We start from the raw sequence: 288,358 nt of genomic DNA, 5'->3' as shown, positions 1-288,358 counted from the left end.
TACAATATTTGATACCTTTATTCGGAATCGGAAAATGGATTTAAGTCCCGCTTCCTCAGTTCTATTTCTAAATCGTTCAGGGCACAAAAACGTTTGTGTTTTTCTTCCCTGATCTGTAGCGTCCGCTCTTGGATTTGCAACATCCGCTCTTGAATATCCACGAGTCTGCCAAGCTTGTCATCCATATTGAGCTTTGCCTCATTTGCGGATTTTAAATTTTGCTCCAAAAGTGTTAATTTTGGATCCTCACATACTTTTCTCCTCCTCTTCGAAGTGGACGGGACATTATATTCTTCAATGTCATAATCAGAAACTTTGATCTTCCGTGTCGAAGTTGTTGGGTTGTTTGTGTCAATTTCAACTGAAGGCATCTCCGCCTGCAAAAACTCAATCTCGTCAAAGTCCTTGCTTACTTCGATTGGAGATTCAAAAAGGTGTTGAGAAAAACCCTTCGAGATGTTACCCCAGGTTTGCACTGTTTGCAGACCCTCAACCGTCGCTTCTAACCCGCTTGCTTCAATGATATTTTCCTCCGCTGATGTTATCAATTTCTCCTCGTATGGTCCACCACCAGTCCGAGACTTTGAGCTCCGGTTAAAAGTTAGTTTTCGCTTCGCTTGGTATTTTTGGTCAGCATATACCTACAAATTATAAATATCACAGACTTACAAATTATCATACCAAGCGATGAGTGTTCCGATCGGTTGTTTGATTTACCTTTCTCCACATTTTTGCATCTTTCATAGGTGGGCCTACAGCGTTAAGTTTTTTGGATAGATCCTCCCACAATCGTTGAGATGTCGCCTTTCCTTGGGCACAATTTGGTATGATGTTTTTGGCCAGGTTGGGGTGCTGCTGCATAAATTCTCCCATCATCTCCTTTTGCTTATAATTAAGCTTATTTAGATTCGTCCTTTGGGGAAACAAACATTTTATATTATAAATAATTTTAACTAATTTTATATTTATTTACCTACATTATTAAACTCGAAATTTTCCTTTTTATGTTTGATAAAATTTTCCTTTTTAGTTGTGCTAAGATCACTTTAATTTTTTAAAAACAAATTTAAAACGTAAGAACTATAAATTAATTCGTTTAATTTTCAAACTACAACCAATTTTTAATGCACTCGAACGTCTTTTTGCTATCGTATGAAATTTTTTGACGTTTACGATTTGTTGTGTACGTTCACTGAACACATAATACCGAATTTCGATAGCAGCTATTCGTTCACGTATCACGTAATACCAAATAAGTACTTTTAAGAGACGAGTGTTCAGTTCACGGAATACGTAATTCGGGCCCTGGCTAAAAACCGAAACGGGTTATCACTGGCGATGACACTTTGATATTTGAGTATGACCCTGAAATGCGTCAACAGCGGATGGAAAAGGGTAGGGAGCGGTTAATGAACGCGAGGATGTCAAAGTAACATCTGAAGGCAATGTTGATTGTTTGGGAAATTATAAGTTGGTGTTTTAGAGGGGTTGCGGGCAAGTTTTTTTTGAGTGCGATGCGAACTCGCCAAGGATGGCTGAACCGTGTATCAGGACGATACACGGGCTCATTACCCGTTTCTTGTGCAAGGTTGGAATCGTTGTATAGAGTTAGGTGGAGACTATTGCGAAGGTCGAAAGTAAAATATGTCCTAATAGTTCATTTTCTTGTTTTTATTGACAAACTCGTACATTGGATTGCAAATTTTCTGGTAATTGAGAATACTCTAGCCAAAGAAGCCGCCGCCGAATGTTAAAAATATCTGCACGAAATTTAAATGTTTTTGACCGTTCAAAAAATATTTAAAAAAAACAGGCGCTTTCAATGCCAGCTTAACACGGATTTTGCATCATCCAATTCACCAAGTTAATAAAACAAAACACTAAAATAAAAGTTATAAATTTAAATGCCCACTTTGCAAATGGTCCTCAAGTTGTTAAAAAAGCGAGTTCTATATCTCGATTAGCTAAAAGAATAAGCAAAATCAGTGACGAGAAATCTTTTAGTAGGCTCCAGTGGTTTAAATACTCCATTGAAATGGTCTTTACCTCAACTTAAGATGAAGATATATGTATGTACGTATGAGAAGACCTTTGAAAAATCACTTGGCCTTATATTCACACATCTGTTGTTTATTTGCTAAACTATAAAATAGCTTATGAAATGTTTATTTTGATTTCCACACTTCGCCATTCAGTTCCTAAAGTTGAGGGTCATTCCCCAACTAATCCCTTGGAGTGAATTACATTGATTATATTCTATAAACATAGTTTAAATATCACCTACACATATATTTACCAGGTGCGGCTTTGTCCTACGCAAGTGGCGAAGCAAAAGCTTGCCCAAGACAGTCGAACAAATGACAGGGTGTTCTACAGGGTGCTCCTAACGTAATAAACAGTCGAACTAGTCTGAAAACTGAAGCTAAACGGCCATCCATAATGAGCTCTTATATCATAAGGCCGGAAAACAACAGTTTGGACTAAGCATATAACGTTAACATATTTCAACTTAAAATCTGTCGACTTTTATTCTAAAATACCGATTTGGTTTGACGTGGACTATTGTAATCAATGTTTCGAACACAAACGTCGGTAAATTTTGGTCTAAATTTAAAAAATTTTATCCAGGGTCCTTGTAAAATTTGAGTAATGCGGATGTGTCGAGGACTATTCGATTTTCACCCAGGAGCTTCGCAATAATATCCACTCAGACTGCTTATGGTTTCGAGGGCGGCATACTTGGCCGAAAAGTTACTCCCTAACATTTTAAGGGGTTTCTTTGGTGTAGCTCGGCAGCATAGCGCGACAAAAGTCTTCGGACTGCATGTAGAGCTTTTAGGAAAGTGACATTGACGAAGGTATGTGTTCGAAGTGGCAGTCCTATTGCTTCTTATATCATCTGTGCCAGCATGTGGTGTGAGGGCCAGGAGGCGTAATGGCGACTGGTGGTCAGGGTTGCTACTGTTCGCACATCGGGAAATTTAGCTCTTAAAAACAGCCTAAAAACCTGATTTAAAGAAATCGAGTCGACGACGAGTATTAGGAGTTAACCCAGAACATCTCCTTCGATGAAACTATTACCATTTTATGTATTTCTATTTTTTTCGGCAGACACAGCAGTACCAGTTCCTAAGACTTGGGTTACGTTCAAAGACTCCCTGGAGTAAGTTAACGAAGGACATTCCCTCCGCAAGGAACTACTCCTGAAATATTTTGAACGATCCGAGAGATTATAAGGACAAAACCCCGGATCTTTTCGCAATGGCCAAAACGTTGATTTTCTTAAATACATATAAACAAAACCTTTCCTAAATATTATTTTTTTAAATAGAAAAATCAAGTTTTTTTTAAGTAAGAGGCAGTAAGAGGCAGCGCCGCCGCCGCCAGTATATAATAGAGTTTACGCCGCCACCGCCGATTTTCAGCTTGTTGAGGCAGTTTGAAAGAGCATCAATCAAACAAAATAATAATAAAATATTAACCACACACAACGACGAGTTTACCTCCTATGCTTTATTTTGGTTTAGCCTATTTTAATACAATCGCACCATCAGCACATAGGTTGAAAATTTTATACAAAGGTTTGAAATACCGAGAACGCCTTGCTAATGAGATTGGCTTTGGAGCTACTGCACATAAACACCGTGTTGTTTCTCTAAGAAATTGGATAAGTTGAATTTTCGAACCCATGCGAACTAGTAAAATTAATATACTCTATGAGCTATGCTCAGTTAGTTTGCGGCTTTTTGGGATTTACTATCGGACTATAGCGTTATCAAAGAGGATAGAAAGAGGCGTCAGCTCGATATTTATTTGTAATGTACCTGATTGGCGGGTATTAGAAAACTATATTGTGATTGTTGGAAAGAGGAAGAATTCTTTAATTAATACAATCCTTTAAAACAATTTAAAATTACCCCGCAAATGGGACATTACAAATGAATTTCGCAAAATGTACAAACTCACGTCTCTTACTATTTCTATCCTCTTTGGCGCTATCGATAGTTTGCTGGTGTTGGCCAAGACACATAAAGATATACGCTACAGAGAACCTACAAAAAGCATATATTTAACATATGATAATATACGAAGTATGTACTATGTAAAGAATAAAATATACAAAGAAGGCAATTGGTATAAGTTTACAACAACTAAGACATGACGTGGCGTTTGTAACACTTCAACCATCGTAGGAGTGTGGGTTCAAATCCCACTCCCGGGAGAAAAGGCTTTGAAGAGATTTACAATCGAAACAGCTGTCGCCCTGTATGTCTTGATGTCACGTTGATTAAATTTTCATTTTTCCAAATTAATTAATAAAAAAAAGATAACTGATGGCATTTGGGAGCACCAAGGGAGGTGAAGTCCTCCTCAACCTGCCTCTTTCAGCTCAGTGGAGGTATCCCCCTTCCTCTGCAAAGCTCATACAGCTTATCATTATACCTCCTTCGGTACTCGCCGTCGACATCACGGACAGGGCCATAAATCTTCCGGAGAACTTTCTCTCGAACACTCCAATAGCCATCTCATCTTCTCTTGCCACCGTCCATGATTCAGGACAGGTATGATGAGCTACTTATAGAGCGTGATTTTTGGATGTCGAGAGAGGGCTTTACTTTTCAATTGCGTACTCAGTCAAAGTAGCACTTGTTGACACGAGTTATTCTCTTGTACTCTCAGTACCGGGATAGCTAGAACTTGACACCTGCGAAGTGGCAAAATTAGCGGGAAATGAAATGAGTAGGGTAAGGCGTGATATACCTCCGAAGAGAATTTAGGCCAAGCTTCTCTTCTAATTTGAGTCGTGTTCCTTTTAATTTTTCTTACGAATTGGAAAGACTCTTCCTACATGTTTTACGCCGACTCGGCATGGCATTTGCAAGGCGGATGAATTTTCACTGAGAAACTTTCGATGGCAGAAGTACACTAAAAGACACACCGAAGATCCTTGGTTCAGGCCCCGGGCAAAACAACATCAAAATTTTATAAAAAAATTTTTTCAATTAGAAGAAAATTTTTCTAAGCGGGGTCGCCCCTCTGCAGTGTTTGGAAGGCACTCCGAGTGTATTTCTGCCATGAAAAGCTTCTCAGTGAAAATTCATCTGCTTTGCAGATGCCGTTCGGAGACGGCATAAAAACAAGTAGGTCCCATCCCGCCAATTTGTAGGGAAAATTAAAAAAGGAGCCCCACACAAAAATGGAAAAGAAGCTCGACTTAAAATCTCTTCGAAGATTATGACGTCTTACATTTTTTTAGGCGGAGCACGCTACGCTATACAAGGGAAAACCCAAACTTGGAAACTAAATTTCACACGTGTCCCGTAAAAACAATTTATCTTTAAAAATTTTTTTTTCGAAATGTTATGTTATGCAGTGCTGCTCAAAATTTTTTATATATGAATAAAAGCGTTGGGCGCGTGAAATTTCTGAAAATGTGAGGCGTAGCATAACCTGATTAAGGTTCAGTTGGTCTTACTTATAACTATCAATAGAAATTTGACGCGTCCAACGCTTTTATTTAATTGTCTGATGAACGCCCTAGATCGATGAGGAGTGTGATGACTAGTACCTAGGACCTACCTAATTATTTTCTATCTTTTAGTATTATTACTATTTAACTTGTTTTCAATAAAACGGTTTAACTTAAAATTTTTTTTAAAATAATTTTATTTAATTGTTGCTGATAGCGCAATTCCCACAATTTAATACAGACGTGTGTGATCCGTGCGAATAATCCAAATTTGCATGTAGGCAAATTTGCTGATACTGCATATGCCACAGACGTCAAAAATCAACACAAATATGAAGGTATATATTTGTGTCGATTTGTATGTAGATATGTAGGTATGTAAAGTTTAAAGTAAATATGTATGTAAGAATATCTTTAGAACAATTTAGTATAAATAAACTGACAATATTTGAATAAAATTAATCCATACTTAAACTTCAAACACTGGTTTTAGTTTTGCGAGTAAAGTTATTTAAAAAAAAAATAAAGTAAGGCGCGATAACCTCCGAAGAGATCTAAGGCCGAGCTTCTCTTCCAATTTGCGTCGTGCTCCTCTTGCTTTTCCCTACAAATTGGCCGGACGGGACTTACATGTTTTATGCCGACTCCGAACGGCATCTGCAAGACAGATGAGTTTTCACTGAAGCTTTCCATGGCAGAAATACACCCGGAGCGCTTGCCAAACACTGCCGAGGGGCGACCCCGCTTAGAAAAATTTTCTTCTAATTGAAAAACCTTATTTCTAAAATTTTGATGTTGCTTTACCCGAGGTGTGAACCCAGGGCATACGGTGTGGTAGGCGGAGCACGCTACCATCACACCACGATGGCCGTTATTTACAATCCTTTTTTATGGCGATCCTGCCTACGATTCTGCTGGCTGATTATTCAGCCCAAGTCCTATAGGGAAACGTCACTATAAAATAAACAAGCAAAAAAAAAAGGATTTTCCCGGATCGGCAAATCATCGCTAATGAACCACATCCCATGCAACTGCAAATCAACAGCACGCACAAGAAGTGAAATGATCTGAAATAACAAAAAAAAAAAAGAAAAGGATTTTCCCGGATCCACAAATCATCGCCAATGAACCACCTCACATGCAACTGCAATTCAACAGCGCGCAAGAAGCACTCTACAATAAGTATATAGGGGTTTTGGACAGCCCAACGGTTGCCTATTGACGAGCAAAAATTTTATATTTTTACTGTAAAATACATATATTTTTTCCCTCTAAATTATCTTCCCAGAAGAAGACATAAAAGATCAAGACCAGTTTGACCAAATCTTTGATAGTTTAACTGCATTGACTTTGGAATTGACAATGCCCTACGTCGCTGACAATCCAAGAATATAAAAACAGAAATAAGGTCCAAAAAATTGAGGAACCAAAAATTCCAAAGCCAATAAAGTTGAAAAGGAAAAGAGGAGGAAAACAATTTAACGTTAGGAAATTAATAGCTAAGCTTTACGAAAGAATAAATTTAAGAACAAATAAGGAAGAAAAAATTAAACTAAAGCAAGAAATTAAGGAATTAAGAAATAATAATTATAAAAATAAAAAATATAAGCATTAGGGTGTCAAAAGGAAAAAACCACAAAAAAAAAAGAAAAAAAATTGTTTTTTGATTTTATATAACATGGAGAGTTAGGAAGGCTAGGACGTATGTAAAAGACCCACTTGAGGACCTTAAAAATAAAATAGAAATCGAATATGATGAAAAAATATTAATATGGTTGAAAAAAATGTGGAAGGATATTGATATGCCTAGGGAACCAACAATATGGAATGTAAGGAACCCAATAGCAACAACAGCTGAAGAAATATATAGAGTCAAATATTTAGGAAGAAGTAAATAATATAATGACAACAAATGAATAAATGAAAAATAAAGACAAGACGAAAAAATATTTTTTGCATTCATCTTTTCTTACGATGGGAAGCCAAGAATCAAAAATAGAAAAACCAACGGCAAACGTTGTAAACTGAGTCCAAGTAGTAGACCATACTGAGACACTGGATACCATTAAGGTCATGCTTCTAATCATCTGTGTAGTTAGTTGCATTAATTTGTTTCTGAAGCTCTATTCAACCTATAACAAATTCCTAAAAAAGCGATATGCCAGCCGCGCCGACGCACTGTGGCGCGTTTTGAGTTTTTTCTTTGCAAAAATCATAACTTTTGAACCAATGAAGATATTAAAATGCAAATGAAAGCTAATTATTTGAAGTTTTACTGTGTGAAAGCTCAGAATGTCACAGATACAGGGTGCTTCAAAAAAATGCAAAAACAAAATGTTTTTAGTAAAAAATAAAAAAATAAAATGAGATTTGTCTTATAATGACGTATTTATGCATTAAATAACATAAACTAATGATTTTGATAAGATAGCGTGGCACTGCCCACTTATGATAAAAAGCTGTATCTAAGTAGTCACGTAATCAATAACTACCAAAATCGATAGACGAATTGTTTCTTTGAAATGGCAATACTCTTATAAAACTCAAATGTCCGCTTTTAGTGCCACCATAACAAGGTGCTTCAAAATTCATCGTAAAATTTTACATGTTTTTTTTTAATTTACAAGCCAAATATGCATTTTATTAATAACTAAAAGTTATTGAAAGTGGTTCAATGAAATTTTATTTGAGCTAAAGATTAAACAGCCAACGAATTTTGGAAAAGGGCACTGCCTATTAATGCTAAAAAGTTTGATCTTAGTAACCGCTTTACCAATTTATACCAAACTCGATAGACGTATTGATTTCTATAAAACTTTAATACTCGATTGAAGGCGAAATGCCTAAGCTTTAAAATAAATTTTATACACTTTAGAGAAATGCAATAACGAAAAGTATATATTTATAAATTACTAAATTAATTAATTCTTTTATTTGAAATAAAAAATTAACTTGTACATAGATATCTTATTTTTCAATAAAGTAACAAAATTGATTAGTAAATCTCTTTTTCATTGTTGTGATAAGAAGCGAGAAACTTTTTTATCTTAACATAGTCATCGTCACTGGAACATATATCTAACAAAACAACCATTTCTGAGCTATACGCATCTGTAAGATCTGTTTGTGTTCTTACATACCTCATAGATGATATGACTGGATCAGAAGAGATAGCTAACATGTTGAAAAGGTCTTCGTTTTGTCTAACTCGTGATACTTTGCAGGTGTTGATACATCTATATCTTTTGTAGTCCTTGTTCTTAGTTTCTTGTGCTTCTTCAGATAATTCTCCTAATGGTAAGCACTGGTGCTCTATTAAATCTTTTCCATGTGCTAAAATTTTATGTACCGTTGGTGTAAGTTTCTTCTCAGGATACTTTTGATGCAGCAGCTCTGTAGTTTTAGATACATATTCTCCAAATTTGGGTCCATTAACTGGTTCATGGCAGTTTAAAATATTTAAAATTACTCCCAATATTTTCATAATATCTCTATCAGCTCGTGTTATGCGAGCAGTCACTTCATCGTTTTCAAAAAATCTTCTTGAGGAGTTTCCATCATTTGTATTTCCGTATCCCTACTTTGGACAGTCAGCTCTTAGGCCAATCTCTTTATAGAATGCATCCTGAATTATTTTTTTTCTCCTGTTTTGTTTCTCCTTACATGATGTATTGTAGTCGAAAACTTCTCCTTGTTGTGGTAGTGTATAAGCCAGCTTCAAAACAAATTCCATGCATATTATCCTAGCATGCAAAGGAGATATTCCATACTCATAATTTAGTTCGTCAGTTATTGAATCATCAAGATTTTCAAAGTCCTTTTGGCTCTTCTTTCAAATTGGACATTTCATTGTAGATTTCGTATTTGTTATTAAGCTCAAAACTTTTCCATCGACCATTGTTAGAAGAAAATCATGCTTTATTGCAGGCATGCTTCACCACAAAGTCATTCGTTTCGTTTATTAACGTTAAGAACGTCAAATTAACGTTAAATTGAAATGACTTTGTTTCGTTCATTAACGTTGATTATCGCAACGAAATGATATCGGTTCGTTAGTTAAGCATGCCTGCTTTATTGTGATGACATTCCCCTCTTCAAATTCAATTATTGTTGGTTCTAATTTGGCAATTTGATTTTTTATATCACTCACTGTAGCTTTGTTCCGAAGACTCCTTCTCTTATTTAACTAATATCAGGCGACACAATATAGTTGATGAGGGACGTGGATTTTTCCAATATTCTGAAGCTTCATCTTTTAATCCTAATGGAACCATAGAAGCCATAAACATATTACTATCTGTAATTGTTTCATCGTCTTCATTTATTCTTTGTTTATATGCGCTTTGTCCTGATGATCCATCACAGCCCCACTTAGTTATCAATGCTAGATTCTTTGGCAGTGATTTCAACTTTTCTTCAGTAAAACTTTGAAGGAGTCGTGCAGACGTATGATCCATTAGGTTTGGTAGCTCAATTTCAGCTGATACTTCGGTTATTTTGGGACTTAGAGGAACTGCTTCTTTCTTGGCTTGAGTAATTTTTTTGTATCCAGGTAAAATATCGGCATTACGTTGCAATAATGACTTACGCAATAAAATATATTTTTTCTTCGTTAAACCGAGATATATAAACAGCACCAAAGCTTCTTCGGGAGTGTGTTTCCTTGGTAGCGCTTTTTGTTATGTGGGAATGCTGTTTTTGATCCTCACCAGTCGCACTGGACTTGCTACCGCAACTGCTTCTGTTATATGATACTTCACGTTTTCTTCGTCTTTTTTATATTTAATAGCCAGTGCTTCTGAAAGATGAGTTTTGGCCATAGCTTTTGTAGGTAGAACACTCTTGACGTCCTGGCACGTCCAAAAAAGTTTTGTCAGCTAGCCACTTTTCATGCTTACTTAGAAATTTTGAATTGTTACGATAGACGTCCTTCCATTTTCTTTCTATCATAATGTATTGTAAACCAATTTTTTCTTCTAGGCCTTCCTTTTCTTTAATGCTTGTTTCACTCGCTAATTCTCTCATAATAGCCTCAACGAGGACCCGTCTTGACTTTGTAGATTTAAACACCACAAATAGTTTCGAGTTTTCTAGATACATATTAGAATTGGCTTCGAGTGTATCTGACTAAATATTAAACTGTGAACTATATTTAAAAATACTATTAACTTTATTTAAGTAAACAGAATATCTACTTAGTTCCTTTCATTTCAGGTATACAATTCGTAACTAAAAAAATGTATGTTGTTAACAAGTTCCATTAACAAAAACGACCTTACGGCCGTACTGAATTATATATACCTGCTAAGGCGCGTATTTATGCCCAAGGTTGTTTAACTTTATTTGATGTAAAAAGTGAAGTTGCAGCTGGACGCAGATACACTTTATGAATTTAGGTAACTGAATATTTCACAAATAACTACTGTTAATTTGACGGAGCACATATTTTAACATTATTTTTTTTTCATCAAAGATTTAAAAAGGTCCTAAAAATAGGCATTTCGAAAAAACATGTATATCCGCCAACTTTTAACAAACAAAAAAAAAATTTTGTTTGTTTCAATCCTAAATTAAATTATCTTTAATTGCTATACAAGAAAACGACAACCGGCCGCCTTATTTACTCACAAAACCATTTTAAATACAACGAAAAAAAAGAAAAATTTTAAATTTTTCCCAATGTTGAAAATTGGTCAACTTTGAGCGGCTCTACCTGGTAAACTATTTTCTGTGAAAAAACAGTTATATTTTCTTGATCCCTGGAAAATTATCTATTAGAAACATGTATTAGATTTAGCGAACGCTTTCATGATTTTTTTGATTTTTGCCATGCTTTAACGGCAGAGGCGCTACTGTGCGACGGTTTAGATAAGGTTTAACAAAATTTTTTATCTACCATCCCCTATGGGCAAATGGGAAGTATATCGTTAAACTACTCATGGAAGAAAAAACGATAGGAGAAACATCTTACAAATGTGTTAATAAAAATACAAAAGTAAAGGCAGAAACGGTAGTAAAGCATCTCAAAATAATAGTTGAAGCATTTAATAAAATAGGAAAAACGATACAACAGTTAAATGGTAAACTAGACGGCAATCGCAAAGCCCAAGCATATCAAATTTTTGCTAGCTTTAGAGTCAAATTGGTGTCCTGGCAAGATATGATATAGAATCCATAGTACCAACGAGATTTGAAAAAGAAATAGAAATAGGCTTTAGCACATTCCTGCTGGAATCAGCCTCCGAGTTAGAAGAGGAACCAGAAGAAGAACAAAAAGAAGAGCAGAAAGAGAAGCAAAAAGAAGAACAAAAAGAGGAGCAAATAGAAGAACAAAAAGAGGAACAAAAAGAAAATTTAATTCAGACATCAAATTGCCAAACAAGAAAAGACAAAATGGCACAAACCACTGTAGCATTTATTAAAACAGCCTCGTCAGTTCTGCCAGAATTTGACGGTAAGGCAGAAAACTTACAAAGCTTCTTGGATGCACTGGATATCCTAGAACTAATTAAGGGTAACCATGAGGCAATAGCGGTTACGATGATAAAAGCAAAGCTGAAAGGAACAGCAAGAAACCTGTTAGGAACAGAAAGCTCAATCGAAGCGATAAAACAAAAATTAAAAATAGAAATTAAAGGTGAATCAGTCGAAGTTTTGACAGCAAAACTCCTGAACATCCAACCACGCAGTAAAGCTTCAAATCAGTATACTGCCGAAATTGAAAAACTCACGAAATCGTTGGAAGGAGCATACATATCAGACGGACTAACACCAGGGTTAGCAACCAAGTATGCTACACAATCAGCTGTAAAATCTATGTGTAAAAACTGCTCCAATGACTAAGTGAAAACTATTATGCAAGCTGGAACGTTCACTTCAATGAACGAAGCTATATCAAAATTTACCAATAGTTGCACAGAAATAGCTGGAAATCCACGTACGGTTTTGCATATTCGCCACCAAAATCACTTCCGAGGGAACTTCCGTAGGGGTTACCAAAATAATTACTATAGAAACAATCAGAGGCGCACATTCAACAATTATATCAACAATCACATAATAATCACAGAGCCAATAACCAAAGATCTGTTCGAATTTTCGGGTCGCGAGGATCTAATCGTAATAATACAAGAGGTGTCAGAAATGTCACTCAACAGGAAAACCAGCAAACTCCACTTCAATAAATAAAAAATTATATATTTTCAATTACATCTCAATAGCTACATATCTTCCAGAACAACTCTGAATTATTCTATTTCAACCCTTCTGATCGATACAGGATTGGATATTTCAATTATAAAAAAGGGGCAAGTTGATAGTAACTTTACTACAATTAATTACTCACAAAAAACAGATTTAAGAGGAATTGGTCAAGGTATAACAAGCACTATTAGCACAGTTAAAGCAGATTTAAAAAATGATTACCTATTAATTAGACACAAATTTCACGTAGTAGAAGACAATTTTAAGTTAAACGGTTTTATTGAAAACAATACTTACATTAAGTAGTAATAATACTAAAAGATAGAAAATAATTAGGTAGGTCCTAGGTACTAGTCATCACACTCCTCATCAATCTAGGGCGTTGCTCAGACAATTAAATAAAAGCGTTGGACGCGTCAAATTTCTATTGATAGTCATAAGTAAGACCAACTGAACCTTAATCAGGTTATGCTACGCCTCACATCTTCAGAAATTTCACGCGCCCAACGCTTTTATTTAATTGTCTGAGCAACGCCCTAGATTGATGAGGAGTGTGATGACTAGTACCTAAGACCTACCTAATTATTTTCTATCTTTGAGTATTATTACTACTTAATGTAAGTATTGTTTTCAATAAAACCGTTTAACTTAAAATGTTGTTTTTAATTATTTTATTTTCTATCTTTTAGTATTGCTATTACTTAACTAGCTGACCCGGCATACTTCGTTCTGCCCAAAATAGATTTTTTTATTAATTTCATTTCAAAATTTGTTATTACACCGGTATTATCCTAATATATAAAAAACAAGTGTCACAATATTTTTGGCCGCAATGGACTCCTAAACTACAGAACCGATTTTGAATTGTTTTGCACACCGTGTGTAGTTTGATATGACTTGAAACATCGGATAGGTTATATCTCAGTTTATAGTCGCAATATTATTTTATTGCAATTTTTTTCTTTGTTTATACGTAATAATAAAATGTTACGTATACGCTGTTGTGCACCTCTTTTCAGTTGGTATATGTTGGATATGTTTGTGCACGTGCTTATTTAACCTTACATACATATATGGATATATATATATATATATATATATATATATATATATATATATATACATATACGCACAACTGCGTATACGTAACATTTTATTATTACGTATACACAAAGAATATATATATATATATATATATATATATTAGTGCGGGTCGATTTAAAAATCGCTCATTGCTTTATGAAAATCGGATTCTAGGGGACATAAGAATTCGTTTTAGAGGTATGGTTCCTTCGGCAAAGTTTCTTATTTGGATCCATAGAATATGAATTTCACAGAGCAATGGGCGATTTTTTTGCCTCCCCACAAATCGATAATATCATCAAAATATACCAGGGCCGGCGAGAGGGGGGCCCGGGGTTTCTGAGGGGGCCCGCGATTTGAGGTACTAAGACATTTTTTTTAATTCAGGAGTGTCTTTAGTTGTTCCATGTGCAATTTTAAAGCCGAATTTCAATAGCAACGAATATCTGCATTTCGTTTTAATATTATAATGAAGTGTGAAAACTAAAAATCTATATGGGGTATTTCATCCCATTTCGACCAATTTTGAACCCGACCCATTTAGAATTGGCTGGAAGTTTTTCTTCTTTTTCTAGCTTACGAAAGACGTTTTTCAGAAGTTTTTCAAATTTTTTCATCCAACTCAAAAAAAGTTATGAATTTTTAAAAACACACCGTTTTTGTTCTCAAAATGCTATAACTTTTTCAAAAATTGACCGTTTGGGATCAAATAAATGTGAAGTAAAGAGACTAGTCCAGCTCGTTTTCGATCCTCCGAAATTACGTTTCAAAAAAGGAAAGAAAATTTGTAGCGAAATTAATATAAAAAATCTAATTGTTGAGGCAAAGATTGATTTAGGTCAATTCTTTGCCAGGCTTATAAAAGAAGTCGGCAATTTAGGAATTAGAAAAATACAGTTGTCCTTAGGAGACAAATTGTTTAAAGATAATTATGCCTGGGTGAACACATTTAAAGAAATTGGTACCAAAGTTCTCAAAAATCTAATTATAGCATTAACTCCAGAAGTTATGCACGTGACAAATAATGAAAAAATTAAAGAAATTCCTCACAAATTTCATGACGATCCTGTTTTTGGTGGCCACCCAGGAATAAATCGCATGACAAATAAAATAAAACAAAAATACTATTGGAAAGGAATAAAAAATGATATCAGAAAATATATCAAAAAATGCACTCATTGCAATAAAAATAAAATAATAAAAAACTTGAAAAACCTATGATTATAACCGAAACGCCCACAAAAGCGTTCGACACAGTACAAATAAATACGATAGGCCCTCTTCCCAGGTCGGAAAATGAATATGCAGTTACTATAGTATGTGACTTAACTAAGTATTTAGTTGCAATACCAATACCCAGCAAGCACGCAAAAACAATAGCCAAGCGATATTCGAAAATTTTATCCTAGTTTATGGTTGCATGAAGACAGTTATAACAGAAATGGGAAGCGAATATAAAAATAGCTTATTTGAAGAATTATGCAAACTTCTAAAAATAAACCATAAAACGTCAACACCTTACCACCATCAAACTTTAGGCACAGTTGAACGTAGTCATAGAACATTCAATGAATACGTACGTTCCTACATATTCATTGACAAAAATGATTGGGATGAATATCTTAAATATTTTGCGTATTGTTGCAATACTACTCCATCTACGGTTCATAATTATGGTCCATACGAATTAGTATTTGCCAAAAAACCCCAGACTTACGAATTTTTAAGAGAAAACGCAGTAAGCCCATTATACAATTATGAGGCTTACGACAAAGAAATTAAGTATAGGTTACAAATAGCTCAAGATAGAGCATATAAATTAGTAAAACAGGCTAAATGAAAACAAAAGATTAGTTATGGTAAAAATATTCACAACAAGGAAATAAATATAGGAGATGCAGTGTTAGTAAAAAATGAATCAGGACATAATAGATATAAAGGGCCCTTTAGATTAGAAAAGATCGACAGAAACAATAATTTTACTCTAATTCCATATAAAGCAGAAAATATCGATAGTAAAAATAACGACACTTTAATCCCATCTGGAATAAGAAATGAGGATAAGCAAAAATTTCCCAGTAACATAGAGAATAATAATATCATAAATAATAAGAAAATAACTATTCACAAAAATAGAATTAAATTAATATAATAAGTAAATTTTCAACCTACAAACATAAAATGCAAAATATAGAATTAATTTATACTTGAATGCTCATGCATTCTCCAAATGCATAAGCATTCTAAAAAAAAAGGGGGGATGTAGTGTAAACAGCCAACAATTTAAGGCCAAATATTTAAATCAGCTACCCTGTAACAAAAATAGTCTAAATGTTCATCAACACAAAAAAAAGTATTTTCAATTCTTGCTGACATAGCCATTCACACGATTTAATACAGGTGTGTGTACAACACACAACCAAACAAATGTGCATTCAAGCAAATTTGCGAACGTTGCATTTCCCACAGAAGTCACAACACAACACAGGTGTGTAGCTACATATTTTGTATCAAGTTGTATGTAGGTATGTAAATATGTATTCTTAAGGTAAATATGTATGTAAGTATGTACATATGCTTAAATATAAATATGTATGTAAGAATATGTTAGAATAATTTTGTATAAATAAGCTAACAACATTTGAATAAAAGAGCAATTAAGCATTGAGCTTTGATCACTCACAACGCAGTCTATTTTTTTTTCAAACCTTTTACAATATTCAGGCTCAAAAGTTTAGTACGTATGGGAGGTGCCATGCCCCAATTTTCGATAAATCTTTTTTTTGGGTGAACATGGTATTGATATCGTATATCTGCATAGTGATTTCTATGTACATGCCATGAACCTCCAACCCTTTCAGATATATTCAGCCTCAAAGTTTAGTACGTATGGGAGGTGCCATGCCCTATTTTTCGATAAATGTTTTTTTTTTGGGTGAACATGGTATTGATATCGTATATCTGCATAATGATTTCTATGTACATGCCATGAACGCTTTTAGGGATATTTAGCCTTAAAAATTAAGAACGCATGGGAGGTGCCACGCCCCCTTTTCCCTGTTTTTTTCATAAGCATGCTATTGATATCGTTAATCTCCTGATCAATTTTCAGGTTCCAACCTTAAAGATATTCAGTTTGAAAAATTAACCCCCACTTTTATGCGTGGGAATGGTTTTGATATCATTTAGCTCTATACCAATTTTCAGCTCCCTACCTTGAACTCCTTTAGAGATAATCAGCTTGAAAAATTGAGATTATATGGCAGGTGCCACGCCCCCTTTTCCGATAACCCCCACTCTTATGCGCAAAAATTGTTTTGATATCATATAGCTCTGTACCAATTTCCAGGTCCCTGCCTTAAATCCTTTTAGAGATATTCAGCTTAAAAATTAAGTGTGTATGGGAGGTGCCACGCCCCTTTTTCGATAGCCCCCACTTTTATGCGTGAGAGTGGTTTTAATATCATTTAGCTCTATAGCAATTTTCAGGATCCTGCCATTTATTCTTTCTGATATATTCAGCTTCCAACGCTAAGTATGTATGGGAGGTGCCAAGCCCCCTTTTCGCATAACTCCTATTATTTTGCGTTGATATGGAATTGTTATCGTTTATCTGCACACCAATTTCCAAGTCCCTACCTTAAACAATTTTAGATATATTCAGCATGAAAAATCAAGTTTGTATGGGAGATGCCACGCCCTCTTTTCTGATAACCCCCACTTTTCTGCGTGAGAAGGGTTTTGATATCACCTATCTCTATACCAATTTTCAGCTCCCTACCTTGAACCCTTTTAGAGATAATCAGCTTTGAAAATTAAGATTGTATGGGAGGTGCCACGCCCCCCTAATATTTTTTAATTTTTTCTACGACTAAACCTTCGCGGGGTAACAACAAAAAACCCCCTAAGGAAGTTATTTGATTTGGTTCCGCCGTCTTCAAGTTTTAGCGTTACAATTAAACACCAAATCGTGTTTATCTATATAGATGTAAGTAAGTATTGCTTTCAATAAAACCGCTTAACTTAAAAAAATTTTTTTATTTATTTTATTATACTGAAATTTCACTAGCAAAATTTGAATTTATGTGCTCCAAAGTATTCTGACGTGACTTCTACCGGGAAATGAATTTTTGTAATGAAATTTCACTAATAAAATTTGAACTTATGTGCTCCAAAGTATTTTGACATTTCTTCTAACGGGACTAGAATTTTTATACTGAAATTTCACTACCAAAACTTTAGCTTATGTGCTCCAAAGTATTTTGACGTCACTTCTACCGGGAAGTGAATTTTTTACAGAAATTTCACTAACAAAATTTGAACTTTTGTGCTCCAAAGAATTTTGAAGTCACTTCTACCGGACTGTATATAATATTTGTTCAAACAGCAAAATCGGACAGACAAGTACAAGTATTTTGAATATCTCAATTTTTGCGACACCTAGCGTGCATTTTTTTTTACTAAAGCGGTTTCTATTTCTGTATGTCAAATATGATTTCCAAATATGAGCCAAATCGGACCACAAATACGATTTTTGTGAATATCTCGATCCTTGCGCCACCTAGCGGCGATTTTTTCATAGGTCGCTTTCTATTCATGTATATATTATGTGTTCCAAATATGAGCCAAATCGGACCACAAATACGATTTTTTTGAATATCTCGATCCATGCGCCACCTAGCGGCGTTTTTTTTCTTATTATTGCATTGTCATCGGGTTCTGAACTATACTCCAAGTTTCAAGCTTGTAGCTTATCGGGAAGTTACTTAAATTTTAATTACAAAATTCGCGCTGGCCGGCCGGCCGTGCAGCCTGTGAAGTCAACCTAAATAAAACCGTTTAAAAATGGGGCAACTGGAAAATCGAAAACTTTCTACGTTTTCTGTGGATTCTTGAAGAGAGAATACTCCTATTATGCATATGCATATAAAATGCACAATTTAGACTATTTATCTATAGCTGGTGCTGTGGATGGCGTGGAGGTGGTTTAGTGGTGTTCGCGTAGTTTCCGAGTGACTCCAACTGACAAGACTCCTAATGCTAATTAGGGGTTCTTATTCGCTGGACTATCTTTATATCTGTCTCTTTAAACCTGCAGACAGCTCGTCATAATATTTTCTTCGATACTCGCCATCGGCATATCGGACAAGATGAAAAATTTTCCGGAAAACTTATCTTAAACGGTTTTATTGAAAACAATACTAACATTAAGTATTAATAATACTAAAAGATAGAAAATATAATAATTAAAAGCAAAATTTTAAGTTAAACGGTTTTATTGAAAACAATTGTTACATTAAGTAGTATTAATACTAAAAGATAGAAAATAATTAAGTAGGTCCTACGTACTAGTCATCACACTCCTCATCAATCTAGGGCGTTGATCAGACAATTAAATAAAAGCGTTGGGCGCGTGAAATTTCTGAAAATGTGAGGCGTAGCATAACCTGATTAAGGTTCAGTTGGTCTTACTTATGACTATAAATAGAAATTTTACGCGTCCAACGCTTTTATTTAATTGTCTGATCAACGCCCTAGATTGATGAGGAGTGTGATGACTAGTACCTAGGACCTACCTATTTATTTATTTTCTAGCTTTTAGTATTATTACTACTTAATGTAAGTATTGTTTTCAATAAAACCCTTTAACTTAAAATTTTTTTTTAAATTATTTTATTTATACATACATACGATCAATTACATGATTGGCTCATCTTAACAGCTGCTTTTTTTCATTTCACTGGTATAGGGATTGTCAAAAGGAGATGGCAAACGCAAAATGTAACCAAAACATTGCCGGGGTGGTCAATTTTTTATAAAAATATAGTTTCACATCACTCTAAGTTATTTTTTAATAAATTCATCTTAATACATCTTAATAGCTACATACAGCTACAGCTAATAGCTACATATCCTCCAGAACAACTCTGAATGATTCCATATCAACCCTCCTAATTGATACGGGAGCGGATATTTCAATAATAAAAAAGGGGCAGATTGACAGTAATTTCACGATAAATAATTCTCAAAAAACAGATCTAAGAGGAATTGTTCAAGGAATAACAAGCACTATTAGCACGGTTAAAGCAGATTTAAAAGATGATTACCTACTAATTAGACACAAATTTCACGTAGTAGAAGACAATTTCCCAATCCCATGTGATGGAATATTAGGATTAGATTTCATTAAAAAATATAATTGCATTTTGGATTATCAAACAGAAGCTGACACTCTAATACTGAGACCATATGACTACCCAGAAAACATAATAATTCAGATGACTCACAAACCAACAATCAATAGTATTTCAATTCCCGCACGATCAGAGGTAGTTCGACAAATTCACATAGAAAATAAAAATTCAGATTTATTAATCCCTCAACAAGAATTGTCTGAAGGTATTTTTATTGCAAACACACTAGCAAATTCACAACAAACATTTGTTAGAATTATAAATACGACAAATAAAAATGCAGCACTGCAAGATTTTAATATACGTACAGAAAACTTGAATGATTATACAATAATTGAAAATAAAAAACTCGAAAATGAAGTCAACAATAAGGAAAAATTAGAAAGATTAAATAAAAATTTTCCAAAATTTGCAAATAAATCACTTAATGCATTATGTGCAGAATTCATTGACATTTTTTCATTGGAAACAGAACCAATTACTACTAATAATTTTTACAAACAAAAACTTCATATGAAAGACAACAACCCAGTCTACGTAAAAAATTATATAATACCAGGAGCTCATAAGAGTGAAATTAATAAACAAGTAAACAAATTAGTTAAAGATGACATAATAGAACCTTCAATTTCAGAATTCAATAGTCCAATTTTATTAGTACCGAAAAAATCACTACCGAATAACCAAGGAAAAAGATGGAGAATGGTTGTAGATTACAGACAGGTAAATAAAAAATTTACCGCAGATAAATTCCCTTTACCAAGAATTGATGACATACTAGATCAATTAGGAAGAGCTAAATATTTTTCGTGCTTAAATTTAATGTCTGGATTTCACCAGATTGAACTCAGCGAAGAGTCAAGAGATATCACATCCTTTGCAGTGGATAATGGTACTTATCGTTTTAAACGACTACCGTATGGTCTTAAAGTAGCACCGAACTCATTCCAAAGAATGATGACATTGGCATTTGAAGGCTTAACACCTTCACAAGCATTCCTATACATGGACGATTTAGTCGTATTAAGATGCTCCGAAAATCATATGATTAAAAGTTTACGAGATATTTTCGCAACTTGTAGAAAATATAATTTAAAATTACATCCGGATAAATGCTTATTTTTCAACGAAGAAGTAACCTACCTTGGTCATAAATTCACAAGCAAAGGAATTTTGCCAGACCCCAATAAATTCGAAATTGTTAAAAATTTCACAACACCTAAAAATGCGGATGAGGCGAAAAGATTCGCCGCGTTTTGCAATTATTACAGAAGATTTATCCCAAATTTTGCAGAATATTCTAGAATAATAACAAGACTTTGCAAGAAAAATGTAGTTTTCGACTATTTGAAAGCTGCGTTAATAAGCCCTAATATCCTACAATATCCCGATTTCAATAAACAATTTTGTATAACAACTGACGCAAGTGGATATGCTTGCGGAGCAGTATTAAGCCAAGAGTATGAAGGAAAACAATTACCAATTGCCTATGCATCAAGATCATTTACTAAAGGAGAAATGAATAAAGCAACAATTGAGAAAGAATTAGCAGTATATATCGCAGGTAAAGAAAATTATGGAGCCGACGCATTATCACGCATAGATATTAAAGACCTAAAACAAATATCGGTAGAAGCGTGTAAAATATTAAAAGTTACGACTAGATCGGAAACTAAGAAAAATTATAACAATAAAGATTCCAGTAGTAAAAATGAAGAAATAAAAAGTCACAAAGAGAACCCAATAATATTTGAACCGCTAAATAAATGTGAAGTTAAGAGACTAGTCCAGCTCGTTTTCGATCCTCCGAAATTACGTTTCAAAAAAGGAAAGAAAATTTGTAGCGAAATTAATATAAAAAATCTAATTGTTGAGGCAAAGATTGATTTAGGTCAATTCTTTGCCAGGCTTATAAAAGAAGTCGGCAATTTAGGAATTAGAAAAATACAGTTGTCCTTAGGATACAAATTGTTTAAAGATAATTATGCCCGGGTAGACACATTTAAAGAAATTGGTACCAAAGTTCTCAAAAATCTAATTATAGCATTAACTCCAGAAGTTATGCACGTGACAAATAATGAAAAAATTAAAGAAATTCCTCACAAATTTCATGACGATCCTGTTTTTGGTGGCCACCCAGGAATAAATCGCATGACAAATAAAATAAAACAAAAATACTATTGGAAAGGAATGAAAAACGACATCAGAAAATATATCAAAAAATGCACTCATTGCAATAAAAATAAAATAATAAAAAACTTGAAAAACCTATGATTATAACCGAAAAGCCCACAAAAGCGTTCGACACAGTACAAATAGATACGATAGGCCCTCTTCCCAGGTCGGAAAATGAATATGCAGTTACTATAGTATGTGACTTAACTAAGTATTTAGTTGCAATACCAATACCCAGCAAGCACGCAAAAACAATAGCCAAGCGATATTCGAAAATTTTATCCTAGTTTATGGTTGCATGAAGACAGTTATAACAGAAATGGGAAGCGAATATAAAAATAGCTTATTTGAAGAATTATGCAAACTTCTAAAAATAAACCATAAAACGTCAACACCTTACCACCATCAAACTTTAGGCACAGTTGAACGTAGTCATAGAACATTCAATGAATACGTACGTTCCTACATATTCATTGACAAAAATGATTGGGATGAATATCTTAAATATTTTGCGTATTGTTGCAATACTACTCCATCTACGGTTCATAATTATTGTCCATACGAATTAGTATTTGCCAAAAAACCCCAGACTTACGAATTTTTAAGAGAAAACACAGTAAGCCCATTATACAATTATGAGGCTTACGACAAAGAAATTAAGTATAGGTTACAAATAGCTCAAGATAGAGCATATAAATTAGTAAAACAGGCTAAATGAAAACAAAAGATTAGTTATGGTAAAAATATTCACAACAAGGAAATAAATATAGGAGATGTAGTGTTAGTAAAAAATGAATTAGGACATAAGTTAGATAATAGATATAAAGGGCCTTTAGATTAGAAAAGATCGACAGAAACAATAATTTTAATCTAATTCCATATAAAGTAGAAAATATCTATAGTAAAAATAACGACACTTTAATCCCATCTGGAATAAGAAATGAGGATAAGCAAAAATTTCCCAGTAACATAGAGAATAATAATATCATAAATAATAAGAAAATAACTATTCACAAAAATAGAATTAAATTAATATATTAAGTAAATTTTCAACCTACAAACATAAAATGCAAAATATAGAATTAATTTATACTTGAATGCTCATGCATTCTCCAAATGCATAAGCATTCTAAAAAAAAAAGGGGGGATGTAGTGTAAACAGCCAACAATTTAAGGCCAATTATTTAAATCAGCTACCCTGTAACAAAAATAGTCTAAATGTTCATCAACACATAAAAAAGTATTTTCAATTCTTGCTGACATAGCCATTCACACGATTTAATACAGGTGTGTGTATGTGCATTCAAGCAAATTTGCGAACGTTACATTTCCCACAGAAGTCACAACACAACACAGGTGTGTAGGTACATATTTTGTATCAAGTTGTATGTAGGTATGTAAATATGTATGCTTAAGGTAAATATGTATGTAAGTATGTACATATGCTTAAATGTAAATATGTATGTAAGAATATGTTAGAATAATTTTGTATAAATAAGCTAACAACATTTGAATAAAAGAGCAATTAAGCATTGAGCTTTGATCACTCACAACGCAGTCTATTTTTTTTTCAAACCTTTTACAATATTCAGGCCCAAAAGTTTAGTACGTATGGGAGGTGCCATGCCCCAATTTTCGATAAATCTTTTTTTTGGGTGAACATGGTATTGATATCGTATATCTGCATAGTGATTTCTATGTACATGCCATGAACATCCAACCCTTTCAGATATATTCAGCCTCAAAAGTTTAGTACGTATGGGAGGTGCCATGCCCTATTTTTCGATAAATGTTTTTTTTTTTGGGTGAACATGGTATTGATATCGTATATCTGCATAATGATTTCTATGTACATGCCATGAACGCTTTTAGGGATATTTAGCCTTAAAAATTAAGAACGCATGGGAGGTGCCACGCACCCTTTTCAGTGTTTTTTTCATAAGTATGCTATTGATATCGTTAATCTCCTGATCAATTTTCAGGTTCCAACCTTAAAGATATTCAGTTTGAAAAATTAACCCCCACTTTTATGCGTGGGAATGGTTTTGATATCATTTAGCTCTATACCAATTTTCAGCTCCCTACCTTGAACTCCTTTAGAGATAATCAGCTTGAAAAATTGAGATTATATGGCAGGTGCCACGCCCCCTTTTCCGATAACCACCACTTTTATGCGCAAAAATTGTTTTGATATCATATAGCTCTGTACCAATTTCCAGGTCCCTGCCTTAAATCCTTTTAGAGATATTCAGCTTAAAAATTAAGTGTGTATGGGAGGTGCTACGCCCCTTTTTCGATAGCCCCCACTTTTATGCGTGAGAGTGGTTTTAATATCATTTAGCTCTATAGCAATTTTCAGGATCCTGCCATTTATTCTTTCTGATATATTCAGCTTCCAACGCTAAGTATGTATGGGAGGTGCCAAGCCCCCTTTTCGTATAACTCCTATTATTTTGCGTTGATATGGAATTGTTATCGTTTATCTGCACACCAATTTCCAAGTCCCTACCTTAAACAATTTTAGATATATTCAGCATGAAAAATCAAGTTTGTATGGAGATGCCACGCCCTCTTTTCTGTTAACCCACACTTTTCTGCGTGAGAAGGGTTTTGATATCACCTATCTCTATACCAATTTTCAGCTCCCTACCTTGAACCCTTTTAGAGATAATCAGCTTTGAAAATTAAGATTGTATGGGAGGTGCCACGCCCCCCTAATATTTTTTAATTTTTTCTACGACTAAACCTTCGCGGGGTAACAACAAACAAACCCCCCTAAGGAAGTATTTGATTTGGTTCCGCCGTCTTCAAGTTTTAGCGTTACAATTAAACACCAAATCGTTTTTATCTATATAGATGTAAGTAAGTATTGCTTTCAATAAAACCGCTTAACTTAAAAAAAATTTTTTATTTATTTTATTATACTGAAATTTCACTAGCAAAATTTGAATTTATGTGCTCCAAAGTATTCTGACGTCACTTCTACCGGGAAATGAATTTTTGTAATGAAATTTCACTAATAAAATTTGAACTTATGTGTTCCAAAGTATTTTGACATTTCTTCTAACGGGACTAGAATTTTTATACTGAAATTTCACTACCAAAACTTTAGCTTATGTGCTCCAAAGTATTTTGACGCCACTTCTACCGGGAAGTGAATTTTTTACAGAAATTTCACTAACAAAATTTGAACTTTTGTGCTCCAAAGAATTTTGAAGTCACTTCTACCGGACTGTATATAATATTTGTTCAAACAGCAAAATCGGACACACAAGTACGAGTATTTTGAATATCTCAATTTTGGCGACACCTAGCGTGCATTTTTTTTTTACTAAAGCGGTTTCTATTTCTGTATGTCAAATATGATTTCCAAATATGAGCCAAATCGGACCACAAATACGATTTTTGTGAATATCTCGATCCTTGCGCCACCTAGCGGCGATTTTTTCATAGGTCGCTTTCTATTCATGTATATATTATGTGTTCCAAATATGAGCTAAATCGGACCACAAATACGATTTTTGTGAATATCTCGATCCATGCGCCACCTAGCGGCAATTTTTTCTTATTATTGCATTGTCATCGGGTTCTGAACTATATTCCAAGTTTCAAGCTTGTAGCTTATCGGGAAGTTACTTAAATTTTAATTACAAAATTCGCGCTGGCCGGCCGGCCGTGCAGCCTGTGAAGTCAACCTAAATAAAACCGTTTAAAAATGGGGCAACTGGAAAATCGAAAACTTTCTACGTTTTCTGTGGATTCTTGAAGAGAGAATACTCCTATTATGCATATGCATATAAAATGCACAATTCAGACTATTTATCTATAGCTGTTGCTGTGGATGGCGTGGAGGTGGTTTAGTGGTGTTCGCGTAGTTTCCGAGTGACTCCAACTGACAAAACTCCTAATGCTAATTAGGGGTTCTTATTCGCTGGACTATCTTTATATCTGTCTCTTTAAACCTGCAGACAGCTCGTCATTATATTTCCTTCGATACTCGCCATCGGCATATCGGACAGAATGAAAAATTTTCCGGAAAACTTATCTTAAACGGTTTTATTGAAAACAATACTAACATTAAGTATTAATAATACTAAAAGATAGAAAATATAATAATTAAAAGCAAAATTTTAAGTTAAACGGTTTTATTGAAAACAATAGTTACATTATGTAGTAATAATACTAAAAGATAGAAAATAATTAAGTAGGTCCTAGGGCGTTAATCAGACAATTAAACCTGATTAAGGTTCAGTTGGTCTTACTTATGACTATAAATAGAAATTTGACGCGTCCAACGCTTTTATTTAATTGTCTGATCAACGCCCTAGATTGATGAGGAGTGTGATGACTAGTACCTAGGACCTACCTATTTATTTTTCTAGCTTTTAGTATTATTACTACTTAATGTAAGTATTGTTTTCAATAAAACCCTTTAACTTAAACATTTTTTTTAAATTATTTTATTTATACATACATACCATCAATTATATGATTGGCTCATCTCAACAGCTGCTTTTTTTTCATTTCACTGGTATAGGGATTGTCAAAAGGAGATGGCAAACGCAAAATGTAACCAACACATTGCCGGGGTGGTCAATTTTTTATAAAAATATAGTTTCACATCACTCTAAGTTATTTTTTAGTAAATTCATCTAATTTAGCGCATTATTTTCCCACAACACACAAGAACTGCAAAGTTTTATGTGTTCTCTCCATTCCATTCGCCTAACACCAACACTCAGATTTTGACAATGTGAACAAAAGTATGCTGTTGTTGGAGAGATGAGCCAACCATATAGTTGAACCATGCATACATATGTACATGTAATGTTGGGTCTTTTTTCTACAAAAAAAATATATAAATTTAAATTTATCAAGTTCAAAGAAGCTTTAGCAAGTTGAAAATGTGAAGATAATCGCATTTCGATCATCCCATACTAGTTATTATTATCATTATTAATATTATTGTCATTCTTTTAATTATTATTACTATAAGTAGAAAATCTGTATCTGCTTTTAAAGCATTTTCTCGTCTTTCACTGTGATTTTTAGTTAAAACAAATGCTCACGGTTTTTAAATTTTCATATATACATATTTACATACAAACAAATCGAAAACATTTGCCGTCAATTTATTTGTATTAAGAATAATGAAATACGTTTATTGAGATAAACGAGGTACACCGAGCAAAATATTTCCTACAGAATTTTGATTCTAACTTTTCTACAGATACTAGACTGAGAGAATTTTCCCAATTTATGTACATATTTTATATTTTTAAATATATAAATGAATTTTTTTTTAAATATTTCTAATACATTTTCCTGTCTAATCTTCTCCACTCACGATCAGTGACGTAAACTTTTCTATAAGGTTGCCGGAAAAACGATTCCAGCCCAGATCACAAGAAAACGCTAAAGGAGTGAAGTTCGAATAGGGTGGGATATGCACTCATATCGAATACCATTTCCATTCGGATATACTACGCAGCAACCAATCAATTCCTCCTTGCTGATGTAACTGCTACATAAGTTAAGGCTTTTCATTGTTATCTTATGGCGATGCAAAAGCGTACCAACGCGGCAAAAAGACTTGTATATTACAGGCCTAATGGTTTAATATAAAATTTGTTCAGTGTAGAACACTTAGCCAGAATGAATACTGACTAATGATTGTAAGTATTTTTAAATGTTTGCATGTTTCATCGCTTTTTGAATGTGATGCAAAATGAGTGTACTTTGGCTCGACAGTTAATTCGCGTTATAACAGTTGTTCAGGCCACAAGAAAATGTTTCGTTCGGATAGAAAGATATGTATTTTCTTATTCACGTTGGCATTTATTCTTTCAGTTGTGCCCGCTCAACGAACTTATTTAACAAATAGTAACATAAACTTAGGCAATTTGGTTAAAAATTTATTAACAAATATGGAACAAAGTAAAGTTTGGGATGAAAATTTACATTTCGCTTTAATTTTCTCCGAATTCATAATTAAGCGTAAGTATGATAGTAATTCATATGTATATTAAGCTGTCCGTTACAAAGTTGTTTGATTTGTCGCACGGAAAGACAATATCTTCATTAATGTGAGTTTTTTCACTTAATAAATAAGTATTAGACTAACGATAATCAGTTGTTTCATGTAAATCTTCTGCACCCGTAATGCATATGTTTTTTTTTTTTTTTAATTTCCATATTTCAAGAAAAAAAGTATAGATACATACATACATACATAAGGAGGTAAGAGGGGGGGAGGGGGGGGGGGGGGTTGAGGGACTCGCGTAACCTTATAAATGCCTTATAAAGTGTGTAAACGTATAAGTTTATCTAGTGCGTAAATGAGCTGTCAAATTTTGTATGAAAAATCATTTACATAATTTGTATAAATTTACGCGTACATTTCATTGTGTAAACGCGGTAAACTCAAACGAATGCAACCTTGCAGACATTACAGCAGGCATTTTCATCAGAAATCTCCAAAATCAGCAAGTAAAGACGTTTTAGTTTTGATTTTTCACTTAATCTTGGCATTTGTTAATTTGTATAACAATCAAAAAAATTTTGTTTGGCAATAATACAGCTGATAAACAATCAAGTTTATCAAGAATATTAACTAGGTGCGTTCATATAACAGTGTGTGTAAATGGATATAATTTTACACCTTATAAGTTTATATACTTTCATGAGTCCCCCTATATTAACTGCTTAATATACACACCGGCCGTGTTCCGCCTACCACACCGAAGACAAGGGTCAAGCCCCGGGTAACATAAGTACGTAAGCCACGTCAAATATATTGCACTTAATTTTTTGTCATTTATAGAACTCCACTGTGAATATTTCGTGTTTAAAATTTGGCTATGTTATTGGTTGACAAACTGTTATTATTTTGATAGTGAAATCTACAATTTCATTGCTAAAAAGTATTTGTGTCACTCGTCTCACTTTACTCCGCGTACGTGCTGTCAGGGGAAAATGGCGTACGTCGCGACTGTGACGTATTGTTACTGTGCAAGCAAGTTGTTTTTTCAGCCCAGAGTTAATACAAAACATTTGTCAACAATCCACGAGTTTAATTCCTCATGTCATGTTTTATACTGACTCCGAACAGCATCTGCAAGGAAGATGAGTTTTTACTGAGAAGTTTCACGCTTAGACAAAACTTATTTCTAAATTTCTGATTTTGCTTTGCACGCGGGTTGATCGTAGGAGCCTCGGTGTAGTGGGCGGACCACGCTAACACCACACCACGGCGGCTACGTCTTCTCTTAATCTCGCCCAATCTAATTGGGAAGTCTACGGAGAGGACTTCGAGGGGTGCGCCCTTTTTAGCTAGTTCATCCGCCTTTTCATTCCCATCTATTCCCATATGCCCTCGGACCCAATATAGATGTACGCTTTTCCCCGTCCCGATTCTTTCCAGGGATTGCTCTCTCGCTAAGACACTCTAACACACTTTTAGATATTGTGGTATGCGAGATTATTGCCTTAATTGCTGCATGGCTGTCAAAATAAAAGTTGACGCTGTTTTAGTTTAAGCTATTTTCATATATATAAATATATAAATCATCAATTAAGCTATTTTCTTCCAGTATTTCTACTGTTTTGGTTACGGCTACTACTTCCGCCTGTAAAACGCTACAGTGATCTAGCAGCTAGTAGGATCTGTTTATTTCCGCATCAGCAGACCCTACCCCTTCCACTCCTTTGAAACCATCAGTGTACATGTGTATCGCCTCGCCTGTTCGTCCTTTAATTGATTACGCTATACTGCTATGGCCGTATGGTCTGTACTAAAGTTGCCCTGACACACTGAGCCTTGTTGCAGTTGTTACGCTATGTTCTCTGCCACCATGTCTACAGGTGGAATATACAGAATATCATACAGTGGGCTCCCTTAATGCTTATCATTGATAGTTTGCATTCCCCTCATAATTTTTTGAAATAGGTTCTTTTGTGTAGCTGTCCACCAAACAACGAGCCATAGTATAGGATAGGCTTTAAAATCGCTGTAAATACCCAATGAGGAAGGGTAATAGACTCTATGTACACCCAGCATTCTTTTACATGAATAAATGCCGTCGAGGCCGTCTTCACTCTCTCTTCCACGATAACTTACTGTATAGTATAACTCCTAGATATTTCAGGGTCACCCCTTCTTTTTTTTTTATTTATTTTTATGCAGTGCCGTGTCTACCGACTTGCCTTTGGTGTACGCATGTTTTGTTGTGGATAGCAGTTTTTCATCCACGTTGTACTTTTTGTACACATCTATCAGTCTCAAAGGTTTTGGGCAGAAATGATGTTAAGCTGATGAGCCTGGAGTCTTTGGGGTATATATGGCCGAGCGTCCCAGACTTTGGTAGGAAGGCTACACAGGCATCTCCCAAGAGTGTGGTATGTGATTCATGCGCTCATCGAATATTATTATTTCAAGCCATTCCACGACCGATCTACTCGAAATGTAACGTGGCTGGGAGTACATCATCTGGGCTCGGAGATTTAAGCTTAGGCAAGGTCTTGACCGCCTGTTCGCTCTTGGTACTGGTCGTGTACGTCGTGTCTGTTGGCTCTTCTGGATCATCTTCCGATGGGAAAGGTATGTCAAAAAGCACCTCAAGGGACTCCTCACTATTACGGGACCATTCCCCGTTCTCTTTATTTTTTAGTCCATGGACTATGTTTCCTCTTGCCAGGACTTTCATCAACAGCGCTGTTTCGCTGGAGCACTCGATGTCCTTTTACTTGTATTCTAAGGAGCCGAACGAATTAAAAAAAAATCGCATGCTGGTGTAGTTTCCCCAACGGAAGTCCCTTTTTATCTCGCTAGGCGAGTAGGGTCTCGAGATATAGGCCAAAACGTGGACCCGGATACCAATAAAATGTGTTTAAACACTATGGATATCAAACGAAAGCTGTTGATGACAGCTTTAAAGTAAAGTAATTTTTATTGTGTTATTCGGTATTGTTGCATCAGCCGAAATAAAGACATGAATTGATAATACCTCCATACATATTGTGGCGAATATTAGCAGTTCTATATATCTATGCTGCTACTAAATAAATAAATGTACAATAACAATAAAGCAAGCAGCCTCACTTATGTACATGAACACATCAATCATCATTTACGCCCATACATAGACGAATTGAGCAAGACTGCTATTTGGTTCTGCAGACATAATCCCTTATATGCGGAATTAATACTTAAGGAACGAGGATTCGTATGCGGTAAGATTGATGGCATTTACGTTTACAGTTGCTATATACCACCTAGTACGCCGCTGGACGCGTTCGAAGAAATCGTCGGGAAAATAGCCATGGATGCGACGTTGCGGGAGCGTTTTGTCATCGCGGGAGACTTTAATGCATGGGCTATAGAGTGGGGCGCACAGAGAACATCTCCCAAAGGGAGGGCTCTGCTCGAAGCATTTGCTTGCCTTGATGTAGCGCTCCTTAACGTGGTTGGGCAAAACACCTTCTTAAGAAATGGGTTCGGCTCCGTAATCGACATAACGTTTGTCAGCGCCAATCTCTACAGGTTGGCTGAGTAGAAAATCAGTGATTGCTATACCTAAAGCGATCACTCAGCGATTGTGGTGGACATCAACCTCGAGGGGGGAGGGCGGCCCACTATACAGCCACCCCTAAAAAACAGAGGTTGGAATATCAATACTTTCGACCCCGACATATTCAAGCTAATGTTGACAACAGTCGAACATAGAGGAAGTGCTAACGACATGGCGAATAAATTAATGGCGGATATTAGAGCAGCATGCGATGCGTCAATGACGAGAAAGCCCAAGCGCAAACAACATTGTTCCACATTTTGTTGGAACGAGCGCATACACTCCCTAAGGAGAGAGTGTATTCAGGCTAGGAGGCGCTATCAACGAGCCAGAGGGAGACCGGAATTTCTAGAGTGCAGAGCTACCTACAAAAGAGCGCGACTCGGACTTAAGAGAGCAATAAAAGATAGTAAGCGCGAATGCTTTCTCAAGCTTTGCGATGACGTCGAGAATGACCCTTGGGGCACAGCTTATAAATTGGTTTTTAAGAAATTGAAACACAAAGGAGAGGCGATGCCAACATGCCCCTCTTTTCTCAGAAACGTGGTAGATACTTTATTTCCCACGCAAAGGGAGCTAGTTTCTCCCACATCAGGCGCCGTACTATACTCATTTGACGAGGTTACCGTCGTCGAGGTCCTTCAGCGGTGAATAGACTGCAAGACCGCAAGTCTCCTGGCCCAGACGGGGTACCAAACAGAGCACTCAAACTAGCTCTCACTTATAACACGCCAACATTTGCGGAACTATTTAATGCATGCTTGGCTGAGGGGACATTTCCTAAAATATGGAAACGACAAAAGCTGGTCCTGCTGCCAAAGTTTGGTAAAAATACGGCGGAACCATCTAGCTACAGGCCCATTTGCCTGCTCGACTCCGCCGGTAAGGTTCTTGAGCGAGTCCTCTATAATCGACTCGAAAAAGAAATTGAAGATGTGGGCGGTATTTCCGATAACCAGTTTGGGTTTAGGAAAGGAAGATCTACCATCCAAGCTGCGAACATGGCGAAGGAAGTGGCCCAAGAAGCCATAAGTGGCACCCCATGGCTCGAAGGCTCTAAGGAATATTGCCTTATCGTTACTTTAGATGTAAAAAATTCCTTCAACACTGCCAATTGGGCAAAAATTCTAGACACGCTGGAGCAGATAGGCATATTCCTTTACCTGCGTAGGATCATACGCAGCTACTTTGAAGGTAGAGTGCTGGAATATGAAACGGCTGCTGGAGTAGAAAAGCTTCACGTCACAGGCGGTGTTCCTCAAGGCTCCGTGCTCGGTCCACTGCTTTGGAATATTATGTACGACGGAGTATTTCGACTCGAGGTACCCAATGTGGTGAAAATTATCGGCTTCGCGGACGATATCGCATTGGTAATCACCGCCAAGCACCTAGGCGAAATATGCGCCAAATCTAATACAAGCATAGCGATGGTTCAATCGTGGCTTACAAAAAATGGACTGCAGCTGGCGGAACAAAAAACAGAGGCTGTACTCATATCAAGTAGGAAAAGGGTGGAGCAGGTCACTATAAGAATCGGCCGCCATGACATCGACACGCTGCCTGCAATAAAATACTTGGGGGTTGTGATAGACAGGAGGTTGTCATTCAAATCCCACTTAGAGTATGCCAATGGAAAGGTAGCAAAAACCGTAGCAGCATTATCTAGGATAATGATAAATGCAAGAGGACCAAAGCAACGTCGGCGTCAACTTCTGGCTGGCGTTGTAAAAGGCCAAATACTCTACGGGGCTCCTGTTTGGCATCAGGCCACGGAGTATAAATCATACTTCCGCGGGGTAAAGTCGACTTACCGCCTGTGTGTACTACGCGTCTGTAGCGCCTTTAAAACTGTCTCTGACGACGCAGCACTAATCATCGCAGGAATGTGTCCTATAGACATATTAGCAAAAGAAGCAGCGACGATTTATCGGGATCAAAGCTCACGTAACGGAGCACGAGAGCGAAGCGTGCAGAACTGGCAGCTCAGGTGGAATGCCTCAACAAATGGTCGCTGGACACACCGATGTATCCCAGATATAAATATATGGATATCTAGAAAGCACGGCGAGATAGATTTCTACCTCACATAGTTTCTGAGTGGTCACGGATGCTTTAAGGAATATTTGCACCGATTCAATCACGAGCCTAACAACATATGCGATCACTGCGGCGGCGATACAGTAGAAGATGTTTACCATGTATTTTTCGAGTGTCCTAGGTTCTATAGCTCGAGATGCAAACTGTGCAGAATATTTGGAGAGGATTACACTCCTGAAACAATTGTTGGATGCATGCTACAAAGCAAGGTAAAATGGTCCGCGGCATGCGATGTAATAGCGGAAATAATGAAGTGTCTACGAAGTCTTGAAAGACTACGGCGCAGCAGCGAACATTGAACAGTCGAGTTGTGTGGGTGAATAACAAATTGCTAAGGTGGAGGGGATCGAGCTGAGCACGTATTGGATGCAAGGCCTCCGTACAATTAGCGGCGTGAGAATGATAAAATAAGAAAATACCGTAATATATGTAGGCAATGTAATAGTAAACCAGGCGACGGATTGGAGACAAGGCCTCTTCAACCGTTCGAATACTGCCCCAGGTGAAGGAATAAAGCACGGATTGGAGACACGGCCTCTTCAACCGTGCGACCAAAAGCAGTCAACATACACGCAACGACAAACCTACGGATTGGAGACAAGGCCTCTCCAACTGTAGAAACAAACGAGTATGAGGGTAAACGTCTCACATGTAATCAGAGTTTATACTCGGATTGGAGAGAAGGCCTCTTCAACCGGTGGAAGTACGAGGAAAGCCCCGTTAAGTATTCTGGAAAAAAAAAATAATTAAATGAAAAACGGAAAAACCTATTGAAATAAAAAAAAAAAAATTCTATTTATACATATATAAAAAACAAAACCCTACAATACAAGTAGTCGAACGCACAAGCATGCCACAAGCACTATATGCACAGTGTTTAAGGTAGGCTTGGAAATATTCGTAGAAGTGGTATGCGTCAAGCCCATTCAGGTAGTAAGCAGGGCGTGTCAGTCCCAGTGTTAACCATACCGCGGCACTATCTAATTACAGCAAAGTGACCCCGACAGACGTAGAGCTTAGTGCTCAACCTACCTCCCGACGGAATACTTGACGGTAGTACCGGGGGGTAAATGGTACTCAGACGGTAGGAGGTTTAGTGCGGTTAAAGTCCCACACTGACTATGAGGCTTTCGATGCTTCCTCCTGGTAAAAAAGAAAAAAAAAAAAAAAAAAAAAAACATAGAAGGCGAAGAACAACCAGCAGCTAAAAGCAAAGAAGTTATCTACATACGCATATGTAGTTATCAGCTAAGAGTTTTTACTCACACATACACACGCATATAACTTAATAACCAAGCAGGTGATACAACTGTTCTAGAAGGTGGACGTCTAGACCTTGGGAGAAATATGCGAAAGAACTATCTGTTGCCACTTTCGCATAACTAATCAGTTTGATTTAAACACGCTATTAGTTGTGAAGTATAATTGTGAAGTACTACTCCCAAAGTAGTCTAAATATATACCATTGTGTAATACTGAATATTGGAGGTATTTAATCGACAGTTCAGCTATTCGAACGTTAGTAGAAGGTGCATAATTATCAGGAAATCTTCAAAATTCGTTACAATATGTACATTCAATTTCAGAGTGAGACCGAAAAAAGCTTCTTAAAATTTATGCAGATAGACTAAATTTAGAGCAGAACACCGTCTGCCGGGTCTGCTAGTACATAGTATATATCTTGGATGACTTATTTTTTTCTAAGCTTTTTTTCCATACTTATTGAGATTTCTGTTATTTTTTTAAAAACAATCAAAATAAATTGTTGGTTACTTTTGTAGCCTTCTACGTTTATGTTTTGCTAATTTTATGAGCTTAAAGGTCGTAGGTAAAATATAACACAATGTTTAAAATTTCATTGGTTTTTAATTTGTCAAAATAACGTTCACATACATTCAAACCTTACCTTACAATGCACATGAAAGAAAGCAGCGTTCAGAAATTATTCCGCTAGCAGCATACGTATTTAAGATCACCAAATCATAATGTTGGATGACAACATATTTTTGTTCTATGGTTCGTATCCCTACATATATTTGTTTGTGCATATTTTTGTTTACACTGCGGTACTTTAAATTGTATAAATTTTTGATGTTTATTTTACTTTTGTTTTTGAACATATTGTAACGAATTTAGTGAAATTCCGCTTATTTGCGAACTTCTGTCTACGTTCGTATCGCTAAACTGTTAAATAAAACACTCCAATATTCTGTATTACAAAATGGTCTTTATTATACTACTCTGAAAGTACATCGCAATTAAACTTCACTTCGCAACTGATAGCGTGCTTAAATCAAACTGTTTACGGACTACTCAGCTTCTGCTGCCTTTATACTCTCTGTCCAAATGTCTAGACGTTTCTTCTTCTAGAATTCTCTACGTGATCACCAGCCATAAGCGCGTGAATTTGTAGTGTGTAATATGCGTGTGTATATGTGAGCGAAGTAGTAGCTGATGCTGACATGCGCTTGTATGTATGTGTGTACATGATGATTAATTTGTTTACGTACATACAAGTGCGGCAGCTTGCTTTATTGTTGTTGTGGCTTTATTTACTTAGTATCAGATTAGTGATGTATCACTTAGTGTCACTAATATTCGTCACAATATGCTCAATAGATGAAGCATTATCACATGTGTAAGTTGTGTTTCGTTTATATGTATACCTAGTTGTATAAATAATTTTTAATGACCATATATCCAAAATTAATGTTCCCTTTTATATATTTGTGTTTACCAACAGTCCTGAAGATGGCTTCAGATTGAAGCCGAAATATCGAGAAATTAAAGACCAATGCAACTTTAAACCTTGTGTTTTATTTTACCTACGGCCTTTAAGCTCATAAAATTAACACAATAAAAAAAATTGTATTTGGGTTGTCTGAAATTTTCTCAATATTAACTTTTTTTCTCATTATCAGCAAACCTTTTCGCAATATCAAGTTATACTTCTCAATTTGTTTTTCCTCGATATAAAATTTGTTTGGAATGGAGTTGCGTGCTGCTTCATCCAATGCACTTTCGAGTTCTGTAATCTTTCCCCGAATGCTCATTAACTTGGAAATCACGAAAATGGCTACATATGCAATATGTTTATGCAGGAAATAGTGAAAACCGAAAAATGCTACATAACACCTTCCATACTTGCCTATATTCATAGTATGGAATATAATTAAGCTAATATTTTATATATTTATTTGAATATAGTTTGCATTAACTTTATTACAGAAAAGGTGCGTTTTTATGAGCCGACCCGTCATGAAAACCAATTATATGATCAAGTTTTGAAAAAAATTGTAGCTTTGAGAAATAAAATCATTAGCAAAACAGGCATTGGAAGATTGAGTGACATTTTGCAGAAGAACACGGTCGCTATAAGGCCGTCAGTTGTCGCTAATCAAATTAATACCGAGTTAGAATTCCGATCACTGGAGAAAAATTATGAAATTTTACAAAATTTTGGATTTCCTAATTCAACATTTTCCGGTGGGTAACAAATTCGAATGGATTTGCCTATTACACTAAACCTTTTAAATTGATTCAATTAATCAAATCAATTTCTTTTAAACATTTTTAAGATTATTGCCTGTTTCATATCAGCTCATTGGATGAATGTGATGCTATTGATATGGAATGTCTTCAAGTGATAAGCACAAATTCACCAACTTATGGCTATCAACGAATGCATCAGTATGTCTAATGTGATATAAAAAAGGGAATAATACATAAACTCAAACTACCTCAATCTTTTTAGAATATTGATTCTTTATGTACTGATGCATCACAGCTGTGCCAAACAATTTGCCTCACCTTTGGTTTATGAAATACTTTCAACACAACATTGTTCAAACGTTTTTCGAGAGCATAGAATTTTGGCATTCTCGCAATCTCAAGCACGTCGGGAGTTGTATATTGAACAGAGTAAGTGTGAACAAGTTAATATATCGCAGTGAGATGTACAAAGATTTGTAGGTAATTTACACAAATATATACCAAATACCAAAAATCTTTGAAAATAAACCCCTACGGTTTAACGATTTGCTTTACCAAATTCTATTTTAAATTTGTGTAAAAAGCAATGCTTGTAAACCAAGGTCCAGATAGAAGATTTGTAAAGTACTCAACTCAGCAAGGTAGAGTGTATTTTAGTTTAACTAATCACCGGCGATTAAAAAATATATAAATAGATAAACATCGCTGTATCGCCTATAACTAGTGTGTTTTACAAACACTGTCTGTTTGCGAAATTCTTAAAGCTTATAAACAAACGGATATAAGTTTAAACAAACAAATTTCTTGAATAGTGATGGAGTAATTTGGTGGGTCCTCACAGCAAGATGAAGTTGCTTAAACCAAGCCAACTTGGAATTATACTATTTAACGATCATGCTGTCAATAAAATTTAGTTAAAATACTAAAATGTTTAGGAGAAAAACGGAAAGAACCCTTCTGTAAAACTTGCCTTTTGGCGCTTATACCTACTTAGCTTACATATAACGTGATTATCTTCATTTTCGTACTTAACTCCTATCGTTAATTATATAACTAGATTCCCCGTACAAATTCTTTCCCTTCGATAATCGGTAATTATGACCAAATTTTAGAGATGCAAATTTTTGTTCATGAAAAAAATCCATCCTGCTAGTTCTTCAACTCGTTCCAGAAAGTCGTGGAGAGTCCCGTCGCCGTCATAATGAATATTCCAATGGCGCACCGTGGTTATTACTTCTGCATCGCTCATCTCGCTTGGCTGATTTCGCGCTACTTTGTGTTCTGTTGCCTTTGGTGCGTGGCCTTCTATAAGGATGGCAGGAGCGGTTTCCTCTGAAAATCTAACGGGCACTTTCTCTTTGGCGTCAACTTCCAGTTCTAGGTCTCTCAGCAGGTTCTCGGTTGATGCTCGTGCTCTTTTGGTTCGCACATAGGTACTCAGTGCGGCGCGTAGATCAGCTACGGTCTTTCCTTCCACGAAGATGCGGTGCAGCTTGCAATCTTCGACCAGTTTCTCTTTCTTAAGAAGATAAATCCAGCTGAGCGAGTCGGTGGTTAGCGTGTTTTGTTAGGTGTGTGTGACGATTGGTATGCTCGATGTGCTCGCTTCTACAGTGTTGGTGTCTGTTGATGCTTTTCCACTGTCGCCTGTGGAAGCGAGAATCTGCTCGGGCGCCATTTGTAAGGTGGGTTTCGTCGAAGGCTGGGGTAGCACTCAGCCAATCCAGAGTCGAAAAAGGACACCTATTTCCTTTTGAAATGAACACACGTCGATTTGTTTTTGGTATTTTGGTAAAACACACACACACACCGTTACAGAGAGGTAGACCTGGCCGAGGGATGGAAGGTGGACTGTAACCGAAGGTTGGTGAGTCGGTGGATTCCGACGGATCGGTGAATACGGCAGGTAGATCTTTGGGTCGATTTCCAAGCAACCGAAGGTTGGTGAAAGCGATACAAGTCCCTGGTTGACAAGTTGGTGGATTACGGCGGGTCGGTGAATATGGCTGGTGTATTCCGGTGAGTCGGTGGATACGGTAGGTGGATCGTTGAATCGATTTCCAAGCAACCGAAGGTTGGTGAAACCGATACAAGTCCCTGGTTGACAAGTTGGTGGATTACGGCGGGTCAGTGAATACGGCCGGTGAATCGGCGGACACGACAGGTGGATCGTTGTATCGACTTCCAAGCAACCGAAGGTTGGTGAAATCGGTACAACTCACTGGTTGACAAACTGGTGGATTACGGTGAGCCGGATGGTGGATCGATTTCCAAGCAACCAAAGGTTGGTGAAACCGATACACGTCACCAATTAATACGGTGGTGATTTCCGGCGAACAGGGAGTTAGTTACTGAACCCAATTTATTCGGTGGTACCTTCCCGTAGATGGGGAGATCACTCACCAGTGTCGGAGGGAAGCTGTGGGGTGGAAATTAAATCTCTTCACTCACTACTCCCTGGACACACAAAAAGGAAGCGACGAAGGTCGCCCACTTCGCACAGGATCGAAAGTACCAGACAAGATAATGGTATCCAATCACACGCATGGGGTGCGGATCTTACCTTGCTGAAGGTGGAGCTTTTAGTTCATCATGAAATGCAAATTATTTGTACTTAAGTCGAAGTGGATATGAAAAGGTTGAGAATTAAATGCCGTCTTAGCTAGACGATCGGTGCGCGAATGAAATGCTTGCCCATTATTACTTGCATTTAGCAGTGCCAGTCATTCGCTTGCAGCCAGCTGTTACAGTGGTGGCGTATGTAATAGGGACAGTGTATTGGTTACAGTGGGGTGCATGTAGAAAATACTTGTAATGCGGGTAAAACGGCATTACAAATTTCATTGGCCAGGTTAGTTGGAGATTTGAAGCAAAAATTTAGCGATTTTGGCGACGTTAATATTAAAATAATACCTATAATGCGTGATTATTAAAAGCACCAATTGAATGAGGCAACACAAATATCTACACAAAGAAATATTAAATAAAAAATACTCAAATGTACATTATAAATAACTGTAATCATATCCTTGAACTAATACAACTTTACATACATATGAATTCGTAATTCTAGGTGCATTATGTGGCCTATTTGGTTTTAAGGAGTTCCTTAATTGGGCAGAGATCCGTAAAGTGGTTTCCTGGGATACATTTGGAGTTTGTCATTGTGCCGTTGGAATACCAGTTTATCAAAACTCTAACGAAAACAATATATGCAAGTGTTCGGACCACTCGCACAGTGTGTCATTGTTGCTTTATGTCAATGCTATGCTGTTTTTATCTTAAGGCAATTGTCACGAAAAAATCATTTTACAGGAAATGGATGACAACAACTTGGAAAATAAAATTTATTTGGGTTGAACTATGGTGGGCGAAGTCGATCATATAGCATACAACTTAAATGCAGGATGAAATGAAAATATATAATTTCGTTGTTTATATTAAAGGATTTCTTTTAACCGTTTAAATTTACTAAATGTATGATTTTAAGGATTTATTAGCTTAGTTCAGAGTTGTTAAGGAATGCATTCTATTTGGAATCATTATTCCTTTGATTGCATCCTCAGAGGATTTCAATACTTTTTTCTTAGTCTCTAGTATTGAATATAAAATGTTTGTCATTATTCCTTCTTGCATTCCTCTATTTTTTTTAAATCCATGGATTGCATTCATTGGACAGCAATACTCGGAGGAATGCATTCCACAATCCTTTGCTTTCCTTTGTATGACTTAAACTACACTTATGTTTGTTTTGTTTAGTGATGGAATTGTTTTTATTAGTAAATTAAAAAAAAAAATACTAAATTTCATTTATATATGTTTGTTTGTAATAAAAGATTCATAAAAGCATAGTTTTTTTATGAGGTCGTTATACTTTGATGAGAAGTACTTGCAACTTATACATTTGCTTTTTTTGCCACATCAAATAGACTACAAAATAAACCAATTACAACTTGGCGCATGTTAAAATTCCTTCCAAATAACGCTGAACACAAAGCTCGAACTCCATCGCAATTTTAGTAAATCTGTTGTTGCATTTCTGAGATAACAAAAATTCTACAGTACCAACAACTACAGTCGAATGCGCTTTCGTCAGATTTTGCTTCTTTCAATAATGAAATAACAAAAACTAAAATAAGAGAATTTAACTGTTCATATTGGTTTAAACGGTTAAACTCTCAGAGCAAATCTTTTCTTTTAACAGTAGTTTAAGTTTGCACTGAAAAACTGGGCTTATAATTCAATAGTTTGCTTTTCTGGCTGTAAATGTTGAATTATGTTTACTTTATATAAAAATATATGGTTAAAATACCATTATTTACTTACGGAATGATTATGAATTTTGTTATTCTATAAGAGCAATACTTTAAAATTTTATTATTCCACATGAGGAATGCAGAAAGGAATAATTGGTCCGGACTTACAAAGAGGAATAATGACTAAAAAAATTTACATATTCATTATTCCAAAATAAATAATACAGACTGCAGTCCAAGAATGGAAATGCATGGATTGAATTCTGGCTCAGTGCAGTGGTGCCACTTTCCTAGATGTTCTGGTCTCCGAGACGGCAACCCCCCGACGGGTTTCATCGCGCCATGTTGTCAGGTCGCAAACCCAAATCATCCGGGTAACCCAATGCTTGCCCAAGGACGCCCAGTCCCAGGGCCACAACAGCAATTGCGTCCTGGCCTTCCACAACCCAGGCGTATTCACCCGTCACTTACCCCCAGAGTGGCGGCGTCGCCCCTTATGCACTTCAGAATTCTGCAGTTAATCTGTAATGGACTAACTGGGAAGATTACGGAGATAGTCGATTTCATGAAGCGGCACAACATCCGCATTGCTGCGATTCAAGAGACTAAACTCACAGCAGGATCTGCATTGCAGACCTGCTCTGGGTATAATGTCCACAGGAAAGACCGCAAGAGCGGAAATGGAGGCGGCCTCGCGTTTATCATACACCAGTCTGTGCAATATTATTTATTTGATCCTGGCATCGACCGCAGGGACAATGTCTTAGAACGTCAAGGCCTATATGTCCGGTCAGGCGATGCAAACCTAGAAATCACCAACATCTACATCCCTCCTGACACCTGTTGCCCCAGTGGATACCGGCCTAATATCAGAGACTTACTCACTGGCAACAATCGCATTATCTTAGGCGATTTCAATGCCCATCACGATCTATGGCATTCATACTTGCGGACGGACAGTAGGGGTGAGATGTTGGCGGATCAAACAGAAGAAACGACGTTCTGCACAATAAACGGAGACGCCCCACACGTATGGTAGGAAGCTGTCACAGTTCGCCAGATATCTCAATCGTGAGCGCAGATACGACAATACGTCGATAGACGTATTGTTTCCTTTAAATGGAAATACTCTTATAAAACTCAAATTTCCGTTTTTGGTGCCACAATAACAAGGTGTTTCAAAATTCATCGCAAAATTTTACATGTTTTTTTTTTAATTTACAAGCCAAATATTTATTTTATTAACAACTAAAAGTTATTGAAAGTGGTTCAATGAAATTTGATTTGAGCTCAAGATTAAACAGCCAACGAATTTTGGAAAAGGGGAGTGGCACTGCTCATTTATGCTAAAAAGTTTGATCTTAGTAACCGCTTTACCAATTTGAACCAAACTCGGTAGACGTATTGATTTCTATAAAAATTTAATACTCGTTTGAAGGCGAAATGCCTAAGCTTTAAAATGAATTTGGTAAACTTTAGAGAAATGCAATAACGAAAAGTATATATTTATAAATTACTAAATTAATTAATTCTTTTATTTGAAATAAAAAATTAACTTGTACATAGATATCTTATTTTTCAATAAAGTAACAAAATTGATTAGTAAATCTGTTTTTCATTGTTGTGATAAGAAATGAGAAACTTATTTTATCTGAATATAGTCATCGGCACTGGAACATATATCTAACAAAGCAACGATTTCTGAGCTATACGCATCTGTAAGATCTTTTTGTGTTCTTACATACCTCATAGATGATATGACTGGATCAGAAGAGATGGCTTACATGTTGAAAAGGTCTTCGTTATGTCTAACTCGTGATACTTTGTAGGTGTTCATACATCTATATCTTTTGTAGTCCTTGTTCTTAGATTCTTGAGCTTCTTCAGACAATTCTCCTAATGGTAAGCACTGGTACTCTTTTAAATCTTTTCCACGTACTAAATTTGTATGTACCGTTTTTGTAAGTTTCTCCTCAGGATACTTTTGATGCAGCATCTCTGTATTTTTAGATGCATATTCTCCAAATTTGGGTCCATTAACTGGTTCATGGCAGTTTAAAATATTTAAAATTACTCCAAATCTTTTTACAATATCTCTATCAACTCCTGTTATGCGAGCAATCACTTCATCGTTTTCAAAAAATCTTCTTGAAGAGTTACCATCATTTGTATTTCCGTATCCATACTTTGGACAGTCAACCATTGTTAGAAGAAAATCATGCTTTATTGTAATAACTTTCCCCTCTTCAATTTCAATTATTGTTGGTTCTAATTTGGCAATTTGATTTTTTATATCACTCACTGTAGCTTTTATGAGTTCCGAAGACTCCTTCTCGTATTTAAATAATATCGGGCGGCACAATATAGTTGATGACGGACGTGGATTTTTCCAATATTCTGAAGCTTCATCTTTTTGTCGTAATGGAACAATAGAAGCCATAAACATATTACTCTCTGTAATTGGGTCATCGTCTACATTTATTCTTTGTTTATTTGCGCTTTGTCCTGATGATCCATCACAACCCCACTTAGTTATCAAGGCTAGCTCCTTTGGCAGTGATTTCAACTTTTCTTCAGTAAAACTTTGAAGGAGTCATGTAGACGTATGATCCATTAGGTTTTGTAGCTCATTTCAGCTGATACTTCGGTTATTTTGGGACTTAGAGGAACTGCTTCTTTCTTGGCTTGAGACATTTTTTTGTATCCAGGTAAAATATCGGCATTACGTTGCAGTAATGACTTACGCAATAAAATATATTTTTTCATCTCTAAACCGAGATCTATAAATAGCGCCAAAGCTTCTTCGGGAGTGTATTTCTTACGTAGCGCATTTGGTGGTGTGGGAATGCTGCTTTTGATCCTCATCAGTCGCACTGGACTTGCTACCGCAACTGCTTCTGTTATATGAGACTTCACGTTTTCTTCATCTTTTTTGTATTTAATAGCCAGTGCTTCTGAAAGATGAGTCGTGGCCATATCTTTTGTGGTATCAGGCAGCTTCCTTTTCCTTGCGTAGGTAGAACACTCTTCTATGGGTTTTGTTGGTCTCCATCTAGTTGGATTGGTTGACGTGCTAGGCGTTTCATCGTCCAAAAAAGTTTTGTCAGCTAGCCACTTTTCATGCTTACTTAGAAATTTTGAATTGTTACGATAGACGTCCTTCCATTTTCTTTCTATCATAATGTATTATAAACCAATTTTTTCTTCCAGGCCTTCCTTTTCTTTAATGCTTGTTTCACTCGCTAATTCTCTCATAATAGCCTCAACGAGGACCCGTCTTGACTTTGTAGATTTAAACACCGCAAATAGTTTCGAGTTTTCTAGATACATATTAGAATTGGCTTCGAGTGTATCTGACTAAATACTAAACTGTGAACTATATTTAAAAATACTATTCACTTTATTTAATTAAACAGAATACCTAGTTCCTTAATCTCAAAAAGACGAATGATAATGTGCATTTTATGATGGATAGCTTTATATACCCACTCAAATTATTAAAATGAATTTCAGGTATACAATTCGTAACTAAAAAAACGTATGTTGTTAACAAGTTCCAATAACAAAAACGACTTTACGGCCGTACTGAATTATATATACCTGATCAGGCGCGTATTTATGCCCAAGGTTGTTTAACTTTATTTGATGTAAAAAGTGAAGTTGCAGCTGGACGTAGGTAGACTTTATGAATTTAGGTAACTGAATATTTCGCAAATAACTACTGTTAATTTGACGGAGCACATATTTTAATATTTTTTTATTTTTTCCATCAAAGTTTTAAAAATGGCCTAAAAATAGGCATTTCGAAAAACAGGTATATCCGTCAACTTTTACCAAAAAAAAAACAATTTTCAATCCTAAATTAAATTATCTTTAATAGCTATACAAGAAAACGACAACCGGCCGCCCTCTTTACTCACAAAACCATTTTAAATACAACGAAAAAGAAGAAAAATTTCAAATTTTTGCCAATGTTGAAAATTGGTCTACCTGGTAAACTATAATTTTCTGTGAAAAAAAAAGTTGTATATTCTTGATCCCAGGAAAATTCTCTATTAGAAACATGTATTAGATTTAGCGAACGCTTTCATGATTTTTTTGATTTTTGCCATGCTTTAACGGCAGAGGCGCCACTGTGCGACTCTTCGTGATAACCGAATCCGAAGCGATTGCACGATGTAGCTGAATAAGTCGTCACTAAAAAAGTACTTATGCAGGGCAGTTTTTAATTAGATTTAAGAAGTATTGAATTAAGTGAACAAGTGAGAAACAAAAGTTTTACAAGTAGTTTCCAAATATAGTTAAGCTACCAGAATTACATTCATTGTCAACGTTTCTATCTGGTGTTACACCTGTATCGAAGCATTTCTTGGAAAATATCCGCAAGTACAATTCATGTTTCCAAATGACATCATTCGGTGCAACGAACATCGTGCGCGAAAATTACATGCCAACATTCAAAGTCCAAGGGAAATTTATCATCATTCCGGATCGCTTCTACCATTGCCGGACGCAGATCGCAAATTTCTTCAAATTTATTTTATGGCAAATAGTTATGAACAAATTGAACAACGATGTCATTACAATGCGGGCACTAGGCGAGAAATTGTGGCTGCGTTACAAGGCTTTTTCGATCAACACAATGAATTAATTCGGTTGTTTAAAACCGCCATTCAACGAATGCCAGCCGATGACTACAGAGTTGTGATTCGAGCAGACAAAAGACCCGTTGGCTAACACGAGAGACAATTCAATGCACCAACAATCGATGAAGTGGCGACCGTAATAGTTGGCAAACATTTTAAATCGTGGGACATAATTCTCCATCGCAGAAGTGGTGACATTCAGCGAGTCTCCGAAACTCATCGCTCATACGACGGATTACAGTATCCCATTCTGTTTTGGCGAGGAGATGATGGATATCATTTTAACATAAAAATGAGAAATCCACGAAGAGATGAGGAAACGAATAAGAAAGTCAGTGCCATGAATTATTATTCGTATCGATTGATGATTCATAAAAACGCTGAAAAACACATTCTGAAATGTAGACAATTATTCCATCAATATATCGTCGACATGTACGCGAAGATTGAAACCGAACGGCTCCTATATATTCGATTGAATCAAACTGAGTTGCATTTTGAAGAGTACGTCCATTTACGTGACGTAATGTCAATGCAAACGAATTGGGTAGAATGGTCATATTACCGTCTACATTCACGGGGAGTCCACGGCACATGAATAAATATGCACAAGATGCGATGACATACGTTTGCGCATATGGTTGTCCAGATTTGTCCGTCACCTTTACATGCAATTCAACGTGGAATGAAATTAAAGAACTTCTATTAGTTGGGCAATCATCTTCGGACCGCCATGACATTACCGCATGAGTATTTAAACAAAAATTTAAATGTTTGATGGATTTTATTATCAAGCATAATGTTTTTGGAGAGACACGCTGCTGGATGTATTCCATTGAATGGCAGAAAAGAGGATTGCCACATGCACATATTTTGGTTTGATTGATCAATAAAATTATGCCAGGTCAAATTGATCAAATCATCTCAGCAGAAATACCAGATAAACACATTGATCCAGGCTTATTCGACGTCGTCACCAAAACTATGATCCATGGCCCATGTGGCGCATTTAACAACAATTCACCATGCATGTCTGATGGGAAATGTACAAAACGATACCCAAGAAGATTGGTTTTTGATACCATCACTGACAATGACGGATATCCACTGCATCGTCGACGATCAGTTGAGGAAGGTGGCAGATCTGCCGTTGTGAAAGTACGAAACATTGATACAGAATTAGATAATCGTTGGATTGTGCCATATTCACCATTGCTTTCAAAGACCTTCAAAGCACACATTAATATTGAGTACTGCAATTCAGTGAAGTCGATCGAATACATTTGCAAATATGTCAACAAAGGAAGCGACATTGCATTCTTCGGAGTACGGAAAGTAGCTGCACCGCTCGATGAAATCAACCAATACCAACTTGAACGCTACATAAGCAGCAATGAAGCAGTATGGCGCATCTTATCATTTCCAGTTCAGGAACGATATCCAACAGTAGTACACTTGACCTGCAAACAACCTTTTCGATCGTGATTTGCAACGAGAAACACACTATGATTCTGACGAACTGGGGACATTCGTTAGGACACATTTTCCGAAGTTGATTCCAGATCAACGCATTGCATATGACAGAATTTTGCGTGCATTCACAGATCAAAGCGGTGGACTGTTTTTCATAGATGCGCCCGGTGGTACAGACCAGACCTTTCTACTTTCACTAATTTTGGAAACCATACGATCACAAAATAATATTGCACTGGCTATTGCATCATCTGGGATTGCGGCAACTCTTTTGGATGGTGGCCGAGCAGCGCATTCAGCATTGAAACTGCCGTTGAATTTGCAAAACACTGAGGCACCAACATGCAACATCGGCACAAACTCTGGAATGGGAAAAGTACTCCAAACGTGTCAAATTACCATATGGGATGAACGTACAATGTCTCACAAGAAAGCATTAGAAGCGCTTGATCGATTTTCGACAAACACTGCCCATTATACCATGTTCAACACCCGCTAGTGAACTTAATGCATGTCTTAAATCATCACTTCTATGGCGTCATTTACAGAAATTGACTTTGAAAACTAACATGCGTGTAAAACTACAACGGGATGCATCGGCTGGAAATTTTGCAAAACAATTAATGGATATTGGAAATGGGCGAATGGAAATTGATGCATCTACCTAACTTCCGTAAGATCACAGAAAGCATCGACGAATTGGTGCAAACAGTTTTCCCAAAACTGCACAAAACTACAAAAACCATCAGTGGCTCAGTACGCGTGCTATATTAGCAGCCAAAAACATCGATGTCAATACCATCAACTTCACCATTCAGCATGGAATACCCAGTGAAACGACAACATATAAGTCCATCGATACTGTGGTGAATCAAGACGAGGTTGTCAACTTTTCAACTGAATTCTTGAATTCGCTTGATTTGCCAGGGATGCCACCGCACGTTCTTACATTGAAAATTGGTGTACCCATCATTCTTCTTCTAAACATAAATCCACCACGACTTTGCAACGGCACCAGACTCTGAGTCAAGAAAATTATGAACAATGTTATCGGGGCAACAATTTTGACTGGAAAATTCAAAGATGAAGACGTACTCTTGCCACGTATCCCAATGATCCCGACAGATATGCCACTCGAATTCAAACGTGTACAGTTCCCGGTGCGAATCGCTTTCGCAATGACTATTAACAAAGCACAGGGACAATCCTTACAATTGTGTGGATTAAATTTGGATAATCCATGCTTCTCACATGGACAGCTCTATGTGGCTTGCTGACGTGTCGGAAAACCTTCTGATTTATTCGTCTACGCACCAGATGGAAAACAAAAAATATTGTGTATCCCACAGCACTTCAATAAACATTGAATTGAAACTAAACTTTATAATTTTTTAGAAATAACCAAAATCAATAAAATGGTTTAGAATGAATTAATATTTGCGTACTGATTTTTCTTTAAAATTATTTTTCTTAAATTTATTTTAGTTGTTAGCGTAGCAACGCGCGCCGGGTACAGCTAGTTATATATAAAACAATATATAAGATAGATTAATGCCTTGTTTTCCAGTGCGAGTTTAAACTCTAGTTAAAGTTGGCCAAGTTTAACCTTGGCACTTTGTTCGATAACATAAAGGCTGACTTCGTAAATGCATATTGCAATGCAGTATGATAAAGCATAATCCCTGCAAAAATTGTTGGATTACGTGTTCAATTTTCTTCATGTTGGAGTACTCTAACAATACTCCTTTGCATTGCGTTTGCGGACCACCATCAGCCGATCATTGCTCGTTTTTTAACGACAGTGATCACGACACGATGACGATCGAACAGAGTTGCCAAAAGTAAAATATTGCATGCAAATAGCTAATAATAAAATTTTACTTTAGCAACTCTGATAAAATGCAACAGCGAACTGGTTTTATGTATACATACTAAAGTATGTATAGAGAAATATTAGTTTCTTTATTCACGCAAATGCTAAATAACATAAGAATATTCGTAGTATAAAATATAAAAGTTGTATTGCCCCCCTTCATTTACTTTCATTTTAAATTAAATTCACTTCGATAATTCTTTCCGACACAATTCCTCTTTAGTACTTTGGCATATGATCCTCTGTGGGTGCTCCATGGAGTACTACAGTGAAAGTACTTTGGAAAGTACTCTCACGTATGTACTCTATGGAATACTCACAAACAAAGCGAGAGTGGGATCACCTACTCCTCTCCTAGGACATCGCAATGTTAATTGGAGCACATTTTTTGTATGAATACAGATTAGATTTGGAGCAGTCCTATACTCCCAAAGGAGTATTCCTTACATTATTTATAGAGTACCCTTCAAAAAACGCGAGTACTCCTGCTTTGTGTAGGTGTATTTAAATGTGTTATGAATAAATAAGTTAATATATACATATATGTATAATAAACTTCAAAAAAGTTACAAATTTCGGAAGATCCACGAAATTGAAAGAGTAGAGACACAAATTGTAAATATAAACTTTTCAAGTTTAATAAATGTAATAATTAGTTTCTTACAAAAGATGTTTTTCATAAATAGTACATACATAATTGTTGTAGCAGTGCCACACACACATGACCACACAAATCTTTAGTGTAAGTGGCATCATCGACATTCGTGCTCACTGTGAATTTCAGCGTATGTGTGTATGAATTTACAATGTTCGCGAACGAGAAGAGAGAAAGAATAACTTTAGATAAAACGAACTAAAAGAACATATGAACTAAAAGAACAAATAGAACTGAAATCGATGATCTAGTTCACTTGTTCAGTTGAGAGACCCGGTCAATTGAACAAGTTCAGAACGAAACGACCCAACTCTAGTACGGACATACACGCAAACATTCTAAAAATAGGGGCGCTATTTCTATTTTTTTGGTAGCTTTTTTTTCGAATACATACATACAGCCATGTACATATATACATCCCAGTCGAAACAAGTTTGCGCGTACAATTCCCAGCGATCATACACACGAACTGCATTTTCAACCATGTGACTTTTGTGTCACATTTTTTAAAATTTCACTGTCATCAATTGCCGTCTTTCAGTGAGTTACACAGCTCCTGCTCACGCTCAATTCTCACGGGAATGCTCTGGATCATTGAGAGACTTGAGAAGCAGATGTCGTGAAATTTTCGCACACGTGAAATATGATAGGCAGATGTCGCCGCTGTTTTTCATTTAACTCATACGGCGAAAGGCTAAGCAGCGACATCTATTTTTGAAAAAGTGGGTTTATTAAAGGCAGCGTTGCCAAACTAAAAAGAAGTAATTAACAAATTATCTGGCTCACAAATTGAACCAGACTTCTATCTGGATTTATCTGGCTCAAATCGTTGTTGTTGCATTTACTTGCAAAATTATTTATCTGGCTCAGGATTTTGCCACCTGATGATAGCTAATGTTTCATAATGCGCCTAAAGAAGTATAACTTTAAAAAAGTTCAAATTTGAATTCCTTATACATATGTATGTATGTATATACCTTTGTAAATGACTAATCTTGTAACTCATTGTAGTCTTTACTCTATGGAAAATTAAAAACTTCGATTGCCTATAATTTAAACTCAAACTAAACTTTCGACGTAACAACATCAATCATTTTTTCTGTATATTAATACAGAAAACAGTACAGTTGTGATCCTTGAAATAATAGTGTATAAGTTGTCATATGCATTGAAAACATAACTATGTTGAAGAAATCAAGCCTTCCGCACTATTTTTGAAGCAGTGAATAATGATTTATATAACATATTGCTCTGAACAAATAAATTCGCAAAAACTTATCTTAGACCAAAATATGTATAAAGTTGTTTGCCAACTATTAAATCATTCGGTATTATATTACCAGGATTTATGAAAGGTAATTTAAGCATATCAGCGTGAAAAAAGATTTGGCGGTTCTGATAATGTTTGGAGAGAAAAGAAGTAATGTGTCACATAAACCCAATTTCTTCTAAAACTATCCAAATGAAAGATTATTTCATCGGCGGATAGTTCCAAAACATTTTTTATAGAGACGGAATCCTTCGATTATTTGTGAGATGTAATCTAATATCATTCGAGACGTCACCTAGATTTTCGCTGAAAACGAAATGCTATTCAAATTGGTTTTGCAACAACACTACGTCTCGCAAGGCGTATGTAAATCTCCTGGCTAGGCGCTGATTTCTGGATTATATTATTTAGTGGCCAGTTTAATTTCCAGACATAGATCCCTCACAAGAAGCTCTATACCGTCCTTGAGAATGTTGCTACGGAAGCAAAATATGCGATAAATTTGTATTGTGGACTCTGGTACAGCATGAAGGATCCTTGACACTGCCTTTTGCGGGATCGGTGCCAAGCAGTTAACAAAAAAACATTATCTTTACTAGATACTAAACATTTTCCATAATCTAAACTACCATCATTTCTAATCTCAAGTTTTATGTAATGAAATATTTGTTTTTCAAGTGGATTTTCATGATAGCATCATCTCTATGTCAATGAAATGTGATGTGCATTAGACCAATGAGTGATTATGAAAATAAATATTTTTAATTTTGGATCATTTTTACCACATAGCTTATCAACTTGGCAATAAAACAAATAAAAATATTAAATTTAGGTTGAATCACTTTTGGGAAAAACAAAATGCCTCTACTATTTCGATGAACACACCTGTGCATAGGTATTATTGGATTTATATATATGCATATATCTATATATATATATATATATGTATACATATGTAGATATATACATTTGTATGTATGTGTATATTAATTCCATATTTTACATATCTTCAGCGTATGTTTGTCTCATTTTAACATTCTCTATTTGTTACAATGTTTTCATTTTAATTTAACTTATACATATGTAACTACCACTACCACATATAATTAATTATCAGTTGTTCTGTAGCAGAAATTCATATGCATGTTTCTTTGTGTTTACATCAATATCTACTTAAGTATAGTATACTTCTAAATACATACATATATAGGTGTTTGCTAGTATTCGTGACATCCGATTTCCTAACCCTCCACTTCCATTTCACTTCAGAAATTTGCATAAAACATTCAATAATACCACTTATAGTTAGTCTCTGCGTCTTTATTTCTAAATTTTTGTTTTCCTTTGTTGTAGAAAAATGCGATGCAAATCACTTTTTTATAATTTTAAACTTTTTTTTTTGCTTTCTTATGTTGATCTTGAGTGTATCAACGCTGAGAAAAATATATTAATTTTTTTAATGCACTCGTGGTTCTTTAGATCATTACTTTTAGTGTAAAAGGAGCATTGATTTAACGCTTCATACTTACGTAATATAGATGAGAACCTTTAACAAATCTAATCCAAAGTATTCTGACTACTTAGTAAAATGGAAAGAACCCAAATATGCTTTGTTACTTCTACACTGACAACCACAACCAGGCGGCCAACCATAATTCGGCATAGCACAGAGTCTAGAAGCCATTTAAAGTTCAAAGAAACCTAGCAAGAACTGGAACTGGTGGAAACATACATATGTATTAGGCTCTCCCAGATTATAACCAAAAGGCGGAGGACTGACAATGAAAGCCGCAACTGTGAACCATAAACAAATTACTTACTTTATTAATTGGCGCTTAATGGTTTCAACTGTTTTGGCCGTTCAACAAAAATCTCCAGTCGGTTCAGAGCTGCGCTACCTAGTGCTAATTGGAAACACTCTGAACCGGATCAACTTATTTCATTCACGTAACAAAGCCTAGCCAGTATCCCCGATGTGTTTTGATTCGTTGAAAAATGTTGACGAAAGCATAAATGTCATGATTAAATCTTTTTCGGTACTCGCCATCGCCATCTTATAAGGGTCCGCAAATATTTCATTGAACTTTTACTCCGAATACTTCCAGATCCACCTCATCTGATGTTGTCAGTGTCGGTGCTCTTGCACCATATAGCGTGACAGATAGGACCTTCCTTTTCAATTGTCTACTTTGTCCAAATTATCAACAGCATTGGCAAGAGTGATTCTCGGCTGAATTTTTACGCTGGCTTTGATGTTTGTGTTAATGGCGGTTTCCAGATAAATTAAGTCGTGAATGTTTCGAAATTATCGCTGCCAGAAGTGACGTGGTTGCACAGACGCAAATGTACTGACTGATGACAATAGGTGTTGCGTTTTGTCGTCGTCGCCGAAGATGTCAATGTCGTCAGCATACGCCAATAACTGCACGCTCTTATAAAATATTGTTCCAGAGCGGCTAAGCTCCGCAGCGTGTACTTTTTCTCACAGCATCGAATTAAGAAAATTGTGCCGAAAAAAAATTAAGCAAGAATTCGCACAACTTTTCCATGGAGAAGTAGCAAGAAGGTTAAGTCCTGGAAAACTGTTAGCAGGCCAGAGTTTTGCAAAGCCTAGTTTTATCCTGTTTTCCCAACTCGTGAGGATAACAGACTTTGTAGCTTAATTTTGTAGCGTATTTTATAAATAGTCATGTTCTACTCCATTGCAATCTGGTTTTATGCCTAAAATGTCCAACTGTTTTGTTGAGGAACCTTCGCTTGTAAAATCTTATTTTGTTTTTTGGTTGTGGCACAATGTGCGAATGCATTAAAAAAATGCAATGACGGTTGCTGGTTTGCTATTCAATATTGAAAAAATAAACTACGGTTTTTGAGGTTGCGTATTTGCCATGACGTAGCAAATGCAAAGCCGTATATAATTTTTGGAGAATGCAATGCTAATGCAATGGAAGGCAATCCAGAAATCATATTTTTTGATCCAAATTGTGTAGTATATTTACAGGCGCGCATCAACAGAGCCTAGTTACATTGGATTTTTAGCAGCGCTTTATTTAGCAATGCCTCCGCTGTTCACTACTACTTACTTACTTAATAGAATAGAATTGTTACTATTTTTTACTTCGACCGTTTCTTCCTCCAACACGCACTTCCTACATCTGCTATCTTTTCCCATCTGATATGAATGTGTGCTTGAATTTTTATAAAATTTTGTTGTTTTTTGCAAAAGTCTTTTTGTTTTCTTTAATAAAACATTGACAGTCACAGGCCTAAGTAAAGCATTTTTTAAAATATTGCACATAAATATTATGCTGCCGCAATGTGTGTACATATGTATTTATAAGTACGCGTGTATGTGAGTGTATATATGTGCACATTGTATAAATTGTAATTAGCTTAAATCTTAATTCAACTAATACAAATTTGTCATTCATACGTGCATATAAGCTAAGTAAAATGATATCTTTGTACAAACTTAATATATTTTTCTTTAAAACGAAACAAAATATTAGACTAATGTCAGGAGGGTTGACCGTCGTTGATACGTCTTTAAGACAGTATTTCAAAGTAGTCCCGTTTCCACATTGCGCCCAGTCCCCAGCGTTTTACCATCGAAATTTAATTTCAACACTCCAGCCAACACAATCTCCGATATGCAACCAACAAAGCCATTTTTATATTTTCGTCTGGTAAAGTAAATTGCATTGGGCATTCCACCTAGAAAAATAATTTGTACATATGTATGTGGTATCAAATAAGTTAAAAAAGAATATATGAAAAATGGCACAAACTGGATGAAAATAAGGGTATACGATAAACATACTGGAAATCATGATAATATACATATAACAAAAAAAAACTTTTCATGTACCTTCTAATAAACTAACAAACAACATATACTTGGTACACGTATTTCGATACGATCCATAACTTATCGATACTTGCATCGCTCGTTACAGATATTTCACATACTTGGTACTTGGTATCGAGCATATTAACCTTTGTATCGTATCGCCTAATCTTTAGAAGCTGGGATCTCACTAGACCTATTTACTTTTAGCGTCTATCTAATCTTTATCTCATGAAATATTTTTTACAGAGTTACGAAATAGGTAGGTAACATAAAAATATAAGGGCCTGCCTAGGTATAAACAATCCCAATAAATTAGCATTTGCTAGAATTTAGTTTTTCTGGTGGAAATTTTTTATCGATATTATGTGTATTGAGTCTTTTTGTTTAGGTATTATCGCGTATCCGATGTTTGTGAAGGAATAATGGATTGAAATGGGTACCGCACCGATACTTTGCATTGAATATCAGGTCCCTACCTACACCCGAGGTGCACTTAACGAGCTTGACATACAAAACGCACCTTAAAGAACAGTACAGCAGAATAAAAAGCAAACAACTAAACACGAACGCGATAGAATGAAATATTAAGAGACAAAAACAATTACTCTTTCACTTACCAACATAGAGTCCCGCGTCTGTATTTAATTGTTTTAATTTACCAGGTGAATGTTGCGTTATTGTTTTTCTGCCATCCATTTCCAAATGACCGGCTTGCGAGTCTCTGTTACGGGAATTAGATATAAGAAAAAAAGTTTTACAGTGCGGATAATGAATGTGTATTTATAGAAAATCAAGTATAGAAGTATTTAAATCAGATATGAGCAAACAATTTCATCAACATCATTTGGGTCCCAGAACATAGAAATATACCAGGAAGTTTTCTCGCAGATCTCTTATCGCTCGTGGGTACAACTGACCGAATATAGATGACTGAAGGGACACACGTTGTCTGCTCCTCTATAGATGGGCGTCGAGATGTACAAACACACGCTGGACGGACACTACCTCGGTCAGGGTAGTGAGATCTTTTTTGTTTGGCCAAAAGTGTATAGCAAGCGGTCTGCTATAATTACTGCGATTGCCAATCAATGGTGATTTGGGGTCATTGTCCAAATGCAGTGCTTTTGCTGCAGCCGCATAGAGGATAACAAGGTCAACGAACCACTTCATACGAAACTATCATGATTTTTTTTTTCAAATTATAATCAATTAGTAATTGCTTTTTTCGGAAAACAATTGAAATAATCATTGGCTATTAAAATAGGCATCTAATTAATTGATTACTAATGCTAATTCAAATCTAACAGGTCTGGAGCCATATATGCAGAGCTGCTCAACCCCTATACACTGGTAGTACTTTTGTTTTTGGTTTGCCCTGAATCATAGGCACATATTCAAATTCACACTTTGAATAAAAAAAAATTTTCATAGCACTCCCATATGCCCTCACATATAATTTCGAATTATATGAAAATGCTAGAATTTCTTATGAAAGTGCCAAGAAAAGGCACCGAGGCACTTGTGTATGATACAAAAATTTACACTAACAATTTGACAACTAAAAATTATTCAAAAATATTATAGCACTAAAAAAAATTTGTAATCAAAATTGATTCATAAATAAAATTAAAATAGATAATTGATCACGGAGCTGAAATATGTATATGGGGCATATGACCAAAGAATGTAAGCAAAACTGTACTAAAAGAAGAGGAGCCTATTCTAACTTCAAATGAAATTAGTTAATTACCCTCAAAGGAAGTCAGTAACTAGTGATACAAAATTCTGGTTCAGAACTGGACCTAGAGCGCCAAATAATTACTAGTTCGTTAGTTGCTATATTTGCGGTTATAAAAATTGACAAAAAAACTGCCACCAGTACGTAACTATCGAAAGAGTACCAAAAAGAAGTTTGTACATAGTTAGGAACTAGTGAAAAGTTAAAGCAGCGGAGACAATTTCCACCGCCTAGGACATCGCCATGTTAAATTCGCCAATTGAAAACATGTAAAACAGATAGATGGCGAACTATTAGTGGTTCAGAATGCAGTTTAAATGCACTTATTTTGAACAAGAGATTCTGCTTACGGGGTAGTTTCTGTGACTTTTTATTTCAATTCGGTATAATTTTTTTCTTGGTTATGAGACATTTTTTGACTGAAAGTGTGGGGAACCATTAAGCAAACATGCCTATCATTTACTTGTGAAACATTTTATTGAATTCAAATGGTATGAATTGTAACACAAATTTAAAACAAACCACGCGGAGTCGTCTAATTAAGCATTTCAAAAGTTTTCAAATTCAATTTCCAATGCAACATCTCCACATTCACTTTTAGTATGATTATTGAAAACCAAATTCCGAGATATCTTAATATATAAAAAACACGTGTCACAACATTTTTGGGCGCGATGGACTCCTAAACTACTGAACCGATTTTGAATTTCGGTGAGGGGGCCCGCGATTTAGAGGTACTATGACATGTTTTTTAATTCAGGAGAGTCTTTAGTTGTGTAGAGGGTAATTTTCATACCCCTGGGTGACTAGGGTCTCGAGATATAGGCCAAAACGTGGGCCAGTGAATGCCTACACAGTGTTTATACAATATTGATGTCAAATGTAAGCTGTTGATGGTACAGAGTAATATATTATCCCGAGACGGACTGGGACTGGGATTAGGACTAGGACTGAGACTCGGTGGGACTGAGACTGAGACTCGGAATGGGACTGGGACTGGGACTGGAATAAAATACATACCACCCTCTGGGACAGGCAATAAGGGATGCAGAAGAATGAGAAGAAATTGAGAGAAGAGAAACGAGAGAAGGAGATTGATAAAGAGATAGAATGAGACGAAGATGGAGATAGATGAAGCGAAAAAGACGGAGGGAGGAGTGAATTAGAAAAAAGTGAGGAGGGGGGAGGGCAGAGTCAGACGGAAAAAGCTTATTAAAATGTATGCAGATAGGCCAAATTTAGGGCAGGACAACGTCTGCCGGGTCTTCTAGTATGCATATAGAATGTTCCCACAGAATTATATTATTGGCTCTTATATGTTGGTGATATAACAATTGACGTAATATTTTAAGCAAATATTTTGTTGCTTGAAACCAAATACCTATTAAACTTTTTCCGACCTCAAATAATTAACATTTTTTAAATATATTTTTTTACATACAAAACAAGTTTCAGTGCACATACAATTTTGTACATGTATTGTGATTTGCACTTCCATATACAAAATTTTTAGCAGCACTGCATATATGTAATACTCCTATATTGCTAACAAAAAATGCTCGCAATGAGTTTTGAATTCGAATACAAAACAAGACAGCCTACAAAATTTTTCTGATTGCAGCAGCATAAGTGTGACAAGGAAAAATTAAAATTTATGTACATTCGATTATTGAATACAAAAACAAAAACATTTAAACAGCAATATATCGGCACTATGATGGTAGCAGCAATATAAGAATATTACATATATGTCCGGAACCAATGAATACCAAAATTAAATCAATAAATTCAAATTCAGATAACAGTAAGTCAACTGAGAAAGAAAGGGGCAATGAAGCGGTGTTCAAGAAGAGTACTAAAGTGCTGAGATCGCCGGTTTTAAAAACCCCCGCTAAAGCGAACTTGTCGCTAATGCCCACACAAGGCACCGAATCTGCAGAAAGAATACCGGCGGCGGGAACCCCGCCGCGCGACAACCCCAGCCAGTCAACACCTGTTACTGCAAGAGAAAAAGCGCGCTTTTGGGAAGGAGAAACATGCGACTCCGCTGAGAGGCTCACTCTCATACAGAAGCCTGTTGTTGTTGTTGTAGCGATAAGGACACTCCCCGAAGGCCTTGGGGAGTGTTATCGATGCTGATGTTCCTTTGCCTGATGCATATCCGGTACGTTCCGGCAACAAGCACCATAAAGGTACTAGCCGGCCATCTCGGGAACGATTTGGTATGACATGAAACCTTCTAGGCCATCCCACCCCCTAGATCCATCAGGAATTCGGGGTCGAAAAAGCCTCGGCTGTTAATGAAACAGGATTCGCCACGTGTAGGTGAGGCTGACAAGCTATATATTGCGCTGGCAACCCTTTGAGAGGGTTGCGCTACACAAGCGCTTGAATCAATTTGGTATTTTAGTCGCATTCCTACCGCGGATATATTCTAAACCCCCCTAACCCGCTGGGTCGAAGCCTTGAAGGGAAGAGCCAGGACGAGCTTCTGGAGTACGCGGTATCCGTGCTGCGCGGGATGTAGGAAACTACTCTCAAACAGAAGACCGAGTCCGAGGACATAAGAACAGGTATGGCTCTTCCCGAAGAAGTATTAAGCTGCATTGGACCGTTAAGGGCAGCTAATCGGGCCGAAAAAACAAGAGGACACGAACGAACTCAGATTCCCATTCAGAAGATTTGGAAGCCAAAAAGAAACGAGACGAAGGAACAAATACGCTTCCACAAGCTGAGTCTTGGTCCCATGTAATGTGCCGAAACAGCGGGCGCAACCAGCCAAGCAGACAACCGCCGCCGATGCTCCTAAAGCTGAAAAACGGGAGAAATAGGAAACAAGCTGCAACTTTTGTGGGAAAACCTGTGGAAGGCATAAGCTACGCCCAGGTACTAGGGGCCATACGCGGCCAGCTCCGCCCTAATGACATAGGTACGGTGGTACGGTCAGTACGAAAAGCCAAATCTGGTAACGTACTGATTGATCCAGCGCGCTGCAGTGACCAGACGACCTTCAGAGCAGCTCTAGGTAGTGCAGTATTAGAGGTCGGTGAAGCACAACAGCTCTCGAAGCGGATGAAGTTGGAAGTACTTGGCATGGACTGTCTCACAGCTTAAACAGAAGTCCAAGACGCCATAAGAAGAAAGGTCTGAGAAGAAGAAAGTACTAGACAACCCCGTGTCTCTGTATTCGCAGCTAACCAAAGAAAAGAGAAAATGGCGGTCGTCGATGTGGACGAGAATATTGGCAAAGTCCTACTTAAAAGAGGTAAAATTCCTATCGGATGGATACAATGCCGAATCAGATAGCGAGCAGAAGTGCAACGCTACTTTAGGTGTCTCGGCTACGGGCACCAAAAGGCTGACTGCAAGGGTCCAGACAGGAGTAATTCCTGCTGGAAGTGCGGGAAAAGCTGCCACAAAGCCTCGGCCTGTACCGCAGTTCCAAAATGCTACCTGTGTAATTCACAGAAGCTCGACCATGTCCCTCGATCTGGAGCATGCAGCATTTTCAAAACGGCACTCAGTGTAGCAAATGCCAAAATCTCAACTCAAATGCGATTAGTTTTATCCAAGGCAACCTAAACCGGAGCAGGCTTGCTGATGAGCTACTACAACAGTTCGTCCTAGACCATAAAGCTAACTGCGTTATCATCAGTGAACCTTATAAAGCCCGAAATTTTTGGCACATAGACAACACCGGATCCGCCGCTATCTGGATGGCAGACGCGAACGCCAATATTGTGAATCATGTTGCCGGACAGGGCTGCGTCCACGTAACTACGAATAATACCGCAATAGTAAGCTGCTACTTGTTTCCGAATAATCCCATTCAAATATTCAGGGACAAGCTTGAACAACCTAAGGGACTTAACTAGGAAACTGGTTGTGTCGAGAGACTTTAACGCAAGAGCCGTCGAAAGGGGAATGCCGGAGACTAACACCCCTTAGTCCTTGAGATGGCAGCCAGGCTCGGTTTAAACGTGTTCAACACTGGCACGGCCCTAACATAACGATGGTCGGGCTTTGGATACTCGATCCCCAATATAACACTAGCCTCAGAAAACCTGCTGCTGACTGCTGCTGGATGGAGAGTCATAGAGGACCTGACTGGCAGCGATAACAACTACATCCCTTTGTACCTTAACGATCCCGGTCAGCTTGGTCGACTCTGCCACATTCACCGCAACAGCTCTGGCGGATGTCCGACGGATAATCAACAACTCCATTGCGACGGAAGAGACGGTTGAAAAAACAACGGACCGAAGAAAGCTCTCAGAGCTGCCATTAAGCAATGCAAGCTTACGTTCTGGAAAGAGTTTTGTGAGGAAGTGAATTGAGACCACTGGGGGCAAGGATATAAGAGAGTAATGAAGAAGTTCCATCCGCCAAGCCAGCTGATAGACGAGAACTAAATAAAAAACATTGCGGACGTCCTATTTCCCACCCAACCACCCAGGGAGGACGGGCACGTTACCCATGAAGACCGTAACGTGGAACCATTTCAAGAAGAAGAGCTTAAAACTGCCGCGCGCACTTTGAAACCTAGAAAAGCACCTGGGCCCGACGGAAAACTTTCCCCACCATATGGAAGACAGCACGAGGGAAAGGAAATCCCAAATCTCCATCATCCTACCCGCCGCTCTGCATGTTGGACACAGCAGGGAAGTTGATGAAGAGCCTGAATCAACTCCACACAAGAGCTTTGGAGGACGGCGGAGGACTGTCTCCCAGACAGCATGCTTCCCGGAGGGGGCACTCCACAATCGATGCCATAGCAGAAGTTATAGACGCAGTAAAAAAAGCCGATACAGCGCGTCACAGAGCAAGACCTATAGTGTTGCTAGTCTCGTCAGAGGGCATGCTTGAGGCACTAGAAAGCACTTTAAAGGTACCGCAATATTTGTTAGACATTTTAAGGGACTACTTAAGAGACAGATATCTAATGTATGAAACCACTCACGGTCAAAAAAAGTTAAAAATAACAGATGGAGCAGGCCACGGTTCGGTACTAGGTCCCGATCTATGGAATATAACTTACGGCATTCTCCTTCGTTTGGACATGCCATAAAGCACTTGCTTTTGCAGACGACGTGGCAACTGTGATAACAGAACCAAGCTGCGACCTGGCACAGCTAAAATTATACCAGGTGATGCGGAACGTAAATAGGTGGATGGCTAATCACGGTCTCCAGCTAGCAACAGCAAAAACGGAGATCGTCATCCTCATAAAAAGACGGATTCCCACTACCAGGAATATGACGGTAGGGACCAGTCAATAGAAACACTCACTTCAAAGAAATATCTGGGAGTGAGGTTAGATAGCAAACTCACCTTCCCGAACCACATACGAGGACCCTACGAAAGAGCTGCGCGCAAAATTGCGAATTTGAGTAGATTAATGGCAAACACTGGTGGTCCAAAGCCATGCACAAGGAAGCTGCTTGCGTCAGCTTCGGATTCTATACCCTTATACGGTGCAGAAATCTGGGCGAACGCAATGAAATACCGGAAGAACTGAATCGCCCTCATATTGGTCCAACGCAGAGGGGCACTGCGAATAGCTTCAGCTTACCGGACGGTCTCGGCTGATGCTGTCCTGGTCGCGGGAACCATATCGATATATCTTCTCTCTGAGGAAGGAAAAGCAATTTACGACAACGGATCGCAAGCGACTAGAGCTGCTATTTACATGCAGGCGCGAGAAAATCGATTCGACGCTGGCAAGAACAGTGGAGTAACAGGACCGTCGGAAAGTGGACTAGGGAACTAATCCCTGAACTGAACCCTTGGTTGGAGCGACCACACGGCTTTTACCTGACCCAGTTTCTAACCGGACACGGTTACTTCCGCAAATACCTGCACAGAATGAGCTGCCTGTACTGTGGGAAAAAAGTTGATGTACGCCACACCTACTTCTCCGATCAGCGAAGGAGGGTAGAAGAGATACTTGGAGGCCTATCCCCGGGCAGTGTCATCAATAGCATGACCTACCGAAGAGACAGATGGGATACGGTCAGCACATATGTAAGGCATGTACTTATCAGTAAACGAGAAGACGAATGCCTAGCCCATAAGCGTCACGGTATCCATAGAGGTTACGTAGCACGTACCCGAAGTAATGTTAAACGCGGTCCCAGTTACGGGGATTTGCGCGGGCCGTGGGAGGTTAAGTTTTAACGGGTATCCCTTCATGGAATAAGGGAGTCCTACACTCGAAGAGTCTCGCAGTGAGGCTTAAATATTCCGGTAAGTGCATAAAGCATTTCCTCCTTCAACACAAAAAAGTATTTTGTGTGTAATGGTAAAAGTAATGGGGCAATTCTCTCAGTCTAGTATCCGTATAAATAGTAGAATATTATCCACCCTTTTAGGCTAAATTTAACACACGCAGAAAACGCACCATTACACTATGATTTATGCATTTACACAAGCACCTTCCTTCGATTTAAAAATGTCATTAGCAGCGAAGATGAAATAATAAATTCATATTTTCTGTAGTGAAACATTTTTAGAAGCTGTCGCGCCCAAAAACTCTTGACCAATGCTGCTAAACATTTTTTATATGAAATTGCAAATCACAATACATGTACAAAATTGTATGTGCACTGAAATTATTTTGTATTTAAAAAAATTAATTTAAAAAAAGATGATAAAAAAATGTTAAGGACTACCTTTATATAAATGGACCAAAAAATAGAAAGCAATTTTTCCTTTCATACAGACACAATCTTGTTGAATTTTGACTAAAAAACTTTAACAATAGCTCTTGTAAAAGAATTTTGGGATTTAAAACTACAAAGGTGGAGCGCAATCTTTTAATTTAAGGCAAACCATGTACTTGGGATTAACTAATTGATTATTATAATTTTAAAGCCCAACATTTTTTTACGAGAGCTATTGTCAAAGTTTTTTAGTCAAAATTCAACAAGATTGTCTCTGTATTAAAGGAAAAATTGCCTTCTATTTTTTGGTCCATTTATATAAAGGTAGTCCTTAAAATTTTTTATCATCTTTTTATTTTCACTTTTTTAGTGCTGCCTAAAAAAGGCATTTGGAATTTGGGTTCTGACTCATGGCCCAAGTTTCAAGCCTCTAGCTCACCAGGAAGTTACTTAAAAATCGATTGCAAGATTCCCCTCGTTTTTCAAGGATTTGCAGTTATCTTGACTAGCGCGCCACCTAGCGGAAAATTGTTTTCTATAAGTTGTATTGTCAGTAGGCCTCTAACTAAGTGCCAAGTTTCCAGTCTCTAGGTAACCGGGGAGTTAGTTAAAAATGGATTGAAAAATTTCCAAATCAAAACTAGTTCTCTTAATATCTCAATCCATGCGCCACCTAGAGAAATTTTTTTGATCAAATATTGCATTGTCACCGGGTTCTGACTCACGGCCCAAGTTTCAGGTCTCTAGCTCACCGGGAAGTTACTTAAAAATCGATCGTTTTTTCAGGTATTTTTGTTTATCTCGATTCGTCTGCCACCTGGCAGTATTTTGTTTTCCACGAATTGTAGTGCCGTAGACTCGCAGACTATGTGCTAAGTTACAAGTTCCTAGGTAACCGGGAAGTTAGTTAAAAATGGATTGAAAATTCCCAAATCAAAACTAATTGTCTTAATATCTCGATCCATGCGCCACCTAGCGAAATTTTTTTGTTCAAATATTGCATTGTCACGGGGTTCTGACTCACGGCCCAAGTTTCAAGTCTCTAGCTCACCGGCAAGTTACTTAAAAATCGATCGCAAGATTTCCTACGTTTTTTCAGGGATTTTCTTTTATCTCGATTCGTCTGCCACCTGGCGGCATTTTGTTTTCCACGAATTTTAGTGCCATCGACTCGCAAACTATGTGCTACGTTACAAGTTTCTAGGTAACCGGGAAGTTAGTTAAAAATGGATTGAAAAATTCCCAGATCAAAAATAATTTTCTTAATATCTCGATCCATGCGCCGCCTAGCGAAATTTTTTTAATAAAATATTGCATTGTCACCGGGTTCTGCCCCACGGCTCAAGTTTCATAAGTCCAACTCACCGGGAAGTTACTAAAAAATCTATTGCAAAATTCCCCTCGTTTTTCAAGGATTTGTAGTTATCTCACTTAGCGCATCACCTAGCGGAATTTTGTTTTGTATAAGTTGTATTGTCACCCGGCCTCTAACTAAGGGCCAAGTTTCAAGTCTCTAGGTCACCGGGAAGTTTGTTAAAAATGGATTGAAATATTCCCAAATCAAAGCTAATTTTCTTAATATCTCGATTAATGCGCCACCTAGGGAAATTTTGTTGATCAAATATTGCATTGTCACCGGGTTCTGACTCACGGCCCAATTTTCATGTCACTAGCTCACCGGCAAGTTACTTAAACATCGATCGCAAGATTTCCTACGTTTTTTTCAGGGATTTTCGTTTATCTCGATTCGTCTGCCACCTGGCGGCAATTTGTTTTCCACGAATTGTAGTGCCATCGACTCGAAAACTATGTGCTAAGTTTGAAGTCTCTGGATCATCGAGAAGTTAGTTAAAAGTCGATCGCAAAATTTCCATTTTAAAATTAATTTTCTATATATCTCGATGCGTGCGCCACCTAGCGGATGTTTTTCACTTGCGTTGTAATGTCTCCCAGATCTGAACTATGCTCTAAGTATCAAGTGTCTAGCTCAACGGGAAGTTACCGAAAAAGACTTTTCCGTGGGTCAAAAATTCGTATGGAAATGAGGGGACAAACATGAAAGCGACTTAATATAAAGGTATAAAAAAATTGTAATTGTTTAAGGTCGGTAAAAGAAGATTTGGTTTCTAGTTACAAAAAGTATGCTTAAAATCTTACGTAGATAGTTATATCGTTAACATACAGGAGCCAATAAATTTAATTCTGAAAGTTGCGAAAAATTATATTGACCTATAGCCTCAGTTTTTGTAGTAACATATTTTATATATATCGTCGAAATTTAGTTTTCAATAATCATACTAAAAGTGAATATGGAGATATCCGCGAATGTTGCATAAGAAATTGAGTTTGATAGCTATTGAAATGCTTAATTAGAGGGCTCCTCGCGGTTTGTTTTACAATTCATACCATTTGAATTCAATAAAATGTTTCACAAGTAAATGATAGGCATGGTTGCTTAATGGTTCCCACCAGTTTCAGTCAAAAAATTTCTCATAACCACGAAAAATAATATACCGAAATAAAATACAAAGTCACAGAAACTACCCCGTAAGAGAATCTCTAGTTCAAAACTAGTGCACTTCTACTGCATTCTGAAACACTAACAGTTCGCCATCTATCTCTTTTATATGCTTTCAACTGGCGAATTTAACATTGCGATGTCCTAGGCGGCGGAAATTGTCCCGGCAACTATATAAAAATTTCAAATTAGCGCTAGTTCTTTATTGGCACTTTTTGGATAGTTACGTACTAGTGTAAAATTTTACAACTTATATCTTGTTCTTTCTTGGTAATATTTCGTTGGCCGCGAACCGGAGCGAAATTCTACATATTGCTTCTAGTATGATATTGTCGCGTTTTTCGATAGTTCCTGAATGGTGGAATAGTGTTGAAAAAAGGCATACTCATATGTCATCGTAGCTTGTTAAAGCTGGTAGCAGTATTTTTTCTTGGTGGCCTATTTTTAAATAAAAAAATAAAAAAATCCAAACTGCCGATTTTATAATTGCAAATATGGCCACTAACAAAATTGTACTTATTTGGCACTCTAGGTCTAGTTCCAAACCAGAATTTTGTGTCAATAGTTACTGACTTCCCTTGACGGTATTAACTAATATCATGGTAGTAAAAGTTAGAACAGGCTCCTCTTATTTCAGTACAGTTTTGCTTACATTCTTTGGTCATATGCCCCATACATTTCACCTCCGCGGTCAATTATCTATTTTAATTTTATTTATGAATCAATTTTGATTACAAATTTTTTCAGTGCTATAATATATTTAAACATGATTCAATTACTAGTAGTAGAAAAGTACATTTAGTAGTATATTAGTAGTGATAATAAATTTGTAAATGCCAACAGGTTTTGGAGGAAATAATTCATTTTCTACCAAATATTTCATGAATTTATAAAGAGCTATGTTGGTTTAGAATTTTATTCAAAAATACACTATCACAATTTGTTTCAAAAACCCCCCATATGAGCATAAGTTCAATGCATTTTGACATAAGAGGGAGTTAATGAAAAGCATTCTGATGCGTTCTTCAATCTAATTCTAATATAGGGCGTTTTTGTGACAAATCATGAAATGGGAAGTTTTTGAAAAATATTTTGAGATAGGACTATATTGAAAAGGCAGCCGACATGGTCTACCAAAAAAAATGTAAAAGAAAATGGCTTATTGTCTTAGAACTTTATATTCCGGTCTTGACTTTGACAGAAGAGTTCAGCTTTTATGCGGTCCTGCTACACAGGGAGTATTCACCTTTTTACTCTGAAATTTCGGAAAGCTCCTTTACGTTGAGTATTCATGGAAGTCTTCCGTTAATTTAGAATATTCGGAACAGGTTCCTTTCATACTACCTCACGGGGTCCGAATATATCAAATAAGTATATACTACATAATATTCCAAATATAAACCGATTCCCCAAATTCCTTAAATGGGGACGAATTATCCGAACATACGGAATGAATAAGTTAACATGCTCAATGAGTACATTTCATTATGGCATCTCCGATATTTACTAATTACATTTTTACGTAAATCGATTTACTAGTCGAGTTTTTGACGTTGAACGATGAATTTTGAAGTGGTTTAGGTTTTGTCTGTTCATAGGTTTACGAAAGTGCACGATTCCTTGATGTCCGTACTTTTCAAAAAATTACCTATGTTCAGCCACACTAATAGATCATGACATAGTTAATAAATTCATCATAAAAAAAAATAAATGTTCTAAGGAATTATGCAGTTCAGTACTTATCGGGGACTTGTAAACTGATTTTTAAATAAATTTTAGTTGTCAAATTGTTAGTGTAAATTTTTTTCATCATACACAAGTACCTTAGCTTCAAGCGGGAGTGTTTTTTTGGCGCTGTCATAAGAAATTCGAGCATTTTAATATGATTCGAAATTATATGTGAGGGCATATGGGAGTGCTATGATTTTTTTTTTTTTTATTTGAAGTGTGAATTTCTATCTATGCCTATGATTCAGGGCAAAACAAAAACAAAAAAGTGCTACAAGTGTATAGGGGTTGAGCAGCCCTGCTCTTGATCTTCTTCTTATTTAAATTTCAGTTTTCAACATATTTGTTAAAGTTCTAAATATACTATTCAAATATATGTACATAGGGCATGGTGGAATCACCAGGTGAAGTAAATAAAAAAAGGCAGAAAATGTACGCTATCTGAAACGGTAGGGGTGTATTTTAAATGGTCAGAAGAGAGTAAAATTTTTACCCGCTTTGAAATATTAGGAGTAGAAAAATAAATACCCTGCTACGAAAGCCATTACAGAAACTTTTTTTTTCAGCATATCAGTGCCACCTAACGCCAATGCAAAAGTGGATACACAGGACCAGTGCGAGCTTATATTACTTTTGGCAAAAAAATTAATTTGTGATGAGCAGTAACATTCAATAATGCATCTAAACTGACCTCTACTTCAACTGCAGTTGAAGCTTTTATCGAAAAACCGGACATAAAGGGAAGAGTTGTTATCCATTAGTTGAACTGTAGTAACTATGCGCACTTAAATGGGTTTCGGGTTTGATGAAAAGTTTTACAGTCACACTTGGATGTGAACCCGAAAAACCCCGTTGTTCTTTCCATCTGCTCTGTTGATTTGTCATTGAGACTCGGAAGTAAAACATATGCCCTTCTAATATATCATACAAACTTGATCAGAAGATCCCCCAAAGGCTTTTTTCAAATGATGTGTTACTAATGTTACCAAGTTATTGTTTACTAAAATATGTCAGGAGATATAAGAGCAGTCGGCCTAGAACCAGAAGATGCTGATCCGATCGAACCGGAGTCATATATTCTAAATTATAATCCATAACTAACATTCCTCTTATCTTAGTGGTCTGATTTTTAGGGCAAAACAAGAACAGTGAGTTACAATTTTTTGTATATTTAGAATACCACTGTTTTAGCGAAGTATTTTCAAGCAAATAGTTTTTTTTAACAAAGACAAAATTAAACATATATAATGAAAACATCAAAAATATGTACGTATTAGTTTAGCACGGCCCTACTTATGGAAGCCAACATCAAAGATACCCAAATGATGAATCTCTGTAATTATTGCCTGGTTTTCCAGTGCGAGTTTAAACTCTAGTTAAAGTTGACTAGAGTTTAACCTTGCCACTTTGTTCGACAACATAAAATTTTGCTGCTCATCTCAGCTTAAGCGGCCGAAGTGGCAGGATTAAACTCTAGTCAACTTTAAATGAAGTTTAAACTCACACTGAAAACCCCGGCATAAATCCAGTAAAGGTCCATCGATATGCATCTAATAGTTCATGTGAAAAAAGTAATAAAAGTGACATATTTTATTGCTGAAAAATTTAAAAAGCAACACTTTTTCGGGCCCAACATTGGTGATAATTTTTCAGATAGCCGAATGACAGAATAAAGAAGAATTTAGAGCGAGACAATTGACGGCTTACTTCGCCTGGCTATTCCACCATGTACATGTGGTTGAGAATAGAAAATGTAGAAACCGTAGAAACCGTAGAAAAGTTTTCACAAATGTATTGTGTTGTTGCGTGTAGAAAAACAGTATAATGAAAATTTTTCTACGTTTTTAATGCATTCTCGACAGAGAGAATACCTCTAATGTTTATGAATCCGTCCGAAATTTCGAACAAGTAATGTAAGGTAGCAATAATCATAGAGCCACAAAGCTATCAAAAATATCGGATGGTGCTACTGTCGATAGTTTTGCAGCTCTAAATCATCGTACAAATCCTGCACTCTGAAAAACTTATTTTATAAATTGTATTTTTGTGTGTACTTTAAACGCTCCTCCTCACTATCTCCTGTCTCCCCTTTTCCCAGATATTAGACTTATACCCCTCCGTAGTACTCCTCCACCTCTGTATTTTTGAAGAAGTTGTTGTTTTTGCTATTCAATTAATTCAGACTTACCGTATGGCGCGAACTCTATGCCAAAGTCCATCGCTAACTCGACTCACATTGCATTCAATATCCACTGCACCGGAACCCAAATCATAGCGAAAATGTAAGTACCTAGATTTGTAAGTGAACGATATTTTCATATATTTCGAATTCGAATAACACGTAAAAATGTATCTGACAATTTTTTAACAAGAACGTTTAAAAATTTTCCGAAATCCCCAAAACAGAAAATTCGAAGCATATTCCCAGGTGGATACTTCCTATGGTAGACACCTTGTCTAATTCCCTTCCGTTTCATAGGACGGTGACATAATCTCAGTGACGAAGAATTTGAAAGACAAGAGAGCGGAAGATGAATTCGAACAGATAAATAAAGTGGAAAAGGGTACGAAGCATAACTTTGGCACAGGGAACCCTCGATACTGCAACCGGCAGCGATGGGCTGAAGGCGATAAGTTTGCTTTTAAAAGACGGAAAGTCGCAGGGTGGTAAAGCACCCCAATATCAAATGAACAACTACAAATCGCTTCCAGCCTTTCAAAGGCTAAAGTATTGGCGTCGAACGAACCTGGCTTCGTTGATATCATACACCAAAACCGAAGGTAGTGCGAGAGCTGCAGCAGTCACGACACGCACATACATATACACATTGATGTTGTCTGGATTCAGCACTGAGGACCTAGCAGATATGGCTATCGCATGGGAAAAGAGCGTGCTATTGTCCTCGCAGCCTGCCAATGGCTGAGAATATCTTTATAGGTTCAAAGTATATAATATCGTTGCATGTAAACTTAGTTTTAATGTTCGGATGAGTTTTTTAAACATCACGATCCCTGCGCCACCTGGCGAAAATTTTCTCCCTAATAATGCGTTGTCATCTGGTTCTGAGGTATGTTTCAAATTTCAAGATTCTAGCTACATGGCAAGCTACTCAGAAATAGATTGCAAGGCTCCCCAATTTTGTATTGAAATTTGCTGACAAACTTGAAACGCACTCAATATAAAGGAAGTAAAAAAGGCTTACGGCGGCCACCGTGGTGTGATGGTACCGTGCTCCGCCTATCACACCGTATGCCCTGAGTTCAACTCCCGGGCAAAGCAACATCAAAATTTTAGAAATAAGATTTTTCAATTAGAAGAAAATTTTTCTAAGCGGGGTCGCCCCTCGGCAGTGTCTGGCAAGCGCTCCGATTGTATTTCTGCCATGAAAAGCTCTCAGTGAAAACTCATCTTCCTTGCAGATGCCGTTCGGAGTCGGCATAAAACATGTAGGTCCCGTCCGGCCAATTTGTAGGGAAAAATCAAGAGGAGCACGACGCAAATTGGAAGAGAAGCTCGGCCTTAGATCTCTTCGGAGGTTATCGCGCCTTACATTTATTTTTTTTTATAAAAAAGGCTTATAAAGTTAAATAGGCACAAACAACTGTATACATACATATGTGTATTTGCATACATACATATGAACATACCCGTTTTCAATACCCAACGACAAAAAGTCTGCTTTCGCTGCCGTACTACTCTTTGGTCCTGTCCATAGTATTACCCCATTCTGGGAATGGGTTTTGATCCGCAAATTCATGTCTACATTATAGTTATTTATTTGCCTCATAGTCTCGACATCATTATAGTGAAAATAGCTGTCTTGACCGGCAAAGCATGCACCAAAGTTCTTACGTACACCCGCGAATCGACTCTGATGCCCTGCTGGTAATTTCAGCTTTTTTAAAAGGCTCCAATCGGTTTGGGTGTCGTTGGTGCACTTCGGCCTTTTTAAATTTACTTTTGTAACATTTTCATGTACAATGGTCTGCACAGGTTCCAGAAGCTCATCATTGGTTGTTGTATTATTGGTCAACTTTTCTGTCAAGTTCGACTTAATTCTTTCCTTATTTTGATCATTTATGAACTTCTCTCGATCTTCTGTAGTACCATCCATTTTATCATAAACGTACTCATCTACAACCAGCTTCAATTCTTTTTCATTAGCATCGCTTTCTGGACCATTACCCAGTATACGTTGCATATTTTGCTCCAACTCTTTACGATGATAATCTTCCGCACTATTTTTATTAAATAAAGTCTCATCAACGAAAAACGGTGCTGATTTTGTTTCTTCATTCATTGCATCGTGAGAATGCCCACGATTATTCCCATATTCATGGTATTTCCACTTGAGCTTCATATTATGTGTATCCTCTTTTGATTGGTCCCACATACCACTGTCATTATCACTTTCATAGCTTTCGTTATCTTCATTTTGTGTATTTTCTTTATTTGAGCTTTGGTCAACGCCGATTTCTATGTCAACATTTTCATCGAAAGTCAGTACATTCATTTCTTGGTTCGATTGGAAGCTTTCGTAGTGCGTTGGTATTCTGCTCAGTTTGAAGTCAAATGTTGTTACATCCTTGTGATTGCGATCGCCTTTATCATGGGTCCTTCCGTTGTATCGAGGTTTATCTGAGAAGTCACTTTCCTTGCCAATCTGCTTGTTTTCGGTTTGCTTTCTGCCTTTGTAACCGTCAAATTCACTGCTCTGTTTACTATGCTGTACATGCTTGTCTTTGTGGCCATGAAGTCGACGTGCATCGCGAATTAATATATCATCTTTCTTATCAAATACATCATCAACTATGTCAAATGGTTTCCCCGACGTAACTTTACTTAAGTTATGGGCAAATGAATCACGATTGGATGAAAGTTTAGGTTCCGCTAAGGTTGTCATAGCCATAGTAGGATATTTCAAATACTTTAATGGAACTTTATTTCCATTGAATTTCGAAGTATGACTCATTTTGGTGTTCTTTGGCAAATAATGATGTTTAACGCTCTTAGTTTTAACTTTATCTTTGTTTTTAGATTTACTATTATTACATATTGTTTGTATCTCCTTCGTTGCGACTTGGGCTGTTTTGTTACACTGATTGCTGAATGTATTGCAACGACATTCATAACTTTCCATTTGGGGTATGCATTCTGCGAGAGGTCCACAGGGTCTAGCGACACATGCATGAGGACAGTTTCCGATGTTAGTGCCACCTAACGCCTCCGAAATGATAGATAATGGATGTACATTGATATCAACCTGAAAACATAAATTTACCGTAATTTATGTACATGCTATATTTAAAATGCCTATATATGAGTTTGGGTTAACCTTCTGAATGCATCCAACGAAAAAAGGTACAGCTCTTAAATCCACGGGTAGTTTATCCACGTGGTCCACTCCTCCCAAAAATAAATTTTCTCGCAGGGACAGATGCCAGAAACCGTTGGGGGAGATAGTCATAACTTCTGGAAACATGTCGATCTGTAATTGAAAGAAGAAATGCAAATGTAAAGTATGCCGAAGTAAAAGAGAAGTATGCAAAAGTAAAGGGTTACGATTACGAAGTACCTTTAGAACTGCTAAACGCGCAGTACGAGATATTTTTATTGAATGCCATTGTCCAATCGTCAAAGGATACTCGCTCCTGATTGAAAACCACATTATGCATATGATTATTATAATATACATACATATATTTATTTCAATATAGAAAATACCATACCTTACAAAAGCGGGCCCACTTCCCAAGTTAAAGATAAACACGACAAATCCTCCGCTAAGCCACAAAGCAATAAAATCGCCATGCTCCTCAGATCCCGAAAAAAGTATCAAGCCTTCTGGTTGCTCAGATTTTAATATAATCTTGAATAGACAAAAACCAATTTAAATTCCCATTTCACATACATATCTCTGAAACTAATAATAAACACCTTCAATTCCAGCCAAATAAGTGCGCTGTCACCAAGTGGAGCATAACGAAGGTAAGAGGAGCCGTTAAAAGCTGGAACCTGATTAAATAAAACCAAGGCAATAGTAACAATTCCTTAAGCATACTCAAGAAATATACCTGTAGATCCATACGTATTTCACAAAGATCTCCAACAAATCCAATGGGGCATAAGCAAAGAGCACCCTGCTCAGATGGCAAACATTTACCCCCATGTTGGCAGGGATATGTGAAACATTTGTCAGTTACGCAGTCCTCTGCAGAAAAAATAATTAGTTACAAATCCATAACGAAGGTAAGATACATACATAAGTATTCACACAAATACTAAAAAACTTGTAACTATGGCAAACGCTAAAAATTTAAACGAATTCACTTACGTATGCCAAAACCTTTGGTAACATCACCCAACGGATGCTCATCGAACTTGTAATCGTGCTCGTTCGCTACAAATCGCCTTATACAACCCATAAATCCATTATAGACTGGTAAACGTTTTGCCAAGCCAGTTATGTTACCAGTTCCCCCAAGGAAAACTGGTTCCCGAAATGTGATTCGGGAAAAAAGTCCCTGCAAGAGTTAACATTTTTTTACATTTCCAATGTATTAACTAACAGTGCTTCAGTAGTATTTTCATACAGCGCCTTTCCTTAACTATTACTTATAATTGTAGTTTGAACGATATACCTTGTTGTTGTCGTATTAACAGTGCTTCGCCCATTCAATGGGCACGATCACTCACAATTTGTCATCAAAGTATTCTAACGGGAGTCCAAGGAAACTGGCTGTTTCAACAGGGGCGAACCATAGGGAGAGGTGTGTTACAGGCGTAGGTTCCGCATTACAATTGAAAAGATGGTTGGTGTCAAGTGGGGATATACCTTCGAGGAGATTATGGCAAACTTCTTTTACAGTTTCTTCATTTTTCCTACAAATTGGAGTAGCGAATATATTTAACACCGACTCCGAATATCACCTGTTGCCGCAGATGGTGCCGCAAACGGTACTCTCGTGTAACCCACAGATATGACGGATATTTTCGGGTCTATTCAGTAAAAAGTTCCGAATTTCGGTATAATTTTGAAATGGGCTCAGGATCGTTTCGCGCTCATCTCTATCTTTTTATGCATTGTTGTCGGGATAACTTCGAATGAATTTGAGGATAGCTTCGGCATATCTTTGGTAAAATTTTGGAAATTTTCCAAGAGATACCCTTCGACCTGTCGATTTTACGTTTATATATCCTTAACAGATTTCTATATTCATTCCAGCACTCCTCGATTTTTATAGCTTTTGACAGCCTAAAGATCACCCTTACCTGCCCTCTAAGAAAACTCGGCTCTTTATACCACCATGGTGGCCATGCTTTTACTTTGAACCTTCTTAAAGGGCAATCTCCACCTTCTCTATAACCTTAAGGGGATGCTGAAGGTGATATATAAATGTTCTGAGAAGCATGGCCTGTTTGGAACCCTCCATTCATGCGCTGATATATCATGCTCAGAATTTAATCTGATATGAAGCACATTACATGACGTTGGCCCAACACATGTAGGTTCACTAGTATAGTAACTAGTTTTAATAAATTTTTTACTTATATGTATTACCAGTCGGCCCTTTTGGATGCTATTACCGAGAGTTGTTCGAAATGTTACATGCAACAAACGGTGCATATAAATTTCCCCGCGATTTTCATAGCGCACCTCGATTCGAAAGTAAATTGGGTTTCATCTGAGCTATCTGTAAAAAAAAAGCCGCAACTAAACTTAGAACCTATTTTATTTTGAGTATGACTATGCGCAATTGTGTTTAGACGATTAAGTTTAAAGAAAGTGCTGTATGAAGACATTAATGCCACGCTGTATAGAAATCCTTGTCTGAACTTGTACATGTGTGTATTTTATTATTTTATGATGGAAGGACTTAAACTTACATTCGATCGTCCTTGGGATTTTGTGCCATGATTCAATACCAACCATGCGTCCCACCGGTGACGGTATATTATAACAGAGTTCCATTCATTCAGCAATATTGTTTCACGAGATCGTACAGTACCAATGCCAGATCCACAGTCAAACCTTCAAAATGAAATTCCGAAGATAAACGAAATAAATTTAATTTAATTTAACATATTTGGGTTACCAAAATTCAACAAAGCCCTTGTTCAAGAGAAGCGTCATAAAATCTCCAGTGAAATCATCCCTTTCACCACTTAACAGAATTATGCCATCAAAGGACTCAGGCCGGAACTCGATACGTATCTGGTAAAGGAAAAATGTGCAAAATTATTAAAGATCTAGGTGTTTGGTACAAATGCAGATAAAATGTACTAGAGCAGAAATCTATGGAACACACACAGGTGTATTTCTAATTCAAAGATTGCTATCAAGCAATCCTAGTTTGAAACACAATTTCTTTCATCTAGATTAATATAGTGTGTTAGCGCATTTGGCGAATAGAATCAGCAACTCCGACAGTACTTTAAACAAGCTAGAACTTATAAATAGAAAAATTGGAAAATATGTCCACATGAATATTATTATAGCAAAGTGAGTTACAAGTCAGTTAGCACTCGTGTTATTGCCCCATACTGAGCATAACTGCGCCTAGAATATTCAATATGAAATAGATCAGAGTGACGTAAAGATCTACATGGAACATTAAGCTTTATGGGTTCTAGCAAAGGTGAACAATCAATATTCCCATTGAGTAGGTCATACAAGAACATGACCCCAGAAATCGTCCTTCTAACCTCAAGAGTTTGCAACACAATCAATTTACATCGAGAAATTTGATAAAGTTAGTCATAATTTTCTACTGAGTAAGTTATCCTCGCTGGGTGTTCATAATCAGTTTCTCGATTGGATCAAATTATATCTTTCCGACACGATTAACTTTGTTGTTGTTGATGATGCGAGATCACCACCTTACATTGCTACTTCGGGGTTACTTCAAGGAAGTATTCTAGGACCTTTATTATTTTTAATATTTATTAATTATGACAGCTCCTATTTCAAGTTCTGTCATCATATATCTATGCGGACAACTTGAAAATCTTCATGATGGTAAAATTTTACACTGATATTGAAGTTATTCAACATGAGCTTAACTGTTTCGCCGACTGGTGTAGACGAAATAAGCTAGTTCTAAACGTCGACAAATGTTGCTTCGTAACTTACCACAAAACGCGAACGCCCCTTCAATCCTCTTATTTCATTTCGAATTTTGCTCTAAATTCTCTTACCAAAATTAAGGCACCTGGTGTTCTTTTCGATTTCAGCTTCTCTTTTACAGAGCATCTTAACTTTATTATACCTAATGCTTATGCCGCTCTTGCCTTTATAAAACGGAATAGTCGTGAGTTTAAGGATCCCTACACAAAAAAAAACTTTATCACTTCTGCACTTTAATTTTTTAAAATTTTTGTTATTGATACCCACACCCACACTCTAACTTCACGTGAAATTACTCAAAAATCAATTACAAAATTCCTTATGTTCTAATTTTTTATCCGCAATATTATAACATATGTTCAAAGTTGCGTGTCTATCTTGGTCATCTGTTTCTGAAGACCATATGTCCAAGTTTCACGGCTCTAGCTTTGTACTGAAATTTGCGAACAAATATGAAACGAAATTAATACAAAGGAAATGATAGTAAAATAGGTTTCCCAGCACAGTAAGCGCATATTTATGTTATGCTGGCAGTTTTTAAACACTGCCTGCTGCTCCTAAAGTTTCATATATCAACAAAGATTTTGTTTGTAATCAAGTCGAAGGATTTTCATTGGAAGATATCAAAATGCCCTTAATTTGATATTCATTAACTTTGTTTATGTATGAAAATATTAATATTGGGGAGATATTAATTCGGGGAAAACAATATTCACAATATAGTTGTGGTGGATTTTATAAAAGAACTAGCAGACCAGGCAGACGTTGTTCTGCCCTAAATTTAGTCTATCTGCATACATCTTGTGAGACCAAATAAATCCTCATTAATTTGGCCCACACAAAACGACCCCACAACATATTTGACACGACATTAACACAACAAGTGGCCACAAAAGGCTCTAGCAACACGATCAACCAACCAGTCTCAGCAACACAACGATCGGTCGCAACATTTAACAGCAACACGGCCAACCAACAAATCTCAGCAACACAACGAGCGGTCGCAACATTTGAGCTAGCAACACCAAACACAACAGCCAGAAAAGGAGAGACACAGCAGCAAAGCAGTCAGTCAGCACGGAGCTGTGGTCGTGACCAGAGCTACTAGCGAAGTATTTCCCTATTGCAGTTGATCTTCTCTATGCAATAGGAATCCACATCATAGGAGCGAGTCGTGGAATGGTGATTGCGGTTGATCTTCTCTACGCATCACCCCCAGAGACCAAAGGCCCCGCCACAGTAACGGGCAACCGCGACAGGTGACACCCGCTCACCTCCGTCAGTGGAAGTACGGCGGCAGAGGCCGCAACTGAGCGGCAACGCACGTAAACCGACGCAAGGCGCAGCTCAGCAATACAAGTAAACGCCGACGTAGGGCGCGACAGAGTATCGCTCAGCAAATACGAGTAGACGCCGACGCAAGGCGTGACAGAGTATCGCCCAGCAAATACGAGTAGACGCCGACGCAAGGCGTGGCAGAGAATCGCCCAGCAACCAGCAATACAAATAGACGCCGACGCAAGGCGCAGCAGAGTAATACAAGTAAACGCCGACGTAAGGCGCGTCAAGGCACCGACGCCACATACTAACGGGATCCGTCTAACGGAACACGGCGACAGAGCATCGCCTCGGCAATACAAGTAAACGCCGACGTAAGGCGCGACAGAGCACCGCAGCAGAGAGAGACGCCGTCATAAGGCGCGTCAAGGCACCGACGCCACATACTAACGGGACCCAGCTAACGGAATACGGCTGGACCGCTAAGGCCCGCCACTGCACTCAAGGATACCGCAAGATAATCCAAGTGAAATTGAAAATGAAGTATACAAACACGTTTTATTTTAGATTATAGAATTTAGAACCAATAAAGAGAGTGAAGTTTTTTTATATTAAATCGATTTGCAAAGTGCCCCTTTTATACAAATTTATTGTAAATGAACCCTGGGCACGGCGAGTATACCCCAACAAATATCAAAGAAGCAACGGCGCACGAAAAAGCTTCGTTACAATTGGCGCCCGAGCAGGGACCCTGCAAATCGTACAACGTCAGTAGGAACATTCCTGACTAGAAACCTAACAGAAAAAAGGCCGACCAGATTGATACCACGTGGTTAGACAACATTTCAAAGGAGCAGCTGATATCCATCACACAGGAATTGGGTATTGAGCAGACAGGTACCACCCGAGAAATCCGAAAGCGCATAGCAGCACTGGCCTCAAAGGCAAATACGGACTCGGAAATCCACGAAAAATTTTTATCCCTACAAGCCACCTACAAGGAAACTACGCACATGAGCGGCGTAAATGAGGTTAAGACACCGACTCCGTCGAACGGAGGAGGCACACCGAAGGTCGCCGTTACAACAGTAGAACAAACTCAATTCGCGTTTCCTCCCAGGAGTACAGTACCCACACAACAGTACTTACCATCAGGAATAGCGGTACCACCCAACGGTACATCTCAGGCACCTCCCAGGAGTACAGTACCCACACGACAGTACGTACCATCAGAAATTACGGCATCATCAACCGGCACATCTCAACCCACGCAACCGTACTTACCAGCGGGAATGACGGCACCAGCCATGAACTATACATGCCAGGTAACTCAGGCACCGACCGTGGGGTTCGCGCCCATCATCGACCAGGTAAGAAAGTGGTCCGTAAAGTATGAAGGTGGACGGGACCCGTTAGCTTTCATCGAACGGTTAGAGGAGTTAACCGAAGTATACGCGCTAAACGTGGACCTCCTGCCAAAAAGCATGCCCGAGCTACTAGGGGGCGCCGCGCTACAATGGTACCGCAATAACAATGCGCACTGGGGAGAGTGGACAAGCTTCAAAAAGGATTTTTTACGTTTCTTCCTGCCAGTCAGGTATTTCGAGCGTCTCGAGGACGGCATACGCCAACGAAGGCAGCATAACAAGGAAAAGTACAAGGATTACGTGCCAGCTATACAGAGCTTGATGAGACACGCAGGGTACACCAGCGAACAGCGGCTGGAACGAATCTTCCGTAACAGCCACCCCGATTACCAACTTTACATCCGTCGGAGGGACTTCACTAATCTCGCAGAGCTCCTGACACTCGCCGAAGAATACGAGAACATACGCGAGGACTATCGAAGATCATCAGGCGGACATCACCGCGAAGTTACGCGACACATCGCCAGTGACACAACTCGCGTGTCACCATCAAAACCTGAAACACAACCACCACCACCATCGAACCTAACGAACCGCACGCCTCCAAGCAATCAGAGATACGACCCCAACGGCGTATGCAGGAGATGCGGCGAACGAGGACATGACACCAATAGGTGCCGAAACCCACAGAAAAATTTCTGCTGGGAATGTGGCCGCAACGACATACGAACCATCGAATGCTGCCGCCGACGTCAGGGAAACGACAGAGGGCTCCACGAAGAAGAAGGCGCCGTGAGCCCGAGGGACCTAGCGCTGAAACGGCAGTAACAATGTACCAAGAGCATGGTCGCCTCTACGCCGTAGCCAAGCTCGGCGCGGAATCAGCCGAGGCGGTCATCGACACAGGGGCATCAAGAAGTTTCGTCTCGAGCAGCTTAGCAGAACGTGTGGTGAACTCGGGAAGCGGAGAAATGGTGAGAGTGGCCATCAAAATAACGATGGCAAACGGGACTAGCACTACCATCTTCGACGCCATAAGGACTGAGGTACGCCTCGGAGAAGCGTCACTCCACACAGTTTTACACGTCATGCCCGGAGCGATCGACGACATCATACTGGGCCTAGATACGCTAGGAAGCATGGGAGCCACCATATCATGTAGAGAAGGCCACCTCGTGCTAACCAGACCCCTTGCCCAGCACACACCGAATCCTGGAGCCGCGCCAGAAACTATTCAGAGAACAACACCAGCAAGAACGAATATCGCCAGGTACGACAGCCCTGGGACTATTCCAAGTTCAATATCATCAAGAAAGGATATCGCCAGGTACGACAGCCCTGGGACTATTCACAATTCAACATCATCAAGAACGGATATCGCCAGGTACGACAGCCCTGGGACTATTCAAAGTACACCATCAGCCAGAACGGATATCGCCAGGTACGACAGCCCTGGGACTATTCAAAATTCAACATCATCAAGGACGGATATCGCCAGGTACGACACCCCGGGGACTAATCAGAGTATAACACGAGCGAGAAAGGGTAACGCCGGGTACGACACCCCTGGAGCCTCATCTGGAACCATTCAGAGTATAACAGCACCGAGCAGCAGTAACTTCAAGCACGACGGCATTATGCAAAACAACGACGACGGCATACAAGAAGAAGCGGAACGAGTGCGCGGTTTTCTAGCAAAGGAACTCCGAAAATTCGAGAGCATGAGTGGAGTGACGACAATAGCCGAGCACAGGATTATCCTGACGGAAGACCGCCCTATCAAGCAACGTTACTTCCCACGCAACCCAGCTATGCAGACCATCATCAACAACGAAATTGACGAATTACTTCAGAAAGGATGCATCGAGCCATCCTGTAGCCCTCACAGCGCACCAATCGTACTAGCTAAGAAGAAAAACGGGAAGTGGAGGTTATGCGTGGACTATCGGCAGCTTAACGCCCGATCCGTACCCGACGCGTACCCCTTACCCAGAATACAACATATATTGGACAAGCTATGACGGGCGAAGTATATCAGCAGTTTGGATTTGAAAAATGGCTACTGGCAAATACCACTGGAGCCCCAGAGCCGTCCCTACACAGCTTTCACGGTACCGGGACGCGGGTTATTCCAGTGGCGCGTTATGCCGTTCGGCCTACAATCCGCACCTGCAATGTTTCAAAGAGCACTAGATCAGGTTATTGGACCGGAGATGGAACCCTACGCTTTCGCTTACCTCGATGACATAATCATCATAGGATCCACCTTGGAGGAGCACATTCGCAACCTGAAAGAAGTGATGCTACGACTACAGCGCGCCAACCTCAGAATAAATCCGGAGAAATGCGAGTTTTTCAAGAAAGAAATTCGATACCTAGGACACGTAGTAAGCGACAGGGGAATTCACACCGACCCCGAGAAAGTTGCAGCCATCAAAGACCTGAAACCACCAACGAACGCGAAAGAGGTGCGTCAATATCTCGGTATAGCATCTTGGTACCGACGATTCGTGCCCGACTTCGCGATGATCAGCCAGCCACTCACAACCTTGCTGAAAAAGGGCAAACACTGGAAGTGGGGAGCCGAACAACAGGAAGCCTTCGAGGTCTTAAAGCAAAAACTAATGGAAGCACCGATACTTGCCTGTCCGGACTTCACCAAGACCTTCGCCTTGCAAACGGACGCAAGCAATTTCGGGCTAGGTGCCGTGTTGACACAGAATTTGGAAGGCGGGGAACGCGTGATCGCCTACGCCAGCAGGAAACTCAACAAGGCGGAAACCAACTACTCGCCTACCGAGAAGGAATGCCTCGCGATCGTCTGGGGAATACGCAAGATGAGGCCATACTTGGAAGGGTACCGATTCAGGGTAATCACGGACCATATGTCTCTAAAGTGGCTAAACTCCATCGAAAGCCCCTCCGGCCGTATAGCACGATGGGCCTTGGAACTTCAGCAGCACACCTTCGACATAGAGTATAGGAAAGGAAAGCTGGACCTGGTAGCGGATGCACTATCACGACAGCCACTGGAGACCCTACGACTGGCAACGACAACAGAGCGACCATGCAAGTGGTGGCACAAGCGCGTGAATGAAGTGCGCACTAACCCCGAGAAATATTTTGACTACGGCGGCCACCGTGGTGTGATGGTAGCGTGCTCCGCCTATCACACCGTATGCCCTGGGTTCAACTCCCGGGCAAAGCAACATCAAAATTTTAGAAATAAGATTTTTCAATTAGAAGACAATTTTTCTAAGCGGGGTCGCCCCTCGGCAGTGTCTGGCAAGCGCTCCGATTGTATTTCTGCCATGAAAAGCTCTCAGTGAAAACTCATCTGCCTTGCAGATGCCGTTCGGAGTCGGCATAAAACATGTAGGTTCCGTCCGGCCAATTTGTAGGGAAAAATCAAGAGGAGCACGACGCAAATTGGAAGAGAAGCTCGGCCTTAGATCTCTTCGGAGGTTATCGCGCCTTATATTTTTTTTTTTACATGATACAAGATGGACAACTATACCGCCATATTCCCTGCCGGTCGCACGATGAGGAAGCGGTACCTTGGAAACTTTGTGTACCCACACCACTGCGACAACGAGTATTAGAAGAAAATCACAATATACCAAGCGCTGGACACATGGGCATCCGCCGGACAGTAGCGCGGATTGCCAACCGGTACTACTGGCCCGGCATGCTTCGGGACATCAGTCGATACGTACGACAGTGCGAGTCTTGCCAGAAGTACAAGGAAACACAGCAAAAGCCGGCCGGAAAGATGCTCACACAAGTGGCCCAAGAACCATTCGCCACGGTATGCGTCGATTTCGTTGGACCACTCCCACGATCCACACACGGGAACACGATGCTACTAGTATTTTTCGACCGCTTCAGCAAATGGGTGGAACTGGTCCCCATGAGGCGTGCGACAGCAGAAGGCCTACGCCGTGCGTTCAGAAAACGCATCCTCGCAAGATTTGGTGCTCCAAAGATACTGATATCGGACAACGGCGTCCAGTTCACCAGCACAATGTGGCAGCGTTACCTCAGGGAAATGGGGATACGACAACAATTCACGGCGCCGTACACCCCGCAAGAAAACCCGACGGAACGGGCGAACAGGACAATCAAGAGAATCATAGCACAACTCATCAGATCACAGCACAACAGATGGGACGACCGTCTCCCAGAAACCGAGCTGGCCATCAACACCAGTGTGACCGCGTCCACAGGATACAGTCAAGCCTTCCTCGTACAAGGACGGGAACCGCGACTACCAGGGGCATTGTTTGACGAGGTCAACCTGGGGACGGGCACAGCTACCACAACGGCAGAAGAGAAATCTGACAGAATGCAAGAGGCATTCAGAATAGTGAGGCAGAACATGTAACGAGCGGCGGCAGATCAAGCACGGCACTACAATTTACGGCGGTGAAAATGGACCCCCGTAGTCGGCGAACTAGTGCTCGCAAAGGAACACCATCTCTCCAAGGCCGGCGAAAATTTCGCGACAAAGTTGGCCCCCAAATATGACGGACCCTACCAGATCCTAGGATATGTATCACCAGTGATACTCAAAGTACGAAAAACCAACGGCGGGAAGGAGTAAACGGTCAATATTGGGGAGCTAAAGCCATATCATGCAGCAGAGACCATCGCGGGAAATTAAAATAAATTCAGGGAAAATAATCTAATCAATATCAAGGATGGGAGGATAAGCAAGCACCGGTCATTCTATCGCAAACCACCGAGGCGACAACACTTTCTTTTGCTACGAATTTCTTTTCCAAAAAATAAAAAAAAAAAACCAACAACCTAAGATGGAGAGCCATAACCCCAAACTAAAGAACAGCGTCAAGCGTATGCGCCAGCATTACGCTGACGTCGCACGTATCATCACACCACCGAACACCACAGGCGGCGACGTCAACAACATGCGTGCAACTACACACGCAAACATGTACGCTGACGTCGCACGCACCATTACATCACCAAACACTGCAGACACCTACACCAACACCACGAACACCGAGTCAGCCGCAGCCGCAGCTTATGCCAGCACCAACATCAGACGCGCGGCGGAAGCAGCCAGACGGGCAACGGAACTCGTGATACGCACCACGCGCATATCTAAATGGGAGGAAGTCGCGGCCAAGGCCCACAACAAGACCAGCACATCACCACTAACAACCACACTGGGTAGGATAGACGTGGAGGCAGGGCAGTTGCCGGCAGCCATCGAGCTCTCCTCTGGCAAGGACACGGGCCCACCGGAACAACAACAGCAAGCGATCATTGAGCTCTCCTCGAATGAGGACACAGCCCCACCAGAGAGGGAAGCGACGAAAACAATATTCCCGGCAGGACCAGGCGGCATAACACTCTACGCGACTGACCTCAATGCCCTCAAGGGATCTAGATGGCTAACCGATACCGTCATTGACGCTTGGGCAAAGGGACTGGAAGGGCAACACGGACAACACAATACGACTCTCAGCCCTTTCGTGATCTGGCAGCTGACCCAGAAGAGGAATACGGAGGAAAATTACCGACGCATACACCGCTGGGTCCGGAACGTCGACCTGTTTGGCAAGAGATCCTTGCGCCCCACAACGTAGCCAAACAGTGGTACCTACTCGGCCTGGCGAACGCAGCAGTCACACACCACATCACTGACACGGAATGCTGGCAGGAGCGGTACGTATGGATAGCGGACTCGATGCACAGGGCCAAAGTTCCGCACGCAACACAGGCTTGGGTGGATTTCCTTCGGTGGGAGTATGTACAGCGGTACGGGTATGACGGGTTTAAGGCCCAGGAGCTAGTAGTCGAGGTCCCTCAACAATGCAACAACAACGACTGTGGCGTATACGTAGCCGAGAACATGGAGAGGGTATTGCGATACACAGGGAGCGGAGAAGGAGTACCCGGACTGTGCAGATAGCCGTTCACCTAGGAAATGGCGAGCCAGAAGCGCACGGAAATGTTGAACCGATTTCTACGGGATGGTCGAGAGTCCACGAAGACTACGCAAACCATAACCACCACATACAATCCTTACACAGTCAAACAACCAATCCCGGAAGACAACACTGAACCGGTAGCACCAGACGCCGAAACAGAGCCACAACAAACAACAGCAGGCCACCAAGAGGTGATAATCGAGGTCCACGACGCGGATGGACCAACGCTAAACCGATTCCCGAAAATTTCAGAAAGCGTGCGAGACATTTTCCGACGCATCGCCGAAGGCAAAGGACGCTCCCGCGTAAAATTTCGCACACGGGAATACACCGTCACGGTGGTAAAAGGCAGGGCCCGCATACGAATACTGGGCACCGAGGGCTAAATTTCTGAAGTGGGGGGGGGGGAGTGTGAGGACCAAATAAATCCTCATTAATTTGGCCCACACAAAACGACCCCACAACATATTTGACACGACATTAACACAACAAGTGGCCACACGATCAACCAACCAGTCTCAGCAACACAACGAGCGGTCGCAACATTTGAGCTAGCAACACCAAACACAACAGCCATAAAAGGAGCGACACAGCAGCAAAGCAGTCAGTCAGCACGGAGCTGTGGTCGTGACCAGAGCTACTAGCGAAGTATATCCCTATTGCAGTTGATCTTCTCTATGCAATAGGAATCCACATCATAGGAGCGAGTCGTGGAATGGTGATTGCGGTTGATCTTCTCTACGCATCACCCCCAGAGACCAAAGGCCCCGCCACAGTAACGCGCAACCGCGACAGGTGACACCCGCTCACCTCCGTCAGTAGAAGTACGCCGGCAGAGGCCGCAACTGAGCGGCAACGCACGTAAACCGACGCAAGGCGCAGCTCAGCAATATAAGTAAACGCCGACGTAAGGCGCGACAGAGTATCGCCCAGCAAATACGAGTAGACGCCGACGCAAGGCGTGACAGAGTATCGCCCAGCAAATACGAGTAGACGCCGACGCAAGGCGTGGCAGAGAATCGCCCAGCAACCAGCAATACAAATAGACGCCGACGCAAGGCGCAGCAGAGTAATACAAGTAAACGCCGACGTAAGGCGCGTCAAGGCACCGCCGCCACATACTAACGGGATCCGTCTAACGGAACACGGCGACAGAGCATCGCCTCGGCAATACAAGTAGACGCCGACGTAAGGCGCGACAGAGCACCGCAGCAGAGAGAGACGCCGACATAAGTTGCGTCAATTCACCGACGCCACATACTAACGGCACCCAGCTAACGGAATACGGCCGGACCGCTAAGGCCCGCCACTGCAATCAAGGATACCGCAAGATAATCCAAGTGAAATTCAAAATGAAGTATACAAACACATTTTATTTTAGATTATAGAATTTAGAACCAATAAAGAGAGTGAAGTTTTTTTTATATTAAATCGATTTGCAAAGTGCCCCTTTAATACAAATTTATTGTAAACGAACCCTGAGCACGGCGAGTATACCCCAGCAAATATCAAAGAAGCAACGGGGCTCGAAAAAGCTTCGTTACAATCTTAATAAGCTCTTTCCGTCTAACTCTGCCTCCCCCTCTTATATTTTTATTAATCTTTTATTCACTCCTCCCTCTGTCTTTTTCGATTCATCTATCTCTATTTCGTCTCACTCTATCTCTTTCTCAGTCTCCTTCTCCTACCCTCTTTTCTCTTCTCTCAAGTTTTTCTCATTCTCCTTCATCTCTTATTGCCAGTCCCAGAGGGTGGCCTAATCCCAGTCCCAGTCCGTCTCTGGTCTAGTTCCCGGAAAAAAGGATCGTAAATACTAATACAGACAAATTAATACACCAAATTTCAGGCAAATCGAATAGGACGTACATAGGTACATATATAGGTATGTATGGTATTATTAATTCATATCTTTATTTGGGCTTCGGCTTTTTATTTATCAGTTTTGCCAGATTGATGCTACTAAATCGAATATTGCAATGGAAATAACGTTAAAGCTCTCAGCAATAGCTTTCATTTGATATCCATAATACACACACATTGTACAGGTATCCGGGTCGACGTTTTGGCCTATATCTCAAGACCCTTGTCACTCAGCGATATAAAATTTACTCTGTACTAAAGCACACATCAACAGCTTTCATTTGCTATCCATATTACACACACCTTCTAGGGGTATCCGGGTTCACGTTTTGGCCTATATCTCGAGACCCTAGTCACACAGCGATATAAAAATTACTCTGCACTAAAGCACACATCAACAGCTTCAATTTGATACCCATAATGTAAAAACACATCCTAGTATTACCCTGATCCAAATTTTGGCCTTTATCTCGAGACCCTAGTCACCCAGGGATATGAAAATTACTCTGTACTAAAGCACTCATCAACAGCTTTCATTTGATATCCATTTTGTATAAACACATTTTAGGGGTGCCCGGGTCCAAGTTTTGGCCTATATCTCGAGACCCTAGTCACCAATAGGTATGAAAACTACACTGTGCTAAACCACTCATCAACAGCTTTCATTTGATATCCATATTATATAAACATATTCTAGGGGTACCCGCCACGTTTTGGCCTATATCTCGAGACCCTAGTCACCAATAGGTATGAAAACTACCCTGTAGTAAAGCACTCAGCAACAGCTTTCATTTGATATCCATATTGTATATACACATTCTAGGGGTGCCCGGGTCCACGTTTTGGCCTACATCTCGAGACCCGAGTCACCCAGGGGTACGAAAAATACTCAGTATCAAAGTACTCATAAACAGATTCCATTTGATACCCATATTGTACAAACACCTCCCAGTATTACCCAGGCCACGTTTTGATCTCAAGACCTTAGCCAGAACGGGATAAAAAGTATCGTATGTCCGTTCCCTGGTTATAAGCTACCTCTCCACCAATTTTCAGCCAAATTGGTTCATCCGTTCTTGAGTTATGCGTACTGCAACTAACACGACTTTCGTTTATATAGTATTTTTCTAAAAAAAAATCATAACTCAAGAATGGCTAAACCGATTTGGGATTTCAAAATCAACTAACCATCATCTCTCCTTCCTGTATCTTTCCTAAAAATTTCATGGCAATCTTTCTATCGGTTCTCGAGTTATGGAGTGACAATTAAAATGTACACTTCTTTTTATATATATGGATATTGACGTGATAGAAAAATTTTGGTAGATCTACCACAACTGTGGTACCTTTGTTACCTGTACATGCTTATATGCGCCTCTGAGTGCTGAGAATGCCAACCAGGAATGCTTCGAAAATTTTGGTGTTCGAATTTTAATATCTGAAAATTAAAATAGTATCTCGATTAACACATAACATACATATGTATATATGCATATACGTATATAAATATATACATATATAATTTTATACCCACCTTCTGAGCAGCTTTTACCATTCTTGCCGAAGGGGCATACACATCTATTAGTATTAGCAATACGTTCACACTTCCCTTCCGCTCCACAATCTAGGTCACAAAGATGTGTACTGGAAAATAATAAAGCATACAATTTATCAATATCTTGGATAAGATATTTACTATAAAACTTACTTTTTAACTATAGTTCTTCCACCTCTTGATAAGTTTAATTTATCCGTTATTGTATTATATATAATTTGAATATTTTTGTTCGTTATTGACTTTGAATTTGAAGGATCTTCAGCTTGTACCGCGGACTGATCCTGATATGTATTTTGACCTGAAGACAGATATCCGCCAATCAGATGATTGTTTGCCATTTTATTTTGTAAGGTTGTCGATATATTTTGGGTATTTTTAAATGCTGGCTTGGCGGAATTTCCATTAGTGCTACTTTTTAATAAATTAGGTATTGATTGTGATTTTAAATTAATTCGTATGGATTTTTTGTTTAATGACGCCACATAAGGGCTATCAGTTGTGGCAGTTTCTACAATCTGATTATGCGCGATGGCACCTAATACCGTTGTTTGGTATATGTCGATATCTTTTAACTCAGGTACATTTTGGTTAGTATTAGTTAACTTTTGATCATCGCCATTTGTGAAATAAACATCTTCAGATGATATGTAATAATCGTTTGAATTGACTTTTGTTTGTTCTTCGTTGCGCTTTCCATCGTCTTCAAAAAAGTTGTTGCCTTCCTCTCCATCAACATCCTCCACTGAAGACGATGCCGCTGATATTGAGGATGAGACTGACGTAATATGTTCTCCACCGACCATTGACGATAACGGGGAATAGCTGAGTAACAATTGATTATCATGATCACTACCATTGGCCAATTTAGCGCTAAACGAAGCACCTTTTTGGTAAAGTACATCTTCGTCAGATTTAGAATGTCCATCAAAGATCGTTGTGGAATTTATTACTATAAGGAAACAAAAGAACGAAATATAGGCCAGTGTATTTTAAAGTTTTTGAAGTAGCGACCTAATAATTATTTTAAAAAATTCGGCAACCTATTATTAAAAATTAAAATTAAAACTTTCTACTGTGAAGCTATTCTGTCTAATTGAAGATTGATTCAGTACAAAATAACTTCTTAGTCGCATTTTCTTCCATATGAGAAAGTTTAATTTGGAAAATGTTTTAAAGAACATCAGAAAGAAATAGGTATATTAAAAACCAAAGACAAACCCCTTGTTTCTAAAAATTGGCCAATTTAGCGCTAAACGAAGCACCTTTTTGGTAAAGTACATCTTCGTCAGATTTAGAATGTCCATCAAAGTTCGTTGTGGAATTTATTACTAATAAGGAAACAAAAGAACGAAATATAGGCCAGTGTATTTTAAAGTTTTTGAAGTAGCGACCTTATAATTATTTTAAAAAATTCGGCAACCTATCATTAAAAATTAAAATTAAATTTTTCTACTGTGAAGTTATTCTGTCTAATTGAAGATTGACCCAGTACAAAATAACTTCTTAGTCGCATTTCCTTCCATATGAGAAAGTTTAATTTGGAAAATATTTTAAAGAACATCAGAAAGAAATAAGTATGTTAAAAACCAAAGGCAAAACCCTTGTTTCTAAAAATTTCCACTATACATTGCAAATAAACATTCAATAAAGCAACATAATAGACAAGTTTGTAATTCGAGTATTTGGGAAACATTTAATAAATCTTCAATTGCATTTTAATTGAGTTAATGACTTGATGTAGAGAAACAAAGACATATATGATCGCTCCGGACTTAGCTCTCCTTTCAGGCTACCGCTCGTGTATGCAACCAAACTGAGTTTTGACGGACAGTGTTATGAAATAACGACATTTCATAATCATTCATGAATAATCTGGGGCATTTCTCGTTCTGTGATGTGTTAAAGAAAAGTTCATGCAAAAATATATCCAAGTATATAACATTTGGACGACTATCACTTCACAAAACTATAATTCATCTCCCAAAATATACAGAGAAAAAAATATAAACCTAGTTTTTTTTGTTACAGATCATCCTATCTTTGCAATCTTAAATAATAACTTAAAATTCAATAGCCAAATGAATTTGTGTTTAATACCGCGAAAATTTACAAAATATAAGCAGTTTTAAATAGCTAACTAATATCTCATAAAAGCTAATCAATAATTTACCTACGAGTGTCATTTCAAGGATTTTTTATATGTCGAATTAAATTTTGTTATTTTTTAGCAGACAACAAAAATACTTTCCAAAATGAAATATGTATATTATAAAAACCTTTGCTTTGCTTTGTTTCGGGTCAGGTTAGGTGGACTGACCGGTCTTAACTCACATAGAGTGAATGAGCCCATATTGTTACCAGATGTTCAACCCACGACCAAACTAAAAACCCTATCCAAACCCCGAACCTATGTTATAACCTAACGCCTTTTGGTTAATACCATAAGCTTTCTAGGGCCTATCCTACTTGCTGCTTCGAGATCTAATAGCTGTATCACTTCTAAGGTTTGGAGTTTTAGCTTGGCGTTCGTTCCTTTTGCAGCCCCCACTTCATACATCTGACAAGGCCAAATTTAAAAGCAGGTAACGCCAGAAGGCAGTATCCAAAGAAAATACCCATAATAATCCTACAGACCCGTCTTTATGTGAAGAGAGTGACTTTGTAAGCCTAAGTCGTAACACCTGCACATGACTGCAGCCCACGCCTTTCCTGCTTGGTCGATCATGTGCAAGTCTCGCCTTCCATTAATCTCGACCAATCTGATTGGCATCGGTATATTCGGGCTCTGACACTGAAGAGCGCAGCGTATCCTCATATTCACACTTCGCCTCTAACAACACCACGCTCAGCGCGCTCGTGCCTGGCCTTTGAAGGTTTCCATCAAGCTCGCCATGTGCTCGCCAATGGTTTACCACCACAAGTCAACGTATTCCGTCAGAAAAAAATGCTCCAAATAAAACTGGTAAGATAACTTGGATTGTTGGGCTGAGTCCGTTACTTACCTTGGCAGCTGTAACCGTTTTTATTTAACTCATATCCTTCTATGCAATCGCATTCATACATTCCGTCATGGATTTCATAGCACAACTGCTCGCAGGGACTCGTATGACCACAGTGACCTGAAAGTATAAATAAATGAATAAGTTTTTAATAATCAGGCTAATCGTACTAAATACAAACGAACTGAGTTGTGGATTTTGACAAATCAACCATTTGAAATTAGAAGTCTCCATAAACGAAACATGCACCCTATATTAGTGAAAAAGTATTTGAAATGCATAACATTTGAGTTGTCTACGTATCTATATTTTCTATTCACTAATAAGATATACGGTAGGGTTAGAACAATCTAAGCGCAAAATGGCGAAATAAGTCGTACTAAAAATCATAATTCCATATAAGCTTTTTTTGCTTTTCTCAAATCTTTACAGTTTTCTGAATAGAACTTTGCAAGAATTATGACATGTTTTTTGTATAGTGGTACTTATTTTAAAAATTTAAACCAATTACTAGAACAACATACATAAAATGGTCAGATAGGACTTTACCTTGGTTCATTTTATATTGTTAATTTCCCGATTAATATATATTGGAACTATTTTCTGTCACACATACATATACACAAACATTCGTTTTGACAATACCTTACCAGGTACCTACGAACTATAAATACAAGACAAACAACAACAGCAGATCAGAACGAAAAATTACACTGAAGATGGCACGACACCGAAAGCGGTTTGTCTTTAAGCCAACTTTGACAAGGGATGTTTGAATATCGTGGCTTTACGTACGACTTAAATTTTGACAATACAGTTAACAAAAGTAACGCAATTTTCAACTTTTGATAACTTTGACCTCTTTCGGTATTTTTATTTTATTTTTTTTCTTTTATTTGCAGCATTTTTTAAATTAAAATTAAAATTTATAATAATGCAGGTCCCATGAGAATGTCTACCTTGGTGAGGGGATGATTTTTGCGCTAATAAGCCTCATAATCCTAAATAATGATATCAACTAATTACATACGTCCAGCAGAAATTTACATCAAAATCCCAAATCTACACACTTATGAAGTAGGTTCATAGCATTTTTCGTAACTGAAAATTATTTAGCTCATAAAATGATTCTGTGACTTGAATCATATTTTGAACCCTTGGAATACTTTATTTTTAAGTATTGAACAAAAGAAGCTACTTCCAGTATTCGAAGAGTTAAATTATTCAGATAAACGTAAAAATTCTCATTTCACAAGTCGATTTAGGCTGTTATCGCTTGTAACCACAAATAAACCCTTCGCGTTTATCTTTGTATGTACGTAGGTAGTGTATGCATGCATGTAACTCTTTTTATCAAACTAGCAGACCCGGCAGACGTATGTATATTTGGTATATCTGCATACATTTTAATAAGCTTTTTCCGTCTAACTCTGCCCCCCCCCCCCTTACTTTTTCCTAATCCTTCTATTCACTCTCCCTCCGTCTTTTTCGCTTCATCTATCTCCATCTTAGTCTCATTCTATCTCTTTCTCAGTCTCCTTCTCTTTTCTCTTCTCACAAGTTCTTCTCATTCGTCTTCATCCCTTATTGCCAGTCCCAGAGGGTGGTGTATGTATTTTGTTCCAGTCCCATTCCGAGTCCTAGTCCCAGTCCCACTTCGAGTCTCAGTCCCAGTCCTATTCCTAATCCCAGTCCCAGTTCGTATCTGGTCTACTTCCCGGAAAAAATTATCGTAAATACTAATATAGGCAAATTTATATACCAAATTTCAGGCAAATCGAATAGGACGTACATATGTATGTAAATAGGTATGTGGGTATTATTAATTCATGTCTTTATTTCAACTTCGCATGCATATTTATCAGTTTTGACAGGTTGATGCGACTAAATCGAATATCACAATGAAAATTACTTTAAAGCTCTCAGCAATAGTTTTCATTTGATATCCATAATACACACCCATTCTAGGGGTATCCGGGTCCATGTTTTGGCGTATATCTCGAGACCCTAGTCACCTAGCGGTGTACATCTTACTCTGTACAATAGCACACATCAACTGCTTCAATTTGATACCCATAATGTAAAAACACATTCTAGGTGCATCCGGGTCCACGTGTTGGCCTATATTTCGTTACCCTATGTAACCCATAATGTAAAAACACATCCTAGTGTTACCCTGATCCACGTTTTGACCTATATCTCGAGACCCTAGTCATACTAGGCCCACTTTTATTTATATTATTTATTAATGACATCAGCAGTTGTTTTTCGTTTGCAAAGAGTTTACTTTATGCAGATGGCTTAAAAATATTCGCCAGCAGATGCCATTAAGCTGCAGGATGATGTAAATAAGCTTCACCAATGGTGCCTGAATTCCTGTCTCTCTTTAAATACGCAAAAATGCTTCCAAATTATTCATTCAAAATCAACTAACAATTTGTCTACAAAATACAGTATATCTAACTATGAACTTCAATGTGTTGATGAGATTAAAGACCTGGGTGTCGTTTTCGACAAAAAAAGTTTTCTTTCATGAATCACATTAACGACGTAACATCGAAAGCATATTCTATGCTCGGATTTGTACGGCGCAATGCTTCAAAATTCTCAGACCCCTATATCTTTAAGCTGCTCTACACGTCATACGTTAGATCTCATCTTGAATATGCTGTCTTGATTTGGAGACCAAGCAACCAAACGGCCATTTGTAGAATTGAGAGAATTCAAAAAATTTTCCTTAAGTATGCCTTCGGCCGTTAAACTTTTCGGAGCCGATTCCTTCCTACTCTGCACGTCTTTTACTTTTAAGCCTCAAGTCTTTGGAAAATCATAGATCAATACTGCGCTTGTCATTCGTGTATAATAATATTAATGGCTACATTGGTTGCCTATATTTGCTGGAAAAGATTCGATTTAATGTCCACCAGAGATCTCTCAGAAATTCCTTTCCATTATATTACGATTATTTCAGAACGAATTACGCTGGTAATGCTCCCATTACGCGTGCTATTCGGGAGCTTAACTCAATAAGTAATTCCGCTGCTCTTGATTTTTCTATACAAAGGGCTGAATTTATGAATACTTTGAAGTCTGCTTTCTAGGTACACCGATTACTTTTAGGCATAAGTATTTTTTAAATTTTCATTGTATCATAGTCTGTAAGGATTAAACTTCATAGACTTAAACAAATAAATAAATAAATAACTAAATAAATAAATAAATAAACAATAGGCATGAAAACTACCCTGGCCTATATCTCGAGACCCTGTGCGTCGATCGCAACCAAACCTATGTGCAAACCACCGCGTGAGGTATCCCTACAAAAATCGTTGGATCATGTGGTCCACTGGAGTACTTACCACATTGTACTCCACTGTAATGCAACAATCGACCAACTCATATTTCTACACGAACATCCCTGCAAAAATCGTTGGACCATGTGGTCCACTGGAGTACTTACCATTCTACTCCACTGTAATGCAGCGATGGACCAACTCATGTTTCTACACACCTGCAAAAATCGCGAGTACTCCATGCATGCATGTATGTTGTAAGCCGATCATTCCTCGTTGTTAACGATTGTAATCACTACACAATGTTTATTGGACTGTGGGTACTCCATGGATTACTCTGATGTAATGCGGAGCTGGAGTATATGGTCCGGTCCTAGGACATCGCAATGTTAATTGGACCATATTTTTTGTATGAATTGTGGTTAATTTTGGAGCACTCGCTTGGTCCATAGCGAGTACTCCATACATGCATGCATGGAGTAATCGCGATTTTTGCAGGGATATTGTAAGCCGATCATTGCTCGTTTTTAACGATTGTAATCACTACACGATGTTTATTGGACTGTGGGTACTCCATGGATTACTCTGATGTAATACGGAGCTGGAGTATATGGTCCCGTCCTAGGACATCGCTATGTTAATTGGACCATATTTTTTGTATGAATTGTGGTTAATTTTCTCTGCAAAAATCGTTGGACCATGTGGTCCACTGGAGTACTTACCATTCTACTCCACTGTAATGCAGGATGGACCAACTTATGTTTCTACACGAACATGTTGTAAGCCGATCATTGCTCGTTTTTGACGATTGTAATCACTACACGATGTTTATTGGACTGTGGGTACTCCATGGATTACTCTGATGTAATGCGGAGCTGGAGTATATGGTCCGGCCCTAGGACATCGCAATGTTAATTGGACCATACTTTTTTTATGAATTGTGGTTAATTTTGGAGCACTCGCTTGGTCCATAGCGAGTACTCCATACATGCATGCATGGAGTAATCGCGATTTTTGCAGGGATATTGTAAGCCGATCATTGCTCGTTTTTAACGATTGTAATCACTACACGATGTTTATTGGACTGTGGGTACTCCATGGATTACTCTGATGTAATACGGAGCTGGAGTATATGGTCCCGTCCTAGGACATCGCTATGTTAATTAGACCATATTTTTTGTATGAATTGTGGTTAATTTTCTCTGCAAAAATCGTTGGACCATGTGGTCCACTGGAGTACTTACCATTCTACTCCACTGTAATGCAGGATGGACCAACTCATGTTTCTACACGAACATGTTGTAAGCCGATCATTGCTCGTTTTTGACGATTGTAATCACTACACGATGTTTATGGGACATGCATGCATGGAGTACCCGCGATTTTTGCAGGGATAAGCAACTTATGTGAAAGTTTGAACAAAATCGACCGGATAGTTTTTATACTCAGCTGAGCAGAGCTCACAGAGTATATTAACTTTTTTCGCATAACGGTAATCCGTAATGGCATAAACTAATCCAGATAGATATAGACTTCTATATATCAAAATGATGTGGGCGAAAAAATAAATTCATTTAGCCATGTCCGTCCGTCCGTAAAGACGATAACTTGAGTAAATTTTGAGGTATCTTGATAAAATTTGGTACGTAGGTTCCTGGGCACCCATCTCAGATCGCTATTTAAAATTAACGAAATCGGACCATAACCACGCACACTTTTTCGATATCGAAAATTTCGAAAAACCGAAAAAGTGCGATAATTCATTACCAAAGACGGCTAAAGCGATGAAACTTGGTAGGTGTGTTGACCTTATGTCACAGAATTGAAAATTAGTAAAATTTTGGACTATAGACGTGGCACCGCCCACTTTTAAAAGAAGGTAATTTCAAAGTTCTTCAAACTGTAATTTGGCAGTAGTTGAAGATATCATGATGAAATTTGGCAGGAACGTTACTCCAGTTACTATATGTGTGCTAAGGGAAAACACGCCCACTTTAAAAAAAAATGTCTTTAAAAGTAAAATTTTAACAAACAATTTAATATCTTTACAGTATATAAGTAAATTATGTCAACATTCAACTCCAGTTATGATATGGTGCAACAAAATTCAAAATTAAAAGAAAATTTCAAAATGGGCGTGGCTCCGCCCTTTTTCATTTAATTCGTCTAGAATACTTTGAATGCCATAAATCGAAGAAAAATTTACAAATCCTTTTGAAATTTGGTAGGGGCATAGATTTTATGACGCTAACTGTTTTCTGTCAAAATGGGCGAAATCGGTTGAAGCCACGCCCAGTTTTTATACACAGTCGTCCGTCTGTCCTTTCGCTCGGCCGTTAACACGATAACTTGAGCAAAAATCGACATATCTTTACTAACTTAGTTCACGTACTTATCTGAACTCACTTTATCTCGGTATAAAAAATGGCCGAAATCCGACTATGACCACGCCCACTTTTTCGATATCGAAAATTATGAAAAATGAAAAAATGCCATAATTCTATACCAAATATGAAAAAAGAGATGAAACATGGTAATTGGATTGGTTTATTGACGCAAAATATAACTTTAGAAAAAACTTTGTAAAATGTGTGTGACACCTACCATATTAAATAGAAGAAAATGACAAAAGTTCTGCAGGGCGAAATCGAACGGAATCTTGGCAGGAATAATGTTCCTGGTATGACTTATATAAATAAATTAGCGGTACCCGACAGATGATGTTCTGGGTCACCCTGGTCCACATTTTGGTCGATATATCGAAAACGACTTCACATATACAACTAAGGGCCGCTCCCTTTTAAAGCCCTCAATAATACCTTTAATTTGATACCCATATCGTACAAACACATTCTAGAGTCACCACTGGTCCACCCTTATGGCGATGTCTCAAATGGGGAGCGTCCACCTATAGAACTAAGGCCCACTACGTCTTAAATAATCATTAACACCTTTCATTTGATACCCATATCGTACAAACACATTCTAGTGTCACCTCTGGTCCACTTTTATGGCAATAACTCGAAAAGGCGTCCACCTATAGAACTAAGGCCCACTCCCTTTTAAAATACTCATTAATACCTTTCATTTGATACCCATATCGTACAACACATATTCTAGAGTCACCCCTGGTCCACCTTTATGGCGATATCCTGAAATGGCTTCCACCTATAGAACTATGGCCCATTCCCTTTTAAAATACTCTTTAATACCTTCCATTTGAAACCCATGTCATACAAACAAATTCCAGGGTTACCCTAGGTTAATTTTGCTAAATGGTGATTTTCCCTTATTTTGTCTCCAAAGCTCTCAGCTGAGTATGTAATGTTCGGTTACACCCGAACTTAGCCTTCCTTACTTTTTGATTCTATAAGCCTCACACAAACGGACATTCATTTTTATATATATACTAGAAGATCTGGCAGACGTTGTCCTGCCCTAAATTTGGCCTACCTGTATACATTTAATAAGCTTTTTCCGTCTGACTCTGCCCTCCCCCCTCTTTACTTTTTCCTAATCCTTTTATTCACTCCTCCCTCCGTATTTTTCGCTTCATCTTTCTCCATCTTCGTCTCATTCTATCTCTTTCTCAATCTCCTTCTCTATTTTCTCTTCTCTCAATTCCTTCTCATTCTTCTCCATCCCTTATTGCCTGTCCCAGAGGGTGGTATGTATTTTATTCCAGTCCCAGTCCCAGTCCCACTCCGAGTCTCAGTCCCAGTTCCACTCCGACTCTCAGTCCCAGTCCTAGTCCTAATCCCAGTCCCAGTCCGTCTCTGGATAATATATTACTCTGTACCAAAGCACTCATCAACAACTTTCATGTGATATCCATATTGTATAAACACTGCCTAGGCATTCATTGGCCCACGTTTTGGCCTATATCTCGAGACCCTGTACCTGTAGTAACCACCGCGTGAGGTTTACGCAACTTGTGTGAAAGTTTGAACAAAATCGACCGACGCATCTCTTCAAACACCGGCGACCAACTAACACATATTTTAGCCTTTCTATTTATATATATAGATTTTTATTTTTCATACTTCACTATAATATTAAAACGAAATGCAGATTTTCGTTGCTTTTCAAATTCGGCTTAAAAATTTCACATGGAACAACTAAAGACTTTCCTGTATTAAAAAAAAATGTCAGAGTACCTCTAAATCGCGGGCAACCCCAGAAACCCTCCCCCCCTCTCGGCGGGCCTGATGATGTGCGCTACTTGATATCATTCGCTATAAATTGGCCTAAGTCACATTTTTTGAAAAATTTTATTTTAATGCAGTTTTGAAACTGAATTCAAAATACATCGATCACAAAATAAAATATATATTTAAATATTTAAATATGCTAAGTCGTCAGCTGTTAAAAAGAATATGCTAAGTCAACCTTGGCGGCCAGCGTGGTGTGATGGTAGCGTGCTCCGCCTGTCACACCGTAGGCCCTGGGTTCGCACCCCGGGCAAAGCTAAATCAAAATTTTAGAAATAAAGTTTTTCAATTAGAAGAAAATTTTTCTAAGCGGGGTCGCACCTCGGCAGTGTTTGGCAAGCGCTCCGAGTGTATTTCTGCCATGAAAAGCTCTCAGTGAAAACTCGTCTGCCTGCAGATGCCGTTCGGAGTCGGCAAAAAATATGTAGGTCCCGTCCGGCCAATTTGTAGGGAAAATCAAGAGGAGCACGACGCAAATTGGAAGAGAAGCTCGGCCTTAGATCTCTTCGGAGGTCATCGCGCTTTACATTTATTTTTTTAAGTCAACCTGTCAATAATATTAATCTGAATTACTAGTAATTTCTTTGTGCGCACATTTTATTTATTTATTTAATTCATTCAGTCTAAAAGTACATGCTTTGTTGTTGTTGTATTAACGATAAAGACACTCCCTGAAGGCTTTGGGGAGTGTTACCGATGTTGATGGTCCTTTTCCGGATATAGAGCCGGTACGTTTCGGTAACAAAGCACTATTAAGGTACTAGCCCGATTATCTCGGGAACGATTTATATGACCACATTAAACCTTTTAGGCCATCCCGCCCTCCCCATCCCTAGTTCCATGAGCAACTTGGGATCGCCAGAGCCTCGGCTGTCAATGAGGCAGGATTCGCCACGGGTAGGTGAGGTTGACAGTTGGGTTGGAGAAGCTATATATTGCGCTGGCAACCCCTTGAGAAAGTAGCGAACACAACCCCTTGAAATTGGATTCACCAATTGAGACATGCCTTTGGTGTTTGATAAATGCTTTGCGCTGACCATAATTTACTTCAATTACATGCTTTCTTACAGACTAGTTAAAAATAGAAAACAATTCATGCTAAACTTATATAAGCTGTTTTTAAATTAATAACACTAGAATCGATTTGCTACTGAATTCTAGTTATATGTTCATTCATAGCATAATTCCTTTTATGAGTTATTTCGATAAATAATCTATTATGCCGAAGATCACTCAGTGTAATATATGGAATGAACAAATTAGATAAATGGACCAGGGGTCACTTTAGAATTTGTTTGTACGATATGGGTATAAAATGAAAGGTGTTAATGAGTATTTTAAAAGGGAGTGGGCCTTAGTTCTATAAGTGGACTCCTTTTCGAGATATCGCCATAAATGTGGACCAGGGGTGACACTAGAATGTGTTTGTACGATATGGGTATCAAATTAAAGGTATGAATGAGGGTTTAAAAGGGAGTGGCCCCTAGTTGTATATGTGAAGGCGTTTTCGAGATATCGACCAAAATGTGGACCAGGGTGATCCAGAACATCATCCGTCGGGTACCGCTAATTTATTTATATACGTAATACCACGAACAGTATTCCTTCCAAGATTCCAAGGGCTTTTGATTTCGCCCTGCAAAACTTTTTCATTTTCTTCTACTTAATATGGTAGGTGTCACACCCATTTTACAAAGTTTTTTTCTAAAGTTATATTTTGCGTCAATAGACCAATACAATTACCATGTTTCATCCCTTTTTTCGTATTTGGTATATAATTATTGCATTTTTTTCATTTTTCGTAATTTTCGATATCGAAAAAGTGGGCGTGGTCATAGTCGGATTTCGGCCATTTTTTACACCAATACGAAGTGAGTTCGGATAAGTACGTGAACTGAGTTTAGTAAGGATATATCGATTTTTGCTCAAGTTATCGTGTTAACGGTCGAGCGGGAGGACAGACGGACGACTGTGTATAAAAACTGGGCGTGGCTTCAACCGATTTCGCCCTTTTTAACACAAAACAGTTATCATCCTAGAATCTAAGCCTCTACCAAATGTCACAAGGATTGGTAAATTTTTGTTCAACTTATGGCATTAAATGTATCCAAGACAAATTAAATGAAAAAGGGCGGAGCCACGCCCATTTTGAAATTTTCTTTTATTTTTGAATTTTGTTGCACCATATTATTACTGGAGTTGAATGTTGACATAATTTACTTATATACTGTAAAGGTATTAACTTTTCTTTTAAAATTTGACTTTAAAAAATTTTTTTTTAAAAAGTGGGCGTGGTCGTTCTCCGATTTTGCTAATTTTTTTAAGCATACATATAGTAATAAGAGTAACGTTCCTGCCAAATTTCATCATGATATCTTCAACGACTGCCAAATTACTGCTTGCAAAACTTCTAAATTACCTTCTTTTAAAAGTGGGCGGTGCCACGCCCGTTGTCCAAAATTTTACTAGTTTTCTATTCTGCGTCATAAGTTCAACTCACCTACCAAGTTTCATTGCTTAATCCGTATTTGGTAATGAATTATCGCACTTTTTCGATTTTTCGAAATTTTCGATATCGAAAAAGTGGACGTGGTTATAGTCCGATATCGTTCATTTTAAATAGGGATCTGAGATGAGTGCCCGGGAACCAAGTTAACTCAAGTTATCGTGTTAACGGACGGGCGGACGGACGGACATGGCTCAATCGAATTTTTTTTCGATACTGATGATTTTGATATATGGAAGTCTATATCTATCTCGATTCCTTTATACCTGTACAACCAACCGTTATCCAATCAAAGTTTATATACTCTGTGAGCTCTGCTTTTTGCTAATTTATTAAAAGTAAAAAATAAAAGGAACAAGTCTGCGTAGAACACCTTTCTGCATAGGCGGCCTTTGGCCGCGCTTATAAAAAATAACCCTGGGCTACGCCATGCCAAGTCCGGGTGTGTGGTATAACCGTGGCGGTAGCTTATGCAGAAAGGTGTTCTACGCAGAATTACTGTGCATCGCGCGATTTTTATTCCTAATTTTCTATTTTTTTGTAAAATAAATAAATAGAGTTGAATGAAAAAGGTCCATTTTCCTCGTTGGTACTATTTAAAAATTTTTCAATCGTTGGAACAATTTAAAGCATCTAGTACCACCAAGCAAGCAGTGAATTTGATAAAATGGCTGTATGCTTGTGTTCGCGGAAAGTAAAAAAATAAATCATTAAATTTTACAATAATACGCAAATTAAAACAAATGAAAATAGTTGATTGTGGTTTTATAAGCATTATAAAGTGTACTTATGTATAAACTTCTTGTGAAAGTGTTCGTACGTAGATAAAAAGTGATAGTTATACCATGGTAACTTTAATTACTAATAACTAGTAAATTGTTAATAACAATTAAAAATTACTTACTGATTCTCGTTGGGGAACTCCCTGAGAACCTATGTGCAAAATTTCAAAGTTCAAACTCCTTTGGTTTACGAATAAAACCAATTGGTCCCTTAATGTATAGCCGACCCATAGAAACTGTTAGAAGAACGTCAAAGTTTGATAAAATTGTATTTTTAAGAAAATGAAATAACTCGCACCAAAAATGAAATAACTCCCAATGCCTGAACTAAAAACAATGAAGTAAGTCCCAATAAAAAATAAAATAACTCCCAATCTCAAAAAATTATGAAATAACTCCCAAAGAAATTTTATTGGGGATTATTTCATTTGGGAGTTATTTCATTATGAAATAATTACCAGCAAAAATTATGAAATAAGTCCCAATGAATTGCGAGCTATTTCATAATGAAATAAGTCCCAATTTGTATGGAAAATATTTGGGAGTTATTTCATTTTTTTGTTGGGAGTTATTGCATTTGGGAGTTATTTCACTGCACCTATGATGGGAGGCAGTCTGGCCAGTGAAGCATACGAAAAGCAATTTTTGTAAAAATTTTTTGAACTTTCGTAATTTTTTAGGACTTAGATTCATAGAAAGGAGTCCATATTATTGAGAAATATTCAAGACCACTTCTGACCAAGGATATATAAAATGTCTTCAACGCAGGCATGCTTAACCAACGAAACGATATCATTTCGTTACGATAATCAACGTTAATAAACGAAACGAAGTCATTTCGTTTCGTTTATTAACGTTAAGATCGTCAAATTAACGAAATGATTTCGTTTCGTTTTCTGCCATATCAAAACGAAATCAAATCGTTTATGTTGATTATTAATTTCAAACTATGCTGGCAAAGCTGATTGATGGCGGAGTCATTAAAGGTGAAAGCATTAGCCAAGCTGATTGCAACTTTTCTCATGAATTTTGACAGTACGAACATTTCTCAGAGTATTTTTGACATTACCACCAACGAATTACACAAACAAATTACATAGAGTTTGTGTGTGTATGTGTGCTCGTTGTTGCCACCTTACGGCTTCACCATTGCTATAGTATTGCCAGCACAATTCAAACATAAAGTATCACGTTTTTGTTAACGTTTTTAACGTTAACGAAAGCTTTTCGTTTCAGTTAAAAACGAGATACAATTTATTTTGATAATTTCTTTATCGATAATATTTCGAAGTGTTTCAACGGAAACGGTGGAAATTTTTTGATAAACGATTAGCTTAACGTTAAGGTGCATCCCTGCTTCAACGTCATAGGGTCCTTAAAGTCACTGGTGTTATGTCTACTGAACCCAACCATTGTAACAAATTTTGAAACAATGAAGTCAATGTGACTAGAAAAAGAGAGTTTGGAGTCAAAAATTACACCCAAGTCTTTACTCTCTTGACAACGATTAAGAGAGTTAGCATTTAATTTGTAGAGAAAGCATGTGGCAGTTATTTTTTTGGAATAATACACAACACAGCATTTGTTTGAATTTAAAAATAAATTTCTGTCTGCGCACCATCCGGCAAAAGAGTCCAGATCAGAACCGTTAGAAACAGTTTGACAAATAAATATTATTTTTTATGAAATATATAGTTTTAGTGTTATATTTCAATCATTAAAGGGGAGGAGTGATAGGGAAACATATTGACTAAAAAGTGCTAAGTCAGGAGAAAAAATTTGTTTTGAGCGCGGAAATTGTACTAAGTCATAAAATAGCTGCTGGGTTACCATACATGATTTTTATTTATCTTTTTCAAAGCTTCTACACTCAAAAGTATTGCAACTAAGTATCCTCATTCACAGTTTTGAAAAAAAAGGTTATTCCAAAAATTATTCATTTTTTTCGGATCCTGTAAAATTCGTAAAAGTTGACTTAGCACATTTTCACATTAAGATATATGTAATACTCCTATATTGCTACTATAGGCTAGGTCAGACCTGTTAACTTTAAATTAACATTAGTAATCAATTAAATAGGAGCCTATTTTAATGGCTAATGATTACTTCAATTGTTTTCCGAAAAAGCAATTCCTAATTGATTACCATTAAAAAAAATAAAAATAAAATCATGATTTTTTCCGATTAATGAAAAAAATCAAAAAAACCAAAAGTAATCAAAATGATTACTATTGACTATTTTAGATTTTTTCCATTATTTTAGATTTTTTTTTTTTTTTTGATTATTTTTCCACTTTGTTGAAAAAAATAATTCTCGTTTATTACATGCACGAGATAATTTCTACATACAAGTACATTTTAGGATGAAATAGTAAATCGTAAGCGCTTATCGAGCCGAATATATACATGCAACATATAGGGCGTATGGTATATGGGCATTGATCTGAACATATTCTCCGGTAAGTATACACACATGTGCATATTTTACTACACTCATTATATAAAATAATAATGGTTTCATACTTGTTGTTGTTGTTATTGTAGCAGTGCTGGTTTCATACTTAAGTCAAGCCAATTTTGTTTTGTATCCAAAATTATCTAATATATCCGCTATTTTTTAAGTTATGACCTATGATTGTTTTGTAATCAAAGTTTATTATTGTTCGCTTTATTTTAATAATAATGGTTTCATATCATCGCCACTATGTGAGTGTTCTTCGTCCCATTTAGAGAGCTTTATCATATCATTTTTTTCGTTAATATCTTTTGAACGACTCAAAATTAATTTTTGTTTTCCGCCTTCGGATTATTAATACTGAGGTCAAGCCAAGTCTTTTAGGACACGTATTAGCAGTCGACCGCTGTTATAGACTTTTACAATGTATTCTTATATATATATATATTCTTGGAAAATATCCAACCATGTCGAAAAAATAATGTATGATAGGCAAGCAAATGTGTTTGGAATTTCTATTTTTAGTAATAAAAATATGGCTCACTATGCAAAACTTATAATTTTATAACAATTTTTGTTGTTATATCGGCCTACTGATTTGGCCTACGCGAGTTTGAATCGAGCTCAAGGCCTAACAATAATTATTTTATCATTATTATTGTTATAATATATTTTTTCTTAATTTTTAATAATTCTATTCTAATTTAAACATTTTTTCAATTAAGAAAAAATATATTATAACAATAATAATGATAAAATAATTATTGTTAGGCCTTGAGCTCGATTCAAACTCGCGATATTACAAATCAGTAGGCCGATATAACAACAAAAATTGTTAATACATCCCAGCGCACGGGGAAAAAGTGTCAATAAAATATCACACTATGGTATCATCGCCATAAACAAAGTCCAGTTTTCACAACTATTCTGTAACAGATGTCGCAGTGCTGTGAATATCAATTGGCAAGAACCAGAATTGAAGTAGGAATAATGAAGACAAACAAAAAACCGCTGTGATGGCTGAATGGTTATAGCAGCGGCGCCTAAACGTTGCCGATGAAGGAATTTAGCAGTTCCCGAAATCGATCTATACAACGAGCTTTGGCAGTTGTCTAAATTTTTTCTTTCTTCTATTATAATTTAAAAATTTTTTCAATTAAGAAAAAATATATTATAACAATAATAATGATAAAATAATTATTGTTAGGCCTTGAGCTCGATTCAAACTCGCGATATTACAAATCAGTAGGCCGATATAACAACAAAAATTGTTATAAAATTATAAGTTTTGCATAGTGAGCCATATTTTTATTACTAAAAATGGAAATTCCAAACACATTTGCTTGCCTATCATACATTATTTTTTCGATATGGTTGGATATTTTCCAAGAATATATATATATATACATAAGAATATATATCTATATATATATATATATATATATATATACATTGTAAAAGTAAAAGTCTATAACAGCGGTCGACTGCTAATACGTGTCCTAAAAGACTTGGCTTGACCTCAGTATTAATAATCCGAAGACGGAAAACAAAAATTAATTTTGAGTCGTTCAAAAGATATTAACGAAAAAAATGATATGATAAAGCTCTCTAAATGGGACGAAGAACACTCACATAGTGGCGATGATATGAAACCATTATTATTAAAATAAAGCGAACAATAATAAACTTTGATTACAAAACAATCATAGGTCATAACTTAAAAAATAGCGGATATATTAGATAATTTTGGATACACAACAAAATTGGCTTGACTTAAGTATGAAACCAGCACTGCTATAACAACAACAACAACAAGTATGAAACCATTATTATTTTATATAATGAGTGTAATAATGCACATGTGTATATACTTACCTGAGAATATGTTTGAATCAACCCTCATATACTATTCGCCCTATATGTTGCATGTATATATTCGCCTCGATAAGCGCTTACGATTTACTATTGCATCCCAAAATGTACTTTTATGTAGAAATTATCCCGTGCATGCAACAAACGAGAACTTTTCTTTCAACAAAGCGGAAAAATAATTTTAAAAAATCAAAAGTAATCAATTACTTTTGATTATTTTTGATTTCTCTTAGATTTTTGATTACTTTTGATTATTTTTGATTTTTTTGATTTTTTTTTTCAATAATCGTAAAAAATCATGATTTTTTTTGATTATTTTTTTAATCAATTGAAAAGTAGTCATTAAAAATAGAAAATAATGGCAGGTCTGGGCTAGGTACACTCACAAACATCAGAGTGCCGATATATTGCTGTTTAAATGTTTTTGTTTTTTATTCAATAATCGAATGGACCTAAATTATAATTTTTTCTTGTCACACTTATGCTGCTACAATCTTACTGTCTTTACTTCGAATGCAAAACTCAGTGCGAGCATTTTCTATTAGCAATATAGGAGTATTACATATATGATGTGAATCGTCTATTTTCAAAACCGGCATCTCCACAATTTTAATTTTTTAGGCTATGTATCACATTATATTCTAAAAAATCTCCTGTATTTAATATTAAAATAATTACTTAACAAAACCGGCCATATTCAAACCAAATTACTACATATATTTAAATTGCCCTTAGTTTCAAAATCGGCCATCTCCAATGGTGCCTTAAGGCCCCATTACTGATACTTAGCATAGACTTGACTTGGCTTGAGAACTGTCACTTACAGTTCTGTTAAATGAACATTGCATGTTACTGATTACTCAAAACTTAGCAACACTTAACTTGACTTAAGCCTCCATTACTGATACTTAGCATAGACTTAACTTGACTTGGCGTAAACTTGGCAACTTAGCCACGATTATACTCCACTTGGCGCATACAATCTGGCATCATAATCAGCGGTGAAATTTATTTTTAAATAAATGTCAATTTGTATGACAAAATGTCAAAATGAAATGGAAACAAACAAATGGCATCTCAAAATGTAAACGTCACTTAGAACTTACATAAAAAATGAAAATTCAACAGACTTCTAAGTCAAGTTAAGTGTTGCTAAGTTTTGACTAATCAGTAATATGCAATGTTCATTTAACAGAACTGTATGTGACAGTTCTCAAGCCAAGTGAAGTCTATGCTAAGTATCAGTAATGGGCTCTTTAGAAGTCTGTTGAATTTTGATTTTCTATGTAAGTTCTAAGTGACGTTTACATTTTGAGATGCCATTTGTTTGTTTCCATTTCATTTTGACATTTTGTCATACAAATTGACATTTATTGATTATGATGCCAGATTGTATGCGCTAAGTGGAGTATAGTCAAGGCTAAGCTGCCAAGTTTACGCCAAGTCAAGTCAATTCTATGCTAAGTATCAGTAATGGGGCCTTTACGTTCAAAGCCGGCCATCTCCAACCGACCAATAGGAATTCGCAATTTTGTTATTCCCGCATATTCTGCATTTCACGACCAGCGTTGCCATAAGTGAAGATTTTTCTTCAAAATGAAGATTTTTTGGGCATTTTTTTAGAAGAAATCTTCAAATAACGTTTTTTATGTATCTGCCAAAAGATTCTTCTTTTCGAATATTTACAGGCTACATTCCTTTAGACAGCAATTATTTTTAAGCCGTACTCTATTTCTACCACTGAACATATTCGTAAGTGATATCTATTAACCTGACCTGTTTAAGACATAAGACATATTTTTACTTAGTTGGCGGTTTTCACAGCAAAATAAGGTGGCTCAAACCGTGGCCAATAAAATTGGCTAATAAAAAATTTTTTTTTCGATCAAATTAACATGTTCTACACCCCATGCTTTATCTATTTCAAACCTGTTAATTTTGAATTACATTAAGTAATAAACTATTAGACGATTTTTTAATTGGTAATGATTATTTAACTTCTTTTCAGAAAAGAGTAATTATTATATAATTTTGATTAAAAATAATCTAAGAACTATTTTTTTCAATTTTTCTTTTCTTTTTAATTATATTTTTAATTCCATAACCATTACCATTTATTAGATCCATAACCATAACGATTAGTAATCATTATTTAAAAGGCCTCATCTATTGGCCACATATGAAAATTTTGGATGACACAAAAGTTGAGAGTTTCGTTACGGATTCAGCCTATTAGAAGAATGGAAGGGCTTCTTACATAATACTAAACGAACATTTAAATAAGTTCCTATGCGGATATATATTTTGCGTTTATTCCTTAAGGCTTTTTTACATGAGTCGATTTTCCGGCCGATTTTTTGTATACTTTTTTATTGCACGTCCTAAAATGGGTTTCTGTAAAAGAGCCCTTAAGAATCATTAAGTGAAGATTTTTGGGTATAAAGCAGTTTTTTTGCTATCTGAATGAATGAAATGAATATTTTTCGTCTCCTTCCTCTGGCAACACTGGTCACGACGTATTTTGTTTATTATAATCGCTCAAATTTCAATCAGTTTCTTCAACCCTTTCAAACTCGTATTTTGTGTCAAAAAGCTTTATACTGGTTTCGTTTATGAACATTTCATTTGCAAACAAATAATTGAGAGCGGTTCTCTGATTAAACGTTGTTATTAAATTTAGTTAATTCGTGATTTTAATGTGAATACTTATTTTTTGTTAAGTTTTGAAATAAAATTTAAAAATGTAAACGTTTTATTTGTATTTTTACTTCATAAATTAAAGTATTTTTGCCTGATTACTTACACCAATATAGACGAAAGACATCAGCAGGTAATTTCAAAATCGGTCATATCCATAAAGTTAGTTTCAAATTCAGCTAACTCCATAGCTTGATTTCAAGACCCGACATCTCCAATTTATTTTAATAGTTTTTAGGTGTAATATACGACACCGATTGTTTTGTATTATTAATATGTATTTATATTATTATCAAAAACATAAAAACAATAGGGGGACTTATTAAAACATATACATTTATAAGGTGTAAAATTATATAGTAACGAATTCTGATATTTATGCACCTTCTGCTAACGTTCGAATCGCTAAACTGTTGAATAAATCACTCCAATGTTCAGTATTGCAAACTGACTTTATTTATATTACTTTGGGAGTTAGGTTAGGTTAGGTTGAACTGGCCGGTCCATGAGGACATCACAGAGACTGATTGAGTTCGTAGTGTTACCAGAAGTTTGTTTCAACGACGAAACTGAAAAACCTTATCAAAAACCAGGACCTATGCTATAAAAAAGCTCCGTCCTCTTGGCAAATACTAGAAGCTTCCTAGGACTTAAGCCACTTGCTGATTCTAGATCTGACAGCTGTATCACTCCTAATACTTGGAGTCTTAGCCTGACAAGTGCACAGCACGAGAACAGAACGTGCTCGATCGTTTCCTCCTCCAACCGGTCCCGATTCTCTGCAGAGACTGCTACACTCTAAAACGCATTTAGATGCTGTGCTATGCGAGATTATTGCCTTAATTGCTGCTTGATTGGCAATATAAAAGTTAATATGGTTGCAGCTTAAGTTATTCTCTTCCAGGGTTTCTCCTGCTTTGGTTACGGCTAATATCTCCGCTTGGAAAACGCTACAGTATTCCGGCAGTCTGTATGATCTTCTTATTTCCGGATCAGCACAGTATACCGCAGACCCTACTCCTTCCACTACTTTGGAACCATATGTGTACACATGTATCGCCTCGTGCGCCATTTGCGCACCCTTGCAGCAACCGTCAAGGCTGGCAAGTGGCCTCAAGATCTCCCTCGAAGCGCAGATAGGGAATCAGATAGTCTGTTCGTCTTGAGATTGATGACGTTATACTACTATGGCCATATGGTCGGCGCTCAAGCTGCCCCGAGGCACCGAGCCTGCAGAATGGCATACAGTGCAGCCGTCGGGGTTATTTTCAGGGCTCCCGTAATGCTAAGCATCGATAGTCTGCATACCTCCTCTAATTTTTTGAGGTATGTTGTTTTCTGTGTGGCTTTCCACCAAACAATAACGCCATAGTGTAGAATAGGGCTTACAATCGCTGTAAAAACCCAAGGAGAAAGAGAGTGCGATAAGACCCACGTACACCCCAGCATTCTTTTACATGCATAAAGTGCCGTTGAAGCCTTATTCACCCTCTCCTCCACGTTGGCTTTCTAGAAATTCTGTGCAAGGTTTCTCCTGTAAGGTCACCCCTCCTAACTTAGGCCTGGTCCAATTTGGGACCTTGTACCTAATTGTAAACAAGACCATATCCGTCTCCTCCGCGATAGCTTTCAACTCGACATTAGATGCCCAGGTATGAATATCCCACAGTGCCCGATCCACCAAAGAGCTAGTCGTTGGAAGGCACTTTCCACTTATGACAATTGCAACGTCATCTGCGTAAGCCGTAAGTTTTACGGATCCCTCATCGAATCGCCTGAGCAGTTGGTTGATGACCAGCGTCCACAGTAGAGATGATAGCACCCCTCCCTGCGGCGTGCCCCTGTCCACTGATTTCGTGGACTCGTACAATCCCCATTGTGATGTAATCTTCCTGCAATTTAACATGTACCCTATCCATCTGATTAAGCGGGATGTACTTTAATGTAATTAAGATCATCCATAATCGCCCATTTAGAAACATTATTGAAAGCCCCGGCAATGTCCAAGAAGACTCCTAGAGCATACTCCTTATATTCCATGGATTTCTCTATGCTTATTACCACCCTATGCAATGCGGTGTCTACAGACTTGCCTCTGGTGTGCGCATGCTGTGTTGTGGAGAGCAGCTTTTCATCCACGTTGGACTTTATGTACACATCTATCAGCCTCTCAAAGGTTTTGAGCAGAAATGATGTTAAGCTAATGGGTCTATAGTCTTTGTGATATACGTGACCGATCTTCCCCGCCTTTGGTAAGAAAGCTACGCGAGCAGTTCTCCAAGAGTTCGGTCTTATGCACCCATCGAATATTATTTTAAGCCATTCCACGACCGCCCTACTAGAAACCTGTAGCATGGCCGGGAATATACCATCTGGGCCCGGCGATTTAAACTTAGAAAACGTCTTCACTGCCCATTGGTATCGGTCACCAAGCCCGGCACTACCCGCTCCGTGATCGAAGTGTGAGTGATGTCTGCTGGCTCTTCCAAACCGTCTCCCGATGGGAAATGTGTGTCGAAAAGCACCTAAAGGGATTCCTCACTATTAAGTGACCATTCCCCGTTCTCTTTCTTCATTAGTTCTTGGACTATGTTTCCCTTTGCTAGAACTTTTTTTACCGTGCTGTTTCGCTGGAGCACTCTATGTCCGTACAGAAACCTTTCCATGAGATTCTCTTCGCTCTGGAAATTTCATTCCTGTAGATCCTCAGTAAATCCCTGTACTCGTCCCGACACGCTTCGCTTTCCGCGGTCTTTGCGAGCTTAAACATTTCTTCTACCAGTCTTCTAAGAATCAGCTCATTGCTCCACCACCTTTGCTAGAAATTTTTTCAACCGTGCTGTTTCGCTGGAGCACTCTATGTCCGCACAGACACCTTCCCATGAGATTCTCTTCGCTCTGGAAATTTCACTCCTGTAGATCCTCAGTAAATCCCTGTACTCGTCCCGACACGCTTCGCTTTCCGCGGTCTTTGCGAGCTTAAACATTTCTTCTACCAGTCTTCTAAGAATCAGCTCATTGCTCCACCATGGCGGTTTTGCTTTTCCTCTGAATCTTCTTAGAGGGCAAGCTTTATTATACGCAACCACAAGCGTCCTTAGGAATTCATTCGACTCCCCCAGTTCCTTCACATTGGCAACCTCTTTGGGTTGTCCCAGTTTTGTTTCTACCTGTTTCTGGAATTTCGTCCAGTTCGTTGACCTAGGGTTTCTAAAAGTTCCTCCCTTCTCTACACTCTTTAGGGGGATGCTGAAGCTGATGATCTGAGAAGGATGGTCTATCAAGAACCATCCAATCATACCTTGATATATCACGCTCGGAGCTCAATGTAATATCCAGAACATTGCTGGATGTTGGACCAATGTATGTAGGGACATTTCCCCTGTTGGCTATCTGCAAATTGGTTTGCAGGATGTAACAAAATAGAGATTCGCCTCTCTCGTTCGTATCTGCTCCTCGTAACGCATTCTGGTGCGCATTTGCATCTGCGTCTATGTCCAACCGTCCTTTGCGCCCTTCCTCCTGTACTAGCCTCTTGCACTCCATCGGTGGAACCTCCGCAGCATGGACCATGTAGCAGGATGCCAGGATAAATGAAGGCTTATTCTTTTGCTCAACATCCACCACTGCGAGGTCCTCAGTAGTGTAATTAGGCAGCATATATGCATGCAGCTGTTTCCTTACCATTACTACAGCTCGCGCCCGTCCTTCCGTTTGCGCGTGGTAAACGCCAAACCCGCGCACGCTAAGTCCAGAAACCTTTCCTCCAGATGAGAGCCACGGCTCCTGGATCAGCGGCACGTCAAACGAACCCTCCTCAAGGGTTAGGAGAAGTTCACTCGACGCCACTTTGCTGTGTTGGAGGTTTATCTGTAGAACTCGCAGCACTATTGGGCTGTTTGTCCCCTCCAGCACCTTCGTCGTGACGTCGTCGTCCTCCCTCCCCCTAATCCAGGGTGTTATGCGGACCGTGCCTATAGGACGATTTGCAGCCAGGGGATAAATTCGGCTGTGTTCGAACGGAGCTTTCCCGATACCGGACCACCTCGGGAAGTATTGATGGCCTTACCACAGTAAGGGTCGCTGCTGTGGCGGACGGTTCTTTCCCCGTATAAAATACTGGACCGCTGAGCCCGCCTTGTCGGGCAGGTGGTCGTACGACCAAGATGAACGACTCATTACCTAATTGTAATAAGGACGATGATATGAGGACTGAGTCGCAAACCAAGGACGACAAATACGCATTAAGCAATACGTCGGACTCGGGGAGTGAGAGTAGTGTTGATTCAATGAACTCCGTGTTGGAGAAGTATACAAATGAAAACGAAGTAGAAGAGTGGAGAAGGGTACGGAGCAGAGGAAGTAAAAGAGCTCTCTCGCAGTACCGCGCAGCACTAAGAATTGTACAACGCTTGAGAGCAGTGGTCGACCCAACAGAAGTGGAGATCGAGCGCTTGGAATGGGCCCATGAGGCGGTAGAAGTAGGTCGAAGGCAGTTCAAAAGGTTTGCTGCGAGAAACCCTCTGTTCTGCAACCGGTACGAGGAGGAAGAAGCGTAGAATGGCAGAATGAAGAGGCAACGTTCGGCGGAAGGCGACAAGCCTGCTTTCAAGAGGCAGAAAGGACCCAGTCCCAGAGCCGCGAGGCAGGGCAATCGCATAGACAAAACAAGTAGACCCAAAGCTGTAAGACAGATGGGCCGCAATAGCGAGGTAGCAACTACCTCGAAAGCTGCGACTCAGAGGGAAGTTCCAACTATGGATGTAGCAGATAAAACAAAGGGAGATAACGCTAAGACTCCGCTTTTCTCGGAGGTGCCAAAGGGAGATATCACTAAGACTCCGGCTTTTCCCGAGAAGATGAGTGATGTGGCAAAGCAGTCACTGACTGTGGCGCTGGTTGATTGTAGCAGTCCTTTCGGACAGATGACTACTGAAAGGTGAAGATCTGTAGAAAGAGAGCTTATTAACTTAGTGCTTAAGATGATGCGGGAACAACCAAGTAAGCCCCTTCCCACCTTTGATTCGGAGGGATGGTATAATGGTGTGAAGATGATAGCGTGCGACAACATCGCGAGCTTGCGGTGGCTGGAGGAAGTTGTTCCAAACCTCCAAATGCAAGGCACGAACGCGCGGTTTGAGGTGGTGGATAAAGCGCAAATCCCCACGGTACCAAAAGTTAAGGTATGGATACGATGCGTGATGAAGTCGGAGAATACACTGCGACTTCTGCAAAATCATAATCCGAACATACCGACACAGGATTGGAAGGTATTTACTGTATCTCGGCCTACGGAGGAAGGTCAGTTCTACATCTTCCAAATAAACAAGCAGGTGGAAGATATATTGTACACGCAGCTTGGCAAAATGTCCTTTGGCACAGGCAAAATTTACATGCGACTCAGGAAAAGAAGTCCTGAGGATAAAAATTCTAACATGCTAGAGGTGGGCGAAGTCGAAAAGGACCTCAAAAGTCTTAGAGAAAAAAGACAGGTGGAGGTAGCTGACATCACCACGAAGGTGTTAGAAGAGGAACACCCGCAAATGGTGCTGTGAGTCGCACAGAGGAACACCCAGCACAACAGTTACGAGAGACTGAAGGGGGCCTCGAATACTCTAAACCAAAAGGGCAAGGGGAGGACGACTTTGGGAGTAGTACTTCACAATTATACTTCACAACCAATAGCGTGTTTAAATAAAAACCGATTCGTTATTACTCAGTTGCGCTGCTTTTACACTCTCGGTTTCCTCGTTCACCCATTTCTCCTAAAGTCTAGTAATTTCGCGAACAGTCGTAGCTTATGATTGGTTAGTTACCAGTTATATAAGTACATGGCTTGGAATCACGTCCTTTCCAACCTCCCCTTTTATCACCAGATACAGTAACTTTGGGCGGTTGGCTTGGAATCACGTCCTTTCCAACCTCCCACATATAGCAGCCCTACTTGTTGTGTGTCAAATATACATCGGTTGTTCGAAATCACCTCCATTCCGACAGCACTAATAATCAGTTCCCGTTGCTCAGCATCACAGTCAATCCCGACAACTCATTTAATAATGCATATACATATTTTATAATATAATTTTGTTCAATTTGTATGCTTCTGTAATTTATCTGTAAAGTGTACTATATTTTTTTTTTTTTTTAATTGTTAAATTTGTACACATAAATAAATAAAATGTATATTTGTTGTTTATAGCCATATGCGTGTGTATGTGTGAGTACTACTTCGGCTGATGACTACGTCTGTGTGTATGTGAGATATCTATTCGTTGCCTTGTACATAAGTGTTGCTAGCTTTAATGTATACATGTACATAAGAATGGCTGCTTCATGTTTTTGTTGTTGTGATTTTTTTTACTAATAGCATAGTGATAGTAATATTCGTCACAATATCCATTTACACACGCTGTTATATAAACGCACCTAGTAATATTCTTGATAAACTTAGTTTTTGATCAGCTGTATTATTGCCACAAAAAATTGTGATTATTACACAAATTAAAAAATGCCAAGATTAAGTGAAAAATCAAAACTGAAAACGTCTTTACTAAGATATTCTTGAAAATGACTTGCTGATGTTAGAGATTTCTGATGAAAATGACGGCTGTTGTGTTTGCAAGGTTGCATTTCTTTGAGTTTACCGGGTTTACACCATGAAATGTGCGCGTAAATTTATACAAATTTTGTAAATGATTTTTGATACAAAATCTTACATTTATACGTTTACACCCTTTGTAAGGCATTTATAAAGATAAATGAGTCCCCCTAATAAACACAGCTAATTTTAGTCATAGGTTTCTTAGGAACAGTTTTCTGCATTTGTTTTTTTTTTTTTTTTCAAAATTGACTTGAGTAGCCGATTTTGAAAATAGACGATTCATGTCAAATAATGAATAAAATAATTTTAAAAATTAGGTAGGTCCTAGGTACTAGTCATCACACTCCTCTTCAATTTAGGGCGTTGAGCAGACAAATAAATAAAAGTGTGGGTCGCCTCAAATTTCTATTGATAGTCAATGGCTCATATTGTTACAAATCATATTTTCATATATGTATAAGTAAGACCAACTGTCCTATAATCAGGTTATCCCAAGCCTCACATTTTTAGAAATTTCACGCGCCCAACCCTTTTATTAAATTTTCTGATCAACGCCCTAGATTGATTAGGAGTGTGATGACTACCTAATTATTTTCTATCTTTTAGTATTATTATTATTTAATATAAGTATTGTTTTCAATAAAAACGTTTTACATTTTTTTGTTAAATGATTTTATTCGAATATCTCAATTCTTGCTGCACCTAGCGTGACATTTTTTTACTAAAGCGGTTAATATTTCTGTATGTCATATATGTATGTTATCCAAATATGAGCCTAATCGGAGCACAAATACAGTTTCGATCATTGCGCTACCTGGCGGCTTTTTCATATATCGCTTTCTATTCATGTATGAAATATGTGTTCCAAATATGAGCCATATCGGACCCCAAATACGATTTTTTGAAATATGTCGATCCACGCGCCACCTATCGGAGTGTTTTCTTATTATTGCATTGCCATCGGGTTCTGAACTATATTTCAAGTTTCAAGTTTATATCTTATCGAGAGGTTACTTAAATTTCAATTACAAAATTCGCAACGCTCACTACACAGAGTCAAGAGCTAAATAAAACCGTATAAAAAAGAAAGAAAATATTACGTATACACAGCGGCACCTCTCAGGTAGAAGCGAGTAATTGGTTGGGTTTCACTAATAACGTTTTCTTTTCTGGCAAAAGTGTTACGCTTTTTATACGCTGCGCAAGGGTTGCAATTATAATTTGTTCTATTCGAAATATCAGGCAACGCCTTTACGGGGTGTTTCGTTATTTTGTGAAAATTGCTGCCTGCTCGCAACGCAAAAGCGTTACACTTTTACCCTGCATAAAATGACGTTGTGGCAGTGTAACCCCGCCAAACTAGAGGATCGTGACGATTTATTTTCGTAACTTCACAGATTTTTAGCCAAGAAAATTTAAATGAAGGCAATAATTGCTAATGAATTTTTATTATTATTGACCACGCACTTGTGAGAATCAGCTGTTCTTTTCATGCACTATAAAAGTTGACACTTTTCAAGGGTAGGAGTAACTCTATTAAGGTGTTACCATTTATTTAGGCAACACTTTTTTTCAGAAAAGGAAACGGGCTACATAAAACCCGATCTACACCTACTCAACAAAATAATTACACACTTCGTTTATGCTGAAAAAAACTCAAATGCAGTGGCTCACAGCTTAATTGATAATTTTCATTTAAAATATCGCAAATTCCCTAAAAGAAACCACATTCAAAAAAATGTCAAAGGTTATTCAAAAGTAAGGAGAATTAATCAAAATTTCAAAAATGACCATCATTCATTCAGAATTTCTAGAAAAATTTTGAGTATGCATTTTTGGAGCCCAATAAATTTTAGTATAATAATGTGCAAGTTAGAAATAGCTCAAAATTTTTCCTGAATTTTCAAAATTTTTTTCGTCGATGGTGTTGAGCAACTTCTTCCATACAAAATGCATTTTTGTTCATGCGATGTATGGAAGAAATTGCTCAACACCCTCGACGAAAAAAATTCTGAAAATTCAGGAACAATTTTGAGCTATTTCTAACTTGCACATTATTATAATAAAATTTATTGGGCTACAAAAATACATACTCAAAATTTGTATGGAAGAAATTGCTCAACACCCTCGACGAAAAAAATTCTGAAAATTCAGGAACAATTTTGAGCTATTTCTAACTTACACATTATTATACTAAAATTTATTGGGCTACAAAAATACATACTCAAAATTTTTCTAGAAAGTCTGAAAAAAAATTTTGAAAATTTTGATGGTCATTTTTGAAATTTTGATTAATTCTCCAAGGATGGTCACAGGCTAAAAATAATTTCGATATATAAAAGGGGCGTAGCACCTGCCATACAAATGGAATATATCATACTGCATATCTCTGGATGTAGTAATGGTAGAATAATGAAAATTGGTAAGGAGCTATATGACGCTAAGTCCTAATACCTCCAGTAAAATGTGCAAGTGGGGAAAATGGGGCGTGGCACCTACAAATGGGATTTTTCATAACTATGGCTTCCGTACAAACTTAGGTTATTTTAACAGCTAATGTTGGACTACAGAGTTGAGTTTGGCTATTATTCCTTTCGGTCGTTTAGTAATCTGCCGCCGTTAAAAATTGTTGTTAACTTCAGTCTATCTACATCTCCCACATCTATATAAAATTCAAACAAACGAGACAACTTCTCAATCTATTGACACAGTCTTGGAATAATCGCAAGCTGTGCATTATCGGGGTGAGTTTCTTAACTCCTTGGAGCCATCAGGAGTTCCTCCTCATCGATTGATCCTTAAAAAAGGGTTCATAATAATTATGCTTCATAATTTGGATCCTCCGCGCTTATATAATGGGACAAGACTTATCATCACAAAACTTTTACCGAATGTCATTGAAGCAATGATTTTAGTGGGAAATTTCGAAAACAACAAAGTTTTCATACATACCAAGGATTCCATTAATACCGAGCGATATGCTTTTCAATTTTAAACGCCTTCTATTCAATTTCCTATTGCAATGTCGATCAATCAAGCTCAAGGACAGTCATTAGCTATAGTAGGAGTCAATCTTACCAACTCGTGTTTCACCCATGGCCAATTATACACCCAGGGGAAAACCGTCTTGGAAAATTAAATGCGTTCCTATTCATTTTAAGTTTGTTTTATTTAAATATGAGAAGCATCATGTTTGAATACCAAACACCTTAAATTAAAAATACATATTTAATCTGCTAAAATAGTATAAAAATACCTAAAACTAATACGTAAGTATTTAATAATGGCAGAATTATACTTGGGTTAAATATGAGAACACTTTAAGTCAAATACATTGTCTCGTTTGGTTCAAGTATTTTCATCCTTGAAAACACAATGTTGATGATCAAAAGATATTTTAAGTGCATACATAGTTAGACTGACGAAATTACAATTTAATGCAAAACCATTGGAAAAAGTAGTTAAATTTAGGTGAAAATATTTAGAATTTCATGCTTTTTTCTCTGGGTGTACGTAATCTGCTCCAGATTTGGTTCATATAAAAATCTTTTATTTATACTCCAAATAATATTTAAAAAAATATTGTATATCCTATGGTTTTCTGCAGTACCCAAATTCGCAAAACACACAATTTAAAAATGTGTGTTATTTATTTTGCATATTTTTATAGAAACGTGAGGTGAAACCCACGGACATAAGCTAGTAATATAGATATGCAGTGTAAAAAAATGCATCTGCACGATCCTCAATTGAATTTTGAGCAGTAAACTTTAATTGAATTTAAACTGAGCATACCCGACCGATCTAGCAGGGCTAAACTCTAGTTAACCTATCAGCTGTTTGCGTTCTTGTTTGTTTTGATTGTCAGTTATATTAAAAATGTATATTTCCTTTGATAGAAGTGATGCTGATAAACGAATTAATTCTTTAATAGACAGATATTGTAATTATACTTTTTACTTTGATAACAGCATTTTTTACTCAGCAATGGCGTCAAGTATGGGGGCTAAGATACTTGGCTTGGATATCATAAGTGGTTCCAGGCTCTGGATCAGGGACTGCTATCAGTCTTAGACCCGCCATAGTGACGAATGTCACGCGTGATTAGTTATCACGTCCTGCACGAGGTGCCCCTGCTTCTACTGATAATGGCGGATCTAGAGAGGACAACTCGATAAAACCCGCACCCCTGAGTCTTGTGCCGAGCTCAGGGGAGGGAGGACCCTGTTAAGGGTTAAGATCGGTACACAACAGTGACGAACTGGATTGTTAGGGACTTTGATTTTGACTATGTTTAGGAATTGATGACTTTGGGCTGGTAGATGCGGTATTCTGCCACCTTAGTAGGTCGGGGTGAAGCCCTATCGAAACGGCTGGTAGGCTAATGCTGCACCTGCCCACGTCCCGTTAAAATCGTGGCGGGCCTCAAGGTACGTTCAGGCTCCGTCGCCGTTAAGTTGGTGGTGTAGGTGCGGTTGAAGATTTTCCCGTTTTGCGTCCGGTCTGGCTCTGAACGCATTACTCATAAGGTAATGCGTCAACCCTCGCGTGGCCTCCCCGCGTAGCATAGATAACCACGAGACCGTTGAAGGGCGACTACACAATCGGCTCCGGATAGCGGCATTGAGGGGGGACTTTTTAGAATGGACACGACTAACACGAATCCGCCAAGGATGGGGTGCGGAAGAAGAGCGGGTTTGATGGAAATCCGACAAATCAATCTTCAGCACTCTAAGACGGCTTCCGCAAATTTGTTGCTCTGCCTTGAAAAAGGCGGTGTGGATATAATCCTTGTCCAGGAGCCGTGGCTGAGTAGTAACGGCAGTAAGATTTCTGGATTAAGGACTGGAAAATTCAACACCTTGGTGCATGGGGAGGCAAGTAGGCCTAGATCCTGTGTGCTTGTTAAAAAAGAGATTAAAACTTTTATTCTCTCTAATTTCAGCAATGCTGACGTAACCACGGTCTGCCTCGAGCGAGGAAGTAATGAAATGTGGGTGGTCTCAGCGTACATGCCCCACGGGGACGTAGCGGGACCACCAACCCTAAAAGTACTAACTGGGACTTGTATTGTAGGAAGCTGGGAGAGCTATTGCCTGCGGCGCCTACTTTTAGTTCGGACCTGTCCGAATCTGAGATAGACGTTTTGGTGGAAAACTTCACCTCGGCAGGCAGTAACGCCTTTCAGCTGTCCTGCCCATTGAAAATTTACAGGGGGAAGGACAAGCCGCCCTGGTGGTCAGATTCTCTTGACGACCTAAGAGCGTCCAGTCGGCGGCTCTTCAACAGAGCCAGGAGGAGTAAATTACCCTCGGACTGGGAGCTCTATAAGGTGAGTCTGGAGATTTATATATATGAAATAAGTATAGCCAAGCGAGATGCATGCCGAAGCTTCTGCGAAAACGTAGAAGGCTGCAATGAATCCGCGAGGCTTAGAAAAATACTCTCTAGGAATCCCGCTCCTCTGGGGTATCTGCGAGATGATGGTTGGGACTGGTCTATGAGTAGCGAGGAGTCCCTAAAACTTTTACTGGACAATCATTTTCCCGATGTCCCAGTTGCGCAGGGATCTTCGCCTGCATGGTCGGCGGTCGTTGGCCATGCAGAAGTGCCTGCCATTCCAATACGGGAAAGTCAAATAACCTGGGCTATAGGGTCGTTCAAGCCCTATAAGTCTCCGGGCCCGGATGGAATCATTCCTGCGCAACTTCAAAAGTCTTGTCAAGAGCTAAATTTAAGCCGCAGGTTGTAGTTGGCTGATCACTGCAGTGTAGTCCAAGCGGAAGTTGCTGCGATTAAGGATGCGGTGGATGGAATGCTATCCAGTGCTACTACGGTTAGGGAATTTAACATCTACTCTGATAGCCAAGCGGCTATCAAGGCCTTGAGCTCAACTACAGTGCGATCGAGGGTGGTCTGGGAGTGCCTGACCTCGCTTGCGATTGCATCGAATTATTTTACAATTATGATTATCTGGGTCCCGGGCCATAGTGATATCCCGGATAACTGCCAAGCGGATCTCTTAGCACGAATCGGTACAACTGAACCGGATGAAGTTGGATGTAGGGATTTCGGGATCCCGCTGGCCACCTGTGGAGTGCTCTTCCATAGCTAGGCCTCGAGTCAGCTCAGCAAACGTTGGGCGGAAACCACGTCTTGCAGGGTAGCAAGATCTTTCTGGCCGAAAGTGGATGGCAGGAGGTCTGCTGAAATAATTGGGTTCACTAAGGCTCACCTATCAATGGTCATTGGGGTTTTGACAGGGCACTGTCCCATGTCAATATACTGGAAACTCCATCCTGCTGCAGCTGTATGGAGGATGATGAGGTGGAATCACCAAATCACTTTATGCTTCAGCTTTTGCCAGAACTAGGCGAAAGTACTTCGGTCGCGACTCACTTGGATCTCCCGAGGATTTATCCAAAGTTGAGATCGGTATCATTCGGAGCTTTATCGTTGCTACCCAACGATTCTCTAAGTAGCTAGATCTAAGTCACCGTTATTTTTGGTGTTGTGGTAGCACAACGGACCTTCATGTTGTCCAAGTGAGCTATCCTTATCAGGGCAGCTACCACCTAACCTATCCTATCCTAATGGCGTCAAGTAAGCTTTTGTGGTATCCACAAATTATCTAGATAATGAAAAAGCACTGCTGTATAACAAAAAAAGACTACCCTCAAGGCGGCCTTAAACTGTGACTGAAAAACTGCTCTGCAGTTAACTGCAGTTTAAATTAGACTAGAGTTTAAGAAAACTTACTTTGAGGTTAACTTAACCAATTACTAGGGAACTGGACGCTAGTAATGCAGAGTCTTAGAGAATTTTTAAAACTATGAACAACGTAAAAACCAAGCTGAATAATATAATTCATTTAGTAATTATAAATTCAATTTTATATCTAAGATACGGACTAAAGAAAAAAAAAAGTACTTCCATGACTTAATTATAATGAGCGATAACTTTTAACTTATAAATAATTCTAATATTTATGCTAACTCATCAGATGATTAAATTTAACGTCCTCATTACAAGTATGATAAATAAAATTGCAACTTGTAGCTCTCCTTGATGGAATAAACCCCAACCAATTACATGTTGGTACATATAAAGCGTTGTGGGCTTCTATCTAATAAACCATTACTTATTAATTAAACGGTTTTATTTAGCTTGACTTGACAGGCCGGCCGGCACGAATTTTGTAATTGAAAATTAAGTAACTTGAAACTTGGGATATAGTTCAGAACCCGATGACAATGCAATAATACGAAAACACTTCGCTAGGTGGCGCATGGATCGAAATATTTAAAAAAAATCGTATTTGTGGTCCAATTGGGTTCATATTTGGAACACATAGTACATACATGAAAAGAAAGCGACCTTGAAAAAAATCGCCGCTAGGTGGGGCAAGGATCGAGATATCCAAAAAATCGTATTTGTGCTCCGATTTGGCTCATATTTGGAACACATAATGCATACATGAATAGAAAGCGACCTATGATGTACGATTTGGCTCATATTTGGAACAAATATTACATACAGTCCGGTAGAAGTGACATCAAAATATTTTGGAGTTCGAGGAGGGGCAAGCGTACGTGGCGCAGAGTCGAGTAAAGCCTTTGGAAGGATTATGTATTGCGGGTTTAGATTGTAACAAAGGAAAGATTGTCAGGAAAGAGTCCTTGCAATATTGAGTCACTAAATGAACTAAATGGAATGAGAAATAATAAGCAATTAAATAAAGACTAAAAACTTGAAAATAAAATAATTAAAAAATAATTCTTAAGTTAAACGGTTTTATTTAAAATAAAACTTACATGAAGTAATAATAATACTAAAATCTAGAAAATAATTAGGTAGGTACTAGCCATCACACTCCTCATCAATCTAGGGCGTTGATCAGACAATTAAATAAAAACGTTGGACGGGGGGTCAAATTTCTATTGATAGTTATGTATAAGACCAATTGAACCTTAATAAGGTTATGCTACCTCACATTTTTAGAAATTTCACGCGCCCAACGCTCACTGGTCGGTCTAATATGGAGTTGGTGGCCAAAAATACTTCCAGTAGAGATATCAACGAGAAACTTTGGTCACGGCTTTACAAATATTTGAGAATTATTTTTTCATAAAATTGGTGCGGGTGATACCTTTATTCCGACCCACAACCACCCACTTTCACCGCATGCATACAAAAAGTAAGTAGATGTGTGGGGAAAAGTGGTAAGATGTGTCTATCGCAAATACAATGTTTATTAGGATTAAATAAAGAAATTAACGTTATTAAACGATTTTGAATACATAACAATAACATAAAATCAAAAACACACAAAAGTTTACATTTGCTTATCGTCGACTGGATAAAATTATGTCGTATGTTACATGTGAGCATATATAAATACGACAATAATTTATCAGGGCGACGCTATCAGAAAACTGTCGCAAGACATAGTTAGTGGCAGAAGACGGCAGCTGATATTAACACTTTAGAATCTTAAAACCTTGACTAATAACAAGATATAAGTCCAAACGTGAGGATCGGTGACGAACCCAACTAAAACTTTAGCCGAAATTGATATATTTGTGCAAATAAACACTAATAAAGGCACTGGTAAAATTTTAAATACCAACAAAAAAAAAACACAAGGTAAAGACACTAAAATTATTTCAAAATGAAGTAAATACCTTTGACATCAATATACTATGTACATCTTATAACTTTAAACGAGCAATTCTTGTTTGTTTGTATAGACGAACGATCTCGTCAACGGCTCAACCGATTTAAATGAAATTTGACACCTGATCACCTTCTAAGACTTTCTACCTAGGTGTTGCCAATCAGAATGTTTCACAAGGTAGCCACCTATTCGAAATTAAAAAAAATTGCATGAAATATGCCGATATGGGTATCAAACGAACAAACGACACTTTTGAGTAGGGTTGCCAAATAGGGTTGCCACCTATTCGAAATAAAAAAAAATTGCATGAGATATGCCGATATGGGTATCAAACGAAAGGTATTTCACTCCGCATTACAATAGGGACATTTTTGAGTATGGTTGCCATTTAGGGTTGCCACCTATTCGAAATTTAAAAAAATTTCATGGGATATGCCGATATGGGTATCAAACGAAAGGTATTTCACTCCGCATTACAATAGGGGCATTTTTGATTGGGTTACCAATTATGGTTGCCATCTGTTCGAAATTAAAAAAAATTGCATGAGATATGCCGATATGGGTATCAAACGAGAGGTATTTCGCTCCGCATTACAATAGGGACATTTTTGGGTAGGGTTGCCATTTGGGGTTACCACCGATTCGAAATTAAAAAAAATTTCATGAGATATCCCATATGGGTATCAAACGAAAGGTATTTCACTCCGCATTACAATAGGGTCATTTTTGAGTAGGGTTGCCACCTACTGGAAATTAAAAAAAATTTGATGAGATATATCTCATATATGCCGATATGGGTATCAAATGAAAGGTATTTCAGTCGCCATTACAAAAGGGGCATTTTTGAGTAGGGTTGCCATTTGAGATATGCATATATGGGTATCAAACGAAAGGTATTTCACTCCGCATTACAATAGGGACATTTTTGAGTAGGATTACCATTTAGGGTTGGGGTAGTTAGACGAAATAGTACTCCACTAACTCATATTCTATTAAAGTTTTAAAGGAGAACATTAAAGTTAAAAATCTTCGTAAAAAAATCGTATACATGATGCGACTTAATTTTCTAAATTTCATACACGCTAATAAAATTGAAATGCAATATCAAGGCACCGTGGCAAATTCTAGCAAAATATATTTAAATGAATATTTTTGGCGAATATGAAATTAATAATTGCAATTTCTCACAGATTACTATTAGAAAGATTTCTCACCGTAGCAAAAAGATATCTCACCGAGGTAATATTCTACCGTTGAACACTAGAGGCATATGTTCAATTTGAAAACGACATGTAACTATTTAACTACTTACCAACAGATGGCGCTAAGGGAAGTAAGTTGACATTTAATTAAACTAACTGATAGTTTTCATAAATTGTGAGACTTTCATAGTGTATAACTAAAAAATGTTTGAAATTAATAATTCGGCGCATGAAGATACTCGACCCAAATAACTTAGTTATCGATTTCACTAATTGTCATAACAATCCTGTATCCTTTAGGATGGAATTACCCATCTCAAATTTTTCATTCCAGTTCATTTTGCGGTTAGTGTTTGATATGTTTTTGAAATCTATTTTTAAGGAAATCAAATATTGGTAAGTAAAAATATATAATATATGTGCATATAAAAAAGTAGAGTGTGATTGATGATGACATGTAGAACAAAGTAAGTTATGCAGCATACTCGAAGATTGCCGAGCAAAGCTCGGTCGCCTAGGTACTTTCTACTTATTTCAATACAGTGATGTTTTATGTATTTTTAAATAGCTTAAACTTGCACTTTATTTTTAGCTTGCTCACACTGCAAAAACCACCTAATACCATAACCTCACTTTTGAAGCTATTCCAAAAGAGTACAGTTCGAATACAACAAAAACAAATATACCTTTTAGAAGGCTGCTCTAATAAGAGATACTAGCGACACATTTGGGGACAAACTTTTAACTTCGATTTTTTTATTTTTGGCCTATGGAATCGACCACTGTTCAACGCTCTTATTTAATTGTCTGATCAACACCCTAGATTGATGAGGAGTGTAATGGCTAGTACCTACCTAATTATTTTCTAGCTTTTAGTATTATTAATACTTCATGTAAGTATTATTTTCAATAAAACCGTTAAACTTAAAAATTTTGTTTAATTATTTTATTTAGATTCTAGAAGGTTGAATTTGCTTACGTACATATATGTGGAAATAGAAAATAGCTTTGTACATCTAATACTGGCAATGTTTCTCCTATATAGATTCATATACGAACGCTTTTTTTTTCTAGATACTCGTTCAGTTTTATCCATAAACTTTTAAATACAATTTGAAACATACCTTGAAATGCAGCCTCCATTGCAATTTCAACTTCGGTGCTTTTAGCTGTGGCCAAAATGGAGACCAAAACAAGTCCGTGCATTAAAAACTTGCTATCCTTAGACCTTTCCATGTTTTGTTTTTTTTTTTTTAATTTTGGGGCTTTTGTTTCGGCTATTAATGAAATACTGTGAATGTAACATTCAATAAAGCAACTAATTGATTACATACCTTAATACGTTCGAATCCACTGCCACGACCAGCATATGAGCGCTTCAAATCAAAATCACATAGGTGGGGCGGTGTTTAGAATTCAATAAAAATTCATGTTGTTTGAATCTCATCAAAGTAATTAAATATGTATATATTTATTCATTTGGTGAATTATCATGCTATTATTTCGAAGATATTTTAAGCACCATTCACACATACATATCTAGAATAAAGAAGCCCAAGATAATATGGATATCAATTCGTATGCATGAACAAACTTTATATACGTAGTTTAAAAAATCCTTATGTATATAAAAACAAGAAAAAGTAGCTTTCAACTTAATATTTTAAACGATATTGACACTTGCATAATTCTTCAAAAAGAAGAAATTAAAGCGGAGCTTCCCTTCCAATTTGCGTCGTGCTTCTTTTTTAATTTCCCCTAAAATTGGTCGGAGTCCAGATGCTTTTTTTCAACTCCGAACGGCAACTGCAACGCAGATGAATTTTCACTGAGAAGCTTTTCATGGCAGAAGAACACTCAGAGTGTTTGCCAAATCATTTCCGAGGGATAATTGAATAAACGAACACTGACTAGTGAGAATATTAGTAAAGAGTTTTTCGAATTCCTCAATGTATTTATCCCCCTGTCAAGTGACAGGGAAGCTAGATACCACGAAGGACGTGGTTAAAGGGTTTTTTTTGCTCGAGGTAGATGAATTGAACTGCCTAGAATTATCCCCTTTGAATTTCCAATAAACTTCTCTCTTAAATGAGTCTATAGAGAATTAGACTTCATATTGATATACTTTAATTTACTAAATAGTGAAAAAATAAGCGCCCAGTTAACCAAATTTATTAAATGTATAAATAATATTGTAACGAATGTTAGCAGCACTGAGCGATGCTATCGTCTCTAAGCCGATGCTAAGCAGTGACGTGAATTCACATCCATAGATCAATCATTGTGTATCTACATAAACGAAACAATAATTGCGTCTATACATAGGTACCATGCGTATACGAGCAGCGGAGAGTCAATGCACAAACACATGCATATGTCTGAGATACTCCTATAAGTATGCAATGAGAAAAACTATAAAATTGTGCAATTGTACCCTGCAAAAATCGCGAGTACTCCATGCATGCATGTATGGAGTACTCGCTATGGACCAAGCGAGTGCTCCAAAATTAACCAAAATTCATACAAAAAATATGGTCCAATTAACATTGCGATGTCCTAGGACCGGACCATATACTCCAGCTCCGAATTACATCAGAGTAATCCATGGAGTACCCACAGTCCAATAAACATCGTGTAGTGATTACAATCGTTAAAATCGAGCAATGATCGGCTTACAATATGTTCGTGTAGAAACATGAGTTGGTCCATTGCTGCATTACGGTGGATTATAATGGTAAGTACTCCAGTGGACCACATGATCCAACGATTTTTGCAGGGTAGTTACAGCTGAGAAGTTTGAGAACTGCTGGACTAGTAGATTCTGGAAGCGCCTAGAAGATGCGAAGGTTGAAATCAAAGAGTATAAAAGGCGGCAATTGTAGAGGCGCTGGAATTCAGTTTGATTTGAGTTGTCAAGCAGTTTCGACTAAGACGCTATCTAGCGAGCAAGAGCAGTATTATTTTGAATAGTAAAGTTTCATTTGAGCTATCAATCAGTTTGGTTATTAAGCAAGCTATTCGTTGCACAGTTTGAGTGTTATTGTGAAGTACTTTAATAAAGGCCATTTTGCATTATTACAAATTGGAGTTATTTATTCAACAGTTTAGTGATTCGAACTTAGCAGAGGATTGCAAATAAGAGGATTTGCAAGTAAATTCGTTACAATTGGTGTCAGAAGAGGAATTGTTGAATAAATTCCAGAGGACAACAAGGACATGGCAAAGTTCAGTGAATTGAAGATCCAGCAACTGAAGAAAGAGTTGGAGAGCCGTGGATTGAATACAAGCGGCGCTAAACTTGAACTTCAGGCACGGCTACGAGAGGCAATGGAAGCAGAAGGAATTGATGTGGACGAGTCTGTCTTTCCTCTTGATGGCGATGAGACAACAAAATTGGAGGAGAAAAATGAAACACCGCAGACAATGGCGAACACAGACTTGAACATGATATTGGTTGCAATATCGGCACAAATGTCCGAAATGTCATCACAAATATCCACCAACATGTCATCACAACTGGAAGAACAGAAAACGTATATGTCATCACAGATGGAATCCCAAGAGACACGAATAACATCGAAGATTGAGGCACAAGAAACGCGTATGTCAGAAATGTCGACACAGATTACACCAAATATGGAGACACAACTGAGAGAACAAGAGGCACGCATAACAGTACAACTCGAAGCGCAAGAGGCGCGTATATCATCAAAACTCGAAGCGCGTATGGACGAGAAAATAACGCAGTTTGAGGAAAAAATCGAAGCCGAGGTGGATGCTTTGAGAGGTCGTATACAAGAGTTGCAATTAAATCGTTCATCTGTTTCAGCAAGCAATCCAAAGGTAAAAACACCATCCTTTGACGGTTCTGTTCCTTTCCAGGTCTTTAAACTACAGTTTGAGAAGACCGCAGCAGTGAACAACTGGAATGCTGAAGATAAAGTCGCGGCTCTATTCGTAGCGTTAAAAGAACCAGCTGTGGAAATCTTACAGACCATCCCAGAGTACGAGCGGAACAACTACGAAACATTGATGAGCGCTTTAGAGAGACGTTACGGAAGCGAGCATAGGAAACAGATATTCCAAATTGAGTTGCAAAACCGCTACCAAAAAGCAAATGAGACATTGCAGGAGTTTGCTTCAGATATTGAAAGATTGGCTCATCTTGCAAATGCGGACGCACCCGTGGAATACACTGAAAGGGTAAAAATCCAGAGCTTCATAAATGGCATACGAGATGTGGAAACGAAGCGGGCTACATATGCGAATCCAAAACTAACATTTGCTGAGACGGTATCGCATGCACTGACTCAGGAAACAGCCTCACTTTTGAGTAAGCCAGCGTACAAAGCCCATCGCGTGGAAGTGGAAAAGCCAGACTGAGTAGACGCAATTTTGGAAACATTGAAAGGTACGCAGCAGAAGAATAATGATGGAGTCAAATGCTTTAAATGTGGAAAGCCAGGTCACATTGCCCGTCATTGCGATCTTGATCCTAGTAGTTCCAACTATGTGGGTGGTCGTAAACGCAAAGCTGGAGGAGATGAGCAAGAGCGAGTAAGAGGTAGAGATCGAGAACTAGATCCAGCTATTGAATGCCCTGTGATATCTGTGTTGCAAATTGGTAGAAAATCGAGCAGTCTTACCGTCAGAGGGAATGTGGATGGCAAAGAACATGTACTGACTGTAGATACGGGCGCATCTCATTCCTTGATTCGATCTGATTTGGTCTACAGGAGAGTAAAGTCATTACCTGGAGCAAGGTTGCGTACGGTCACAGGCGAGTATAACCAAGTCCAGGAAGAAGTGATATGTGAAGTCCTAATTGGGAAGGTCATTGTTTTACACAAATTCGTTGTGGCGGAGATCGTTGATGAAGCCATATTGGGAGTGGACTTCTTGGTTGACCATGACATCAGGATCGATATGCGGAGAAAAATTATGCGCTATAAGAACCAGGACATACCACTTAACTTTAGTTTGGAAAAAGGGTTCAGCAGTAATCGGGTACTGGTGGAGAAGACTCGACAAAGGCCACGAAATTCAAAGGTAAAGGTTGATGGAACAAATGGGCCAAACAAATCAAAACCGAAGGTACCTGTGAGAGAAACACTGGCATTGAAAAGCCCTAACGGACGTACTAAAACGAAGGAAAGGATTTCGCAGAAAGAATGCAAGGGTGGTTTCAACCCAAGGCACACTACTGTTGTGAAGCGTCGGAATGATACTGATTACGCAAAGCAAATCCGTCCAGCGCAAGCTCTACGAAGTAGTTCATTGGCCAAACAACAGAGTGTGAAGGAACGGCCCAGGGTAATGAGTAGTAAGATGAGACACTGGCATGACAAGAACTTTAATTCGGAAGATTTCTTGGCGGGAGATTTGGTACTGTTAAACAACCCTCACCGGCGGAAAGGTGTTCCAGCCAAATTTCGGTGCAGTTGGGAAGGCCTGTACAAGGTTTTGAAGAAGATCAGTTATACCATCTACCGCATACAAAGCATTGAGAAACCACGGAGTAGAAGAGTGGTACATTTGGAGATGCAAGCGACGTTTAGATCGGGAGATTTGTCTGATCGGGACGATCAGACTTAGGTGGAGGGCAGTGTAACGAATGTTCGCAGCACTGAGCGATGATATCGTCTCTAAGCCGATGCTAACCAGTGACGTGAATTCACATCCATAGATCAATCATTATGTATCTACATAAACGAAACAATAATTGCGTCTATACATAGGTACCATGTACGTTTACGAGCAGCGGAGAGTCAATGCACAAACACATGCATATATCTGAGATACTCCTATAAGTATGCAATGAGAAAAACTATAAAATTGTGCAATTGTAGTTACAGCTGAGAAGTTTGAGAGTTGCTGGACTAGTAGATTCTGGAAGCGCCTAGAAGATGCGAAAGTTGAAATCAAAGAGTATAAAAAGCTGCAATTGTAGAGGCGCTGGAATTCAGTTTGATTTGAGTTGTCAAGCAGTTTCGACTAAGACGCTATCTAGCTAGCAAGAGCAGTATTATTTTGAATAGTAAAGTTTCATTTGAGCTATCAATCAGTTTGGTTATTAAGCAAGCTATTCGTTGCACAGTTTGAGTGTTATTGTGAAGTACTTTAATAAAGGCCATTTTGCATTATTACAAATTGGAGTTATTTATTCAACAGTTTAGTGATTCGAACTTAGCAGAGGAATGCAAATAAGAGGATTTGCAAGTAAATTCGTTACAATATACTTAGAAAAATATTTGAATAAAAATAATTATAAGAGTATCGAGGGAAAGGATTGAAGTTAGCGAGCAGTGATTTAACAGGTAATCTTATATGTTTACTATTGTGAACGTTTTTTTCAAGCTTCCTCCATTTGAAGGAATTCATAATGGGAGCTTTCAGCAAACACGATCGTTGAGTGGTAAATCTCTGTATTATAATAACTCAACGGTTTGGACTTTACGTCAAATTTTTCCCTTTTGATCTTTGATTAATCGTATATTCATTTATTACATTCGTAAATTTAATGAGTATGAGACGTGTTCCCAAATTTATTTAAATTATTGTATTTTTAACATTATGGAAAAACTGAAAGGAGTTAAACATACTGGCTTATATTGTAGCTATTTCGCCGCATCTCACCCCTGCTGTTCGCCTGTATTCGCATTTTTTAGCGTTTCTGCCGGCAAATTTGTGGTGCATCCTTTAGTTAACAAGGCCAGATGTCGTGCAAATAGACGGGCACCCTCGCGATGATGGAGAAAGCTACCTTACGCATGTTTTCAGCTTTAGAAAATACATACAACAGTTATGGAGGGTAGGAGTAGGAATGTTAGTGGGAGAGGAACTGGGAATAAGGGATGGAGAAGAATAAAATGAGCTAGAGATAAAAAAACGAGGGAAGGATAAAGAGACTGGGAAAGAGATATGGCTAGAGTTAGACAACGATAGAGAGATAGGGATAGATGGAGTAGGGGATGAGGAAGGAGAGTAAGCTAGAGAGAAAAGAAGGAATGGAAAAGGCGGAGAGGTAGAAATAGACAAAGAGAGAGGATTGAATAAAAGGATTAAGAAAAGGAGAAGAGAAAGGGAAGAAAGAGATCTAGAGGTAAAAACTCATAACTTATAAAAGTAGAACAACGTCTGCCGAATTTGTTAGTATTGCTAATATGTAAGTTTTGTGAAGTTAATTTTTCGCTGTAGCTACACTAGTTACAATATTAAACTGCAATTTATCCTAAAAAAATTGTTTCCTCATATTCTTAAATAGATTTAACGCTCTTACAACACAGTTTTATTAAAACCAACGAAAGTATTTTCTAGACGAGTCCCTGAATGTAACTAATTTGGCATTACAAATATACATATGTATGTGTAAAGATATGAATGAAATTGGTTTGATGAGATGATACAGTTTTCTTATCCCATCATACAATTTTAACTTCATCTTTACTTGCACGCGGTATCCAAATCACAAAAAAATGTCCAAGAATTTTTAATTTTTCCCCCTAGTAAGCGAAGCTTTTCTTTATAACACTTCTTTCGCGATCTGTGCTGCAACCCTAAATTTGCTTCTTGAACCCTTGAAGTAATACTCACGAAATGCTCAAAAAAGCATTACAATCAATTAATGCACACAGGACGTACATATATCGGAAGCATTAGAAAGAAAATGAATAATAATAAAAAGGGAAAATAGATATTTTCAAATAAAAGAACTTCAAATTTGGTTTACAATGGGAAAAGAGCTGTTGTTAATTATGTGACCCGGCCTATGAAAAGGTGGCTTATAACTCAAAAAAAAATAAAACTACTAAGAAACTGACGAAATGCATTGTTTGTCTTTAACAGCTGTTTCTCGCAAATTCCTTTTTTGAGTCATAAGCCACCTTTTCATAGGCCGGGTCACATATCGTCGCTGCGCTCACAAAAACAGTTATGTGTTTTTCAGTAACTGTTCAGGAGATCAAAAAAACTTATTTCTGGTGTCGATTTGCAAATGTCGTATTTTTGAAATATTTTATGGAAAGCATTGTAACGAATTTACTTGCAATTCCCCTTATTTGCAATCTTCTACTAAGGTTCGAATCTAAACTGTTGAATAAATAACACCACTATTCAGTAGTGCAAAATGGTCTTTATTAGACTACCTTCAAAATAACACTTCTATTGCTCGACAGATAGCGTGCTTAATCAAAACTGATTCTCGCGCCTCTACTGTTGTCGCCTTTTATACTGTCTGGTTTCCTCGTTGCATACTTCTAGGCTTTTCCATTCCAGAACTTACTAGTTAGTTATCAGCTACAAAATCACCAGCCAAAACTACGTTTATAGCTTCTCATATGCGCGTGAGTAATACTTGCACAAATTATTGTCCTCTCTTCTGAGAACCTCATATAAGATATATGCATGTGTTTGTGCGTTGCTTCTCCGCTGCGTGTACGTTAGGCCGGGTCGATTTTTGGGGAGGCAAAAAAATCGCCCATTGCTCTGTGAAAATCATATTCTAGGGATCAAAATAAGAAACCTTGCCGAAGGAACCATACCTCTAAAATGAATTCTGGTGTCCCCCAGTTTGGGTCGAACTTTTGGGAAAGGGCAATTTTGAAAAATCCCACTTTGACCCATTTAGAGTGTTCCAATTGAGTCCAAATGTATGACCGACCGCCACTAACTGTGGAGGTCCGACCCACCGATGCCAGTGGCACACCCCTGGAACCCCCCTGGGGGTTCACCATACAAACATTTCAAAAAATCGCCGGTTTTGCACTTTACGTGAAAAAATCAGCGAAATGCCTATGTTTTTTCTTTTTGGAGTTTATTTTTCTCTTTAGAAATTTATTTAGTCAGAACATATGTATGTAAATGAAAAAATGAATTTAACTTAGTAATAGAAAAAAATTAAAAAAAATTATTAGAAATTAGCGTTTTTACAACCCTTTTAAAACCAAGGCATCACTGTGATGCATTTGCATGTCGTAAACATAGTTTTGTGGGTTTTTTATTCAACCGTTTTAAAAAATGAAGGTATCACTGTGACACAATTGCAGATCGTAAAACTGCTTGTGTTGTATTTTTTAATCCACCACAAGATACAGCAGGTATAATTGAAATTACCATTTCATTCTTATTACCTCGTCTCGTAGACCATATATAACGCAACAGTTTTTGTGAATGCATTAAGTCATTGTGAAGAACTCAAAGTGTGAAGTGCTAATTTCAGATAAAAAAATAATTTAAAAAAAATAATAAGTGAAGTGACCATTCCAAATCAAAAAGTTTATAATGAATCCACCTTCCACTACACCGCAAGATGAAGCAACTACATCAACAACTATCGAAAACCTAATGAGTCATATACCCAATCATGATGTTACTGTTTTTGGTGTGTCTACTGATTTAACTGATCTTAATTTACCAACCCATCTGGATATCTTGAGATATTATTTTTACTTAAGCGAACGTACTAAAACAGAACAAAAAAGTTTTCTCATAAATCATTCACTATTCAAGTACAAGTTGATTGGAATTTGGGAAAAACTTGGTATGGAAATAATGATGAAAAAAGGTGTATTTAATAAATTGAATAAATTGCTTGACAAGTATCAAGAGCAAATCAAGAGAACAAACAACACCCAACAATTTACAGAGTATGTAAAATCTCTGGAAACCAGGGATGCACCTTAACGTTAAGCTAATCGTTTATCAAAAAATTTCCACCGTTTCCGTTGAAACACTTCGAAATATTATCGATAAAGAAATTATCAAGATAAATTGTATCTCGTTTTTAACCGAAACGAAAAGCTTTCGTTAACGTTAAAAACGTTAACGAAAACGTGATACTTTATGTTTGAATTGTGCTGGCAATGCTATAGCCATGGTGAAGCCGTAAGGTGGCAACAACGAGCGCACATACACACACAAACTCTATGTAATTTGTTTGTGTAATTCGTTGGTGGTAATGTCAAAAATACTCTGAGAAATGTTCGTACTGTCAAAATTCATGAGAAAAGTTGCAATCAGCTTGGATAATGCTTTCACCTTTAATGACTCCGCCATCAATCAGCTTTGCCAGTATAGTTTGAAATTAATAATCAACATAAACGATTTGATTTCGTTTTGATATGGCAGAAAACGAAACGAAATCATTTCGTTAATTTGACGATCTTAACGTTAATAAACGAAACGAAATGACTTCGTTTCGTTTATTAACGTTGATTATCGTAACGAAATGATATCGTTTCGTTGGTTAAGCATGCCTGCTGGAAACAATTTTTTACATTGGAACATGTAAATGCGATTTGAAGGCAGCTCCATGTGCATGCGGCTGGGTTCCCGAACGCCTCAAAGAGTTCATGCACGATCAACATACTCAGAGAAGACTAACAATGGATACATTTATGATGGAAACTGAAGAGCAAGGAGCTGAGCCGTCAAATCGAAACTTGTGAAACTCTTCCGGTAAGTTATTGCTATCACTCATTTATTATAATTGTCAACCATTTTTAATTATTTTATTATTATATATTTTCAGGTGGTGGACGGCTTCCAGAAAATTGAGTTGCAAAATATGCCCCCTGCTCCAGAAAAAATTGAATTTTCCACCGATTCGAAGTACTTATACGACATGGCCCATGCAATTTCTAGCGGCGTGGTTCCGGTGGATCTGGCTAACATCAAACCAGGGAAAATTGTACGGAAAATCCAGATGCAAATCTAAGAATTCTTGTTGAATTTATAATTAAATGTTATGTGCCAATGTACTTCAATATCAAGTATTACAGCTCTGTCATGTACGGCAGTGCATTATTATTCAAGTTCATTGGTTGGTCACGATTTCTAGAACCTTACGCAAAATTGTCAATCAAGTAATTAAAGATAATTCATATTATGCGCATTCAGAAAATATCTTGTTATCAATGTTGTTTGATGATAGCAAAGAAAAGCGCGACTGTGCCATCAAGAAAATTCTACGCTATCGAACCGATGTTGACGAGCCAATGGAACTTATAGTTTATAAAAAGCCAGATATAAACTTTAATTGCACAAGTTATACGGAAATGATCAATTTGAATGATATAAATATCGTATTTGAACCACCATTCACGCGAAGCATTCCGTACGATACATTGAAAGAATATTTAAATCAGGATGATCCACCGTTTAATGATCCAAAAATTCCATCACACATACAAGGAATGGAACGACATGTTCAATTGCTAGCTAGCGTTTCCAAACGGGTTATACCGGAAAATGTAGAGGCTGTTATGGCGACGACATTCGAGAGCCGTGCGAAATTGCCCAGACTTGAAATTAAAAAAGACTTCAAACAATAATTTTTTTTAGTTTCTTTTCTATAGCTCACTTAAATTTATTTTTATACCTTTCATGAAAATGAAATGGTATATTAATTTCTTCACGAAACCCAAAATTGTAAGAACTTAAAGGAAAATAGATAGACCCACCATTAAGTATACCGAAATAATCAGAATGAAGAGCTGAGTTGATTTAGCCATGTCCGTCTGTCTGTCTGTTTGTATGCAAACTAGTCCCTCAATTTTTGAGATATCTTGATACAATTTGGTGAGCAGATGTATTTGGGTGTCCGATTAGACATTTGTCGGAACCGGCCGGATCGGACCACTGTAGAATATATCCTCCATAAAACCGATTTTTCAGAAAAAGAGGATTTTTGTAATATCTTACTCAATTTAACAGATTGAAGCTTCAAACTTCACCATATACTTTCGTATATTGCACATATTCTTGCCTGAAAAAATTGATGAGATCGGTCGTATATATAGTATATATCCTCCACAACCGATTGTTCAGATAAGAAACTTTTCGTAATTACTGCCCTATTTTAAGAGCTAGAGGCTTCAAATTTCAAAGAATGCTTACGTATACAGCATATATTGTTGTCTGAAAAAATCATACAGATCGGTGGTATATATAGTATATATATGGTGGTATATATAGTATCTATATATTTTCGCAATTTTAGCCCCATTTTAACAGCTAGAAGCTTCAAGTTTCACCGAATGCTTACGTATATGGCATATATTGTTGTCTGACAAATTTTTTGTTGTTATATCGGCCTACTGATTTGTAATATCGCGAGTTAATATCGATCTCAAGGCCTAACAATAATTATTTTATCATTATTATTGTTATAATATATTTTTTCTTAATTGAAAAAATTTTAAATTAGAATAGAAGAAAGAAAAAATTTAGACAACTGCCAAAACTCGTTGTATAGATCCATTTCGGTAACTGCTAAATTCCTTCATCGGCAACGTTTAGGCGCCGCTGCTATAACCATTCAGCCATCACAGCGGTTTTTTGTTTGTCTTCATTATTCCTACTTCAATTCTGGTTCTTGCCAATTGAATTGTCTGAAAAAATTATAGAGATCGGTTGTATATATAGTATATATCTCATACAACCGATTGTTCAGATAAGAAACTTTTCGCAATTTCTACCCCATTTTAACAGATATAAGCTTCAGATTTCACCGATTGCTTACGTATATAGTATATATTGTTGTGTCAAAAAATCATAGAGATCGGTGATATATATAATATATATATGATGGTATATATAGTATATATATTTTTTTTTTGCGATTTCGGCCCCATTTTAACAGCTAGAAGCTTCAAATTTCACCAAATGCTTACGTGTATAGCATATATTTATGTCTGAAAAAATCATTGAGATCGGGTGTATACATAGTATATATCTCATACAACCGATTGTTCAGATAAGAAACTTTCCGCAATTTCTGCCCCGTTTTAACAGCTAGAAGCTTCAAATTTCACCAAATGCTTACGTATATAGCATATATTGTTGTCTGAAAAAATTATAGAGATCGGGGGTATATATATTATATACTTCATACAAACTGTCATTTTTGCCCCTTTTTACGGATAGAAGCTTCAAAATTCATCAAGTTTCATCAAATAGTTACGTTTACTTCATATATTTTTGAAATACGTGATTCGTAGTCGTAGTTTTTACATGCAGACCACAAAAAACGCGAAGCTTTGCATCCTCACACAAAGTACCTACCTATTTTTTATTTTATATTTATCTTAAAAATCGTTTAGATATGTTCAAATTTCACCAAATGTTTACGTGTATAGCATATATTGTTGTCTGAAAAAATCAGAGACCGGTGGTATATATAATCTCATACAACCGATTGTTCAGATAAGAAACTTTGTGCAATTTCTTCCCCATTTTAACAGCTAGAAGCTTCAAATTTCACCAAATGCTTACATGTATAGTATATATTGTTGTCTGAAAAAATCATTGAGATCGGTGGTATGTATAGTATATATCTCATACAACCGATTGTTCAGATAAGAAACTTTGCGCAATTTCTTCCCCATTTTAACAGCTAGAAGCTTCAAATTTCACCAAATGCTTACGTGTATAGTATATATTGTTGTCTGAAAAAATCATTGAGATCGGTGGTATATATAGTATATATCCCATACAACCGATTGTTCAGATAAGAAACTTTGCGCAATTTCTGCCCCGTTTTAACAGCTAGAAGCTTCAAATTTCACCAAATGCTTACGTATATAGCATATATTGTTGTCTGAAAAAATTATAGAGATCGATGGTACATATATTATATACCCCATATAAACTGTATTTTTTTGCCCCTTTTTACGGCTAAAAGCTTCAAAATTCAAAACATTTCATCAAATAGTTACGTTTACGTCATATATTGTTGAAATACGTGATTCGTAGTCATAGTTTTTACACGCAGACCACAAAAAACCTGAAACTTTGCATCCTCACACAAAGTACCTACCTATTTTTTATTTTATATTTATCTTAAAAATCGTTTAGGTATGTAGATCTGTTCACTAGATATTTCTTATCTTATACATCCGATTATTCGGAGATTACGAACGGGATAAGATTACTGTTCAGCCCCATTCATGAAAGGTATGAAGTCTTCGGCATAGCCGAGGACAGTCCCGTCCTTACTTGTTTCATTTACATATGTTCTGACTAAATAAATATCTTAAGAGAAAAAATAGATATTATTATAAATAAATAATAAATATTATTATAAATAAATAAATAAAAATAAAGAAAAAACATAGCCATTTAGCTGATTTTTTCATGTAAAGTGCAAAACCGGCGATTTTTTGAAATGTTTGTATGGTGAACCTCCAGGGGGTTTCCAGGGAGTGCCACTGGCATCGGTGGGTCGGGCCTCCAAAGTTAGTGGTGGTCGGTCATACATTTGGACTCGATTGGAGCACTCTAAATGGGTCAAAGTGGGATTTTTAAAAATCTGCCCCTACCCAAAAGTTCGACCCAAATTGGGGGACACCAGAATTCGTTTTAGAGGTATGGTTCCTTCGGCAAAGTTTCTTATTTTGATCCCTAGAATACGATTTTCACAGAGCAATAAACGATTTTTAAATCGCCTAGTGTACGTACATATGTGTAGATATAATGATTGAATTATTGATGTGCATCAAGTCACTACTTAGCATCGGCTTGGAGATGACAGTACCCCTTAGTGCTGCTAATATTCGTAACACTGTCCCCCACCTAAGTCTGATCGTCCCGATCAGACAAATCTCTCGATCTAACCGCTGCTAGCCTCTCCAAATAAACCACCCTTCTATTTCGTGATTTCCCAATTGTTTGTATGCGGTAGATGACACCACTGATCCTCTTCACAACTCTGTACGGGCCTTCCCAACTGCACCGAATTTTGGATGGAACACCTTTCCGCCGGTGAGGGTGGTATAGCAGTACCAAATCTCCCTCCAAGAAACCTTCCGAATTATTGTTCTCATCGTACCTGCGTTTCATCTTACTACTCATTATCCTGGATCGTTCCCTCGCACTCTGTTGTTTGACCAATGAACTACTTCGCAGAGCTTGCGCTTGACGGATTGGCTTTACATAATCAGTATCGTTCCCACGTTTCACAACAGTGGTGCGCCCTGACTTGAAACTACCCTCGCATTCTTTCTGGGAAATTCTTTCCTTCGTTTTCGTGCGTCCCTTTGGTTTTGTCGATGTCAGTGTTTCTCTCGTAGGTACTTTTGATTTCGATTTATTTAGCCCATTTGATCCACCAACCTTTGCCTTTGACTTTCGTGGTCTTTGTCGAGTCTTCTCCACCAGTACTCGATTACTACTGAACCCTTTCGCCAAATTGAAGTTAAGTGGTATATCCTGGCTCTTATAACGCATAATCCTTCTCTGCATGTCGATCCTGATGTCATGGTCAACTAAGAAGTCCACTCCCAATATGACTTCGTCAATAATCTCCGCTGCAACGAATTTGTGTAGAACCATGACCTTTCCAATCAAGACTTCACATATCACTTCTCCCTGAACTTGGTTATACTCGCCAGTAAAAGCCATACTTAAAGCATTTGACTGCATCATTATTCTTCTGCTGCGTTCCCTTCAATGCTTCCAAACTTGTGTCTACCCACTCTAGTCTTTCTACTTCCACACGATGCGCGTTATATGCTGGTTTACTCAATAGGGAGGCAGTCTTCTGAGTCAATGCATGTGATAAAGTCAAATACCGCAAATGTCAGTTTTGGATTCGCATATGTAGCTCGCTTCGTTTCCACATCTCGTATGCCATTTATGAAGCTCTGGATTTTTACCCTTTCAGTGTATTCCACGGGTGCGTCCGCATTTGCAAGATGAGCCAACCTTTCAACATCCGAAGCAAACTCCTGCAAAGTCTCATTAGCTTTTTGGTAACGGTTTTGCAACTCTATTTGGTATATCTGCTTCCTGTGTTCGCTTCCGTATCTTCGTTCTGCAGCAGCCATCAATGCGTCATAACTGTTCCGTTCGTGCTCTGGAATAGTCTGTAAGATTTCGCCAGCTGGACATTTCAATGCTACGAAGAGTGCAGAAACTTTATCTTTAGTATTCCAGTTGTTCACTGCTGCGGTCTTCTCGAACTGTAGCTTAAAGACCTGGAAAGGAACAGAGCCGTCAAAATATGGAGTTTTTACCTTCGGATTGCTTGCTGAAACAGCTGAGCGATTTAGTTGTAACTGTTGCATAAGACCTTTCAACGCTGCTATCTCGGCATAAATTTTGTCCTCGAGTTGTAAAATTCTGTTCTTCCAGTTTCGCAAAGAGCTGCGATGATACCCGTTCCGAAATTTGTGTCGACATTCCAGATATACGTGCCTCTTGCGCTTCCAGTTGAGATGACATATATGTCTTCTGTTCTTCCAATTGAGATGAAATGAAGTGCCTCCTGTGACTTCAGCGGAGATGTCATTGTCGATGTTTGTGCAGATATTGTGCTCGTCGTGCGCGCCTCTACTGTTGTCGTCTTTTATACTGTCTGGTTTCCTCGTTGCATACTTCTAGGCTTTTCCATTCCAGAACTTACTAGTTAGTTATCAGCTACAAAATCACCAGCCACAACTACGTTTATAGCTTCTCATATGCGCGTGAGTAATACTTGCACAAATTATTTCCCTCTCTTGTGAGTAGCTCAGATAAGATATATGCATGTGTTTGTGCGTTGCTTATCCGCTGCGTGTACGTACATATGTGTATACATAAAGATTGAATTATTGATGTGCATCAAGTCACTGCTTAGCATCGGCTTGGAGATGACAGTACTCCTTAGTGTTGTTAATATTCGTAACACTATGTTATTGATGTTGAAGAAAAAAATCATGTTTTTTTAACCCATTACGACGTGATAAATATTTGCGCCGTTTTAAAGCACATAGCTGCTTTCAAACATGATTCAAATTTGCTTTTGGCGGTAGGGAAATGTATGAAATTTGTGCCGTATTTCCTCATAATGCTTACGGAGATGACCCCTTAAGCCCCTGGGAGGTGTAGCTCCATCAATCAGATGTCTGTTGGAATGCCCAGGTTTCTGGGTATTCAACAGAAACTGTTTGTTTACCATTTCATTTCTCTCCCTAATGGGGAGTACTCTCGCCTAATTGTCTACGTGGTGTTATGGGGATAAAGAAGACAACCTATTGCGGTTCTGAGGGCAGTGTTTTGGCAGGCCTGTATCTTATTCAGATGAGTAACCTTTAGGCTTGGCGACCATATCTCGGACTCGTAGTGTAAGTAGTAATGAGCGTTTCTTTGTCTTTACCCCAAGTGCTGCCGGCAAGAGATTTGAGGATTTTATTACGGCTCTTGATTTTCGGCACAATTGCGGTTTTATGCTCTCCAAAATGTAGATCCTGATCGAACGTCACACCCAAGATTTTAGGGAGTAAGACAGTAGGTGGCGTGATGCCGATGTCGGGATCAAATAGATTATATTGCACTGAGCGGTGGGTGATTAACACGAGGCCGCCTCCATTTCCGCTCTCGCATTCTTTTCTGTGGACGTTATGTCCAGAGAAGGTCTGCAGAGCAGATCTTGCTGTGTGTTTGGTCTCTTGAATTACTGCAATGCGGATGTTATGCCGCTTCATGAAATCAACTATCTCTGCGATCTTCCCAGTTAACCCATTACAGTTTAACTGCAGAATTATGTGGCTTGCTGAGCAGGGGGGCAGCTAGAAGGTAGTTGGGTAAACAGCAAGGAGCCACATAAGATTTATAAAAGTTACGAGGACTTCGGGTTTTTGGGGTCTAGCCCAGAACATCCTGTCCGATGCAACCATCCATTGCACGTGACATTCTGACAAGAGTGTGACCGTCCTAAAAAGATTCATTTCCGGCAAATGCAGCAAAGCCATTTATCTGGACCGGGGTCAGGTACAGGTCCCGGATTGGGTTCGATACCCTCCCGGAGCAGGAGAATATGGCGCAGTCCCGCTGCAAGGATCTGCTGGGAGGATGACAATTTGTGGGAGGGACGCAACAAATTAAATGGGGTTCCACTGAAATAACAGCCTTTAGTCGGGAAAAATCCCGAGTTGCTCCGGCTCAAGGAACCGGCTGCCTTGGGAAGCAAGATGGTTTGTAATTATTTTTTACATTGAAATTAAAGCACTTTCGCCAGCGATTAAAAAAATTATAAGCAAGTAAGTACATAGCCGTTTTCGATCACTTCTAAACCAAAAGGGATATAAAAAACGGCATATGCAGAAATGTGCGCTCTATATAGTGATAACCAAATATGCAATAAAAAAAATTTTGACAAAAAACATATCTAATTTCGTTAGCGCAGCGACAATTTCACAGAACTTTCATAAAATATCAATTCAATTACTAATTGAAAGATTAGTGGTTTCATAAATTTAGAATTTTTAAAGCTTTTTACATATATGTAGGCGTTCGCATGATAAAACTACATATAAGAAGGTAACTCCATTCTCTCTTCTCGGCGGCCATAATGGTTTTTTTATTTTAAAGTCACTCTCCGAAACTTGGTGGAAATGCCAAATGAAAGGGAACAAAAAATATTATGTTTCACTTTTCCAAATGCCAGATAAAAAACAAATAACAAAGAACAATCAAAAAATGTTTTGAATTGTTTACAATGGGGGTTTCTTGTTTTATGTGGACTTGGACGGTTTAATCCCCTTGGCAAGTAGGGGGTGAGTTTTTCTGACTTACATATATTGGCTGTTAAAATCTACCATCGACCAGATTTTCACAATGCGCCAAATCTTGGAAAAACCCCACGAAAAAAGAATCGACACACATCGCTTCTTCGTCGATTTTAAAGCCGCCTTCGACAGCACGAAAAGGAGCTGCTTATATGTACGCCGCTGTGTCTGAATTTGGTTTTCCCGCTAAACTTATACGGCTGTGCAAAATGACGTTGAGCAGCACCATTAGCTCAGTCAGAACTGGGAAGGACCTCTCCGAGGCGTTCGAAACTAAACGAAGTTTCGGACACGGTGACCCCCTATCGTGCGATTTCTTTAATTTGATGATGGAGGAAATTATACTAGCTGCAGAACTTAACCGCTCTAGAACAATATTCTATAAAAGCGTGCAATTACTGGCATATGCTGATGACATTGATATCATCGACCTAAACACCCGCGCTGTTAGTTCTGCTTACTGCAAACTGGAAAAAGAAGCGGTAAAGATGGGTTTGATGGTGAATGAGGACAAAACGAAGTACCTGCTGTCATCGAGCAAAGAGTAAGCGCATATGCGTCGTGGCAACCACGCTACTGTTGGCAGCCATAATTTCGAAATAGTAAAATACTTCGTTTATTTGGGAACCAGCATCAGCTCTGAAATCCAGCGAAGAATATATTCCTAAAATAAAAATAAAATTAAGCCCGAAAGCAAAAATACGAAGTATCAATTTTTCCTTTACAAAAGACTAATGGCGCCATGAATATACATATTTCCACTGTCCACAGTGTTTTCCAATGTTTTCAAAAGAATTGCTTCAATAAAATGTAAAGTTATTGCGGGTAAATTATATTTTATTTTTTTCCAAACTGTTGCACCAATTTTTCCCTCGCGTACTTTCTTTGAGCAAGAGCGGACATTAAGGCGACTAACATATATTTCTTCGTCATTGTAACTCTCAGGAATAGTGAAAAGAAATAGTCTTAGAATTTTGTCCTTTAACATTTTTAATGAAAAATATATTCCTAAAATTAAACAAAATGGGTAACATGCCTCGTTAAATGACCTAAAGCCTCGTATTGATTTGATCCCTCTAGCAATTTTAGTTTCCGAGATATAATTTTTTGAAAAAAAGTTACTTATACACATATTTTGCTTAATATCTCTAGATCAAAGGGCAAGCAGGTCCTGAAAAGTGAATGGATAGAGTCTGTTCATCGAGTAGTTTTTGGAACATAACCTCCGATATAGGTTACAATCTGGGGGCACACTCACCATATATTTTCCGCTGTACCCTTTTAAATTGTTCATGCAGCACCCATGAAGGCCGCCATGCTGTGGTAGTAGCGCGCTCCGCCAGCACACCGCAGATCATATGTTCAATTCCAGGACAAAGCAACATCAAAAATTTATAAACAAATTTTGTCAATTAGAAGCACATTTTTCTATGCGGGGTCGCCTCTCGGCAGTGATTTGGCAAACACTCTGAACGTATTTCTGCCATAAAAAAGCTTTTCAGTGAAAACTCATCTGCTTTGCAGATACTGTTCGGAGTCGGCGTAAAACATGTAGCTCCCGTCCCGCCAGGAAAAATTAAAATGGAGCAGACGCAAATTGGAAGAGAAGCTCGGCTTAATGCTCTTCGGAGGTATACCGCGCCTTGTATTTATTTATTTTATTTATGGATGTATGTATATATGTATATGTACCTACTTATACTCTTACGCCTCATACCTATTTGGTTGTTGCATTTCCAAGTATTTTAATTGCAGTGTACCCTAAAAATCGATAAATCCTTGACAACCGACTATAAATGCCACAACAAAACGATTAACAATTGCCAAAACAATGAATATTGCTTTGTGGGGTGTGAAGGAAAAAATGAGAACTTCTCAGCAAAATGTCTGAAAACTTGTTTGTAATCGTGTCGTTTAATTTGATATAATATTCAAATAAGTGGATAATAGTGGTGGGGGAAAACATCGATTTGGGTTTATAAACAAAGCCAATTTACTTATACTAGCGTTCGCCCAGTGGTTGCAAGCAGTTAAAATAATATATACAATTTTTATTGTTCATACTTAACGAGAAAAGAGTTATTTAAAAACGTTAAAACTTTTATTAATATTAATAAAAAAAATTAAAATTTTTATTAATAAAATACTACGGCTACTCTGGTAAAAAAAAAACATATTCCAAGTTTGTTTGTAGCTAATAAAATGCTTAATGACTACGTAGAACTTCTTTATATACAACATTTTTTGTAAACACTCTGTTGTCATTAAGTAAGTTTCCTTGTCCATTTGAAATATAAAACGTTATGCTATCAAAAGAGCGAACTCTACTTGCTTTTGTCCATGGGCAAAAACTGGCCTTCTCAAAAGAACGCCAATTTTCTCAAAATTCTGACCCTGGGACTTGTTAATGGTCATAGAAAATGCTGGTATTATGGGAAACTGCGTTCTTTGAAATTTAAATGGAAGAATCGACCCTGAAAAAGTTAGATTTATTCGTGGAAGTAAGATTCTTTTACCACGTGCCACTCCTGTTAAGACTTCGCAATCAAGGGTGTTCCGATGTAGGCATTTAACTCTCATTCGAGTCCCATTTACTAATGCTTGTGTTGTATTTAAATTTCGGATAAGCATCACTATCGCATTGATTTTTAATGTCAATTTGTGTGGCGGCATTCCGCTTAGACCCAGTGAATTCAGAAATTCAATAGGATATTCATTTATTTCTATTTCATCTAATATTTTGTCAAAACTGCAATACATTTTTTCTTCTCCTGATATACGGCTAAGTATATCAGCATTTATAAGATAACAATCTTCATCCGTTGGAGCCAAAATTACAGAATTTAGAATTTCTACTGATAAAATATTATCAGAAATATTGCCATATGTGTCTGAAATCAAATTTTCAAAAACACCAATTATTTGGGGTGGTAATTCAATAGTATCTGCATCAAGCTGCAAAGAAGTTCCTAGCTCACCATTGCCCAGCTTGTTAAGAAATTCAACGAATTCTATTTCATCTGGTCTTGCTCTCATATTTTGTTTAAGGGTGCAATGATGAAATGAGTTAAACTTATTCCAACTTGTGATACAATTTTCAATAAGTGTGGTTCGTGTACCATGTGGGATGACTGGTAAAATTTGCCTAAAATCACCGCTGAAAAGAACGCTCTTGCCCCCAAATAAAATATTTTTTTGTATGGTCAGGTGTGATGTCTCTTAAAAATGCATCGATTATTTTAAAAATACTGAGTGGACACATAGAAATTTCATCAATTATAATTAAATCAACTGAATTGATAAGAACAGTTCGGTGTTATATTTGGAGTTGATGTATCCAATAAAGGAATCGGCAATTTGAAGGCATTATGTAATGTTCTACCATTATTTAAAAGCGTTAATGCAATGCCACTGAAAGCTGTAATAATGCAATTTCGTAGCAATGCCTGCATTTTATGAATTATTGCTGTTTCAAAAAATGTTTCTCCGCAGCCTGCTTGTGCAGTTAAACAGAAACCATTTGTCCCGGTATCGTGATATTGGACTTCTCGAATAACGTTATTTATTAAGATTTTTTGTTCTTCATTAGCTCTGTCGTACAATTGTGTAAAAACAGCTTGTTCTTCACACGGATCGAGCAAATTTTCAAAACTTTCATTTGAATAATGAATGGGACTTGGAAGACCAAAAATTTGGCAATTCAAATTGTGAACGTTCAAAATATTTTCAATTTCTAGGAGAGCGTGATTATACGCCTAATTTTCGTTATACATCCTCATAAAATCTTCACTTAAGAACGTTTTGAATTCATTCCACAATTCTAATGCAATTGTTGGCAAATTTAATGCACATATTATGGCAAATAATTCTCTCATTTTTTTGGTGATTGAGAATTCTTTGCTTCATCTAAACACTTTCTCCATTCACTATCGTCTGAAGCTATACCACGGGCATGACAGGCTTCAACAAATGTCTTATACAAAACATTGTTATATGTTCTAATGTCCTCAAAATTTTTAACAGCTCGAACATGCAGTAATAATAATCTTAAATGAAAAAGTTTTATGTTTTATGTTTAGTTTGGTGAAATTACGTACATCCGCGAGATTATCTTATCTCCACCTCGCGCTCTCTTTTCCCATTTTTTATCCCATTTATAGTGCGATAGAATTTCTGTATAGAGATATTGGTGAGCATTAGGGTCAGTTCTATTCAATTCGAAGAAAGCTAGCAATTTTGTAAGTCTAGGATTATCAACGGCATTTCGTTCTTGTCCTTCTCTGAAAATGACATTTTGCCTATTAGGTAAGTGATTGTCTAAACGATAAACAGTATGTGACTGCTGATGCATTTCAAATTCAAGTATACGCCATGTAACTTCTGTGGATCCAACATAGCGTCCACTTACATAATTTGTTACTTCATCGACAGATACATTATAGTTTAAATTATCAGCGCCATTTATTTCAACACTTGCGCTATCGCAGGCTTTATATACATATTTATAAATGTATTAAACACTTTTAACTGTAATGAAAACTTCCACATTTATATGACAGTTAAACTTTGCTATGAGTTAAGGATTGTATGGAACGACGTATCGATTATCAAGGACACATCGACAGTTACATTATTGTATCTTCTACTGTAAATTGGGTATCCGTTTGCAGAATCATGCCCACAGAAGTCTTTTGGAAAGGTTTTCGAGCATTTTCCTTCCGTCATGCATACAGCATTTGGATTTAGTAACCCACATGGACCATGCATCATATGACTCTTGACGTATTCAAGCAGTTTTGGCTGTGCGTCATTATCAGGTATCTCAGAGTTATTAAAATATGGGCATGTGGTAAACCGCGCTTGTGAAACTCTATGGTGTAAACCCATGCGACAACATTACCAAAAGATTTATTAGAAATGATGCACTTTAATAATTCTTTCAATTTGCTTTTAAAAGCTCTTACTACAACATCAGGTCTGAAATTTGCGGAATCTTTACTATCAATATTATTTAAAATTTCTGGCCATTTGGGGTTACACGTCATTGTGATGAACAAACTTGGATTTCCAAAATGCTGAACTATTGACATGGCATCGATATAGTTTTGATACATGTTACGCGGAGAGCCAATAAAAGAAGAAGGAAGGACAATACGTCGTCCAATATTTGAGACATTGTATGAATTTTTGTTCAAATAATCAGTAAGATTATTATACAGTTCACTTCGGAAGTTTTGTTGATTTTGCTTTATGAAATGTAGGCGTGAACCTTCAATATGAACATAAATATCAACAATCCATTGCAAAAATAATTTTTGGCTATGGTGCAGAAAGCTAAATTCATTTCTAATTGCAAGGCGATAAGCAGCGTACTGCAACATTGTGACTCGATTTCTTGGAGCCGTAGAATTAGATGTATTTGGAGTGTTGTGGAAAATATTTGGATGCCACCCTGTATCACCGTTTGGAAAGAGAAATGGGTAGGCAAGAGGATCTAGTGAATTATCTAAGACGGATATATTGTGCACTGTACCATTGAGTTTATTGAAAGCAATAATATTCCTTTCGAATGGAGGTTCGCCATCAGTTTCAACTGCATCATTATACCTTCTTATATCTAAATTGCTGTTTACTTTAATGAGCATAGTCACTTCTTTGCATGCGTTTTTATCCCTCGAGCAGAAGTCTTTCATTGTTTTGAAAGAATGAACAAATAAATTAACACTATCTAATTCAATAGAAATCGGTCTCATTAATTCTGTGTTACAATTTTGGTTTGTGACTTCTCGTAATCTATAATTGACTGCCATTTCTACGTCATAAAAATAAAGTTGAGCATAGCAAGGATTTCTTCCATAAGTGGGTGTCATCGGTCCAGCACGATGGTAAAAAACATCGTCTATTTTAAAATGAAAAACACCCTGCATACAGTTTTGATTTTTCAAATTTTTTTTATTTATGGATAACAGTGCAGCTCAAAATTTCCTATCAATACATATATAATTTGTATACCTTCGAATTATAGTTTAGCAGAAAACGGTTCCATATTTTTTCATCTTGTCTATTTATATATAAGAAAATAGGGAAATTTTATATTGCTTTAGCAGGAAGGGTATGATTTAATCAATCTGCTTTTCGTAAACAAAAGGTAGGAAAAAGAAAGGTAAGGAAAGGAAAAGAAAGGAAAGGAAGGGAAATGAAAATAAAAGAAATGAAAGAAAAGAAAGGTAGAGGAATGGAAAGGAAAGGAAAGGAAGGAATATGAATGGAAGAGAAATGAAAGTAAAAGAAAGGAAATAAAAAGAATATTAAAAGAAAGGAAAGGAAAGTAAAATAAAGAAAATGTAAGAAAAGGAAAGGAAAGGAAAGTAAAGGTAAGGAAAGAAAAGGAAAGGAAACGAAAGGAAACGAAAGGAAAGGAAATGAAAGGAAAGGAAAGGAAATGAAAGGAAAGGTAAGGAAAGGATACGAAAGGGAACGAAGGGAAAGGAAAGGAAAGGAAAGAAAGGAAGGGAAAGGAAAGGAAAGGAAGGAAAATCAATGGAAGGGAAATGAAAATAAAAGTATTGAGAGAAAAGAGAAGTAGAGGAATGGAAAGGAAAGAATGGAAATGAAAGGAAAGGAAAGGAAAGGAAAGGAAAAGAGAGGAAGGAAAGGAAAGGAAGGAGTATGAATGGAAGAGAAAGGAAAGTAAAAGAAAGAAAATAAAAATAAAATTAAAAGAAAGGAAAGGAAAATAAAGAAAAGGAAAGGAAAGGAAAGAAAATCAAAGAAAAGAAAACATAGGAAAGGAAAATAAAAGAATAGAATGGAAAAGAAAGGAAAGCAAAGGAAAGAAAAGAAATAGACTTGATGCATGATCAGTAGGGCGGGTCGATCATTGCTCTGTGAAAATCGTATTTTAGGGATCAAAATAAGAAACTTTTCCGAAGGAACCATACCTCTAAAACGAATTCTGATGTCCCCCAATTTGGGTCGAACTTTTGGGTAGGGCAAATTTTGAAAATTCCCAATGAACTTTAAAAATAATTCACTGCGGTACACAACAGAGCTGTAATACTTGATATTGAAGTACATTGGCACATAACATTTAATTATAAATTCAGCCAGAATTCTTAAATTTACATCTGGATTTTCCGTTGTCACATATAATTGCAATAATCTATCGGCCTTGGTGAGCCCCGAGAATGTACAATTTTCCCTGGTTTGATGTTAGCCAGATCCACCGGAACCACGCCGCTAGAAATTGCATGGGCCATGTCGTATAAGTATTTCGAATCGGTGGAAAATTCAAGTTTTTCTAGAGCAGGGGGCATATTTTGCAACTCAATTTTCTGGAAGCCACCACAACCTGAAGGTGGCAAACGAACCAATGCAATGGCCTTTTTAACAGCAATTCGAATCGTCGTATAATTCCACCGTGTGGGCCAGTGTTTGTTGGCTCACCGTCAGTGCATATTCCAATTAATGCATCCAGTGATATATTTTTATCGTTGAAAAAACCATTTAATTTGTTTGTTTTGTATTCAGCGGTTTCATGTTCCAGTCTTACGTAACCAATCAATTCAGAATTGGGTTCTCTCAAAATAACAAGATGAGGTTCTTTCACCATCCTAGTATGATACTTCTCATCAATTTTATCTATCGTTAAAGTATCATCTTTTCTGCCATCGAATGAAAACGCTAACAAATTGGTATCATCTAACCGTTTGCGAAGCACTTCTTGTCTGTATTTCTCTTTTTCTCTGCGAACTTTCGATTTATCCATGATGAGAGGTTTCCCATGCTTATCTTTAATTTTAAAATCTTGCAAAAGAGCGGTTCCCAATGCTGATGCTACTCTGTCAGGCGCACCAAATCTGTCACATACCAAGGCAAAGTTAAAACAATCGTATCTCTCTGTGTATTGTGCTTCTATCCATATCTTCTTGAACCGGTGGCGGTGCGTATGTTGAATCATCGGGATCGTGGTATGTTGGCATTCCAATGTAAAAAATTGTTTCCAGACATACTCTGTAAATTGTTGAGTGTTGTTTCTTCTCTTTATTTGCTCTTGATACTTGTCAAGCAATTTATTCAATTTATTAAATACACTTTTTTTCAGCATTATATCCATACCAAGTTTTTCCAAAATTCCAATCAACTTATCTTGTACTTGAATAGTGAATGATTTATCGGAAAACTTTTTTGTTCTGTTTTAGCACGTTCGCTTATGTAAAAATAATATCTCAAGATATCCAGATGGGTTAGTAAACTAAGATCAGTTAAATCAGTAGACACACCAAACACAGTAACATCATGCTTGGGTATATGACTCATTAGGTTTTCGATAGTTGTTGATGTAGTTGCTTCATCTTGCAGTGTAGAGGATGGTGGATTCATTGTAAACTTTTTGATTTGGAATGGTCACTTCACTTATTATTTTTTTTTTAATATTTTTTTATCTGAAATTAGCACTTCACACTTTGAGTTCTTCACAACGACTTAATGCATTCACAAAAACTGCTGCGTTATATATGGTCTACGAGACGAGGTAATAAGAATGAAATGGTAATTTCAATTCTACCTGCTGTGTCTTGTGGTGGCTTAAAAAAAAAAAACACAAGCAATTTTACGATCTGCAATTGTGTCACATTGATACCTTCATTTTTTAAAACGGTTGAATAAAAAACCCACAAAACTATGTTTACGACATGCAAATGCATCACAGTGATGTCTTGGTTTTAAAAGAGTTGTAAAAACGCTAATTTCTAATAATTTTTTTTAATTTTTTTCTATTACTAAGTTAAATTCATTTTTTCATTTTCATATGTTCTGACTAAATAAATTTCTAAAGAGAAAAATAAACTCCAAAAAGAAAAAACATAGGCATTTCGCTGATTTTTTCACGTAAAGTGCAAAACCGGCGATTTTTTGAAATGTTTGTATGGTGAACCCCCAGGGGGGTTCCAGGGGTGTGCCACTGGCATCGGTGGGTCGGACCTCCACAGTTAGTGGCGGTCGGTCATACATTTGGACTCGATTGGAACACTCTAAATGGGTCAAAGTGGGATTTTTCAAAATTTGCCCCTACCCAAAAGTTCGACCCAAATTGGGGGGCATCAGAATTCGTTTTAAAGGTATGGTTCCTTCGGCAAAGTTTCTTATTTTGATCCCTAGAATATGATTTTCACAAAGCAATGGGCGATTTTTTTGCCTCCCCACAAATCGACCCGGCCTAATGATCAGCTATGTATTTTTGTTTAATTTTTATTGTGTACAAAGCAACTCCTCGGCAATGCTCACGATTCAGCATAGTACACAAAAAGCGTGTCTATAGTATGAATAAGTGCATTTGTAGTGGTGTGACATTTATGTTAAACCCACTCAGCATTTAGGTGATTCAATTTTGAATTTCCCTACATATCAATACATTTTGATTACTCTTTCTGACTAAATAATGAGTTATCATACAACTGAACAAAAGAAATAATCAAATATGAATTCTTTTGATGATAAAAACTAAAACGCATTTTTCGATCACTTTTTGGAATCATTATTGAATCAAATGTCTTTACTTTAGGTGATCAAAAATTTATAATAATTTTTCATTCAGCTTTCTGAATCTTTTATGAATATATTTGTTGACTGAATAATTAATTTTATACTTGTTCAAATTTTACTTTTCATTAAAAATCTTATTTTTTTTCACATACACATATTTTTTCAATCATGAAGCTAAGAAAAAATATATAAAAATTTTATTATTTATGCAAAATATGTACATATATTCTTCAAGACAAAAATAATGTAATGCTGCTCGTGAACGAAGATTTCCCCAACCATTTCACCCCTTCAGCTTCCCAGAAAATACATAATGATTGGACAATACATAGGTTGTGAGCTATTTGAACCCCAGGTAAGTGAAACTATCTTGACATACCTGGATACGGCTTCAACATCCCGTATCGTATCCGTATTTTAAGATGAAGACGATAATGCTGATGTTGGATGTTGTAGTCACAGGTGTATATCGGTCAAGTTTATTTGCGGGTTAGCTGTGGGTCGAATAGCTCGCTTTCGATTGCTTTCTTCCCCTGATGAAATAAGATTATTATGTAGTATCTTATCTTGAATGAGATATGAAAATAAATGCATTATAATGGCATTCAAAAATGATTCAAAAATCTCAACCAAAACGATTGAAATATATTCACGAATATGATCAGAAAATGATTGTGAAAAGCAGTCAAATATTACTCGAAACCTATTAAAGCTCAATTCTACAATGATATCAAATTGAATAAAAGGCGTTTCGAAATAGGAATCATAAATGATTATTCAAGAATAATCAAATTTATGGTACATTTTTCTCCCGACGATACGTTAATTTTCGAACAGAAAATGCTTTTAAATTTGAACGTTTTTAATCATCTTGGGTTATGATATTTGAATATTTTTTGATCAAAATTTTCAAAAAATGCTGGCTGGGAATTTTTTATATTAAAATGAGTTTTCAAATTTTTTTTATTTATGGAGAACAGTGCAGCTCAAAATTTCCTATCAATACGTATATAATTTGTATATCTTAGAATTATAGTTTAGTAGAAAACGGTTCCACATTTTTTCATCTTGTCTATTTATATATAAGATTGTTATAAAGTTTAAAGTTAAACACTTTTCTATGCATTCATAAATGGTATTCATGGTAATAGAACTGAATAGGGTAAAAGTCTAGAACAGGTTTCGACTGTTAGTACACGTCCAGAAATATCGGGAGAAGTGTCAAAAGACGCGTATGGACCTCGACAACATTAATATGGAGGCGGAAAATAAAAAGTTTAACTCGTTCAAAAGATATTAAAGAAAACCCGAAAAATTACCCGGGTCCCTTCGAAACCGGGGGTGGGATCCATAGGATTTTTGGCCAGAACACTTTTCTACCTTGACGGCCGCGCTTATTTTGTTTTCCGCCTTCGGGTTATTGTTGTCGATGTCAGTACGCGTCCTTTGACACCTCTCTCGATATTTTTGGACGCGTATTAGCAGTCCACCCCTGTTCTAGACCGTATTCAGTTCTACATTCCCGAAAAAATATACGGGCCCTTATGCAATTTTCACCGGTCATTGCTCAATACATACTATATGTAACGAATTTACTATAAATCCCGCTTATTTGCAACCTTCTACGTTCGAATCACTAAACTGTTGTCCACTATTCAATAATGCAAAATGGCCTTTTTAATTTCTTAACAATAACACTTGTACTTCGCAACTGATAGCCTGCTTAAATCAAACTGATTGTCGTGCCTCAACTGTTGATGCTTTTTATACTGTTTGGTTTCCTCGTTGACATATTTCTAGGCGCTTCTATTTCTAGAATTTACTATAGCTACAGCTATAACTACAGATGCACGATTTTATAGCTGCTCTCATATCCCATGCGCGTGTATATGTGAGTGATACTTGCACAAATGATTGAATACTTTTGGGAGTATCTCAGATATATGCATGTGTTTGTGCGTAACTCTTCGCAGCTCGTACGTACATATGTATGTGTAGACATAATGATAGATACAAGTGACTGCTTGCTTTATTGTTGTTGTGGCTTCATTTTCTTAGCATCAAACTAGTGATGTGAGAATCTCTAAGTGTCACTATTATTCGTCACACTGCCCTCCACCTAAGTCTGATCGTCCCAATCAGACAAATCTCTCGATCTAACCGCTGCTAACCTCTCCAAATGAACCATCCTTCTATTTCGTGGTTTTCCAATTGTTTGTATGCGGTAGATGACATTACTGATCCTCTTCAGAACAGTAGTGCGCGCTGGCTTGAAACCACCCTTGCATTCTTTCTGGAAAATTCTTTCAGTCGCTTTAGCGCGTCCATTAGGGTTTGTCAATGCCAGTGTTTTTCTCGCAGGTACCTTCGATTTTGATTTGTTTGACCCATTCTTTCCATCAACTCTTGCCCGATCTGCTGCCTTTGACTTTTGTGGTTTTTGTCGAATCTCTTTCACTAGCACTCGATTACTGCTGAACCCTTTTTCTGCCACTGTAAAATTGTGTACTGCCGTGACGTTTCCAATTGCGACTTCACATATCACTTCTCCCTGGACTTGGTTATACTCGCCAGTGGCCGTACGCAACCTTGCTCCAGGTAATGGCTTTACTCTCCTGTTAGCCAAATCAGATCGGATCAAGGAATGAGATGCGACCGTATCTAAAGTCAGTACACGCTCCTTGCCATCCACCTTTCCTTTGACTTCAAGACTGCTCGATTTTCTTCCAATTTGCGACACAGATATCACAGGACATTCAATAGCTGGGGCAAGTTTTCGATCTTTACATCTGACTCGCTCTGGCTTATCTCCTCCAGCTTTACGTTTACGGCCACCCACATTGCTGAAACTGTTAGGATTGGTACTGCAATAACGTGCAATGTGCCCTGGCTTCCCACATTTAAAGCATTTGACGGCACTATCGTTTTTCTGCTGCGTTCCTTTTAATGCTTCCAAAATTGTGTATACCCATTCTGGCCTTTCCACTTCCACGCGATGAGCTTTGTATGCGGGCTTACTCAAAGGTGACGCTGTTTCCTGAGTCAGTGCATGGGATACCATTTCTGCGAATGTGGGTTTTGAGTTTGCATATGTCGCTCGCTTCGTTTCCACGTCCCGTATGCCATTTATAAAACTCTGGATTTTTACCCTCTCGGTTTACTCCACGGGTGCGTCCGCATTTGCCAAATGAGCCAACCTATCAACATCCGAAGCAAACTCTTGCAAAGTGTCATTAGCTTTTTGGTAACGGTTTTGCAAATCTATTTGATATATCTGTTTCCTGTGTTCGCTTCCGTACCTTCGTCCTACAGCAGCCATCAATGCGTCATAACTGTTCTGTTCGTACTCTGGAATAGTCTGTAAGATTTCGGCAGCTGGTCCTTTCAATGCTACGAAAAGTGCAGCAACTTTATCTTCCGCATTCCAGTTGTTCACTGTTGCGGTCTTCTCAAACTGAAGCTTAAACACCTGGAAAGGAACAAAACTGTCAAAAGATGGTGTTTTTACCTTTGGATTACTCGCTGAAACTGCTGGGCGATTTAGTTGCAACTACTCCATACGACCTTTTAAATCATCGACTTCTGCCTGAAATTGAGCGATTTTTGCATCCTGCACTTCCAGCTTTGATGTTACCCTTGCTTCCTGTGCTTCTAACTGCGAAGACATTTGTGCCACCTGCAATGATAAGCGCTCCTCTTGTTCTTCCATATTGGATGTTATGCGTGTCTCCTGCGATTCCAGTTGAGATGCCAGTTGAGTTTCCATCTTGGATGTATTCTGTGTCGACATTTCTGACATACGCGTTTCTTGTGCTTCAATCTTCGATGTTATACGTGCCTCCTGTGATTCCAGTTGGGATGCTATTTGCGACGACATTGATGTTACTGTCGATGTTTGTGCAGATATTGCAGCCAATATCATGTTCAAGTATGTGGTGGTAACTGTCTGCGGTTTTTCATTTTCCTCCTGCAATTTTGTTGTCTCATCGCCATCAAGATGAAAGACATACTCTTCCACGTTAATTCCTTCTAATTCCATTGCCTCTCGCAGTCGTGCCTGAAGTTCGAGTTTGTTGCCGGTTGCATTCAATCCACGGCTCTCCAACTCCTTCTTCAGTTGCTGGATCTTCAATTCACTCCACTTTTCCATGTCCTTGTTGTACCCAAATTCTTCCGGAATTTATTCAACAATGCCTCTTCTGACACCAATTGCAACGAATTTACTGAAATCCCGCTTATTTGCAACCTTCTACTAACGTTCGAATCACTAAACTGTTGAATAAATAACTTCACTTTTCAATAATGCAAAATGACATTTATTAAAGTAGTTCAAAATAACACTTATACTTCACTACTGATAGCTTGCTTAAATCAAACTGATTGTCGTGCCTCAACTGTTGCTGCTTTTTATACTGTTTGGTTTGACATATTTCTAGGCGCTTATATTTCTAGAATTTACTAGTTAGTTATCAGCTATAACGAAAGATGCACGATTTTATAGCTTTTCTCATAGCCCATGCGCGTTTATATGTGTGTGATACTTGCTCAAATGATTGCATACTTTTGGAAATATCTCAGATATATGCATGTGTTTGTGCGTTACTCTCCGCTGCTCGTACGTAGATATGTGTAGACAAGATACAAGTGACTGCTTGCTTTATTGTTGTTGTGGCTATCATGTGTGTGTGAATATCAAATTCTATAAAATCATCAACATTTTTAAGTTTTTACTAAGAGCTTTTTTCGTGTATGAAGTTTTGTAGCTCATTGAATTCGATGTAGTATAACAATGGCTCAATTTTCTGGTTGGCTCATCTCATCAGCTGATTTTATTTATTTCATTGCATGGTCGATGGGATTGTCAAAAGGAGATGGCAAACTAAAATGAAACCAACACATTGGCAACATTTTCTTACATATACAAAAACTGCTAAGTTTTATATTTCCATTCCATACCATTCGCACCAACACCAATACACAAATTTTGACAATTTGAACAGACATATTTTGTTATTTTACAGATGAACCAACCATATAATTGAACCATGAGTATAACTGAGTTTTTTTTTTCTAAAGCTACAAAATCTTTTTCTGCCCGGATAAAAAAGTTTCAATTGGAAAACAAAAACAATTTAACCCATCAAAACTATCATGATTCAATCACAAGAGGTTTGCTCGGATGACAAATTTTTGACAATTGCAGCCATTTTACTCCCAAATCGAATTGACATCCGTTAACTGTGTTGTTTCTTTGCGATTTTTCGAAAAATACTAGTACCCTACAAGACGGCGGTAACCAGTTCACCCACACATTCAAAGCTTTTTTCGCTCTCCACTAACACATCGACGTTTCATGCTGTCATCGAAATGACAGTTCATTAATTATTCCGGAAAACATTGAAACGCAAAAAAAAATATATTTGTTTACAACGAAAAATATCTTGTGCTTTTAGTTGTGACATGTGACGGAAATTAAAAATTTTGTTGCAGAGAACACCTTTTTGCGTTGGCGGCCTTCGCCCAAAATAACATTAAGTTAATTTTAGTTGTGACATGTGACGGAAATTAAAAATTTTGCCGCAGAGACCATCTTTTTGCGTTGGCGGCCTTCGCCCAAAATAATATTAAGGGCAACGTTTTACAAGACGGTACACCACCTAATTTAAAAATATCAAATAATAATAAAAACGGAGCTCGAGGCGCGTCTTTTGATTCCACGTTTGATAATTTTTGATAAAAATTAGGTGGTGCACCGTCTTTTAAATCGTTACCATATTAAGTGGTATAGAATCGACGGGATGGCCTACAAGGTTTCATGTCAACTAAATCGCCCCCGATATGGTCGGGCTAGTACCTTAATGGTTCCTGGAACGTACCCGATCTGCATCCGGCAAAGGACCAACAAAGTCGATAACGGGGAGTGTCCTTATTGCTACAACAACAACAACATTTACTTTATGACTTTCATTCATACGTATTTGCATTTTTAAATAATAAAAAAATGTTATATTATTCTGTACCACAACGGTGCTTGTTACCAGAACGTAGATAGATAGATAATTTATTGAGGATTGCACAGTGACTTGCACATCTCCTTCACAGCACCTCATCCTCAGCCGACTTCCTTGATGAACCCCAGCAGTGTTCTTGGCTTGAGGGATTAAATGTGGGAATGCTCTGGCCATGGTGAACCCATAAACTTAGCCCTACGCCTTGAAATTGCGCCGCAATCTAGAAAGATATGGTCCACCGTCTGCTGATCCATCACAAAATCGGTATGTGTTGTTCGATATTATACCCAGCTTTTGCATGTGACTGTTCAGTCTACAGTGTCTTGTAAGAATAGCCGTTAGGGTTCTTAGGTTATCATTTTGGGAGGCCTATTAATTCCCTATATCGAGTTATGCTGTAACCCCCTAACAGTAACTTAGATTGACTCAGGCCTGGCATATTGCGCCAGTGTTCTCTTTTCCCTCCTTTTTGCTAATAAATGCCCCTGTGGACCAACTGGCAGGAACGGCTCGGGATCGATGGGTCATGCAGTTGCTGCCTCTCTTTCCGTGTTGTCCGCCTGCTGTTGTTGTTATAGCAGTGCTTCGTCCCATCCAATAGGTGCAACCGATCACAAATTGTCATCAATATCTTCTAACGGGAGTCCAAGGAAACTTTCTGTTTCAACAGGGGTGGACCATAATGGGAGAAGGTGTTGGTGTCATGTGGGGACACATTACAAGCAGGACAATGTTTTGTATGTTGGGGTTGATTCTGGATAGGTAAGAGTTTAACCTGTTACGTTATCCAGCTCGAAGTTGAGCTAGAGTGACTACTCTCGTTTCCCTAGGGAGAGTGCGTTCCTCCTCTGCTAGTTTTGTTCTTTGAGTACAGGAATCACCGGCATAGAGGTCCGACGCCTGTTTGTGGAGTTCACTGAAGACATGCTTGTGTTTTTAGCTTCATACGGCTGTGTTCTCAGGTGCCGTATTTCCTCATAATGTAATGAGGCCGTGAACAACAAGAGCCACAAAAGATTTATAAAAGTTACGAGGAATCTAGCCCAGAGCAACCTGTCCGATGCAACCATCCCTTGCACGTGAAACACTGACAAGAGTATTTATTTTTTTAATTTTATTTATTTATTATTACGGCTGTTTAGGCCTAAAACTTAAACTACTAAGTGCAATTCATTGTTATAATCACTTATTACTATTGAATATGCTGTTGGAATGCCATGTGATTCCGATCAGCATATTTACTAGCGTGACAAAGGGACGAGTCTGGGAGCCAGTCATTTAAGGAAGGTCGGAAAGGATGCGTTTCCAATCCTCCAGTGATCCCAGCTTAAGGCAACAAAATTTGGAACTTATATTTTTCAATTATATGTGTATTTTAAGCTGTCGGAATGTATTAGTCTCCGATCAACACAGCTAAACATGTCTTTGGATGTTGGAAATTGAAAATAACGTATATCCAATCACCCCTCAACTTTGTTTAGTAAAGACGCTGTCGGAATGCATGAAGATTCCGATAAGCACAGCTCAACATATAATGGGAGGTTGGAAAGGACGTGTTTCCAATCCCCCCTGCTCCAACTTTTGTTTGGCCTTATTTTCGTTATTTTTGTTACACATTATATAATTTTATTGTTATATTAATGCTGTCGGAATGCGAGTGATTCCGATCAGCAACAGTAAATATCCGCTGGAAATACTGAATTCCAGCGAAATTAGTTGTTGGAAATGTCTGGAGTTACAGGTGGCGACCGATTTTCTTTTCCTTAGGGCCGGATGCATTGTATTTTGCTGCTTCCAATATTACCATTCCCTTTTCGCGCTCCAGTATCGGATATATCATGTAAAAAATAAGAGGAGAAAAACTCTATCTTATTGGAAGGGTTTTACAATGCTCCAATAAACTTTTTTTAAAAGTACTGAAGTTATTACTACTTTTTATGTGATTAGGAAGTTCATTGAAATATTTCAGGCCCTTATATATATGACCGTCCTAAAAAGATTCTTTTCCAGCAAACGCAGCAAACTCATTTCTCAGGACCGGGGTCAGGAGAAGGACCCGGATTGGGGTCGATACCTTCCCGGAAGAGGAGAGTATGGCGCAGACCCGCTGCAAGGATCTGCTGGGAGGATGACAATTTATGGGAGGGATGCAATAAATTAAACACTGAGTCCGCCTGCTCATTACCCTCTGCGCCCCTGTGGCCTAGGACCCAGGGCAACAGTACTACGTTGTGTGCTCCTAATTAATTTAGCTTTTCTACGCACTGAAGGACCAGTGCTGACTTTATTTCGAACGCCGCAAATGCCTTTAGTGGGGCCTGACTGCCTGACTGAGTATGGAAATTGTTGGGGTATCAGCGCTGAAGGTTCAGCTTAGCGCACTAACTTATGGCGAATACTTCCGCTTGAAAATACTCGGATGTGCTTTTAGAGTTACTGATATTTTGGCTCTGGGTCCGAAAACTCTGGCTCCAATCCTCTCTGGCGTCTTCGAGCCATCTATGTACCATACGATCTTGAGCAGACTAGTAATACATTGCACCCGCCCATACCTATACAGCCGTACCAAGAGACTGAGCAGCCCATTACATTTTGGCACAACCGGAGCACTGCTGGACATCCAATCTATATGAAAGCTATGCATTCAAGAGTGTTTGTACCAGTGGCTGGTGCACACCGAACTGGACCAATGTATGATATATTGATGCCTGCACAAATACCAAGCTATGTTTATGTGAATAATGTTACTGCTTATGTTCATTTGCACGGGTGAGCACATACAGTACCTACGTTTATACAAGGTGGAACACCACACTATCTACATGGCGATGTAGCCACCGATGACGTTGTTGTAAGAGATTAATTAAAATATGTTATTCATAAACACTGATTCTTATATTTTCATTATCATTAAACTGTAGACTGTAGACTCATGACGGGTATTCTTACTGGGCACTGCCTTCTGGCGTCACATGCCTTTAAATTAGGCTTGGTCAATGATAGCAGATGTAGGAAGTGCGGGTTGGAGCAGGAAACGATCGATTACGTTCTGTTCTCGTGCCCTGCGCTTGCCAGGCTAAGACTCTAGCTGACAGCTGTCAGATCTAGAAGCAGCAAGTGGCTTAAGTTCTAGGAAGCTTCTGGTATTTGTCAAGAGGACGGAGTTATTTTATAACATGTCCTGGTTGTTGATAGGGTTTTTAGCTTGGTCATTAAAACAAACTTCTAGTAACACTACGGACTCATTCAGTCTATGTGAGGTCGTCATGAACCCGCCAGTTCAACCTAACCTATATTTTGTTTTGGTTTTTACTTTAGAATCAACCGTTTAAGTAAGCGATGTCAGCTAACTAAGCGCCTTCAAATGTAGATCCATAAGGAACATGGGGTCGCCAGAGCCTCGGCTGTTAAAGAAACAGGATTCGCCACGGGTAGGTGAGGTTCACAATTGGGTTGGAGAAGCTATATATTGCGCTGGCAACCCATTGAACGGGTTGTGCTACACAACCCCCTGAAGCAATTTGGTATTTTAATCCCCTCTTACGCAGGCATGCCTACCGCGGGTATACTCTAAGCCTCCTAACCCGCTGGAGCCATAAGAAGCGTTAGTGACCTTGGGTGTCCCAAGGAAAGTTCCGTCGTGTCTTGTGTTGTTGGGTGAGCGGCCAGGCAGCAGCGCGTAACAAATGCACCATTCAGGAGGATACCCTTGCTGAGCCCAGAAAATCTGGAAAGTTGGATGTACTGGTCGGATGCAGCAAACGAGTATATTCTGTAAGAGCATATGATCAACTTGGAGATAACCAAACGTTTATTTTCCTGTCCAACAGGGAACTGGTTCTAGACCCTGCTGCTAAATAAAGATAGGCGTAGTCACATCAATTCGTTCCCGGGTTACTCGGGGAAATCAGTTTTAGCAGTACTTTGCACTTTTCATACTGCACGTCCATACAAGAACTTCGGATAATGAATTAAACAGTTGTTGTTGTTGTTGGTGTTGTTGTTGTTGAATTAAACAGTCATCTGCATTTGTTTGTTTTTGTAGCACGTCGTAATTTCCTTCGTAACATCAATCAATTATCCCTTGTTGTTGTTGTTGTAGCAATGCTCGCCCCACCTAATAGCCGCGACCGATCACAAATTGTCATCAATATCCTCTAACGGGAGTCCAAGGAAACTTGCCGTTTCAACAGGGGTGGTCCATTAGGAAAGGGGTGTTAGAGGCGTCGGTTCCACATTACAATTAAAGAGATGGTTGGTGTCATGTGGGGACATATTGCAAGCGGGGCATACATTTTGTATGTCGGGGTTGATTCTGGATAGGTAAGAGTTTAACCTGTTACAGTATCCAGAACGAAGTTGAGCAAGAGTAACACGCATTTCCCTGGGGAGTATGCGTTCCTCTTCCGCGAGTTCTGGATACTTTTCTTCAAGTACTGGATTCACCGGGCAATTCCCGACATAAAGGTCCGACGCCTGTCTATGGAGTTCACCAAGGACCTGCTTGTGTTTTTTCGCTTCATACGGCTGGGTTCTCAGGTGCCGTATTTCCTCAAAATGCTTACGGAGATGACTCCTTAGCCCCTAGGCGGTGCTGGTTCGTCAATCAGATGTCTGTTGGGATGCCCAGGTTTCTGGGTATTCAACAGAAACTGTTTGGTCAGCATCTCATTTCTCTCCCTGATGGGGAGTATTCTCGCCTCATTATGCAGATGGTGTTCTGGCGACATAAGAAGACAGCCCGTGGCGATTCTGAGAGCAGTATTTTGGCAGGCCTGTAGTTTCTTCCAGTGGGTAGTTTTTAGGCTTGGCGACCATATGGGTGACGCGTAGCACGTAATCGGCTGGCTAATTGCTTTGTATGTGGTCATGAGCGTTTCTTTATCTTTTCCCCAGGTACTGCCAGCAAGGGATTTGAGGATTTTATTACGGCTCTGAATTCTCGGAACAATTGCGGTTGCGTGCGCACCAAAATGTAGATCCTGATCAAACGTCACACCCAAGATTTTGGGGTGTAGGACAGTCGGTAGCGCAGTGCCATCGACGTGGATGTTCAATATGGTCGACATTTGGGGCCAGGTTTCGCGAGGCAAAAAAACTGGAGAGATCAGGGAGATAGCCGTTTATTTTATTGCATAGCTCATCGATCTCTGGGCCTGGGCCTGTGGCCATTATTGTGCAGTCATCGGCGTAGGAAACGATTGTGACTCCTTCCGGTGGTGAAGGTAGCTTAGATATGTAGAAATTAAACAAAAGTGGGGATAGGACACCACCCTGTGGCACCCCTTGTTTAATTCTCCTTGGTTTTGATGTTTCGTTTCTGAATTGCACCGATGCCTGCCGACCACCCAGATAATTTGCGGTCCACCTTTTAAGACATGAGGGAAGGGTAGACCCTTCCAGTTCTTGCAGTAACGAGCCATGGTTGACCGTATCAAAGGCTTTTGATAGGTCTAGCGCTACGAGTACTGTTCTATGGTGGGGGTATTGATTCAAACCGCAATTTATCTGGGTGCTAATGACATTTAGCGCGGAGGTAGTGCTATGGAGTTTTCTGAAGCCATGCTGATGAGAGGCTAGCTGCAAATGTGCTTGGAAATAAGGGAGCAAAATGGCTTCAGGCGTCTTTGCCACTGGCGATAGGAGAGATATCGGACGATATGACTCACCTATGTTAGCTGGTTTCCAAGGCTTTAGTAGCGGGACCACCTTGGCCATTTTCCATTTCTCGGGTATGACAAAGGTGGAAAGAGACAGGTTGAAGACATGCGCTAAATATTTGAAACCCTCTTTCCCTAGGTTTTTAAGCATCGGCATGGCTATGCCGTCTGGGCCCACTGCTTTGGATGGTTTAGCGCGACCAATGGCGTCCTCAACCTCTCTAGCGGTGATGGTGATTGGTGACGCGCTGAATTTGTGTTTATGTGCGTGTCTATTGGCTCTCCATCTATCTTTGTCAACCGTAGGATGCATTATATATTGTCGGCAGAAAGCGCTCGCACATTTTATCGCATCCGACAGCACCTTATCGCCAAAGGCGATGGAAACTTTGTCTTTGTGCTTAGTCGGATTCGATAGGGACTTTACGGTGGACCAAAGTTTACCTACACCGGTAGAGAGGTTACAACCTCTTAGGTGCTCTTCCCATTTCGCCCGCTTGTGTTCGTCCACAAGCAATCTGATGCGTTGGTTTATATCCCTTATTTGGGGGTCGCCTGGATCAAGCTGTCTTATAAGGTCGCGTTCCCTCGCTAAGCTCGCGGTCTCCGGCGGGAAGTGGGGCCGGATTTCGGGAATTCTCCCGGCGGGAATGAAATGTGCCGATGCGGATTCAATGACCTTACGGAAGGCACGCTCCCCTTGGCGGGCATCAGTCGGGATAGGGAGGGCAGCAAAGCTGATGTCTGTTACAGATTTATATTCTTCCCACTTTCCTTTTTTGAAGTTTATGAAAGTGCGTTTTCGGTGACGATGAAGTCGGCGGTACGCTCGAACGAAATAAGTATGGGCAGGTGGTCGGATGCCAATGTTACCATCGGCTGCCAGTTGGCGCAGTTTACGAGTTCTGCGCTCACGACTGAGATATCTGGCGAGCTATGACAGCTTCCTACCATACGTGTGGGGGCGTCTCCGTTTATTGTGCAGAACGTCGTTTCTTCTATTTGATCTGCCAACATCTCACCCCTACTGTCCGCCCGCAAGTTTGAATGCCATAGGTCATGATGGGCATTGAAATCGCCTAAGATAATGCGATTGTTGCCAGTGAGTAAGGCCTCGATATTAGGGCGGTATCCACTGGGGCAACAGGTGACAGGAGGGATGTAGATGTTGATGATTTCTAGATTTGCATCGCCTGACCGAACAGATAGGCCTTGACGTTCTAAGACATTGTCCCTGCGGTCGATGCCAGGATCAAATATATAATATTGCACAGAGTGGTGTATAATAAACGCGAGGCCGCCTCCATTTCCGCTCTCGCGGTCTTTCCTGTGGACATTATACCCAGAGCAGGTCTGCAGTGCAGATCTTGCTGTGAGTTTAGTCTCTTGAATCGCAGCAATGCGGATGTTGTGCCGCTTCATGAAATCGACTATCTCCGTAATCTTCCCAGTTAGTCCATTACAGTTTAACTGCAGAATTCTGGAGTGCATGAGGGGTGACGCCGCCACTCTAGGGGTAAGTGACGGGTGACTACGCCTATGTTGTGGAAGGCCAGGACGCAATTGCTGTTGTGGCCTTGGGACTGGGCGCCCTTGGGCAAGCTTAGGAGTAGACTACGGGACGCCATTGGGCGTGAGCAGCAAGGAGCCACAAAAGATTTATAAAAGTTACGTGGACGTCGGGTTTTGGGATCAAGCCCAGAACAACCTGTCCGATGCAACCATCCCTTGCACGAAACACACTGAACAGAGTATGACCGTCCTAAAAAGATTCTTTTCTGGCAAATGCAGCAAAACCATTTCTCAGGACCGGGGTCAGGAGACGGACCCGGATTGGGTTCGGTACCTTCCCGGAGTAAGAGAATATGTAGCAGTCCTGCTGCAAGGAGCTGCTGGGAGGATGACAATTTGTGGGAGGGACGAAACAAATTAAATGGGGTCACACTGAAATGACAGTCCTTGGTCGGGAAAAATCCCGAGTCGCTCCGGTACATAGAACCGACTGCCTTGTTATAATGTTGTGTTCTCTATGAATGCAACAGCGAAGTATCTCCTTGAGTGCCTTGTGTCTTTGGCCTCTCAGAAAAGAGCTAATTGTGGAGCCCTATTTATAGAACACTTTTCGGGTTAAATATATTAAAAACTTTAATCTATCCTTACTGATTAGTTTCTTTCTCATTCTAGGTAATTTGATTTTGACGAAGGGCGCATAGCAATATTCCAAATATTCCAGCTGTAGCTGAAGGAAGAAAATAAATTTGCTCAAATTATAAGAAAACTGTGACAACTATCCCCCCGCCTTTTTAGTACCACAGATAAGGCGCTAACAAGCATACTATGGAAAAGGGTCAAGACCAAAGGATCAATATCACCTATAAATCGACTTTGATAGCACGAATTGGGGCTTTCGGTATTATCCCTACAAAACTCATATGGCTCTGCAAACTGATGTTGACCAACACCACCAGCGCAGGAAAAATTGGGCGTCATCACTGAGCTTCGAAAGTTTCAGAGAGGGCACAGCTATTAGTAGGCGTTATTGTACTTAATTAGCTTGTACATATCAATATACACATATGTAAAGTAAACTAGAGTAATAAGGGAATAATTTAAATTGTAAAAAAACATTGTATATATGAATTATTTATAATTAAATATTATCTGAACATAAAGGACGCGTTTCATTCATGGAAAAAGCGATTTGATAGAAGGTAACCGATACGGGTTACCGATAGGCCAGTTAGCCGTGTTGTTGTTGTTGCATATGTTTTGGTTAGCGATAACGAAAGCATAACTGATGAAGTAACTTAAAAATGTAAATAACATCGAGCGAGAAGGAATGTCGAAAACACAATAGGTAAGAGCGAGAAAGCGAGTCACACGTACACTATTTTGAGAGAGCGCATGCGTTACCTTTTTCACGACAGCAATGTAAAAGTCATTAGGACGATAATTGGTGAACAAGTTATTGGTGACGATTAAGTAATCGATTAGGTAACGGATACCTGTCTTGTAAGGTAGTAGAAATTGGAAGCAATCAGTTTCCAAATACCCGATAAGTACTGAACGGCATAATTCCCTAGAACAATTTTTTAATTTTATGATAAATTTATTAACTATGCCATGATCTATTAGTGTAACATGCATAGGTGATTTTATGAAAAGTACGGACAACAAGGAATCTTGCACTCATATGGTCACGAACATACGAAACCTAAACCAATTTAAATTTCATCGTTCAACGTCAAAAACTCGACTAGTAAATCGATTCATGTAAAAATGTCGTTAGTAAATAATGGAGATGCAATAACCATACATGCATGTAATACTTCCATATTGTTACTACAGGCTAGGTGGGATTGTATCAGAATGCCGATATATTGCTCTTTAAATGTTTTTGTTTTTGTATTCAATAATCAAATATACCTACATTTATTTTTTTTTTTTTTCTTGTCACCGTTATGACGCTACAATCCCAAAAATTTTGTAGACTGCCTTGTTTTAATTTCGAATTCAAAACTCATTGCGAGCATTTTCTATTAGCAATATAGGAGTCAAGGCGAATCCATACAAGGTGATGGCAAAGCGAATTCAACCAATTTGTCGTGCAGAAGAATGTCAAGTCAAAAGAAAATTTTCATTGATTTCGATTAACTGACATATTGTAGTACAAGGCGTTGTATGGAAAATAATCAAGAAGGAGCAATCAGCTGTTGGGATAACAACACCTGGTACTGAATTCGCCTTGATAGGAGTATTACATACATATATGGCCATAACGAAATGTACTCATTGAGCATGTTAACTTATTCATTCCGTAGGTTCGGAGCATTCGTCTCCATTTAAAATGTTTGTGGAATCGTTTTATGTATATTTGGAATATTATGTACATATATACATATTTCGAATATTCAGACCTCGTGAGATAGTATCAAACGAACGTGTTCCGAATATTCTAAATTAACTGTTCATCCGGAACACCTCCATAAATACTTAAACGGAAAAGAACCTTGCCATATTTCATAATAAAAAGGTAAATTTCCATGTGTAGCAGGACGGCACAAAAGCTTAACTCTTCTGTTAAAGGCAAGGCCTGAATATAACGTTCTAACACAATAAGCCATTTTCTTTTATTTTTTGTCAGTTCATTGCGGCTGCTGAGTAAAGTATCAACCTATATCGAAATCGTCCAATCTCAAAAAAAATTTTTTTTAATTTCCCATTCCAGGATTTGTAACAAAACGCCCTATATCAGAATTAGGTTAGAGACCAGACCGCCTTATCTCAGAATGCTTTTCATTAACTCCCTATTATGTCAAAATGCATTGAACTAATACACAGTAGAGTTTTTGAAAAAAATTTTCCTTACGTCGTAAAAGCAAACCGTCCAAATTTTTTAATTTCGGAGTGTCAAAGCTCTGTCATCATTGGAAAACAAACCTCTAGTAATTGAGTCATGCAGAACTAGGTTGCTTGATTTGTTTTTGTTTTCCAAAACTTAAAAGCTTTAGAAAAGAAAACGCCCAATATGTTGAACTTAAGCCGCTAAAATACTTTTCTGATTGTTTTTCTCATGATAAAAACACTTACGAGGTTTAATCAAAGTGTATTTAACAGAGTGTTCTTTCATTAAGAGCTGGTCTATTATGTCAAAAAGAAAAAAAATCCTAACCCTTTTCAGAAAAATTTTCAAAATTTTTAAATTTGTGAAAGATAGCTTTAATTTTTAAATAAAACATCATCATTTGCGATAAGAACATGCCAAGAACAGTAGTACATGTACACTTTCTTTTAGTATTTCGCGGCTTTCAAGCCCATGTTGTTGTTGTAGCGATAAATACACTTCCCGAAGGTTTTGGGGAGTGTTATCGATGTTTATGGTCCTTTTCCGAACATAGATCCAGTACGTTCCGGTAACAAACACTATTACGGTACAAGCCCGACCATTCCGGAACGATTTAATATGACCACATTGAACCTCCCTGGCAATCCCACCACCCACCTCTAGTTCCATGAGGAACTTGGGATTGCCAGAGCCTCGCCAGCTAAATATTTGTATGAAACTGTTATATTTATAACAGGATTCCCCTCGAGTGGGTGAGGTTGACAATTGAGTTGCAGAAGTTATAAAGCTATAAAGATTTTTATTGCGCTTATCAACCCCTTGAATCCTTTTCTAATTTCATTTAGATCATAGAAGGTAGAAATATGAAAAGAAGCACAAGGTATAAAGATTGCAGTTCGTGTTACAACAGCGAGGACAGCAAACTAGTCCGTTTTCTTTAAAAGGCGAGCTTGTGAACAAAGACGATTTTATCAGCTGTCCGTTATTTTTGAGTATTGGCAAACGGGGTCAGTTGTATCCTGGAGCTGTACCCATTCCAACTGAACCCAGTCTTTCAAGTTGGACACAATAAAGCAAAATAATATATATGTTTTCGAATTGAAAACTCAAACAGAAAGCCATTTCGAAACCACTTTTCGAAAGGAGAAAACATGGAAGTAAGGCTTGAGGTTAAAAACTTAAAAAGCCTAACAAAAAGTAGTTCTGGAGGTGGGAAGATAATTAATGCAGAAAAGCATAAATCTTTGGCAATTTAATACAAAAAATGGCTTAAATAGTTTCTGAACCAATATTTCTAGACCTTATTAGAAATAGGTGAACGAGGCTAACTGAGAGTATAAAAACAATGCGGTGCATGCGATAATCAATCAGTATGATTTTAACACGCTTTTAGTGAAGCACGCGAGTAATTAATTTGTGAAGTACTATTCCCCAAGTAGTCTAAATAAAGCACATTTGGCCATACTGAATATTTGAGTAATTTATTCGAGAGTTCAGAGATTCGAACGTTAGCAGAAATTGCATAATTATCAGGAATTTCCCAAAATTCGTTACAATATGTATGTGTATGCATATATGCGGTTGTTCATTGTTTTACTAAAGGCCGCGGTACAATGACATTTTTCATATAGATGCGTTTAACACAAGCTTATGCATTCCAATAACATCGCCACAATCAACCAAGATGTTGCGTTTGTAAATATGAAGGAACTTCAGATTGCAATTGCTGTTGTGGCCTTGAGACTGGGCGCCCTTGGGCAAGCTTAGGCGTAGACTACGGGACGCCATTGGGCGTGAGCAGCAAGGAGCCACAAACGATTTATAAAAGTTACGTGGACGTCGTGTTTTGGGATCAAGCCCAGAACAACCTGTCCGATGCAACCATCCCTTGCACGAAACACACTGAACAGAGTATGACCGTCCTAAAAAGATTCTTTTCTGGCAAATGCAGCAAAACCATTTCTCAGGACCGGGGTCAGGAGACGGACCCGGATTGGGTTCGATACCTTCCCGGAGTAAGAGAATATGTAGCAGTCCTGCTGCAAGGAGCTGCTGGGAGGATGACAATTTGTGGGAGGGACGAAACAAATTAAATGGGGTCACACTGAAATGACAGTCCTTGGTCGGGAAAAATCCCGAGTCGCTCCGGTACATAGAACCGACTGCCTTGTTATAATGTTGTGTTCTCTATGAATGCAACAGCGAAGTATCTCCTTGAGTCCCTTGTGTCTTTGGCCTCTCAGAAAAGAGCTAATTGTGGAGCCCTATTTATAGAACACTTTTCGGGTTAAATATATTAAAAACTTTAATCTATCCTTACTGATTAGTTTCTTTCTCATTCTAGGTAATTTGATTTTGACGAAGGGCGCATAGCAATATTCCAAATATTCCAGCTGTAGCTGAAGGAAGAAAATAAATTTGCTCAAATTATAAGAAAACTGCGACAACTATCCCCCCGCCTTTTTAGTACCACAGATAAGGCGCTAACAAGCATACTATGGAAAAGGGTCAAGACCAAAGGATCAATATCACCTATAAATCGACTTTGATAGCACGAATTGGGGCTTTCGGTATTATCCCTACAAAACTCATATGGCTCTGCAAACTGATGTTGACCAACACCACCAGCGCAGGAAAAATTGGGCGTCATCACTGAGCTTCGAAAGTTTCAGAGAGGGCACAGCTATTAGTAGGCGTTATTGTACTTAATTAGCTTGTACATATCAATATACACATATGTAAAGTAAACTAGAGTAATAAGGGAATAATTTAAATTGAAAAAAAAACATTGTATATATGAATTATTTATAATTAAATATTATCTGAACATAAAGGACGCGTTTCATTCATGGAAAAAGCGATTTGATAGAAGGTAACCGATACGGGTAACCGATAGGCCAGTTAGCCGTGTTGTTGTTGTTGCATATGTTTTGGTTAGCGATAACGAAAGCATAACTGATGAAGTAACTTAAAAATGTAAATAACATCGAGCGAGAAGGAATGTCGAAAACACAATAGGTAAGAGCGAGAAAGCGAGTCACACGTACACTATTTTGAGAGAGCGCATGCGTTACCTTTTTCACGACAGCAATGTAAAAGTCATTAAGACGATAATTGGTGAACAAGTTATTGGTGACGATTAAGTAATCGATTAGGTAACGGGTACCTGTCTTGTAAGGTAGTAGAAATTGGAAGCAATCAGTTTCCAAATACCCGATAAGTACTGAACGGCATAATTCCCTAGAACAATTTTTTAATTTTATGATAAATTTATTAACTATGCCATGATCTATTAGTGTAACATGCATAGGTGATTTTATGAAAAGTACGGACAACAAGGAATCTTGCACTCATATGGTCACGCACATACGAAACCTAAACCAATTTAAATTTCATCGTTCAACGTCAAAAACTCGACTAGTAAATCGATTCATGTAAAAATGTCGTTAGTAAATAATGGAGATGCAATAACCATACATGCATGTAATACTTCCATATTGTTACTACAGGCTAGGTGGGATTGTATCAGAATGTCGATATATTGCTCTTTAAATGTTTTTGTTTTTGTATTCAATAATCAAATATACCTACATTTATTTTTTTTTTTTTTTCTTGTCACACTTATGCCGCTACAATCCCAAAAATTTTGTAGACTGCCTTGTTTTAATTTCGAATTCAAAACTCATTGCGAGCATTTTCTATTAGCAATATAGGAGACAAGGCGAATCCATACAAGGTGATGGCAAAGCGAATTCAACCAATTTGTCGTGCAGAAGAATGTCAAGTCAAAAGAAAATTTTCATTGATTTCGATTAACTGACATATTGTAGTACAAGGCGTTGTATGGAAAATAATCAAGAAGGAGCAATCAGCTGTTGGGATAACAACACCTGGTACTGAATTCGCCTTGATAGGAGTATTACATACATATATGGCCATAACGAAATGTACTCATTGAGCATGTTAACTTATTCATTCCGTAGGTTCGGAGCATTCGTCTCCATTTAAAATGTTTGTGGAATCGTTTTATGTATATTTGGAATATTATGTACATATATACATATTTCGAATATTCAGACCTCGTGAGATAGTATCAAACGAACGTGTTCCGAATATTCTAAATTAACTGTTCATCCGGAACACCTCCATAAATACTTAAACGGAAAAGAACCTTGCCATATTTCATAATAAAAAGGTAAATTTCCATGTGTAGCAGGACGGCACAAAAGCTTAACTCTTCTGTTAAAGGCAAGGCCGGAATATAAAGTTCTAACACAATAAGCCATTTTCTTTTATTTTTTGTCAGTTCATTGCGGCTGCTGAGTAAAGTATCAACCTATATCGAAATCGTCCAATCTCAAAAAAATTTTTTTTTAAATTTCCCATTCCAGGATTTGTAACAAAACGCCCTATATCAGAATTAGGTTAGAGACCAGACCGCCTTATCTCAGAATGCTTTTCATTAACTCCCTATTATGTCAAAATGCATTGAACTAATACACAGTAGAGTTTTTGAAAAAAATTTTCCTTACGTCGTAAAAGCAAACCGTCCAAATTTTTTAATTTCGGAGTGGTAAAGCTCTGTCATCATTGGAAAACAAACCTCTAGTAATTGAATCATGCAGAACTAGGTTGCTTGATTTGTTTTTGTTTTCCAAAACTTAAAAGCTTTAGAAAAGAAAACGCCCAAAATGTTGAACTTAAGCCGCTAAAATACTTTTCTGATTGTTTTTCTCATGATAAAAACACTTACGAGGTTTAATCAAAGTGTATTTAACAGAGTGTTCTTTCATTAAGAGCTGGTCTATTATGTCAAAAAGAAAAAAAATCCTAACCCTTTTCAGAAAAATTTTCAAAATTTTTAAATTTGTGAAAGATAGCTTTAATTTTTAAATAAAACATCATCATTTGCGATAAGAACATGCCAAGAACAGTAGCATACATGTACACTTTCTTTTAGTATTTCGCGGCTTTCAAGCCCATGTTGTTGTTGTAGCGATAAATACACTTCCCGAAGGTTTTGGGGAGTGTTATCGATGTTTATGGTCCTTTTCCGAACATAGATCCAGTACGTTCCGGTAACAAACACTATTACGGTACAAGCCCGACCATTCCGGAACGATTTAATATGACCACATTGAACCTCCCTGGCAATCCCACCACCCACCTCTAGTTCCATGAGGAACTTGGGATTGCCAGAGCCTCGCCAGCTAAATATTTGTATGAAACTGTTATATTTATAACAGGATTCCCCTCGAGTGGGTGAGGTTGACAATTGAGTTGCAGAAGTTATAAAGCTATAAAGATTTTTATTGCGCTTATCAACCCCTTGAATCCTTTTCTAATTTCATTTAGATCATAGAAGGTAGAAATATGAAAAGAAGCACAAGGTATAAAGATTGCAGTTCGTGTTACAACAGCGAGGACAGCAAACTAGTCCGTTTTCTTTAAAAGGCGAGCTTGTGAACAAAGACGATTTTATCAGCTGTCCGTTATTTTTGAGTATTGGCAAACGGGGTCAGTTGTATCCTGGAGCTGTACCCATTCGAACTGAACCCAGTCTTTCAAGTTGGACACAATAAAGCAAAATAATATATATGTTTTCGAATTGAAAACTCAAACAGAAAGCCATTTCGAAACCACTTTTCGAAAGGAGAAAACATGGAAGTAAGGTTTGAGGATAAAAACTTAAAAAGCCTAACAAAAAGTAGTTCTGGAGGTGGGAAGATAATTAATGCAGAAAAGCATAAATCTTTGGCAATTTAATACAAAAAATGGCTTAAATAGTTTCTGAACCAATATTTCTAGACCTTAGGAGAAATAGGTGAACGAGGCTAACTGAGAGTATAAAAGCAATGCGGTGCATGCGATAATCAATCAGTATGATTTTAACACGCTTTTAGTGAAGCACGCGAGTAATTAATTTGTGAAGTACTATTCCCCAAGTAGTCAAAATAAAGCACATTTGGCCATACTGAATATTTGAGTAATTTATTCGAGAGTTCAGAGATTCGAACGTTAGCAGAAATTGCATAATTATCAGGAATTTCCCAAAATTCGTTACAATATGTATGTGTATGCATATACATATGCGGTTGTTCATTGTTTTACTAAAGGCCGCGGTACAATGACATTTTTCATATAGATGCGTTTAACACAAGCTTATGCATTCCAATAACATCGCCACAATCAACCAAGATGTTGCGTTTGTAAATATGAAGGAACTTCAGACTTGGCAATTTAAGTTTATTACGCTTTGCCCATTCACATACAAAATTTCACGAAGCACTGTTATAAACATTCTCCCTATACAACAAAAGTACTTGCTAACATATTTTGTGTCGCATTCGATTGTTATATTACAGTTTTTAATTGTGAAAACTGTTAGAAAATTTACCAACCAATGGGAAAAATAATTTCACTTGCAAAGTGTGCCAACACCTTTAGCCAAAGCAAATGTCAAATTCTTATTCTTATGATTTGCTTGGAACAAAATTGGGGAGTTGGCTCATTCTACCATTCTCCATAAAAATACGTGCAATCTATACGAAAAACTGCTTATGTGTCGAAGCTATAAGCTTGACCACTTAAGTATGTAAACCGCCACCTCTGCACTCATTCTTCAATGGCGTCTTAGTAAACTAGAATTTGAATGAAACCATGATTCATTGTGCTATGCTATGACCTACATAAGTATGTCGCTTAAAATTTCGAATTTTCAACTCTAATACAGATGCATAAACCAGATACAAAATTCTGTAAATAAAAGAGCTATTAAATACTGGAAATTGCGAAAAAAAAAAACAAAAAAGGTTCAACCAGACAAATCCAACACCAATCGCCTACTCATGACTAGAATATTGAGCGGGACGAGCAGAAGTGAGAGGAAACAAATCAATATTATTGTAAATGAAAAGTAATTAAGGAGGTCGAACTAGGGATGAAACGACACTATATGTACAAATAAGTATCGATACTTTTGACCCGATACCAAGTAAAGATGGTATCGATATTTTTGTCCCGAGTACTGAGTAGGTAACGGAAAAAGTAGTTGTATTCAAACGATGTAATTAACATATTAATTACAGCACGGTTAGAAACTTGGGTATAATTTTGAAACCTTTCTCCGATTTACTTAAGAAGAAGGAGTAAAAAAGAAAAAGGTAAAACCGTTTAAAAATAAAACCGAAAAAACCGAAGGGTTTAAATTTGTTTTTAAAAACTTAACTTTGATTGAGAAGATGGATTATGAAACTTTTCAACTGTATTTGTCAATTTGTTTTATTAACCTTAGAAAGATAACGTTATTTTTTATACTCAGTTGAGCAGAGCTCACAGAGTATAATAACTTTGATTGGATAACGGTTGGTTGTACAGGTATAAAGGAATCCAGATAGATATAGTAGACTTCCATATATCAAAATCATCAGTATCGAAAAAAAATTTGATTGAGCCATGTCCGTCCGTCCGTCTGTCCGTTACCACGATAACTTGAGTAAATTTTGAGGTATCTTGATCAAATTTGGTATGTAGGTTCCTGGGCACTTATGTCAGATCGCTATTTAAAATTAACGAAATCGGACTATAACCACGCCCACTTTTTCGATATCAAAAATTTCGAAAAACACAAAAAGTGCGATAATTCATTACCAAAGACGGAAAAAGCGATGAAACTTGGTAGGTGAGTTTAGCTAATGACGCAGAATAGAAAATTAGAAAAATTTTGGACAATGGGCGTGACACCGCCCACTTTTAAAAGAAGGTAATTTAAAAGTTTTGCAAGCTGTAACTTAGCACTCGTTGAAGATATCATTATGAAATTTGGCAGGAACTGTACTCCTATTACTATATCTGTGCTTAATAAAAATTAGCAAAATCGGAGAACAACCACGCCCACTTTTAAAAAAAAATTTTTTTAAAGTCATATTTTAACAAAAAATTTTATATCTTTACAGTATTTAAGTAAATTATGTCAACGTTCAACTCCAGTAATGATATGATGCAACAAAATACAAACATAAAATAAAATTTCAAAATGGGCGTGGCTCCGCCCTTTTTCATTTAATTTGTCTAGGATAATTTTAATGCCATAAGTCGAACAAAAATTTACCAATCCTTGTGAAATTTGGTAGGGGCTTAGATTCTAGGACGATAACTGTTTTTTGTGAAAAAGTGCGGAATCGGTTGAAGCCACGCCCAATTTTTATACACAGTCGGCCGTCTGTCCTTCCGCTCTGCCGTTAACACGATAACTTGAGTAACATCGATATATCTTTACTAAACTCTGTTCAAGTACTTACCTGAACTCACTTTGTATTGGTATAAAAAATGGCCGAATTCCGACGTTGACCACGCCCACTTTTTCGATTTAGAAAATTACGAAAAATTAAAAAAAAAAATGCCATAATTCTACACCAAATACGAAAAAAGGGATGAAACATGGTAATTGGGTTGGTTTTAGAAAAAAACTTTGTAAAATAGGTGTGACACCTACCATATTAAGTAGAAGAAAATGAAAAAGTTTGGCAGGGCGAAATCAAAAGCCCTTGGAATCATGGCAGGAATACTGTTCGTGGTATTACATATATAAATAAATTAGTGGTTCAACAAAAATGATGTTCTGGGTCACCCTGCTCTACATTTTGGTCCATATCTCGAAAACGCCTTCACATATACAACTACCACCACTCCCTTTTAAAACCCTCATTAATACATTTAACTTGATATCCATATCGTACAAGCAAATTATAGAGTCAACCTTGGTCCACCTTTATGGAGATATCTGGAAAAGGCGTCCACCTATAGAACTAAGGCCACTCCCTTTTAAAATACTCATTATCACCTTTCGTTTGAAACTCATATTGTACAAACGCATTCTAGAGTCACCCCTGGTCCACTTTTATAACGATATCTCGAAAAGGCGTCCACCTATAGAACTAAGGCCCACTCCCTTTTAAAATACTCATTACCACCTTTCATTTGATACCCATATTGTACAAACAAATTCTAGAGTCACCCCTGGTCCACCTTTATGGCGATATCTGGAAAAGGCGTCCACCTATAGAACTAAGGCCCACTCCCTTTTAAAATACTCATTATCACCTTTCGTTTGATACCCATATCGTACAAACACATTATAGAGTCACCCCTGGTCCACCTTTATGGCTATATCTGGAAAAGGCGTCCACCTATAGAACTAAGGCCCACTCCCTTTTAAAATACTCATTATCACCTTTCGTTTGATACCCATATCGTACAAACAGATTATAGAGTCACCCCTGGTCCACCTTTATGGCGATATCTGGAAAAGGCGTCCACCTATAGAACTAAGGCCCACTCCCTTTTAAAATACTCATTAACACCTTTCATTTGATACCCATATTGTACAAACAAATTCTGGAGTCACCCCTGGTCCACCTTTATGGCTATATCACGAAAAGGCGTCCACCCATAGAAATAAGGCCCACTCCCTTTTAAAATACTCATTAACACCTTTCGTTTGATACCCATATTGTACAAACGCATTCTAGAGTCACCCCTGGTCCACCTTTATGGCGACCACCTTTCATTTGATACCCATATCGTACAAACAAATTATACAGTCAGCCCTGGTCCACCTTGATGGCGATATCCCTAAATGGCGTCCACCTATAGAACTATGGTCCACTCCCTCTTAAAATAGTCTTTATTTAATACATTGTATTTGATACACATGTCATACAAACACATTCCAGAGTTACCCTATGTTCATTTTCCTACTTGGTGATTTTCCCTTATTTTGTCTCCATAGATCTCAGCGGCCACCGTGTTGTGATGGTAGCGTGCTCCGCCTACCACACCGTATGGCCTGGGTTTGCACCCCGGGCAAAGCAACATCAAAATTTTAGAAATAAGGTTTTTCAATTAGAAGAAAATTTTTCTAAGCGGGGTCGCCCCTCTGCAGTGTTTGGCAAGCGCTCCGAGTGTATTTCTGCCATGAAAAGCTCTCAGTGAAAACTCATCTGCCTTGCAGATGCCGTTCAGAGTCGGCATAAAACATATAGGTCCCGTCCGGCCAATTTGTAGGGAAAATCAAGAGGAGCACGACGCAAATTGGAAGAGAAGCTCGGCCTTAGATCTCTTTGGAGGTTATCGCGCCTTACATTTATTTTTTTTATTTTTTTAGCTCTCAGCTTAGTATGTAATGTTCGGTTACACCCGAACTTAGCCTTCCTTACTTGCTTACCCTAGAAAGATAACGTACATCTGAGAGACGTGTTCAAGTTTGAGGACCCTAAGGATATAAAAAAAACTTACATTTTTGTTATATATATTCACTTGTTCTAAATGTTTTTTAAAGAAAATATTGTTTTTTTTAATATATTAAAAATTAAGTTTGACTTGTCTATGACGTGTCCTTACAAAAATCAGTTTTTTTCGAAGGACCTCAGTTTATAGCAAAAAAATTAAAATATAATTCATATTTTTGTACTTCAATTGAATGAATTAACTGTTTTAAACTACACTTAAAAAAATATTAGCTAAAATTACCATTTTAGGCAAAAATTACATATAAAGTTATTCACGTCTCTTAGACGTACTTTTTAAAAAACAATCGTATATATTTCAGCAAACAAAAAAGTTACTACTGAAAAACGCCCCCCACTGACAAGCTGGTAATGGTAGCTGAGAAAACTGAGAATGAGAAATTTCTCTCTTTACGATTGCGGGAGACTGAGAGCAAAATTAAAACGACGTACGTCTCACAGACGTACGTTATCTCAATAGGGTTAAAAACTAGCAGACCCGGCAGATGTTGCTCTGCCCTAGCTTTGGTCTATCTGAATAACTTTTAAGCAGTTTTTACCTCTTACTCTCCCTTCCCCTCTCTCCCTCTTTTCCATACCTTTTTATTCACTCTTCCCTCTGCCTTTCTCTTTTTCTGCGTCTCTTTCTCCCTCTCCGTTCTTTCTCTCACTTCTTTTCCTCTCCATCTCATTCTGCCAACACCCTAATCCAGGGTGTTATGCGGACCGTGCCTATTGGACGATTTGCAGCCAGGGGATGAATTCGGCTGTATTCGAACGGAGCCTTCCCGATACCGGGCCACCTCGGGAAGTATTGATGGCCTTACCACAGTATGGGGCGCTGCTGTGGCGGACGGGTTTTCCCCGTATATAATACTGGACCGCTGAGCCCGCCTTGTTGGGCAGGTGGTCGTACGACCAAGATGAACGACGCATTACCTAATTTTAATAAGGATGATGGTAAGAGGAGGACTGAGTCTCAAGCTAAGGACGACAAATACGCATTAAGCGATGCGTCGGACTCGGGGAGCGAGAGTAGTGCTGATTCAATGAACTCCGTGTTGGAGAAGCACACAAATGAAAACGGAGTAGAAGAGTGGAGAAGGGTACGGAGCGGAGGAAGTAAAAGTGCTCTCTCGCAGTACCGTGCAGCACTAAGAATTGTACAACGCTTGGGAGCAGTGGTCGGCCCAACAGAAGTGGAGATCGAGCGCTTGGAATGGGCCCATGAGGCGGTAGAATTAGGTCGAAGGCAGTTCAAAAGGTTTGCTGCGAGAAACCCTCGGTTCTGCAACCGGTACGAGGAGGAAGAAGCGTCGAATGGCAGAATGAAGAAGCAACGTTCGGCGGAAGGCGACAAGCCTACTTTCAAGAGGCAGAAAGACCTAGTCCCAGAGCCGCGAGGCAGGGCGGTCGCATAGACAAGACAAGTAGGCCCAAATCTGTAAGACAGATGGGCCTCAATAGCGAGGTAGCAACTACCTCGAAAGCTGCGAGTCAGAGGGAAGTTCCAACTACTGAAGTAGGAGATAAGCCAAAGGCAGATAACGCTAAGACTCCGTCTTTCCCGGAGGTTCTAAAGGGAGTTAAAGCTAAGACCCCCTCCTTCTCGGAGGTGCCAAAGGGAGATAACACTAAGACTCCGGCTTTTCTCGAGAAGATGAGTGATGTGGCAAAGCAGCACGATCTGTGCTCGAGCCCTACGCTTGCCAGGCTAAGACTCCAGCTATTAGGAGTGATACAGCTGTCAGATCTAGACGCAGCAAGTGGGTTAAGTCCTAGGAAGTTTCTAGTTTTCGCCAAGAGGTCGGAGTTATTTTATAACATAGGTCCTAGTTTTTAATAGGGTTTTTCAGTTTGGTCGTTAAAACAAACTTCTGGTAACACTACGGACTCATTCAGTCTATGTGAGGTCCCCAATGGACCGGCCAGTCAACCTGACCTAACCTTTCCCCTTAGAATCTATCCATATCTCTATATCTACGTCTAACTCTCCTTCCATCTTTTATCTTCTCTCTAGTTATTCTTGTACTTCTCCATCCGTTTTTCCCAGTCTCAGTCGGTCCCTGCTGTATTTCCCGAAAAAAGTACATAAATACTAATCTAGGCAAAGGACTACCTACATGCCCAATTTCAGGCGAATCGAACAGTGAATAGAATTTGGGGCAAAATAAGATACATTTTTTTTTTTACTTGCAAATAAGAAAATCCGGAAATTCGAATCTAAATTAATGTTTTTATCACGTTTTATAACATTAAGCATATCGTAATTATTGGTGGTTAATTCTCGCGGTGGTTCCAATAATATGGAATAACATTATTAAAAGAAAGTAAAGACTAAATGCTCCCAAAACTGCTTCTAAACGAACGATTTTGAAAAACAAAAAGTTAAAAACGAATTTTAGCCATACCTGGGAGGTCAATCAAAAGTCGAAATTTGTTATCGAATGATATTAATAGAGTCAGTTACCTTAACTTATTTAAATCGATTTTCTGATATGATTAGGGGCTGATTTTGGTCTGAAATTAACCTACTTATTTACATCCTTGACCCAAACCAACTCTAGTTACAAGTTAGCTTATGTCAAGTTCTTCCTGCCTTTAGAAAAAATTTTGTGAGTGGCTTGATATGGCTTACGTGCCCACGAGTGTGCAGGGCTAGTGCATTTTTAGGAAAACTATCTCATCTCACTCATACTCAGTAAAAAGTTTCTGGATAAATGAGAACAAGGGTCAAGTCTTAAGTGGATGCAAATTTTCAAATTATATTGATTGTATTATTTTAGTTATGAAAGAACACACATGCAGCAAAAAATCACATTTAATGGACAAGTAGATTTGAAGTAAAGACAGATACCTCTTGCAGTTATGTATTTCAATTGGGTCTTTAAAATATATTTCTTGCGTTTTGGTTTGGAAGTTATTGGACTTAATGCATTTTGGTGGAAATAGTATTTGCATTTTCTAGAATAGAGTTGAATAATATATCGATAACATTTTCGATAAATTCGATATTTTCATGTTATCGGTTCATCACTAGGGCGAACTCTAAATGATAGTAATGTTCGCAAAATGAAAGTCTAAAAACAAAAGAATAATCGTATTGGGTATTTATATTAGCCTGATTAACAATCAGATTATATGTATGCATGCACCTAACACTTTTTCAATTGCTACAAACACACCTACAAGAATACTGTACGTTAAATAATGTTAGATATAGCTGCCGCAGCCTTCAATGAAAATTTCTATGATCAAAACAAAATCGTAACTTAAAAAATAAAATTATATTCAAACCATCGGCTAATTGGCTTCAGAAGGCTTCGAACTGACGTTATGTATCGTGGGTGATTGCAACACACTCAGTACGTACGTGAAGTATTCACAATAACAAAGTTAAACAAACAGTTGTTTTAAATTATGTTTATCTGTCGAAAATGCCGATCCCCCCGCACTAGGTACATTATTTTGATATTAACTTCCAATATATCGGTAGCACACACGCAATTCTATTACATCCTTTTTATATGCAATCATTGTGATTTGATTCACAAAAAACCCGACTAGGGAAATTAACAAGCCAGTTTTGAGCTCCCTATTATAATTTCATTATCTCTCTGTTCTCAATATTATAATGCAATTGTAACCAGGAATTGAAACAAATGTAGAAACTGTACTGAAAAAACATTGATAGTTAAATTTTTACACTGGGTCCGAGTTCGCCTAAAATGCTATCTAAATATATCAAAAACCTAATTCACTGTCAGCAAGGCAGTTCAAACAAAAAAATTTAGAACTTGTTTGAGCATAATTTGCAACCTAAATTGAAATATCAAATGTTTCAAAATAATAGTGCCGTGGTCGGTGTGATCGTTTGATGAGGATGCCTATGGTCGTATTTTTGCTTTTATACCAAATTGCATCACGCAGTGCTGGAAAGTTTCAGTGGAATGTTAGTTAAAAAATAAATAAATGTAAGGCGCAATAACCTCCGAAGATATTTTAGGCCGCGCTTCTCTTCCAATTTGCGTCGTGCTCCTTTTCATTTTTGCTACAAATTGGCCGGACGGGACCTACTTGTTTTATGCCGACTACGAACGGCATCTGCAAGGCAGATGACTTTTCACTAAGAGCTTAGGTTAGGTTGAACTGGCCGGTCCTTGAGGACCTCACATAGACTGATTGGGTCCGTAGTGTTACCAGAAGTTTGTTTTAACGAACAAACTGAAAAACCAAATCAAAAACCAGGACCTATGTTATAAAATAACTCCGTCCTCTTGGCAAATACTAGAAGCTTCCTAGGACTTAAGCCATTTGCTGCTTCTAGATCTGAGAGCTGTATCACTCCTAATAGCTGGAGACTTAGCCTGGCAAGTGCAGGGCATGAGCACAGAACGTGCTCGATCGTTTCCTCCTCCAACCCGTACTTCCTACATCTGCTATCACTGACCAAGCCTAATTTAAAGGCATGTGACGCCAGAAGGCAGTGTCCAGTCAGAATACCCGTCATGAGTATACAGTCCTCTCTTTTTAATGATAGAAGCAACTTTGTTAGTCTAAGGTTGTAAGACCTACAAATAATCTTCGACACTTTACAGCCCCGCGCTTGAACCCACGCCTTTCCCGCTTGGTCGATCATGTGCACCTCTCGCATTCGCATTCGCATTCTAATTGGGACATCTACGGAGCAAGCTTCAAGGGATGCGCCCTTTTTAGCCACTTCATCCGCTTTTTCATTCCCATCTATTCCCATATGCCCTGGGACCCAATATAGATGTATGCCTTGTCCCGATTCTCTGCAGAGACTGCTTACACTCTAACACGCATTTAGGGGCTGTGCTATTCGAGATTATTGCCTTAATTGCTGATTGACTGTCAATATAAAAGTTAACACGTTTGCAGGTTAAGCTATTCTCTTCCAGGGTTTCTACTGCTTTGGTTACGACTAATATTTCCGCTTGGAAAACGCTACAGTAATCCGGCAGCCTATAGGATCTGTTTATTTCCGGATCAGCACAGTATACCTTCCACTACTTTGGAACCATCTGTGTATACATGTATCGCCTCGTCCGCCATTTGCGCACCCTTGCGCCAACTGTCCACCTCTATTGTGGCCTTAACATCTCCCTCGAAGCGCATACAGGGAATCAGGTAGTCTGTTCGTCTTGTGATTGATGACGCTATACTACTACTTTTTTGTGTGGCTTTCCACCAAACAAGAACTCCATAGTATAGAATAGGGCTTACAATCGCTGTAAAAACTCAATTAGCCCCACGTACACCCCAGCATTCTTTTACATGCATAGAGTGCTGTTGAAGCCTTCCTCACCCTCTCCTCCACGTTGAGCTTCCATTACAGCTTACTGTCTAGGATGATATCTAGACATTTTGTGCAAGGTTTCTCCTGTAAGGTCACCCCTCCCCCCCCTAACTTAGGCCTGGTCCAATTGGGGACCTTGTACCTCTTTGTAAACAAAACCATATCCGTCTTCTCCGCGTTGACTTTCAACCCGACATTAGTGCCCAGGTATGAATATCCCGAAGTGCCCGATCCATCAAAGAACTAATCCTGGAAGGCACTTTCCACTTATGACAATTGCAACGTCATCTGCGTAAGCCGTAAGTTTTACGGGTCCCTCATCAAATCGCCTGAGCAGTTGGTTGATGACCAGCGTCCAAAAAAGAGGTGATAGGACCCCTCCCTGCGGCGTGCCCCTGTCCACTGATTTCGTGGCCTCGTACAATCCCCATTGTGATGTAATCTCCCTGCAATTTAACATGCAGCCGATCCATCTGGTTAAGGCTGGATGTACTTTAATGTAGTTAAGACCATCCATAACCGCCGATTTAGAAACATTATTGAAAGCCCCGGCAATGTCCAAGAAAACTCCCAGAGCATACTCCTTATATTCCAGGGATTTCTCTATGCTAATTACCACCCTATGCAATTCGGTGTCTACCGACTTGCCTTTGGTGGACGCATGCTGTGTTGTGAATAGCAGCTTTTCATCCACGTTGGACTTTATGTACACATCTATCAGCCTCTCAAAGGTTTTGAGCAGAAATGATGTTAAGCTAATGGGTCTATAGTCTTTGGGATACACGTGACCGATCTTCCCCGCCTTTGGTAGGAAAGCTACACGGCCAGCTCTCCAAGAGTGCGGTACATGATTCAGCCTTATGCACCCATCGAATATTATTTTAAGCCATTCCACGACCGCCATACTTGAAACTTGTAGCATGGCCGGGAATATACCGTCTGGGCCCGGCGATTTAAACTTAGAAAACGTTTTCACTGCCCATTCGATTTTGGTATTGGTCATCAAGCACGGCACTACCCGCTCCGTGATCGAAGTGTGAGTGATGTCTGCTGGCTCTTCTAAACCGTCTCTCGATGAGAAATGTGTGTCGAGAAGCACCTCACGGGATTCCGCACTATTACGTGACCATTCCCCGTTCTCTTTCCTTATTAGTCCTTGGACTATGTTTCGCCTTACTAGGACTTTTTCAACCGTGCTGTTTCTCTGGAAATTTCATGCTTGTAGATCCTCAGTAGATCCCTGTACTCGTCCCGACACGCTTCACTTTGCGCGGTCTTTAGGAGCTTAAACATTTCTTTTACCTGTCTTCTTAGAAGACTCAGCTCATTTCTCCACCATTGCGGCTTTTCTTTTCCTCTGAATCTTCTTAGAGGGCAAGCTTTGTTATACGCAGTCATAAGCGTCCTTGTTAGGAATTCATTCGACTCCTCCAGTTCCTCCACACTGGCAACCTCTTTGGGTTGTCCCAGTTTTGTTTCTACCTGTTTCTGGAATTTAGTCCAGTTCGTTGGCCTAGGGTTTCCAAAGGTTCCTCCCTTCTCTACCCTCTTTAGGGGGATGCTGAAGCTGATATACGCATGGTCAGAGAAGAATGGTCTATCAAGAACCATCCAATCATACCTTGGTATATCACGCTCGGAGCTCAATGTAATATCCAAGACATTGCTGGATGTTGGACCAATGTATGTAGGGACATTTCCCCTGTTGGCTATCTGCAAATTGGTTTGCAGGATGTAACAAAATAGAGATTCGCCTCTCTCGTTCGTATCTGCTCCTCCCCACGCATTGTGGTGCGCATTTGCATCTGCGCCTATGACCAACCGCCCTTTGGGCCCTTCCTCCTGTACTAGCCTTTTGCAGTCCATCGGTGGAACCTCCGCAGCATGGGCCATGTAGCCGGACGCCAGGATAAATGCCTGCTTATTCTTTTGCTCAACGCCACCACCACGAGGTCCTCAGTAGTGTAATTAGACAGCATATATGAATGCAGCTGTTTCCTTGCCATTACTACAGCTCGCACCCGTCCTTACGTTTGCGCGCAGAAAACGTCAAACCCGCGCGCGCTAAGTCCAGAAACCTTTCCTGCCGGTGAGAGCCACGGCTCCTGGATCAGCGCCACGTCAAACGAACCCTCCTCCAGGGTTAGGAGGAGTTCGCTCGACGCCACTTTACTGTGTTGGAGGTTTATCTGTAGGACTCGCAGCACCATTGGGCTGTTTGTCCCCCTCCAGCACCTTCGTCGTGACAGCGTTGTCTTCCCCTTGCCCTTTTGGTTTAGAGTATTCGAAGCCCCCTTCAGCCTCTCGTAACTGTTGTGCCGGTTGTTCCTCTGTGCGAATCACAGCACCATTTGGCGGTTGGTCCTCTTATAACACCTTCGTGGTGATGTCGGGGACCTCCACCTGTCTTTTTTCCCTGAGGCTTTTGAGGTCCTTTTCGACTTTGCCCACCTCTAGCGTGTTGGGATTTTTATCCTCGGGACTTCTTTTCCTGAGTCGCATGTAAACTTTTCCAGTGCCAAAGGACATTTTGGCAAGCTGTGTGTACAAAATATCCTCCGCCTGCTTGTTTATTTGGAAGATGTAGAACTCACCTTTCCCGGTAGGCCGAGATACAGTAAGTACCTTCCAATCCTGTGTCGGTATGTTCGGATTCTGATTCCGCAGTAGTCGCAGTGTGTCCTCCGACTTCATCATGCATGATATCCACCACCTCAAACCGCGCGTTCGTGCCTTGCCTTTGGAGGTTTGGAACCACTTCCTCCAGCCACCGCAAGCTCGCAATCTTGTCGCACGCTATCATCTCCAGACCATTATACCATCCCCCCCCGAATCAAAGGTTGGAAGTGGCTTACTTGGTTTTTCCCGCATCATCTTAAGCATTAAGCTAATAAGCTCCCTTTCGACAGATCTCCACCTTTCAGTAGTTATTTGTCCGAAAGGACTGCTACGATCAACCAGCGCCAGAGTCAGTGACTGCTTTGCCACATCAATCATCTTCTCGGGAAAAGCCGGAGTCTTAGTGTTATCTCCCTTTGGCCCCTCCGAGAAAGCCGGAGTCTTAGCGTTATCCCCCTTTGGCTTATCTCCAACTTTCGTAGTTGGAACATCCCTCTGACTCGCAGCTTTCGAGGTAGTTGCTACCTCGCTATTGGGGCCCATCTGTCTTACAGCTTTGGACCTACTTGTCTTGTCTATGCGAATGCCTTGACTCGCGGCTCTAGGACTGGGTCCTTTCTGCCTCTTGAAAGCAGGCTTGTCGCCTTCCGCCGAACGTTGCCTCTTCATTCTGCCATTCGACGTTTCTTCCTCCTCGTACTGGTTGCGGAACCGAGGGTTTCTCGCAGCAAACCTTTTGAACTGCCTTCGACCTACTTCTACCGCCTCATGGGCCCATTCCAAGAGCTCGATCTCCACTTCTGTTGGGTCGACTACTGCTCCCAAGCGTTGTACAATTCTTAGTGCCCCACGGTACTACGAGAGAGCTCTTTTACTTCCTCCGCTCCGTACACTTCTCCACTCTTCTACTCCGTTTTCATGTGTGTGCTTCTCCAACACGGAGTTCATTGAATCAGCACTACTCTCGCTCCCCGAGTCCGACGCATCGCTTAATGCGTATTTGTCGTCCTTAGCTTGCGACTCAGTCCTCCTCTTATCATCGTCCTTATTACAATCAGGTAATGAGTCGTTCATCTTGGTCTTACGACCACCTGTCCGACAAGGCGGGCTCAGTGGTCCAGTATTATATAGGGGGAAAGAACCGACCGCCACAGCAGCGCCCCTTACTGTGGTAAGGCCATAATTACTTCCCGAGGTGGCCCGGTATCGGGAAGGCTCCGTTCGAATACAACCGAATTTATCCCCTGGCTGCAAATCGTCCAATAGGCACGGTACGCATAGCACCCTGGATTAGGGGGTTGGCAGTTCTTGGTCACCGACATCCCGCCGCCCTCCTATGAGGCGAAACGGCGTAGATGTCAGTCCTAAACAGCTCCGCCTCATATTCGGGCGCTATGGAGTTCGGCTAAGCCCTTACACCAACGACAAGGTGCCTACCCTAGTGAGGGCAGTAAGAGCTTTTCATCGCAGAAATACACTCGGAGTGCTTGCCAAACACTGCCGAGAGGCGACCCTGCTTAGAAAAATTTTATTTTTTAATTGAAAAAACTTGTTTCTAAGATTTTGATGCTGCTTTGCCCGGGGAGTGAACCCAGGATCGTCCTTGTGGTAGGCCGAGCACGATACCATTACATCACGGCGGACGGCGGCGGAATGTTAGTTTAGGTACCTAAAATTAAGCCGTACTCGCACCTAGCCTTAATTTACCGAATATTTGCAATTGGCAATTTTCATTACCAAGTATGTTCCATACTTCAAGGCCCGATTTTTCAGTGCGAGTTTAAACTAAAGTCAAACTTAGCTAGATTTTAACCATGAAATTGTTGATGCATAGGGCCGGAAGTTGAGCTCAATATAGTAGCTTTGCCACTTGGGCCATTTATGTTTATTTTTACATTTCCACTCAAAGGGCCTAAAGCTTTTCTGCAAAACTTTCGAAAATCTAGATAACCAGTTTGGTGTAGATTCAGTTTTAAGAACACTGAATACTTTTGAGATGGATGTTGAAAATTTGAGTGGCTTAAGAAAAGATAACGCTGGCATCGCTTATATCAATTTCGTTCCGAGTGATTCCTCTTCAATTCGATTGGCTGTTTTATCGGCTTCGAAGCTATTTCCGAGCGATTTCAATGATTTCAGAAGCATATAATTGGTTTTCTAAGCTCGCATGCAGACAAAAAAGCTATGCGATGCTCTATGGTACCTAAACGGCGTACTCTAACCCACAGATCACACAAATAAATTGCTTCGTTCTGCGCATTACGTCACAGTTGACTGCTTGAGCGAATGAAAGAAAGAGGGAAAAAAACAAGAGCTAAAAGAAAATGACGTAAAAATTGCCCATAAAAAACAGCTGATCTTTTGTTTACATGCGCAATGCACAATCTTCTTTTTTTTCAGTTTTGGGAATTGAATCTTCCAATTCCAATAAATGGCAAGAGGACACTTAAATTGCCTCTTAAATCGCCGGGTTAACAAACGTATAAGGGTAATATACTTGCAACATTTAGATGTGCTAACACACGTTGCAATGTAAATACCCGTCGCACAAAAGTTTCCTTTAATATTTTCCTTTATGTAAATCCAGTTCTAGGCAACAGTTGACAATTTATATATTGCGTCTTGAACTTCTTCTCTTGTGATAGAATCATGGAGTACAACAATAAGAAAAATCTTGAAATTTATACACGTGTATACTATCAAATATAACAGCTGACTAATCCTTCACCAAAATCGAAGCCATTTGAACGTCAGATGATATGTATGAACGTAAACAATATGCCAGCATGACATGAGCACAAAATATTCAAAATGTAGATAAGTGAAGTGATTATAAAAGTTGTTATATCCTCCATTGGAAAGTTGTTCGATGGACTCAAAAGTGAGCGGCATACAAATAAAATGAATATATGTATTTCAATAAAAGAACACAAAAAATTCTCAGATACAGACTTTACATAAAAAACCCTTATATGACCTAAAATAACCTTATATATCAAACCTATGATGAATATATATTAATTATATATATGTATTAATTAAATTTTTTTTTTTTATTCTAAGATTTTTTTTTTCTTTTTTCCTCCTTTGTAAATCTCATATCTTAGTATTCATTTTTACTTTATCTAATATATAATAGTTATATATCTATTTTTTTTTTTTTTAATGAAAATTTTTCTTCTTTTTCAATTTTTTTTATGTTTAATACATATTTAACACAAGCAGCAAAACAAAAGTAACACATACAAGAAAATAAAACAAATTCAAGCAAAGTAAAATGTTTACAAGAAAAGCAAAACTTCCCATATAAATTTAACTTAGGTTAAATAAAGTTAATTAGATGTAAAAAATTTATATATGTTTTTTAAATAAGACTATCTGTTACATTTTTGAACATATATTTTATTTTATTCTTTACTTGAAGATTATTTGTTATTGATTACAGTACCTTGTCTAACCTGGTTTCATGTAAAAAGGATAACAAATCATTGTAATTATCCACATTCTTCGTATAAAATAATTCAAATAATGTATTAAATTTATTGAAAATGTTATACATGTTTCTTTCACCATCAAACTTGGTGCAATAGAAAATAAAATGTTCAGCAGTTTCTATAGTATTGCATACATTACACTGATCTGAAATATTTGCTTTAAATTTGCTAAGATAGTCTCTTCCATATGTACGTCCCATTAGTAGTCTGTTTAAGAGTTTAGTATCATACGTATTAAAATTAAACTTGTTAGCTTTGAACCATGGATTTCTTTCTTTAATGGATACAAAATTTATAATTTCAACTTCCCAATCTTTGCATGAACCTAAATTTTCCTCTTTCAGCTCATACCAGAGAGCTTTGCTTCTTCTCATGAGTGCTTCACTGGGTGTAAGATCAGTATTCAGAGTAGCACCAGTTGCTACCGCAGTTTTAGCTGCAAAATCAGCTTTTTCATTACAATTTATACCCACATGGCTAGGTACCCAAATAAATACAACATCCTCAATACTTGAATTACTAATGATATTATGGATTTCAGCAATTAAAAAATTGGTGGTAACATTACAGTTCAGAGCTTTGATGGCTTGTAAACTATCACAAAATATACATACTTTTTTAAAAAGATATTTAATTGAAATTATAATCGCTTGCCAAATGGCAAAAAGTTCACCAAACGACCATTTAATATTCACAACTTGTTCTGTATGAGTACCATTAATAGATATATTAAAATTCTTCTTTATCTTTGACATATACATAATTTTGGTTTTACTAATATTGAAACTAAGATGCAGTGAGTTACAAAGACTTCGTAAATCTTCTATCTTATTTTTTAAATTATATAAAATATTTTTTTCCTTATTTCCATGACAAACCATTGCAAGATCATCAGCATATTGAAAAAGCAAAGTATTATCATCATTAATGTTATGTAATTTAGCAGTATAGATATTAAAAAGTGTAGGCGATAAACAGCTACCTTGAGGAAGTCCATTGTTATTTCTACCAAGAGTAAGTACACGTTTCGAAAAAAGATTTAAAGTCCAATTACATATTTTTAAATCGATATTACTATCTAGTAAATTAGAATGTAGTGTGTTAAGATTTACACAGTTATATGCTTCCGATATATCAATAAAGCATATAATTACCTTTTCTTTATTCTGTTTTTTGTCCGCAATGAAATGAAGCATTTCATTTATACACATTGTAGCCGATTTTAGTTTACGATATGCAAAACTTTTTTGTGGTATAATATCATATTGTAACGAATTTGCTGCAAATCCTCTTATTTGCCCTTTTGCTAGGTTCGTATCGCTAAACTGTTGAATAAATAACTCCAATATTGAATAATGGAAAAATGACCTTTATTAAAGTACTCCACAATAACACTTATACTTTGCAACGAATAGCTTGCTTAATAACCAACTGATTGATAGCTCAAATGAAACTGATTTTCAAAATAATACTGCTATTGCTCGCTAGATATCGTCTTAATCGAAACTGCTTGACAACTCAAATCAAACTGAGTTCCAGCGCCTCTACATCTGCGGCCTTTTATACTCTCTGGTTTCCTCTTCTAGAATCTACTAGCATTGTCCATGAGCTCTCAAACTTCTCAGCTATAACTAAAATTGCACGATTTTATAGCTTCTCTCATACCCCATGCTTGTATGTGTGAGCGACACTTCCACAATTATAATTGCCTACATCTAGGAGCATCTCAAATAAGATGTCTGCATATGGTTGTGCTTTGCTTCTCAGCTGCGTGTACCTACATATGTGTGGACATGATGATTGAATTATTGATGTGAATGTTTGTAGTTTACAGTCTCTCGCGCACACATAGGCGTATAAGTAAATGCATCTGTGTGTGACATCTCTCGGCTGCCTTATATATGTGTATACATGATGATTGAATTATTGATGTGCATTCACGTCACTGCTTAGCATCGGCTTAGAGCTGGCAGCACTCCTTAGTTTTGTAACAATATTTATCAGATATCTTAAAGAAGAAATTTCAGTAACATGTTTAAACTTTTAACAACTACAGATATTAAAGAAATAGAACGAAAATTTCTAATATCTTCTAGATTTTTATTTGGTTTAGGAATAGGTATAATTTTAATAATCTATCTCTATCAGCTATCTCTAACTATATTATTTTGAAAATGAAGTTCAAGCTGTTTAAAAAGTTTATATTTAGCTTCAGTTGAAAAATTTTTTATATTATCATACGTAATTTTATCAGCCCCATCTGCCGTGGATTTCTTTTTCTCTAAATGTGTAATAAAATTGTCAAACGATAACTCTAATTGATCAGTAGAGATTTGTGTATCCAGTAATGGAGCAATATCATTCATATACTGAATCGATTGATTTTTCAACAAGCGTAAATAATTGGAATTATTTTCATCATTCCAAATATCAAATTTATTTCCTTCTCTGCCATTAATATTCGATATAAATCTCCACGATTCTTTACTATTTGGATTAGAATTTACTTCCTCAATTTTGCTTAATAAATTGTTTCTTTTCTCCTATTTAACAGCCACTTTCCATTCATCTATTGCCTTTACTGCATCTTGTACGTCAACTATTCTATTTGTAAGATTCACTTTTTTCCTTTTAGCTAACAAAACTCTATATAAAGTACTAAGCTTTTCACACCACCAGATTTTCGGAGTTCGTTTTACTTTGTTCAAATCAATAGTACATCTTTTCATAGCACCACAAAAGTCTTTTCAAAAGACTCCAAGTCAGTGAAGGTTAATTCATTTAATGCTTTCTTTAAATTTATGTTGAGATATAAAGTAGTTTGGTTTCTTTTCTATATTAGGTATTTCTATAACAATTGGAAGATGTCTACTTTCACCAATATAAGCATTATGACAATACCACCTTACACATCTATTCATATTAGTGAATGATAGATCCAAAACCGATACACCACTGGGAAAAGTCTTAGATCCATCATTCAAATATCGTAAGTTAAATTTATGAACTTCATTAGCCAAAAATTTTACCCTTTGGATATGTAAAATTATCACCCCATCTAGAGTTACGCGCATTAAAATCTCCAATTAAAAATACATTTTCCTGCCTACTTAAAAAATTCAGTAATTTAATAATTTCTTTTTCAAAGCTCTTCACCGTTGTTGTTTGAGGATTTAAGTAAATGGTACATATAGTTATATTTTCTTTTAAATTCATAGTTTTGGCAATAACAATATCCAAATGAGTTCTATAACTAATTCTTTTATATTTAATGTCTTTTTTAAAGCCAATAGCTACACCTGCAAATCCATCAGATCTTGTTTTTTTAATTAAACTGAAGTTTATAAGATTATGATTAATAACCTGTTCATCATGCAAAAAAATTTCTTGCCAACAAACAATGTCTATGTCATACTTGTTGTAAAAATATCAACATAACTTTTATTAGCTTTAAGACTTTGAATATTATACTGGAGAATATTTATCGTGACTGCCATTATTAACAAAAGAAGAAAAAGAAAGTCTACTATTAACATCCTGTTTACAAATGTTTGAAATTAGTTTAACCAATCGTTCATCTTCATTGATTTTGAATTTTTTTAATTAGAAAAGTTATAAGTTTCTCAATTTCGCCAACTCTGTTCCAATTAGTTGTTTTGGAAACAGTTTGAGATTACTCTATTTTCTTTCTATCTGAGGTTTCTAATCTTTGTACATTTTGTTTCATTTGATTCGATAATTCTATATATTTTTTATTTATTAAAGATTTTTTAAAAGTTCCATCAAAATTTTGAACATTAGAATATATATAGCTAAGATCCTCCAATACTGAAAGTTGACTGATATTTTTTATTGCATGCCCATATGTTTCATTGGCTTCTCTCCTGGAAATTTTTTTCCAAGTCATTATTTTAGTAATTTTCTTCTCATTAAGCCATTTTTGACAATTTCTGTTATTCAAAGCATTATGTCCCTCCCCTCCACATAAGATGCATTTATTTATATCATTATTGCATATGTTTTCACATCCTCTTATCTTCCCACAAATGATGCATTTCTTGTGACATTTACTTTGTGTGCCCCAACCTACCACATTTATAGCATTGGCGCACTTTCGGGATATAATGTTTAACCTTCAGCATACCACAAAAAATTTTAATGAATTCCGGCAACTCAATGCCTTCAAAAATAATCTTTAGAGCATACGTTGGTAAAAATTGCTCTGAATTATTTGGATCTCGTAATTATAGAAATCTCCGTAACTTTAAGCTCTGTTTCAATATTTTCCATGATATCAGTATTCTTAAATTCCAATGGAATTTGAGTAACTACTCCTACAGTTTGTAACATATGTATTTCTTGCTATAAAAGCTCTAATTTCCTTTTCTTTCAGGCCTTTATTATCTAAGCATTGATTAGCTCTCTGATATGAGCTGAAAAAAGCTTTATATAAAAAACGTCCTACCGCAATAATGTCTTTAATACCTATTACTAGAGTTCGCCCAGTGGTTGAAATTCAACCACATAAGCAGTTAAAATAATATATACAATTTTTATTGTTCATACTTAACGATATTTCCCTCAGTAAGAAAAAGAGTTATTTAAAAACGTTAAAATTTGTATTAATATTAATAAAAAAATGAAAATTTTTATTAATAAAAATACTAAGGCTACTCTGGTAAAAAAAAAAAAATATTCCAAGTTTGTTTATAGCTAATAAAATGCTTAATGACTACGTAGAACTTCTTTATATACAACATTTTTTGTAAACACTTTGTTGTCATTAAGTAAGTTTCCTTGTCCATTTTCATTTGAAATATAAAACTTTATGCTATCAAAAGAGCGAACTCTACTTGCTGCTACGTATAGTTGTCCATTGGCAAAAACTGGCCTTCTCAAAAGAACGCCAATTTTCTCAAAAGTCTGACCCTGGGACTTGTTGATGGTCATAGCAAATGCTGGTATTATGGGAAACTACGTTCTTTGAAATTTAAATGGAAGAATCGACCCTGAAAAAGTTAGATTTATTCGTGGAAGTAAGATTCTTTTACCACGTGCTACTCCTGTTAAGACTTCGCAATCAAGGGTGTTCCGATGTAGGCATTTAACTCTCATTCCAGTCCCATTTACTAATGCTTGTGTTGTATTTAAATTTCGGATAAGCATCACTATCGCACTGATTTTCAATGTCAATTTGTGTGGCGGCATTCCGCTTAGACTCAGTGAATTCAGAAATTCAATAGGATATTCATTTATTTCTATTTCATCTAATATTTTGTTAAAACTACAATACATTTTTTCTTCTCCTGATATACGGCTAAGTATATTAGCATTTATAAGATAACAATATTCATTCGTTGGAGCCAAAATTACAGAATTTAGAGTTTCTTCTGATAAAATATTATCAGAAATATTGCCATATGTGTCTGAAATCAAATTTTCAAAAACACCAATTATTTGGGGTGGTAATTCAATAGTATCAAGCTGCAAAGAAGTTCCTAGCTCACCATTGCCCAGCTTGTTAAGAAATTCAACGAATTCTATTTCATCTGGTCTTGCTCTCATATTTTGTTTAAGGGTGCAATGATGAAATGAGTTAAACTTATTCCAACTTGTGATACAATTTTCAATAAGTGTTGTTCGTGTACCATGTGGGATGACTGGTAAAATTTGCCTAAAATCACCGCTGAGAAGAACGGTCTTGTCCCCAAATAAAATATTTTTTTTTGTATCGTCAGGGGTGATGTCTCTTAAAAATGCATCGATTATTTTAAAAATACTGAGTGGACACATTGAAATTACATCAATTATAATTAAATCAACTGAATTGATATATTGGCCGTAAAAACTGTTCGGTGTTATATTTGGAGTTGATGTATCCAATAAAGGAATCGGCACTTTGAAGGCATCATTACATAATTTCTACCATTATTTAAAAGCGTTAATGCAATGCCACTGAAAGCTGTAATAACGCAATTTCGTTGCAATGCCTGCATTTTATGAATTATTGCTGTTTCAACAAATGTTTTTCCGCAGCCTGCTTGTGCAGTTAAACAGAAATTATTTGATGCGGTATCGTGATATTGGACTTCTCGAATAACGTTATTTATTAAGATTTTTTGTTCTTCATAAGCTCTGTCGTACAATTGTGTAAAAACAGCCCCAGCCAGAATTTTTTGAAAATTTTTATCAAAAAATATTCAAATATCATACCCCAAGATGATTAAGAACGTTCAAATTTAAAAGCATTTTCAGTTCGAAAATTAACGTATCGTCGGGAGAAAAATGTACCCTAAATGTGATTATTCTTGAATAATCATTTATGATTCAAATTTCGAAACGCTTTTTATTCATATTTGATATCATTGTAAAATTGAGCTTTAGTTGTTTTAGAGTAATATTTGACTACTTTTCAGAGTCATTTTGTGATCATATTCGTGAACATATTTCAATCGCTTTGGTTAAGATTTTTGAATCATTTTTGAATGCGATTACGATGCATTTATTCTTCATATCTCATTCTAAATAGATACTACGTAATAATCTTATTTCATTAGGGGAAGATAGAATGCGAAAGTGAGCTATTTGAATCACAGGTCACTCGCAAACAAACTTGACCTATATAAACCTGCGACTACAACATCCAACATCAGGTATGATCGTCAATATCTTAAAATACGATACGGCACGGGATGTTGAAGACATATCCAGGTACAAATGTCAAGAGAGTTTCACTTACCTGGTCAAATAGCTCACAACTTCTGTATTGTCCAGCTATTATGTATTTTCTGGGAAGCCGAACGGGGAGAAATGGTTGGGGAAATTTTCGGGCATGAGCAGCATTTGCATTACATTGTCAATTTTATATACATATTTTTTCTGAACTTCATGATTGAAAAATGTGTGTATGTGAAAAAATAAGATTTTCAATGAAAAGTAAAATTTTAACAAGTATAAAACAAATATAGTCAAAAAAGATTCAGAAAGCAGAATTAAAAATGGTTATAAATTTTTGAAAAGCTATATTCAGTTTTTGATCATCAAAGGTAAGCATATTTGATTATTTCTTTTGTTCAATTGTATGATAACTCATTATTTAGTCAGGAAGAGTAATCAAATTGTATTTATATGTAGGGAAATTGAAAATTCAATCATCTATATGCTGAGTGGGGCTTGTTCTTCACACGGATCGAGCACATTTTCAAAACTTTCATTTGAATAATAAATGGGACTTGGAAGACCAAAAACTTGGCAATTCAAATTGTGAACGTTCAAAATATTTTCAATTTCTAGGAGAGCGTGATTATACGCCTAATTTTCGTTATACATCCTCATAAAATCTTCACTTAAGTACGTTTTGAATTCATTCCACAATTCTAATGCATTTGTTGGCAAATTTAATGCACATATTATTGCTAATAATTCTCTCATTTTTTTTTGGTGATTGAAAATTCTTTGCTTCATCTAAACACTTTCTCCATTCACTATCGTCTGAAGCTATACCACGGGCATGACAGGCTTCAACAAATGTATTATACAAAACATTGTTATATGTTCTAATGTCCTCAAAATTTTTAACAGCTCGAACATGCAGTAATAATAATCTTAAATGAAAAAGTTCTATGTCTTTTCGTGAAATTACGTACATTCGCGAGATTATCTTATCTCCACCTCGCGCTCTCTTTTCCCATTTTTTATCCCATTTATAGTGCGATAGAATTTCTGTATAGAGATATTGGTGAGCATTGGGGTCGGTTCTATTCAATTCGAAGAAAGCTAGCAATTTTGTAAGTCTAATATTATCAACGGCATTTCGTTCTTGTCCTTCTCTGAAAATGACATTTTGCCTCTTCTTCTGTAAATAAGGTATCCGTTTGCAGAATCATGCGTCCGCTCACAGAAGTCTTTTGGAAAGGCTTTCGAGCATTTTCCTCCGTCATGCATACAGCATTTCGATTTAGTAACCCACATGGACCATGCATCATATGACTCTTGACGTATTCAAGCAGTTTTGGCTGTGCGTCATTATCAGGTATCTCAGAGCAGACAACATTGTCGACATCTGTGATAGAAGCAATCCTATCATTCTCTGAAAGAGTTATTAAAATATGGGCATGTGGTAAACCGCGCTTGTGAAACTCTATGGTGTAAACCCATGCGACAACATTACCAAAAGATTTATTAGAAATGATGAACTTTAATAATTCTTTCAATTTGCTTTTAAAAGCTCTTACTACAACATCAGGTCTGAAATTTGCGGAATCTTTACTATCACTATTATTTAAAATTTCTGGTCATTTGGGGTTACACGTCATTGTGATGAACAAACTTGGATTTCCAAAATGCTGAACTATTGACATGGCATCGATATAGTTTTGATACATGTTACGCGGAGAGCCAATAAAAGAAGAAGGAAGGACAATACGTCGTCCAATATTTGAGACATTGTATGAATTTTTGTTCAAATAATTAGTAAGATTATTATACAGTTCACTTCGGAAGTTTTGTTGATTTTGCTTTATGAAATGTAGGCGTGAACCTTCAATATGAACATAAATATCAACAATCCATTGCAAAAATAATTTTTGGCTATGGTGCAGAAAACTAAATTCATTTCTAATTGCAAGGCGATAAGCAGCATACTGCAACATTGTGACTCGATTTCTTGGAGCCGTAGAATTAGATGTATTTGGAGTGTTGTGGAAAATATTTGGATGCCACCCTGTATCACCGTTTGGAGAGAGAAGTGGGTAGGCAAGAGGATCTAGTGAACTATCTAAGACGGATATATTGTGCACTGTACCATTGAGTTTATTGAAAGCAATAATATTCCTTTCGAATGGAGGTTCGCCATCAGTTTCAACTGCATCATTATACCTTCTTATATCTAAATTGCTGTTTACTTTAATGAGCATAGTCACTTCTTTGCATGCGTTTTCATCCCTCGAGCAGAAGTCTTTCATTGTTTTGAAAGAATGAACAAATAAATTAACCCTATCTAATTCAATAGAAATCGGTCTCATTAATTCTGTATTACAATTTTGGTTTGTGACTTCTCGTAATCTATAATTGACTGCCATTTCTACGTCATAAAAATAAAGTTGAGCATAGCAAGGATTTCTTCCATAAGTGGGTATCATCGGTCCAGCACGATGGTAAAAAACATCGTCTATTTTAAAATGAAAAACACCCTGCATACAGTTTTGATTTTTCAAATTTTTTTATTTATGGATAACAGTGCAGCTAAAAATTTCCTATCAATACATATATAATTTGTATACCTTAGAATTATAGTTTAGCAGAAAACGGTTCCACATTTGTTCATCTTGTCTGTTTATATATAAGATATTAAAATGTAAAATCTTTTGATAAAAATAAAGACCATTTTTTACCGTTTCATTATTGAACAAAGAACTGTTTGATGTATCAAACAGGACCCAAAACTCGCCTTTATGATTTTCCTTATACATAACTGTATCTGACTGCACAACTGTATTCATTTCATTACCTTTCATTCCCATATTTTGTGTATTAGAATTTTCAACAGTTACAGCTAGCTGTACATTCGGTACAGTACCCTCTGTACACTTATATCTTCCACCAAATCTTTATTCAAATCAACTTTAGTATTTTTGTTGTTATTGTCTATGCCGCTATCCAAACCTTTGTCCACATTTTTATACTCAGTTGAGCAGAGCTCACAGAGTATATTAAGTTTGATTGGATAACGGTTGGTTGTACATATATAAAGGAATCGAGATAGATATAGACTTCCATATATCAAAATAATCAGGATCGAAAAAAAATTTGATTGAGCCATGTCCGTCCGTCCGTCCGTCCGTTAACACGATAACTTGAGTAAATTTTGAGGTATCTTGATGAAATTTGGTATGTAGGTTCCTGAGCACTCATCTCAGATCGCTATTTAAAATGAACGATATCGGACTATGAAGCGGCTTTGGGAGTGTTCGAGAGAAAAGTTCTTCGAAAGATTTATGGACCTCTACGCGTTGGCGATGGCGAGTACCGAAGAAGATTTAATGATGAGCTGTACGAGCTATACGCAGACATCAACATAGTCCAGCGAATTAAAACGCAGCGGCTGCGCTGGCTAGGCCATGTTATGCGAATGAAAGATGATGTTCCGGCCAAGAAAGTGTTTCTATCGGAACCCGCCTATGGAAGCAGAGGTAGAGGGCGGCCCCCACTCCGTTGGAAGGACCAGGTGGAAAACGATTTAAACTCCCTTGGTGTGATAAATTGGCGCCGGTTGGCGGAGCGAAGGAGCGACTGGCGCGCTTTGTTGGACGGCCATAACCGTTTAGACGGTTAAGCGCCAATTAAGTAAGTAAGTAAGTAAGATATCGGACTATAACCACGCCCACTTTTTCGATATCGAAAATTTCGAAAAACCGAAAAAGTGCGATAATTCATTACAAAAGACAGCTAAAGCGACGAAACTTGGTAGATGAGTTGAACTTATGACGCAGAATAGAAAATTAGTAAAATTTTGGACAATGGGCGTGGCACCGCCCACTTTTAAAAGAAGGTAATTTAAAAGTTTTGCAAGCTGTAATTTGGCAGTCGTTGAAGATATCATGATGAAATTTGGCAGGAACGTTACTCCTATTACTATATGTATGCTTCATAAAAATTAGCAAAATCGGAGCAGGACCACGCCCACTTTTAAAAAAAAATTTTTTTTAAAGTAAAATTTTAACAAAAAATTTAATATCTTTACAGTATATAAGTAAATTATGTCAACATTCAACTCCAGTAATGATATGGTGCAACAAAATACAAAAATAAAAGAAAATTTCAAAATGGGCGTGGCTCCGCCCTTTTTCATTTAATTTGTCTAGGATACTTTTAACGCCATAAGTCGAACAAAAATTAACCAATCCTTTTGAAATTTGGTAGGGGCATAGATTTTATGACGTTAACTGTTTTCTGTGAAAATGGGCGAAATCGGTTGATGCCACGCCCAGTTTTTATACACAGTCGTCCGTCTGTCCTTCCGCATGGCCGTTAACACGATAACTTGAGCAAAAATCGACATATCTTTAATGAACTTAGTTCACGTGCTTACTTGAACTCACTTTATCTTGGTATGAAAAATTAACGAAATCCGACTATGACCACGCCCACTTTTTCGATATCGAAAATTACGAAAAATGAAAAAATGCCATAATTCTATACCAAATACGAAAAAAGGGATGAAACATGGTAAGGTAATTGGATTTTTTTATTGACGCGAAATATAAATTTAGAAAAAAACTTTATAAAATGGTTGTGACACCTACCATATTAAGTAGAAGAAAATGAAAAAGTTCTGCAGGGCGAAATAAAAAACCCTTAAAATCTTGGCAGGTATTACATATATAAATAAATTAGCGGTATCCAACAGATGATGTTCTGGGTCACCCTGGTCCACATTTTTGTCGATATCTGGAAAACGCCTTCACACCACTCCCTTTTAAAACTCTCATTAATATCTTTAATTTGATACCCATATCGTACAAACTCATTCTAGAGTCACCCCTAGTCCACCTTTATAGCGATATCTCGAAAAGGCGTCCACCTATAGGACTAAGCCCCAACGCCCTTTTAAAATACTCATTAACAACTTTCATTTAATACCCATATCGTACAAACATATTCTAAAGTCACCCCTGGTCCACCTTTATGGCGATATCTAGAAAAGGCGAACACCTATAGAACGAAGGCCCACTCCCTTTTAAAAATACTCATTAACACCTTTCTTTTGATACCCATATCGTACAAACAAAGTCTAGAGTCACCCCTGGTCCACCTTTATTGCGATACCTCGAAAAGGCGTCCACCTATAGAACTAAGGCCCACTCCCTTTTAAAATACTCATTAACTCCTTTCGTTTGATACCCATATTGCACAAACGAATTCTAGAGTCACCCCTGGCCCACCTTTATGGCGATATCTCGAAACGGCGCCCACCTATGGAACTAAGGATTACTCCCTTTTAAAATACTCATTAACACCTTTCTTTTGATACCCATATTGTAGAAACAAATTCTAGGGTCACCCCTGCTCCACCTTTATGGCGATATCTCGAAACGGCGTCCACCTATGGAACTAAGGATTACTCCCTTTTAAAATACTCATTAACACCTTTCTTTTGATACCCATATGGTACAAACAAATTCTAGGGTCACCCCTGGTCCACCGTTATGGCGATATCTCGAAAATGCGACCACCACTCCCTTTTAAAACCCTCATTAATACCTTTAATTTGATACCCATATCGTTCAAACACATTCTAGAGTCACCCCTGGTCCACCTTTATGGCGATATTTCGAAATGGCGTCCACCTATAGAACTAAGGCCCACTCCCTTTTAAAATACTCATTAACACCTTTCGTTTGATGCCCATATTGTACAAACAAATTCTAGGGTCACTCCTGGTCCACCTTTATGGCGATATCTCGAAACGGCGTCCACCTATGGAACTAAGGATTACTCCCTTTTAAAATACTCATTAACACCTTTCTTTTGATACCCACATTGTACAAACAAATTCTAGGGTCACCCCTGGTCCACCTTTATGGCGATATCTCGAAACGGCGTCCACCTATGGAACTAAGGATTACTCCCTTTTAAAATACTCATTAACACCTTTCGTTTGATACCCATATCGTACAAACACATTCAAGAATCACCCCTCGTCCACCTTTATGGCGATATTTCGAAACCGCATCCACCTATAGAACTAAGGCCCACTCCCTTTTAAAATACTCATTAACACCTTTAGTTTGCCCATATTGTACAAACAAATTCTAGGGTCACTCCTGGTCCACCTTTATGGCGATATCTCGAAACGGCGTCCACCTATGGAACTAAGGATTACTCCCTTTTAAAATACTCATTAACACCTTTCTTTTGATACCCATATTGTACAAACAAATTCTAGGGTCACCCCTGGTCCACCTTTTTGGCGATATCTCGAAACGGCGTTCACCTATGGAACTAAGGATTACTCCCTTTTAAAATACTCATTAACACCTTTCATTTGATACCCATATCGTACAAACGCATTCTAGAGTCAACCCTGATCCACCTTTATGGCTATATCCCTAAATGGCGTCCACCTATAGAACTATGGCCCACTCCCTCATAAAATACTCTTTAATGCCTTTCATTTGATACACATTCCAGGGTTTCCCTCGGTTCATTTTCCTACATGGTTATTTTCCCTTATGTTGTCACCATAGCTCTCAACTGAGTATGTAATGTTCGGTTACACCCGAACTTAACCTTCCTTACTTGTTATTCTCTATAATTTGATTTTGATGTGTTTTAGGTACACCTTTCGGTACAATTGTACCTTGAAACGGTATCTTAATTTGCTCTTTGTCTTTTCCCACTACCGTTATCTGTGTCACTATCGATCTTACTGTCCAAATTTTTGGCACTTTTTTGCCTATTTTGTCTTTTTACCCCACTACGCACCCTTCTATGAGTCCTCCCCTCCCCAAACCATTTTACATAAGGATTGGACCCAGAAAAAAGCTCGTCTAACTCATCAGACACCGAAGTGTTTTCCATTACACCAATTTAAATATAAGTATGTTAAAATCATAAAAAGGCTCACCTGTTAGACAAGGCCTACAAATCTTACTTTTTAACATATACACTAACTTTTAAAACAACTAAAGTTAACTTTAAAAAACAAAAAATTAGCCGCATCACTCGAGAAAGACAATTTTTTTTTAATCCGTTATGTTGATGCTGATTTGCTGCTTATAAAAATTCTGCTCCTTGAATATATGTTATCTGTTCTGCGTCTGTGGAAAGAGTTTGATGCGCAATCTTCTGTGTATGATTTGTGCTCTAAGCACTACGAGTTGCATCTCTTGGGATAACATAGGATCCACAGCTGAATTTTGGGGACAGATTTGAGTGTATAAAAACTCATTTAGGAAAAATCCATCCACCTGGCATTATGGGGTTAAACTCATACATATTTGACACATTTTTTAAATAAGAGGAAATACGTATATCTGGGTTGAACAACGCAATTATATAAAGAAAACGCGTTATATTTTGTTAGTATAACAGTCAAATAAGCAAAACCGAAAAAAGCCTGTTTTAAATCATACTTCTCTGACCTCGATAAAGAGAAAAATAAACCATATGATTTCTATCATACACATATTTAACCTTTTATACGATGTGATAGAAATAAAGGCTGACCACATTCATTTTCAGTTCGTGGTGGATCTCATTTGGGATTTGCCTATATAAATATCGTAAAAAATAATTATATTATACCAAATTCTGCGAAAATCGCAGTTTCGAAAAATCTGTTGGTTAGGGCCTTTGTGAATTAAGCCAACGATGTATTATCTCAAACATACTAGCTTTATGCATGAACTGAAATAGTTGTAGTAGTAGTAGTAGAAAGTGGTTACTTTAAACAATTTTTATAAAACACAGATTGCATCTGTTAATTATTTCTTCTGTTATATTTTTTATGAAAAAATGAATAAAATACCTGAAAACTTGCCTTCAACTTTTAGTTATTTTTCTTAAACCTATATGACACTACTTTATTTTCTCTGCATTTTTCTTGTATTTTCTCTTATATTTTGTCTCGCCCTCCCTCCTAATACGGTTTCAGTACTGGTGTAAGTGTGTAAACTATATTTCAAAAAACTAACGAAATACAAGAAAAATGCAACCTAGTTCATTAAAAACAAACTAGCCAGTTTGTTTTTCGATAGGTTTTTTTGGCATTCGGCCGGTTTTTCTTTATTTTTTCTGACAAATGAAAATTTTATTTTTACTTTGAAAATTTTGTGCTCAAATATGTAACGAAAATTAACGTTCTTGTGAAAACAAAAACAACCAAACGATCGTGCAATATTTTTTCAGCTATATTTTTATAGTTTATTGTGAAAAAATTTGGTGAAAAATTAAATGAAACAAGTAAGGAAGGCTAAATTCGGGTGTAACATTATATACTCAGCGTGAGCTTGAATTGAACATTTCATTTCAAATAAATTACTTTTCTAAATAACACGTGGCACCGCCCGTTTAAAAGAAAAATTTCTCCCCATTCTAGTATACGACCCTTTTAAACTTGTTTTATATAAAAGTGGGCATGGTCTTTAACCGATCCCGTCCGTTTTTACCAGAAATATTTTCTGCTATAAGGAAAATATATGTACACAATTTCATTACGATTAGTTAATTTTTCTTCGAGTTATGGCTCCCGAAATATAGAATATTGCTTAGTCATAAAAGGGGCGGTGCCACACCCATTTTCAAAAATTTTAATGTTTTCCAATTTAATGTTATAATTCAATATAGAAAGTAAAATTCTATTGATACAAAGCTTTTTTTGCTAAGATATAGCTTATTATTTTCGTCTACGACCCTTCTAAAAATCTTTTATATAAAATTGGGCGTGGTCTTTAACCGATCTCGCCCATTTTTTCTAGAAATTTTCCTGATATAGGGAACATTTGTGTACCCAATTTTATTACGATCCGTTGATTTGTCTTCGAGTTATGGCTCCGGAAACATAGAAAATTGCTTAGTCATAAAAGGGGCGGTGCCAAGCCCATTTTTAAAAATTTCAAGTTTTTCCTATTTATTGTTATAAATCTACTTGGGAAATGAAATACCATTGAAATAAAGCTCTTTTTTGCAAAGATATGGCTTATTTTATTATAAAAATATTTTATATAAAAGTGGGCGTGGCCCTTAACTGATTTCGTTAATTTTTCTTCAAAGCATTCCTTCTAGCAAAGGCAACCTCTCTGCCGAATTTTGTTACGATAGGTTTAACGATTTTTGATTTATGATTAATAATATTCGTAAAATTGATTTTATCACAAATGGGCGGTGCCACGCCCATTTCAAATAATTTTTCAAAATTTTTATCGAGAGTCTCAAAATCAGTCCACATCTCAAATTTCAACATTCTAGGAGTATTATTTACTAAATAATCAGGTTTTTTGTTTTCCAAATTTTATATATATATAAAAAGTGGACGTGGTTATCATCCGATTTCGCTCATTTTCAATACCAATCTATTCTGGGTCCAGATAAGCTCGTGTACCAAATTTGGTGAAGATATCTCAATATTTACTCAAATTATCGTGTTAACGGACGGACGGACGGACGGATGGACATGGCTCAATCAATTTTTTTTTTCGATGCTGATGATTTTGATATATGGAATATATCTCGATTCCTTTATACCTGTACAACCAACCGTTATCCAATCAAAGTTAATATGCAAAAACAAAGCACGTTGAGTATAAAAAAGTCAACAATAACATGTCAAACATATTCCTTTTGTGGGCAATATTGGTCTCCCTTGCTCTCGTTGAAAATTGTTTTTACATTTTGACTTTCCGATAAAGTATCGCCAGTATTTTAAGCTTGGAATCCATGCAAAAATAAAGTAGTGTCATATAGGTATTAGCCTTAAAAAAATTTTAGCTTTCTTTAGCTTTAATTTTTTGTCCATCTAACCTTTTTTCTGAAAAGGTACTGGCAACACTGCATAGAAGTATCACTAGCTGGGCCATATTATTCGAATGCACGAAAAAGCTCCGATCCAAAATATATTCCTAAATTAAATATATTTCTAATCTAAAAACCTCTGGGAAATATTTTTAACGACATGGCCAAAATCATTTAAACGCTTGGGCGCTGTAAGATTTGTAAGCCTTTGTCAACTGCGATCATTATTTGCTTAAATATAAATAAGATACATAGTGCCGTGGCCGTAAGCGATAAAACCTGACTAGTTCAAAAACCCGTTTGCTGCCGATTATCATGACATAGTCAGATTTTTTGACATTCAACCAAAAAAAGGCAACTGATGCTTAAAAGTTTTTCGCTGAGTTTCTAGAAGTATGCTTTGTGTAAGAATTTTCAGAAGTTTGCTGAAAATCGGTTAGGAATTTGTGTGGTGTGCCGTGGCGTATACTTAACTTTTCATATTTTCCAAGATTGCTATTCCATATTTAGATCTATCAGTAGAAAAAATAATAGCTAACGTACATAAAGGCATATGGTCCCGGCGAAAGCAGAACCAAAATACTTTACGAACAGTTTGTCGAATCATGATCGCCCCTTGGTAGTGAAAAAGCTTCTAAACGATAAATAATAATAAATAATAATAATACTGTTGTGTTATTCAAACACCAACATCCAATCCTTCTCTGGATTGTATAAAGAGGCAAAAGTAGGTACTCTGGCTAATGAGGACAAGAAGAAGTACTTGGTAATCCAGGAAAGAATCGGTACATTCGCGCCTTGCCAGCCACGTGACCTTTGACTTCGTCTATCCGGAAACCAGCATTAACTGCGAAAACAATGCTAGCCCAGAAATCAAACGGAGAACGATACTTTGGACTGAGCAGGCAAAGTTAAAGCTTCCTTCGACGAACAAAAATCACTCTCTACAAGTCGCTCACCATACTTGTCCTAATGAATGTCTCGGAATCATGAACGGTGTCAAAATAAAATAAGATGGACCTTGAAGAATTTGAGAGAACAGTACTCGAGAAGATGTATGATGATGTCCGTGTATCAAAGGATAATGTAATGAGGCAGGTAGAGAAAAGCTTGACATCCCATGATGTTATCAATCGGTGTAAGTTATCGGAAAACAGAGATAGCTAGAGTGACTTGTTACAAAACGGGCAAAATCGCTTAAGCGGTTAAACGCCAAATGAAGATGACATCCAACGATTTTCTACCTTTTGCTCAGTTTATATTCGCACGTTTGCATTGCTTATTTCATTTAACAAAAACAAATATGAAGTTACACAAAAACAATAAATCCACCACCGAGTGCTATGTAACAAAGCAATACCTGTTCGCCAAACATAAGTAATAACAAATGAAGGCATACCTACCTATGTACATACATATGTGTATGCATGAAAAAGTAATGTTGAAGGATACTTTAGTAGCTATGGAAGGGACAATGGTTGTTTATTTTCTTTCTTTTTTTTTTTTTTGAAGTGTATGACTTTTTTTTTTTTTGGATATAACCTCAATACATTTATGAATTTAACACTCACATTTCACGGTAAATTTGTACGTTCTATGTACATATGTATATCTGTCCTTTTATGTGTGGGTAATGTGTCTGTGAGATTTTACACACAAGCATTCCCCCTTGATTTCTTACATTTGAAGTCCTTTAAATGCTTTGTAACGAAACAACTTCCTTGTAGCCCTCATGAAATGCAGACATTTGCGCATATATAATTTTCTCAATAGAGTCTAATAGTACTTAAATTACAAATTTTCAAGTTGAATCGGATACCGAAAATAGAGAAAAAGTTATCTACACATTAAATTACGTCTTCACACGTACATCGATATGTATGTACTCGAATGAAATATCTATAAGCGTTTCAAGAGTCCCTGTTCCACTATAAATTAAATTTTTGTATTTTCTTTTTACAGCCACTCACATTTTCGTATTACTTTTCGACGTTTATCTCACTCATCGTTTAAGAATTACACAGAAGTTCACAATTTTTTTTCATAAACAACAAAATGTAACTGATTTAACACAAGATAAGATATGTTAATTTATATAAGCCCGTATAGTTTCATAAATTTATTTTGTGGTATCCTTAATAAGTTTGTCTTGTATTGCGAAACAGCGAGCGACAGAACTCAACGTTTACTCCAATCGACTGTAGACTAACGAATCTAAACCGATTTAGCGAGCAAACTCTACGGTAGCTAGATTCTCAATTGTTGTTTTAGTAGTTTGCATTGCCTTCCATTCGCTATCTACTCTCTTAACTGTGGGCGAGTGCTAAGTTTTCTGATGAAAGAAAGTTCCGTTATAATAAATGCTGCCTTTTCCGATTTTGGTAAAACGAAGATCCAAATAAAGGTAAAAGTCTAGTTGAGGGGTCGACTGCTAATACGCTACCAAAAATATCGGGAGAGGTGTCAAACGACCCATCCTGATATCAGTATTAATAACCCGAAGGCGGAAAATAAAAAGTTTTAAATCGTTCAAAAGATATTATCAAAAAAACCGAAAAATGACCCGCGCGTCCCTCCGATACCGGGGGTGGGATACATAGTATTTTTGCGCAGAACACCTTTCTGCATTGGCGGCCTTCGGCCGCCCTTATAAAAATTTAGCCTGGGTGGGTCCAACACCGGTTTGGAGACCAAAAATATACCCCCAGCGGGTTAGGGGGTCAGAATATACCCGCGGTAAGTATGCCTGTCGTAAGAGGCGACTAAAATACCAGATTCAAGGGGCTGTATAGCGCAACCCTTCCAGGTTGCCAGCGCAATATATAGCTTCTCCAGACCCAATTGTCAACCTCACCTATCCGCGGTGAATCCTGTTTCACTAACAGACGAGGCTCTGGCGACCCCAAGCTCCTCATGGAACTTGGGGGTGGGGAGGGAGGGATGACCTGAATGTTTCATTTGGCCATATAAATCGTTCCCGAGATAGTCGGGCTAGCACCTTAATGGTGCTGTGTTACCGGAGCGTGCCGGATCTGTATCCGGCAAAGGAAATTCACATTGAGAACACTCCCCAAAGCCTTCGGGGAGAAACCTTATCGCTACAACAACAACAAGACCAAAACTATATCCGCGCAAAACACTTTTACACACATTTTTTTTTTGTAGGTAAAACAACATTACAACAACCACATGAAAACCACCAACTTCAACTGGAAATATCTCCAGACAGAGATAAAATTTTTCTTTTCCGCCTTCGGATTATTGTTGTCGAGGTCAATACGCGTCTTTTGATATTTTTGGTAGGGTATTAGCAGTCGACCCCTCAACTAGACTTATACCCAAATAAAAAGTATTCACATAAAATTAAAATTTATAAATTTTTTTTTTTCAATTAAAAAAGGGCAGTCTAAAACATTTAGATCCCATCCCGCCAATTTGTAAGGAAAATCCATTCATTTTATTTTATTAACAATTTGTGTTTTTTATCAACTCCATTAAGTTATTACTAGTAAATAATATGAAATATTTATACATAAAAAGTTGTTGATAATAAGCCTCCTCATACATTTATTAATCTTAATTTTTTTTTAAAGCGTAGAAATTGGCATAGAAATTTTTAGCGTTAGTATAAGTAAAACACAAAAACAGTTTATCGCTTAGTTGCCGAATCCATGACGAAACTATACAAGGCGCCGGCGAGGCGTCATTCAAACAAATACACACACACGGTCTATTTTTTTTTTTTTTTTTTTTTTTAATTCTATGGTTTAATGTCAAAACATACTGCGCCAGGAATTGAAATGTCAAATCAACTTAAAAAAAAAAACGAATCAGCTGACTTTGGTCACCACCTGTATGGTGCCGACATGCCCTAAACCTGAAGTTAGGTTAAAGCGGGAGTCATTGGTGCCGTATGTGTATCGATGTAGTCGTATCCCTAACGTAATCAGCTGTTTATCGTTACGACAGTAAACCAAAAACCGGAGTCATTGGTGCCGTATGTCGTATCGCTGTATCCGTATCCCTAACGTAATCAGCTGTTTATCGTTACGACGGTAAACCAAAACCCAATTGGTTGGCTACGATACGGTTACGACCTTAGCGGCACCAATAGTCGATTGCATTGATTTTCATAAGGTTGGTCGAAATAGCTGTTATAAGGTTACCGATACGGTTACCGATAAAGCACCAATGTCTCCAGCTAAAAACCAATTGGTTGGCTACGATACGGTTACGACCTTAGCGGCACCAATAATCGATTGCATTGATTCCCATAAGGTTGGTCGAATCAGCTGTTATAAGGTTACCGATACGGTTACCGATAAAGCACCAATGTCTCCAGCTAAAAACCAATTGGTTGGCTACGATACGGTTACGACCTTAGCGGCACCAATAATCGATTGCATTGATTCCCATAAGGTTGGTCGAATCAGCTGTTATAAGGTTACCGATACGGTTACCGATAAAGCACCAATGTCTGCAGCTTAAAGTGTATTAGCTGTAATTACCAGATTTTCAGCTATCAGCTTTGAATTCTGACCGTCGCACATAGAGGTATTTGAGCAATCTGGGCTGCCAAAAATCAATTTTTCAAAACGCAGCAAATAAAAAAAAATTATTTTTAGTAGGCCGATACTCTAGCGTATTAGAATCAATAATTATTTATTTTGATAATTCAAATGCCTAGTGTGGACATCCACTCAAATTTGGACCATTCGTGCGTATTTTGCGGCAGTTTTTCACGTTCTTAGAGTATATACATTTTCAATTGATGTTTTTACGGTTTTCAGTGAAGTTTATGAAAAAGAAGCCATGGATTCTAATGAAACAGGTAAGTGTGTATAATATTTATGTATTTTAAGATTTATATGGTCCTTAACGCCTTCGTAATATAATTTTTAAAAAGTGATGTATTGGGGCAAAATTTTTTCCCAATTGTTTTTTTTTTTTTTCAAAAGGTTTTTGTTTTCGTGCCCCGCTTTGCCCCGCATTGATTCCAATTTTTTTAGAAAGCCTGTGTTTTGTTAATTTAAATAGTAGAAAAATTGGTCCCGCTTATTCCCTCTTTTTGAAAAAAAAATGGTAATTTTGAGCGTTGTACAGTGGTGCCATCTCCATAGGGTGAGCAATAAAAAATAGTAAACATACTCCAATTTTGCTGAAATTCGGCGCGTGATCTTGTTGTAGCATAAAAAGAATATATATGTGTCGGTACATTCAACTCCTGTGTTAGAATCCACTTTGCATATTTAGTATTGCGTCATTGAATTAAATTTGTAACATAGTATGCGGTGAAAGGCACATGTGATCTTTCCTTTTTTTACTGAGATATTATTTTGCTAGAAGCAAGGTAGAGTAATATTGCTCTATCTAATGTGGTCCTGAGTGATGTGTAAAAGAGAGTTTTATGATGAAAAGCACTTGTTGAAATTGCAAAGAGTATATGATGAAAATAGATGATTCAGATATGTGGAGTTAGTTGAAATACATGATTGAAATTTTTGAAGAGTTAGTTTTTATATTGGCAGCAATATCGACACATCATTCGGGGACTCATTACGCTTCATAAAACAAATATTAATCGTGATGCCTTTAGAACATAATCGTGTCAGCGAAACGGAATCAAATGAAAACGTCGAGGTAACACCGACATCAGAAGTAGGATGGACTTCGCCTCAAGAAAATGAAAGCGACCATTGGCGTGCACTATTGGAGACCCAAAACCGTGACCTCCTTGAGCTGGTCATCAAATCAAGAGGGCCAAATAGTTGCACTACCGAAATTCAATCCTGAATGTCCTGGCGCTGATGCAATGTCCTGGTGTTCAACAGTGGACATGATTCTGTTAGAAAATCCTTTAGCGGGTAGCAAACTTATTATCGCGTTGAGTAAATCTTTGCAGGGTAGTGCATCGCAATGGTTGTCGCAAATATGGTTTACCGGCATATCGTGCAATCAATTCAAAGAACATTTTGTGCAACGTTTTGTGTGTGTTGAAACACCAGCTGATATTATGAATGGTCATCCAAGAGATGGGGAATGTCTTTCACTGTATGGGAGTCATTTGGTTACATCTTTGCTATCACGGTGGAAGTCAATTAGCACTAAAGAAATTGCGATATCTGTGGTTCTTGCACACACTGCAAATTTAGCGTTTACTACGTCTAATATTTACAACGAACTTCATAAGCAGAAATCAGCTACAGCTGGAATTGAAAGCCTTTTCATTCGGTAAGCGTAAGGTCCAGGAAGACATTTATGGTTTTACTGAGAACAAGAAACTTAAGCTGCCTGCCTACGTCAAGTGTCATTTTTGTGGGGAAATTAGCCATAAAATCGCTGACTGTCGTCTTAAAAACATCAAAGCGAAATCAATCAACAATCAGGTACAGAGCGGGACGTTTACAGGTAGGGATCTGAAATCATTAACTTGTTTTAAATGTAACAACATACCTCAAAAGGAGCAGTTCGTCTTTAGCTGAAAAAAAAGAAAATATGTCAGAAAAACGGATGAACGTGTGTTCAGTGGTTGAACCAAATGGAGATCTTCATCAGTCTGGAAACCATTTCGGTTAAATTTAATGGTAAGCGAATTAACAATGTTGTAATAATAAAAGGTATCGGTAATAGTGCAGTATGTGGTACGTTACAAGTTTTATCTAAAGTTGTAATAGGTGGCCATGTTTTACAAATTTTGTTTCATGTTATTTCGGATTGTTATTTAAAATTTTATATAGTGCTTGGCCGTGAAGTTTTAAGTCAGAGTTTCGGTGTTATAATGACGTTTGACAAATTTGATATATTTTTATCAAGAAATCAAAATTTAAATGCGTGCTCAGTTACAGTGAATATTGAGGATTTTGTTAATAATGATAAAGAATTAGATATGTGTGATAAAAAGCGGTTACTACAGTTGAATTGGTTCATTGATGGTATTCCACAAACGCGTGTCAACTCTGGTCGGCTAGATATACGCTTCATTGGCCCAAATAAAAGGGTACAGAGGCGACCTTATAGAGTTAGTTCAGATGAAAAAGAAGAGTTAGAGTTAAATATCATTGGTCGAAGCTGTTCCCCTTTTGCCAGCCCAATTCTTTTAGTCAAAAAGAAAAATGGCTCTGACCGTCTTTGTGTTGACTATAAATTCCAACACTATCTCTGACAAATACCCACTTCCTCTCATATCAAACCAGATATCTAGACTACCTAGAGCAAAATACTTTTCTAGCCTTGATATTGCAAGTGGATTTTATAAAATCCCCGTATATCCGATTCTATAGAACGTACAGCTTTCGTTACACCAGAGGGACAGTATGAATTCTTGGCTACCTCGGTCTCAAAAATGCTCCTTCAGTTTTACAGCGGTCCGTTATGTCAGCTTTGGGTGATATTGCTCATTCTTTTGTAATAATCTATATGGATGATATTATGGTAGTTGCGACCACTAAGGAGAAAGCGTTTGAACGGCTAAAAACTGTTATAGACATTCTTACTAAAACAGAGTAGACGTTTCGCTAGTAAAGATTTTCGTGATTTTTGTACCTCGCAAAAAAATGGATTTACATTTAATAGCTACCGGTGCAAGTCGTACTAATGGTCAAGTTGAGCGTGTTATGAGCACCTTAAAGAATCTGCTAACTGCTGTTGAAACTAGTAATCGATCTTGGCAAGATGCACTATACGAAATACAATTGGCTTTAAATTCCACGGCGAATCGGCCAGTCCATTAGAATTACTTATAGGGAAAGTGGCCCACTATGCCTCATTCCAATTACTGATGAAGAAGATACTGTAGATATATCATTTGTAAGATCGCTTGCATCGGAAAATATACAACGCAATGCTTGTTACGAAAAATGCAGATTTGATAAAGACAAAGCTAAAATTTTTAAACATAATATAGGCGATAAGGTTTTACTTAAAAATGAAGAAAGACATCAGACTAAGTTAGATCCTAAGTTCAGAGGTCCATTTTTTAGCGACAGAGGTTTTAGATGGTGACAGGTATATGTTGAAATCATTAGCAAGTAAAAGAAAGTATAAATAGTCACATGAGTATTTGAGAAAACTGCCAGAAGGAGAAGTTCCCACAGAGTTGGATATAGATGATGCAGTTAGCGAAAAAGAAGATGAGAACATTGAAGACGTTGAAAAAGACGTCGATCAGGCTTATAGCGGTAGACCGCACCACAGTCATTTTATGCAAGCACAAGTGCAAATATATTGTTTGACCATGGCGTGTGGGGCATTTAAAGATGTGGCGGGGGTCTGTGTGGTGGTCGTGTCGACCGTTTTATTGTTATATATGGTAAAAAGAGCCTTATGGTGTGAAAGAAATATTGAGCAACTTGTGGGAGCTGTTGTCCTAAGCAATTGTTTTGTAATTTTAATCAATGATTTCGCCTAGAAATGGCTCCCTGAACATAAAAAAAAAAACAAACAAACTGAAATAAAAAAAAAAAAACAATAAGACTCATTTAGTCTATGTGAGGTCCTCATGGACCGGCTAGTTCAACCTAATCTTGTTTTTGTTTATGTTAAATACACCCGAGGGCGTGTGATAGTCAGGAACGCCGTGTCGGTACATTCAACTCCTGTGTTAGAATCCACTTTGCATATTTAGTATTGCGTCATTGAATTAAATTTGTAACATAGTATGCGGTGAAAGGCACATGTGATCTTTCCTTTTTTTACTGAGATATTATTTTGCTAGAAGCAAGGTAGAGTAATATTGCTCTATAGAATGTTGCCCTGAATGATGTGTAAAAGAGAGTTTTATGATGAAAAGCACTTGTTGAAATTGCAAAGAGTATATGATGAAAATAGATGATTCAGATATGTGGAGTTAGTTGAAATACATGATTGAGATTTTTGAAGAGTTAGTTTTTATATTGGCAGCAATATCGACACATCGTTCGGGGACTCATTACGCTTCATAAAACAAATATTAATCGTGATGCCTTCAGAACATAATCGTGTCAGCGAAACGGAATCAAATGAAAACGTCGAGGTAACTCTGACATATGCAATATGGTGATGATTGGTACCGTGCCACGCCCCCTACTCTTGTGGGCGGTTATTTTAAAAGATATCTAATTTTTATGAAACTCAATTTGGACGTTAATCTCACGTTTAGAAACGTAATTGTAGAATTTGATCTTCTTTGGTGAGTCAATGTGCTGATACAGAATCCTAGATCTATTTGGCCAATGTATCTTCCCCAAAAACTGCAATCGATGACAAGCATTTTTTTGTGTGTTCTGTATATAGCTGTATTAAGATTTTTTTAATTAAGGTTTCTCTGGTAGAGTAATCACCCGTAAAGAATTATTCAATCACATGAAAGCATCAGATGCGGAAAGTATTAACGAGAAATTAAACAGTTTAGACAAATACCTTCTAAGCTTGGGACCTCATTCAAAAAAAAATACCATTGAACCTCGAAAGAGACATTCGTCGTTTGAAATCCAAGATGATGACCTGCCTGACATACCCTCTGATAATGAGCCCTAAAGAATGATAACTAACCATGCGACTGGACTTCTGTTACAAATAACAGTGTATCGGATTGTGATACGAGTTTTAGCTTTAGTATTGATTATTTACTAGTCTGGTAATACCGCACACGTAAGCTATGTATAGAAATTCACAATTTTTCCGTAGGCTTAAATTTTTTTGATAATTACTTAATAAATTGTGTTAGAATTCTCGATGCCAGGCATATAAAAATAAATGCCAAAAATCAGCGAAACTTGCGATCTGCTTGTAAGTTGTACATTATTATACTAGAATAAATTATTATACTAGAATTTCCGTAGACTTTTTTGGACCACTGTATATATAATAAAATAAAATAAAAACTTAAATATAACTGAAATCACGATGAGTAACATAATTAAAAACTTAAAGCAAAAAACAAAGATTTTTTAAGAAACTTTGCTGTCCGTAGACTTTTTGGACCACTGTATATATAATAAAATAAAATAAATAGTTAAATATAACTGAAATCATCGTGAGTAATATTAATAAACTATTTAAAGCCAAGAACAAATTTTGGCCGCCCAGATTGCTCAAATACCTATATGTGTGTCGGCACATACATACAAATGAAAAACAGGTAAGGACGGTATTGTGTTCGGCTGTGCCAAAGACGTCATACCTTTCATAAAATCTAAACAATCAGTTTTATAAGATATATATTTGACCGATTTTGACGATTTTATCAGGCAATAACGTGTTCCATATATAGAAGTTTCCACCAAATCAGAGCCCTCTGAGCTAACAACGTTTACATGGGTTCAAGTAAGGCTACTCCATTATATCTAAAAAAAAATGTTTGCATTAGGATAATGTGACTAAGTTGTAAGCTCGGCTCAAAGTTAATTAAAAGATAATTGAATAAATCTTTAAAATCGTAATCGTAGTTGCAAAGATTTTTTATGAAGTTGCCCTTCTTCTACAAGCAACAAATCAAGCTGCGATGAGTTTGACACAGGGATGCACCTTAACGTTAAGCTAATCGTTTATCAAAAAATTTCCACCGTTTCCGTTGAAACACTTCGAAATATTATCGATAAAGAAATTATCAAGATAAATTGTATCTCGTTTTTAACCGAAACGAAAAGCTTTCGTTAACGTTAAAAACGTTAACAAAAACGTGATACTTTATGTTTGAATTGTGCTGGCAATGCTATAGCCATGGTGAAGCCGTAAGGTGGCAACAACGAGCGCACATACACACACAAACTCTATGTAATTTGTTTGTGTAATTCGTTGGTGGTAATGTCAAAAATACTCTGAGAAATGTTTGTACTGTCAAAATTCATGAGAAAAGTTGCAATCAGCTTGGCTAATGCTTTCACCTTTAATGACTCCGCCATCAATCAGCTTTGCCAGCATAGTTTGAAATTAATAATCAACATAAACGATTTGCTTTCGTTTTGATATGGCAGAAAACGAAACGAAATCATTTCGTTAATTTGACGATCTTAACGTTAATAAACGAAACGAAATGACTTCGTTTCGTTTATTAACGTTGATTATCGTAACGAAATGATATCGTTTCGTTGGTTAAGCATGCCTGGTTTGACATACTTTTTCATAATTCGGAAGAAACCTCTAGATCTTTAAAGAAATTTGTAGCTCTCAGTAAATATCTAAACTTTAACAGGAAGGCGGCATCTTATATTACAACACCAAAATTTCAATAAGAAATTTTATACCGTTAAATTTTTATTTTACTATTAATACTTTTCGCGACCGTTACATTGCTACATTTTCCTTGAAATTTAAAGCACATTTTTTAAACCGGATTTTGTTTTTTTTTTTCAATAAAGCGGGAAACGGTGCGGATACAACTATTTGAAGTCCTCTGAATTCAATAGTACTAGAAATAAGGTTGACCAAGGTTTGGACCTCAAGATATTTTACGCCAATACTAATATCAAACAAAATGAGCTGTGTAGACTATCAAGATATGATGCATTTTATTTATATATAGAAACAGATTGTGGAGATGTCGCCAATGTCGCGACCTTAGCATTTTAAAATGCTAATAAATCAAAAAGGGTTAAGAAATGTTTTTTCTTTGATTGCAGTATCAATAGATGCAATTTTATAAAAGTTTTGCACAAAAGTGTCGCGACAGTAAAAATGGAAAATCCCATACGTAAGCATCCGGTAAAATTTCAAGCTTCAAGCTGTTAAAATGAGGAAGAAATTACGAAACCCCTTTTTCCCAACAAACGGGTTCATCGGATATATAAAATGGCCGATCTTAACGATTTTTTTAAGCTTCTAGCTGTAGGTTAGGTTGTACTGGCAGGTCAGTAAAGATCTCACATAGACTGAATGTGTCTATAGTGTTACCAGAGCTTCTTTGACGATCAAACGAAGTACTCCAATCAGGTGCCAGGACTTTTGTTATAGAACAACTCCGTCTTCTTGGCAAATACTAGAAGTTTTCTAGGACCTAGCTTAATTTCTGCCTCGATATCTGGCAACTCTGCCACCCTAATAGCTGGAGCCTTGACCTGGCGAGCGTACGATATGAGCACAGAAAGTGATCAGCCATTTCTTCCTGCAGCTGGTGTTATGGACGTGGCCTAACTTATAAGCATGTGACAGCCTTCATACGCCCTCTAATTTTTTGAGGTAGGATCTTTTTGTGTGGCTTTCCACCATACAAGAACTCCATAGTATAGGATAGGGTTTACAATCGCTGTAAATACCCAATGAGAGAGAGAGGGGGATAAACCCCACGTATACCCCAGCATTCTTTTACATGCATAAAGTGACATCGAGGCCTTCTCGCCCTCTCCTCCAAGTTGAGCTTCCATTACAGCTTACTGTCTACGATGATTCCTAGATATTTTGTGCAAGGTATCTCCTGTAGGGTCATTCCTCCCAACTTATGCCTGGTCCAATCTGGGGCCTTGTACCTCGTAGTAAACAAGACCATATCCGTCTACTCTGCCCTGGCTGTCAACCCGAAATTAGATGTCCAGGTATGAATTCCCGACGCGCCCGATCCATCAAAGAACTAATCATTGGAAGGCATTTCCACTTATGACAATTGCAACGTCATCTGCGTAAGCCGTAAGTTTTACAGGTCCCTCATCGATGGTTGATGACCAGCATCCACAGCAGAGGTGATAGCTCCCTGCGTGTGCCCCTCTCCTTTGATTTCACGGCTTCATACAATCCCCATTGTGAGGTAATCTTCCTGCAATTTAATATGCAGCTGTATTTACTTTAAAGTAATTAAGACCATCCATTATCGCCCATTTAGAAACATTGTTGAAAGTCCTCCATATGCAGTGCAGTGTCTACCGGCTTGCCTTTGGGGTAAACATGTGGTGTTGTAGAGAGCAGGTTTTCATCCACGTTGGACTTTATGTACACATCTATCAGCCTCTCAAAGGTTTTGAGCAGAAATGATGTTAAGCTAATGTGCCTGTAGTCTTTGGGATACATGTGACCGTTCTTCTCCGCCTTTGGTAGGAAATCTACACGAGCAGTTCCCCAAGAGTGCGGAACATGATTCAGTCTTATGCACCCATCGAATATTATTTTAAGCCATTCCACGACCGCTCTACTTGAAACTTGTAGCATGGCCGAAAATATGCCGTCTGGGTCCGGCGATTAAAACTTAGAGAACGTCTTCACCGCCCATTCGATCTTGGTATCGGTCACCAAGCCCGGCACTTCCCGCTCGGTGATCGAAGTGTGAGTTCTGTTTGCTGGCTCTTTCAAATCAATTCCCGATGGTAAATGTGTATCGAAAAGCTCCTCGAGGAATTCCTCACTATTACGTGACCATTGCCCATTCTTTTTCTTTATTAGTCCATGGACTATGTTCCCCTTGCTAGGACTTTTATCAAGCGTGCTGTTTCGCTGGAGCACTCTATGTCCGCACAGACATTTTTCCATGAAATTCTCTTCGCCTTGGAAATTTCACGCTTGTAGATCCTCAATAGATACCTATACTCGTCCCAGCACGCTTCAGTTTCCGCTGTCTTTGCTAGCTTAAACATTTCTTTTACCGGTCTTCTTAGAAGACTCAGCTCATTGCTCCGCCATGGCGGCTTTGCTTTTCCTCTGAATCTCCTTAGAAGGCAAGCTCTTTTATTCGCAGTCTTTGTTAGGAAATCATGGGACTCCTCCAATTCCTCCACATTGACAACCTCTTTGTCCCAGTTTAGTTTCTACATGTTTCTGGAATTTCGTCCAGTTCGTTGACCTAGGATTTCTAAAGGTTCCTCCTTTCTCTACCCTCTTTCGGGGATGCTGAAGCTCCTAGATACTTTGTGCTATATTTTTTCTTGTAGTATTATTACATTGGCGCTTAACCCGACTCCATATGTATAAGCATGTACATCCCGAAGTGCCTGTTCCATCAGAGAACTGATTGTTTTTACGCATATACCGCTTATTATGGATGACTAAAACGTCATCTGCATATGTAATAAGTTTGACTGCGTCCACAGCACTGGTGATAAAACCCCACCCTGCGGCGTTCCGCTGTTTACAGATTTTGTTGCCTCTGTAGCTTAAGATGGCGCCGATTCAGCCAGAAGGCGGGATGAGCTTCGATCGAGTTGATGCTGTCCATGACCTCTCGTTTCGAGACATTGTTGAAAGCTCCGGCAATGTCCAGAAAAAAACCTAGGGCATATTCCTGGTGTTCCAGGGCTTTCTCTATATTCATGACCACCCTATGCCATGCAGAATCAACTGACTTGCCATTGGTGTAAGCATGTTGTGCTGCAGAGAATGATCTTCCATTCATGTTTAACTTAATATGCACACCTTTATCTCTCTAGGGTTTTGAGCAGAATAGATGTCAAACTAATAGGCATGTAATCTTTCGGGTACAGAAGACTACTGTTCTCCAAGACTGCGGAACGCGGTTAGGTTTTATGTAACCCTCAAAGATAATTCTAAGCCAATCTATAATCGTTCCACCTGCTATCTGACACGGCGATTTGAGCTTGTTAAAAGTTTTTTCCCATTAATTTTTGGTATTTGTCACGAATCTTGGTACCTCTCGCTCCATACAAGGAGTGTAGATGTTATTATACAACTCTTCTGCATCATCTCTTGATAGGAAGTGTGTATTTAGTAATGCCTCAAGGGACTCTTCTGTACTATGCGACCATTCCCTTTCGTCCTTTTTTATCAGTCCCTGGACTACATCTACCTGCATTACCTGCCCACTAAGGAGACTCAACTTCTGGTGGCTTTGCTTTCTCCTTGAATCTTCTCAGAGGACAAGCTCTGTTATATGTAGTTGTCAGCGCCTTTGATAAGAACTTGTTGGACTCCTCCAACCTTGCTAGGTTCCTAATAAACATTTCTGGAATTTCTACCAGTCCCTGCTTTCCGTTTTTGCGTAATCAACGCTGAATCTGCCAGTGCTGAGCTCAAACCCCTTTTCTACAGTTGAGAGCTATGGCTCCTGTATCAGCGCCACATCAAACGAAACCTCCTTAAGTGTCAGTTTTAAATAAAACACCACCGTGCAATAGCAACACGTCAAGAACAGTAATTACATCTACACTTAAAATACTTCGCAGCTTATAAGTCCATTTTGTTGTTGCTGTAACGAAAAAAACTCCCGGAAAGTTTTGTTTACATGTGTTTTACATAATAGTCCCTTTGAAGGGGATCATATTCAACTGTAAATCACACTTTGTTAAATCCACTTTGGGCGTGTCTCTTCTCCTTTTTATATAAAACCGCCTTTAGTCTTAAGGATGATATAAATAAAAACTTTGATCGCTTCAAAGCGACAAAGCGTTTCAAAGCTATCTTATGGTGATGTCAAAGCGTCAAAGCGAAGCCACGACTGGAAAGCGTTTATGTAAATCCGCCTTTACGGTCATTTACTTTGGTTATAAATTATTTCATTTTATTGGTAAATTTAATAGCCATGTTTAATATAATTTGATAATTTTTATTGAGCTTTAGGCCAGATTATTGAATAAAACTTCTTTTTTTAGTAGTATTCAAAATATATTTATTTGTTCGATATTTCGACTTCAATCTGAAGCAGGCATGCTTAACCAACGAACCGATATCATTTCGTTACGATAATTAACGTTAATAAACGAAACAAAGTCATTTCGTTTCGTTTATTAACGTTAAGAACGTCAAATTAACGAAATGATTTTGTTTCGTTTTCTGCCATATCAAAACGAAATCAAATCGTTTATGTTGATTATTCATTTCAAACTATGCTGGCAAAACTGATTGGTGGCGGAGTCATTAAAGGTGAAAGCATTAGCCAAGCTGGTTGCAACTTTTCTCATCAATTTTGACAGTACGAACATTTATCAGAGTATTTTTGACATTACCACAACGAATTACACATACAAATTACATGGAGTTTGTGTGTGTATGTCCGCTCGCTGTTACCACCTTACGGCTTTACCATGGCTATAGCATTGCCAGCACAATTCAAACATAAAGTATCACGTTTCTGTTAACGTTTTTAACCGAAACGAAAAGCTTTCGTTACAAGATACAATTTATCTTGATAATTTCTTTATCGATAATATTTCGAAGTGTTTCAACGGAAACTGTGGAAATTTTTTGATAAACGATTAGCTTAACGTTAAGGTGCATCCCTGATCTGAAGTCATCATCAAGAATCTACGAAAAGAAAACAATTAACATTTTTAAACATATGTACATTTCCGTAGCAAAAATACGACTTACACATATGGATATGTATGATCGACTAAACAGAAATTATGACAACATAATTTTAGTAGAAACAAAAGAGCGAAAAATATAAATAAAGATAAATCAAAAACTCCCGCGAATATAAACAATTTAATGTACCGCAAGTGTAAACAAAAATCATATGTATACAATAAAAAATGTGTCAACAAAAGTTAAAAATATATATATATGTATGTATGTACGTATTTAATGTATGTTATGCCCTCAGCATTGCTAGAGTTATTGTTCCAGCTTAAGTTTAGTGAGTGTGCTTAACTGACAGCAGCGTTTTAAGACCAAATTTCTGTAGGTTTGTGCACAGTGGTCTACATCTGATCTAAAATTCATTTTTATATTATTAGGGGTGTTCAAAATGTGTAAGGTTTCTAAAATGAAGCGTTTATTATAATGTTTTTCATGTTCCAGAATGGTTACGTTTTCAAAATCTGGATAGTGTCCCGTGTCTTTGCAATGCGCAGCCAATGCTGTCTTGTTTTCTGGATTATTATTTCTCAATTTATTATTCGATTTGTGGGCGGAAAGCCTCGTCTTTAGTTTAAGTTTAGTTGTCTCTACATATACTTGTTCGCATACGTGGGACCCGTCGCCGTTGCATGGAATTTTGTACACCACGTTGGATTTCTCATGATTTGGTATTTTGTCCTTTAAATTACTATAAATTGCTCGTAGAGTGTTGTTGTAAGTAAACGCGATTTCATATTTCTCTTTGTCATATAAATTTGAACCCTTGATTCTTTCAGACACTCCTGGGATATATGTCATTGATTTATAAATTTTATCACCTTTCTCGGTTGTATTATTATTGGCGTTCGCTGTGTGATGTTTGTGAATCAGTTTGTTTATAATGGCCCTGGGAAAAGATATTTGTTCCAGGGTTTTTCTAATTATCGCTATGTTTTTGTTGTGAAACATCTTATCACTTATGTTAAAAACCCTTCTTATAAAATTTTTCGCTATGTTCAAAATAGTGTTGCGTGCGTGTTTGGAATTATAATTGATAAGTCTACCCGAAGCTGTTTGCTTTTTATACTAATCAATGTATAATTTTTTTTATTATTTTTAATTATTAATGTGTCAAGTTAGGGAAGTCTGTTGTTTTTCTCCACTTCCATAGTAAATCGTATGGATTTGTAATATGTGTTGAGTAGTTAAAGCATGTTTTCCATTTCGCTCGTTTTGACGATGGCAAATAAGACGTCAACGTATTTGGTTAACAATCGGGGTTTGCTTTTTGATTCCATCTCGAATCTTGTTAGCAGTTCATCTAAAACAATGTCAGCTATCACTGGGGAGGCTGGAGATCCCATTGGCATACCTGATCGTTGTTCGTAAATTTTGTCGTTGTATTTAAAATATCTATTGTCCCTCACGCAAAATTTTAATATGTTCATGAATAATTCTTTTGTTAAACATGTGTGCTCTTTAATGTCAGTCCACATGGAGGCAATGATGTCGATAGCCGCATCCACGGGAATGCTGGGAAACAAAGAAACCACGTCAAACGACACCAAACTCTCGTCATCGTAAATGTATGTGTCTTTAACTTTTTGTTTGAACTCTGTGGAATCTTTGACATTGTATTTTGAAGATTTTGTAGTATTTTTAAGTATACGGACTACATATTTACACAAGTTATAGGAAGGGGAATCGGTTAATTTTTGACAAAGTTATTGACAGTTGAAAAAATAGGTGAATAAAATACCGATTGCATTTTATGGAATTCAATTGCCGATAAATCCGAAAAAAAAAAAAATTTTTTTGAGGCAAAAAAAACACGTGTTTCATTATTTTGACCAAAGAACAACATATTAAAATTTCACCGTAATCAAAAATTATGTCCTGCGCGGACCGGGTGTCTTGAAATGGAATGAGCCTACTAAAGATACTTTTCTACTACAATTTTCGCTGAAGGGGATTGAATTATTCTGAAAATAAAAAAATATTGTCCCCGGGCGCAAGAAAACCTCACTATGCCACTGTCTTGGCTACTGGCGGTAGAAGAGATATTGGACGATAAGAATCTCCTATATTAGCTGGTTTCCCACGCTTTAATAACGGAACTACCCTGGCCATTTTCCATTTTCGGGGATAACAAAGGTGGACAGGGACATGTGCTAGATAATTTAATCCCTCTTTGCCTAGTTTTTTAAGCATCGGCGTCGCTATGCCGTCTGGTCCTACTGCTTTAGATAGTTTACCATGAAGGATGGCATCTTCAACTCTTTGGCGGTGATGATATTGGGGACGCGCTGTATTTATGCTTGTGTGCGCGAGTGTTGGCCCGCCGTCTGACTTTGTCAATCGTAGAATGCATTACATAGCACTCGCGCATTTTTTCGCATCCGACAGCACTTTATCGCCAAAGGCGATGGAGAGTGTTATTGTGCTTAGTCGAGTTCGATAGGGATTTTACGGTGGAGCATAGCTTACCTACACCGACAGAGAGGTTACAATTCTTTAAGTGCTCATCCCATTTCTCCCGCTTGTGTTCATCCACTAGCAATCTGATGCGTTGGTTTATATCCCTTATTTGGGGGTCGCCGGGGTCGTCGGGGTCGTACTGCCTTATAAGGTCACGTTCTCTCGCTAGAGTTGCGGACTCCGCTGGAAAATGTGGCCGGATTTCCGGTATTCCTCCGCCGGGAATAAAACGAGCCGAAGCAGAAAACACGCTCTGCTTGACGGGTATCAGTCGGGGTAGGGAGGGCAACAAAACAATTGTCAGTAAAATTTTGTAATCATCCCACTTTCCTTTCTTAAAATTAATGAATGTGCGTTTTTCAGTTGTGATGAAGTCGGCAGATCGCCCCAGCGAAAGGAGTAGGGGTATGCGGTCGGATGCCAATCTTACCGTCGGGTGTTAGTTGAAGCAGTTTACTACTTCTGCGCTCACAATTGATAAATTTGTGGGTGCGTCTCCGTTTATCGTGCAGAACGTCGTTTCTTCTATTTGGTCCGCAAACATCTCACCCCTGTAGGTTAGAATGCCATAAATCGTGGTGGGAATTGAAATCGCCTAAGATAATGCGGTTATCGACAGTGAGTAGTGGGTAACAGGAGGGATGTAGATGTTGATAATTTTTAAATTTACATCGCCTGACAGGACAGATATGCCTTGACGTTCCAGGGCACTGTTCCTGCAGCGCTAAAGCGCAGACTACGGGACGCCTTTGGGCGTGAACAGCAAGGAGCCACAAAAGATTTGTAAAAGTTACGAGGACTTCGGGTTTTGGGGTCTAGCCCAGAACATCCCGTACGGTGCAACATACCTTATACGAGACACACTGACAAGAGTGTGACCGTCCTAAAAAGATTCTTTTCCGGCAAACGCAGCGAAACCATTTGTCAGGACCGGGATCAGGTCCTGGATTGGGTTCGATGCAGGAGAATATGACGCAGTCCCGATGCAAGGATCTGCTGGGAGGAGGACAATTTGTGGGAGGGACGCAACAAATTAAATGGGGTTACACTGAAATTGCAGCCCTTGGTCGGGAAAAATTCCGAGTTGCTCCGGTACATAGAACCGACTGCCTTGGGAAGCCAACATAAGTTGGTATGGTTTACCAGTTAGAACCATCATTCATTTTGATAGAGAATGTAGGAATTATGTAATAGCAAGTAACAACATGAATGTATTTTAATCCCAGCTTATTTTAGACTCTTTTTTCGCTTAAAAATAAGAGATCCTTAAAGAAATTTGAAAGGGAAAATTTCTTCAAATACTCCCTCAGCTTTCTCTCCGAGAACCTTTTCATACGATTTTCCTTATAAATTTTTAAATTCAATTAAGGAATACATTTTTAAAACTCTTAAGAATTTCGCTAAGTATGCAGAGGTTCTATATTAACTGTAAAAATATTATGAAACAAATCAACTATCATACTTTAACACTTATAAAACTATAATTACATTTTGCAATATACTAACAATAATTTCAAAAATGTATACATAAATTAGCGTGACACATTTACATATTTATGTACATACATACATACTACATATGTATACATACATACATATGTATTTCACTTCGCGTTATTTTTCTGTGTTGAGGCAGCACCATTGATAGAATTGGTTTCTAATTGAGTTGTTTTATTCTTAAAATGCTCTTCAAAAGCAATACGTATGTCGGCTAATGCTTTGCAAATATTATTTCCAAACCGATGAACATCCTAAAGTTTATAAATTTATGATAATTAGGGGTATTTTATAAAACATTAAACATCCAACCTACCGTCTGTTTGCAATTTAATTTAGCTGATATGTGAAAGAAGATTAAGTTTTCGCCTGCTATTATATATGAAACACCATAACCATCATCCGCTACTGGTCCAAAACCTCCGCCTGCACTTATGCAGTTTGGATGTTTCTTTAAGTCCATTTTTGGTGTTTGGCCGTGAGGTGTTTGACTAGTTGATAAACGCCATGGCTCGCTCAATACTTCGTTAAGGAATGGCGAATCGACTTCTAAATATTTTGAAACCACGTAAAGACAAAATAGATGACGATCAATACCACGTCCACACATTGCATCTTGATAACCAAGCTGATGGCGATCGCAGGCTTTTCGCAATAGTTTGATTCGCTCTTCGTTCTACAAAAAGTTTGGGAAAGAAAGTAAGAAATCTTCGAAATTTTCGACTGACTTTAAAACACGATTGAAATTATTTTTCATCCTTAAAAGGTATTTTAATTTAAATTACGATTTGTTTCATGTCCGTCCGTTAACACAATAACTTGAGTAAATATAGAGATATCTTCACCAAATTTGGTACACGAGCTTATCTGGATCCAGAATAGATTTTTATTGAAAATTAGCGAAATCGGATGATAATCACGCCCACTTTTTATAAATATAAAATTTTGGAAAACACAAAAAACCTGATTATTTAGTAAATAATACACCTAGAATGTTGAAATTTGACTTGTGGACTTATATTGAGACTCTTGATAAAAATTTGAAAAAAAGTTTTTAAATGGGCGTAGCACCGCCCACTTGTGATAAAATCAATTTTACAAATAAATCATAAATCAAAAATCGTTAAACCTATCGTAACAAAATTCGGCAGAGATATTGCCTTTACTATAAGGAATGCTTTGAAGAAAAATTAACGAAATCGGTTAAGGACCACGCTAACTTTTATATAAAATATTATTAAAAGGGTCGTGGACGAATAAAATAAGCTATATCTTTGCAAAAACGATTCCTAAGTGGATTTATAACAATTAATAAACAACAAATAAACTTCAAATTTTTTAAAATGGGCGTGGCACCGCCTCTTTTATGACTAAGCAATTTTCTGTGTTTCGGGAGCCACAACAAAACTTCCCTACAGCAGGAAATATATCTAGAAAAAATGGGCGAGATCGGTTAGAGACCACGTCCACTTTTATATAAAACAAGTTTAAAAGGATCGTAGACTGGAATAATAAGCCATAACTTAGCAAAAAATTGTTTGAACCAATGATATTTCACTTATCAAGTTTTATTGTAAGAGGAAATGGGGAGACATTTTTTTTAACGGGCGGTGCCACGTGTTATGTAGAAAAGTAATTTATCTGAAATGAAATGTACAATTGAAGCTCACGTATATAATGTTCGGTTACACCCGAACTTAGCCTTCCTTACTTGTTATCTTTAGAATCGTTGTCGATCCGTGATCATATATTACGGTTCGAGGCCGCCTAAATCCCATGCAATAAATTTTGAAAGGCATGGCATTTGATTGAAAACGTAAGAAGAAAGCCACTACTTTATTTTCTTGTATTTTTTTACATTTTTTGTCGCCCTCCCTCCTAATGCAGTTTCAATACTGGTGTAAATGTGTAACCTATATTACAAATAACTAGCGAAATACGAAAAAAATACAACCTGAAAACCACGGGGAACCAGGTGGTGTTATCCCATCAGCTGATTGCTTCTTCTTTATATTTCCATACAACACCTTGTTACAACAACATGCCAGTTAATCACAATAAATACTAATTATATTTTGACTTGACATTCATCTGCAGAGGGAATTAAGTGGTGTTCGCTTTGCAATCACCATGATGTAATAAAGCCAGGTGTTCTATGTATGTAGTGACAGCTCATTTTTAAAACTCCCATACTAAACGAAAGATGAGAGAAAGGGGAAGAAAAGAAGATGCCCTTTTGTGAAACAGTATTAAATTTAATACTTTTTGTATCATTAGTACCTTGAAATTGTGAATTTTTCTCCTGATATATATTTAAGTGGCCGCCTTGAATGTTTCATGCAAACTCCGAAGTGCATATGCTAGGGCTGCTGAGTTCTCTCTCATATACTCTTCATAACAGAACCAGAACCGCTTAGTTTGTGTTCCGAAGGGCAAATGAATTGCAAGAAGAATAAACAGCGCACTGTATGGGGCAACTTAATGAAGACCACACCCCTGTCCCAATGCGGTTAATTTAAATAGTAACTTTCGCTATCTCGTTGTTTTTAAAGAGCAGCGAGAGCTCCTTTTTAAGAGGACGTACGATTGTAGATGCAGTGAGGGAAGAATGTTCCATACCGAGGCGCTGACGATGAAAATACCAGTGGTCTGCTATAGTTTGCCATGCGTCTGATGGGTGGTACGGCTGATCATTTTACTTGAGTAATAAGGTACTTAGGTGGCGGAGATCCAATTGCCCGGGTATTCCACGAGGACCTAAAAACTCAGACACCCGACCATTACGAAAGATCTGTGATCAATGTAGTTTCGACAAATTTTTTGGGCCTTTGTGAATAAAGGTAACGGTATTTATTTGTATATCAATACGAGCATGAGTTATTGCAAAGTTCAAGAAAGGTTGAATACTACCCGGCTATCCAATTACCTGGTAACCAGGGCATTACCGAAATTACTCAGGCAGCCGGCTTCAATAAGATCATAGAAGTTAGCTATGTCGGGCGAGAGCAACGAATCGTGTAATTGCTCCATCATATCGGGAACGTCGCACTGCTCCAGCCGATATTCACCCCTAAGTTCTTATCGCTACAAACAACAACCCCTAAGCACCGCAGAGGAGGTGTCGTAATCTGCGGGGCTAAAAATTAAAGGTCGAAGCTGTATAAAAAATGCGCACAAGTATGAAACTTTCTGAACGTCCTTCACCATCGAATGGCCTACGGGTAAACTGACCATTAGATGTACTTAAGGTTAAAACTAGGAAAGGTCATTCAGTCGTAATCTAACACTATTGCTCGCAGATCGAGGTAGATAAGCTTAAATTTGGTGTGGGATCCGGTTGTAGTCCTTTATGACATTAATCTACGCACTACCGACAAATAATATTGCATTGCACAAGCGCTTGCAATGCACATACAAGCACTACCTTTGCCACTAGGTACAAAACACCACTTCTACTTGTATATAAAACCACACACTTGTCGATTTTAACGCGAGGGTCAACAAATGTGTACCTGGCCCAATAAAAAAAGCCTCTAAAACGATATCCCACCCAATGAATTGGCAATTCAATTTTGCAACCTCTGAGATATTGGCAAGGCGATAGTTTCGTCTTGCGACCATGTTGCGATAGGCTGAAGAAGAAGTACTTTCGGAAGACGCCTTAGAATGGCAAAAACAGGAAAAAAACACCTGGAAAGGAAAAGCAAATGACCTAAATTAGGAGAATCATTTTAATGTGTATTATAATTATTATTTCAAAAAATATCTTCATTTTGTATAACAAATGTTCAAATTTCTTTTTTGTTAGATAAACAAAATTATTTTATGAAAATTGTCACAACTTCGAATAATTAGTTGTGTTTTTTTATTCTTCTATATACGTTTACGCTTAAACTTTATATGGACTGCCAAGCGACAAACTTTAAATACACCTCTGAAATTGCTGCGCATAAAATTTGTCCTACGAAATTTCAATACGCATTATACTCAGATGTAACTGAAATATGCGTCTCTGTTTCACCCTCTACACTAATTCTATGTATTCTATGTGTGTCCACAATTTATCGCAACTGATTCAGCTATATGTTATACCCTATAGCCATCAGAGGGTTGTGTTTCCGCTTTTCGGTACACCCTGTGATGTAGCTGTAGTTATATAACCACTGCCGCTAGATGGGTCTCCTAAGCATTATCTAAGCGAGGATAGGCGCAAACGAAACGTAACCTTTCAGAAAGTTCAGAAAAGATAGCTTTTATTTTTAAATACAACACCTGCGATAAGAACATGCCAAGAACAGTAGGATACATGTACACTTATAATATTTCGCAGCTTATAAACCCGTGTTGTTGTAGCGATAAAGACCCTTCCCAAAGGTTTTTGGGAGTGTTATCGACATTGATGGTCCTTTTCCGAACATAGATCCAGTACGTTCCGGCAACAAGCACAGTTAAGGCACAAGCCCGACCATTCCGGAACGATTTAATATGACCACATTGAACCTCCTAGGCAATCCCACCACACACTTCTAGCTCTGTGAGGAAGTTGGGGTTGTCAGAACCTCGCCTGCGTAATATTTGTATGAAACTTTCATATTTGTAACAGGATTCTCCTCGGGTAGGTGCGATTGGATTGCGCTTATCAACCCCTTTAAATCCTCCTACAACGCCAACTTGCTAACAAAGACGGAAGCGATGGAAACAAAGCTATGGGTTTGTAATAATAAATTCATCTCGGCTTTCCGAAAATAATTTTATGGAAACTGATTTTATCTGCTGTCCGTCAGATCTGAGTGTTTACAAACGTGCTAGGTTGTATGCTGGACCTGTTCCCATTCCAATTGAAGCGAGTCTTTCAAGTTGGGCACAATTGGGCTAAATACCATATATGTTTCAGACTTGGAAACTCAAACAGAAAGCTCTTTCGAACCCAGTTTTCGAAAGGAGAAAAATAAAACATGGAAGTAGGGCGCGACTAAGTGGAAGTGAGGAGATAAATAATCCGGAAAAGGATAAATCCGCAGCAATTAAAATCAAAAAATTTGGCTTAAACGGTTTGTAAACATATACGTTTTTTAGCAAAATACTCTTTTAATATAATCTCAGCTAGACAAATGTAACTTGTGTTTGGTTGTATTGAATAAAGTAGGGCCGGCTTATGAAGTCCAAATATTCTCATTAATTCATAAATAATGCTGCCACGCAAAAAAAGAAGTATAAAATGCTACATGCACCACATAGGGTTAATTAATTTGTTTACACGTGTTTAACAAGAGAATCATATTTAACTGTCAATCACACCTTGTTAAATTCACCTTTTCACGTCAAAATTACAAATAGAACCGATCACCTGATTTTTAAAATGACTATCGTGGACTCATCCTGTATCTCTTTCTATCACCCGCTGAAGATAACCGACCGTATGCACCGCCATATTAAACATCCTTTCAAAGCGCTGCCAAAACGCGAAAAAGTAGCCATTTTGAACAGATTTTTTTCGGACACTCTTTTCTTATTTTGTCTCCCAAATGAAAATTTTGTTTCGTTTAGAAATGTGCACCGATACAAAATCATTGTTTACCGTAAAGTTTGGCAGCTTAAGGCCCGGTTTTTCAGTACAAGTTCAACTCAGTTTGTCAGTTAAACTACGCTTAAACTTATTCTGCAGTTTTTCAGTCTACTTTAACTGAAGTTTAAGCTGAGCTTAAGCGGCCGATTTGGCAGGGTTAAACTCTGGTTAACCTATCGGCGATTTGCCTTCGTTCGAAATGGCGTCGAATATACCTAACAAGCATTTGGGCTTGAGTACCATTACAGCTCATGTTTATAACTAGCATACCTTTAAAATCTCAATAGTTGGTTCGAAACAGTGGCTCAACTTGAGAATCATAGTGTACTCACCAAAAGAGGGTATTTTTTATAAGGCGAAAAATGCTATTACTTATGTTGAAAAATTATAATATATAGCTGTTTGCTTTGGTGGTACCACCTTGGAGATTTTTTTTCAACTTCACCTCAATTCGATATCCAATGTAGGAGAAACGTGTTGAATATTCATTTAGAACTGTACATATCTTAAAATCTCCCAAAGGTTAGATAATAATTTGAAAATGCTAATGCCGTTGGAGATCAACTCGAGAACTATAAACTTTACAAAATTTCTCAAAAGTTGGATGGTGATTGGAGATTGAAGTTGGTTTTCAAATTGAGAACTATCTGGTTTAAGAATAATTAGATAATAGGGGGACTCATGTAACCATATAAATGCCTTATAAAGTGTGTAAACGTATAAATTTATCTAGTGCGTAAACAAGCTGTTAAATTTTGTATGAAAAATCATTTACACAATTTTTATAAATTTACGCGCACATTTCATTGTGTAAACGCGGTAAACTCAAAGGAATGCAACCTTGCAGACATTACTGACAGCATTTTCATCAGAAATCTCCAACATCAGCAAGTAAAGGCGTTTTAGTTTTGATTTTTCACTTAATCTTGGTATTTTTTAATTTGTATAACAATCAAAAAATTTTTTTTGGAAATAATACAGCTGAAAAACAATCAAGTTTATCAAGAGTATTACTAGGTGCGTTCATATAACCGCGTGTGTAAATGGATATAATTTTACACCTTATAAGTTTATATGCTATCATGAGTCCCCCTAATGATGGTGGATATCACCTCAGGCACTTTCGCTGCAGAAATATCTTTTAAATTTTTGTTGGGTAAGCAAAATCCAGTTTTTGTCGTATCTACAAATTATCTAGATAATAAAAAACAATGTTGCCGTACAAAGAAGCCTACCCCAAAGGCGGCCTTAAACTGTGACAGAAAAACTTCCCAGTAGTTTAACTGGAGTTTAAATTTGACTAGAGTTTAAGCAAACCTAGTTTGAGCTTAGTTTAACCAACTACTGAAAACCCGGGCCTTAATTGAGGTTATGTTGCAAATAGAGTGGAAGGTAGTAAAAGAAGGCAGTCGAATGAAGTGAAATGAAGAACATCAATATATCTTAATTTTTTGTATCAATATTAAAAATAAATGTAGAAAAAATAACTAAATACTATGGTGGACCGGCTTTCTTCAGCAGGTGATAGAAAGAGATACAGAATGAGACAACGATAGTCAATTACAAATCAGGTGATCCAATAACTTTGGAATTTTGACGTCTATGCAGAAGATATTACACTTAAGTTTGATTCACAATGTGCAATAAGTTTTCTGATTTGCTTTCAATATTTTATTGTAAAAAAACAAATATGAAGTAAAATAGTCTCGCTCTTGCGTGTGGTAAATCCAAACACAGCGGAGTTTATTTTGTTATTGTAACTTGGTTATTTGACATACGATACGTTAATTTGATATATCATTATATTGGCCTTAAGGAGGTCTATAACTCCTTCGAATGTCCTTTTTTAAAGTCGTTTTCATATAGTTTTGTTCAATAAACCAATTGTAGTCCTTTAAAGCATGATTCCCGATTCATAAAACTGTGAAAAAGCGGCTAACTGAAACTGACTGGTGAGCTCAAAATGACATCCGAAGGAATTATAGAGCTTCTTAAGAGCAAAATATTGACGTATCAATTTTAAAAATTATATATCGAATTTATCATAAAACTAAGTTACAATAAAAAAAAAAAACAATTCCGGCTCTATTTTCAGACCCTCTCAACATACGCTTCAAACCAAGGGGACACTTTTTCCAAACATTTCAATTTTCATAGGTACCAACCCAGTCTAATTAACTTTTCAGTGATACCCCCAAAATTGCAATTACGCGACTCGAAATTGAGCCTACATTTTAAGCCATTATTGGTTTAAGCAAGTTTTCAAAATTTGTTTACCTTAATTCAAAACCTCACAATTTACTACTCTGTTTTCGTATTTTATTGCATATAAGTATGTTTTATATGGTTTGAATTTCAAACTTAATTGAACAATAAAAAAAAATTAAGACGCGATAACGAAGAGATTTTAGGCCGAGTTTCTCTTCCAATTTGCGTCGTGGCCTTTTTAATTTTTCCTAAAAATTGGCTGGACGGGACCTACTCGTTTTATGCCGACTCCGTATCTGCAAGGCAGATGAGTTTTCACTGAGAGCTTTTCATGGCAGAAATACACTCGGAGTGCTTGCCAATCACTGCCGAGGGGCGACCCCGCTTAGACAAATTTTCTTCTAATTGAAAAATCGTTTTTCTAAAATTTGGATGTTGCTTTTTCCCGGGGTGTGAACACAGGATCTTCGGTGTGGTAGGCGGTGCACGCTGCCATCACCACGGCGGCCGCCGAAATACAAAATCTTAAAATTATTTTAAAACCAAATTCAAACATTTTAAAAAATGTAAACTTATATTTCTGGTTTTAAAACAAAGCCAAAAATATTAAAAACATCTAAAACTTTACACGTGTATACAGTTATGGGTTACTAACAAAACTCAAGAGTTTAAATTTAAGAAAATGAAAAATGTAATTTGTGTAAAGTGCTGCAGGTCATAGATTTTTTCGAAACATTGTATTATACATACATATAAGGTGTTATGATATTTGGTTTTATACAGATGTGATAGCTGAGTAAGTACATCAAGATATTGCAATTGCTCGTGGATTTGAATCCGCTTTTTAATAGTTTAGTTTTGAAACTGTGAAACCCAGTTCAATTCAATTCAATTATTTTTCAAAAATACCGCTATCATCTAAATTTCAAGCCAAAATGGCCACACACATATGTAATACAACAAAGTTTCAGATGTGGGCTCAAACATTTAACCATGTAGGATTATAACGTTGCGAAATATAAGCATTTTAAATTTTTTAAAGTTTTACCTTCGTCCCCTCGTACCTCTACCCAGTCATTTGCACCAAAAATATTACATTTTGCAAATTAGTGGTTGAGGAAAAATATGTCCATTCTTTGTTTTGCTCATATCTGAGCGGTCTGTATTCTTCACTTAAACCTTAAGTTAATATATCCAACATCAAATAAGATATTGAAATGAAAACAATCCTAAATTGACTGCCTAATAAACACCATTCCCTATAAATCTGTACCATGTATACACTTCTTAGGGTTTCATTGGTTCAAATATCTCCAAAATCTTTCTACATTTCAGCAGCATGTAACCAAGTCGAAAATCTCCTTAACTACGTCGTCGATTTTATTTTTGTTGGTACAGCTTTTCATCATAGGTAATGAGTAGGTACTGAGTTGAAGAGCTGTTCCTAGTCGCCTAGAAATTTTAATACAAAAAATTCTGAATTTTTCTTAATATATTCATATTATAAAGTAAATTTTTTGTTCATCGTGACAATGCTAAGACAGAGACTGGTTTTGGTTTAATAGCAGGGAAGCTATGTCTGACAGAATATACTTACTGTTGAGTTTTTATCTTCCATTGATTTCACCCAAGCCGAAGATTCAATCGTACAGGGCCGTACTGTTTCTGTTCTACCTTCACGGAATAAACGCGTCATGGATGCTTCATACGTTAGTGAGAATCTGCCAGCATCACGATAATATGCTAGCTGGAGAGCCATTTGGATATATGCATCTGGTGATAATCGGCATTTCTTCATAAATCCTTTTCCATATTCATTATGTACGAGTATGCGTAGATCCACGTCCTAAATATGTTAACAGATTAGTTTACATTCATACTTATATACTACCAGCTGATTCACTTAGGCCAGGGGTTTTCAGTGGTCACTTAAATTAAGATGAGCAGAAAAATTGTATCTATAAAGAGCCAAATTGCCAATGAGAAACTCTAATCAACTCTTTAACTGAAGTTTAACATTACACTGCAAAACTTGGCCTTAAACAGTGTGCATACTGATTTTTTTCTATAAATCACACGCAAAGTCTATTTTATCTTATTTTAAATGATTTCAAATGAAATACTTACATTTATTAATTTAGTAGCATCCAGTGTAGCTTCTTCGATTTGTGGCTGCAAAACAGTCAGATCCCAATTTAATCGTATGGGCAAAGGCGGCTGAAATTCGGGAATGCCCTTGGTGTTTCCAGACTCATCATACCTAGTATTAGTGTGTTAGTTAGAGAGTGAAAAACCATAATACATAAAATGCTATAATTTGCATGCTTACATAATATTGTGGCGAATGTTGACATCACTAGGTTGTTAGTAAATAATCACGCAACAACAAAAACATGAACCAACCACTCTTATGTACATGTACACATTAAAGCTAGCAACACTTATGTAGAAGGCGACGAAGAGATTTCTCACACACACACGTAGTCATCAGCCGAAATAATTACTCACACATACACACGCATATGGCTATAAACTACAAATATACACGTATATAGCTGGTAACCAAGCAAGAGCTACAACTGTTCGCGAAATTACTAGACCTTAGGAGAAATGGGTGAACGAGGAAACCGAGAGTATAAAAGCAGCGCAAGCTGAGTAATAACTAATCAGTTTTGATTTAAACACGCTATTGGTTGTGAAGTATAATTAGGAAGTACTACTCCCAAAGTAATCTAAATGGAGAACAGTTTGTAATACTGAATATTGGAGTGATTTATTCAACAGATTAGTAATTCGAACGTTGGCAGAAGGTGCATAAATATCAGAAATCCCCAGAATTCGTTACAATATGAACCTATTAACTGACATACATATGGGTATTTTCTACATATAATAATTAAGGTATTCTCTGATGACAAAAGCATTCGTTGAGGGATTAAGACTAGAACATTCCAGCTGGTAAGATCTGATTCGAGGATGACAATTTGCGGACAGACGAAATGGGGTTACTCTGAAATTACAGCCCTTATTCGGGAAAAATCCGGTACATAGAACCGGTTGCCGCCAATAACGTTGGAAACACCCATACATATGTATAATACTCAGTATATTATTATTACTATGTTATAAAGTGCTGATTCCAAATACATAGATATTGCATGAAATATGTCTACGTGAATAGTGAAATTGACACAGCAACCAAGGCGTTGCTCTCATCGCTCGTCTGATTAAGCTTATTTAAATAATAATTTCAAATTATTCGTGCATTAAACTAATAAAATAAATAAAGGGTAAATACATATGCATATATTTGAGATGAAAATGGTTAGAATATACCCAGAAGACAGTCATGGGCCTAGATATTAAAACTCCACAGAAGTGGAACCAGTCTCTTGCCAGCAATTGGGATTTAATTATCGATATTTATGTATTTAGCAATAAAATACTTTGAAATATTTTTTTCTAAAACCGGGTCCCAGGCAAACACTCGGAGTGTGTTCCTGTCATGAAATATGCATATATTTGAGATGAAAATGGTTAGAATATACCCAAAAGACAGTCATGGGCCTAGATATTAAAACTCCACAGAAGTGGAACCAGTCTCTTGCCAGCAATTGGGATTTAATTATCGATATTTATGTATTTAGCAATAAAATACTTTGAAATATTTTTTTCTAAAACCGGGTCCCAGGCAAACACTCGGAGTGTGTTCCTGTCATGAAAAGCTTCCCAGAGAAATACGCAGGGACGGAAAATAATTTTTTTTTCGGAGTCGAAAAAGTCCTGTTCAAAAAATTGTCCTAGGTGAAAATGTTTGAGTTCCCAGGTATCCCTATAGCAATATCATGTCGAATCATGCATCCTTTTTATTTTTCGAACTTTTGCCATAAAAGTCCATATATAAAAGTAAAATCTGTATTTTTATTTTTTGAGTCCGATAGAACTAGTTAAACTCGGACTTTTAAAAATAAAAGTCCGGAAATAAAAGTTAAATCCGTACTTTTATTTTTTAAGGCCAAAATAAAAGTCCCGCTTGATAACAAAGAAACTGCTTATCCGAATTAAACAATTTTTTATTTCGGGTAAGCCGTTATCAAGCGGGACTTTTATTTTACTTACTTACTTAATTGGCGCTTAACCGTCTAAACGGTTATGGCCGTCCAACAAGGCGCGCCAGTCGCTCCTTCGCTCCGCCAACCGGCGCCAATTGGTCACACCAAGGGAGTTTAAATCGTTTTCCACCTGGTCCTTCCAACGGAGTGGGGGCCGCCCTCTACCTCTGCTTCCATAGGCGGGTTCCGATAGAAACACTTTCTTGGCCGGAGCATCATCTTTCATTCGCATAACATGGCCTAGCCAGCGCAGCCGCTGCGTTTTAATTCGCTGGACTATGTTGATGTCTGCGTATAGCTCGTACAGCTCATCATTAAATCTTCTTCGGTACTCGCCATCGCCAACGCGTAGAGGTCCATAAATTTTTCGAAGAACTTTTCTCTCGAACACTCCCACTCCCTTTTGGCCATAAAAAATAAAAGTCCCGGATTTAACTTTTTTCCGAACTTTTTTTTTAAAAGTCCGGGTTTAACTAGTTCTATCGGACTCAAAAAATAAAAATCCGAAAATAATTTTTATCTTGATACAAATTTATTTAAAGTCCAAAATTAATAGTTTTGCAAGGAATAATATTATAAAAGGAATAACAGTTTCAGCCCCTGGAAATACGTATGCCTTTGCAGAGAAGAGTCGACATAAAACACGTAGGCCCACCCACTTCCAGGTAAAATGAAAAAGAAGCACACCACAAATAGGTAGAACAGCTCGGCTTTAATCGATTCGGAGCCATATCCCTCCAAAGTATTATTATTATTGTTTCATTTTTTTGTTATTACAAATGACTATTAATAATGAATATGTTTATATATTTAAATTTTTACAATAAATTAATAAGGCTACCTCTGGGTCTAGATCGCGTAGGAAACTTTTTAAAAGTTTCCCTTTGGATATCGGAAGCTGTTACTTGTTTTGCTAGTTTAATGAAAATAATTAGTATTCTACAATACACTACTGAATGGTTGACGCAAATGTTAGTAATGACAACACAACAGAAGCTAAATTTCATCTAAGCACATCTGTAATGCATGTAATCAGTGTTTAAAAAACTGTGTGAGCTGTCATGTTATTTGATTTTGCTTGTGATTGCGCGAAAGAAATGAAATGCCGCAAACAGTAGCACCTTCGTATATTTAATTATTGATATTACTGCGGCTTTCCTCAGTGCCCACAGTCGCTGTAAAATCAATAGTGTTGATTTTAACAGTCGCAGAAATTAACAGTCGCAAAAAGCGGTAGTCGTGAAATATGAAAATTAACGCTTTTTGCAAACTACAAGCGACTGATATTTTGTGTTTTGTTATGATTTTTGTTTACTAAGACTAGGCGCTACAGCGTTGTATGTAATACGCTGTACATATATGTGTACATACATGCATTTCCATTTCAAGTATATTAAAAAAAATAGAATATTTGAGATATTTCTGCATACATATGAACATATGTATGTACATGTGTGTATATTTTATTGTGAAACATTTTAAATTTAAATTCATGTAGGTAATTGTCTTTAATTAAAATATAAATAAATAAATAATAAAGTAAAACGGTAGTTAAAAATCCTCATGGCCAAAAAGGGGTAAATTTTCTATGGCTGTGTCAAGAAAACAATGCATATATGTACATACATATGTACAGGGTATTACGTACGACGCTGTGGCGCCCCGTTTTAGAAAAAAATAATCATAGCCAAACGCAAAATATCAGCCGCTTGCAGTTTGCAAAAAGCGTTAATTTTCATTTTTCACGACTGCTGCTGCTTTTTGCAACTGTTAATTTTTGCGACTGTTAAAATCAACACTATTGATTTTACAGCGACTGTGGGCACTGAGGAAAGCCGCATAATATCAATAATTAAATATACGAAGGTGCGACAGTTTACGGCATTTCATTTCTTTCGCTTTTCGTTTTTGCTTGTGCTAGAACTGAGACTGTTGTTTTTTCTCAAAAGCGCAAGCACAAGGAAGTGTTCGTATTAATAAGTCGACGAACAGTAAAGTCTATGAAAATCGAAATGTTGGTCACTTTTACTATTCCGACTGCAGTTTTTTAAACACTGCATGTAATAAGTTAAATTACCCATAAATATCTTCACCGCAAAGATGTTCCCAAAGATGACCCATAACCGGTGCATCAGCCCTAAAATGTTTGGAAATCATTGCTGTTACATACATACTTTAAAATACAAATAAATTGTATAATATTAACGTATACATATGTATATATGGGGTATTCCATCCCATTTCGACCAATTTTGAACCCGACCCCTTTAGAATTGGCTGAAAGTTTTTCTTCTTTTTCTAGCTTACGAAAGACGTTTTTCAGAATTTTTTCAAATTTTTTCATCCAACTCAAAAAAAGTTATGAATTTAAAAAAAAAAAAACACCGTTTTTGTTTTCAAAATGCTATAACTTTTTCAAAACTTTACCTTTTGGGATCTTTTTTTTTATTTGTTTTTAAATGTACTTTTCGAAAAAAATACAAAAAAATTTTTAAATTGCTGGACAGCGAAAACGAGTCATTTTAATCGTAGATTACCATAATATATAAAGAAAAGAATACTTAAAAATCATTTTCTTACATTTTTTTGTTATATAAATAAAATTGATAAAAAAAATGTTTATTTTTGAAATTTTTTTTTTTCAATTAAAGAAAAAAAAATCGGCCCACTCCGGGATCAGTTGGGATGATTGCAGAATTGATTGAAGTTTTTTATGAGAAAAAAAATGGCGAAATTCGAAAAATCTCGAAAAACTGAAAAATTAAAAAAAAAACTTTAAAATATTTTTTTTATTTTTTCCGAAAAGTACATTTAAAAACAAATTTAAAAAAAAAAAAAGATCACAAAAGGTCAATTTTTGAAAAAGTTATAGCATTTTGAAAACAAAAACGGTGTTTTTTTAAAAACTCATAACTTTTTTCGAGTTGGATGAAAAAATTTTAAAAAATTCTGAAAAACGTCTTTCGTAAGCTAGAAAAAGAAGAAAAACTTTCAGCCAATTCTAAAGGGGTCGGGTTCAAAATTGGTCGAAATGGGATGGTATACCCCATATGTATATTTGTATATACGAATATGCATAATATGTGAGCGAAAATTGACAACATTGTGTTGTCTGCCCACCTTAGGCCCGGTTTTTAGAGTTTAAACTAGGTTAAAGTTGACTCGAGCTTAACCTTGCAACTTTTACAAAAAAACTTACTTTTCAAAAAACATTACGTCCATATCACTCAAAAATCGAGCCTTTTTTGTCGTCTTGAGATGAAACCAATGCTGCATTAACAGAAACAAACCGACTCCAAATAAATTTTGATTGTTTTGATTGTATATAGCTAATTTAGATAATTATAATCGGGTTATCCTACGCTGGCAACAACTTTTTATCACAAAACCTTTCCGAATTATTCTTTTCGAAAATTGATTGATTTTTTTCGAATATTTGATTGATTTCAATAATTTAAAAATTTATTAATGTCTTTGTGTAGCCGGTACCCCGAAATGGGATTTTTCTTAATAAAAACTGTGTTTTTCGTTTGCCAAAAGTTAGCCTATGATAATCCATTCTTTTTGCCCCCTATCCCATTCATGGACAAAAAAATTATCGTGTAAACCAATTTACTAAACTCAAATTCTCTGATCAAGCAGATACATACTTATTTAAAATTATATGAAAAAACATCAGTTGGAAAAATTTTTTGGTTCTTTCAAAAAATCATAACTCCAAAACAAATTTCAAACGATCCACTGCATCTCTAAAAAAAATTTTAAATACACATAGTACATACATATTGAAATTTGAAAAAAATTAACTATCGCCCAGAGGAAATACTTTTTCTAATGAAATGGGCCAAGGAAAAACATATTTCAGTATCATCGAAATCTAAAATAAGGTCCTGGTCTTATAATTTTAATATACTACATTACATGAAATATAAGTGAAAATAAAGAATTAAAAGAGAAGTTTTAAGTTCTATATTTGACCAAAAGAATAATTTTTCTTTTTTCATTATTAAGGCTTTTCAATTGTTTTATGCCATAACTTTTTTCCATGAATGGGATAACAACATAAATAAGGAGGGCCAACTTTGGACAAACGAACGACAGTGTGACAACAATCGTTTTGCATTTTTTTTGTTTTTTTTGTTACTGATGGGTTTTCAACATGAACAATGTGTTCACGATATTTTTTTTTTGGGGTAAGAGAAGCACATACTTTTATAGATGTTGCAAAAAAAATGGTTTATCGGAGTTCCAGCTTCATAAACCCTTAATAAATATTTTCGCAAATAAAGCATCAAAGTAAACTAAATGAGTTTCGCTCTTTGAGAAATTACCTGATTTTGCTACTGAGCACTCCTTTTGTCTGGTTGATACAGTATATCCTGATCTATGGAGATTCTTTAAAATGTCACTTTTGACAAACTTTAACATTCCAAACTGACGTTATGTTTGAGTAATATTCCTCTTTCTGAACTTCGCAGAATTTGTTTTTATACATGTTATACCTGGCTTAATTAATAGTTTATTTTACATACATACATATATTTGCACATCTGCATTTTAAGAAAACACACCTAAAACTTGAAGCTTTCCATATGTTTGAACATTATGATAAGTATATATGTAGGTGCAAAGCACGCTGAGTATAAAAAACTAATTAGACTGCTAACTTTCAAGTGATATATTGTAAATATGTATGCATATACAATGTATGAATGTACATTGGGGATAGTAAAATAAAGAAAAAGCGACCTCCACCAATCAGTACTAAGCCGTTAGATAATACTAGATCATGTGATTGTGAAAATCATCATGAAATCTTTTGATAATAGGAAATCTTTTGTTTTTACCCATTAGTGCTCGCATCGTCCATAATAAGATTCTCCCAAACGTGAGCCATTACAGCAGCATCGGCCCTTTTGAAATGTTTTCATAATAAATGAGAGATGCCAAGAGTAATTCAAAATATGTTTGTTTATATACATACATATGTATGTATAGTAGATCCAATATGTAGAATTTAGAAAAAAAAATTACTTACCACGTATGTTCAGCATTAAAGCCCAATCGTCCATTTTTGCCAACGCACACTGTAAAGCTTTTATCAAACCAACGATTATAACCATTTCCATGTAATAGTGTTTTGCCAAATTTATCAAGACATTCTGGCCGTTCCAAATCAAATTCATAAGGTTCATCATCCAACGATAAAACAAACGCAGATGATTCTATGAGATTGAGAGAAACTCGATTAACACCTCTCGCAAAATGTGCGTTACGTATTTCGGCCCATTTTGAACGATTCATTGTTGTTAGTGCTGCTAAATGCATCTCGCCGGTTAATGGTGAAGCTTTAGAATTTAGTATTTCTTCTATTTGTATTTGAATCTCACATGGCCTTAAAATGCGACCTTTGAAATATATAACCACCTTATAATAACATCCTTTATGTAAGACAACAATATGATTTGAATCGCGATAATGTACAATACGATCAGTTTCTAGGCCGGGCACTCGTACAGTGTTAAATGTGCGTTCATATTGCCATGAACATAACGGTATCATACCCTGCACCATTATCTGGAAACCATTTAATAAAAAACAATAACAATTTTTGCATATAAAGTAATCTAATACGTTTGTAAGTGCGTATACATGAGATATTTGTTCTAGAGAAAGATCGAGATCGACTTTTAAGGAAAATACGAACCGTGTTTTGACAGGTCGAAATCGCCAATCTATACTAAATATTTTTGTTTTCCTTGTTTTTGTATTTATCTGAGTAGAGAGTACATTTTATCCTGCGTTTGGATTTTTAATCTTATGTTCATTTTCACAAATAAGTTAAATATTCGAGCTATAGAATATTTAGGAGGATGGCCAGCCCGTACTTGTGCATACGTATCTATCAATCAAGACTAACGAGCCATTGCGCTCAAGTATTTTTTGGGTAGCCACTTACCATACGTTAATCGGTGAGCTTATATGAGTAGGGGCAACCCGGTAAAACCACTCTGACCTGATCGGTTTAAGGGACTTCTAATTATAGAAATTTCTGGTTCAGAATTGGACCTGTTGTTGTTGGGTTCCATTCAATGGGCACGACCACTCACAAATTGTAATCAAAGTCCTCTAACGGGAGTCCAAGGAAACTGGTAGTTTCAACAGGGGCGGACCATAGGGAGATTGGTGTTAGAGGCGTAGGTTCCATAGAAGACTAGAAAATGTAGGAAGAGAAATCCGAATTTCGATCAATCTCTAGTATGGTTAAAGATACATAGTGCATACCGGTTGTAATTCCTGGCGTTCGATAAGACGCCTAAATCCAAGTAGTAAATATATAACATTTGCTGCACGAGCTGCTTGATTATTTGTTAAATTCATAAATATTGCATCCGTTCCATAAAAATTACTGTTGATAATTAATGGGCTCCGTCCACGTAGATAAACATATTCTTCCCACCAATCGGACACATAATTAGTTGCCCACCAACTTTTCAATGTTAGATACCATTGTAATTTTTTACCAATTGTATTCTCAAAATCGCTTGCCAACCGTTCCATACGGGTATAGTTTTCGTCATCCAGCAATGGACGTACAGAACGTAAATATCTTTGCATTGTGTCGTGTAACGACGGTACAGGCAATCTTGGCAGTGAACCTTGAAAGCTATAAAGGCCTGGAGTATTCCAACTAGAAAGTATTTTTACGAACGCGGCCCAAATTTTTGTTTTTAATGATACTTTGCTACCTGGTGCTCTAGACTCATACATCCAACCTTTATACATTAAAAGTAATTTTAGTGTATAACGCATTGTAAAACATATTGAAAGCCAAACAAATAATGCTGCAATAAAACAAGCAGTCATTTGCCAATTAACTGTATTTGAAGGTAAATGCACTAAAACCCGATGGACGAGATCAAACGGCACAGAAAACCCTGAAAAATGTAAACCAATGGCAATGGCCGTGATAAGCCAAAGACTTTGTATGTGTGCAGGATAGACACCATTGCGAATACCATTCTGCGAAAAAAATAAATAAAAGTTGCCTTAAATTAGTTATAATAGGGGGACTCATGTAACCGTATAAATGCCTTATAAAGTGTGTAAACGTATAAATTTATCTAGTGCGTAAACGAACTGTCAAATTTTGTATGAAAAATCATTTACACAATTTGTATAAATTTACGCGCACATTTCATTGTGTAAACGCGGTAAACTCAAAGGAATGAAACTTTGCAGACATTACAGCAGGAATTTTCCTCAGAAATCTCCAACATCAGCAGGTCATTTACAAGAATATCTTAGTAAAGACGTTTTAGTTTTGATTTTTCACTTAATCTTGGCATTTTTTAATTTGTATAACAATCAAAAAATTTTTGTTTGGCAATATTACAGCTGATAAGCAATCAAGTTTATCAAGAGTATTTCTAGGTGCGTTCATATAACAGCGTGTGTAAATGGATATAATTTTACACCTTATAAGTTTATATGCTTTCATGAGTCCCCCTAATGAAAATATGTAGATACATAATTTTCACTTACCCGAGCTCGAGCTAGGCGTTTTTTCCACGATCTGACTCCAGAATTCCAAACCAAATTCAACACTTCTTGATCATAATTAATGTCGAATCCTTCATGAGTGATGGCAAAGGAAAATGCCACAGCCGAATGGGCTTCAGCCATTGCAAAGGCTACTTAAGCCGCTCAGAAGTTAAGATTAATAAATCTAATGATGGTATGAAGAGTATAAAACAATAAATATGTTAAACTGGTTTTTTATTTTATCAACTTAATATTTATACTTTATATGTGAATTAAAAAAAAGAAAGTCTAATTTAAATACACTGTTTATTGACTCATAGCTGAGGCTGTCATATCTATCAGCTTCTAGACCAAATAACGACTGTTTAAACCTTAAAGGAGACATTAACAGTCAGTTTGGTTGACCATGAAAGTTTGTTTTTCTGGTGGTAGTATTCACACATACATATTTCGGGAGTTCTCAACTCAAATGTCGATAGCTACGGTCTGGCAATAATAAAATAGATTTTGATTCGCCGGGGCATAACAATCCACATCAGTCATTCCTGGAACACAAAAAGATCAAGTCCTGCCCCTTTAGTCCAAGTACCACTTGATGGCAAGAGTGATTCCCCATCGCTTGCACTGTTGGTGCACAGAGCGAAAAAGTAATAACCTGATTATCATATGCCCTCACTGAGTTTTGAGAGGCGTCATAAGGATAACTTCCCCTCAAGAGATACTAGAGGGGCGACAGGGTGCAAAGCAAGGACGCAATTTCAGCCTTCACCGACGGTTCCAAAATGGAATTAGGTGTGGGAGCTGGTGTCTTCTGCGGACATCTTAAGGTGTCGTTGTCTGCCCAATTTTGGTAGTATCTTCGAAGCAGAAGTTCTGGGCATAGAGAGGGTGTGTACGCTCCTGTTGGAGGACTCGGGAGGAGGGGGCATTTACTCAGATAGCCACGCAGCGCTCATGGCGCATAACTCCCTCATCACTTTGTCTAAGGCCATCAGCAGCTGCAAGAGGTCGCTTCAAGCCACAGCAAACTTCGCAAACATAACCCTCGTATGGGTACCTGGTCACAGGAACTTCGAGGGCAACGAGAATGCAGACGAAGTTGCAAGGACAGGGGCACTGCTGGAGGCTGCGGAGTCAATCGAGATGGAGCGTCCACTTACATCAATTAAAAGAAACATACATAGCAGATTCAAAGAGTTAGCTGTCTCCAGCTGGTACTCCTCGGACACTGTCACAATAACGGGACACTGGCCGCATGGCCTGCATGCTGAAAGAATAGGGATCCCTTTTAACAGCATTTGCAAAAGCTGCGGCAAGGAAGGCCGCAAAGAAACAGTCACGCACTGCTTGTGTGAATGCCCAGCTCTAGCACACACTAGGTTTCTAACTAAGGGCAGTTATATACTGCCGGTTTTTAAGGAAGTAGATTAATACTCTGTAGAAGATATCAGTAGGTTCATTGTCCGCTCCAAAAGGTTCGAACGGAATACCGACTAGCCATACGAAATCAGCAGCAATTGGTTCCTGGAGAAATGTGCATCAAAATGGCACCCCGTGCGGGACTTGGGCTTGGATCTTTGGTATCCGGGCATCACAGCAACCAACACTAGTGTTGGGAACTATCGAATGAATTCAACTATCGATAGTTAGTTACTGAATGATTTTAACTATCGAATGAATTTTTTCATTCATTCATTCATTTGATCTGCTCTTTAGCTAGCCCGAGGCCAGTACCGATGTTTTTTTCTGGTACATTTACTATACACAAAGCAATTTCGGGATTGTTTTGGTTCCCCCCCCCCCCCCCCCCGGGGTAGCTAAACAATAAACCTATGTAAGACAAAATTTTGAATGTGACTAAAATGGGGTAAATTTTGCTGCAAGTAAATAATGCAAATATTCAATTTAAATGCCTTTTTTACATATTACGCAAAGCGCATCCATGATATGCAAAAGGTTTTGGTTCGCAACCCATTGAGCTTTTTGGTTGTTGTTGTTGTTGTTGTTGTAGCGATAAGGTTACTCCCCGAAGGATTTGGGGAGTGTTATCGATGTGATGGTCCTTTGCTGGATACAGATCCGGTACGCTCCGGTAACACAGCACCATTAAGGTGCTAGCCCGACCATCTCGGGAACGATTTATATGGCTACATTAAACCTTCAGGCCATCCCTCCGTCCCCACCCCCAAATTCCATGAGGAGCTAGGGGTCGCCAGAGCCTCGTCTGTTAGTGAAACAGGATTCGCCGCGGATAGGTGAGGTTGACAATTGGGTTTGGAGAAGCTATATATTGCGCTTAAAACCTATAGGGTTGCGCTACACAGCCCCTTGAATCTGGTGTTTTAGTCGCCTCTTACGACAGGCATACCTACCGCGGGTATATTCTGACCCCCTAACTCGCTGAGGAGTCTTACCAATTCATATTGCCAATATGTCAGTACTCCCTAAAACCTTTGGAGAGATTTTACGCCGCTACAAAAACAACAAGACAGAAGATTAGTGAAGTTGAATTTGTATCTGTATTGTTCAACAACATAATTTTGTTTGAACAGTCGTTCTTAAACATCCACTATTGGAAATGTCTTGGACAGAAACTGTTAAGGAACTTGCAGGGTTGATGCAGTAGTTTACGAAAGAGAAGTAGAACTTTTTTCCTCATCAGAAATTAAATGTGATATTTATCCTGAAGTTATTATAATTACACTGGACCACGAATTTCAACTTTTTCTCTTTACCAGAAACGCCGTTATGAAATTCGTATGTAAAACCACCCCCTGATTTCGAAAATCGAGTTCATTTTTGATTCTATGGTACCGTTTTTGAGATATTTGCAATTTACCGTTATTCGAAAAAACCAAAAAGATGGCTCCCTTTAATTACGTATATCTCACGAAGGTGTTAAGCAATTGCAAAATGGAACACAGAATCGGAAAGACGATAAAATTTGCTATAAATGCATCATAAATTGTTTTTTGCTCAACCAGATAGTTTTCGAGATATTAGCTTATCATTTCATATCTTTGTTTTTTTTATGAAAGAAATTACTTTTTGCGAGGGCAGCATTCCAAAACCACAACTTTTCTTCCAAATATTTTTTATTTACGTAAAGCTCTGTTTAATTAGAAAAAAGATAAGCTATCATCGAAGAAAATCGATGCAAAACTACGTAAGTTATAAGCGATCAAATAAAAATACCCAGGTTGCGCAATTTCAACGTATACCTCAATACGTATGTATGGTATTAAGAAGAGTGAAATATCTAGCTATGCTCTGTTTCTATTTAGTTAAAAGTTCAATTTATGAATGAAATTACCCATATTTTTAACTTTTTTTTTTTAATTTATTTATGTTTGTACTATATTCTAACAATCTTTATCTTAATTTTATTTACTATGTAGTCGAAATAATTATGTGTCCGACTTTGACGCTTATTCAGTTTAGGATAGGTTTCTCTTATGAGAAACCAGCAGTAATCACCCATCATTGCGACGTCCCAGAATCCTTGATATCGATTTTCAATTAATTTCATTTGCTGATGAAACCTTTCGCCATGTTCGTCACTTTCGTCGCCAAGATTTGCCGGAAAAAAGCTCAAATGTGAGTGCAGAAAGTGAATTTTTAAAGACATATTTACGCCTGGAAAGAAAATATTAGTTAGGTAAACAAGTTATAGAATTTTGGGAAATTAATTTTAATAGGCCTTTAATATTTACCCATGTTCGCATAATTATTGATTAAGTCATTCACTATCTGCTCGTAGTTGGGGCTTTTGTGTCTACCGAGAAAAGAAGCAACGACCTTTTCAAAGGATTCCCACGCTGCTGCCTCAACTGATGAGAGTAGTCCTTTGAATTGATTATTGTTGATCAACTTTTTTTTTGTGGTCCGACAAAAATACCTTCCTTTATCTTGGCTTGAGAAATATCTGGAAAAATTGTTTTCAAATAGTCGAATGCTTCGCCTTCTTTGTCCAAAGCCTTAACAAAGTTTTTAATGAGACCGAGCTTGATGTGTAAGGGTGGAAGTATGATTTTCTCTTTCTTGACAAGAGGGGTGTATTTGATGTTATCCACACCAACGGTAAACTCGACTCTTTCCGGCCAATCCTTTCTGACGTGGTGGTCCTTACGCGCTCGGCTATCCCACTTGCAGAGGAAGCAGCAGTGCTTGGTGTAGCCACTTTGTAGACCGCATATCATTGCAACGACTTTGAGATCAGAACATATTTTCCAATCATGCTCTTCATATTTGATAAATTTGAGTAGTTTTTGCATTTCCTCGTAGGATTCCTTTGTATTTGCTGCATGTACGATCGGGATAGAAGGCTTTTTGTTACCAATATGCAATAATACAGCCTTCAAACTCAGTTTATTGCTGTCTATGAACAATCGCCACTCTTTTGAATCATATATTTGACCAAACTCTTTGAATAAACCAGAAATGTCGTTGCAGTAGCATATACTGTCTTTCTTGGTATAGTGTTTGGAAAATAGTTCGTGACGAGTTCTACAATATATCACCTTAACATCGGATGACACAAATTTAAATTGTGCATAAGAGAAGTGTGGATCTCGGCCTTTTCCTTGGATAGTTCCAAATCTCTTACCCAATCATTAAGTTGTGCTTGTGACAGAACGTTTCTCTCGTTTCCCATGCGAAATTCAGTACAACTTGATTCCCCGCACTCAGATATTACTGTTGACTATGGAACTGGATCCGCAACTGCCGTTGAATGTAGTACTGGTAATGTCACTGTAGGTACGCTGGCATAGGTTGCTCTTCTTGATCTTCCAACGCCAAGTACTTTTGTTTGACAAATATAACACTCTATTGAATGGCAAGTAGGTTCTCTCCATATCATTGGTGTATCAAATTTTATTTGTTGTCCTGATTCCGACTGAATCAATTCTACTCGACACGATGTACACAAAGTGTTCGGTGTCCATGGTTTTTCAGCATTTTTGGGCTCAATGCCAAAATACTTGGAGTATAAAGTTTTGATATGATCTGAGAACACTCGTCGTCGCCTTATGATAGTATATTGGCCACACATGAAACAGAACATATCTGGATCGTTATTACACTCAAATTCTCGTGTCCTTTTACTCATTTTATTTTTTTTAATAAATCACGGTTTTGAAATTTGACTTATGAACTGAAATATCCCCGGCGAGCCTTGCAGATATTATGAAGTTTCAAGGCGCATTAACTCATATTTATACTCGGAACAAGAATAAAATTGAAAAAATCAAACCTTACCTAGACAGAAAGGTTCCTTTTTATACGAAGCCGGGAAAAGAAAATACTACCTGCTTTAGATGTAGGCTTTAAAAATTTTCTGTGTCTTATAATTTTGAAAATCTACCTGCATACTTACCCATAAGTGACGGAAATACATGTTTATAACTACATGCCTACAGCAGGTTTCGAACCCAACCACTCTTCCTTTCGATGCAACCACTCTACCTACTATAAAACAATTCGAGTATTAAAAGTACTATTTGATTTATTTAAAGAAAAAGTATTATCATTGCTATGGTGTTATTCGTTTATCCGGATAATATCCCATTTGCACTTTATATCTTTTATATATGTATGTACACATACATTGAAGTTGCGCAACCTGGGTATTTTTTATTTGATCGCTTATAACTTACGTAGTTTTACATCGATTTTCTTCAGTGATAGCTTATCTTTTTTCTAATTAAACGGAGCTTTATGTAAAGGTAAAGGGAAAATCTGGGTTGCCATTGTTGTTTCGGTTGAAAACGGTCAATTAGAGTTCTGTGCAGACACGTAAAAGATTGAAACAGGGTTTATGTAGTCACAAAAGTGTTGCTACTGTTCCACAGCATTTTAATTTTATATCATGGCGAAAAGTGTTCAGTTCAGAGTTATTGATTTTCATTAAAAGTTTAAATTATTACGGAGGGTTACTCCTTTCAGTGTAAAAAGCAGAGAAAACGAAGAGTTTTTCAAATTATTGTGAAGAACTTTTTAATTTGAATTTCTGTACCCCAGTTCACTATATTTGTGTAACACAAGAATCATGAAAAACTAAAAAATGTACACTTGTTGAAAACTCGTTTGCACACACAATTTACACTTTAAATTTAGTTGTGTTTTTATGCACAAAATTTTGAAACTAAAAACAAAATATTCATTTGTCAAAAAAAATAAAGAAAAAACGGCCTAATGTCAAAAACCGTATCGAAATACAAACTGTGGCTTGTTTCTTTTTAATGAACTACGTTGTATTTTTCTTGTATTTCGCTCCCTCGACAAAAAATATGAGAGAAAATACAAGAAAAATACATAGAAAATAAAGTAGTGTCATATAGGACTTTGATTTGTTTGCACTTACAGCACCATTTTATTTGCAGGAGACTTTCACAGCTACAAAAATTAAGGCGGATTTACACAGATGCTTTGGTTGTGTTGCACTCATTAATTCATCTGTCGGGCGAAGTATCGAAAAATTTTCATCAATGCTTTGGTTGCGTGCCTACGCTTTGACAACGTAATACGAAAAACAATGAGACGTTGTACGTTATCTTTGCTTGAAGCGACCAAATTTTATATAATTTTGCCCTTATGCATTTGTGTAAACAACCTTAGAAGTGAAATTTTTCCATGTTACACGTGTGGCGCTTTATATTTTGACTCTAATTTAAATAAATTTTGCTTTTCGTATGTGTCCGCATTGTTGAAGGCTACAAATCTTCTAGTATTCTTATTTCCGCGGAAATATATGCAACTTAATATATAAAAAACAGGTGTCACAACATTTTTGGCGGCGATGTACTCCTAAACTACTGAACCGATTTTGAATTTGTTTTGCACCCCGTGTGTAGTTTGATCTAACTTGAGAGATAGGATAGGTTATATCTCAGTTTATAGTCGCAATATTATTTCATTGCAATTTTTTGTATTTATTTATACGTAATAATAAAATGTTACGTATACGCAGTGTACTCATATTTTCAGGTGGTGCGGATATACTTCCGTGTAATTGCTTGGTGTTTAATTAAACAACCTGCTTATCAATAAAAAATAGCGAATGATATCAAGTATAGCAGATCACCAGGCCCGCCGAGAGGGTGGGGGTTCTGAGGGGGCCGCGATTTAGAGGTACTATGATATTTTTTTTTATTTCAGGAGAGTCTTTAGTTGTGTAGAGGGGGTAATTTTCATACCCCTGGGTGACTAGGATCTCGAGATATAGGCCAAAACGTGGGCCAGTGAATGCCTTTACAGTGTTTATACAATATGGATATCAAATGAAAGCTGTTGATGAGTGCTTTAGTACAGAGTTATATATTATCCAGAGACGGACTAGGACTGGGATTAGGACTAGGACTGGGACTGAGACTCGGAGTGGGACTGGGACTGGAATAAAATAATACCACCCTCTGGTACAGGCAATAAGGGATGTAGAAGAATGAGAAGAAATTAAGAGAAGGGAAAAGAGAGAAGGAGATTGAGAAAGAGATAGAATGAGGCGAAGATGGAGATAGATGAAGCGAAAAAGACGGAGGGAGGAGTGAATAAAAGGATTAGGAAAAAGTGAAGAGGGGGAGAGGGCAGTCAGACGGAAAAAGCTTATCAAAATGTATGCAGATAGGCCAAATTTAGGACAGGACAACGTCTTCCGGGTCTTCTAGTTTTCTATATATTTTTCTTGTATTTTCTCTTATATTTTTTGTCGAGGAAGACAATAAGGTTTCAGTACTGGTGTGTGTGAACTATATTTAAAAAACTAACGAAATACAAGAAAAATACAACGTAGTTCATTAAAAATAAACAAGCCAGTTTGTATTTCGAAAGGGTTTTTTGACATTAGGCCGTTTTTTCTTTATTTTTTCTGACAAATGAAAATTTTGTTTTTAGTTTCAAAATTTTGTGCATAAAAACACAACTAAATTCAAAGTCTAAATTGTGTGTGCAAATGAGTTTTCAATAAGTGTACATTTATCAGTTTTTCATAGTTAAGGAATTGACCTCCAGATTCTTGTGTTACACAAATATAGTGAACTTGGGTACAGAAATTCAAATTAAAAAGTTTTTCACAATAATTTGAAAAACTCTACGTTTTCTCTGCTTTTTACACTTAAAGGAGTAACTCTCCGTAATAAATTAAACTTTTAATGAAAATCAATAACTCTGAACTGAACACTTTTCGCCAAAATATAAAATTAAAATGCTGTGGAACAGGAGCAACACTTTCGTGACTACATAAACCCTGTTTCAATCTTTTACGTCTCTTCACAGAACCCTAATTGACCGTTTTCAACCGAAACAATAATGGAAACCCAGATTTTCCCGTTATGCTCACTTAAGCGAGTGCCTGTCAGAAAGAAGTCAACACACTTGTACTTGTACCAAAGAGGATAAATACAATAAGAGGCGTCATTCGTTATTTTTTTGGCATTTACTCGATGTATACTGAGAGGTAGTCGCTACTTTTTTTTGGGCGAGATGTTTATAAATGTCTTCTATACATTTTCGTGGAGTATTTGTGTTTATTTTTCGACTGTATTTAATTAATTAATTTAATTCTCTTCCCAAAAATCACAGTTGCACAAGGGGCCTACACGGCATGGATAAATGCGAGACAATTAAAAATGTCCCTCTCAGAAAACATTAGGCATCATTTTTTTCAATTTACAGCGAGATACTCGCCACAAAATAACGAGTGACGGCTCTTATTGTATTTATCCTCTTTGCTTGTACACTATGCAAATCAAATATCAACAGAAATCAGACATCTATAAACTTACACAAATCACCTACCCAGATTCCGCATTCGCGAGTTCAAAATTGCTTCGTTCTGCGCATCTACGTCGTAGTTGACTCCTGAGCGATTAAAAAAAAGAGCGAGAAAAAGAGCTACAGAGTCTATTCATACGTCATAAAAAACAGCTGATCTAATGTTTACATGCGCAATGCGCAATCTTCTTGTGTGAGTTGTGATAAATTTACATGTGCTTGCGCGCCATCTGGCGAATGTTAGCAACTGCCGGTAATGCAGAGTTGGTTCTAACCAAATATTCACAACAGTGCCATAGTACAAATAGATTTCTTTGTGTGCTCACAATAGTTTATTTTTAATAAAATATAGCTAAACAAAAGCATTACGACTAATAATGCCCAAAGATCGCTAATAGGACGAATCTCCATCTTTACAACCACAACTATGTTTATAGATTTAGATTCCAAATAAGAGCGAAAAGGGGGCCTGTACATAAAAACAGCAATTATAAATAATATATAAGCATAGATTAACCGTTAGTACCCCCCTCTATCAGCCAACAAATCGGCTCAAAATGAGGTTTGTGTCGTAGAGGGCGACATTTGTAAAGCTGCAGTTAAGCGGCAATTACCCACCAACGTGTGGCGTGCGTACGAACGTTTGTCGTACGAAACACGTTTGACCGAACCCTCAAGCCCGTAGGATTCAATGTGTGCGTCTGTGTACATGTACATAACATATTTGTGTGTGTATTGTTTACAGATAAGCACTGTTGCCACTGACCATTTTGCATGCCTGCTTATGGAAACATCAACTTTTTCCAATTTAATTTTTGATGTTGTAAAAGGCTAGAATTAATATTAAATAAATATAAATAGATTACATATTTATAATCTGCACTTTCACATAATTATTTCGAATTATTTTCACAATTTTTCAAACTTTAATTGGGTCTTTTTGCATAAAACTGCAAACGGTCAAAAATTAGCGCACAAAAGTTTACTAGGCAACTCTGTCTAGTGAGAGAGCTATCAGCTGACAAGTTCTTACGAAAAAAATCAAAATTGTTTTGATTTCTACATCCCGGGCTACGTACGTACGGGCGTTGCACGTCGGTGAGTTTTCGTTTACATTGCACACTCATAAGATAGGTCATGTCAGCTGACACGTTTTTGGTACGTACGTTCGTGAGTAACTGCCGCATAACTGCCGCATTACCCGCGAACGTACGTACAAAAAACGCGTCAGCTGACACGACCTATCTTATGAATGTGCAACGTAAGCGAAAACTTACCGACGTTCAACGCACGTAAATACGTAGCCCGGAACGTAGAAATCAAAACAATTTTGATTTTTTCCCTAAGAACGTGTCAGCTGATCGCTCTCTCAATAGACAGAGTTGCCTAGTAAACTTTTGTGCGGTAAGTTTTGACCGTTTGCAGATTTATGCAAAAACACCTAGTTAAAGTTTGAAAAATTGTGAAAATAATTCGAAATATTTATGTAAAAGTGCTGATAATAAGTATGTAATCTATTTATATTTATTTAATATTAAGTCCAGCCTTTTACAACATCAAAAATTAAAATATAAAACGTTGATGTTTCCATAAGCATGCATTCAAACAGGTCAGTAGCAAAATTTCATCGTTGCCACTACGGGCAAAAATTTCGCTCAAACATGCGTACGTACGGCATACGTATACGTACGTTACACACGTCGGCGCATATCTGCAGCTTAAGACATTTGCAGCCCTAACATAACAGTTATCGGTTACAGTCCAGCTCTCGCAAATGCAAACACTATGTACGTACATTCATATATGTATGTATGTACATATGTCGACAGACTGCATACTAAGTCTAATTTTTAATTAAGTCGTACTTATTTATTATAAACACCATGTTTTCCAATATCATCGATGCAATCGATGTGTCTAATTTCTTATTTCTGTTTTTAAATAAAACTCAGATTGGTGCAATATAAACGTTGATGTCCAATAAATATTTATTTATACTCATACAATGTACACAAGTGCACACACATAATATGTTAGGTTACAATGTAGACGTTAATTCTCTGTTCGCAGGCGGTCAAAGTCCAGATACAATTTTTTTTGTTTTTTCATTGTTTTTAAGAGGTGGCATTTTTTGAGAATTTGTTTCTATATGGCACATATACAAACAAATATGTAAATGAATGTGAGCGTACATTAATGTAAATATGTATATATATGTTGATATAATGTACGCTTCAATGTTGGTCTTTACCACATAGATGAAACTTAAAAAATCTCCCAGTCAAGGAGTGTTTGCAAGATCACCCAGCAAAAAACCTGCAATTAATCCCTAAAGAGATTGCTCCGATTGAACTCTTTTGTCTCTAGTTGGTCATAATTGATCCCCTTTAGTCCCCTTCGGGTGCAGTTGTAGCCCATTTTAAAGAATAGTAAAAAACGGCAACGAAATGAGAAAAATAAATAAGATTACAGGTGATTGAATCGAATTATTTAAGAAAAATGCGGAGCCCTATACCGAACCTGAATTATTAGGACTTAACGACTACGCCGGCGTTAGGGTTAAATTTTCGTATAATATTTTTTATTTCTTTTTGAAAAGTGGACAAACAAATTTCATCGATTTGGTGTCTTGGCAACCCTTCGATTGTGTTTCGCCCATGAAAAATGCGAACGCTCCCTATTTGAGTCCTTATAGAACAGAAGGGGCTGGTCTTCATATGTTCCCATATGGGTACAAGGGGATTGGTCCTATCGATCCCTTTCGAGTATAAATTAATCCTGTCAAGCATTAAAGCCCTGTCAAGCATTAAACAACTGTCAAGCATGAAAGCCCCGGCACATAAACAGTTTTTCATATAGATGAGTTCGGCCGCGCTTATAAAAAATAACCCTGGGCTACGCCATGCCAAGTCCGGGTGTGTGGTATAACAGTGGCTACCGCCACGGTGATGCACAATTTGGTAATAGTCTAGTTGAGGGGTCGACTGCTAATACGCTACCAAAAATATCGAGAGAGGTGTCGAAACACGCGTATTAATCTCGAGAACAATAATCCGATGGCGGAAAAGAAAAATTTTATCCATGTGCGGAGATATTTGCAGTTGAAGTTGGCGATTTGCATGTGGTTGTTGTTGTGTTTGTACCCACAAAAAAATTTGTGCATCACCGTGGCGGTAGCCACGGTTATACCACACACCCGGACTTGGCATGGCGTAGCCCAGGGTTATTTTTTATAAGCGCGGCCGAAGGCCGCCAACTCAGAAAGGTGTTCTGCGCAAAAATACTATGGATCCCACCCCCGGTTTCGGAGGTACCCGTGGGTCTTTTTTCGGTTTTTCGTTAATATCTTTTGAACGAGTTAATATTTTTATTTTCCGCCTTCGGATTATTAATACTGATGTCAAGACGCGTGTTTTGACACCTCTCTCGATATTTTTGGTAGCGTATTAGCAGTCGACCCCTCAACTAGACTATTGCCTTTTTTGGCAATAATACAGCTGATAAACAATCAAATTTATCAAGAATATTACTAAGTGCGTTCATATAACAGTGTGTGTATAAATTTATATGCTTTAATGAGTACCCCTATTATTTATTGACAACCTTAGCATTGCATGGATACTAAAAAATATGTTTAGCTACATGCAGGATCCACTGACAGATTTTTAGCTATTTTATATTTATTTTGGCTCGAGTTAGGTTGTTCTAACAAACTGTCACAGATTCATAAATACACATATTTATTTAGGCCCATATACTTAGGTATGTATGTAGATATGTTATGCAATTAAATATTAAACTCGATAATTAAAGTTTGCATATTTTTTTCGTTTCACTTATAATTTAGTTCACCTGTTGTGATTCGATAAAAGGTAAACACTAAACGTTTACACATTTGGGTATGTAAATTATCTTTGCTTCCGTATACCCACATACATATATACATAGATATGTACATATATATAAATAAATATCCAAATGTTGATACGAAACTCCACTACGTGTTGGGCTGTTTCTTCAAAACTCGGTCAAGTATATTTGTAGGTAGCCATATACATACATTCGTATGTTGTGTGGGCATGGAAAATTAATACAAACCTACATATTGTATATATGTACATATATATGTAGATACAAAAATGGTTTTCGTATTTGATATTTACATACATTTGTACAAACATATCTACATAGATAGGTTGGTAGGTAGATAGAATATGAATTGTAGTAACACTTAGAGACGTAAATTTATAGAGAATCGCCAACGAGGTTTTCTAGCGTTGGAATTGACGAATTTCAGGGTGCATTTCCCCAATGTCCAATGGTGAATTACCTACCCGCGATTTGATGGTTTACTGTTTCCCACTATTCCTTCTGTTGGCGGTTCTCTATAGTTATACGTTCTCTGGTAACACTAAACATTTTTATTCGCGTAAACAATTCTTTGGTTAGTGAAAGGGCACACTTCGAAGGTCGCTTATTTTTTTATTTTTGTTTCTTATATCGTTATCAACATTTCATTAGCTTGTATACACACATATATATTTATATAGATATATATATATGAATGTGTGTACACAGGTACATCAATTCCCGTTCATTCACTTACGCCTTTCGTTTTTTTTTTATTTGTTGGATATTTAAAATTTGGCGGACTTATTTGTTATTAAGCGAAATATGTTTAGACTGATTTGCCTCTATTTGAAAATCAAGCTTAATCGGTTGGCTGCTAAAAATTCACTACCCGACAGCGGCAACTTCTCGATATTGTCTGTAGATTCAAGAGGTGTTCGGTTAAATATAGGTATACGAGCGAATATTGTTTGGCGCAACGATACAAGGTTGCAGCATGGAACAGCTGATTATAAACTTTTTTTATTTGATTTGATACATCAACTTCCGGCGCAGTACGATTTTGACATTTGTCCATCGAATTTACAAAAACAAAGTACATGCAATTTTTATTTATGTTTGTAGGTATGTCACCATGCTGCCACCTTGTATCATTCCGCTATGGTGTTTACGAACCATGGTGTTTACTGAGAGTGGCTGTGTCGCCCTCTTCTTATCCCAACAGTGAATCTAGCAGAAAAGAAAAATGGGGCTACCTACAAAAATTGTTGGATTACGTGTTCCATTTTCTTCATGTTGGGGTACTCTAACAATACTCCTTTGCCTTGCGTTTGCGGACCACCATCAGCCGATCATTGCTCGTTTTTTAACGACCGTGATCACGACACGATGAGATCAAACAGAGTTGCCAAAAGTAAAATATTGCATACAAATAACTGATAATAAAATTTTACTATTTCAACTCTGATAAAATGCAACCGCGCACTGGTTTTATGTATACATACTATAGTATAGAGAAATATTACTTTCTTTATTCACGCAAATGCTAAATAACATAAGAATATTCGTAGTAAAAAATATAAAAGTTGTATTGCCCCTCTTCATTTACTTTTATTTTAAATTAAATTCACTCCGATAATTCTTTCCGACACAATTCCTCTTTAGTACTTTGGCATATGATCCTCTGGGTGGAGTACTACAGTGAAAGTACTTTGGAAAGTACTCGCCCGTGTGTACTCTATGGATCACCTACTCCTCTCCTAGGACATCGCAATGTTAATTGGAGCACATTTTTTGTATGAATACAGATTGGTTTTGGAATACTCCTATCTCCCAAAGGAGTATTCCTTATATTATTTTTGGAGTACTCGCGTTTTTTGAAGGGTATGTGTTAATTTAAAATTAATGCTGGGTTCATACTGAATTTAAAATGCACTTTCGAAAATGATTCATGGTGCCACATCTTATAAACGCGCATTGTCCAAATGATTAATAGGTCCGACACATAAGCAGTTTTTCATATAGATAAGTTTAACACATGCTTATGCATTAAGCGGGAGTCATGATGCCGTATGTCGTATCGCTGTAGTCGTATCCCTAACGTAATCAGCTGTTTATCGTTACGACGGAAACCAAAAATCAATTGGTTGGCTACGATGCGGTTACGACCTTACCGGCGCCAATAATCGATTGCAATGATTCTCATAAGGTTGGTCGAATCAGCTAATATAAGGTTACCCATACGGTTACCGATAAAGCACCAATGTCTGCAGCTTTATGAGTAGATTGCACGTATTTTTATGGAGAACGGTAGAATGAGCGACACTGGCGCCATCTGATATTGAAAAATAGCCAACTCCCCAATTTTGTTTCAAGCAAATCATTTGACATTTGCTTTGGATAAAGGTGTTGGCACACTTTGCAAGTGAAATTATTTTTCCCACTGGTTGGTAAATTTTCTAACATTTTTCGCAATTAAAAACTGTAATATAACAATCGCATACGACGCAAAATATGTTAGCAAGTATTTTTGTTGTATAGGGAGAATGTTTATAACAGTGCTTCGCGAAATTTTGTATGTGAATGGGCAAGGCGTAATAAACTTCAACTGCTACGTCTGAAGTTCCTTCATATTTACAAACGCAACATCTTGGTTGATTGTGTCGATGTTATTGGATGCATAAGCTTGTGTTAAACGCATCTGTATGAAAAATGTGATTGTGTCACCGCCTTAAGTGTTAAAGGTACGCAACCATGGCGCAACGATACAAGGTGGGGGCATGGAACAGCTGTTTATAAACTTTTTTTGTTTGATTTGATACATCAACTTCCGGCGCAGTACGATTTTGACATTTGTCCATCGAATTTACCAAAACAAAGTACATGCAATTTTTATTTATGTTTGTAGGTATGTCATAATGCTGCCACCTTGTATCATTCCGCTATGTACGCCACCATAAAGCTGCCCCTACAAGACGGAGGTAACTACCCTGCAAAAACGCTCCACGTCATTTGACTAGCCATTTTACGGTCATTGTGACTTTCTGCAGTGGTTATATTCATAGTCACGTTTGCATGGGCGTGATGAACTTTTGTGACCAAAATTACCGTTTCGTTCCTATTAATGTGATCGTGCATTCCGCTCCCACTTATAGGATGTGAGCATAGCACTCCTCTGCTCACACACGTCACAATGCGCGTCAAAAGGCGGTCAAATTTTCGGTTTTCTCCCCTACATTTTCGAATCATTTGACAATCAATTTTACTGCGGTTTTACCGTTTATATAACCGCCATATAACTTGAATTTTACCTGCCGATTTACTTTACCTGTAGCAGCCACGAAAATAAAATTGAACCAAAAAAATTTAATTTTCAATATTTATTTTTAATTATAATAACCAAACATAACATATAATATAAACATTTATTTAAAACATATCATTAGATTTAGTCAATTTTTGCCAAATAAAGAATATATGAGGCGCCTAGATGCAAAACCAGATATTTAAAAATTTTAAAATAATATTTAAATTGCGACAATATTGCATCGCCTAGCAACATTCTAAAAACCCGTGTTGAAAATTCATAACAATTTACAAAATTTCAGCTTTTTTGTGCTTTTCTAAGTTTTACATATCATGGATTCATCTGGTTTTGCATCTTGGAGCCTCATATATTCATGAAATTGCAACTTAAATTAATACATTTAATATAAAAAGGTAGTAAGTACTTTAATAATAACATACAAATATTTTAATTGCTTTGAGCTATATTGCTGCTGCAGCTAACTTTACATTTGGACAATTCAGAAGTGTGTTATATTCATGTATAATTTGAGTTGTTTACATGGTTTCGAATACAAAATTTGATTATTTGAATCAATTTAAGTCTACAACTTAAAGCTAAGTAGAAATTCAGATTAGATTTACTCTTGTTTTCAAATCAAGAATAATATTCAAGGGTGTCGTGGAATCGGATTGCTGTCGTAATTGAATTTGAAAGTAATAAAGTAAAATATGAATTAAAAAATGTAGGACTAGTAATTGAGTCAGACTTATTATTGTTCTAAATCTAATCATTCAAGCAATAATTCTGAAACCCTAGCAGGAGTATTGATTGGTTTTAAATCTAATTCCAACAGCAATCGTATCACGACATACCTTATTATATATGTACATGAAATTGTAACTTAAATTAATACAGTTGATAAAAAAGAAAAGTAAGAATTTTAATAATAAATAAACTCGCCTTATTGGTTTTTATTTTCCAATTGAAATCTTTTCCAAGCGAACAGAAAATAATTTTAAGCTTCAGAAAAAACTCCAATTATTTAAATAATCTACAACTTAAAGCTTAGTAGAAATTCAGATTAGGTTTACTCTTTTTCAAGATAAAGAATATTCAAAGGTGTCGTGGAATCCGATTGCTGTCGTAATTGATGAACTTAAAAATGTACGAATTGTAATTGAGTCAGACTTATTATTGTTCTAAATCTAATTATTCAAGCAATAATTCTGCAACCCTTAGCAGGAGTATTGATTGGTTTGAAATCTTATTCCGACAGCAATCGTATCACATCCCTTATTATATATGTACGTGATATTACAACTTAAATTAATACTGTTGATATAAAGAAAAGTAAATACTTTAATAATAAATAAACTCTCTTATTTGGTTTTTGTTTTCCAATTGAAATCTTTTCCTGTGCAAGCACATCGCTAACCTGTGTTGGCAAAAGATATGATTATACTGTCTTCGATAGATAGTCGGACGAGCCGCTACTCGGCGAAGTAGAGATGACCGTTGTGTCGGTGGCAGCTGTTACAACAGCAGTTTCTAACTTTACACCATCCTTACAGTGTGATGAATGATTCACTGCCTTTTCCAATTGCTTGGCGCCAGCAATTTTTGCTGTTTGTAAAGCTTTAGCTGTAATGCAAATATATAGATGGGTTAAAGTGGTTTTCGTATGTTATTCAACAACTCACCCTATACCATCATCACAGCCTCCTCATCGATTTTGAATATGTGTACTGTTTCAGTATTCAGACCCAGTTCGTTTGGTGCAATATTTTCGATTTGATGAATATGTATACTATCCGTTAGGCAGACAATTAGGTGCAATCGATTCATTCATATACTGTGGGTATTTGAGCCGTAGACGCAATGGCAGATATTTTGATTCTTTTTGAAGTGTAACCTTTGTAAACAGTTGGGTTTCTCTGCTGTCACCATCACCACTAGAGAGATATTGAAGAAACGCTCGACCAAGATAATATGTGAGATTTACAAGCATAGATTTCTTCAACCTTTTCACAGTTATTGATGGAGAAAATGCGAAAGCCATATTTACCATCCAATACCGAAATAGAACTGTAGAGGAAGAAACATTTTATAAAATTTAATAAAATCAAAAAATGATAGTTGTGCTAAAATGAGGTAACGTATTGTATGTTAAAGTATTGCGAAGTCTCAGCGGCTTTGTCCTGGTGAAAATTGAGTTTGAATAGGTTTTATTCTTCATTCTTAGAAACATGTACGAAGGTACCTGGTAAGATATTAAAAATCCCCAACGCTTTTTTTGCTATAACTTAAAAAAACTCATATTCAAACTTCTGCTTAACTTCTACATATCAATATGCTATTGTTTCCTACATCGATGAGCTTTGTAATAAAATAAACAGCTATCTCCCCAATCTCTCCAGTTTTGTTGCCTCGCGAAACCAGATATTGTCACCAACCAAATCATCGGTGACCTTATTTAAAACATGACCGCGCCAAATGTCGACCATATGGCATTACCCTACCGACTGTCTTACACCCTAAAATTTTGGGTGTGACTTTCGATCAGGATCTACATCTTGGAGAGCATGCACTAGCAATTGTAACGAAAATCGTCGTTGGTGTGAGGTCTAAGCCGATTTCCACAGCGCCCGACTATGAGGAGGAGCTGTTTAGGACTAGCATCTATGCCGTTTCGCCTCATAGGAGGGCGGCGGGATGTCGGTGACCAAGAACTGCCAACCCCCTAATCCAGGGTGTTATGCGGACCGTGCCTATTGGACGATTTGTAGCCAGGGGATAAATTCAGCTGTATTCGAACGGAGCCTTCTCGATACCGGACCACCTCGGGAAGTATTGATGACCTTACCACAGTAAGGGGCGCTGCTGTGGCTGACGGTTCTTTCCACGTATATAATACTGGACCGCTGAGCCCGCCTTGTCGGGCTGGTGGTCGTACGACCAAGATGAACGACCCATTACTTAATTTTCATAAGGACGATGATAAGAAGAGGACTGAGCCGCAAGCCAAGGACGACAAATACGCATTAAGCGATGCGTCGGACTCGGGGAGCGAGAGTAGTGCTGATTCAATGAACTCCGTGTGGGAGAAGCACACAAATGAAAAAGGAGTAGAAGAGTGGAGAAGGGTACGGAGCAAAGATCTCTCTCGAAGTACCGTGCAGTACTAAGAATTGTACAACGCTTGAGAGCAGTGGTGGACCCAACAGAAGAGGAGATCGAGCGCTTTGCATGGGCTCATGAGGCGGTAGAAGTAGGTCGAAGGCAGTTCAAAAGGTTTGCTGCGAGAAACCCTCGGTTCTGCAACCGGTATGAGGAGGAAGAAGCGTCGAATGGCAGAATGAAAAGGCAACGTTCGGCGGAAGGCGACAAGCCTGCTTTCAAGAGGCAGAAAGGGCCCAGTCCCAGAGCCGCGACGCAGGGCAGTCCCATAGACAAGACAAGTAGGCCCAAAGCTGTAAGACAGATGGGCCCCAATAGCGAGGTAGCAACTACCTCGAAGGCTGCGAGTCAGAGGGAAGTTCCAACTATGGAAGTAGGAGATAAGCCAAAGGAAGATAACGCTAAGACTCCGACTTTCTCGGAGGTGCTAAAGGGAGTTAAGACTCCGGCTTTCTCGGAGGTGCCAAAGGGAAATAACACTATGACGCCGGCTTTTCCCGAGAAGATGAGTGATGTGGCAAAGCAGTCACTGACTGTGGCGCTGGTTGATCGTAGCAGTCCTTTCGAACAGATGACTAGTGAAAGGTGGAGATCTGTAGAAAAGGAGCTTATTAGCTTAATGCTTAAGATGATTCGGGAATAACCAAGTAAGCTCCTTCCAACCTTTCATTCGGGATGGTATAATGGTATGAAGATGATAGCGTGCGACAACATGGAAAATAAGTCGCGGGTATTAAAGTCCTAACACGCTGGACGTGGGCGAAGTCGAAAAGGACCTCAAAAGCCTAAGGGAAAAAGACAGGTGGAAGTAGCCCACGGCACCCCGAATGTGTTAGAAGGGGACCAACAGCCAGATGGTGCTGTGATTCGCACAGAGGAACACCTGGCACAAAACGTAAAAGAGGCTGAAGGGGGCTTCGAACACTCTAAACCAAAAGGGCTAGGGGAGGACGACGACGTCACGATGAAGGTGCTGGAGGGGGACAAGCAGCCCATTGGTACTGCGAGTCCTACAGATAAACCTCCAACACAGTAAAGTGGCGTCGAGCGAACTCCTCCTCCTAACGCGCTGATCCAGGAGCCGTGGCTTCCATCGGGAGGAAAGGTTTCTGGACTTAGCGCGCGCGGATTTGGCGTTTACTATGCGCAAACGTAAGGACGGGTGCGAGCTGTAGTAATGGTAAGGAAACAGCTGCATTCATATATGCTGCCTAATTACACTACTGAGGACCTCGTAGTGGTGGTGAAATCGCCGGGCTCAGATGGTACATGTCCGGCCATGCTACAAATTTCAAGTAGGGCGGTCGTGGGATGGCTTAAAATAACCTTCGATGGGTGCATAAACTGAATCATGTACCGCACGCTTGGAGAACTGCTCGTGTAGCTTTCCTACCAAAGGCGGGGAAGATCGGTCACGTGTATCCCAAAGATTATAGACCCAGTAGCTTAACATCATTTCTGCTCAAAACCTTTGAGAGGCTGATAGATGTGTACATAAAGTCCAACGTGGATGAAAAGCTGCTCTCCACAACATAACAGGCGTACACCAAAGGCAAGTCAGTAGACACCGCATTGCATAGGGTGGTAACAAGCATAGAAAAAGCCCTGGAATATGCTCTATAAGTCTTCTTAAGCATTGCGGGGCTTTCTAAATGGGCGATTATTGATGGTCTTAATTACGTTAAAGTACATCCAGCCTTACCCAGATGGATCGACTGCATGTTAAGCTGCAGTAAGATTACATCGCAATGGGGATTGTACGCGGCCACGAAATTAGTGGACAGGGGCACTCCGCAGGGAGGGGTGCTATCACCTCTGCTGTGGACGCTGGTCATTAACCAACTGCTTAGGGGATTCTACGAGGGACCAGAAAAACTTACGGTTTACGCAGATGACTTTGCATATGGTCTTGTTTACAAAGAGGTACAAGGTCCCTAATTGGACCAGGCGTAAGTTAGGAGGGGCGACCCTACGGGAGAAACCTTGCACAAAATATCTAGGAATGCTCCTAGACAGTAAGCTGTCATGGAAGCTCAACGTGGAGGAGAGGGTGAGGAAGGCTTCAGCGTCACTTTATGCATGTAAAAGAATGCAAAATAACCGGCATATACGATCAGAAGGAACTCGATGACGATGCCTCAAAACTAACAACCAAAAGCAATAATTATCATTTCACTGACACAAATTTTATATTTTTTTTTCGGGATTTGGGCACAATTTCGTTGTTGTTTTTGTAGCGATAAGGTTGCTCCCCGAAGACTTTGGGGAGTGTTATCGATGTGATGGTCCTTTAGCTCATATTCACCCTCAACCGTGCGTGCCATTGGTGAGACGGTAAGTGTAATGGACAAAGCTGTTGTTTTTAATAAATCAGCTGTTGCAGGTATACAATACAAAGACGACCTGCAAAGAAGAAAGATCAATGTAATTGCCAAAAAAACATTAATTTCGATTATCGATACCTAACGTAACGTGGCGAGGAGTTACCATGATCTTCTACCACATATTTTGTGGTCACCAATGGTGGTAATAAACCCTGTTCATTAGTAATAAAAGCACCACCAGCATCTGATCGGGATCTAAGCGGCGTTGGGCTTGATCATACTGTTGCGGCTGTTGATATTTACCAGTAACAGGTGCAGGTGGTTGCTAAAGAAAATAACACAAAAATAATCATCAGCAAATTTGTAAATTATTAGTTGTATTAGCATACATTATAACCAGGACGTCCGGACGTGTCCGGGTATTGGGGGTTGACCCGGCTTGGGTGGTTGACTGAGAATTGGCGTTGTTGTTGTTGTTGTTGTAGCGATTAGGTTACTCCCCGAAGGCTTTGGGGAGTGTTATTGATGTGATGGTCCTTTGTCGGATACAGATCCGATATGCTCCGGTAACACAGCACCATTAAGGTGCTGGCCCGACCATCTCGGGAACTATTTATATGGCCACATTGAACCTTCAGGCCATCCCTCCCTCCCCACCACCAAGTTCCATGAGGAGCTTGGGGTCGCCAGAGCCTCGTCTGTTAGTGAAACGGGATTCGCCGCTCGAAGGTGAGGTTGACAATTGGGTTGGAGAAGCTATATATTGCGCTACACAACCCCTTGAATCCCTGAGCATTGGCGTCTGTACAGGTTGTGTTCGTGGCATCATAAAAGCCATCAATAACAAGTGCCAAGAATATATCCGCGGCATACCTGCCGACCAAAATGATTCAAGGGGTTGTGATTGCCAACCTCACCTACCCGTGGCGAATCCTCTACCTAACAATTTGGTGTGAAGAATTGGTGCCAGTTAACCCTCTGAAATAATCGGCGAAATTGTACGCCATTGTGTTGGCATTAATTTGGCAAAATGCAAAAACTTTTCATCCTCCTCCCGTCACCATTCTGTCTTCTTTATGCTAGGATCAAGCCATTCGTACCAGCGTGCCTTACATTGCTTGGCAGATTTGCGGTGCAGCAGTGATGCAATACGTGACCACTGGTTTTTGCCATATTTCATTACAGCTGCTTTGAGGATTTCATCCTGAAAGTTATCAATTTAGTTAATAAACGGCCAAGAGTAACCAGTCGCGTCAAATGCTTACCTCAGTGTTTCTCCACACACCACCTTTTATCATAATTCGCGGCATGGTGCTATATAATTGTGAATTCTTTGGGAAAATTTTAGAATAGCACCCCCCGAGTTCGGGGTAAAACTTGGTATCAAATGAAAGAGGGAGTTCTCCCGATCACAAATATATATATTTTAAAGTGCGCAAACTGACAATTTAAAAGTTATTTGTTGATAAAGTTTGCAAATTTAGCAAATTTCTATAGCACTTTAAATTACAATTTACACATCTTTCAAAACCTTAATCCACATACATATCTATATAATTTGGCAACAATAAACTTAAATTGCATTTTTGTATATTTCACATTTCATTTTTGCATTGTTTTCACTTATTATAAATGTTTTTATTAAATCAATCGCGCTTTTGTAGCAACATGCACATGTATATATATATATATTTTATTGATGACATTACAAAGATGTGCTGCCACATATATATACGTATACACATATACAATTTGTATAGAAATTTGCAAACTTTAACACCAAATAACTTTTAAATTATAAGTTTGCGCACTTTAAAATATATATATTTATGATCTGGAGAACTCCGTCTTAATTTTAAATCTTTCCGGAGATATTCCATTTAAAACTCTCAAAATTGAAAAAATTTTCCACCACCAAATGTTTTGCTGTCTCTGCTGAATTAGAAATGGCGGATTTTTTTGCACGCAAAAATGACGTATTTTGCTATCCCTATAAAAATAATAGGTGCGAGAGAGCACGATACATTGTGGGAGAGCTAAATTTGTCAACATGCTATTTCATTTGGAGAATTTTTCATTCCAAATCGTCACCCCTGTCAAAAATTCGTGTAGCCGTGTGCGTTTTTGGTCACGCGATTTTTGCAGGGTAGTTCACCCACACATTCAAAGCTTTTTTCGCTCTCCACTAACCCATCGACCATGAGGTTTGCTCGACAGACACACTTTTTGACAATTGCAGCCATTTTGCTCCCAAATCGAATTGACATCCGTTAACTGTGTTGTTTCTTTGAGAATTTTCGAAAAAATATTAGTAGTAGAAATAGGAAGCAATCAGTTTACAAATACCCGATAAGTACTTAACTGCATAATTCCTCAGAACATTTACTTTAATTGTATGATGAATTTACATATTAACTATGCCATGATCTATTAGTGTGGCTGAACATAGGTTTTATGAAAAGTACGGACACCAAGGAATCGTGCAATTTCGTAAACCTATGAACATACGAAACCTAAACCAATTCAAAATTCATCGTTCAAAGTCAAAACCTCGACTATTAAATCGACTCACGTAAAAATGTCATTAGTAAATAATGGAGATGCCATAACGAAATGTACTCATTGGGCATGTTAACTTATTCAGGTAAAAGTCTAGAACAGGAGTCTACTGCCAATACGCGTCCAAAAATATCGAGAGAGGTGACCTCAACAACAATAATCCTAAGGGTGAAAAGAAAAATTGTATCTCTGTCCGGAGATATTTGCAGTTGAAGTTGGCAATTTTCATGTGGTTGTTGTAATGTTTTTGTTCACTGAAAAAAATTTTGTGTACAAAGAGATTTTGCATGCATTTAATTTGATCCCACCTCATTGGCGGACCTGCCAGGGTATTTTTTTATAAGCTCGGCCGAAGGCCGCCAACGCAACCCTGGGTCATTTTTCGGGGTTTCGTCAATATCTTTTGAACGAGCTAAAATTTTTATTTCCGCCTTCGAATTATTGTCATCGATATAATACGCGTCTTTTGACACTTCTTTCGATATTTGTGGGCGCGTATTAAAAGTCGACCTTCTGTTCTATTAATTCCGTATGTTCGGAACATTCGCCTCCATTTAAGAATTTGGATAATCGGTATATAATTGGAATATTATGCATATTCGGACCTCGTGAGGTAGTATCAAATGAATGTATTCCGAATATTCTAAATTAACGGTTTATCCGGAACGCTTCCATGAATACTTAACGGAAAAGAGCTTTCCGAAATTTCAGAACAAAAAGGTGAATACTCCCTGTGTAGCACGGTCGCACAAAAGCTTAACTCTTCTGTCAAAGTCAGGTAGGAATATAAATTTCTAAGACAATAAGCCATTTGCTTTTATTTTTCTTTTTGTCGATTCATTGCGCCTGCTGAGTAGCCTATCACCCCATGTCGGCTGCTTGTTCAAAATCATGCTATCTCAAAATATTTTTCAAAAATTTTCCAATTCAAGATTTGTCACAAAACCGCCCTATACTAGAGTTAGATTGAAAAACGCTTCATCTCAGAATGCTTTTCATTAACTCCCTCTTATGACAAAATGGATTCAACTTATGCTCATGTAGGGAGTTTTGGAAAAAATTTGAGATAGTGCATTTTTGCATAAAATTCTAACGTACGGCATTCTTTAAACAATTTCTGAAAGAATGACCAAACCAACATAACTTTATCAATTAAGGAAATATTTAGTAGAAAATGAATTATTTCCCCAAAAAACGTTTGGCATTTGAAAATGTATTATCACTACTAATAGACTACCAAAGATACTTGTCTACTACAATTTCACTGAAGAGTATTGAATTATTCCCCGTTTTCCTTACTTCGTAAAAGCAACCCGTCCAGATTTTTCAATTTGGGAGTGTCAAAGGCCTGTCATCATTGAAGAACAAACCTCTAGTAATTGAATCATGCCCATCGACGTTTCTTGCTGTCACCGAAATTACAGCGTCATCTTAATTGTACCATGACAGCAATGTAAAAGTCATTAAGACGATAATTGGTGACCAAGTTATTGGTAATGATTAAGTAATCGATTAGGTAACGGGTACCTGTCTTGTACGGTAGTATAATGGCCGAGACACAATAGCCATCATCCCGTCGCAAAGATCGTGGGCAGGATAAATAACTATGTATGTAAATGCAAAAACAATGATTAGAGGCAGATAAATCCAGATAGAAATCTGGTTCAATTTGTGAGCCAGATAATTTGTTAGTTTCTTATCTTTAGTTTGGCAAGCTGCCTTTAATAAACCTACTTTTTTTCAAAAATAGATGGCTCTGCTTGGCCTTTTAAAACAATGGCGTCATCTGCCTACCACAGCTCAAATGTACAAAAATATCACGACCTTTGCTTCTCAACTCTCCCAATCATTGTAAATTCTACCAAGTAGCGCAACTAACAGCTGATCGGTGAAAATTCGCACATTCACACGCACAGTTCTCGACTCAGTTTCAAACAAAAATTTTAGATTATTTAATTCAAATTTTAAAGTGAGATAATCCTTACGAATTTATGTCTATAGAATATATAAGGCGTTTTTGTTGTTATTAAAACAATAGTTTTATTTATATTAAAGCTTTATAATTTTTTTTTTTTTAACTTTGAATAAACTCCGAACACCATTCCTTCATTATATGACATTCGACTGCCTAGTCCACTGCCTTCCACTCTATTCGCAACATAACCTCTATTTAAGCTGCCAAACTATATAGTAAACAATGCTCCCAATGATCCAGAGCATTTCCGTGAGTATTGAGCGTGCTACGGAGCTAGAAAACTCACTGCATGATGGCTAAGAAAATTTTTATATGCATCATATGCATGTCAGTAAAAAAGCCTCGTCACATAAACAGTTTTTTCATATACTGTTACCCTACAAGAAACGCTGATAGTTTTACTAATGCACTCACACTTGTAATTGACAATGCTGATCCTGCGATGACGTAGACATTGATACACAAATTTATGTATGTTCCTTTGCTCGGTCACGCATGTCCGCATGTACCCAACGACAGCCTATAATCATGAAAGGACTCAAACTGGGAAAGCTTCGGACACCTGGTACAAAACAAAAGAACATACAGCAGATACCATTATGCATGTGAGACAGATAAATAATTCTCAACGGAATTTTATGTATGCGAGAACAGTTTATCCGATTTAATCATGTTGTCACTACTGACTGTCATATGTCAATCAAATGATTATCACGGTTGTTTTTTTATTTTTTAAATTCCGCCATTTTCAACCGACGAAAACCATATAAAAAATAAGTTTAAAAAATGAAAAAGAAAGCATTTCATTAAAAAATACCAAAAGCTGTCGGAATGTGTGGGGCGCACTCAAAAAATTGATACGCGAAAAATAATAGTGGTTAGTGGTGATTCATTTTTAAATGTGTTTCCGCATGAGGAAAGGGCTCTTCTGTTGTTTTGTTATTTTCTGAATTTAAATTGAACATTCTGAACTCGAATTCTTATAAAACTAAACAAACAAGAAAAACTGTTATGCTTTTATCACGTACAAAATTAAAAACGTAATGAAATAAAGTAAATAAAAAGCAAAAAGCATTGTTTCATTTTTGGCGGAATATAATAATGGTCATTTATGATAGTATAACAGTCAAACCTGATATCTACAGTAAACTATCATTTATGACACTTTTTGATAGTTAGAGTGTCAGCATTCATCCAGGAAAATGAATGAGAGTGAGCAGTACGGCAATATACTTAATCAGTAGGCCATGTTGGTGTATAAGAAGGAGACAAAAGCTCACACGTACGCAGTTGTTTACATCACATTTGCGCAAGTCCCCTTAAGTTTGTGATAGAAAGTTTGTATGAGGCGCTGATCGTTAGGTTGACATTGCTGACAATCAGATGATAGTCATATGATAGTCAGTATTCTTGTAGGGTTGTTGATGATATACTTTGTCAAATGTACTTTTAAGCTCCCATTACAGATACTTAGCATAGACTTGACTTGACTTGGCGTAAACTTGGCAACTTAGCCACGATTATACTCCACTTGGCGCATACAACCTGGCATCATAATCAGCGTTGAAATTTACTTTTAAATAAATGTCAATTTGTATGACAAAATGTCAAAATGAAATTAACAAACAAACAAATGGCATCTCAATATGTAAACGTCACTTAGAACTTACATAGAAAATCAAAATTCAACAGACTTCTAAGTCAAGTTAAGTGTTGCTAAGTTTTGAGTAATCAGTAACATGCAATGTTCATTTAACAGAACTGTAAGTGACAGTTGGCAAGCCAAGTCAAGTCTATGCTAAGTATCAGTAATGGAGCCTTTACTTTGAAATATTTTATAGATCATAAGAACTTAGCATATAATTTCCTTTATTTGAATTTCGTGTCAAGGTACTGTCTACTGCTTGATCAGCCCTATTTTTGAATCCATCGTAGAAAATCTACGAATACGAAGAATTTGCTATCACTCACTGAACTCATGTGAAACCGAAAAAAGTGCTGCGAATATAAAATGTCAAATTTTGGTTATTCGAAGTCAGCTGAGCGATTGTAAAATAAAAAATTTCAACTTAAATTTTAGTTTAAAATCGCATTATATCATTTAAAAAAAGTTTAGGGCTTAAAAAGGATTCCATATCATTTGCAGTTTTGTTAGAAGAAAATGAGCAAGAAAGACGTGATTAAAAATTGCAATCTTGAAATTAGAAGAGGCTATGTAAGTGAAAGGATCCGTGTTTTAATGAACTTATAAAGGTTTTAAAAATTTAGTTTTATAAAAACTTTCCGCCTAAACCAGGCTGCGTTTACCTACGTGCTCGGTGTAATAAATGAAGGAAGTACACCGTTGGGTGGGTCATCTTCAATGAGTCCTATAATACCCTTAGCATCGGTATTACGCTTTTTTTGCGGAAGGTAGCTATCAGCACGGATTTGGAAAAGATTTTGACTCTCCGATGTGTCAGTCCACATTTTCCAAAGTTTTGAAAGATACCTTACTAATTTTCCAAACGCAGCTATGTCCACAATTGATACACTTAGATATGACCAACGAAGAGAAGCGTAAAAGTGAGTTCTACGAAAAATATAGGTTTCAGGGTGTAATCATGTTTTATAGTTTTTGTAATAATTGTCATTATAAGACCCTTAAAAATTAAAATAAATATTTTAGTAATTTAATTTTAATTTAATTCTTTTAAGTCTTCTTCCAAATCTGTGAAGCTATGTTGTCGATATGCATACATGCATAGTACGTATTACAAAAGCATTACTTTTTTCCAGGTAATTGCATCTTTTCCCTACAAGACAGGTAACCGTTACCTAATCGATTATTTAATCATCACCACTAACTAGTTCACCAATTATCGTCTTAATGACTTTTACATTGCTGTCGTGAAAAAGGTAACGCATGCGCACTCTCAAAATAGTGTACGTGTGACTCGCTTTCTCGCTCTTACCTATTGTGTTTTCGACATTCCTTCTCGCTCGATGTTATTTACATTTTTAAGTTGCTTCATTAGGTATGTTTTCGTTATCGCTAACCAAAACATATGCAACAACAACACGGGTAACTGGCCTATCGGTTACCCGTACCGGTTACCTTCTGTCAATTCGCTTTTTATATGAATGAAACGCGTCCCTTTTGTTTAAATAATATTTAATTATGAATAAATTATGTATACAATGGTTTTTACAAATAATTTCCTTAATTTTCTAGTAAACCTTACATATGTAAAGACATAAACTCATTCGTAGTCGTGCCCTTTCTGAAACCATTTTGAGTTTCGAAGCTCACACTGATGGTGCTCAATTTTTCCTGCGCGGGTGGTGTTGTTAGTATCAGTTTGCATAGATATGAGTGTTGTAGATACAATACCGGAATATATGCAGCCCCATTTCGTGCTATCAAAGTCGATTTGCAGGTGATGTTGAGCCTTTGAACTTGACCCTTTCCCATAATATACGTGGTAGGGCCTTAAATGTGATACTAAAAAGGCCGAGGGACAGTTGCCACAGTTTTCTTGTAGTTTGAGCAAATGTACGTTCTTCTTACAGCCACAGCTGGAATATTGCTATGCCCACATCGTCAAATCGAATTACCTAGAATGAAAAAGAAACGAATATCAGTAAGGATAGATAATAAGTTTTTAATATAACCGGAAGTGCTTAATAAATACAAGATACTCAAGGGGATTTCAGATAACCAGAATCAGGACCTGTAAAGTAAATTCAAGTGAACCTCCACCATGCCAAGGCATCTTCCGGTAGCGGGGGTACCCGAAGATTATAACAAGGGATAATTGATAGATGTTGGGGTAATAGATAGTAAATTAGGCGTGCTACAAAAACAAAAACGAATAAATGCAGATGACTGTTTAATCCATTATGCGAAGTTCTTTGAATGGATGTGCAAATTGAAACGGGCAAAGTACTGCTAAAACTGCTTTCCCCGAGTAACCCGGGAACGAATTGATATGACTACGTCTATTCTTCTTTAGCAGCAGTGCCGAGCACCAATTCCCTTTTGGACAGGAAAGTAAACATTTGGTTGGCTGAAAGTTTATCATATGCCAGTACAGAACATACTCGTTTGCTGGATCTGAGCAGTACATCTAATTTTCCCAGATTTTCTGGGCTCAACGAGGGTATCCTCCTGAATGGTGCATGTGTACACTGCTTCCTTGCCTGGCCGCTCACCCAACAACACCAGGCACGACGGAACTTGCCTTGCGACACCCAAAGTGCACTCACGCTTCTCATGGCTCCAGCGGGTTAGTGGGCTTAGAGTATACCCGTGGTAGCTATGCCTGCCGTAAGAGGCGATTAAAATACCAAATTGATTCAAGGGGTTTTGTAGCGCAATCCTTTCAATGGGTTGCCAGCGCAATATATATAGCCTCTCCAACCCAATTGTCAACGTCACCTACCCGTGGCGAATCCTGTTTCTTTAACAGCCGAGGCTCTGGCGACCTCATGTTCCTTATGGATCTACATTTGAAGGCGCTTAGTTAGCTGACATCGCTTACTTAACCGGTAGATTCTAAAGTAAAAACCAAAACACAAAATATAGGTTAGGTTGAAGTGGCCAGTTCATGAGGATCTCACATAGACTGAATGAGTCCGTAGTGTTACCAGAAGTTTCTTTTAACGACCAAGCTGAAAACCCTATCAAGAACCAGGACCTATGTTATAAAAAAACTCCGTCCTGACAGCTTTATCACTCCTAATAGCTGGAGCCTTAGCCTGGCAAGCGCAGGGCACGATATTTCTCAGGGGGCCCGGTATTTCTCGGGGGCCCGCGATTTAGAGGTACTAAGACACTTTTTTTAATTCAGGAGAGTCTTTAGTTGTTCCATGTGGAAATTTTAAGCCGAATTTCAAAAGCAACGAATATTGATAATGATTTTTTACCTGGTCCCTCGAACAGTGAGGAGACAATAAAAACATCAAACAAAAATATATGTTTACATGAATCCGAAATCGTAAAGTTTTCGTGGTAACACTGATGAAGGTTCATCTTCAAAAAGCCTTCCAACAATACCACCAACTCTGTATCAAAGTCTAGATTATTTAAACGACTTCGATATCGGTACCGTGAATAATGAGTTTTTGCGATCTAAAGAAGTCAACGAAATAATTCGTCGAGGTCATCAAAAGTGCCCTGTTATTTTTCCACGTGATTGTCATGACGAGGCATTTCCTACCTCGTTGTTACCAAATGGAAAGTGGAGCGTCACTGGTTGGTGTGGAGTGCCAGTAGCAATGCTTTTTATTGCCTACCATGTCGTCTGTTAAGCACCAATACTTTAAATCGACCTAAAATTTGTTGTCCTGGCGAATATTCGAAATTCCAGGTATGGAAGAAGCTATACGCTAAACTGCCATCACACGAAAATACTGAAGATCACATTAAATGTTATATTCAATGGCGATCTTTACAAAACCTAATTCCAAAGGAGGCTACAATTGATACACTTATCAATGAACAGCTAATCACTGAAACTCAAGTGGAAAGAAATTTTATATAGAATTTTGGACACTATTTTTTTTCAAAAAGCGAAAGGATGGACATTTTTTGGGCATCTAAGATCTCATAAGCCATTATGATCCGATACTTAGAGATCATTTGGAGAAAGTTAGGATTTCACAATAGCAGCACAAACGTTTACAAGTTCACTATCTTTCCCCAGACATTCAGAACGAGTTTATAGAAATTTGTGCAAAGCATGTGAGGGAAACTATATTAGATCAAGGCAAGAAAGCTAAGTATTTTGCTATTATCGTTGATGCTAGTCACGTTGGATACGTTCATTTTGCGCTCACTCCATTTCAATTCGAAAGCAACAAATTTACAATTCCAGAACAGATTTTGGCTTTCGTGAATTGTAACCAAAAAACTGCTCAGAAAATTGCTGATGTAATTTGCCATACATGATTGAAGATTGTCGTGCACAAGGGTACGATAACGGCGCCAATATGAAAGGAGCTTAGAACGGAGCACTACGTCACATTCTCGACAAAAACTCGAATGCTGATTACTCGCCTTGTGCAACCCGCAGCTATGATAGCGTTTTCTTTTCTGGATAAAGTGTTACACAAGCGTTGTTGTTCTATTCTAAAAAACAGGCAAAGCCTTTACGGGGTATTTCGTTCTTTTGTGAAAATTCTTGCCTGCTCGCAACGCAAAAGCCTTACACTTTTACCCTGTATAAAATGGCGGTGTGGCAGTGCAACTTTATGAAACTCTCAATTCGCTCTTAAGTTCCACATATACTCTGTTAATATGAGTGAATTTGGTGAGTTGAAATGTTCTTTGTATGCACTATAAATGTTGACCATTTTCTGGGGTAGGAGTAACTCTATTGTTGTTGTTGTTGTAGCGATAAGGTTGCTCCCCGAAGGCTTTGAGGAGTATTATCGATGTGATGGTCCTTTACCGGATACAGATCCGGTACGCTCCGGTACCACAGCACCATTAAGGTGCTAGCCCGATCATCTCGGGAACGATTTATGTGACCACATTAAACCTTCAGGCCATCCCCTTCCTCCCCATCCCAAGTTCCATGAGGAGCTTTGTGTTTCATCCGTTTTGGCAAGACAGTTAAATTTTGATATTATTATAAAAAATTTTGCAGCGAAAAAAGCAAGTAAAGCCACTCTTTGATATCCGAACATTCTATATTGAATAATTAAAATTTATAATCATTAAATTTATCAGAAATGTATGAAAATGTTACCAAATAACTAGAAAAGATTATTTGAAATAATATGTGGCTGTTAAAAGAGAATTTTATTTCTACGTTACAATAAAATAAAACAAATAGTAAATATTCTGTGTTAATTTTATTGTCAGCTCTTAGCCAAACATTTTTTTTTTGATGTAATCCATCAATAATGATTTATATATATATATATTAGTACCTCTAAAAGCACATACGAGCAGCTTTCAAGCGGAAGTATTTCCCATATGTTGGTGCGCTAAGCTGAACCTTCAGCGCTGATACTCCAATGAAACAACTGCAATACTCAGTCAGACAGTCAGGCCCCACTAAAGGCAATTGTGGCGTTCGAAATAAAGTCAGCACTGGTCCTTGGGTGCACAACGTAGTACTGTTGCACTGGGTCCCAGGCCACAGGGGAGTACAGGGTAATGAGCAGGCGGACTCTAGTGTTTAGTTTGTTGCGTCCCTCCCACAAATTATCATCCTCCCAGCAGATCCATGCAGCGGGTCTGCGCCATACTCTCCTCCTCCAGGAAGGTATCGAACCCAATCCGTGTCCTTCTCCTGACCCCGGTCATGAGAAATGGTTTTGCTGCGTTTGCCGGAAAATAATCTTTTTAGGACGGTCATACTCTTGTCAGTGTGTCACGTGCAAGGGATGGTTGCATCGGACAGTTTGCTCTGGGCTTGATCCCAAAACCCGACGTCCTCTTAGGTTAGGTTAGGTTGCAAGGGCTGAGCTGAACACTATGGTAACAAGCTCACTACTTAGGCCACCAATGGGCGCATTGTAATACCCTGTAAGGTCTCAAAAAAGGACCCCTACCCCGCCTAAAGCGGGTCAAACCACCTCGTGGAAATTATAAATTTTGGCAGAGCCTTTACTTCATAGCAAGAGACCTCAGCGAGGTCATGTAGAAAAGGTTTACCGAGGATAGCCATCCTACGCCACAGAGAAGGTGCTGGACGCTCTCTTCCTCTTCTGTACATCTGCAGCTGCGACAATAGTCGAAGGTCGCTACCCCCATTCTAGCACCGTGCGTGCCTATTAAGCAATGCCCTGTTAGAACCCTTATCAGGGACGACAGAGCTGATTTGTTTAAAGTCAGAAGCGCTTTTGTGCGCCCCTTGTCATATGAGGGCCAGGTTTGCCTGGATGTCTCTTACGAAGATATGGCTGGCCATAGTCCTTGCGATTCTTAAAGTGCTTGTGCTCACACGAAACCTGAAAGTGGCCATGGGTATGCCTACCGAATCATTTCCTGGAAGGATATGGTCGGTGGTGCCTCTTCTGGCCAGCTCGTCTGCTCTGCAATTGCCTTCAATATCCCTGTGCCCAGGTACCCATATAAGGCTGATACTGAAGTGCTGAGCCATCTCGTTAAGAGATCTGCGGCATTCAGTGACCGACTTTGCGTTGTCGACGAATGAGTCCAGGGCCTTTAATGCGGCCTGGCTGTCAGAGAAAATAAACAGCCGTTTACCATCCTTAGGCATAGACCCGAGATGGTTCACAGCCCTGTGTATTACCAGCATTTCCGCTTGGTAAACACTACAGTGATCTGGTAGGCGAAAACAGATCCGGCGAAAAAAGGCCTGTTCCCACCTTCCCGTCAAGCTTAGAACCATCCGTGAATATGTTGATGGCACCCGGTACCGTATGTTGCCTGGTATTCCAGTCCTGTCGCGATGGTATATATATACTATAATTTTTAACGAAGATGTTATTTGGCGTGCAGTAGTCAGTGCGTGCCGGTATTGGGACTGGGGCGCTCGTGCCCAGGATTGTCGCGTGTCCACTAGATCCATTTGACCAGAGACCTGTTTCCCTTATGCGTAGAGCGGCGATGACCGCTATTTCCTTTGCCACCAGGTCAAGAGGTGGAAGGTATGGCATTGTGTTGAGTGCTTCAGAAGGAGTGGAGCCGAGAGCCCCGGTGATGCAGAGCTCCGATCTCCGTTGCACCTTTTGAAGCGTCTTAAGATAGGTAGTTTTAGCTAGTGCAGGCCACCAGACCAAGGCACCATAAAAAAGAATCGGGCGCACAATGGCTGTATAAATCCAGTATGTCACCTTGGGGGAGGGGCCAATTGCCCTCTTGCAGGTGAACAGCGCTGCTGCTGCCTTCTTGCATCGCTCCACTATATGGTCACTCCATAATAGCTTCCTATCCAGAATTATTCCCAAATACTTGACTCGATCGCTAAACGCTAAAAACGTAACCCCAATTCTTGGCGGTGTTAGATTTGGCACCTTATACCTCCTCGTGAAGAGGATAAGCTCGGTTTTGTCCGGGTTGACTTCCAAGCCTGTGGCTGTGGCCCGGTGCAAGATTTTGGATAGTGCCCCTTCCATTAGGTTGCAAAGAGTTTGCGGAAATTTCCCCCGCATGGTGACGTAGATGTCATCTGCATACGCGATCACTTGGTGACCTTCCGATTCCATGAGGCGGAGTAGTTGGTTGACGGTAACCACCCAAAGTAGCGGAGAGAGAACACCTCCCTGCGGAGTGCCTCTGCCGACCGGTCTGCGGATCACGCATCCACCTAGCTCAGTTCTAATCTGCCTACGCGTAAGCAGATTGTATATAAACTCCACCAGGCACGCGTCCACCCCAGATCGGTCAGAGCCGAGGTGATGAACTCAGGGAGAACGTTGTTGAAAGCACCCGCTATATCTAGAAATGCCACCAATGTGTATTCCTTGAGGTCTAGTGACCTTTCGATAGCGGATACCAGTGAGTGCAAGGCCGTGTCAGTTGACCTGCCCTTAGTATAGGCATGCTGTGCTTGCGAAAGAAGCGACGGCTCAATCCTCCTCCTGATGTGGTCCTCTAGAAGTCTTTGAAGCGCTTTAAGCAGAAAAGAAGATAAGCTTATAGGCCTATAATCATTTGGTTTAGAGTGGGAGGGTTTCCCTGCCTTGGAGATAAAGACCACGTTGACTTCCCTCCACGATACTGGTACGTAATTTAGCCTAAGACAACCTATAAACATCCCTTTAATCCAGGGCCTTATAAGTTCGGCAGTATACTGGAGCTTAGCCGGAAAAATTCCATCCGGTCCCGGCGATTTGTAGGGCTTGAAGGTCTGTAAAGCTCAATCTATCCTTTTATCATCTGTGAGTTCGCTTATCAGCTGATCATTAGGTGACCCTCCGCTGACAATACTTGAAGACACGCCCGTTCCTGCTGGGAAGTGCGTATCCATTAGCAGGTTTATGGTTTCAGCGCTGGAGTCCGTCCAGTGCCCATCCGGCTTTTGGACGTAATTTAGCTGAGTTGGAGATTTCGATAGCACCTTCCTTAACCGGGAGGCCGCGGATGCGGATTCAATCCTGCCGCAGAAATCCCTCCAGGAGGATCGCTTTCCATTCCGGATTGCTTTTTTATATATATTTATCTTCGCTTTATAAGCAGCCCATGAGGATTCATGTCCATCATGCTTTGCTTTATTGAAGGCCGCCCTACATGACTTTCTAAGTTTATCAAGATCAGACGTCCTCGTAACTTTTACAAATCTTTTGTGGCTACTTGTTGTTCACGCCCTCATTACATTATGAGAAAATACGGCACCTGACAACACAGCCGTATGAAGCTGAAAAACACAAGCAGGTCCTTAGTGAACTCCACAAACAGGCGTCGGACCTCTATGCCAGGAATTGCCCGGTGAATCCTGTACTCAAAGAAAAAAAACTAGCAGAGTAAGAACCCACTCTCCCTAAGGAAACGGGAGTCACTCTAGCCCAACTTCGATCTGGATACTGTAACAGGTTAAACTCTTACCTATCCAGAATCAACCCCGACATACAAAACATATGTATGTCCTTCTTATAATGTGTCCCCACATGACACCAACCATATCTGGGGCGAAGCACTACTACAACAAGAGCAGGCGGACAACCCGGAAAGAGAGGCAGGAACTGCATGACCCATCGATCCCGATCCGTTCCTGTCAGTTGGCTCACCGGGGCATTTATTAGGAGAGGGGGGGGGGGGGGGGAGAAGAACACTGGAGCAATACGCCAGGTTGGGACAATCCAAATTACTGTTAGGAAGTTATAGCACAAGTCGCTACAGGGCAATAATAGACCTATCGAAAGATAACCGAAGAATCCCAAGAGCTTTCTTACAGGGCATTATAGACTGAGCAGCCGTATGCAGAAAGTGGGCATACTATCGAATAACACATGCCTATTTTGTGATCGATCAGCAGACGGCGGACCATATCCTCCAAGAATACGAAGCAATCTTAAAACGTAGGGCTAAGTTTATGGGCTCACCATGGCCAGTGCATTCCCACATTTAATCCCTCAAGCCAAGAACTCTGCTAGGGTTCATCAAAGAAGTCGGCTACGATGAGGTGCTGTGAAGGAGATGTGCAAGTCACTGTGCAATCCTCAATAAATTATCCATCTACGTTCCGGTAACAAGCACCATTGAGGTACTAACCCGACCATCTCCGGACCTATTGATATGACTACATTGAACCTTCTAGGGATTGAATATTAATAATGACCGCAATGCGAAAGTCTGCTAAAATTTACCATTCTCCATGGAATGCTACATATATAACTTCCCACGTTTTGAATCAGTAATGAAAAGAGCAAAATTTACTAAAATTTTAACTGGTTGTGGGTAAGGTGTTGATGTCCTCTCTTAACGCAATGTAATGGCAACGGCGACGCAGGGAAAATAATAAAAATCCTATAAATCTACTGATCATAATTAATTAATCCCTCCCTTTCTATGCAGTTGTATGCATACATACATATGGGTTTTGTTCTCCAAGCGCTATTTAAAGAAATCAATTGGTATTTACATGAACTTCGAACTCTTTGGTATTTGCCTTCTTCAGTTGATTATCAACAAAAGCATGACAAATTATCACTAACAAATTCATACATGTTGTTTATATATTTAATATGGTAGGCAATTTACTTACCCTTTCTGGTGCGAGATTTATTTTGCTTTAACATAGCGTGCTTAACGCGAACCATATCATGTTAGGGCACAATTTCGATTATGCAACCAATCAAAGAAATGTCGTGCTTGTAATACTGCTATGATAGCAGCAGCAGCTCCCGGTGGCGGCACATAAACAACAGTTGCATGCGGATCAGTTGCATTTTTTGCTTCGGCTACCTATTCAATTTTAATTCACATTACATTATCTACTATTGCAATTTTTAATCAATATAAATTACCGAAGCAAATACTGGCAAACCAAGATGCGTAGTTCCACCCTTTTTTGGGAAAATACATCCAACCAATTTTGTACCGTATTCCAAAGCATGTTGGTTGTGGAAAGTACCTTGTTTACCGGTAAATCCTTGGCAAATGACACGTGAATCTGCATTTAATTGTAGGTTTCTTGTTGTTTTGGCATATCCTGAGCTGAATCGCACCCCGGCAGAGATGATATATATTAGAATAATATACCATTTTTTTTATTATTTAAAAATACACATACGTATGAATGAAAAGCAGAGAGTAAATAATGTTGCTTTGGTTGTAGCGATAAGGACACTCCCCGGGAGCGATTTAGTATGACCACCTGAAACCTTCTAGGCCATCTCGTCGATTCTATACAACTTTCAGATTCTAAAAACGGATCTCGACACGCGTCTTTTGATACCACCTTTGTTTAGGTTGTGCACTGTCTTGAAAACGTTTCCTTTTTTGGTTTTGGAAATCGAATCTTTCAATTCCAATTGGTGGCAAGAGGACTTGGCTGCCTCTAGTTAATGCGCCAGGTTAATTTAGAAGTGCCTAACAGCTAACACGTCACACCACAATTATAGTTTTTCATCGTTTTAAAATGTTTCCCGGAATCATTGTACAGACCTGTACAATGTCCGGGACATTTACAAGTATGATATGTATGAGAGGGAAACAATTTCTTTCCCTTTCAAACACACGGCAGTTTGACACTTCGGTCAGTGTCAAACTAGCGTGGAACCCAGTGGAACCTGCGTGAAACATGAGTTTTTACACTGAACGAAGTGTCAAAATTACCGGGGTTGCTTCGTCGAAAGCGACACAGAGAAGCAAAAAAGGGATCGGAATATCAGATATGGGTTGCTGTGATGGTAAATTTTTTTGAACGAATTTAGTAGGAAATTTTAAGTGCACCCATATGGGTCCTTCAGAAAATTATAAAAAAGTCTTCAATTGGGGTATCTGAGGACGCGTAGTTATTTCAGAATTAAGAATACAAACACGTGAGTTAAGTTTTTCTACCCGTTCAAAAGTTCTCCGCGAAAAACAGTTTGAAACCGAGGTCGACTGCAATAACCCGTCCAAAAAAGCGGAAAGAAAAATGAATAGACGCGTTTTGTCCTGTTGTCAATAGTCCGAAGAGAAAAGGTATTCGAATTATTGGAAGCGAGGCCAAAACGCGTCTATTAATACCTCCCCCGACGGTTTTGGTCGTGTTTTAGCAATCGTCCCCGGTAATAAAGTATCACAATTTGTTAATTAAAATAGTCCAAAATATATGGTTATTAAAGAGAGATGTAATTAAGTGCTCGTTTGAAAGTAAATAAGTATATTTCTTTGTAATATAAGAAAAAAAAATTTTAAGCAGTTTTCGATAGCAGCTACTAAACTTTTTTTTTGTCCTAAGAAGTACAACAGTGCCAAATAGCATCCACAAAAAAAAAAAACGAACAAGAACAAGCATTTTATCAGGTGAGCGTGGCTGTGTATGTGCGTGCTGCTACATATCCTACTTGTAGACCTGTACAATGTTACTGTTCCTGCGCCATAAACAGAAAAAAGTTCCTATCATGCCTATTCAAAACTGAAAGCTGTCAAAATCAAAAACCCTGACAGAAGCGCACAGACCGCCTCAAAACGCTTATAAATTCACACTAAAACATCCGGCCGAACCGGATGTCACGGACAGACCGTTACAACATTCAAAATTTAAATTCAAAAAAAAATCCAACGCAACGAAAAAAAATTACCGAACCGGAAATGACCGGTTACCACAAGTTCAAAATCAAAATAAAAAAAAAACGGCTGAAAAATAAAAATACAAATAAAAGGGCCGAATATATCTTGTTGCGACGCCCGGTGCTTATACCTACCCTCAAAAACCATGGCCACCGACGCACCTATATTTCGGTAGCCCCTTACCTGTATGCCTTCTAAGTCAATTCGAATGCCAGCATTGCCATTATAATTACAACTTTATTTATAATTCATCATAAAAAAACTGAAATATAATTAAGTATGTCTATGTGTTTTAATCTTCGCAAGCTTCCAGCTCATAAGGCAATACAATCTGTTTTTTTATTTACTTTCGTGAAGTCTAAGTTAGAATTTTGGTTGGCTTACATAACTATTTTATAAATTCTTAAACGT

General features: G+C 37.7%; 4 protein-coding genes and 2 long non-coding RNA genes across 14 annotated transcripts in view; 1 reads left to right on the top strand and 5 right to left on the bottom strand.

Annotated features, from left to right (window-relative positions):
* The window catches only part of LOC137245824 (uncharacterized), a 2,552-nt gene extending 1,250 nt beyond the window's left edge, over positions 1-1,302 (bottom strand). The window contains exons 1-3 of one of the 2 annotated variants that reach the window (XR_010951412.1): positions 974-1,302; positions 718-913; positions 1-641 (exon numbers count right to left, since the gene is read on the bottom strand). The exon at positions 1-641 is cut by the window's left edge and continues 1,250 nt beyond it. Coding sequence is in view for 1 of the 2 variants with exons in the window: in XM_067777032.1 (XP_067633133.1) it covers positions 18-641; positions 718-913; positions 978-979 (822 nt within the window). In the remaining variant the exon portion in view is untranslated. The remainder of the gene's footprint in view (positions 642-717; positions 914-973) is intronic. The other variant, XM_067777032.1, reaches the window with a different exon arrangement.
* Positions 1,303-27,862: 26,560 nt separating this feature from the next.
* On the top strand, positions 27,863-41,134 carry LOC137245821 (uncharacterized). The gene is made up of 5 exons (XM_067777028.1): positions 27,863-28,122; positions 37,020-37,277; positions 37,370-37,481; positions 37,546-37,712; positions 40,357-41,134. The coding sequence occupies exons 1-5, from the start codon at positions 27,915-27,917 to the stop codon at positions 40,566-40,568; spliced, it is 957 nt and encodes a 318-aa protein (XP_067633129.1). The 5' UTR covers positions 27,863-27,914; the 3' UTR covers positions 40,569-41,134.
* Positions 41,135-49,699: 8,565 nt separating this feature from the next.
* Positions 49,700-215,302, bottom strand: SP2353 (EGF like, fibronectin type III and laminin G domains protein pikachurin). Of its 2 annotated transcripts, none has more exons than XM_067777026.1 (19): positions 210,701-215,302; positions 127,730-127,934; positions 127,520-127,672; positions 92,103-92,219; positions 89,251-90,049; positions 89,077-89,186; positions 88,898-88,980; positions 76,050-76,168; positions 75,841-75,985; positions 74,288-74,477; positions 74,028-74,164; positions 73,891-73,968; positions 73,683-73,822; positions 73,529-73,604; positions 73,289-73,441; positions 71,601-73,216; positions 70,141-70,242; positions 55,924-56,027; positions 49,700-55,170 (listed from the first exon to the last, which is right to left on the bottom strand). In XM_067777026.1, the coding sequence occupies exons 3-19, from the start codon at positions 127,629-127,631 to the stop codon at positions 55,016-55,018; spliced, it is 4,236 nt and encodes a 1,411-aa protein (XP_067633127.1). In that variant the 5' UTR covers positions 127,632-127,672; positions 127,730-127,934; positions 210,701-215,302; the 3' UTR covers positions 49,700-55,015. The 2 variants fall into 2 exon arrangements, with proteins under 2 accessions (XP_067633127.1, XP_067633128.1); XM_067777027.1 differs by lacking the exon at positions 210,701-215,302 and adding an exon at positions 210,302-210,319.
* Positions 215,303-228,794: 13,492 nt separating this feature from the next.
* whd (carnitine O-palmitoyltransferase whd) lies at positions 228,795-261,881 on the bottom strand. Of its 4 annotated transcripts, XM_067777022.1 has the most exons (10): positions 261,703-261,881; positions 248,328-248,511; positions 247,068-247,805; positions 245,821-246,359; positions 245,630-245,695; positions 242,860-242,919; positions 238,798-238,930; positions 238,268-238,516; positions 229,213-229,572; positions 228,795-229,150 (listed from the first exon to the last, which is right to left on the bottom strand). In XM_067777022.1, the coding sequence occupies exons 2-10, from the start codon at positions 248,466-248,468 to the stop codon at positions 229,004-229,006; spliced, it is 2,433 nt and encodes an 810-aa protein (XP_067633123.1). In that variant the 5' UTR covers positions 248,469-248,511; positions 261,703-261,881; the 3' UTR covers positions 228,795-229,003. The 4 variants fall into 4 exon arrangements, with proteins under 4 accessions (XP_067633123.1, XP_067633124.1, XP_067633125.1 ...); XM_067777023.1 differs by lacking the exon at positions 242,860-242,919; XM_067777024.1 differs by lacking the exon at positions 245,630-245,695.
* A 2,429-nt stretch (positions 261,882-264,310) lies between these two features.
* Positions 264,311-271,863, bottom strand: LOC137245818 (uncharacterized). 3 transcript variants are annotated; one of them, XR_010951409.1, is made up of 6 exons: positions 271,547-271,863; positions 271,001-271,234; positions 270,125-270,939; positions 269,874-270,060; positions 265,935-269,814; positions 264,311-265,875 (listed from the first exon to the last, which is right to left on the bottom strand). It is a non-coding gene; the product is annotated as an uncharacterized lncRNA (long non-coding RNA). The 3 variants fall into 3 exon arrangements; XR_010951410.1 differs by having other exon boundaries at positions 271,001-271,175; XR_010951408.1 differs by having other exon boundaries at positions 271,001-271,863.
* Positions 271,864-277,425: 5,562 nt separating this feature from the next.
* On the bottom strand, positions 277,426-286,771 carry LOC137245816 (uncharacterized). 2 transcript variants are annotated; one of them, XR_010951407.1, is made up of 5 exons: positions 286,461-286,771; positions 286,195-286,384; positions 285,933-286,132; positions 277,643-277,866; positions 277,426-277,582 (listed from the first exon to the last, which is right to left on the bottom strand). It is a non-coding gene; the product is annotated as an uncharacterized lncRNA (long non-coding RNA). The 2 variants fall into 2 exon arrangements; XR_010951406.1 differs by having other exon boundaries at positions 277,426-277,866; positions 286,461-286,764.
* Positions 286,772-288,358: the final 1,587 nt, after the last annotated feature.

This window comes from Eurosta solidaginis, chromosome 3 (assembly GCF_040869045.1).
Source record: "Eurosta solidaginis isolate ZX-2024a chromosome 3, ASM4086904v1, whole genome shotgun sequence".
NCBI classification, from domain to species: domain Eukaryota; kingdom Metazoa; phylum Arthropoda; class Insecta; order Diptera; family Tephritidae; genus Eurosta; species Eurosta solidaginis.
The sequence above is the reverse complement of the archived record's forward strand: the minus strand, read 5'-3'. Positions and strand labels throughout refer to the sequence as shown.

What these genes read in the sequence shown, in the direction of transcription:
- LOC137245821 (XM_067777028.1), top strand. Translation starts at nt 27,915, where the DNA reads ATGTTTCGTTCGGATAGAAAGATATGTATTTTCTTATTCACGTTGGCA. An exon ending in CTCCGAATTCATAATTAAGC is followed by an intron (nt 28,123 to 37,019) that starts GTAAGTATGATA and finishes ACTTTATTACAG; the next exon opens with AAAAGGTGCGTTTTTATGAG. An exon ending in GGCTATCAACGAATGCATCA is followed by an intron (nt 37,482 to 37,545) that starts GTATGTCTAATG and finishes CAATCTTTTTAG; the next exon opens with AATATTGATTCTTTATGTAC.
- SP2353 (XM_067777026.1), bottom strand. Translation starts at nt 127,631, where the DNA reads ATGGAAAGGTCTAAGGATAGCAAGTTTTTAATGCACGGACTTGTTTTG. An exon ending in GGAAGAACTATAGTTAAAAA is followed by an intron (nt 89,187 to 89,250) that starts GTAAGTTTTATA and finishes ATTATTTTCCAG; the next exon opens with TACACATCTTTGTGACCTAG. An exon ending in TCGTTGGGTATTGAAAACGG is followed by an intron (nt 70,243 to 71,600) that starts GTATGTTCATAT and finishes TTACAAATCTAG; the next exon opens with GTACTTACATTTTCGCTATG.
- whd (XM_067777022.1), bottom strand. Translation starts at nt 248,468, where the DNA reads ATGGCTGAAGCCCATTCGGCTGTGGCATTTTCCTTTGCCATCACTCAT. An exon ending in TTTAATGCTGAACATACGTG is followed by an intron (nt 245,696 to 245,820) that starts GTAAGTAATTTT and finishes ACATTTCAAAAG; the next exon opens with GGCCGATGCTGCTGTAATGG. An exon ending in GACGATGCGAGCACTAATGG is followed by an intron (nt 242,920 to 245,629) that starts GTAAAAACAAAA and finishes CAAACATTTTAG; the next exon opens with GGCTGATGCACCGGTTATGG.